The sequence below is a fragment of the Homo sapiens genome, chromosome 20 (genome assembly GCF_000001405.40).
Source record: "Homo sapiens chromosome 20, GRCh38.p14 Primary Assembly".
Classification (NCBI taxonomy): domain Eukaryota; kingdom Metazoa; phylum Chordata; class Mammalia; order Primates; family Hominidae; genus Homo; species Homo sapiens.
The window spans coordinates 51,330,044-51,573,563 of NC_000020.11; the positions used below are offsets into that span (position 1 = coordinate 51,330,044).

General features: G+C 48.1%; 2 protein-coding genes, 1 long non-coding RNA gene and 1 other non-coding gene across 16 annotated transcripts, besides 23 other annotated features; 1 reads left to right on the forward strand and 3 right to left on the reverse strand.

Annotated features, from left to right (window-relative positions):
• Positions 1–15,754: 15,754 nt before the first annotated feature.
• Positions 15,755–24,183, reverse strand: LOC124904930 (uncharacterized). The gene is made up of 2 exons (XM_047440631.1): positions 24,081–24,183; positions 15,755–18,966 (listed from the first exon to the last, which is right to left on the reverse strand). The coding sequence occupies exon 2, from the start codon at positions 17,576–17,578 to the stop codon at positions 16,844–16,846; it is 735 nt and encodes a 244-aa protein (XP_047296587.1). The 5' UTR covers positions 17,579–18,966; positions 24,081–24,183; the 3' UTR covers positions 15,755–16,843.
• Positions 36,169–36,463: an enhancer, noted in NCBI's record as "tiled region #14118; K562 Activating DNase unmatched - State 10:DNaseD". NCBI's record gives its function as "activates a minimal TATA promoter and a strong SV40 promoter by Sharpr-MPRA in K562 cells {active_cell/tissue: K562}" and the evidence as "EXISTENCE:reporter gene assay evidence [ECO:0000049][PMID:27701403]".
• LOC105372663 (uncharacterized) lies at positions 36,392–66,946 on the forward strand. Of its 2 annotated transcripts, none has more exons than XR_936848.3 (3): positions 36,392–36,616; positions 38,554–38,810; positions 66,694–66,946. It is a non-coding gene; the product is annotated as an uncharacterized LOC105372663 (long non-coding RNA). The 2 variants fall into 2 exon arrangements; XR_007067650.1 differs by lacking the exon at positions 36,392–36,616 and adding an exon at positions 36,788–36,885.
• On the reverse strand, positions 56,920–232,796 carry NFATC2 (nuclear factor of activated T cells 2). Of its 12 annotated transcripts, none has more exons than NM_001258294.2 (11): positions 232,517–232,796; positions 193,038–193,553; positions 186,741–186,912; positions 145,415–145,617; positions 143,937–144,109; positions 124,505–124,645; positions 105,663–105,718; positions 105,145–105,271; positions 102,024–102,713; positions 68,600–68,687; positions 56,920–61,408 (listed from the first exon to the last, which is right to left on the reverse strand). In NM_001258294.2, the coding sequence occupies exons 2-10, from the start codon at positions 193,538–193,540 to the stop codon at positions 68,644–68,646; spliced, it is 2,109 nt and encodes a 702-aa protein (NP_001245223.1). In that variant the 5' UTR covers positions 193,541–193,553; positions 232,517–232,796; the 3' UTR covers positions 56,920–61,408; positions 68,600–68,643. The 12 variants fall into 12 exon arrangements, with proteins under 12 accessions (NP_001245223.1, NP_001129493.1, NP_001245225.1 ...); NM_001136021.3 differs by having other exon boundaries at positions 193,038–194,067; NM_001258296.2 differs by lacking the exon at positions 232,517–232,796 and adding an exon at positions 212,327–212,676.
• Positions 70,403–70,872: an enhancer, noted in NCBI's record as "active region_18109". NCBI's record gives its function as "activates an Ori minimal core promoter by ATAC-STARR-seq in GM12878 lymphoblastoid cells {active_cell/tissue: GM12878}" and the evidence as "EXISTENCE:reporter gene assay evidence [ECO:0000049][PMID:35858748]".
• Positions 74,844–75,003: an enhancer, noted in NCBI's record as "active region_18110". NCBI's record gives its function as "activates an Ori minimal core promoter by ATAC-STARR-seq in GM12878 lymphoblastoid cells {active_cell/tissue: GM12878}" and the evidence as "EXISTENCE:reporter gene assay evidence [ECO:0000049][PMID:35858748]".
• Positions 88,149–88,443: a silencer, noted in NCBI's record as "tiled region #9422; K562 Repressive non-DNase unmatched - State 15:Elon". NCBI's record gives its function as "represses a minimal TATA promoter and a strong SV40 promoter by Sharpr-MPRA in K562 cells {active_cell/tissue: K562}" and the evidence as "EXISTENCE:reporter gene assay evidence [ECO:0000049][PMID:27701403]".
• Positions 93,238–94,070: an enhancer, noted in NCBI's record as "OCT4-NANOG-H3K27ac hESC enhancer chr20:50039818-50040650 (GRCh37/hg19 assembly coordinates)". NCBI's record gives its function as "activates a minimal SCP1, AML or CMV promoter by ChIP-STARR-seq in primed H9 embryonic stem cells {active_cell/tissue: H9 hESC(primed)}" and the evidence as "EXISTENCE:reporter gene assay evidence [ECO:0000049][PMID:30033119]".
• Positions 94,957–95,549: an enhancer, noted in NCBI's record as "H3K27ac-H3K4me1 hESC enhancer chr20:50041537-50042129 (GRCh37/hg19 assembly coordinates)". NCBI's record gives its function as "activates a minimal SCP1, AML or CMV promoter by ChIP-STARR-seq in primed H9 embryonic stem cells {active_cell/tissue: H9 hESC(primed)}" and the evidence as "EXISTENCE:reporter gene assay evidence [ECO:0000049][PMID:30033119]".
• Positions 95,542–95,591: an enhancer, noted in NCBI's record as "active region_18111". NCBI's record gives its function as "activates an Ori minimal core promoter by ATAC-STARR-seq in GM12878 lymphoblastoid cells {active_cell/tissue: GM12878}" and the evidence as "EXISTENCE:reporter gene assay evidence [ECO:0000049][PMID:35858748]".
• Positions 104,724–105,923: an enhancer, noted in NCBI's record as "MED14-independent group 3 enhancer chr20:50051304-50052503 (GRCh37/hg19 assembly coordinates)". NCBI's record gives its function as "activates an origin of replication core promoter dependent on BRD2, BRD4, P300/CBP and CDK7 cofactors, and independent of MED14, by STARR-seq in HCT116 cells {active_cell/tissue: HCT116}" and the evidence as "EXISTENCE:reporter gene assay evidence [ECO:0000049][PMID:35650434]".
• Positions 116,431–117,630: an enhancer, noted in NCBI's record as "P300/CBP strongly-dependent group 1 enhancer chr20:50063011-50064210 (GRCh37/hg19 assembly coordinates)". NCBI's record gives its function as "activates an origin of replication core promoter dependent on BRD2, BRD4, P300/CBP, MED14 and CDK7 cofactors, with strong dependence on P300/CBP, by STARR-seq in HCT116 cells {active_cell/tissue: HCT116}" and the evidence as "EXISTENCE:reporter gene assay evidence [ECO:0000049][PMID:35650434]".
• Positions 117,029–117,323: an enhancer, noted in NCBI's record as "tiled region #10834; HepG2 Activating DNase matched - State 8:EnhW, and K562 Activating non-DNase unmatched - State 10:DNaseD". NCBI's record gives its function as "activates a minimal TATA promoter and a strong SV40 promoter by Sharpr-MPRA in HepG2 and K562 cells {active_cell/tissue: HepG2 | K562}" and the evidence as "EXISTENCE:reporter gene assay evidence [ECO:0000049][PMID:27701403]".
• Positions 120,837–121,338: an enhancer, noted in NCBI's record as "H3K4me1 hESC enhancer chr20:50067417-50067918 (GRCh37/hg19 assembly coordinates)". NCBI's record gives its function as "activates a minimal SCP1, AML or CMV promoter by ChIP-STARR-seq in primed H9 embryonic stem cells {active_cell/tissue: H9 hESC(primed)}" and the evidence as "EXISTENCE:reporter gene assay evidence [ECO:0000049][PMID:30033119]".
• On the reverse strand, positions 122,862–122,934 carry MIR3194 (microRNA 3194). Its single transcript, NR_036162.1, has one exon. It is a non-coding gene; the product is annotated as a microRNA 3194 (primary transcript).
• Positions 126,191–126,796: an enhancer, noted in NCBI's record as "H3K4me1 hESC enhancer chr20:50072771-50073376 (GRCh37/hg19 assembly coordinates)". NCBI's record gives its function as "activates a minimal SCP1, AML or CMV promoter by ChIP-STARR-seq in primed H9 embryonic stem cells {active_cell/tissue: H9 hESC(primed)}" and the evidence as "EXISTENCE:reporter gene assay evidence [ECO:0000049][PMID:30033119]".
• Positions 132,559–133,519: an enhancer, noted in NCBI's record as "H3K27ac-H3K4me1 hESC enhancer chr20:50079139-50080099 (GRCh37/hg19 assembly coordinates)". NCBI's record gives its function as "activates a minimal SCP1, AML or CMV promoter by ChIP-STARR-seq in primed H9 embryonic stem cells {active_cell/tissue: H9 hESC(primed)}" and the evidence as "EXISTENCE:reporter gene assay evidence [ECO:0000049][PMID:30033119]".
• Positions 157,334–158,533: an enhancer, noted in NCBI's record as "MED14-independent group 3 enhancer chr20:50103914-50105113 (GRCh37/hg19 assembly coordinates)". NCBI's record gives its function as "activates an origin of replication core promoter dependent on BRD2, BRD4, P300/CBP and CDK7 cofactors, and independent of MED14, by STARR-seq in HCT116 cells {active_cell/tissue: HCT116}" and the evidence as "EXISTENCE:reporter gene assay evidence [ECO:0000049][PMID:35650434]".
• Positions 158,497–158,997: an enhancer, noted in NCBI's record as "H3K4me1 hESC enhancer chr20:50105077-50105578 (GRCh37/hg19 assembly coordinates)". NCBI's record gives its function as "activates a minimal SCP1, AML or CMV promoter by ChIP-STARR-seq in primed H9 embryonic stem cells {active_cell/tissue: H9 hESC(primed)}" and the evidence as "EXISTENCE:reporter gene assay evidence [ECO:0000049][PMID:30033119]".
• Positions 167,529–167,658: an enhancer, noted in NCBI's record as "active region_18112". NCBI's record gives its function as "activates an Ori minimal core promoter by ATAC-STARR-seq in GM12878 lymphoblastoid cells {active_cell/tissue: GM12878}" and the evidence as "EXISTENCE:reporter gene assay evidence [ECO:0000049][PMID:35858748]".
• Positions 201,168–201,217: an enhancer, noted in NCBI's record as "active region_18113". NCBI's record gives its function as "activates an Ori minimal core promoter by ATAC-STARR-seq in GM12878 lymphoblastoid cells {active_cell/tissue: GM12878}" and the evidence as "EXISTENCE:reporter gene assay evidence [ECO:0000049][PMID:35858748]".
• Positions 201,258–201,427: an enhancer, noted in NCBI's record as "active region_18114". NCBI's record gives its function as "activates an Ori minimal core promoter by ATAC-STARR-seq in GM12878 lymphoblastoid cells {active_cell/tissue: GM12878}" and the evidence as "EXISTENCE:reporter gene assay evidence [ECO:0000049][PMID:35858748]".
• Positions 202,859–204,058: an enhancer, noted in NCBI's record as "P300/CBP strongly-dependent group 1 enhancer chr20:50149441-50150640 (GRCh37/hg19 assembly coordinates)". NCBI's record gives its function as "activates an origin of replication core promoter dependent on BRD2, BRD4, P300/CBP, MED14 and CDK7 cofactors, with strong dependence on P300/CBP, by STARR-seq in HCT116 cells {active_cell/tissue: HCT116}" and the evidence as "EXISTENCE:reporter gene assay evidence [ECO:0000049][PMID:35650434]".
• Positions 210,977–211,646: an enhancer, noted in NCBI's record as "H3K4me1 hESC enhancer chr20:50157559-50158228 (GRCh37/hg19 assembly coordinates)". NCBI's record gives its function as "activates a minimal SCP1, AML or CMV promoter by ChIP-STARR-seq in primed H9 embryonic stem cells {active_cell/tissue: H9 hESC(primed)}" and the evidence as "EXISTENCE:reporter gene assay evidence [ECO:0000049][PMID:30033119]".
• Positions 212,411–212,520: a silencer, noted in NCBI's record as "silent region_13041". NCBI's record gives its function as "represses an Ori minimal core promoter by ATAC-STARR-seq in GM12878 lymphoblastoid cells {active_cell/tissue: GM12878}" and the evidence as "EXISTENCE:reporter gene assay evidence [ECO:0000049][PMID:35858748]".
• Positions 212,531–212,690: a silencer, noted in NCBI's record as "silent region_13042". NCBI's record gives its function as "represses an Ori minimal core promoter by ATAC-STARR-seq in GM12878 lymphoblastoid cells {active_cell/tissue: GM12878}" and the evidence as "EXISTENCE:reporter gene assay evidence [ECO:0000049][PMID:35858748]".
• Positions 240,306–240,806: an enhancer, noted in NCBI's record as "H3K4me1 hESC enhancer chr20:50186888-50187388 (GRCh37/hg19 assembly coordinates)". NCBI's record gives its function as "activates a minimal SCP1, AML or CMV promoter by ChIP-STARR-seq in primed H9 embryonic stem cells {active_cell/tissue: H9 hESC(primed)}" and the evidence as "EXISTENCE:reporter gene assay evidence [ECO:0000049][PMID:30033119]".

Consider the following 243,520-nt stretch of genomic DNA (forward strand, 5'->3'; position numbering starts at 1 on the left):
AGATAATAGGTAGATGGTGGATAGATGTATAGACAGATGGATAAATGGATGGATCGATGGATGGATTGATTAGATAGATGATAAATAGATAGATAGACAGATAGTAGATAATAGACAGATAATAAATAAATGACAGATGATAGGTCAGTTGGTAGATAGATGATAGGTAGATAGTAGATAGATGGTGGATAGATGTATAGACGGATGGATAGATAGATTGATTGATTAGATAGATGATAGATAGATGATGGCATGGCAGTGACTTCTGCAGCAAGATCATATACACAACGTGCTTTCCACCTTGCTCTCTCTCGAGGACATGTATTGAATGCCAGGTACTATACCAATATGTTACATTGTTTTGTCACATTTAATCTTCATGACAGTCTTATGGGGTGCCTTTCTTATTCCCATTTTCCAAGTGGTAAAACTGAGTCACTCACTCTGGGGGAGGCCTGCTGCCATGCTGTGAAGCCTCAAGCAATCTTATGGCAAAGTTCACGTAGTGAGGAACTGAGGCCTCGCACCAGCAGCCCTATGAGGCAGTCGTCTTGCAACCAGCCCCTCCAGGCCCAGTTGAGCCCTCAGATGACTCAATCCCAGCTGATTCCCAAACTCCTGACTCCCAGAAACTGTAAGGTAATCAATATTTGTTGTTCTAAGTTACTATGTTTTTAGAGCAACTCATTATGCAGCAAAAGAAAACTAATACCTGGGGAGTGATGGGCCAAAAATGAGCAAAATATACAGCCTGCCAGGTGGTGGATAAGAGCTCTGGAGGAAAACCAAACAGGGAAGGGGACTGGTGAGGGAGGGGATTGCAACTTTAAGTAAGGTGGTCAGGGAAGATCTCACTGAGAAGGTGACAGGCAATTAAAGACTGGAAGGAGATGAGTGAACCATGTGGAAGGGTCTTCCAGGCAGAGGGATGAGCAGATCAGAGGCTGGGAGGCAGGAGCTTGAGTGTGTCAAGGGATCAGCAAAGAGGCTGGTGTGGTCAGGACAGGTGAAGGACACAGATGGCAAAAGATGAGGCCAGAGAGGTAAGGGGCTGGACCCTGAGATACAGAAACCCTGTGATGAGATGCTGGTCACAGTAGCTCATGGTCCCGGACACATCTTGGTGCCAGGCACGGCCCCTCCCAGCACTGCCATCTTCAGTCCTCACCAAACAGGGTAGACACTGTGGCCCTCCTCACTTGCCGGATGAGGAAACTGAGGCTCACAGAGCTTATATTTCTTACCTAAGTCCACATGATCAGGATGTGGCAGAGCCAGGCTTCAAACCCGGGTCTGAAGTCCACCAGCTGGAATTCGGTGGTGCGCAGACTCTGTCTATTTCCCCCAGGTATCGTTATAGTCCGGGGTGCTCGCTGTCTGAATCAGGATCTGTGGAATCCATGTAGGAGGTTGGTGCACCTCTTTCAGGCCCTGGATGGGGCACAGACCACAAATGGCCCACCAGGGTGGAATTCAGGGGGTGTCCGAGATTCTGAGGAGTCACGAAGGAGCCTGGGGTTGCCCAGCCCCAGGGGAAAGCAGGGCCAGCAAGGCCTACTTGGCAGCCGAGCTCACCAGCTTGGTTCCCAGCTTCCCACAGATATGCATGAATGCATGAATCACCCGCGCGCAGCCTGCCCAGGACGCGCCGTTCTGCGGGGACCACAGCTCCCACTGCGAGCAGGGCCAGCCAGGCAGAGCCTTGGAAAAATGCTGCGGCGGGGTACACCCTGGCACTCGGCTGTGCTCTGTGCCGCCCCAAATCCGCCCGTGGCCTCCTGCCAACCGAGTGGGATTCGGTACATTGGTTTAAAAGAAAAAGTCAATAGAGCACTTTTGAGACGTCCGAGGCCCAGATGTTAGATGTTACTGCTTTTTCTCTACAGGTTATGAAAGCAATACTAGGTGATTCTTATTGAATATGTTCTGAGTGTCAGGTGCTGGACCAATACAGTCACATGTAATCTTCCTGATAATCTTATAGGGGTGCCATTATTATTTCCATTTTCCAAGTGGAAAAACTGAGGCTTTGTGAGAATAATTTGGTTATTTTATTTTATTTTATTTTATTTTATTTTATTTTATTTTATTTTATAAGTTCCAAGATACATGTGCGGGATGTACATACAGGTTTGTTACATAGGTAAACATGTGCCATGGTGGTTTGCTGCACCCATCAACCCATCACCTAGATACTAAGCCCAGCATGTATTAGCTCTTTTCCCTAATGCTCTCCCACCCCCACTATCCCCCATCAGGCCCCAGTGAGTGTTGTTCCCCTCCCTGTATCCATATGTTCTCATTGTTCAGCTCCCACTTACAAGTGAGAATATGAGGTATTTGGTTTTCTGTTCCTGTGTTAGTTTGCTGAAGATAATGGCTTCCAGCTCCACACATGTCCCTGCAAAGGACATGATCTCATTCTCTTTTATGGCTGCATAGTATTCCATGGTGTATATGTACCAGATTTTCTTTATCCAGTCTGTCATTGATGTAGCCCCTCTTTTTTTTTTTTTTTTTTGAGATGGAGTTTCACTCTTGTTGCCCAGGCTGGAGTGCAATGGCACAATGTCAGCTCTCCTCAACCTCCGCCTCCCAAGTTCAAGTGATTCTCCTGCCTCAGCCCCCCAAGTAGCTGGGATTACAGGCACCTGCCACCACACCTGGCTAATTTTGTATTTTAGTAGAGACAGGATTTCACCATGTTGGCCAGGCTGGTCTTGAACTCCCGGCTTCAGATGATCCACCCACCTCGGCCTCCCAAGGTGCTGGGATTACAGGTGTGAGCCACCGTGCCTGGCCCCTGCCCCTCCTTTTTAAAGCTGTATTTAGGTTTCTTTTGTATTCAGTGAAAGTTAAACTTATATAGCAATGTTCACTGAGTCTTTCCCGTATGCTGATTGCTGAGCTAAGAACTGTGTTCACGCCATCACATTTAACCCTTACCATTGTAAGGTAGGGGGCTCTGGACCCAGCTACTTGGATTTGAATCCTTGCCTTTCTGTGCCCACTGTCCTTCTTTCTGAAATGGGAACAGCAGCAGTGATGTCCCTCTCATCAGGTGATTTAGAGGATTAAAGGACATTATAGACATAAAGTGCTTAGGATCATACCTGGCACACAGTAAGTGCTCAATAAATGTCAGCTATAATCCCTATTACACAGATGAGGAAACTGGGTGGATGGGAGAAGTAACCTGCCTAAGGTTCCACCACCAGTATGGGGAGGGAACAGGAATTTGAATTCAGGCAGGATTCTGCTGTTAAAATAAAATAAATTCAATCTCAGTCTTAGATGATCTGTGAGGATTATTCTTGTTTTAAATTCTGCACAGTCTAATATTCTACGTGTCTATAAAATAAAGAATATGGAACCAATATATGTCACTACTTTTCAGCTAATGACAAAATATTAAATTAAATATCAAGGACCCTTGTGTGCTCAGTGCTGGTAGGGGCTGGGAATATCATGAAGAATAAACCAATAAGGCAGGGCCCCTGGCCTCGTAGAGCTCTGGTCTGGTGAGGTAAATGGTCTCCCCAACAGGACCCACACGCAGTAGTGGCCCTAGTGTTGACAGGAGGATTCCCAAGCTGTGTGAGCTCAAAAAGGAGCTCCTTCCCGGGAGCTAGGGAAGGCTTCCTGGAGGAGGAGACACTGATACTTAATACTGAAAGAAGATATGGTAGGCTGCTTCAGCCATGGCCCCTAGAGGTCCCTGCCCACCTTGTGGTCCTCACACTCTTGTGTAACCCCCATCTTAGTGTGTGGCCTGCACCTGGTGACTTGCTTCTGAAGAATAAAATACAGCAAAATAATGGGCTGTCACTTCCAAGATTAGGTTCCAAACCTTGTGACTTTGCCTTGCTGCCCTCTCTCTTACCCTGTCCGCTTGCGTGCTCTGCTGCCTGCCATGTCATTAGATGGTACCATGGAGGGGCCACGTGGCGGGAGCTAAGGAAGACTTCCAGCCGATAACTTGGGAGGAACCGAGGTCCTCAGTCCAAGGACCCACGAGGAACTGACTCCTGCCAACAGCCCACTGTCAACAGCGAGCTGGGGCCCTTCTCAGTCAAGCCTTGAGATGCCTATGACCCTGGGAGACGCCTGGAGCCAGAGGACTCAGTGAAGCCGCTCCCGGATTCCTGACCTATCGATGCAGTGCGATAATAAATGTGGTTTTAAGGCACTACATTCGGAGAGATGTGCCACACAGCAACAGATAACGAATACGGAAGGGTAGGGATCAGTCATGTGTCAGGAGGGAAGAGAAGGAAGGAGGAGAGGCCATGCTGGACTTGGGAACAGCAGTGCAGAGGCCCAGAAGGAACTGAGAATGGGCCCCCAGCAGAACCACAGGGATCTAGCTGGGTTAGAGCGCAAGCTGCAAATACCACTCTGTAAGGGCAGAAACGCGGCCTCATTCACCAACTGCCATATCCCCAGTGCCTAGAATGTGAAGGGTGGGCATGCGGTAGGTGCCCAATAAATGTGTAGGAAACGTGTGGTCAAGGGAGGTGAGTGGCAACGGGAGGATCCTGAAAAGAGAGCTCAGGGCAGGTGGGCAAGGCTGCGGGCCTCCTCACGGAGCCTGGACTTGGTCCTGGGGCCACAGAGCCTCAGTTCACATTTCAGCAGGAGGACAGAAGGACAGGCTACCCGCGAGCATGGCCTGGACAGAGGAGCCAGAGACGAGAGGCAAAACCAGGGGAGGGGACTGTTCTGCCGGTGACAGATGGCAGGGACCAGGATGGCCATGGGGGAGAGGAGACACGTGACCAGACCTGAGTGGTCTACCAGAGGCAGAGCCACAGGACCTGCCCATAGACAGGACATGAGGGCTGAGGGAGTGGGGATGTCAAGGGACAGCTCCATTTGTGGTCGGGGTGACCACGTGGATGGTGGTGCTGCTTTTGGTGATGGAAAACATGAGGAACAGTGGACACTTTGAGCAGGTCACTTCTCTTCTCCGTGCATTAGTCTCCTCATCTGTGAAGTACGGTTAGTAAAACCTGCCTAGCAGGGCTATTGCAAAAATTAAACTAGATAATGCATGAAGACACTTGGAACAAGCAAAAAGATTTATACACCCATGGGCACAATTACTATCTGTGATTTATATGTAATACATGCCACAGATGCTAGATGTGATTTTCACATACGTGATTTTTATATTAAAACATTGGGGAAGTTGCAGTCTGGGGGCTCTGAGACCACCAGGAGAAGTGTTCACTTTTAGAAATTTTTTTTCTAGTTCTATCTGTGGGAAGAAATAAGCCACTCAAAGGAAATAAGAACCATCTTGCTGAAAACTCACTTTTGCCAGTTGTGGCAAAGACAAATTGCATTATGTTTTTGCTGCCAACTGCAAATGGCGCCCTCCTGAGAAATGGCCTCTGCTCAAACCAGCAGAACCTCTGAAATCGGATGCTTCTCAGGATGACTCAGGCCCAGTTGCATCTTGACATCATTCAGGGTCTGAATGTTCTGTCTCGCCACTACGGATGTATAGATTTCAGGGTTTTGAGTGCTGATGGGGGGAACCGTAACATATTTGTGGGCTGGAGTCATTTCTTAGTTTCCAGGCCTAATCGCAGTCATTCACATCACAGATATTTCAGGATCTTGACATAGGTGCTGACGATTCTATGTGTCAAATATGTGCTATGTCAGGCACTTTGATGTTGCTAAGCTTGTTAAGCTCCTGAATCCCCGGGGGTGATGTGAATTATCCACAGTGTCATTCTAACACATCAGACCAGTGGTTCTCACCTGGGAGTGATTTGTCCCTTCCAGCTGTTACAACTGGGGGAGGTTTGGGGGTGGCACTGTCAGAGTAGGGGCCAGGGATGCAGCTAAACATCCTATAATGGACAGGATAGCCACAAAACAAAGATCGGTATCAACAGTGCTGAGGTTGCCTGGGCACGGTGGCTCATGCCTGTAATCCCAGCACTTTGGGAGGCCGAGGCGGGTGGATCACCTGAGGTCAGGAGTTCAAGACCAGCCTGGCCAAAATGGCGAAATCTCATCTTTACTGAAAATACAAAAAAAAAAAAAAATTAGTTGGGCGTGGTGGTGGGTGTCTGTAATCCCAGCTACTCAGGAGGCTGAGATGGGAGAATCTTTTGAACCTGGGAGGTGCAGGTTGCAGTGAGCCAAGATCATGCCACTGCACTCCAGCCTGGGTGACAAGAGCGAAACTCTGTCTCAAAAATAAATAAATAAATAAATAAATAAATAAATAAATAGTACTGGGATTGAGAAACTCTGTTTTAGATTAACTTGTTTGTTTATGGAGCAAATTCTGAGCATCTATGTGCCAGGTTCTGTTAGGCCCTAAAGATAAAACTGTGAATGAGACTGGTGAGGTTCCTCCCCTTATGGAACTAACATTCTGGTAGAGAAGGCAGATTTTAAACACCAGTATACAAATTAGTAATATTTCCTAAGATAATTTCAGATGATGAAAAGTGCTATGAGGACAGAGACAGTGTTTATGCATGGAATTATTTTCCTTATATCTGGCACAGCGCTTGGCATGGTGTTGGGGCTTTGTGAGTTTACACCAGTTTGGGGGTGGTTACAAGTATTCAGATCTGCTGTTGGCTAAGTATGTGCCCTTGGACAAGGTCATCTCTCTGTGCCTCAGTTTCTTCATATGTGAAATGGGTGTTTTCATAAGAACCACCTTGTAGAATGATGAGGATCTGATAGGGGACAGGTATACAGCTCCTGGAACAGTAAGTGCTCAATAAATGTTAGCGACATTCATTCATTCATTCATTCATTCACTCTTCCCTCCCTCACCATGAGTCCACAGAAACAGCCTTGGTTCCATCTCTGCCACCTGTGCCAGCTCTCATTGTTTTCCGGTGTCTAGCACAGTGCAATAGACCTTCTAGAAGGAATTAGAAGGATAGTGACAAAAGGACTTGTATAGAAAATGGGCACAATTGGGAATAGCCCATTCCAGCACTGGGGAGGACACAAATGCAGCTCCAGGCCCCACAGCAGGCCCTTCAGGGCTCTTATGATGAACCCGCATGGTGGGCGTGTTCAGGCACATTGGTGGCTTCCACAGGTCCCCAGTTGCCTTTGACTCCTTGTATGGTTTTCTTTCCTTCTGATATCAATTCTTCTTAACTATGGCCAGTTCCCAGGTACAGAAATGTGGCTAAGGCCTCAGCTTTCCACCTGGATGAGTCAAGAACTTTTTAGTCACAAGAAAGAGAAAATCTACTGAAATGGGACTAAGCCAAGAAAAGGAAATGAACTGGCACGTACCACAGAAAGTCAAGGTGTGGATGGATTCAGGAAGTGATGTTTCCAGGAATCTCTCTCCCTTGATCTCACATGCTAATTTCCTCTACCTTGGCTACATCCTCAGGTGAGCTCTTTCCAAGCACTGGCTAAACCTCCCCACCCTACCCCCAGTGACAACTCTGGACTCACATTTGGCAAGTCTAGAACCTCAGCTGAAAGAGAGCATGTCTTTCCCAAGAGTTCCAGCAGAAATCCTGAGGTCAACTCTGGTTGGCCCATCTCAGGTCATGTGCCCATTCCTGAACAAATCCCTGTAGACAAGGGGAAGTGGTGTTTTGATTGGCCAGGCCTTGGTCGTGTACCTGCCCTCTGATCTGGAACAGGGGCAACCTCATGGAAACAATCTAGAGTGAGAACGGAAGAGGAGTGTCCCCACAAAAGAAGATCAGAGCAATTTACCAGAAGTAGCAGCCCAAACATTAGAGGCCCCCTAGCCCTTCTTTTTGAGCATAAAACCCAAGAGCTAAAGTCCTTCCAACTTAACCAAATGTTTGTTTTTGATGCTGTCAGCCAGCCAGCATTTCTTGATGAGCAGGTGTCAGCATGGGGAACTCCTGTGCAAGGGGCATTGCCAAAGGATAGAAGGCTTCAGGGAGGGTAGTGCCCGGCCAGGCCCAGGAACCTCCTCAATACCCACTGCGTCCTGGATATTAACCACAGACAGCACCTCCCACCCCCTCATCTCTAATGGCTGAGAGGAAAAGGTCTCCCTTGCCATGACTTTTTGGCCCTTCCTTAGAGCAAAATACCCCCTGGGATCCCCTCTCTCCAAATAAAACGTACCTAAATTTGGGGACAAACTCCTGAAACTGGTTTAATAATAAAGCATACTCATGATAGAACCTGCCTATAAACAACCTATTTCTATTTTAAGTGAGAAGTGTGGATAAGCCTCACTCTTTTGTTGAGTTGTTTAAATAATTTAAATCCATTTTGTTGGATACTTCTAAACTTCTTCTAATGTTATCTGCTGTAAAATAAGAACATGAAGTGAAAATAACTTTCTAAACTTTCTTCTTGTTCAATTTTTAATGGAATAAATATAACAAAAGCAAACTAAATGTCATGAAATTTAAAACAACTCTTTTCTGGAAGATTAACTTCAAATAGAAACTGTGGAATAATAGTAGTAACAGTGATGTTTCTGGAAAGGGGTCCGATCCAGACCCCATGAGAGAGTCCTCGGATCTTGTGCAAGAAAGAATTCGGGGTGAATCCAGAGAGTAAAGTGAAAACAAATGTATTAGGAAATTAAAGGAATAAAGAATGGCTGCTCCATAGGCAGAGCAGCAGCACGGGCTGGTTGGCTGAGTATACTTATAGTTATTTCTTGATTACACACTAAACAAGGGGTGGATTATTCATGAGTTTTCTGGAAGGCGGGGTGGATTTCTTGGAACTGAGGGTTCTTCCCGGTTTTAGACCATATAAGGCAACTTCCAGGTGTTGCTATGGCATTTGTAAACTGTCATGGAGCTGGTGGGAGTGTCTTTTAGCATGCTAATGCATTATAATTAGCATATATCGAGCAGTGAGAACAACCAGAGGTCACTTTCATCACCATCTTGGTTTAGGTGGGTTTTGGCTGCCATCTTGGCTTGGGTGGGTTTTGGCTGGCTTCTTTACCACATCCTGTTTTATCAGCAGAGTATTTGTGACCTGTGTCTTGTGATACCAATCCTGCTGACCTCCTATCTCATCCTATGACTAAGAATGCCTAACCTCCTGGGAATGCAGCCTAGTAGGTCTCAGCCTTATTTTACCCGGCCCCTATTCAAGATGGAGTCACTCTGGTGCAAACGCCTCTGACAGTAGGAATGGTAGTGTACATATATTGCACATCTGTGAGCCAGGCATTGTTCTTAGCACTTTATCAGTATGAGCAAGGTACTAATATTGTACCTGTTTTATAGATGAGGACACTGAGGCACAGAGAAGTGAAGTAACTTAGCTGGGGCAACCTGGCTGGTCAATGATAGAGCAGGGACTTGAAGCTGGCTCATCTAGCACATAATTGATCCTAACCACTGACCCATAAGGCCTAGAAGGATATGGTTCTCAATCATCTCCTCTTAAGAAGACCTCACTCTTTCTAGATGGCACAAGGAGGAGCCACACCTCTTGAGTTACCTGTTTTCAGGTTCATTCAGCAAAAGCTGTTTCATGGCTGCTTGATGATTTTACAGTGAAGGCTCAGAACCCATATTCGTAAACAATGAGCTCTGTCAGTTTCTATACCTCCACCCAAGTTCTATAGCCTACGATCCTCAAGACACTTCACATATACAAACTTCAAAGCCAATTATAGCTAGCCTGATGTGACCGAGGGTGCCTCCCAAGCCCTGGCAGAGCTGACAGTTGGCAATGGAGCTGTTTTAAATGATGTTTCATTTTGATCAAGCCAGAAAAAAATGTACAGTTACTCAAAAGGCTATTTACAAACTCCAGCTGTGGCCACTGACCCACATCTAATTGTGCTAATACCATAAACACAAGTTTTGTCCGTGCCTGTGGGATACATTTCAAGCTCACACCGCCCCCACTTTTTCCCCATTCCCACCCCCAGCCAAGAAGCAATTTCCTTTGTCACTCACAATTGCTGCAATTAGTGTTATCTACACAGCCATACAAAGCCTGTTTCCTTTGCTGCATCCCAAGTGTGCCATTAGGACAGCTTTGACCTTCAGTGAGGTCTAAATATCAAAATTTGTAGGACTGCCTTTGTAAAAAATTTCAGAGGAAGAGTACCATTTCAGATTTCCATTTATACCCAGTCACATCTGTTAGAATTAGGTTTCACTAAATAGAATAGAAAAAAATATGGCCTAAATAAGATAGAAGTTTATTATTCTCTCACATAAAACTGTCATCAGAGATCTAGACAACTATCCTTCTGTTCTGCCAACCTCAGTATGTGACCTCTATTCTCAAGGCTATCTCACAATTCAGGGTAGCTGCTGCAGCTCCAGCTATCTCATCCACATTCTAGGCCAGCAGCCAGAATAAACTGAAGAGCCAGAGGACCCTCCTAGCCTCCTTTTTACAGAGCCTTCCTCTCATACCTCATTAAAGTTTTAGAGCATTTTCAATTTTTCAAATTTTCAGAGTAGAGATGCTCAGTCTGTACCTAATACAAATAAGTTACTTGTATCCCTAGATCACAGCCTCTCTGGAAGAAAGGGAGTTAGTCCCAAGAAACAAAGACTCAGGGTCAGTAGTTTAGACCAAACCAAAGGCACATGGCCATGCCTTCCTGCAAGGGATGCTGGGAAATGTAGTCTTTGGACATTGGCTGACACTGTGGTGTCAATCACCCTTAGAGATGCTGTGTGACTAGATCACCCTTAGAGATGCTGTGTAATTAGAAGGAAGGAGTTCTGAGCACCCAGCACAGTGTTAGGCATCAAGGAGTCCCCTGGTGATTCTCCCATCATTCACTGAAGCTGACTCTTCATTACTTGGGACTAAATCCCTTCTTCCAAAGGGATTGCGATCTAGGGATAGAAGTGACTTATTGGTTTTAGGTACAGGCTGACAATCCCTAATCTGAAAATTTGAAAAATTGAAAATGCTTCAAAATCTGAAACTTTTTTGAACGCTGACATAATGCCTCAAGTGAAAAATTCCACATGGGTACTTAACACAAACTTTGTTCCATGCACAAAATTATTAGAAATACACAATTACCTCTGCTAATATAAAATTACCTCTGTATGTGTATTATTAGAAATATATAATGATTAGAATATTAATTATTAGAAATATACAATTACCTCTGCTATGTGTATAAGGTATATATGAAACATAAATGAATTTCCTGTTTTGACTTGGGAGCCATCACCAAGATATCTCATTATGTATATGCAGATATTCCAAAATCCAAAAATATCTGAAATCTGAAACTCTTCTGATCCAAAGCATCGCACATAAGGGATACTCAACCTGTCATAAATGTGGTTGGGCAAAGCCAAAGGACCAATCTCCCTGTGTTCCCAGGAGTGTTTCTCCAAGCTCTACCCCAGATCCAGCTGCACCCTCGTGACACTTTGAAGTTGAGAATCTGGGGGACACCCTTTCCATCCTCTGTCCTTCTCACTCACAACCTGCCCAACTTGACCACACCTGCATCACAGAAAAGCTGTTCAAGGCTCTGCTTTGAAACAGGGGGCATCAGCGACCTGTCAGCCATTCCATCATCCAACTTGCCTTCCTTCTCTCATCTTACTCCCAACCCCCACTGCTCTTTCTACAAGACTAGAGGTCGGCTACAGGGCAGGGTGGCTCAGAGGAAGTGGGGTCTCCTCCCACGGGAGCCCAGCCTTGGCTGTTCTCATGGTTGGGTTCATCCCATGGTGGAGAGGTATAGATAGTGGAGTTGATCAGCAGCTCTTTCCTAATAAGCAACAGGAAAGAAGGCATCAGTGGGACTTTCCCAGAGGAAAGAACTTGGGTCAAAGCAGTGCTTTTCAACTGGAGCCTATTCCCCACCCCCCTGCTCCCACCCCGGGGATATTAGGCAATATCTGGATACATTTTTGGTTGTCACAGCTGGGATGGGGGTGTGAGTGTTACTGGTATCTAGTGGGTAGAAGCCAGGAATGGTGCTAAACATCCATGGCAAACTTGTCCAACCTACAACCCATGGGCCACATGTGTCACAGGACAGCTTTGAATGTGGCCCAACACAAATTTGTAAACTTTCTTAAAACATGCCGGGCATGGTGGCTCACACCTGTAATCCCAGCACTTTGGGAGGCCAAGGCAAGCAGATCACCTGAGGTCGGGAGTTCAAGACCAGCCTGACCAACATGGAGAAACCCTGTCTCCACTAAAAAAATACAAAATTAGCTGGGTGTGGTGGTGCACGTCTGTAATGCCAGCTAGTCAGGCGTGGTGGGGGGTTGGAGGGGCGCCGGGCTGAGGCAGGAGAATCGCTTGAACCCAGAGGTGGAGGCTGCGGTGAGCCGAGATCACACCACTGCACTCCAGCCTGGGCAACAAGAGAGAAAATCCATCTCAAAAAAAAAAAAATTATGTGATTTTTTTCGTGATTTCTTTTTTAGCTCATCAGCTATCCTTAGTGTTAGTGTATTTTACATATGGCCCAAGACAATTCTTCTTCTTCCAGTGTGACTCAGGGAAGCCAAACAACTGGACACCCCGTCCTACAGTGTAGAGGACAGGCCCCCACAACAAAGAATTATCTGGCTCAAAATATTAACAGTGTCAAGGCTGAGATGCCCTGGCTTGAAGGGAACAATGATGGTGTAGCTCAGTAGTTAAGACTGTGTGCTCTGAGGTCAAAGGCTTGGGTTGAAATCCCAGCTCTGCCACGTGGCAATTATGTGGCTTTGTGAAAGTCCCCTAACCTCTTTAGCCTGTCTGCATACCTGCAGCATTGGTACCTACCTCTGGGGTTTTCAGGGGTTTGGATGAGTTAATCCCTATAAGGTGTTTTATACAATGCCAGGCACATTGTGCTCCCTCAAGTTTGCAAAACTGGATTGAATAAGATAAATACTAATATATATGAGAAATTTCCATGCTGAGAATTATAATATTCAGACCCTGTACCGCCACTAAAAGGAAAGCAAAGGTTGATTCTAAAGTTGAAAACAAAAAACAGAAATCTCCTGTGGTTATGCAAATAGTGTTCCATGCAGAACCAAGAGGTGAGGCTGCCCGAGAGAGAAGCAAATGCAAGTCCAAGTTGCCAAACCCAAGCCGTTTGAAGGAGGATGGTCCAAACAACCGACCAAGTGGATGCTTTATCTTACCTTCCCTTAACTGCTCTTAACCATGCCACATTTTAGATTGTTGGAGATTTGGACCACGCCTTTCCTCACCCAGATTTCTTGTGTTTCGGGCCTCATCGAGAAGGGATTGAAGGAGGTGAGAGAAAAAACCATTTGGATGCTTCCAGAGAGAGCAATCTAGGCAGAGGTAACAGTAAGCATAAAGGCCTGAAGGCAGAAACATAAAGGCAGTAAGCACAAATGCCTGGAGGGAGAAGGTCTGGTATGTTCAAAGGCCAGCAAGGAGGCCAGTATGGCTGGAGCAGGGTGAGGAGGAAGGAGGAGTCGTGGGGTTGGGGGACAGACCAGACCCTTCTTGTTCTTGGGTTCTACTCTACTGAAATGAGAAGCTATTGAAAGTTTTGAACAGAGGAGAGACATGACATGACTTGGTTTTAACAGGGTCCCTCTGCTATTGGGTGGAGAATGGACTGTAGGGGGGCCAGGGTAGAGGCAGGGAGCCCACAGAGCAGGGCACTCCAATAGCCCAGGTGGGAGAGGATGGCAGTGGGATCAGAGGGGTTATGGCAGAGAAGGGGAACAGTGGTTGGATTTTTGGTATATTTTGAAGCTGGGCCAATAGGATTTGCTGATTTATATGGTTTAGTGCTGTGTCCCCACCCAAATCTCATCTTATAGCTCTCATAATTCCCATGTATTATGGGAGGGACCCAGTGGGAGATGACTGAATTATGGTGGTGGGTGTTTCCTGTGCTGTTCTTGTGATAGTGAATAAGTCTCATGACATCTGATGGCTTTAAAACAGTTTTCCTGCTCAATCTCTCCCTTTGCCTGCTGCCATCCATGTAAGATGTGACTTGCTCCTCCTTGCTTTCCACTATGATTATGAAGCCTCCCCAGCCACGTGGAACTGTAAGTCCAATTAAACCTCTTTTGTAAATTGCCCAGTCTTGGGTATGTCTTTGTCAGCAGCATGAAGACAGACCGTTACACTGATAGATTAGAGGTGGAGGATGAGAGAGAATGGCATCAGAGGTGACTCCAAGTGTTTTGGCCTGAGCAACGGTAGAGTGGGCTGGCTAGCAGCCCCCCAGAGATATCCCCAAGTCACAACACCTGGAAGCTGCAAAGTCAACCTTGTTTGGAAAAGGAATCTTTGCAGATGTAACTAAGTTAAGGATTTCAGGATAAGATTATCCTGGATGTGGGGAGGCCCTGGAATCCAATGATAGGTGTCCTTATAAGAAAAGGACAGGACACAGAGACACACGGAGGGGAAGGCCAAGAGAAGATGGAGGCAGAGATTGGAGTGATGCGGCTTCAAGCCAAGGAACCCCAGGAGCTGCCAGCAACAAGGCATGCTGGAGAGAGGCAAGGAACGGGTTCTCCTTCAGAGGCCCCAGGAGGGACCCACTCTGCCAACACATTGATACCAGACTTGGGCCTCCAGGACTGGGAGAGGATGCATCTCTGTTGTTTTTAGCCACCCGGGTTGTTCCTTGTTCCCACAGCCCTAATTAGGAAACAGATACAAGCTGGAAAGACGGAGTTGCCACCAATTGAGATGGAGGCTATAGGAGGAGCAGGCAGTTTGTGCAAAGGGGATGGGGGAATCCCTATAACTCCTGTGCAGGGATGTGAGGGTCAAGAAGGCACTGTGGGTGAAGCATCTCCCATGCCTGACCTTCTCCCACCTCTTCCTGCACCTGACTGCTAGGCTCAGGTCTCTGTCCTCCACCCCTTCCTCAGATAGGCCTGCCTTCCCCATTGCCTAAAATGTCCCCATGCCACCCACGGTGCCCCATCATCCTGCCTCATTTTCCTCCCAGCACTTAATCTTCTCTGAAATAACCATATTCTTTGATTGCTTTTGGTCCTGTGTTTTCCCAACACCGAGAAAGGCTCTCACAATCTCTAGATTTGCACAAAGGTGGGGCTTTCTCTGTTTTTATTTGATTTTTTGTTGTTTTATTTTTTAAGTTTTGTTTTCTTTTTTGACTCCGCAAGGGTCTGGGCAGTGCCTGGCCCACAGTAGACTCCTAAGAAGTGTTCACTGAGGGGCAATTAGGAGGTGCTTAGTGGCTGCACCAGACCTTCAGCATCCTAGACCCCTGGCTCTGACACTTACTGCTTAAGAATCACCAGGGCCACTTACTGAAAATGTACAATCCTGAGAGCCGGACTTACTAAGTCTGGGTTTGGACTTGGAAACATGCATTTTTAACAAGATCTCCACTGGGTTCTGATGCCAGTGTCCTGGAGGGGGCCACACTTCATGATAAGCTATCATCCCAACCCACTCAGGGAATGGCATGGAGTCCAGAATTGCTATTGGAACACTGCCCTCCTCGGAGGCTCCTGCCTGCTGGAGGCGTGGTGGCCTGATGATTGGCATCACTCCTGTAGCTTGAGGGTCCAGAGTGTGGACTCACATGGCGCTTCAGACCCTTCTCTGAAGCCTGACTCTTTGGGGGCAGTGCTGCAGATTGACAAAGGGTGTTTCTGCACAGGCCTGACTCACACAACACTGGAATGGGCCGGGAAGGAGCCTCCCGGCCAGACGCCCACTTTGGTACCAGCCCTGGGTTATGTAACTCCAGATGCCTGTGACTAACCCATGGCCCCGAGGGCATCTCTGGGTGGGGAAAAGATGAGGGCTGACTTCTCCAGAATTTAAAACGAAACATCTCAGGACTATTTATAAAAGCACAGGACACACTAGGGGGAAGTTCAGATAAAGGCCGTGGAGGGGTGCAGACAAGGAAAGGGAACCAGGAGGTGTACTTGCAAACTTGACCTACTAAAGGCATGGCTTCCAGAGCTCTGAGGACAGTTGACCTTCAAAACAACGATTGACCTTGGGGAAAGGATGAGTCACAGAGGCTCCAGGGCCTGGTTCCTGCTGGCAGAGCTTCCAGCCTCTGAGTCCCAGAGTGTTCTCTCCTAGGAGTGAAACATGTACTTGGTAGATGTCGGCTGCCTCCACCAAATGCAAAAACGCATCTCATCCTGTGAGCTGACCTTGCTGGGGTGAGGTCTACTTCTTGGGGAAGACCCTGGGCTGCTAACTGGGTCTTGGCTGGTCCTAGGTTTGTGGCAACCAGTAGTCACTGGATCCATCGATGAGAATAAATCTTGTTGGCATGTGGAGACAAGGCCAGGTAGAAGCAGAAGTCAGAGGGCCAGGAGGCAGGTAGGCCCCTGTCTCTATGTTAACTCATGCCAAGCCATAATGGCAGCTCACGTTGATGGAGCTGTCCATGTGCCAGCCCCTGCCTGAAGTGCCCGCAATCATCTCTCGCTTTTCTTCGATAACGGAGTGAGAGGGAAGAGCACGGGGCTGAGAATCAGGGGGCCCAGATGGAAGACCCACTCACCGCTAAATTGTTGGGGGGCCTGGGATGACTTATTACAATATTAATAATGACCACAGCAATGACTACAGCCCCATTCATTGAGCACTCGGCACTCATCATCTCATTAAGCCTTGTCCTGCAATGCCAGAGGCTTTGGAATCAGAGCTGGAGTTTTGGAATCAGACAGAGCTGGAGTTCAAGGAAGAGCTCTGACACTTATGAGCTAGCAACCTTGAACGCATCATTTAACCTTTAGGGGCTCAAAAACAGCCATTGTTTATTCATCTCACAAATATGCAGTCTGGGCAAGGCTTGGCAGGAACAGCTTATGTCTGACTTTATGTGGTGTCAGCTAGGGTGGCTTGCAGAAAAGCTAGCAACCAAAATCCCCGAAGGCTCACTCACTCACAGATGATGCCGATGCCAATACCAATGACGATGGTGATGCAGATCATGATGCAGATGGTGATGCACGTGCTGATGCAGGTGCTGATGCTGAGGCAGGTGCTGATGCAGATAATGATGCAGATGCTGATGCAGGTGCTGGTGCTGATGCTGAGGCAGATATGATGCAGATGCTGGTGCAAATGCTGAAGCAGGTGTTGATGCAGATACTAATCTGACGCAGCTGCTGATGTTAAAGCAGGTGTTGATGCTGATGCAGGTACCGATGCTGAAGCAGGTGTTGATGCAGGTGCTGAAAAAGGTGTTGGTGCAGGTGCAGATGCTGATGCTGGTAGTAATGCTGATGCAGGCGCTGATGCTGATGCAGGTATTGGTGTTGGTGCAGATGTTGATGCAGATGTTGAAGCAGGTGCTGAAAAAGGTGTTGATGCAGGTGCAGATGCTGATGCTGGTAGTGATGCTGATGGTAGTGATGCTTGTGCAGATGTTGATGCAGATGTTGAAGCAGGTGTTGATGCAGGTGCTGAAAAATGTGTTGATGCAAGTGCAGATGCTGATGCTGGTAGTGATGCTGATGCTGGTAGTGATGCTGGTGCAGATGTTGATGCAGATGTTGAAGCGGGTGTTGATGCTGATGCAGGTGCTGAAGCAGGTATTGGTGCTGATACAGATGCTGAGGCAGGTGTTGATGATGCTGCTGGCTCTGAGCTCAAACAGCCAGAGCTCCTTAGGCATTTCTTTTCATCTCTGGGTGATTCCTCTTCATGATCTGTGCAGCATGGTGGTTTAAGGATGGCTGGGTTTGTGACATCACAGCTCAGGGATTCAAAGACATGTGTCCCAAAAGAAACCTGCAGAAGCTGTGCAGCCTCAGACATCATTCTGGCACTTCTGCCACATTCTATTAGCAGAGGCAGTCAAGAATTCATATAATGTGCTTCTGTCATAAAATATTACTCTTCTTTTTATTTTTTTCAACTACTTAAAAATGTAAAAACCATTTTTAGTTCATGGGTGGTACAAAAACCTGCAGTGGACCAGATTTGGCTCCTGGGTGGTCATTGGCTGACACCCAAATTAGATAAACAGCCTTAGGGCCCAGAACCCAGTCAGTGATGGAATTTGAGATGTAATGAGAGAATGGGGACTAGCAGACCATCCCAAAGGTCCCTGCCAAGTTGGAGAATACGAAGCTCTCTCCTTAGCCTGACCACTTCTCCCAAAGACAGAAGCCTCTGCCAGGATCAGGAATGGACAAATGTGGCCATTCTTCTATGGCCTCATGAGTAAGCCATGGCCCTGGGGGTGAGGATAACAGTTGGATTCAGAGGTCAGCATGTTGGAAGGTTCATGAGCTGATGAGAGCTGCCCCTTGATAGTTTTGCATCTTGGAGAAGCGGGTACCTATCATCTCACCTCCCCAAATTTGTGTCCTTTCCCATAAATAGTTGCTGTTGCTATTTTGGGAAGGCAAAATAGCATCATTGTGAAGAGTGTTGGTCTCAGATAATCTTGAGTTGAATCTTGCTAACTGTGTGAACTTGGGCAACTTACTTAACCTCTCTGTGCCTGATTTTCTTCATCTGCAGCATGGAGTTACTAATGACTACCTCTCAGGATTAAACTAAACCATGCATGGGAAGTGATCAGCCAGGGATTAGGGAGTAATCAAGAAATAAATATCAATTGTTTTGATGTTGTTAATATTAGGCTGAGTGGGGGCCAGGCACAGTGGCTCACGCCTGTTATCCCAGCACTTTGGGAGGCCGAAGTGGGCAGACTGCCTGAGCTCAGGAGTTCAAGACCACCCTGGGCAACATGACAAAGCCCTGTTGTCTCTACTAAAATACTGAAAATTAGCTGGGCATAGTGGTGGGCGCCTGTAGTCCCAGCTACTTGGGAGGCTGAGGGAGGAGAATTGCTTGAACCTGGGAGATGGAGGTTGCAGTGAGCCGATATCCCAGCACTGCGTTCCAGCCTTGGCAAGACTCTGTCTCTACCAAAAAAAAAAAAAATTAGGCTGAGTAAGGACTGCTGCCTTCATGGGGTGGTGGCTAGTCATGGTGGAAGACGATGGTATTTGTGGTTGCAATTTGAAACGCGCTATCCTTCAAGCTTTGAACCTGGTGAGATATAGACACAAAAAACAGTTGGTGAACAAAAAACCAGCCTCATCCTGATAAAGCAGCCTAGAAGAAAGGCATGTCCCTGCCCACTGCAAGCTATAGTCAGGAAATGGGGAGTGGCCCTTCAAGGCACAGGGAGATGCCAGAATTAGACACATGACCACACCGGACAGCAAGGGTACATGAGAAAAGCATTTAGTATAATAGTTACATGTTTTTATGGGTGCCTTCTTTATTTGAAAAATGGTGCTAATTTATTATTTTTATTTATTTATTTTTAGATGGAGTCTAGCTCTGTCACCCAGGCTGGAGTGCAGTGGCGTGATCTCAGCTCACTGTAAACTCCGCTTCCTAGGTTCAAGCAATTCTCCTGCCTCAGCCTCCCCAAGTAGCGCGGTGACTCATGCCTGTAATCCCAGCACTCTGGGAGGCTGAGGCAGGTGGATTAATTTATTACTGATGGTAATGATTTTTAAGTTTCCTTTAAAGGACGTTTATGTAAGTGAAAAGAAATAAGTCATAGTAAAGCTGATACCCGGATGTAGACTAAACTCTGAAGGCAGCCTGGATGACTTTCATTTGGCAAGCTCCGTAGGCAAGGCTGGGTCCCCAACACAGCCCTGTAGATCCTGTGGGGAGTACCACCAAATTTTTAAAGTGGATTTGTAAGGAGGAGAAACTGAGGCAGCAGTTGAAGTGGCTTTGCCAGGGCCACTCATTAAAGAGTCTCCGGCCAGCAGGGGATAGATGGAGAAAGAACTCATCAGAGGCCTGTAGACTGCGCTGGGGAGAGGGGATCGTGCGTCTTTGGGACCTGGCTGTCTCTGTCCCACCCCAGTGCCTTTGGGCTCTCCCTAGTTCCTTCCCTCTGCTGCCTTTCTGGGGCAGCCTTTAGGAGAACAGCTCTGACCTGTCCTTTGTATCTTAGCAGGAATGAGTTTGATTTGAGAAGCGGATTCCTTCTCCCCGGGAAAGGCACAAAGTTTTCTTTCCAAGTGCAGGTTGAAACTAACTCCTGGTGAAGAAGCTCACGGCACCATCCAGCATGTACGTGAGGAGTTTTGTGTTCGGAATGTTTTTAACCCTCTAAAATTATCCCACAAGCTCCCAGACAATCCAGCAATGCAACAGTGTCCCTCCCCCACAGCCCAGGATGAATGACAGTGTGGGGAAGTGCACGTTGGATTCTATGCCCTGCTCTGCCACTGGCTGGCTATGTGACCTAGGGCAAATGACTGGATATCTCTGAGCCTCCATTTCCTTGGTGCAAAAGTGCAGCAATAAAGCTAGCCTTTCAAGTGTGAGATGAAGCTGCCACAGCCAACACAAGGGCCCTTCCATGAATGTCAGGCTTCCTTGCAGCCTGTCCCCCCATAGCATCTCAACAGGCACCCTAGCACTCATCTTGAAAAATAAGGCAAGACTTCATCTCCCTACCCACCCTGGAAAATGATGGGAGATCAGTGCTGTGGAGGAATAGCTCAGGCCCCCAAGTAAAAAAAGAAAAAAAAAATTGGGTGGGGCCTAAGGAAATGGCCAGTTCCAGAGATGCGTGCATAAGATGTATATTACAGGAGTGCCGTCATCTCTTGGTATCCGAGGCAGATTGGTTCCAGGACTCCCATGGATACCAAATCTGAAGATGCTCAATTTCCTGATATAAAATTTACATATAACCTATGCACATCCTCCTGAATAGTTTAAATCATCTCTAGATTACTTATAATACCTAATATAATGTAAATGCTATGTACATAGTTATACTGTATTGTTTTTTATTTGTATTATTTTTTATTTCTGTTTTTTTTTTCTATTTTCAAATGTTAGTTGAAACCAACCAAATATTGGTTGGTTGAATCTGTGGTTGTAGAACCTGTGGATACGAAGGGCCAACTGTATTTACAATGGCAAACATTTAGAAGCAATCTAGATGTTAAATCTTATGGGATTTGCTAAGTAAGTCATAGCACTGCCTTAAAGTGGAGCTGGCTTTATGTTGATTGTACACTTGTGTTTACTGTGACTGTTGGTTGACTGGTCAGCATTCACTCCCTCTTCCTCCTTCCTCAGGACACTCAGTTTTCTTTGGATTTCTGCCCCTTTCTGAGGCAGCCATGAGACTCAAGAGAAGCTGACCCCATCCTTTGCTCTGAGGGTAGGCTCTAGCTAGTCTAAGCAACGAGTCAGCACACTTTTTTTTTTTCTTTTTGAGATGGGTGTCTCACTTTGTCGTCCAGGCTGGAGTGATGCAATCTCAGCTCACTGCAACTTCTGCCTCCTGAGTTCAAGTGATCCTTCCACCTCAGCCTCCTGAGGACCACAGGCATGAGCCACCACGCTGGGCTAATTTTTTGTATTTTTGGTATAGATGGGGTTTTTCCCTGTTGCCCAGGCTGGTCTCCAACTCCTGAGCTCAAGCAATCCACCCACCTCGGCCTCCCAAAGTGCTCAGATTACAGGCATGAGCCACCGCACCCAGCCAGCACGCTTCTTATATAAAAGGCCAGATAGTAAATATTTTAGGCTTTGCAGGCCATGCAGTATCTCTCACAATGAATCATCTGCTGTTGAGGCAGACAAGCAGCCATTGGTTATATACAAAAATGATTCCAATAAAACTTACAAAACCAGGCCATGGGCCACATTTGGCCAGCAGGCAGGAGTTTGCCCACTCCATTATAAGCCATTCATGATAGCCCAATCCCCCATCAATAATTGCTTCAGAAACTCAGTCTGAAGCCCACGGGCAGCAGGCACAGCCCTGGGGAGAGTTATTGGTCCCGCAGATGAAGAAGAATAACAGGGAGGCAATGATAGGTCAGAAAAGGCTCCTAGAGTTGGTGACATTTGAGCTGGGGCCTGCAGCTGAAGAGGCAGTTACAGGAAGAGCTTGTGGATGACGATCCCAGGCATGGGGAACTGCAGATACAAAGACGGAATCAGGAGCCAGATGCAGTGGCTCCCACCTATAATCCCAGCACTTTGGGAGAGAGGCTGGTGGATCACCTGAGGTCAGGAGTTTGAGACAAGCCTGGCCAACACGTTGAAGCCCCATCTCTACTAAAAATACAAAAATTACATGGGTGTGGTGGTGCACCCCTATAATTCCAGCTACTTGGGAGGCTGAGGCAGGAGAATTGCCTGAACCTGGGAGCTGGAGTTTGCAGTGAGCTGAGATCACGCCACTGCACTCCAGCCTGGGCGACAGAATGAGACTATGTCTCAAAAACAAAACAAAACAAAACAAAACAAAACCAGAGATGGAATCAGGAAAAGCCTGGTGCCTAGGGCGGGGTGAACAAGAGGTGGGGACGGAGGGTGGCATGGATGGGAGGGGGATCACCAGGGCCTGTTCCCCCAGTAAGGAGCGTTTGAAGAAGCCACTGGAGAATTCAATCAAGGATTTTGAGAAGTGATCTTGTGACAGAGGCCTCAAGAACCATCGCGAAAGTTACACAGCCGATGTTTTTCTTTTTTTCTTTACTTTTTTTTTTTTTTTTTTTGAGACAGAGTCTCACTCTGTAGTCTAGGCTGGAGTGCAGTGGCAGGATCTTGGCTCACCACAACCTCTGCCTCCCTGGTTCAAGCCATTCTCATGCCTCGGCCTCCTGAGTAGCTGGGATTACAGGCACCCACCACCACCACGCCTGGCTAATTTTTTGTATTTTTTTGTAGAGATGGGGTTTTGCCATATTGGCCAGGCTGGTTTCGAACTTCCGGGCTCAAGTGATTTACCTGCCTCGGCCTCCCAGAGTGCTGGGATTACAGGCATGAGCCACTGCACCCATCCGAGAGCCAATGTTAATGGTAGTCACGGCTCGGTGGTAACTGTCACTTTTATGCGTCCTAATTTTTCTATAATATACATACATTATTTGAGTAAGAAAAATAAACATGTTTGTAGCGGGATCAGATTTACGCGTGTGCAACTTGTGCGACTGCACAGGGCCTCGTGCTCAGAAGGACTTTGAACTTAGTTTCATACACTGCTTTTGCTATCCTAAAATTCTTAATGATTTTATCTTTGAACTTAGGTTTTATGAGTGGAGTCTGACAGGACAAGGGAGTGTGTGCCTGAGCAGAGAACACAGGCACAGGACACTGTTTTTTTGTGCGTTTTTTTGTTTTTGTTTTTGTTTTTAATTTTTCTTTTGAGACAGAGTCTCGCTCTGTCTCTAGGCTGGAGGGCAGTGGCTTGATCTCGGCTCACTGCAATCTCCGCCTCCCGGCTTCAAGCAATTCTCCTACCTCAGCCTCTCAAGTAGCTGGGACTACAGGCACACACCACCCCGCCCAGATAATTTTTGTATTTTTAGTAGAGACAGGGCTTCGCCATGTTGGGCAGGATGGTCTCGATCTCTTGACCTCGTGATTCGCCCACCTCAGCCTCCCAAAGTGCTGGGATTACAGGCATGAGCCATCAAGCCCAGCCCAGGACACTGTTTTCACTGTGCCCCACGATTTCAGAGTTCTGTGTGAGTTCAGTGAGACTTAGAGCAAATACAAGGTGAACGTCCCATGTGTGACTGAGTAGGAAGAGACGCTGGCAGCTCTGAAAGCCATGTTCTTTCTCAGAACCATTCACTTGCTGTCAAGGCAGAAAAAAACATGCATGGCCCAGGAACCTTTTCTTACATGTGGGACTTCCCTGTAGTGGTCAACCATTTATTGCTACACACGATGACTTTTCCAGAAGGGGAAAGACAGGGTGACCAGGGTTCCTTCTCCTTTCAACCCTTCTTTATTCATCAGTAAGCCAGAGGCAATGTAGGTATAAATGTGCATGTCTCAAGGAGTGAAATAGAAACAATTGAGAAAGTTTTGTGCAACGTTTCCACTACCCTGGTAAGAACAACATATATACCCATATGCAAGCTCCAAAACACGAATGTTAAAGTTTCAGTGATGCTGCCGATGGGCTCCATGCTCATAGGCTTCTATTTGAAATTGGGATTGCATAATATAAAAATTCATTTATATTTAATTTAATTTAAAATATTTAAATTTTTTTTTTTTTGCTTCAAACAATAATAAATAGCAAATTTTTAAAAGCACAAAAACACCATCTCAAGAGAGGGCCCACAGAAGAAAGCAAAAAGAAAAATGTTTACGTTAGTATCTTTAGTGACGCTTTTTGTCCTGCTTTGCAAACAGGGACCCTGCATTTTCCTTTCGCAGTGGGCCATGCAAGTTCCGGAGCGAGTCCTGTGTGCTCTACAGAAAGAAACGAGACACAATGAGCAGGGACACGGAGCTGTGCTTGGCGGGAGCGGGGGTGACTCTGAGCCCAGGCCCTGCCTCCCACACCCACATTTGCAGAGAGGAAGGAGCTGTGAGATTTGTTTGCACTCAGTTCAGTGAATCAAGTCGCCAGGCGGGCATCAGCAGTACCTTAGACTCTATCACAATATTTCCTTTGGCTCCCGTCTTCACCTTAAAGGTGAAGTTGACGGGGGTTTGCATGGAGCTGCTCTGAGCTCACTCCCTTGGGTCACTCTGGAGGCGTGCAAGCACGAAGAAAGCTCATTTTTCTGCTCTCAAAAACAATCATGCCCTTTCCTTCTCTCATTTATTTTTTTTATTTTGAGTCCAATTTAGAAAGGGCTGGGGGCCGTGACTCAGTCCTTCCTCATGCTCCTTAAAGAGGCCGAGTTCAGGAGCATGGAGCTCAGCTAATCTCCAGGGGTGACATTTATGAGCCACAGGGGTGGAACGCATGGCTGGTTTTCCTGTTGGAACATTCGGGAGCTGTGGCGTGGGGCACCCTGTACCAGGTAGCCCTGGGGTGATCCACCACCCCCCTGCAGGGACAGCCCCAAAGACTCCTCAGCTGTGGAGCTGGAGGTGCAGGGTAGGGAGCTAGGGCAAGGGGTAGCCGGTGGCCTTTCCAGGGCCTGGGTGAGGGCCGGTGCTAACAGAACCTTCCAGCACCTTCTAGTGCCCACGCCTGAGGACAAGGTGGGAGGACCACACCCTGGAGGGCAGCCCGGTGCCTGGTAGCCCTCAGTGATCAGGAAGGAAATGAGAGAGGTAACCTTGCCACCTCCCTAGACCCGTAGTAGGATGATGTCACCCTCTGGTGACAGATGGAGTGGGGCTTGTGGAATTTACTGTCTTTAGTGTGATCATTCAGCAAATGAGCAGGATGTGTTGGGGGAGGAGCTTGGCTTTGGCACCACTTGGATATGAGTTTAAACACCAGCTCTGCCAGTGACCGTGGGTGACACATAGTGCCTCCCAGAGCCTCAGTTTTCTCTCTGTAAAATGGACATAAATACTCTGAACAAGCAAATAGTTAGAAGGCGCACACTAGCAACCAGCATGGGAGCTGTGATGGAGGTGGTGATGTTGATGGTGACCCACCTGGGGCCAGACATGTGCTTAGCATTGGAGATGCAAAAAGAAAGAAGCCTGGTCTGTGTCCTCTTGTTACTCAGGTCTCATCTTCAAATGTCCCCTCCCCAGAGGGGCTTCCTGGGTGGAACGATCTCGATGAGCCACTGTCTCACCTTACATGTTCCCTTCATAGCCTGCATGGTCTCCATGTGCCCAGTCGTCTTTTTGCCCAGTAGGCCCTCCATGGGGTTAGAAGCTAGGTTCAATTCATTCATCTCTGCATCCCCACTGTCTGGCAGAGTTCCTAGCACAGAGTAGGCATTTGATCAATATTAAATGTCATTTATTGGTTTACTGATTAGGAGCCATAAAAAGGTCATGGTCCCTGTCCTGGAGGGTTCGCTGTTTTGTGTTCACATCACAGCCTTGTCTGGGGAGCTGCATGTCAGGGAGCTGCATATCAGGAAGCTGACACTGACATCCGATTGAGGAAGCCCTCTTCGAAATTAAGGGTCCATCCCAGCCTTTCCCATCAGTGGAAATGTACCGTGTGCTTCCCTCAGCCAAACTTAAGTAGGAAGTAAAATGCATGTGAAATATAAAGCCACAGAGAGCAAATCTTGCACCGGAGTAGATCATGAGCTCTGAGACCCCATGGGGGTGCAAGTGCTGGGGCTGCCACCAGCCAGCTGGGTGATGTTGAGCAAGTTCCTTTAGCCTCTCAGGATCTCAGTTTCCTCATCTGTAAAGTGGGAATGATGGTAGCTCACCTACCTCATGGGCTTGTAGTAAGGATCAAGTGAGATGGCTTGCAGGGGTGAGCACTGTGTTGGATCCAGCCGGTGTTCAATGGTGGGGAGTGATTGGGGGTGATTCCACTTCCGTTGCCTTGGTGAGAGCCTTGGTCATGTAGCTGCCATCCCTGCTTGCAAATCCCACCTTCATCACTTACTCCACAGCTGGTGTTGGGCATGATACCTCACCAGCTAAACCTCAAGCCTCAGTTTCCCCACCTGTAAAATGGGGATGACACTGGAACTTTCTGCAAGGTTTGTTGTGAGAATTAAAGGAGATGTTGAGCCTTATCTCTGGCCCCTCCCCACCCCTAGTCCTGAGGGCATCCCTAGTCTCAGCCTTAGAAGGGAAGGGGTGGGAAGCGGGACAGGGACCTTCAGGCAAGGGATGGAATCCCCTTCTGACTTACCTTCCTGGTTGCAAGTGAAGACCTCTGTAAGTCCTCTGCTAACATGGTTGAGTCACCTTGGGCACACAGCCTGCGACTGGGTTTGGTTTTGTGGGGTTTTTTTTGGTTTTGAGGTTTTTTTTGAGACAGGGTCTCACTCTCTTGCTCTGTCACGCAGGCTGGTGTGTAGTGGCGTGATCATGGCTCACTGCAACCTCCACCTCCCGAGCTCAAGCAAACCTCCAGCCTCAGCCTCCTGAGTAGCTGGGACTACAGGCATGTGCCGCCATGCCTGGCTAATTTTTTTTTATTTTTTTAAATACAGATGAGATCTTGCTATGTTGCCCAGGCTGGTCTTGAACTCCTGAGCTAAAGTGATCCTTCTGCCTCAGCCTCCCAAAGTACTGGGATTACAGGCATGAGCCATCATGCCCGGCCTGCAACTGGGCTTGTATTAGAGAATCACAGCTGCCCTGGCCGTCCACAACAGTGAGTGAGGCTCTTGTTCCCCCATCAGCCAGTGGCATCCCTCCCAGAGCCTGAGCAGCCAGGGAGGAAAACTCCCCATCCAGCTGCCTGGCTTTTCTCGGCAGGGGCAAGGGTGAAAGGTGGGGTGATGGGGACACTGCCTGAGCTCCAAGGGGAGGGTGGCATATTAAAGGGACAGTTGGGATGTCAAAACCCTCCATGGCTCCTCACTGGCTTGGAGAAATACCCAGAAAAATGCCACATGGTCACAAGCCCAGCAGGATCCTGCTCTGTGGCCTGCCTGACCTCATCCCCTCCTGCTCTCTGCCTCCCTCAGCAAACCTCAAGCAAACCTGACATATTCGCACCTGGGTCTTGGTGCTTACTGGTACCTCTGCCCAGAATAGTTATCCTAGGTGTGCACATGGCTCCTTCCTTTCTCTCGTTCAGGGTCTGCTCACTGAGACCCCACTTCACTAACCCCTGCTCTTTCCCTAAAGTGCTTTATCCTTCTTCGCACCCATCATGACCTAACTTATATTTATTTGTGTCTCCCTCTAGAAAGTCGGCTCCAGCAGATAAGGGATTTTTGTCTCTCTTGTATGCTGTTGTCTCCCCTGCTCCTAGAATGTTACCTGGCACATAAATATTTACTGAATGGATGGATGGATGGATGGATAGATAGATGATAGATAGATAGATAGATAGATAGATAGATAGATAGACAGATAGATAGATAGATAATGGGTGGGTGGATAGATGGGTGGATGAACTGGTGGATAAATGGGTGGATGGATGGATGGATGGATGGATGAATAGGTGGGTGGGTGGATGAATAGACAGGTGGGTGAATGAGTGATGAGTGGCTGGGTGGGTGGGTAGATGGGTGGATGGATGGATGAATGGATGGGTGGATGGATGGATGGGTTGATGAGTAGATGGATGGGTGGATGGTGGATGGGTTGATGGGTGGATGAATGGGTGGATGGATGGATGGATGGATGAATGGATGGGTGGATGGATGGATGGGTTGATGAGTAGATGGATGGGTGGATGGTGGATGGGTTGATGGGTGGATGAATGGGTGGATGGATGGATGGATGGGTTGATGGGTGGATGGGTAGGTAGATGGATGAATAGGTAGGCAGATGGATGGGTGGGTGGATGGATGGGTAGATGGGTAGATGGGTGGACAGGTGGAATGGTGGATGGATGGGTGGGTGGGTAGGTGGATGGATGAATAGGTAGGTGGATGGATGGGTGGGTGGGTAGGTGGATGGATGAATAGGTAGGTGGATGGATGGGTGGGTAGATGGATGGGTGGACGGGTGGACAGGTGGACTGGTGGGTGAGTGGATGAATGGGTGAGTGGATGGATAAATAGATGGATGACATGTGATGGGGTGACTAAACAAGTTGAGACCCACTGATAGCAGTTGACATTTGAAAGGAGAATTTCAGCTGGCTCTATGCTCTTTGGAGCAGCTGTGTAACACTGCATGCTGATTACTTGGCCCTAAGAACCTCAGTTTCTTCATCTGTGAAATGGGAATAATGAGCTTGGTAGAGTAGTATGACCATGTGATAGCATTCATTGACTTCTCGGCATAGTTAGTGCCTGGACCTCAGTGACACTCAGGAAATGTTTGTTGCTATGATTTTACTTCTGGAGTGTGTCTAGAAAGGAAGATGCGGAGGAAAGGGCCATGGCAGTTCACATTCAGCTTCTTGGGAAATACAGGAGCCCAACCTGCCAAATATGTAGAATGAGCGCAGAGATGAAAAGACAGGCTTTGGAGTCAGGCCTGGGGCAGAACCAACTCTTCCACTTTCTAGCTGTGGTTTGGGGCATGTCGCAGGACTCTGCTAAACCTCTGTTTCCTCATGTGTGGCTGGGGATGATACAGAACTTCCTGCATATGGCCGATTCCAGGATTAAACGAGGAAACTCCATGTGGGCCTGGCACATAGAGGCACTCAGCACTTAGCATCCTCCGTGTGCACCAGGGTCTCAACACACACCTCAAATCTCCTGCTTTTTAAATGTCAGTGTGTCAGAGACCACTCTGTCTCCCCCAGATTGATTAGCTCCTTCTTCCTTGGCAATGGTACCTTTGGGTTTGAGCTGGGCTGCTGCCACCCTGAATAAGCTACATCTCCAGCAGCTACATGTGGCCAAGTGATCAGCTTGGGCCAATAAGCTGTGAGCAGATGTGGGCAACAGCCAGGCTGGGCCCTGAGAAGGAGGGTCACACCCTCCCCTCCGCTCTTCCTGCCAGTTGAATCCAGACCTGGCTGACCTGATGGTGAGGCACACTGTGGACCTTCTGGTAGGGAACATTCTGGAAGGAAGAAGAGCAACAAGAGGAAGGGAGCCTGGGTCCCTGCCCACAGAGCCACATATCCACCTGCTTATCCTGAAACTGCTCTGGGGGAGAACTACAAACATCTCTTTGCTGTTATTTGGGGTCTCCAGGTCAGCAGCTGAAACTGTACCCTACATACCTGTGGCAACTACTTCAAGTTGTGAAATAATTGTGCAGAATAACACCTTGTAAACACATCCATGGGCTGGGCATGACTTGTGGAACCACTTGTTTGCAATCTCTGCTTAGATTCAGAAACCTGACCCGGGAGGAGAGAGCAGGAAATAAACCTGTTTTGTTAGGAGAGCATCACTCTATAACAGTGATAATAATGAAAAGGGGCTGGGCGCAGTGGCTCCCCACACTCTGGGTGGCTGAGGCGGGCAGATTGCTTGAGCTCAGGAGTTAGAGACCAGCCTGGCCAACATGGCAAAACCCCACCTCTACTAAAATACAAAAAATTAGCTGGGGATGGTGGCGGGCACCTGTAATCCCAGCTACTTGGGAGGCTGAGACACAAGAATCGCTTGAACCCAGGAGGCAGAGCTTGCAGTGAGCCGAGATTACACCACTGCACTCCAGCCTGGGTGAGAGAGTGAGACTCTGTCTCAAAAATTTAAAAATAAAAAATAATAATGAAAAGGCTCAGTAATCTATGGTGAGCTGACTCTATCAAGACTATGCCCTTCCCTTTCCCTGCACTATCTGGTTGAATCCTCAAACCATCCTACACGAGAGGTCCTTTCAGAGGTACAAGTGTTTAAGACATTAAGTGCAGACCAAGACAGGCTCCACCCAGGACCAGCAGGTGGTCACAGGAACCTCTGACATGAGATATTCCAATCCCTTCACCCAAGTTATAGATGAGGCTGGGGCCAGAAGAGAGAAGGACAGGTCCTGCCCCTGGACAGCCAGCCAGGTAGTAGCAGCCTGGGGTCTTGGGAGAGGCATCACTGCAGGTAGAGAAGCAGAAAGAACAAATTTGCAAGGGAGCAGGGGATTCCCTGGCTCGTGGGGTGGGGGTCAGAACTTGCTCCAACTCCTTTTAAAGTGGCCTCTAGAAAGCAGATGCCCAAAGGGTCCCCGGCGTGTGATGAGACGGGATGGGGCGCCTTGCAGAGTTGGCTGCGATGCCCGCCCCAGAGGTGTCCTGAGCTTGGCCGCTCTCAGGAATCGCCCTCTCTCCCTCACCCTGCCGTCAGCAGCCCTGACTCAGGCTTCTGTCATCACAGGAAAGCTGTTTTCCCAAAGCAAGGAGGTCTGTGGTGTGCTTATGGGCAGCCACAAATGAGGGGTCACTGAGCTGCCAAACTGCAATAGAGCAAAGGCTATTTTTAACCAAGAGAGGGAGAGTTAGGGGGTTAGAAGGATATCCTGACAAGTCAGAAAAAATAAGGCATCACTTCCCGGGTTGACTCAGAGGGCCAGGCTTGCATCTCTCAGTCTCCTCTTGAACCCTGTACATTTTTTGCAGAAGAGTAATATGTAGGAACATCTCCTGGCTCTGCCACTTACTCGCTGTGTGACCTTGGATGATTTATGTAACCTCTCTGAGCCTCAACTTTCTCATCTGTAAAATGGAAATAATAGGAGTAATGCCCTGGCAGGACTGTAAGGACTGAGATCATAGCAGTCAAGCCCCCAGCGTGAATGGAACGCTCTGTTGATGAGCACGTCTTTAACCAGTGTCTGAGCTTCCTACTGCTGCTGTAATGAATCACCTCAAAATGAATGGCCTAAAACAATGCTGGTTCAGGATCTTACAGCTGTAGAGGTCAGAAGTCCTAGAGTCAAGTTGTGGCAGGCCTGATCCTCCTGGAGGCTCCAGGGCACAATCTGTTTCCTGCTTTTCTAGCTTCCAGAGGCTGGCCACGTTTCTTGGATCCTAGCCCCTTCCTCCATCTACCAAGCCAGCCAGCAGCGCATCATCTTCTAATCTCTCTCTCTCTCTGTCTCTCTCTGTCTCTCTCTTTCACACACACACATACACACACAAACACACACACTAGTCTCTCTGTCTCTCTCTCTTCCACACAGACACACACACACCTCTGTCTCTCTGTCTCTTCCACACACACACTAATCTCTCTGTCTCTCTCCTACACACACACACACACACTTCTGCTTCCATGATCACATCTCCTGTCTCCTTCTCTGACACTGATACTCCTGTCTCCCTCTTCTAAGAACCCTTGTGATTCCATTGAACCCACCCAGATAATCCAGGATAATCTCCCCCTCTCAGAATCCATCACTTAGCCACATCTGCAAAGTCCTTTTGTCCTTTTGTCATATAGAGAACCATATTCACAAGCTCTGGGGATCTGAATATGGACAACTTTGGGAGCCATTATACCAGTTTTCCACTGGTGTTGTGGAAGATGGAATAATGATTTTTAAAAATGGGCTGGATGGGTGCAGTGGCTCATGCCTGTAATCCCAGCACTTTGGGAGGCCAAGGTGGGCAGATCACTTGAGGTCAGGAGTTCAAGACCAGCCTGGCCAACATGGTGAAACCCCATCTCTACTAAACATACAAAAATTAGCCAGAAGTAATGGTGCATGCCTGTAATCCCAGCTACTTGGGAGGCTGAGGCAGGAGAATCACTTGAACCCGGGAGGTGGAGGTTGCAATGAGCTGAGATTGCACCACTGCCCTCCAGCCTGGGTGACAGAGTGAGACTCTGTCTCAAAAAAAAAAAGGCCTTAGAAGACATCTTAGGGTGTCTGTTTGGGTCTTCTTTGTTTTAAGATATATGCAACAAAGGCCCAAATAACAGTGGCTAAAACAAGATTCAATCTCAATCTCGATCTCTCTCAATCTCTCTCTCTCTTTCAAGACTGGGCTGAGGTGGCTGCTCTGCTCCACACAGTCTGTAGGCCTGAGGAGGTGTCCATCACGTAGGTTCCTACCCCCTCTACTCTGATGCTCCACCATCCGCAGGGTGTTCAGAGCACGTCCTCCACCTCTGCAGCCTGGCCAAGGGAAAGGTGACAGGCATAGCACACTCCCTTCCCTCTACAGTCACACCCAAGTGACCTTCACTTCTGCCACCACCACATTGGCCAGAACTTGGTCACATGAGCACACCCAGAGGCCAGGGAGGCTGGGAAATGTGGCTATTCCAGGTGGCCACATGCCCAGAAGCAATGGGAGTTCTGCTACTGAAAGGGAGGGAGAGAATTTGTGTTGGGGACAAATAGCAATCTCTGCCACAGGGCTGCTAGAGAGAAAACCAAGTTCTCCACCATAGACATGGGGCTAATGGGGGAGAATAAGCAGCTCCTCCCAAGGATGGATATTCCAGGGTAAAAATGCCCATCACACATATAGTTGGTGGCTTACCCAAGATCTATCTTTCTTCTTCCTTTCTAAGAGAAACCCTAGCTTGTTCAAGGTCACAGAATGCTTGGCCAAAAAGCTCCATCTCCCAGTCTCCTATGACATCATGAGATATAAGAAGTCTGCTGGGGGTTTAGCCATTGAATTCCTGGTGTGTGCCTTCACCCCACCCCATTTGCTTCCTCTCCCCACCAGAAGCTCAGGAGTGAGACCACAGGGGCAGCAGCCATCTTTCAAGCCCTACCAGGGGGCAACTAGGAAGAGCTCAAGTGCTTAATGATATCTCTGAGCCACTCTACCACTGGTGATTGTCTACCCTTAGACGTCTTTCTACCCAAGAAAAAGTAACCTCTTGTTTGTTTAATCCCATTTGCTTTGACAATTTGGTGTCTCCCTGGCCTGCCTATATGCTCTCTGCCCTTGTTCCCTATAGCAGCAGTCCCCAGTATTTTTGGCACTAGGGACTGGTTTCATGGAAGACAGCGTGTCAATGAACCAGGGTGGAACAGGGATAGTTTCAGGATGAAACTGTTCCACCTCATATCATCAGGCATTAGATTCTCATAAGGAGCACACAGCCTAGATCCCTCAAATGCACAGTTCACAATAGGGTTTGCTCTCCTATGAGACTCTAATGCAGCTGCTGATCTGACAGGAGGCAGAGCTCAGGTGGTAATGCTTGCTCACCTGCCACTCACCTCCTGCTGTGCGGCCTGGTTCCTAACAGGCCACAGACCAGTACCAGTCCATGGCCCAGGGGTTGGGGACCACTGTCCTGTAGGGAACCTTGCTGGGCAGTGTTCATGTCCATGTATACACAGCCCATGGTGTGTCTTGCCATTTCAGGGAGAGTCCCACTGGGGAACAAGACCATATAGGGTTGTCCAGGAAGCCCATGTCACTTACAGAAACTAACCAACTTGGTCCTTTATTTGTAAATGTGAAACCACATTCAGGGCATCGAAAGACATCTGCAGAAAACAAATGTCACAAAAAGGGAAGAATCAAAGTAAATAAACTGAATACTTCATACTGGAATGATATGAGATATTTCCAGGGAAAGATTTTTTTTAAGTTTTCATTCTAGTTTGTGTCTTGAGGAATATTTGAGAGACTGTCACATCAACAAAACTAGAGTAGATTATTGTGAAAACTGAGCAGTTGGAGAACAAGAAATGTTCTTGACAATGAAAAATATAATTACATTTGAAAATTTCAGTGAATGAAAAATGAAATAGACATGGCTGATGATAAAGTTAGTAATATGGAAGACAGAATTGAAGAAATCTCCTAGAATGTAGGATGACTAGACAAAACTAGAAATTAGAAAAGTTGAGATAGAAGAGGATAAATCTAGGAGGTCCAGCCTCTGTAAATGAGCATTTCAAAAGAAGAGAAGAGAAAGATTGGAGGAGGAAGAAACAGTAAAAGGAAGGACAACATTTTATTGCACATCTTGACTTGAGTCTTCAGTTTACATAGTTCCATCTGGTGCCAATTGCAATGCATACTTGCAAACATCAGAGAGAATTTTGAAACTTTACAAATAAGGACTACAGGCCTTTGGAAATAATAATTTTTAAAGTGGTCAATTATAAAAGATTGAAAATCATATTAACACCAGATTTGTTGTCTATTGGGATGCCAGAAGATGATAAAGATACATCTTCCATGTTCTGAGGGTAAAGTACTTTCAGCTAGGATTATTTATATAGATAAGCAAAGATGCTCTTAGATATTTAAGATTTTGAAAATTTACAAATAATATACTGTATATGAAAAAATTACCCAAAGATATATGGCCATCTCTCCAAAAGAAATCTAAGAAAGAGGATGGCATAAAGATTTTTTTTTTTTTGAGGCAGAGTCTCGCTGTATTGCCCAGGCTGGAGTGCCGTGGCACAATTTCAGCTCACTGCAAGCTCCGCCTCCTGGGTTTATGCCATTCTCCTGCCTCAGCCTCCCCAGTAGCTGGAACCACAGGCACCCGCCACCATGCCTGGCTAATTTTTTGTATTTTTAGTAGAGATGGGGTTTTACCGTGTTAGCCAGGATGGTCTGGATCTCCTGATCTCATGATCTGCCCGCCTCAGCCTCCCAAAGTGCTAGGATTACAGGTGTGAGCCACTGCGCCCGGCAGCATAAAGATTTTTAAAAGTGGCAGTTGACAATTATACAGAAGAGGCAAAGGATACTAGAAAGGCACTTAAAGAGTTATCTATGAAATCTGACACTTGGAAAATTCTCCTTTGTGCTGTAACGGTTCTGTGACTCGAGATCACCTTTTCTTCTCCATGAGTCTATTCACACTTAGTTCCTTGGTGAATACTGTTCTAAACTTTAGAACAGAATAATGAGAAATAGTAGCTAACAGTTATTGATACCACATATCAGGTACTGTTCCAAGCACTCAACATGAATTAACATTAAATGTTTTAATTCTTCATCTTCATGACAACTTTATGAAGCAGTTAGTATCATTATCCGCATTTTTACTCATGAGAAAATTGGAACACAGAGAGGTTAAGTAACTTGCCCGAAGTTATACAGCCAGTAAGTGGCAGAGGTGGGAATTGAATTCAGACTAACATTAGGGTCCATGATTTAAAATTTTATAACTAACGTGGATGGGAGAGGAGGAAGAACACACAAAGGTCAGAATAATTGCAGTAATTTCCTAATCTTTCAATGCAAGGAATCATTGAATACCATATAGAATTGATAAATCAAGAAGTAGAAGCAGACATATTATTAAAGGTAGACTTTACCATCAGAAAACTAGAATAGCCAAAACCAAGAATTAATACCACTGAAAAATGGGCTTAGGAGTAGTCTGGCAGAAGAAAACTTTGTTATGCTTCTCTTTATTATTGAAAAAAAAGTTTCACCCTATGTATATATTATTGCTATCACTTTAGAAACCAGTTCAATTTTCAAAAAAGATTTGATCCTGTAAGTTTAGTGAGTCACCTTGACAATCCTGAGTGGAAGGTGAGAACATTGGCCTAAGAGTTGTGGTGAAGTATGGAGCCCACCTACAATTTCCCACTCGGCCTGCCCATCTCTGTCCAGCCAAGTCTCCCTCCATCCCCAGGAAAAGTCTGTCTGGCAAAGAGACTTCCAAGTTCAGAGCCTGGGGAGACACAGCCTTCCAAAATGAAGCCCTAAGATTCCTGGGCCATGACTGTGTCTGCCCTTCTCCTCCCAGAGGGCGAGGATGACAGATTCTGGGGCCCTGGGAATATTGGGAGGAAGGATTCCAGACACTGGAAATAGAGTTGCCAACAGAGGCACTCTGGGCACTAAAAAGCCCAAGTCTAGGCCTGGCAATGTCCCCCAGGTCCCCAGAAGACATCGTGGGGGTCACATTGCTCCAGCTTTGGGGTCTTTTTCAAGCTCACTCATCGACTATTCCCAAGGCCTGCAATCCTTCAGCCTCCTGCCACCCCTCCCCACCCACCAGTTTTGGTTTTCGCCTTGGCTGCAGGTCCCTGGGGTTCCAGGCCCCTGGATTCCATCCCTGTGGTTCTCACCGTGAGTCATGGTGGCTCTGCTGTGCCGTCCTCGCTATCTCGGGGAACCGGAGATCCCCCTTAATTCCCTCCAGCTGTGTCTCTACAGGGCTGAGGTCATCCATTCTGGCTCAAGAGGAAAGCAGAGAGTTTGTTGTGTCTTTGTTTCATTCAAATGGTTTGGACGGTGACTCACTCCATTTCTTCTCTCTTTTCTTTTTAAACCAGGGCACCGTCTGGGAGTCGTTTTTGATTAGAAGTTGACCTCAGAAATATGCTCACATCATTTTGAAAGCATCTTCCAGCACCACAGAAATCGACTCAGATGGAGAAAGGACACTGAGTGGACAGGGGCCAGGATGGGGCGTGGACGCTCTGCCTCTGCCGGGGACAAGGCCTTCCCACAGACTCCCTGGGGTGTTGCCAGCCTGAGTCAGAGGTAGGAGGCCAGCCCTGTCGAGCCCCCATACACTTATGTATTGACCTGGGGCCAGTGCTGTGGATGGCAATGACCATCATCATCACCATCGTCATCATCAACACTAGCTACTATTATCAAGTGCTTATTCCAACCCACATGGTTTCTAAGGGAGTCACATGAAGTGACCTCACATCATTCTCACAGCATCCTGCCAGGCAGGTACCATTGGCGTTTGCCATCTGAGTATTATCACCATCTGAGGTCCCACTCAGGAGCTGGGCATGTCGGTGAGTAAGGTCATGCCCTTGACCCACTAGGTGCAGGACCCTCCAGTGGGTGGAATCACGGGTCTCATTATGAATGTGAAGCTCCCAAGGCAAGGTCTGCCTGGCCCTGAGGCAGCAGGTATGACCCTGGTGGGGTGGGAAACGGAGGTCAGAGGTTGTGAGCTGGACCTGAGTCAGGTCAGAGGTTCAGTGGTATCTGGGAAGTGGCTCCAGGCGGTGGGCTGTTGGCTGCACAAGGATGGAGGGTGGCAGAAAGCTGTGCTTTACCGAGGGTTTTGCTGTGTTTTTTTTTTTTTCTACTGTGTGCCTGGAAGTGTGCAGACAGGCACGGCATGTCCATTTCCCCTGCAGGCTACTGGAAGAGATAAGGCTGGGAGGCAGATCACACTTTCCACCTTGAGAAAGACACAGAAACCGAGCAGAAGAATCCAACCGGGGATTAGGGAAAGCTCCCTGGGGGTACTGGCTTTGGAGCTGGGGGAGGTGGGATAGACCTCTACACAGAGAGGACCGGGCACCTGTGTGCAGGGGAGGAAGCTGCTCCACTTGGCAAGTGCGCAGCTGTGGGAAGGGGACTCCAGGAAACAAAATCCAAACTGCAGGCTGAGAAGTCTGTGAAGTTCTAATCACAGGAGTAGCATGGTGAAGAGAGATGTGGTGTCTCATGGCTCTGAATGGGTGTCGGGCAGATGCTCCGCAAGGCAGGAAGAGCCAAGCTGGCTGCTGCTCCAGCAAAAGCAGCTCATCGGCCAGGTGTGGTGGCTCACACCTGTAATTCCAGTGCTTTGGGAGGCTGGGGCAGGTGGATCACTTGAGGTCAGGAGTTCGAGATCAGCCTGGCCAACATGGTGAAACCCTGTCTCTACTGAAAATACAAAAACTAGCTGGGCATGGTTGCACACCCCTGTAGTCCCAGCTATTCAGGTGGCTGGGAGGCAGAGGTTGCAATGAGCCAAGATCACACCACTACACTCCAGCCCGGGCTACAGAGTATGGCTCTGTCTCAAAAAAAATGATAGCAGCTCATCGAATGGAGACTTGCAGCCCTGGCATCTTGAAAGCCCCTTTGCAGGTCGCATGAATGTCTAGGCATCTGTGCTTGGTCAATGTATTCATTTTCTGGGGGTGCCATGACAGATTACCACACACCGGATGGCCCAAAACCATCCTTTTGCAGTTCTGGAAGCCAAAAGTCCAAAATCCGTGTGTCAGCAGGGCTGTGCTCCCTCTGAAAGCTCCACAGGGGCATCTTGGCCAGCTTCTTCCAGCTTCTGATGGCTCCAGGGATTCTTAGCTTGTGATAGTAGAATTCCAGCCTCTGTCTCCATCTTCTCCTGAACGTCTCCTCCATGTCTGTGATCTCTTTTCTTCTTTAAAGACACTTGTTGTTAGGTTTAGGGCCCACCCAGATCATCCAGGTGATCTCACCTTGAGATCATTAACTTAATTCCATCCACAAAGACCCTTTTTCCAAATAAGTTTACATTCACATGTTTTTTACTGGATTTGTCTTTTGTGGGGCGGGGGTTGGAGGGAGTCATCACCATTCAACACCCTCTAGTCTATAAGGTCTATTCCCTGCCCTGCTACTAAGTGGGAGTTCCTGGAGAATAGCAATTGTGTGTTCATTCCTTCCTTCCTTCATTCCTTCATTCTTGTGTCCCACAGATATTGATGTAATGCCTACCGTGTTCCAGACACGCTGCGAGGCCCTGGGGATGCAGCCACAATCCCAACAGATCTGATGCCTGCTCTCATGGAACTGACTTTGCACTGGGGGGAGGCCAACTCCACGAAAACAGAAACTGGATGACACATTGGAGGGAGAGCAGTAAAAGGAGCAAGCAGAGAGCAAGAACAACAGTGTTGCCATGGGGCGGGTGGGCCCGCTGTAGCCAGGGAGGGCCTCTCCGAAGGTATAACAGGTAAGCTGAGCCCTGGATGCTGAGAAGGACCAGCCTCAGGAGCAGGGCCCCTCTGCAGCAATGCCTAGTACAGAGGCTTAGAGAAGACATGGGCACGTGCACCAGGCATCCCATGGGCAGGGCTACCTGAGTTCCATATGTGTGTGGAGAGGTCCCGCAGGGCCTGGGTGCGTGACGAGGATGAATAAAGTGGGTGGAGGGTAATGCCACAGTGAGGGGCAGATGGTGGCCAGTTGACAACACGTGCCCCCATCAAAGAGGTGGTTGCTACTCAGCTCTGACTCATGGTCACCAAAAAGGATGTGGGGCGAGTGTGGCCAGATCATCTAGTTCTTCAAAAGAAAGTAGAAATCTAAACATTTTTTTTTTGGTAAAGACATCTGAATTTCAAGTGCTTTTATTAAAAGAAGCAAAAAGAGGCCTGGCACGGTGGCTCACGTCTGTAATCCCAGCACTTTGGGAGGCTGAGGTAGACAGATCACTTGAGGTTGGGAGTTCGAGACCAGCCTGGCCAACATGGAGAAACCCCGTCTCTACTGAAAATACAAAAAAAATTAGCTGGGCATGGTGGCAGGTGCCTGCAATCCCAGCCACTCGGGAGGCTGAGGAGCGAGAATCACTTGAACCCGGGAGGCAGAGGTTGCAGTGAGCTGAGATCACGCTACTGCACTCCAGCCTGGGTGACAGAGCAAGAACCTGCCTTAAAAGAAGAAGAAAAAAAAAAAAAAAAACACTGGGTGGATGAAAAAAAAACATCCCCAAGCCAGGTCCAGCCTGCAGGTCACCATTTTGCAGCCTTTGGGTGGAAAGCCGGATTGGACTGCAGCAGCCTAGTACTCAAGGAGAGGGCACGGCAGGGAGAGGAGACAGCAGCGGAAAGGCCTGAGCTGGGACAGTCGAAGAGCTGTGAGCGGCTTGCTATGGCTGAAACGTAGTTTGAGTGTGACCACAAAACATGGCAGACTGTGACCACATTGCAAGGATCTCGGAGGCTTGGTAAAAGGGTTCTCTTCCCCGGAGATGTGGCACAGTGTCCGATCCCCGTGCCTTTCCTCATACAGTGCCCTCCCCCCTTTCTCCGCATGTCTACGTTCTGACTCTAGTGCCACTTTTTCCACAGTCTCCCTGGTCCCCCTCCCACCCACCATCAAGATGGGATCTCTCCCTCCTGGGAGCACCTACTGCACTTTGCTTTCATTCATTCATTTTTTAAAATTAATTAATTAATTGGTTTATTTATTTTGAGATGGAGTCTCACTCTGTTGCTCAGGCTGGAGTGCAACGTCACGATCTCGGCTCACTGCAAACTCCGCCTCCCGGGTTCAAGCAATTCTCCTGCCTCAGCCTCCCAAGTACCTGGGATTATAGGCATGCGTCACCACACCCAGCTCGTTTTTGTATTTTTAGTAGAGACGGGGTTTTTGCCATGTTGGCCAGGCTGATCTCAAACTCCTGACCTCAGGTGATCTGCCTGCCTCGGCCTCCCAAAGTTCTGGCATTATAGGTGTGAGCCACCATGCCCAGCCTCATTCATTCATTTATGTGTTCATTTACTCAGCAAATATTAGAGTGCCTGCTCTGTGTCATGGGGGTTGGAGGTGGAGGACTGAGGACACAGAAGTCAGCCCAAGGGACACAGTGGGAGCCCACGCAGAGTCCTCATCTTCAGGGGACTCAGAGTCCAGCAGTGGGGAGATGGGTTACATGATCACACACCACATGTTAAGTTACAACTTCAGTGGGTTCTGGAAGGAGAAGTGCTGAGGGGGAGACGAGTAAGGCCAGAAGGGCTTCCCAGAGGAAGGGGCAAGGGCTGAGCTCTGAGGATGCATCTGAGTTATCCTAAAGGCATTGGAAGCACTGGACAACTCAGCTTTCCTCCGGGAGGCACCATGCTAATGTGTGCCCTTGGAAAGCATCACTGTCTCAAAGGGGCTGGAGGAGGCTGTTGTGGCCATCTGGTGAGAGAGGACAGGGACTGGACCACAGGACAGGATTGGAGTGTGACCCATAGATGTGGAGAGACGTGGGGAGAGTCCAGAGACTCGGAGGAGGCGTGGAAACCATGGCGTGTCCTTGCTTCAACTCCCCTCTGAGATGGAAGCTCTGGATGCCAGAGATGGTTTCCTTGCTGGGTGACCCAATTCAGCAAAAAAGAAGGGTGACCTAACGGTCAGAATCAGACTGCCCCAAATCGAGCCTCCAAGACTTCACTTCTCAGCTGTGTGATCTGTAAAATGATGACAGCAACAGCAGTACCACTTCATAGGCTTGTCCTGAGGTCTCGGTGAATGATCTCTGAGCTGCGGAGCACATGGTACCCACTCACTAAGCAAGAGCCAAACTTCACGAAAGAGTATTTACATGTTAACAATGTCATTCACATGTCAGCATGTAACCGCCAGTGGGTTCATTTTGCCACTGCCCAGATAGAACCAATGTATCAAGACGGGAATTGCAATAGAGAAAAGAGTTTAATTCACGCAGAGTCGGCTGAATGGGAGACCGGAGTTTCATTATTACTCAAATCAGTCTCCCTGAAAAATTCAGAGACTGGGGTTTTTAAAGGATAATTTGGTGGGCAGGGGGGCAGGGAGTGGGGAATGCTGACTGGTTGGGTTGGAGATGAAATCATAGGGGGTCGAAGCTGTCCTTTTGCACTGAGTTGGTTCCTACATGCAGGCCACAGGACCAGATGAGCCAGTTGATCAATCTGGGTGATCCCAGCTGAGTGCAGGGTCTGCAAAGTCCCTCAAACAGCAATCTTAGATTTTATAATACCAGTGTTATAGGAGAAATTGGGAAGTTTAGGGATATTTTGGCCTCTGGCTGCATGACTCCTGAGCAGTTAACTTCTGATCTTGTGGCTCACTTGTTAGTTGTACAAAGGCAGTCTGGTCCCCAGGCAAGAAGGAGGTTTGTTTCGGGAATGGGCTGTTATCATCTTTGTTTCAAAGTTAAACTATAAACTAACTTCCTCCCAAAGTTACCTATGCCCAGGAATGAACAAGGGCAGCTTGGAGGTGAGAAGCAAGATGGAGTCGGTTAGGTCAGATCTCTTTCACTGTCACAATTTCTCATTGTCACAATTTTTGCAAGAGTGATTTCAATCAGAGCAGTGCCCCAAACATTTTTTTGTTAATAATTTGAAGGATGTTTATTTTAGAAAACAAAAAGGACATCAAGGTAGCCATCACGCAAAACTCCGAAGTGTCTTAGACTTCCTTACTCTTACTGTACAGCATTATGTTGGGTTTGAATTAATTAGGGGGCATGGGGCATCCTGATCGCCTCGGGATTTGTGGCTTTAAAAGTCTCCGGAGAGGACTGGCAGCAGTTCCCAGGGATGTGTGCCATTGTCTGGGACAGAGCAAGCCGAGTTCGTTGAGCTACAGCCTACGGTCCAGGGACCTGACTTGGCTGGAGGCTGGACATGTCCTACTTCTCTTAACTCAGCAAATGGACGGAGGTCAGGGAAAGGTTGACTCGGGGTAGGGGCTGGAGGAGGTTGCAGGGAAGCCTGTGGAAGCCACTCTTGCAGCAGGTCCCGGGAGAGCCCCAGGCCCTGGATCTGAGCATCCTCAGTGGGGCTTGGGGATCCGTACCTCTAGAGGGCAGTGGGGCTCCACCAAGAGTCCCTTCCAGTGTCTTCCCAGTGGCCAGGAAATACTCCTCACCTTAGAACGGGCCTCCCTGCTCAGCCTAAAGGGAAATTTCTACCCACAGGTTGCCTTGGCTGGGCGCAGAGGATGGATCTTTCCACATCCAGTTGTTTGTGCGGGGGAAAGCTCATTAGGAAGGAAAGTATCTAGTGTCAGTAGCATGTGAACGTTTCCAAGCACAGAAGCCCGACAGCTGTACCTACTTAGGGGGTACCTGGGGACTCCGGGCCACACAGAGGCCATCTCCCACCAGCCTGGCCAGGGGGAAGTCAGATTTCTGGGGCTCATAATGTTCACATGGAGAAAACGTGCATTTCTACTGGAGTGTTCTTGGCCAGACTCAGGCTTTTAGATTCCCCAAAATAAATCTCCTCGACGGTTCGCCCCTGCCTGCTCCTACCCCTCGTTCTTGCTTGGCAAACAGGGAAGTCCCTGGATGCATTTTGGTCCAGAGATCAGAGCCCCCAGGGATCAGAGCCTCATGGGCTGCACCCTCTAAGGGCCACAGAATCCCTGTTGGGGGCAAGGTTAGGGGGTGCAAGCATATCCACTTTGGGTGCACACAGACCTGGGTTCAAATCGTCACTCTGCCACTGCACAGCTGCAGGGTCACCAGCTTGCACCCACTCTGAGCCTCCGGCTCATCTGAGAAATGAGGAAAGCCCCACCTTACGGGATGGCCGCAGGGCTCGGGGACAGAAATCCTGGAACCAGTATATATAGCACAACACCAGGCACATCACAGCCCCTGCCAGAAGCACCACCAGCCGCACCCTCCCTGCTGCTAATTTTTCCCGAGGCACCCATTGCTGAACTCTTCTGTTCTTATGGTTTATACAGTCTATCCTTCCTGCTGGGACACAAGCTCCACTGCCGTGTCCAAAACACTCTGTTCTAGGCACAAGGTTGGCATCAAAAAATACCTGTTGGGTGCATAAATGAATGCTTTGGAGCTCGTATTACAGTTCTCTGGGCCTCAGTTTCCCCAGCTGTGCAATGCGGATGATGGCATTAGAAGTGTCAAAGGTGGCTTCAGATGGATTGAGCAAATGTGCAAGAGCACCCAGCCCAGGCAGGCAACAGATGCAAATCCACTCTCCCAATCAGATTCCGAGGTTGTCTTGGGCTTTACAATGGAGTCAGGAGAATCGCCACCCTCTGGCCTCCAAGTGCAGCTCAGAGGGATGGGTCACTGGCCAGGCATTGATACAGACTCACCCAACAAGGCCTGCAAGTTCTCTGAACAGGCGCCCTCATGTTGGATCCTCCCAGGGGCCAGGCAGGGAAGACTGAGGCCAGGAAACACCCCAAGGCTCAGAGAGGTGGGGTCACTGGGCGAGGCTGTCTTGGCCGTTTCTCTGCATAAAGCAGCCAGGGGCTGTGAAACTCCAAGGTGAGAGGTGGCCCATGGGTGACAAACGGGAAATGGAAGGCCAAAGAAGTGTGAGTGCACCGGGGAAGCAGGGTGTCTTAGTGGGAAGAATGTGGGCTCTGGGATCAAGGAGACCTGCCTTCCGGCCTGCCTCAGCCACTCACCATGCAACCCCGGGGAAGCCATATCACCTCTCATTTCCTAATCAGTGAAATGGAGATAACAAGAGCCCTTGCTCTGCAGAGTGCTGGGAACGGCTCCTGCAGCGGCTGGCACACACTTGATAAGCAGTTAGGAAAGAGCAGATATTACTCTTTGTATGAGTTCTCTCTTGTTGCCATAACAAATTACCACAAACTTAATGGCTTAAAGCAACACAAATTTAACATCTTACAGTTCCGGAGGGCAGAGGTCCTAAAATCAAAATATTGGCAGGGCTGCCTTCCTTCTGGAGGCTCTAGGGGAGATTCTGTTTCCTGCCTTTTCCAGCTCCTGGGGCCATCTGTTTTCCTTGGATCATATCACTCCGATCTCTCTGTCCATCATTACATCTTCTCTGACGGTCCTGCCTCCATTCCATAGGGATCCTTGTGATTCCACTGGGTCTACCTGGATAATCCAGGATAATCTCCCTGTCTCAGAGTTCTTAACATCATCACGCCTGCAAAATCCCTCTTGCCTTATGAGGTAACATATTCACAGGTTCTGGGGATTAGGGCGGGGACCTCTTTGGGGCCATAATTCAGCCGACCACACTGTTCTTATGATGCCTCCCATCCTGGCCCTGCTCCACTGTTCCTCCAGCAGGCACTGTCTATCTCTGTCTCTCTCTTGCTCTAGCCTTGACACCAAAGGAGTTATTTGGTTCTAATTTGGGGTTCTGGTTGGATGAATTGCAGGAGAAAGCTTGTGTCTCCTCAAACATCCCCCCATTGTCCCCGGACCATACAGGTTGTAGTCAAGGGACTTGTTAGAAGGCAGGCGGCAGCCAAGAATTCCAGAGAAAGCTGCATGGGAAATGTCCCCATTCATTCATCAAATATCAGAGCACCTACCACATGCCTGGCACTTCTGGTCACTGTGGGCACAACTGTGGACTGGGCAGACTTGACTCTGCCCTCGAGGAACTGACCTTCTCGGGGGAAGACAGGTGGGAGAGTGATCCTATCATAGGCACTCAACCCAAACAAGACCCCAGGTATTGCGAGGGAGGGTGGTGGAGCAGATACATTAGCTAGGGTGGCCACGGATGGCCTCTTTGAGGAGGTGGAACATGACCCAAAGAGCCATGCAGGGGATGGGGGAAGTGCGTTCCAGGCAGACGGCTTGGCAAGTGCAAAGGCCCCGAGGCAGGAACGTGTTTGGCTTCTTCAAGAAACAGCAAGATGGCAGCGTGGCTGGAGGGATGAGGTGGTCTGAGAGTAGCTGGGGGCCAGATCATAGCAGGACCCTGGCTTTTATTCTGAGTGAGGTCAGGGCCTTTGGCGGGCTTTAGCAAAAGGTGCTATCATCTGGCTCATATTGAAAAGGATCCCTCTGGCTTCTGTGAAGGGAACAGACGATAGCAGGCCAGAAACCAGGAACCCAGAAGGAGGCTACACAGGCAAAGGAGTAAATTGAGGAGAGTTTTAATGGATTATTCACAAAGGCACAGGAGAGAGGGGAAACGTAATGCAAGATGAATCCCCCAGAGCTATCAGCACTGGGGCACCTCTGCCGCCCCAAGGCCCGAAGAGGTTAAGGAGGAGAGCAGTTTCTGGGACCGGGAGGGATGGCACCCCATGGAGAGGGCCACTTGGAGAGACAGTGGCTTTTGTTGAGGGACATATCCAGGCCACGGCATGAACACCCAACCTTCCATCTCTTGCTGGCACCTCCTATTGAAGGAACCCTCTGAAAGCCAGAGGTGCCCCGGAGAGGCTGGTCATATGGTCCGCCTCCCAGGCCCAGAGAGCTGAGGGTGAACCTGGAGGGCAAATGGAAGACACTGGAACAAGCTCCCTGCCCAGCTCCCTGAACGCAGGGCAGCTGACACTGTAGCCTCTGTGCCTGTAGCCACCGTTGCTGTCTAGCTTTAGAACTTGGATCCTTGAAAAAAATATTAGGGCTGCTGCTCCATGGCAGCCCTGTGCAGAACACACCAGGAGGGAGAGGGAGAGACACGGAAGATGTAGCGCGCCCCCCGCCTCCTTAGGCTGTTCTCCCATTGCTATAAAGAAATACCTGAACCTGGGTAATTTACAAAGAAAAGAAGTTTAATTGGCTGATAGTTCCACAGGCTGTGCAGGAAGCACAGTGGCTTCTGCTTCTGGGGAGGCCTCAGGAAACTTACAATCGTGGTGGAAGGCTAGGGGGAAGCCAGCACATCACATGGGCAGAGCAGCAGGAGCAAGAGAAGGGTGGGGAAGTGCTACACACTTTTCCATGACCAGATCTCATGAGAACTCACTATCACGAGAACAGCACCAGTGGATCCACCCCCATGATCCAATCGCCTCCCACCAGGCCCCACCTCCAACACTGGGGATTACACTTTAACGTGAGATCTGGGCAGGGACATGGATCCAAACCATATTATTCCCCCAGCTCCATCTTTACAGAGGGTAGAGGGGCAGGAGGCATGAGGGGAGGGGCCGGAGAGGGACTGAGAGGGGCAGGAGCGGCACTGAGCGGCTTGCAGCAGATGAGGGGGTCACACCTGTAGTGGCTTTGTTCCGGGTGTAGGTAACGATGTGTTGTTACTTTAAGACTTTTTCTTGGTCATAGATTGTGTGGTTACAGATTTCAAGCAGTACAAATGGATATGGAGCGAAAAGCCCCTCTCGTCCCCTCCCCCATGCCCCTGGACTCCCAGGACCATTAGTAATTCTGAAATGTCTTTCAGAAAAAGCACGTGTGTTTGTGTGTGTGTATACAGTGTGCAGGTATGCAGTACGTATGTGTATTCAGATGTGTGTGTATACAGTGTGCATGTATGCAGTATGTATGTGTATACAGATGTGTGTGTGTATACAGTGTGCGTGTATGCAGTATGTATGTATATGCAGATGTGTATACAGCATGTGTATATGCAGTATGTGTGTTTGCATTGTGGATGTGTGTGTTTGTATGCAGTGTGTGTATGCAGTATGTGTGTATGCAGTGTGAATTTATGTCATTGTGTGTGTATGAGTTTATGTCATTGTGTGTGTGTGTGTGTGTGTGTGTGTGCGTGTGTGTGGTCATCCCATGAATGGGACGCACAGGTCTGCACTTTGCGTTTTCCCTTGCCGGCCACTGTTCCAGGCACTGGGGTGAAACACAGCAGTGAGCAAGACAAACTGTCCTTTTTTGTTTTGTTTTTGTACTTTTTGTAAAGATGAGGTCTCACTATGTTGCCCAGACTGGTCTCAAACTCCTGGGCTCAAGCGATCCACCTGCCTCGGTCTCTCAAAGTGCTGGGATTACAGGCATGAGCCACAGCGCCCGGCCAAGACAAACCATGTAGATAACAGGTTAGACAGAGGGAAGGCCCATGAGGAAGGATGAGGCCAGGAGACACAACAGAGCAACAAAGGAGCTGACCCTAAACACAACCCGAGGAAACAGGGTGTTTTCCTCACTGTACTGGGTTGAATCGTGGCCCCCTCAAAAGATGTGTTCTTGTGGTGGACGCTGGTACCTGTGAGTGTGGTTCAACTTGGAAGAAAGGCCTCTACAGATGTCACCACATGAAGGGTCTTGGCATGAAACCATCCTGGATTAACCAGGTGGGTCCTAAATCCAAAACCAAGTATCCTTATAAGAAGAGGAGCCCATGTGAAGATGGAGGCAGAGATTGGAGTGATGCAGCCACAGCCAGGGAACACCAGGAACCCCCAGAAGCTGGGAGGGGCCAGGAAGGGTCCTCCCCACAGCCTTCAGAGGCATCACGGCCCTGTAGCACTTGGTTTCAGAATTCTGGCCTCGAGAATTACGTAAAGATAAATTTCTGTTGTTCAAAGTCTCCCAGTTGATGGCAATTTGTAGGCGGCCCTAGGAAATGAATGCACACACCTATTCTGTTCCAAAGCTGCGTTGGATCCCCCTACGGGCGTCCGCCAGGCGTCAGGTCACCAGGGCTGTGAGGATGGGTGTTCTGATTGTTTATATTTTTCTGCTACTTCAGTAGACCAGCCTGAGTATCTGTGTGTGTCTTTGGGTGCGTCGGGGGTGTTTCTAGAGGAAGACTCGCAGGTGTTCCACTGCTGAATCATAGGGTCATTCATTGTTGATCAAGATCTTGGGTGGAGTCTGGGCGCCGCGATTTTAGCATCGAGGAAGAGGGACCATTGGCTGAAGCCGGGGAAAGTAGGTAGCATGGGTGACCTGAAAACCAAGAGCAAGGGGACAGTTTGAAGAAGTGGAGAGAACACCTCAGAGCCAAACGCCACTGGAAAGTCCAGGAAGAGAAGAAATGAGAAGAGTCCATTTGATTCGCTGACAAGGGAGGGCGCTGGTGGCTTGGCAGTGAGGTAGGCGCAGAAGTCCCAGCACAATGGCTGGGGAGTGAGTGAGCAGGAGCAGGGGATGAGAGGCAGCAGCAACTCCTTCTAGACCCTTGGCTGGGAGGCGTGGGGAAAGCCAGGCTGGTGGCTGGAGGCAGATGCGGGTTCGATGGATGATTTTTTTTCTATTTTTATTTCTGGTTGATTTAGACAAGGGACACCTAGCATGTTTGAACCTTGATGGTTGGGAGCTGGGAGAGAGGGAGGGTGAAGATAAAAGAAAGGGATTAACCAGGGTGTCCACGTGGGCAGGGACGGCTCCTCTCGAATCCTCGGGGGGACGGGGGTGGTGGAGGTGGGATGGAGGGTGGGGCAGCTCTTCCTCACCGGATGAAGGGTCCAGCTGCGGAGACTCTGTGATGTGGAACCCTCTGATCGGGCCTGTGTGCGGCAGATGTGTGAGCACCAGCTCTGGGTGGCCCAGGGGTAGGCCAGGCCAGGTCACTGGTGGCTCTAAAAGCTACATGAAAGGGGTCATTACAGAGCTTTAAACCTAACTGTGATGGCGACCCACTGGAGCCTCAGAACCATTATCTGGCAGCTGCGTGGAGAATGGGCTGGGGAGGTATGGAAACCAGTTAGGGGGCGGACATGCTGGTCCATGTGGCCCAGTGGCTGCCACATGCCTGTTACGTGTGGAGTTTACCAGGCGCCCATCTGCTTTGTGGCGATGCTGGTGGAAATGCCTATTATAACACAGATACAGAAAATGCTGTGGTGTGTTTTGAGATAAAAATCACAAGCAGCCGGGCGCAGTGGCTTACACCTGTAATTCTAGCACTTTGGGAGGCTGAGGTGGGCGGATCGCCTAAGACCAAAAGCTTGAGACCAGCCTGGACAACATAAGACCTCCATCTCTATGAAAAATTAAAAAATTAGCCAGGTGCACTGATGTGTGCCTGTGGTCCCAACTGCTCGGGAGGCTGAGGCAGGAGGATCGCTTGAGCCCAGGAGGTCAAGGCTGTAGTGAGCCTTCATCATTCCACTGAACTCCAGCCTGGGTGACAGAGTGAGGCCCTGTCTCAAAAAAACTCACAAGCTCTAGGAGACAAATTGGACTTGAATCTTGACCCTCCCCCAACCCCCGACAGACTATGTGGCCTCAGCCTGGTTACATGACCTCTCTGTATATGTTAGTTCTTCATTGCTCTATAACAAATGACCTCAAAATATAGCAGCTTAAAACAACACATTTTCATTATCTGACAGCTCCCATGGGCCCGGAATCTGGGTTCAGCTTATCTGGGCCCCCAGGCTCAGGGTCTCTCTCAGGCTGCAGTCAGGAGTCATCGGGGGCCATGGTCATCCCAAGGCTCCGCTGGGGCAGGATCCACTTCCAAGCAAGATCAGCAGTTGTGGCTGGATTCAGTTCCTCATAGGCTGGGACCGAAGGCCTCAGTTCCCCACTGTTTGTGACCAGGAGCTGCCCTGGGTTCTTTCCACGTAGGCAGTGCTGCTGGCTTCATCAGAGGGAGCAAATGAGAAGACTCAGATAAAGAGAGCGCCAGCAAGATGGAAGTCATTACCTCTTGTAATCTAAGAAGCGAGTCACTAGGTCCAGCCCACAATCAAGGGTAGGGGATCACACAAGGGTGTGGCTACCAGGAGTCCAAGCTACTTGGAAGGCTGAGGTGGGAGGATTGCTTGAGCCCAAAAGACAGAGGTCACAGTGAGCTGTCATTGTTCCACTGCCCTCCAGCCTGGATGACAGAGTAAGACCCTGTCTCAAAAAAAAAAAAAAGAAAAAGAAAAAAAGCCAGTACCTAGTGATAATAAAAATCAGAGCAATTGTTGAAATACTGTTTTAAAATTCTCTGTAGATAGTGCAACCCCTGAGTGCCAGCACCAGGTGGATCATTCCTACCACCCCCTCCCCTCATCGGGATGCCACCAAGATGCAGCTGAAGGACATTTACCAACAGATGCACTCAGGCCTTCAGAGATTGTGTTAGACATCTTAGTCCATTTGTCTTGCTACACAGGAATACTTCAGGCTGGCAATTTAGAAAGAGAAGAGGTTGATTTGGCTCATGGTTCTGATGGTTGGAAAATTCAAGATGGGGCATCTGCCTCTGGTGAGGGCCTCAAGCTGCTTCCGCTCATGGTGGAAGAGGCAGGGGACCTCATGTGTGCAGGTCACCTGGCGAGAGAGGAAGCGAGAGAGGGGAGGTGCCGGGCTCCTTTTAACAGCCAGCTCTCATGGGAACAAATGAAGCGAAAAATCACTTACCCCCACCCCCCACCAGGGAGGGCATTCACCTACTCATGAGGGATCCACCCCATAACCCAAACGCTTCTGTTAAGCCCCACCTCCAACACTGGGGATGGAATTTCAACATGAGATATGGCAGCGGTTGTGAGGGGAGGGCGATCAGATAAACCAAACTATAGCAGCTTCTGTTTGGGTCCAAGTAGCCATGGAGAATACAGTGGGCCTGATTTTAGGATGGGAGCTTAGGCAGTGTCTCTGCTGACATCTGGAGCTATTACATCTAATGGAAGAGATGCCAGGTGGAAGCAACAGCTGGACGAAGGCCCTGAGATGCAGGCAGTGTGGCATGTTTGAGAGTGAGAGATCAGGGGGCTGGAGCAGAGGGCAAGATGGGAGAGTACTGGGAGGTGAGGTAGGAAGGGAGGTGGGCAGTGGAAAGCTTTGGTGGCCATTTAAGGTCTTTGTCTTTCACACTGAGGATCTTGAGCAGAGGAAGGACCTGATCTAAGATTAGCAGGAACACTCTGTGATGAGGACAGGCAGAAGGGGAAAGGCAGGGAGACCAGCCGAGAGATTACCACATCAGTCCTAGCAGGAGGTGGTGCTGAAACAAACACCAGACTCAGAAGAGTGCCAGGCCGAGATGGGGTCAGTTTCGGGATAAAATTGAAAGAGGGAACTGATGGGATTTCCTGACAGATCGGAGATGGGTGTCAGAGAAGGAAGAGGGCCAAGCATGGTGCTGGACTTCTAGCCTGAGTGACCGGGGTGACGGTGTCCCATGAAATGAAATAAACGCTGGGGTGGGACGGTGCTAGGAAGGAGAAATGCAAGAGTTCAGGTTGAAACATGATCAGCTCCAGGTCTCTTTGAGGCCTTTCTCCCTCCCTCTGCACCCTGCTGGGATGTCCACTTCACGCGGATGGAGACTTTGCTTAGTCTGTGTTCTTCACTGATGTGGTCCGTGAGCCTTGAACAACGTATTCATCCGTTTTCTGTTGCTTATAACAGAATACCTGAAACTGGGCATTTTGAAAGGGAATTTCTTTCTCGTTGTAGAGACTGAGAAGTCCCAGGCCGAGGGCCACATCTGATGAGCGCCTTCTTGCTCACGGGTACTCTGCAGCATCCCCTGGTGGCACAGGACATCGCATGGGGACGGGCTGAGTGCGCTAATGTGCTGTGCTCAGGTCTTTCTTCCTCTTCTTGTAAAGCCGCCAGTTTCCTTCCCATGATAACCCATTCACCCATTAATCCATGAATGGATTCATCCATTCACGAGGGTAGAGCCCTCAGGATCCAGAGTCACCACTTAAAGGCATCACCTCTGAACACTGCCACATTGGCATGGCAGGCAGGATAAGGGCCCCGTAATGATGTCCATGTTCTAATGCCCATCATCTGTGGATGTGTTACCTTCTACAGCAAAAGGGACTTTGCAGGTGCGATTGCTAATCACCAGTGATTAGAAAGGAAGAGTACCCTGGGTTACCCAGGTTTGCCCCATGTAATCACAGGAGTCTTTAGAGGCAAAAGAAAGAGATGTGAGAGTTTGTTAGAGAAAGAGGCGTGAGGCTGGAAGTGGAATCAGAGTGATGGGATGGCTGGCCCAGCAGATGAGAGCTGAGTGCTAAGGAATGCGGGCAGCCGTGTCTATTTCCAAAGAAGCTGGAAAGGATGAGGAAACCTTCTCCCCCAGAGCCCCCAGAAGGAGCGCAGCCCTCCTGACACCAGGATGCTAGCCCCACGGGACCTACTTTGGACCTTGGACCTCCAGCACTGTGAGGTGATGAATTTGTGTTGCTTTATGCCACTAAGTTTGTGCTAATTGTCGCAGAGGCCTGCAAGGAGACAGGGCTCAGGAGCGGTGGGTTTCAGCTAGGATGAAAACACGCAGGCCCTGGGGGGAGGGAAGACTGAGGATGTGGGGGTTTGTTTATGGGGGGCAGTGAGGTGCAGAGGGATGGGCAGCACCATTTCATGGGGCTGTGGGGCAGAAAGTGGGGTCTGAGCCTCATGGGGGTCAGAGTGAGACGCAGGGGATGAGATGAGAGTGACATAAACAGGGATAAATGGCAAAAGAGACTCGTCCCAGAGGGGAGGCCGTGAGCCCTGGGAGATGGAAGTCACGGGACCTGGGACCCCCACTGCCCGACTCTCCGAGGAGCCCTGGACATACTCTGGGCAGTGCTGGTCTAGGGAACTGGAGACGGGGGGTGGGGTGTCCACAGGGCAGATTTTAGGAGAGCCTGCCCTTGCACCTTCAGATCCTGGAGCCCAGCTCAGGGGCCAAGGTCTGTGTCGAAGACCCCAGCAGCACACAGAGGGTGCCCTGGCTTATTTGCACCACGGGGAGGATAAATGAGAACGTGGGCTCCTGAACTGCACGGCTGCAGGTGTATCTGGGGAGGACCAGATGGAGAGGCGCCCAGCCGGAGCGCGTTAGCACCATCTAACATAGCAAGCTACAGGCGCTGGCCGCACCTCGCTCCACTGCAAACAATCCGTTATTCACCTTGTCAAACAGACTCCCCCGAGAAGCCGGTTTCAGATTGGGCTTGTAAACGGCAGCTGGCTGGCCGGCCCTTCTCTTACCTGTCCCCAAGGAGCTGTTGAGCCACAGCAGTGAGCATTTTACAAGCAGGAGGGCCACAGGTGACTGCAGGCTGCCAGAAAGCAGATAACTGGCCTGGCAGGCTCCAGGATTCTAGGGAATTATGGCCTTTGGCTTTCTGTAGCAAAGGGAACTGGCTCTGTCTAGAAGACAGGCTGGAATACACTGCTGTGTAATTAGAGATGAATAAACCGAGCCATGTGGGGCAGGAGGAAAGTCTCCCTTGAGTCAGTTGTTTGGTTTATAAAATGTGTTAAATATTAGGAAATGATTAATTTTCCATACATGCCAGATGAGCCCATTGTTCTCCATGCACAGGAAAAGGCATGTTTGCTCATTTAACACCCGGTTCCTGGGGGCCTACCATACCGCATGCCAGGGTGGTAGAGAGATGGCATTGAGCAAATCAAGACAATCGTCGCCGCCATGGAATTTACAGGGGCAAGAGACAGGCAGCAAACATGCACACGGCCATCCAAACAGCGTTTTTGACATGCCAGGCTGAGTGCATGTGTGGGTGGGGCATGGGGTAGGTCCCACATGACAGCGGTCACTGAAGTCCTCTGAGGACAAGAATTTGATTGGAAAATTGAAGAATGAGGAAGAGCCAGTCCACGAAACTCGGGGGTCAAAGCGTTTCAAGTTTTAGGAGGAGACAGAGAGAGAGGTGGGGAATGGTGTGGTCTGGGCAAGGAACAGAAAAGAGACCTGGAGGCTGGAGAACTTGGGGCCGAGGAAGATGGCTGAGCCTCTTGCCTGAAATTCGGATCATCCTGAACGCAAAGGGAAGCCGTGGAGGGCTTTAAACAGGGCTGTGATGGGATCTGAGGCTGCTTTAACCTCGATCTGGCTGCTGTGTGGACGGGGAGGTCGGGAGTACACCAGCAAAGGGCTGTTGTGTCATCCAGGTAGGAGATGAGGGTGTTCTGGTGAGCATGAGGCATAGAGGTGGGATGATTTCAGAAGGGACCCAGCAGGACTTGCTGATATGTGGGCAGTGGGGACAGTGAAGGATCCGGGGTTATTCCCAGGGTTTTGACTAAGCGACTGTGTAGATGGTGTTGCCATAAACTGATGAGTAAGATGGGTGTGTGTTGGGAGAAGGGAGGAAGAGGAGATTGGGAATCAGGAAATTTTGGGGCATGTTGAACTCAAAATGCCTCCTGGCTACCAAAGAGAAGAAGGCACATAGTTGGGGAGGTCATACAGGAGTCTGGCACGTGTGTATGTGAAGGTGTAAATACAACCCTCTCCACGGTTGTCCTGTGAATGCTTTTTTCTCATGGTATTAAGGGCAGAGGGTTCTGAATCAAATATCCTCTGACACTTTGCACAGCAGCAGAAACTGTTGGCAACGTGTTTTCAAGGAGTTTTGTCAGTATTTCATAGAAGGATGAAGTGTCCCCATTTCAACAAAAAATTTAGGGATCACTGATGTAAAAAGTATAGCCCCTGGAAATCAGAGTGAATTGTCACTGTACTTCCTGTCTCGAGTCCAGCGCAATGTTTCAGAGCTTGAAGTTTTTCGTAAATCAGGGATTCCTAGAGGGCCTGGGACACGGCAGATATACAGCAGGGGGTTTTGTTTCTTTGATAACTCCTCATCGGGCCATTTACAAAGCTCAACTTCTGAATTTTACCAGGAGGGCAGGGCAAGAGGTGGTTTAGAGTGAGAAGCCCTTTTTGGAGAAAGTTTGGTCTGACCTTGTCCATCTTTGTACCACAAAATGTCATGAGGTTTATAGCAAGTGTGTCCCCTATACCCCATCACAGCTACTGGGGATCCACAGACAAAAGAAATGACTTCACTTTCATTTCTTAAAGGTCCTTGTGGTTCTGTGCCTCTGTCCTCAGCGTTATTTTATACTCAACCTGGTCCTACCAGGAACCCAGTTTCCTCCCAATGTATGAACATGAAGAGGCTGAGTAGGAGTCAGCATTTGTTTTCTCCTGTCAATCTTACCACTTCTTAAATCCCAACTTGGCACGAAACCACTGTTCTGTTTCTGCTCCTTTGTACGAAACTACCCCATGCTGTTGGATACAGCAAGGAACAATGTTCAGATTTGCAAACTCCTGGCAAAGTGACCCCAAGATGCTCCAATACGAACTTCCTTGTTATCTCAGGTTTTGAAAATTGGATAAACTCAAGTTTCTGGCTTTAATGATCTATTTAGAAAAATTTAAATCCCATAGTCAGAGCTCTAAATGTTTTCTTCCAGATATTAGTCAAATGAGGTCTCAAGATGAGCTCAAGGCTCCATGATATGCCTTAGGTGAATCTGAAATCTGTTTGTTAAATGACGGGACAGTGGATCGATAGGTAATATTGATTAAACATGCAGCACCTGTGAGGTGGGGACTAGAGAACTCATTTTATATCTGGGGAAACTGAGGCACAGGCCAAATTTGTGTTTATTAAGTGTGGCTTAAATATAAATGTAGAACACAGACTTGTTTTTTGTTTTTTGTTTTTTCTTTTTTAAAAATGACTGTATAGTTTTAGCCTTGTCCTCTGCTTAAGTGATTTTGACTTTCGATTCAGGAGAAGTGGTGTAAGGTTTTCAGAAAGTGAGTTAAAGCAAAACAGTTGGCCGCAGCGGCAGCAATCATCTTAGTGGGGCACAGTTGCCTCTTAGGTGTAGCCCTGGGCAGATATTTTTTGTGGGGCTCCTGTCTGCATGTGCAATTTGAGCCATTCCTAAATCAGCACCATTCTGGTGATTCAGTCTCACACCATCCCACAAAAATCACAATGAAAATACTGCACCAGCCATCAGGAGCAATCTGCTCACCAGGGTGCTCTTCTGGAAGCTGGCCTGGACCCTGTAGGTGCAGGTTCTAGAGCTCTTTGGGGCATCTGAAGGGGAGAAATGGGAGCCAGCTAGTCCCAGCCACCAGAGGGAGACTAAGGCTATTTCAAGATAGACACTTCCAGCAGCCAGGACCCATGCAGGTCCCTGTCTGAGCTTGGGACCCCTGCCCATTTGGTAGTGCTGGTTACACGCACTGGAATGGGGGGCTAGAAAATTCCCAGGAAGACATTCCAAGTGCAGGGCTATGGTGGGGTGAAGTGGGTCCCTAAAACACAGGGCCGGGGGCAGGTATCCCGTTTCCCTGGGGTTAAAGGGTGGGAGGAGGTTCGAACCATATTAAGACATTAAAAATAGCAGCTACTTCCAAACCTCTTAGGTGCTTTAGCTACAGGAGGGCAAAAGCTGTTTTAAGGAGGAACTTGGCTAGAAGGTTCTAGTACTTATGTTTGTGGGTTTGAAGGTATAAGGTGCATTTTTTTTCTTTAGCCTTGATATTTTGCAAGATGCTCAAATAAAAATGATGGCTTTTGCCTTCCAAGTGGCTGGCTTAGCCCAGTTGACCATGAATGCTTTGGGACCCTTGGAAAGCTGGTCTAAGGTGGGCATCATAAATCTCTTTTATGAATGCTACCTCAAAAGTAGTCTAAAGGCACAGATTACAGCAGAGCTGTGCTGGAGAGAACCAGACAAATTCAGGTTGACCATGTGGCTTTGTCACCTCCGGCAAGTGGCTTCTGAGCCTGAGTCACAAGCACGGTGGGACTGTACCTACCTCCTAGGGCTGAGACGAGGAGTAAATGCACACACTTATGTACACACACAAAATGTTCCTTGCTGAGGGAGCCCGAAATGTAAAGGGAATATTTGAGTAGCCTCTCTGGAAAAGAAAGATACACCAAAGTAGATGTTGCTTCCAACTGTTTTATTGCTAAACTATCATGATACAAGCCGTATAAAAATACTTTACATATAGGAAAAATAAACTACATTAAACTGGAGATTAAAAACATTTGCATAGGAATGTGATGTATTCAAACGCCTTTAACAGTCAGGATTTTCTAAACCTAAGCCTGCCAGCACCACCATGTTGGAGAGACCTGTTTGTTGGAGAATTGGTTTTCTCTCCTCTGAGGGCTGTAGAGGCCAGAGGGGTGAGTGAGGTTCTTTGACAAGATGTCCAGGATGCTAAGCTTGTCCCAACAGCCATAGCCTCGGTCTGCTCAGGCCAATCAGAATGCTGTGAGCACCTGCTCTAATGGAAACAACATCATTTGCATCCATTCCATTCAAAGCTTGAACTCAGCAGGGAGTTTATTCTGGTCAGCCAACAGCTGCATAAAGGTAGAATGTTAATAACCCTTTCACTTCCAGCTCCCAGGACCCTGATGGCTCAGGGAGCAACTCTCTGTTATCAACCACCAGAAAAGTTTGTTTTTAAACAGACTGAGTTAAACAGTGATGTTGGCTGTAAGTCAAGGCACTCACAAAAGCTGAGGGAAATGGATGTTTATGATCACAATTTTATAGGATGCTGCTTTTTCTTAAGCATTTAATTGGAATGCAGGAAAATACTTGCTATGCAATTGGCTGCTTTGGTTCCACGAAACGTAATGCCCTAGCCTCGAGCCTAGGAGACCCAAGGTTAAGATGCGCTGGGTCACCGAGCACCTTGCCTCCGGGAAACAAGTTCGGGAAAGGTTAGCCCAGCTTGTCAAGAACGTCACAACTCCATCCATGCCTCTTGTAAACTTGAAATGAAAACATTCTTTCAATTCTGAGCAATAGAAAGCACTTGGAAAGGTCTTTTTTTTTTTTTTTTTTTGACATGATAAATTCAGCCTCACTGTAGTCCAGAGTGAGAATTAGAACATACCAACTTCCAATCTGCCTAAATGTGACAGCCTCTGCCCAAGACTGGCTCACTGAGGCGTCTTGGCTACTGGATGTAAACAAAAAATGCAATATCCGTGCCTCCCAGTTCTTTGAAGGAATCAATTCATCCTTGGTTATATCTATGCTGGAAAACTGTGGGTGTCCTTTGGATAAAGCATACAGGAGTTATCTACCAGGATTTAGATTTGGTCCCTTCTGTAAATATTAGCCTGAACGTTGAGTTCTGTGAACATGAATTCTTTTCGAATTCCATTACAATGCAGGCAGGGTTTTGGTGTCAATTTTTTAAAATCAAAATCACCTACTAAATTAGTTATTTTGGGGGGAGGATCTAGACACTTGATGATTCTCAGTGACCAGATCCAGGCTCAGGGCTGAAGTCAGCATAATTCTTGAGCAAGAAAAAGGTGATTCCTTCTTCCACAAAGCCATTCCTTCTCCTGAGATGCCATCTTCTAGAGAGGTGACTAACAGGCTCTGAGTGGGGGTTTTATTATATGGGTTTTTGTTTCCTGGAATGAGTAACAAATGTTTCAAGAATACATCATTTCTCTTAAGAAAAAAAAATCAACCTATGTGTAAAAAGAGACACTTAAAAAGATTTCTGACCATTTATAAATATAAATCTAATTCCAACAGGGGTGTAATATTTTGAGGACAGGTAAAAAGCATAAAAATACAGGTAAGAAAATAAAATTTAATAACATACTAATCTGGATTGCTATACATATTATCAAGCAGCAGCATCTTTGTACAATACAGGAAGACTTGCAAACTTTGGAAATATACTACATTCAGCAACACGGTAGACCTGTCAGAGTGCTACATATTTACATTAACTTAGATGTAGCAGTGCAAACCTTCACTCAACTGAGATCCTTCTAACACACGTGCAACACACCCATCTTTACCATTTAGACACCCCTACTTTCTCATTCTCTTAGAGGATCTTATTGCCTCTTCCCGTACTGGAAATATTTCATGAGCCATCCTTCTTGGCAAAATTTCCTCCTAGCATTTGTAACTGACAAAACTTCCTTGATAGCTGTCAGTTCCTAATACACTTTCTCTTGCCTGTTTATGTCTCAAATCTAATGCTTTTGTTTCTCTTTCCTTTGCGATTTGTTACAGTTGTTTATGAAAGTGCTTCCTATAATATCCAGCTAAGATGTCTTAGAAAAACAGAGGGGTTTATTTGTGTGTGTATTACACACACACACGCGTACAGGAGGTTGAGCTACCAGGAGGCCGTTTTTGCTAACATAGTTAGAAAACTGATGGAAAATGCATTAGTCCTTTTTCACCCTGTGGACAAGGAAGCTGAGCTACTTTGCTACAATAGCAGGAAGGCACTTGGGTAAAACATTCAGATAACTGAGGAAAGCCCAAATTCCCTCATGTACAAAAAACAGCTCCTAGCCAGTCCTAGCCAGGTCGAGTGAGAACAAATCACTCACCACACACTCTTGGCTTTTCCCCAGTGAAGTCAATATTGCTGGAGAGAAAATTCTTTAGGTGAAGCTGCTAGTATAAGGAACTTATAATAAGGAACTTATTTTGTTCATGAGGAAGTATTTAGCATCCCAGAAGTTCCATGGTAGGGGTCAACCTCTTACTGGCATTCTGTTTATTTAAAAGAGAATTTTGCTAAACTCTTTGAGCTTAGGGTGGGTGAGGGAAAGGTCGTTCATTGTCAGGGAAAAATAAATGCTAGGTATCGACCGACAGGTTGCATACAAGTGCACAGGCCCGAATCTGAGCATTTTGCCTTCTATCTGGAGTGCCAAACACACCTGGCCCCACTCCCAGGAAGCTTTTACCTCTGGGTAACCTTGACGGGAGAGCCAGGACTTACAAAGCCCACAGTGGGCACTGAGTGGCCATGACTTTCTTCTGAGGCCTTCTGCCTACAGACTGTACAGACTGGACTGAGAAAACACTCTAAGTACAGTCTGAGTGCTAAGAATATTTTCACTTTGCTGCGGATTATTGAGGAAACAACTGAATGGCTGAAAAATGAATCCCCCGCTTGTCCTGGGGTATCTGCAGTACATGCAAACAGAAACAAACACATCTGCCAAGAACTTCAAGGGTTTTGTTTGTAAAAATCACAAAAATCACACCCACAGAGGAAGACTAGGGGAGACTGGGTGCGCTCAGTGGAAACAGTTGGGAGGAAGGAAATCACATATAACATGCAACCGAATAGAGCTCATTCAAAGTAAAGGATGCATTCGAGTAGATTTCTTCATGTTAGAATTTGAGTGCGGATAGGTCTTCAGGGGCAGAAGGGATCTTTAAATAGGTTCAGGTCAAATTAACCAGTGAAGCTGGGAAGCACATCCTGAGCTCGGCTGTCCCACTTAGAGGGAATTCAGCCCTTTTCCTCTATCTTGGTAGAAACCCACCTCCAGAAGCACTTGGGCTGTTTTACTTAACAAAAATACCCACACTTCTTTTCTTGGTTGCTTTAGCCCTTCTGCTATTCCTCAATTAAATGCACATGCTTGAGATTCTCCACCGCTTTACGGAAAAGCACTCTGGCTGCTAGGAAGAAAGCAAGCCGGAACCTTGCAAAGCATCCAGGTTGTACAGCTGCAGCAGACAGGTGCTTGCTCTCTGCAGCCTGGGTCAGCCCCCCAAGTCTATGGAAATTGTGTTAGCAGGACTGCGTGCTGCAGGGGTTAAAGAACAGCTCGCCAAGACAGCTCCAGGGCTAGGTGCCCTGGTCAGCCTTTTAAAGCAGAAAAAATAATAATAACAAACGCGTATACATGTCATAACTTAACGCCAAGAAGTCTTAACAGGTGATCTTGTCTGGGCAAGACAGTTTGGTTTTGGAATGAGAATTCAAAAATAAAGCTTTAGCTGTGGCCCAGTTGTGGCATGGACTGGGCGAGCTCTAAGGACTGACAGTTCAGTTTCTGTCTCTATCGAGGGTTTTGGGTTTCTTCAGCCTGTAAGCTGGGCTCTTGGGTCACGTTCCTTTGGTTGCTCTGAGAACTCCTTGCCTTCAAAAGGTACAGGAGCTGTATCTGTGACCTGGAAAAACGAACGCAAGGGCTGGGGTTTAATCACAGTGCCCACATCTTCTGTCCCCCGTCCATCCCCCCAAGCTCCAGTCACTCTGTTCTCAGGAGAGTTCCAGTGTCCTGTCTCATGTAGAATGTGCTTTTGGTCAGCAGGTGCTTACTATTTGGACGGAACACCATTAAGATCAACCAGGATGCTCTCTGGGATTTAAAACATAAACCGAAAAGAAGAGTTCTCTCTGGTGTTTAGAGGGAGGTGGCGAGCTCCTTAAGTGAGAGTCCGCTTAGTGCCCATACATTGATCCGCGTGTGGACTCCGGGCTGGGAGATGAACATGAAAGGAGACAGAAGGTGAGGGGCTGTGGAGGGCTCCGAGGGGTCAGATACAGAAGGTGTCTTGCTATAATGGCTTCTTTTACGTCTGATTTCTGGCAGGAGGTCCTGAAAACTCCTTCCTGATAATTTCATTAACTACAAAAGAAAAGAGGAGGGGGGGGGAGAGAGAATGGGGCAAGTGAGAGGGCACCGAAAACATGCATCAGGTTCACTTTCTAGAACCTCTATTGGGCTATTGATTTTTGAGACAAGGTCTTGCTCTGTCACCCAGGCTGGAGTGCAATGGCATGATCATGGCTCCTTGCAGCCTCAGCCTCCCGAGTAGCTGGGACTACATACAGGTGCACGCCACCACACCTGACTACATTTTTAAATTTTTAGTAGGGACAGGGTCTCACTCTGTTGCCCAGGCTGGTCTCAAACTCCTGAGCTCAGGCGATCCTCCCACCTGAGCCTCCCAAAGTGTTGGGATTACAGGCATGAACCATTCTGCCCATCTCTATTTTTTTTAAATACTTTTTTTGTTGTTGTTCCTTGTGCTTGTATATTTGACAATTTTTAATATAAGGAATGCTTTCCTATATCATATTTTCTTCAGGCAATATTTTTTGCTAAAGATCTGTTAGTGAAAATTGCTCAAATGGTAACTTTTTCAAATCTTTGTGGCAGAAATGGAAATCTTTGTGGGAAAAATGGATTTGAGCCATAGGGCATGTTTGAAGTAACTTTCTCCTCTTCTGCATTTGATGTCATGCTTGAGGCTATTGTGTACCAAACTACTTCCACTATTTCCACATCTAGAAAATGCCTATTACATGATTAAGTCTGATAAAACATGGTTCTTTCTTGATCCATAAAACTTACGGTTCTCAAAAGAGGAACCCTTACAAAGAGAGCAAGTGAGGGCCCCCCAAAGACTGACTAGCCATCAACATAAACATAGTTTCCATTTCAGCACAACCAGTTGAAGGATCATGTGCCAGCTCAGGAAAGTTTGGTCACCCCTCTCCCCAGAAGTATGTGTGGAGTTCCTAGCAGGGAACCAAGAGCAGTAACAGTCACTGGCATCAGGAAGCAAGCTACCTTCTCCCACTTTGCCCACTGGGTAAGGTACTAATTACTAGAATTAGGGCACTGAGATCTTAGGATAGTGGATCCTGCAAAAAGGTTCCCTAAAACATTCTTGGAAAGAAGAAGGTGCTATTGGTGACAGCCCATCCATGAGGCATGCTCCCTAAGGTATGTCTACACCTTCAGTTTTACAGGTAGACCATACTGACTAGTCGTGGGGTGGAAGGCATGAGGCTGTAGACCCCTTTGGGAGTCCCATCAAAGGCAGGTTCATTTCCCATTTCCTGGTTCTGACACTGAATTCTTCCCACACCTCCTCATACTTCCTTTTCTCACCTTAGCCTTAAGTTACATTGGCAGTGAGGGTTAAATGTTCAGAGTTGCCCGAAGTTTCTCCATGGTCAAAGCTGGGCCCTTCTAGGTTCAGGGTGCTTTTCGCTGGAAAACCCCTGCCCAGATGGTTTGCAACCTCCATAACAGAGTCGGGGAATGCAAAGAGCTGAATGAACCGGGTTTGATTCTCAGCTCGTTCTCTGACTGTATGATGTTACCTCTCCGTGCCTCAATTTTCTCATCTGTAAAGTGGGAATCATAGCACATACCTTTTCAGGCTGTTGTGAGGATGCTAAGCATTCACATAGGTAACAGTGCCCAGCACAGTGCCTGGTGTTCAATAGCTGGTGGTTATGATGGTTAGTAAAATCCCCATGCTTCATGTTGGACTCTGAATTCCGTGCTTTGCAAACATTGGCTTTGTTTTGTGCCAGAACATCAGGCATGCCACAAGCATGTACATGAGAGGTCGGATTCTGGAGCCAGCGGGGTTAGATTTCCACCTCTGCCACTTCCTTGCTTGGTGAACCTTGCCTTGGTGACAAAACCACTCTGTGCCTCAGTTTCCTCATCTGTAAATTGCATCTAAAAATATTACCTCCCAGGTTGCTGAGGTGCTTGGATGAGATAATGCAAGTAAAGATCACAGTGCCCAGCGTTCAGCCAGTATTGGTTTGTAGACCAGTATATATGTATTAGATATGTATTAGAAATACATACATTATGTATAACTTAACTTTTCCAACATGTGGAAACGGATTCATTAATAGGAATGTAGAGGACAAATTCATATATTTAGCTAACCAGCACTAGTTGGGCATCTACTGTGTACTGGGTAACAGCTGACTCCCAGGGGCCCTAAACCAGAAGCTGAATAAGGACTGTCAGCCCAGACCCTCAGTGCTCCCTGCAGGGGTGATAAGCTGACCATGCTGTGTAGGACTTATGTAGCGAAAGCCAAATGCCCGGGGCAGGTGGGGTCGGGGCAGCTTCATGTGAAGCTTTTCAAAGCCCGGATTCCAAAGGGCTTCCTGTTTTCTCAACCTAGGAAGTGAGAGGAGGGGATCCTTAATGAAAACTTTCCACAGCCTCAGCTTTCTAAAATTAGCTGGTAGGCAGAGACGCTGGCACCAAGGCCCTCTCGAAGGGCTGTTTCCCTTCTCAGAACACAGGGCTGGGGCAGGGGATGGGAAGTAGGGAAACTTTTCAAACAGGCAGAAGCATGTTTCCCTCTTCTTGGATGGAAATGGTCCTGCTGATGGAAATGGTCCTGCTTTCTGGGAGTTACTTTCAGATAGAAGTGAAGAGTTGCATCTGGAAAATTCAGTGACCCTATGCACTTAGACCTTCTTGCTATTGGGGGTGGTGAAGTGGCCCTGAGTTCAACTGCCGCCCAAACCTCTCTGGGTAGGAACCTCCTCTTTCTGAAATGTCGGCACTTGTTCCCCTGACTGCCAACAAGGAGAAAGTTCTAGAACAGAAATGCCGGCTAGGTGGTGGTGACAGAGTAGAGCCACACTGGGCTTTAAGTTCTGAGAGGGGGGTCTCTGCTCAACCACTTCATGCAGGGTCCACAGGTCCCACATTTGCAGACTCGAGTACCAGGGTGCAGGGGAACCCCAGTGCCCTTTCACCATGCCATTTCTCCTGGTCTCTGTCTGTCCCCCCTCAGCACTGTTCCCTCCTCTTGTCTCACCTTCCTCACGCTGCTCCTCTGGGTAGCATCATGTTTTCCCCAGTCTAACACTTTTCCTTTTCGCTCATGTTACCCAAGGCTCAAACAGCCTCCTTGGCAAAGCCCCCCTTGGTGGCCACCCCCAGCCCAGTCGCACTCCTGTCTCCTCACTATCCCCTGCTGCGCTGATGCTCTCCTTCCCCCCATATCCCTTAGATGATGCCTTGGTGCATGGGAAGTACTCAATAACATTTATTTATGAACAGAACACAGAAGCTTAGAAAGGGATTGGGAAACTTCAGGTCACAGTCAGGATTGTCCTCCCCAAGTCGGCCTCTGAGGTTTGGGTGCTGAACCACTCTCCTGTATTATTGCCATCAACATTTTATTCCTCCAATAATCTACCCTAGGCCAGCAACTGTACCTCTCCTCCTACCTGTTCCCAAATGGGGCCACGTGCAGTGTTCTGCCTCTTCCTGGAAGCCGCCCCACATTCCTGCCATGGTGCCCTCACTCGCTCCAAAAGCAAGTACTAAATTTCCAAGTAGCCCCACTCGTGCATGGCACCATGCACACAGCAGGTGCTTAATGCCTGCATTAGCCCACCCCAAAGACCCTGCACCATCAGTCTAGGTCCCTTGGTTTAAGGAAGCTGATTTTCATGCGATTGACAAATGGGTTGCTGATCTGTTACTTGTTTGGAGTCTTTCTCTCTATGAAAGAATACGAGCCATTCACATTTCCTGAGAGCTGTGTGCCAGGCCCTATACAGTGCCAGGGACTATTATTTAATTCTCACACTGCTCCTAGGTAACGTCATCATCCCCATTTTATAGATGGGGAAATAGAGACAGGCAGACCAATACTCTCCCTAGCAGGTGACAGGGGATTGGGATTTGAACTCAGAGCCTATTTAATTAACTTGTATGGTATTGATCCTTTAATTAACTTGTACGGTATTGATCCTCTTTCTTTTGGGGATCCCAGAATCCTCTGTGTCATTTGCGTGAAGTCAGGGGACGGCTATGGCAGACTCTGCTTAGCCAGCAGAGAGAGGCCGTGTGACAAAGGCAAGTGCTCTGCTGGAGAAAGTGTCCCTTTCTCAGAACACAATTGAGGCCAGCAGTTGTGAGTCTGCCATGGTGCTCTTGGCCTGTGCTCATCCTTAGACAGAGGTGCCCTAAAAGACTGATGGAGAATGATCTCACAGAGGTGCCCTAAAAGACTGATGGAGAATGATCTCAGGGTGACTACTAAGCCTGCAACTGGAAAGGAAAAAGTGAACCGATCTTATGTAAAAATTACGCACAAAACATGCTGTAACATTTTCAGTATATATGACAAAGTCATTTATATATAAAGAGGTGTTTCAACTCAGTAAGAAGGATATTAATATTCTAATAAAAATGGCTATAGACACAAAATGATGATATACCAGGGGTCAACAAACTTCTCCTGGAAAGGGCCAGGTAATATTTTCAGCTTTGTGGGCTCTTTCTCACTAAGCACTGCCAGTGTAGCATAAAAGCTGCCATAGACAGTACGCAAATGGGCACAGATGTGTTCCAATAAAACTTCATTTGCCAAAACAGGCTGGGGGCCAGGATTGACCCAAGAGCTGTAGTTTGTCAGCTCCTAGTATGTATATATATATATATATATATATATATATATATATATATATATATATATATATATAAGCTAATGGCAAAGAAGAAAAAGCAGGGTGTTCTCTTTGCCTGCTTTTTGAGGGTGGCAATCTGGGGAAGCCAGTGCCTCTTACTGGATTTCTAAAAGCTAAAACTGACTTCTGTTAGTATCCCATTCTGCACTAGGAATTTTCTGTTTTGCTAAAAGGCCCAGACACCTGCATGTACTTTCTCCTCCTTCCTTTATCAGAGCTCAGAGGTTCCCAAACTTCAGTTTGCAGCAGGATGGCTGCTCAGGATTACATGGGGAAAACAACCCAGAGGTATTAATACTTCAGGTGCAATTTAAAGGACTTTCAAGGGTGAATTTCACTCACTCTAGGCCCTTTCCCTTTGACTGCTGACTTTGGAACTGAATCCCCTGAGAAAGCAGCAACAGGAAGGAACGGATAGGCTGGGTCCTGCTTCTCGCTCAAACCTCAAGCATGTTTTCCAAAATCTGGTGAGACCACGTGAGTGCCCACGAGAGCCTGGGCCCAGCCACAAAGGCCATGGCCAGAAAGACACTCCTCAAGCTTGGATGGGAATCAAGAGGGCTGCATTCTCCAGGCCAAATCAAAGAATCTGAGAGCCAAGAGGGGGCCCAAGGCACCACCCCCCAGTCACTACTGACTATTTCCTCTGCCTTGCAGTGCCTTGCTGAATTCACTCCCACGACCCCTCCATGCTTGGGTCAGGATGCATGAACCTGAAAGCACATGAAGTCCTCTCTGGGATCTTCTGCCTTTGGTCCTAACTGTTCTCAGGGGGAAGCGACTCTGAAGGCCAAGAGGTAAGTTTCCTAAGCAACCGGGCCTGCTGGTCTTGAGCCCTCCCCTGTGCCTTTTTTTTTGAGTCTCCCTCCGTCACACAGGCTGGAGTGCAGTGGCGCCATCTCGGCTCATCTCCGCCTCCAGGTTCAAGCGATTCTCCTGCCTCAACCTCCTAAGGGAACCTGCCACCATGGCCCGGCTAATTTTTGTATTTTTAGTAGTGACGGGGTTTCACCATGTTGGCCAGGCTGGTCTCGAACTCCTGACCTTGCCTCGGCCTCCCAAAGTGCTGGGATTACAGGCGTGAGCCACCATGCCCAGCCCTTCCCCTCTGACTTCTTCTGTCTCAAAACTGAAAAGGCCTGTTACTTGAAACAGAGCTCTCCCAGACCTCTGCTTTACACTTACTAAGTAACTTCCCAGTGTTCATCTTCTCCAGGGAAACCTGGCCGTACTTGAGTGAGGCTCAGTGAAAAGAACATAAAACCCTCAATAGGACCCTCAATAGGACTGTAGCCCAGAGCTGTGGGTGGGGTCTGAAGAGTGATGGTGGAACAGCAGTAAATCCCCTCCCAGGCCACGCTGGTCAGAGTCAGCCACAGGCCTGAGCCGCTGGCTTGCCAAAGTCCCCAAGCCCAAGACACACATTAAAAAGGCATCGCCCTTCGACAAGTTCCCTGGGGGGCTTACAACCTCAGCACTGATATTTTACTTGCATTTTTATCCTCGGATGCAAAGTCCTGAGGACACTCCTGAGGGACTCCCCAGGAGCCGATTCCTCAGATGCAAAAAGTCCTGAGGAGGGACAGTGGCAGATGGCTGGAGAATGTGCTCCTCCCCCCAGGGCTTCCTTCTGCCATAGGGAAGTAGGGGTTCATCTCAGCAGGCCCCATCCTCTGGCAATCATGCTTCTCAAGCGTCAGCTCCCCTGGGTGTACTAATATAAACTCTAAGATGGGCTGGGCACTGTGTGTGCTGGTTTATTCCGATTAGAATATGGAGAAGATTAAATAACAGCAACAGCATCTAAGAAGCTGAGGCACAGAGAGGTAATGCAACCTTCCTTCCTCAATGTCTCATCTGGACTTCACACCCCAGGGCCTCCTGAAACCTGCACGATAAGGTCTTCTTAGCGGCCAGGCTCCTCTGTGGAGGCCCATCGAGGTGGATCTGCTGGGTGAGGGGCTCAGCCGAGCACCCTGGGAAACTCAGTTCCAAGGGGCTGATTTCAAATCCAGAAACCAAGTAGCAGAATCCTGCGACTTCAAAAGCCACAACAAGGAAGCCCCCCGGGAGGAGCTGAAACCTTGAGTGGAGGGAATCAGGATTGGAAATGACCTAAGCACAGGGCGGGGCTTCCTCAGTGGCTTCTTAGGTAGGTTTTCGGACCTCCCTGCCCACTCTGCTGTTCCCCAGTGCCGGACACCCACCACGGATGGAGAGCCTCATTTAACTGGACACCCACAACAAAGTGTGCAAAACCAAAAAGGAGCAGGCTCCAAAGACGTTGCTGCATTTTTCCACGCAGGCCAGCCCTGGAATCGGGGAGCATGCAAGTTAATGGGGCCTCATCCCCCCTTCTCCCGCCCAACCCTGAGATTCTCAGGGAGGTCCCCAGGAGTGTCCACTTCAGGAGTGGAGGGGTCTAGCCCTTAAGAGCAGGAGAATGAGAAGAGAGGGCCTTCAGCCTGTCAAGTTTTCTTATACTTTACTTAAAAAAAAAAAAATTCAAGTTAAGGAAACACACAGCTGGAAAACAAAAGGAGAAGCAGAAGATATCGATTACCTTTAACTTTGATTTCTCGGATCAAAGATCACAGTCATTCTGTTTCATAATATGTTTTGTATCCAGCTAAGGTGTGTGTCTATCAGCTCTGAAAAAGATTTGCAAAATCATTTTTGAGAAGAAAAAAAAAAATCACCTTTGATCTCTCTTACGCTTCCAACTCATGCCGATATCATCCAAGCCCAGGAGGGAACTTAACCCTTTGGCTCTAGTTTAAGCCAGAATTCTGCAACATCTTAGCATTTGTGCCAGAATTAACCCAACACTAGGGTAATAATCATGGAGATGAGGGACTCTGTGCAAAGTGCATTACATTATGTGGGGTGTGGGATCAGGGGAGCGTGTTCAGGGTGGACAAAAGGGCTGCTGTGGGTATGTGATGGGGTTTCAAATCATGGCCAACTACAAAGAGAAAATTAAGCTGGTTTCTGCTGCAGTCAAAGGAAAATCAGAATTTCATTAAAGATCTACTCAACTGTTATCTTCCTTCAGGCATCTACAGATACTAAACTGGGCCCCAGTTTCCTTCTTACTAGTGATATCACCTCAGTGGTCAGGGAAATTCATAAAACTGCACATTTTCTTCCTGTTTTTTGTCAACAATGGAAAAAAAAGCTCCTGCCCTATCAGAACAACGAAGGCACTTGAATGAGACCTGGGGAGTCTATTGTAAATAATACTCCTCTCTACATGTGTACAATGCCTGTGGCTTTCAAAACACCTGTCTTCCCAATCCCCTTTGGCCGAATTGGAATACCCAAGTCCATTCCAAATGCCTGATTTAGAAATGTTTTCTGAGTCCAATTTCTTACAGGGAATAATGCAGCGTTATTAGAAATGTCAAGTAAACTAGGATGCTTTTTCAAATAGAGGCATAAGCTCCCTGAAATCTCATCTTCAAGGGAGACAGAATGCTCAATAAATGAGATCCTTTCAGCGCTTATGCAGTTAGAGGCCTGGATTTCCCAATGTTGGGCTCCAACAGGAATTGGCTAGTTGGGGTTGGCTACTGCTGCCCTGGGGCAAAAGAAGCACTTCATCTCTCCTCCTTTTCTGACCATGCATCTCAGGCCATCTCCCAAAGCAAACATTTCCAGGTGGATGTGGCCCTAAGGCAGCTCCCACACTAAACTGCCCAGTCTCCACTTGAAACTGACTTCTTCCAAGTCCAAGAGCAGACAGTACTGTCGGATAATTCACTCAGGGCCTTAAAATACCACCTCTATCCTGACGATGGCCACATTAATGTTTTTAACCCAGACCATCACTCCTGAATTTCAGATTGCAATATCTACCTGCCCAAACTTCACAGGGCCAAAACCAATCTCTGGATCCTCACCCCTCCTCCCCGTGTCTCACCTGTTCCCATGATGGGAAACACACATTCTCTCTTTCCAGTTGTTCAGGCCAACCTGTGTGTTCCCTGACTCCTTGTTCACAGCCCACATCCCACCCACCCATACATGCTTCTGGATTTACCCCAGGTAGCCAGAAACCAACAACCTCCACTGCCACCCCGGCCCTACAGCAAGGTGATCCTGTTGGAACTGATGTTAGAGCACGCCACTCCCTGTTTTGCTCAGCTGACAGCTCTAAAGTTCTGTAATGACCAACACGTTGTCACTTTATCCATATCTACTCATTTAAGGAGCACTTCAGTGGATCTCAGGCATCAGGCACAGGTCTGAAGTCACACCCTTGGAGGAGTCGTTCGAATCTAGTTGGAACCCCAGGGACCAGGTTCTTCAGACCATCCACCCAGAACACGAGTTCTCTCTCCAAACCTTCAAACACCAAACCACATGGTGCCCAGTGTTAATATGGGGGGTGGGGGGGCACAATGGCGCTATCTCAGGGGACTCGAGAAACCAAGCCCTGTTCTGTCACCTTCTCAGAGAAATAGAAAGCATCACATGATGGCTCCGTCTGCAGCATTCGGAGGTGCAGCTTCCTGTTTAGTCATAGAGTTTCACTCTTTGTCAGCTTCTTTGTGGAAGACAGAGGCAGGGCCTGTCTTCATTCAACTGAGGCCCGAAATCAACTCGGGACCAGGCCACCGCCAAACACCCTCCTCCGCAGGTGGCTACTCGCTCTGCCTTCCTTCATCCTCACAGACATCTCCGGGGGTGGTGGTGAGAGTTCCATTTCTCAGGTCAAGTTAGTAAGGCAGAGAAAGATGGGGCGACTTGTCCAGGAACAGCCTCCTAGCATTGGGTAGAGACCAGATGTGGCCCCAGCTCTATGGGTACTAGTCCTGGGCTAGGGTTTCCCCAATTTGAAAGATCTTCTGGCTGCCCTGGGGCCTCTGTTAAAATGTAGACTCACATCAGAAGCTGTTGGAACATAAGCACTTCAACAGTGCCTCTGCCTCAGTCTCCCCAGCCACGAGATGGGGATGAGAACACTTCCTTGGCAAAGTCACTGAGGATTAAATGAGATGCTATAGGCCAGGCACAGTGGCTCATGCCTGTAATCCCAGAACGTTGGGAGGCCGAAGTGGGTGGATCACTTGAGGTCAGGAGTTTAAGACCAGCCCGGCCAATATGGTGAAACCCCGTCTCTACTAAAAATACAAAAATTAGCTGGGTGTGACGGCAGGTGCCTGTAACCTCAGCTACCTGGGAGGCGGAGGTTGCAGTGAGCTGAGATGGTGCCACTGTACCCCAACCTAGGCAACAGAGCAAGACTGTCTCAAAAAAATAAAAATAAATGAGATGCTATAGCTGGCTCATTGGCATGTGTTTATTAAGCCCACAATATGGTCCCCTAAAGAAGATGGAAGAGAAAGAGACAAAGACCAGTCTAAAAGAGGCCATTCCAATAACCAAGGATACCATTCTGTTTCCCTACATATTTAAATGGGAGGTAAGTCCATTGATCCACGTGAATGTGCTGGTCAGTTGTCAGTAATATGGAGATGCGGACGTCAAGAGAAAAGGCAGTATTTAGACTTACTACATGGTCCCTAAGTGTCATCTACAAATCCTCCCAAAGACACAGGGGTACCTCAAAAACCACAATTACTTTTGCGCCAACCTAATACAAGGTTACAGCCTAAGACCTATACAGTGGCCTTGCATTTTTACCCCAGGCATAAACTGGTGAGTCATCCCACTGATCCTATGGACTAGGTGATAATTTAAGATGTAAATTAGAAGTGGTTCACTGATGAGCTTAATCAATGGTGATAATTTTCATAAAAACACAAGGTGTCAACAAATAGCCATTACAGACAAAAGTACAGACCCAAGAATCTGTCTCCTTGACAAATATACAACTAGCTTCCCAGACTTCTGAGCTCACAGGCATGCACGTTTGAATGGGATGGAATTTAAGGGAAACCCTGCGTGCATCTCCGTGGTGGAACCAATGGGAATCAGGCACTGGTCTAAGGGACGTCCAGTTTTGTGTTTCTACAATGCAAGTCAGATGTCCCCTCCTAGCCAGTGTAGAATATGCTACCATCATCTCCATTGTCTGCTTTTTTGCAATGATTGCACATCAACTTACAATCTACGGAGAAACAATTGGTGACTTTCTCAACTAAGCTGCCCGACAAGGAAGGACTAACCAACTGTGTAAACTCAGACCTGAACTGCCCATTTCTATTCTCCAATTCAGCAGAATTTCTTCTGATTACATGCAACTAAGCTGCACCTCTCCTATCAAGCAACCACACGGCTTCTAAAGTAGCAACCACAGGCAGGAAAGCATTCTAAACAAACCACAGTTTACTTCCTTGTCCTTCAGCCAGTTCATCACCACCTCGGCCCCAACCCTCTGCTAAGAAACATCAGCCAACAGCACAAGCCCTGCAAAATAACTTGCTGCCTTTGGAAAAAAAAAAAGGCAAAAGAAAAGCACTTGTTACTATATTGAATTGAGACATAGGAAACAAACAGTAATTCAAACCCACAAATCAGCCTGTGATCACAAATGAGATAATAAAATAAATACCTGAGTTTTGGGGAAGACATATACCATAAACCCCCTCTGGGGGTTAGAGGAATTAACCAAACATTTCTTTTAAGACATTTGAGTATATGCCTCTTTGCTTATCCAAGAGAGATGGAATTGTAAGCAGGTCAGACACTCCCAGGTGGATTAGCAGGTGGGAGCAGTAAGAAAGATTTCCACCCTAACTTGCTTTGCTCATGTCACAGAATCATGCAAAACCTCCCCCTCTTCTGGGAGAAGGGGCAAAACCCCTGGCCTGGCTTCATAAAGATATTTCTTCAAATACCAACATGGCCCCTGATTCTTAGAAAGAATTCACTGGATATTTATTGAATTTCCAGTCCAGTCTCCATCTCGCCCTCCCATAAGTTCACCTTCCAGATCATTCTATGTTTACCCACATATGCCAGGACCAGCTCACAGCACAGGCCCAACATGGGACACACCTCCCCCCAACACATCCACATTCTCCCGAAGCCCAACTCAAGCGCACGTCCTGGAAGCAGAGGCATCCCTGGCCATGTCACAGTTTCTTCCACAAACCTTTGGATCTATCTTTTGTATTTTAAGTCTTGGATTTCCCATAAGAGATGTCAACCATACTCCCTCCATACCTTCCAGATTCACAGGCAAGAGAAGCCACTAGGCTTCCTGCAAAGAAATTTCTCAAGATCTGAGTAGGGACCAGGCTCTGTCTTAAATTTCTCCAAGTGAGATCCACATGCGTGGCCCTTGCACGTACTGCTATCATCTCAAAGGCCACCTGGAGTGACCAGCAAGGACTGTATTCATGGGTGACACTGCACCAGGTGTTCCTAAAAGACAGTAGTTCCCAGAACAGGCAGACAGAACCTTCACTCCTGATTCACCCCTTGATCAAACCTTTCACCTATACAGTCCCTGCTACACACTAAGTTATGCCCCCACCACACCAGCCAAATTCCTATATTGAAGCCCTAAACCACTCTGTGATGGTATTTGGAGATGGGGCCTTTGGGAGATAATTAGGACTTGGTGCAGTCATGAAGGTGGGGCCCTCGTGATGGAATTAGTGGCCTAAGAAGAAGGGCCACCAGAGGTCAGTCTCATTGTCTCACAGGAGAACACAATGGGAGAAAAGGTGACTGTCTGCAAGCCAGGACCTAAGCAGGTCCTCTCCAGAACCTGATCTTGACAGGATTCTCCAGAATCCTGGTCTTGGATTGCTAGCCTCTAGAATTGTGAGAAGATAAATTTCTGTTGTTTAAGCCACTAAGTCTATGATATTTTGTTATGTGGCCCGAGCTGACTGACACAGTCCCCAAAGTACATTCCTCTCCAAAGTCTCGGTCTATGCTCACGAGGTAGGCATCTGGCCAGTGAAGTCATCGAGGTTCAGGTAAGCAGACATCCCTCTATTTTAGGTCCAGCATCCCATGGCTGGTCCGTGGCAGGGGTTGAACAAGGAGCAGACCCTGATATCCCCACCGCCACACCTTTGTGTCGCTTGGCTGATGCCTAGGAGGCCCTCTTTTTCCTCTGCATCTGAATCCTGCTTGTCTGCCCATGATCAGGCCCAAATCTCTGTTTCTTGCAGCCAACAGCTCCTCCCTTTCTCAGCTGTCCTGGCGAGGGGCTCACACCCTGGGGTCAGAGTCCCAGGGACACACAGACAGCTGGGGTCCAAATCCCAGCTCTGCCACATCCTTTCATAGAACTTGAGGCAAATCCTAACCCTTTCTGTGCCTCCTCTGTTAAAGGTGGGCAAAAACTATTCCCAGCTTCTAAGGCTTTTAGAGAGAATCTGAGTCAATGCATGCAAAGTTCTTCAAACATGCAAGGCACATCATAAGAACTCTGTACCACATTACTTGTTTTGGGAATCAGAGCCAATCTTTTAAGTCCTCGAGTCTCAGTTTTTCTCATCTGTAATATGGGAATGCATATATATGGCACTATGCCAAGCTAAGAAATAACCAAAAGTAGCAGCTCTTTCTATTAGCAGCAGCAGTGTGTCTCAGCCCTCACACAGAGGATGCTTGTTAACAGACTGAATTGATGATGGCCAGTCCACCCTCTTCCACCAAAGCACTTTCACCTTTGAAGCTATTTCTGCATTTTCAGAATGGGCAGGGCTGAGATCAGCCATGCTCTCAGAGATGCATTTTCACATCCTGCTGAGAGGGGCCCCTCCCAGGCCTCACTGCGCCCTAGTGTGCGCAGACAGCTTTGGGCCGGCGACCTGCAGAGCAGCGTGAGTCACTGACGCTCTCTGCAAACCAGAGGCCTCCGGAAACCAGCCCAGACAGCAGACTCACAAGCACCCTGCCACCAGCCATTTTATGAGCAAGACCTTGGGGCTTACGAGAAAGATGCCACACCACGTGCCAAACTGTCCCCAGCTCTTGGGATGAGTAGACATGGTGATTCTGAGACTCTGGTTTCTAGTAAAAGGGGCTCACTGGGAGGAGAGCATGTCACTGGCAGATCAGTTTGTGGCCAGGAAGGCACCAAGCCCCAAGATGGCAAGAGGAGCCACCTGCTTCGAGTTGAGCTCCTGGAAGAGAAATGCATCAGACGCCAGCCAAGCAACACCAGACAGGACATGCCCCCCAAATTAGCTTCCAGGGACCGTAAGACATCCTCCTAGTCCTCCCCCAACCCACCCTCCACCACTAGACTTCAATGATGCCTTTCAAACCCCAGATCCACATGCAACGCGAGGCCAACAGAGCAGTACCAGAGGCTGCTCTTCGGGACTGGAGACACCACTCAGGAAGATGTGAGGCAGGCAAACACATTCACCTCGAGTTCCCAGGGAACTGTGGGTGTGCAGGCGCCATGACCTCACACGTGTCATCTCACCGTGCCTCACCAGCAGGTCTGTTTGCATGTGCCATGTTCGTAGAAGCTTGGCATCAGATAGGCAAGCTTTCATAGGCACTGCCTTTCAGCTGTGCATGGCTCCTGTGGCCCTGGTGTTTTGGGAGGGAGTAGCATGAATCAGATCACAGAACCCCGTATCTTGAAACCCGTGACATTTTAACACCAACCTCTCACTGGTTGGTAATACCCTCATTAAGGCACAGACCTCATCTCTCTCATCTACTGCTGTATCCCCAGCACCTAGGACAGAGCCCAGCACATAGTAGGTGCTCAGTAAAAATCTCAAGGAGGAATGATTGGGCGAAAGAATAACTACCACCTCCTAATTGATAGGACTTGCCCAGAATTTTTCCGATCAGGTCTGGCTTTCAACTGTCTCCCAGAGCACAGCAACCTCCGCCTCCCAGGTTCAAGCGATTCTCCTGCCTCAGCCTCCTGAGTAGTTGGGATTACAGGTGTCCGCCACCATGCCCGGCTAAACTTTGCATTTTTAGTAGAGACAGGATTTCACCATGTTGGCCAGGCTGGTCTCAAACTCCTGACCTCAGGTGATCCGCTGGCCTTGGCCTCCCAAAGTGCTGGGATGACAGGTGTGAGCCACCACACCCAGCCTACATATATATGTTGTTAATCCTCACGGTCATCCCATGAAGTAGGTATTGACTGCCCCCATTACACAGCTGAAGAAACCAAGTCTCCGAAAGAGTAACAAACCCAGGCTCTGCAGCTATTATGTGGCAGAGCAGTGTGGCTCAGGCTACTTGTAGATAGAAATTCGTTTTCACTTACCACCTGGCAACAAGAATACGCTTCTCTGAATGCAGCTCAGCACAAACACTGGTCCTTGGGAGACCCTAGCTTTTATCAGGGTTGGGCAGTAGAAATCACCCACATGGTACACAAAGAAAAATGGGGGTGACAGTGTTGGCATCGTTGTTAGCTTTGGGTAACCTGTGGCGGGGAGCAGATACTGAGATTTAAGAAGCAAAGAGCGGCTTGGCCCCCTCGGGACCACTATGCCAAGCCCGGTACACATCTAAAAGGTGAAATGGTGCTGGTGTATTACAAGAGTTAAAGCCAAGGCCTGGGCTGCGCAGAGGAATGACTGGAGGCGCCCCGGCTTGCTTCCATTGGCAATGTTCTCCAGCAGAAGGGGAAAACGTAGGCTCAATTCCCACAAACCCACCAGCAACCGGGGTTTCTAGACCTCACAGAGCCCAGGCCTTCCTGTGGTATCAGTCTGACTCTGGCTTGGGGCCTGGGGGCATCTGCAGCCCACGTAAGCCATCCTCTCTAGAGAGGGTGTGACATCTTAGCTCCATAGCGGCGCCTGTCTGAAAGGGAAATTCAGGTCACCTCCAAGGGTGACAGGAGTCAGTGGCTTCCACAGCAGAAGCCTGGGTGTTATGACCACTTGCTGGCCGCCTCGTCGGAATTCCATCTTGATTGACTCTCCCTAGCTGCCTGCCAGCACCCACCCACTGTCAGGACCCAGGGATCCCACTTGGCCTTTAAGACTGAAGATGATCTGCTTCTCTCCCTCACTCTCCCCTAGTCCACAGTCTTCCTTAGTATACGCTATTCACGTCAAGCCTGCTCACGCCCCAGGGCCTTTGCACCTGCTGTTCGCTCTACCTGGACTCCTGCTCTTGCCTTAGACACCTGCTGTTCTCTCTACTTGGACTGCTGCTCTTGCCTTAGACGTTTGGAGGGCTCTCTTGATAAGACCTCTTCTCAAATGCCACCTCCCCTGAGGTGCTCCCCTTACTGGAACGGCAAGCAGGCCTCCGTGCCACCCCATCATGCCCTGTCCCCCAGCCTGCTTTTCTCTTCCAACAGAACACTTGGCACCCCCAGTTTTATCATTTATATTTTCAAACTGCAAGCTGTAGGAGGGCCGGGACTTTGAGCCTCTTCACTGTGTTAGCCCCAGCAGTGAGCAATAAACGGCTGTTGGATGAATGAATGATTTAGCGAAAGAATGGACAAATAAATGAACCGACTATGGCTTCCGGGTATTGGCAACCCAGTGCTGACTTCATCTTGTGGACATCGGGTGCTGTAGTCCTCAGCTCTGTAGAGCAGATTCCAAGGAAACTGGGAATCACGCTTCATGGTCACAAAGGAGGAGACAGTGCCTCTGAGCTCTTGCTCATGCTGCACTCCTGCCTGGCACCCCATCTCCCCTGCTAACTAGTGAAATCCTGATCCCAAAGTTGCAGAGGCCCACAGCCCCTAGGGCACCCAGCCGCGTGCCTGGCATTTGGAAGGCTTATTCAACTGCTGAGCAGACGGGGTCAGGACGAGAACCGTGGAGTCTGGAACCCTAAGCCTTCACTTTCCACTCGGTCCAACTTAAAGAAGGAGAAATTGTTTCTTCGTTTGTGAATATCTCCATCCTGAGCTTATTTCATATGCCAACTGGGACATGGCTAGAAATTGCCCATGAAAAGACTGTAGCAGGAAGCAGGTTTTAAGAGCAGCAGATCCTCAGGAAACCTGAGCTGTTTAGAGACAGGAGGGCCAGCCTTCCAACCAAAGTCCTCTGTGGCCCAACCCTGGGCATCCATCCGCTCAGGCCACTGAGTGTCCAGGGGAGGGAGAGGTGGACCACAAGGCCAAAGCCAGTTTCTCAAGCATTTCCCACCCATGTGGCAGGGTCGGTGGCTGGGAAGGACAGTGAGCCTCGTGAGAAGTGGCTCTTTATTTCTAGTATGAAAGATAACTTTTAGCAGCCTTTGAAAAAACACCATAAAAATTCAATACTGGCCAGGTGTGGTGGCTCACGCCTGTAATCCCAGTACTTTGGGAGGCTGAGGCGGGCAGATCACTTGAGGTCAGGAGTTCGAGACCAGCCTGGCCAACATAGGGAAACCCCATCTCTACTAAAAATACAAAAATTAGCCGGGTGTGGTAGTGTGTGCCTGTAATCCCAGCTACTCGGGAGGCTAAGGCAGGAGAATCCCATGAACCCAGGAGGCGTAGGTTGCAGTGAGCCGAGATCGCGCCACTGCACTCCAGCCTGGGGGACTGAGCAAGACTCTTTTTAAAAAAAAAAAAAAAAAAAGCCAGAGCCCAGAAAGAGGCCCACACTTACATGGGAAAGATATTTACAACACCAACAGATTACATCTTCTGAATAGATGGTTGGTGATAACTAGTTATCCATACAAAAAAACAGTGAAATTAGAACCTTCCCTCATACTGGACATAAAAATCAACTCCAGGTGGATTACAGACCCAAGGGTACAAGGTAAGACTGCAAGAAGTTTGGAAGACACTATAGGAGAATCTCTTTGTGACATCAAGGTAGAGAAAGATTTTCTGACCCACTGCTTTAAACTGGTGGGAACCTCTGAATCAGTTGGAAAGCTTGTAAAAGCACAGACTGTGGGTCTCGCTGGCAGAGTTTCTAATTCAGCAGGACTGGGGTGGAGGTGGGAATTTGCATTTCTAACAAGCTCCTGAGTGACCTGACAACACATCATCCTAAACTACACCCAGAAAACTCACACCTTTCAGAAAAGAAATTTAACTACATGAAAATTTTCTGTTCACCGAAAGACATCATTTTACATGTACCAGCTAAGTGAAAAAATTTAACTGTCTGACAGTATCAAACTTTGTGAGGTTGTAGAGCAATGAATTACATATGTGTTGCTGATGGGAGTGTAAACTGGTATAACTGCTTCAGAAGACAATTTGGTATCGTCTACTAAAGTTGGAAGTGTGTGTACACCCTGTGACCATGCAACTCTGCTTGTCAGTATAACCCTACAGAAAGTCCTCTGTGTGCAAGCACCAGGAGACAGCGAAAGAACATTCCAGACAGCACTGCCTGTAACCAGAAAGAGGAAAAATCTGGAAACAATCAAATGCCCACCATCAGCAGAATGGAAAAATAGGCTTTACAATGGAATATTATGCAGCAGAGAAAAGGAAAGAATTACAGCTAAAGCAAAGACAATGAGTGAAATCTACAAAGAAAATGAAAAGGAAGTGGCAAACACAAAATTCAGGGTAGCAATTATGCTAAGGTGTGAATGAAGAGGATGTGTTTGAAATTGTATCCAGAATCACTGAGCATCATGGCTGTGAACCTCAGAGATGAGCCCACCAGACCCACCTGCCTCCTGACGGAGGAACACGCCACACCGATGGGACAGTCTTGCCAAAAGCATCGAAGCTGAATTGGATCAAGCCTCCAGATCTGACTGACAACTTACAGGAAATACCGAGGACAGAGCCACGTGTCAGACGACAGTATGCGACTGCAACCTGCAAAACCCAGACTACAGAAAATTCTACAGGACGAACTGGTTTCTTCAGTACAAAGATGGCAAAGAGAACAGATGAATGTGGGGTATGAGCAGACAAAAGAAACTGAAAAGACATTTCAAACAAGCACAATATCTGGTCCCTCCTTGAGTCCAGAGTCAAACAAACTTTAACAAAAAGAAATATGGCCGGGCACAGTGGCTCACGCCTGTAATCCCAGCACTTTGGGAAGCTGAGGTGGGCGGATCACGAGGTCAGGAGATGGAGACCATCCTGGCTAACACGGTGAAACCCCGTCTCTACTAAAAATACAAAAAATTAGCCAGGCGTGGTGGCGGGCGCCTGTAGTCCCACCTACCTGGCAGGCTGAGGCAGGAGAATGGCGTGAACTCGGGAGGCGGAGCTGGCAGTGAGCCGAGATCATGCCACTGCACTCCAGCCTGGGCGACAGAGCGAGACTCTGTCTCAAAAAAAAAAAAAAAAAAAGCGAAATATTAGGACATTTATGAGACAATTGAGAATTTGAACACTGAGTTTGATAATATTAAAGAATTCTTCATTTTTAGGTGTGATAACAATATCAGGGGAAAACTGTTTTTTTAAAGTCATCTTTTAGAAAAATGTAACTGAAAGATTTGCCAGAAAACATTTTCTACGCAGAAGAGCTCAGAGGAAATGACTATCCTATTGTTCTTTAAGCTTAGGGGGAGGGGTAAGTACACAGTATGTTTGTGTACTCACATATATTTTAAACATATTTATATGCATTTAATAAAAGCAATTTATTATTTAAAGGAAAGGAAGAGAGGGAGAGAAAGAGGGAGAGAAAGGGAGGGAGAGAGAAGAAAGAAGGTAATGAAGGAGGGAGGAAGAGAGGGAAGGAAGGCAGTGGGGAAGGGATTATTTGGAGAGAAGGAAGACAAAAGGAGACAGATCTCCTTTGCACCCACCATACAAGAGCTGGTATTTTTGCACATCCTGGCACATCTAGAGAGCATTCTAACACACTTAGGGCAGGAGAGTGTCACCTCTCAGAGAGGCCTTCCTTGATGACCCTGTCTAAAGTCTCTCCCCCAGCACCCTGTTTCTTTTCTTCATGGCATGTGTCACCAGCTGAAATCTATTTCTTTCTGGCATTTTTTTCTTCCTTACTAGACTGTATGAACCACAGAGCAGGAACCTCACTCCATTCACCCAGCACCTACCAATTTACCTGGCTGGAAGCAGGTGTTGATAGATGACAGTGGTGATGGTGATAATGATAGTGGTGGCAGTGGTGGTATTTGGTATCTACTGGGTATTTACTCTGTGCCAGGCCTTGTTCTAAGCAATCTACATGTACTAACCCACCCAATGTTCACAGTGACCCATGAGGTAAGTGTTATAATGATTACTCCCATTTTGCAGTTCAGTAAATCAAGGCTCAGTGAGGCAAAGGGCCTCGATCAGAGTTACGCAGGTAGCACGTGGCCGAGCAATGATTTGCATCCAGAAGTTCTGGTTCCAGGGCCTACCCTGGATTCCTGCCTTGCTGATAACATTTCATTTAATAGTAAAGACAGAAGCTTTTTTTCAGGCCTAAAGTGACCCTGAGTTAACCACTGAAGTTCAAGGAGGACCTGATTAAACCTAATTATTTCTCCTGCCCATACTAGCCCCAGTGTTCTTTATCCATGCACACACACATACACACACCCATACACACACACACAGTATAACTACACCTGGCCACACTACAAACCATAGTGCAAGGTCCTGAAGCAATGCAATTGTCTTTTTTTTTTTTTTTTTTTTTTTTTTTTTGAGACAGAGTCTTGCTCTTTCTCCCAGGCTCGTGTGCAGTAGCACAGTCTCAGCTCACTGCAACCTCTGCCTCCCAGGTTCATGCGATTCTCCTGCCCCAGCCTCCTGAGTAGCTGGGATTACAGGCGTGTGCCACCACGCACAGCTAGTTTTTGTATTTTTAGTAGAGACAAGGTTTCAACATGTTGGCCAGCCTGGTCTTGCACTCCTGACCTCAAGTGATCCACCTGCCTTGGCCTCCCAAAGTACCGAAATTCCAGGTGTGAGCCACCGCGCCTGGCCTGAAGCAATGCTCTTTGACTTGTTTTCTGCCTGGCACACAGTAGGCACTCTGCAGATGTGTTGAGTAGAACTGACCAAAGTGCAAGAAATTTGGGCCAGGATGCCAAACTTTCCAAAGCAGAGGTCCCAACCTCAGTGAGAAAACATCACTATTAAGAGCCCCATTAGGGTGAGCGAGCCCCTCTTTGAAATTCAAGGCCCCCATAGGAGGGAGCCCTAACCCCATTATCACACCCACCCAGCAGGAATTTACTTAACTGCTTTCCCTTCAGCTCCCCTTCCAGCCTTACAGAGGGGACCCTGAACAGCTAAGAACTCTGATAATAAGAAACCAAGGGCTATAAGATCTGGAGTTTGAATTTAGGGAATTCTTTCCAGGATAGGCCTGGCCAGAGCCTGTTTTGGTGTGAGCCCCCATGACTGGCACACTCTGGCATCACACAGCTGGGGGTGATTGGACTGGGGAAGGGGTCTGCGACCAAAAGGGGTGGCCCTCTTAGATGCAGCCAAGCCGTCTGCATTCTGAGTCACAAGGCCATCCTCAGAACCTTCTCCCTAATAGGAACAGAACAGGAAACTAGCATGCTGAGAGCTGCTGCCCCCTTCTCCACACGGGCCAGGGGGTGGGCAGGAGCAGGGAGTTCCAGTTCCTGGGCTGAGGCATGAATTTCTCAGAACCCTGGCAGCCTGGAAAACACAGAGCTGGTTTCTGTTTTCCACCCCCAGAAACAGCCTGTAACCACAGCAGGAGGGAGGCCCCGCTGGCCTGGTCGGGAGCACCCTGGCCAGGCCAGGATGCAAACACTGCTGCTGTTTAGAGAGGGAAACCCTGGCCGGCTCACATGCCCGATTCCTGGGCGTCCCCGGCCACCTCATACTCTCTGCCAGCTGGGTCCACGGGGATGCTATCTTCGGGAGGAGCAGGGAGTTGGAACGCAGCCCTCAGAACAGGGGTGCATGCCAGCTGGGCTAGACGTTTGGCATGCAAAGGGGGTGCAATCTCATGGGTCTCCCTGCAAAAGGAGTACTTCTGTGTCCAAAACAAGCTGGTGCCAAGCACAACAGAACAACAAGGAGCACAGGAGAAGGAGAAGGAGAAGCACAGGATGAGGCCGCCGACCCCACCCCCGCCCCACCGACCCCGGCCCCCCCATCCCCCGCTCCCGCCGCCCCCCCCCCTCCCCGCCAAACACATGGAGCCGAGTACAGTGTCCTGCTCTCCAGGCAGCCAGCTCCCGGGTTTCACAATCCTTTCCATGGCACTCGGGTTTGCTGTCACAACAACTGCAGGATGACCCGGTGCTGGGCAGCACTGCTGGCTGGAGGTGAGAAATCGATTTTCTCACCGGCCCAGTGGCCAGCACATTTTTGAGGTCATGCCCCGGCCTGGCCTGTGGAGTCCCCCAAGCATCTGCCTCTGTCAATCCACTGTGCCCTCTGAGGCTGGACTGCATGGCACTAAGAGGGCCCTGGGTTCCAAAGCCATCCTGCTGAGAAGAGATAACAGCCTGATTCTAGGACCAGGACACAGTCTGTCTCCTCAGGGTTTATTCACTGGCAAATCTTGTTAGCAGATGCTAGAGGTTTTTATTTGCACTCCTGAACTCCCAAAGAAACATATGGCATCTTTTTTCAAAAAAACCTAAAGAGGCGGGGTGTGGCAGCTCATACTGTAATCCTAGCACTTTGGGAGGCTGAGCTGGGAGGACTGCTTCAGGCCAGGAGTTCAAGACCAGCCCGGGCAACATAGTGAAACCCTGTCTTTACAAAATTAAGAAAAAACAGCCAGGAGTGGTGGCACACGCCTATAGTCCAGCTACCCAGGAGGCTGAGGTGGGAGGATTGCTTGAGCCTAGGAGTTCAAGGCTGCAGTGAGCCATGGTGGCACCAGTGCACTCCAGCCTCGGTGACAGAGCAAGACCCTGTCCCCTCCAAAAATATTAAATAAAAATTTTAAAATTAAAAACAAAACTAAAGAACATGTACAAATGTACTCACTTGCTGTGGGACCTTGGACCAGTTACTTAACCTCCCTGGGCTACAGTTTCCTCATCTATAAAATGCCTCTGCGGCTGCCATGAGGGTTAAATGAGCTAATGCAGCAAAGTCTTAGAAGAATGTCTGGTAAACAGTAAACATCTAAGCATGAGCTGCTATTATCATTATTGTTCTTTTGTGACAAATAGTTTTAAATCATTTTAAACCCAGGCAGTCTCGGTTCTCAGTTTCATGCCTGGTTATTCATTCGATACCACAAATATTGGGTGAGCACCTTTTATGCAGGAAGCTGAGCCAGGTCTTTGAGCAAAGGGTGGACGTCAGCAAATGTTGTCAAGGGCTTCCCATGTGCAAAGCCAGCCCAGGGGCAGTCAGCAGTGCAGACAAGTCACAGCATTTGTCCTCACTACCCAGAGACTCGAGCAAGGGAGAAAAAATAAATAAATAAATAAATGGAAACACCTGAAAGAGACCATGTTCATTTCCAGGACTTCAAGGCAAGAGAGAAACCCTCCAGGTGCAGAGCAGAGACATTGTCAGAGCCTTGGAACGCTGGCCAGATTTCAAAAGTCACAGCAGAGAGCCAGGCATGGTGGCTCACGCCTGTAATCCCAGCACTTTGGGAGGCCGAGGTGGGCGGATCACCTGAGGTCAGGAGTTCGAGACCAGCCTGGCCAACATGGCAAAACTCCATCTCTACTAAAAATACAAAAATTAGCCAGGTGTGGTGGCACACACCTATAATCCCAGCTACTTGGGAGGCTGAGGCAGGAGAATCAACTGAACCCAGGAGGCAGAGGTTGCAGTGAGCAGAGATTGTGCCACTGCACTCCAGCCTGGGCAACAAAACAAGACTCTGTTAAAAAAAGAAAAAAAAAAAGTCACAGGAGAGCAGGATTTCCAGGCGGTGGTTAAGGCATGGGCAAAGGTTTGGAGGCAAGAAAGCCTCCGCACAGCCGCAGTCATCCTCCCCTCACAGCTGAGGGGTGGGCGAGGCTGATCATGCATACACACAGCCGGAAACACAGCCCCAACCAGAACAGAAAGGTTTCTGTTTCTAAATCCTCATTTTCACTCCAGCCTCTGGGGTCATTTCTAGGACCTGAAATCTGCCCCTTTCTTTTTAAAAATTCTCTCCTAGGGGCTGGGCATGGTTGCTAATGCCTGTAATCCCAGCACTTTGGGAGGCCAAAGTTGGTGGATTCCTTGAGCTCAGGAGTTTTGAGACCAGCCTGGGCAACATAGTGAGACCCCATCTCTACAAAAAATAACTAGCCAGGTGTGGTGGCACATGCTGGTAATCCCAGCTACTTGGGGAGCTGAGGTGGGAGGATCACTTGGGCCTGGGAGTTTGAGGCTGCAGTGAGCCATGATCCTACCATGGCACTCCAGCCTGAGTGACAGAGTAAGACCCTGTATCAAAAAAAAAAAAAAAAAATTCTAAAAACACAATCAGGAGAAAGTCTCCCTTCTACTCTTGCTCAGTATTTCCTTGTGTGTCTGCATCTTATTAACAGACATTTAGCCTGTTTCTAGTCTCCTGCTACTATAGACAAGGCTGGAGTCAACATCCCACACACCACACGCAGCAGGTATCTGGATGGACCCGGCTTCCTGAAGACAGATGAGGCTTATTGTGGTCCCTGAGTAGTTGGCCACCACCTGTCTCTGGGGATCCAGGAAAACCAAGAGCTCCTGAAGTCACCAAGCTTCATGCCAGAGAACACTGTGCAGGGCTGGGGACCAGTGACATGGAATCAACAGCCAGCCTGGCTCACAGCTGGGCCAGCACACCTCTAAAGATACATTTCTAGAAGTGGGATATTCTGGATTAAAAGATGTGTGCATTCTAAATTTGGGTTCATTTCACCAAATTGCCCTTCAAAAGAGGTTCTACCCATGCAGATGCCCACCAATAATGACTGAGAGGACATGTTTCACACCCTCTCACCAATACCGCACTTTATCAGCCTCCCTTCCTTCCATTCCTCCTCCTCCTTTCCCTTTCTTTCTTGCCAATGTTGTCAGTCTCACAGGAGGAAAAACTGACCCTGGTCTGGAACAATCCTGCACCAAATACAGATAATGATGTTCAGATAATAGGAAGTCCAGGGAAAAAGAAAACAGTAGGAGTTTAAAAATCCCAGAGATAGCTGCCAGGTGTGGTGACTCGTGCCTGTAATCCCAGCACTTTGGGAGGCCGAGGTGGGTGGATCACTTGATGTCAGGAGTTCAAGACCAGCCTGGCCAACAAAGCGAGACCCCGTCTCTACTAAAAATACAAAAATTATCCGGACATGGTGGCACACTCCTGTAATCCCAGCTACTCTGGAGACTGAGGCAGGAGAATCACTTGAACCCTGAAGGCAGAGGTTGCAGCGAACCGAGATCACACCGCTGCACTCCAGTCTGAGAGAGAGAGAGTGAGACTCTGTCTCAAAATAAAAAAATCCCAGAGATAGCTGAGGGAATTGGTTCTGAAATGGTCCAGAGAGAAAACAGAGGAACCAGACCAGGACCCTCAGGACTCAGAGGACCTGCCGGCTCTGCCTGGGTAGGGCACAGCACCCACCTGGGATTCCCAGGGTGCCAGCTCCTGGCTTCTCACTCTGTCTGGCTGAAGGGGCTGCTCCCTCAAACAGGAAGCCATGATGAAGGGGTTTCACATCTGTCTGGAATAAAGGGCCCGTTCAAATCTGGGAGAGGCTACGTGGGGGCCAAAAACTGGTGAGAAGATATTAAAGGAGGGTTGGCACATCCCAAGTGCAGAGATGAAGACATTTCTGCAGCCCTGGACAGATAAAGATGAGGCTAAGAAGATGATGAAGCTGATAGCTGCTCTCTATGGAGTGCTGTGTGGCTGACCTGGTTATACTCACTTCTCATACATCATTTCCTTTAAACCTCAAGCACTGCTAATATCCCCATTTTGCAGATGGGGAAATTGAGGTCACAGACATTCAGTAACTCACCTAAGGCCACACCCCCAAGTTCCTTAGGCAACAGATGGGAGCTGAGCATGGGGGCCAGAGGGACAGTAGGGGCAGTAGCAAGAATTCACTTTAGCGCTGGTTGAATGTGAGGTTCCTGCAGGGAATCCACATGGAGGGCCCAGGAGGAGGTCAGATCAGTGGGTCTGGGGCAAAAGCCAGTTTCCTGGAGTCTCATCAGATGAAGGAGTGAAAAGGCAGGGGGAGCAGCCCAGGATAAATGCCCTATTCTCTTTATACGTGGACTCAGAATCACTTCTCACACACGTGCCTCTAACCACCCATTGCCTGTGCCTCTGGCTTTGTAACCTCAGACAAATCCCTCCCTTTTCTCAGCCTGCTTTCACATCTAAGATGCAGAGATGACCATCCCTGCCTTCCACGGCGCCCAGTAAGGGGGAGGGATCATTAGCATTGTTACAATATTTCCTGTACTTGTCAGTCTGGCAAACACACTCCCTCCAAAACTTCAACCTTCCACCTGCCAGTAGCTTCCCCTTCCTCCCAAAATAAAATCCATAGCTCTCAACCCGCGAGGCCTGTCCCCTCCATGCTCCCTTTCCATGACGCCGCCGTCATTACTCTCAACCACACCAGACCTCTCTCTGTCCTCCACACAAACCACGTTTCCTCCCAGCTCTGCCCTACGTGCTTGCTCTTCCCTCTGCCTGGAATTCCTTCCCCTCACTCTCTTCCTCCCGGTCTCAAATCCAAAGTCACTTCCTCAAAGAGGTTGGTCCTGACCACCCCGTTTGAAGTTATGCCCGTCCCCATCGTCACTTTATTGAACTCCGCACTTAGTCTCCACCCCCAACATCTGAAATTCTCATCATTTTCTGGTTGACATTTGATGAACAGCCTTCCCCTTGCAGAGCAAGCTCTGCCAGCAGGGAGGCCCCATCCATTTGGTTCACTTCTGTGTCCCAGCACCTACCACCAAGCCCAGCTCACTTTACATACTCAGTGGATATCTGTTCAAAGAAGGAAAGAACACCAGTTGATAAGAAACAAACCAAAAAAGCAAATGCTCAGCAACACGCCCCCTGAGCAGTTCCCGAGGCAGCCAGCCTGCCAGCTGAATGCTAAAGGAGGCGGCATCCACATCACAGCATCAGCCCTCCCTGGTACCCGCGGGGCACCGGGCAGTCCGTAAGTCACTTTTCACACATGCCTCGCCCAAGGCCACAAGCAAGGAAGAATGAAGGCTCTGAATCAAGCTTCCTTTGACACTAACTACTCAGCAACATCTTCTGACCCTGGGGCCCCTGTCCTGGGTGCTGTACTAGGGAACAGGCGGTGCCATGGGGAGACACTAGTTCCCGGTGGCTTCCCACACTCAGAGAGTGCTAGGAATGCTCCAGTCCACCAGTAACAATCTTTTTGTAGAGTGGACACTCCTTCCCCGAAACACACATGGTGTGGTCAGCACTCAATATTATAAAGCTGTTACTTCTACCAGAGCTGGACACTAAATCCTTCAGATGGTGGTTCTTAACCAGGGGCAACTCTGCCCCCCAGGGGATACTTGGCAGTATCTGCAGACATTTCTGATGGCCACATCTGGGGTGCTACTGGCATCCGGTGCATTGAGGCCAGGAACGCTGGTACACATCCTTTCATGCACAGGATAGCCCCTCACAACAGAGAATAATCCAGCCCGAAATGTCAGTAGTGCTGAAGCTGAAAGACTTGCTTCAAGAGAAAAGGTAATAAGAAAATGTTTTGAGATTCCTGGACTGACCGTTAGGAGAGGAGTTTCCTGAATTTGGGGAAAATTGGCAATAACTGGACATTTAAGGCCTCACCCTCATTCTGTTTTAGGTTTTCTTTTGTTGTTTGTTTGGTTTTTTTTTTTTTTTTTTTTTGAGACGGAGTCTCGCTCTGTCCCCCAGGCTGGAGTGCAGTGGTACGATTGCGTCTCACTGCAACCTCTGCCTCCCAGGTTCAAGGGATTTTCCTGCCTCAGCTTCCCTAGTAGCTGGGATTACAGGCGCATGCCACCACATCCAGCTAATTTTTGTATTTTAAGTACAAATGGGGTTTCACCATGTTGGGCCAGACTGGTCTTGAACTACTGACCTTAAGTGATCTGCCTGCCTCGGCTTCCCAAAGTGCTGGGATTATAGGCGTGAGCCACCCCCACCGCCCTAGGTTTTCTTTATAGTACGTATTTACCACCTGACATTATAATATATATTTATTTCACTGTTTGTCTCACCAACTAAGAAGTACGCTCCCTGAAGGCAGAGACTCTGTTTCACATGCTGCTGTGTCCTCACTGGCACACAGTAGGGATTCAATAAATATTTGTGGAATAAAGAAACTCCTAAGAATATCAAGTCATACAAAATATCCAACCTCCTTTTGCAGCTGTTTTCTCATTATGATCATATCTATCCTGCACAAAGACCCCAAATCCATTCTCCTGTCTTCCACAGTAGCAGGTTTCAGCTATGCACATGACTGGGTAATATAAATATAAAAACTATACTTCCCAGCCTCCTCTGTGGCTCAGTGTGGTTACATAACAAGACTCTGGCCAATACAGTATTAGCTGAAGGGATAAATGTGATTTCTGGGTTACGCCCTTAAAGGAAAGGGCGTGCCCTCCTTCCTCTTTTTTCCCATCCAGGAGCCATCTTGGATGACTCAGATGAGGGTACCATCCTGAGAATGGAGAGTGATAAGACAGAAAAAGCCTGGGTTCCTGGTATGATGGGGCCAGCATACCAGCCATGGACTGCTTATCCCTGTGCTGTTACAAGAGGAAGAAATCATCTATCTTGTTAAAGTCATTGTTACTTTGGGTTTGGTTACAGCAGCCTCTACATCCTAATCAATACCCTCTAATAATCCTCCCAATAACCTCCCCTGCCTTGCAAGCACTAACTGCTTTGGAATCACGCTCAAAGACTCCATAACACCGCAAGGAGTATCTCAGCAGCTGGCATTCGAGAGGGATTTCATGATTTCCCCTTCTCACGTGTAGGAGATGTGATCCTCAGTTCACATGTAGGATTATTTCCTCCCTCAGGCTTCAGAATATCTGAGGACATTGCTAAGCCAGAGAAAGAAAGGACAGGAAGTCATATTATTTCAGTCCTTCAAATGATAAGGACAAAAGGAACTACCAAAAAAAAGCCCATTAAAATCTTAAAACACCAATTATGCTTAAATTCATGAGTTCATAATGGTACCAAAAAAAAAAAAAGCAACTACACACAAACAACCGTAATGGATCATCACTGTAAGATATTAATGAACCAACCCATTATTTTAAAAACTGGTAAATAAAGGGAAAGAATCAAGCATTCATCCTGCTTTTCCTATATGAATTCTATCATTGTTGATGAAGGAAAGTTTCTCTTTATAGAAGTTTTCCAGCTAACAGTAGAGGAAGGGATGGCAGAATTAGAATAGAATATCACCATTTTATAATTCATGCACCACTGAATTAATGGAGCAAGGCACTGACTATCACCAAAAGACAGGCAACCCAACTCCACGTACCTCCTGTCAGAAGGATGTGTCATCACCCATGAAGCAATCTTGCCAAAAACAATTGAATCTGAATGAATGAAGCCTCTCAGTTTTACTGCTAACTTACAGGACATACAGAGGAGACAGGAACACACTAAAAACCTCATCATGGAGATATAACTGGCAAAAGCCAGACTGAAAAATTTCACAGGATAAACAACCTCATTTTTTCAACAAATAAATTGCAATATAATACTAATGATGAAACCAAAAAAGGATCTTATTATTTAATCTAGAGGAAGAACCTCTAGATTTAATCTAGGGGAAGAACCTCCCCATCAAACCAGACTTAAAACAAAGGCATCTGCTTGCAACGCTTGGTCTGACTCCCGACGCAAATGAACTATAATAAAAACAAAGAAGAAAACACTTTTATGATATTTATATATAAGACAACCGGAAGTTTAAACACTAGGTATTTCATGATATTAAGGAAGTATTATTAATTTCCATGTGTGCTAGTGGTCTTGTACTTTCAGAGTCCTTTTTTTAGAGATACATGCTATTTCTACACGAAATTATAGGATGTCTAGGATTTGCTTCAAAATATTGCTGTGTAGCTAGGCACCATAGCAGGCACCTACAGTCCCAGCTATGCTGGAGGCTGAGGCAGGAAGATTGTTTGAGCCCAGGAAATCGACACTGCAGTGCACCATGATTACACCTGTGAATAGCCACTATGCTCCAGCCTGGGCAACATAGCAAGACCCTATGTCTTAAAAAAAAAAAAAAACAAAAAAAACTAATAACAACAAACCCCCAAAACAAAATTACCAGGTAATGAATATAACAGGATGAAGGTGTAGAAGAAATCAGATTGGCCATGCATTGATAACAGCTGAAGCCTCGTGGTGGGTATGTAGGGGTACCTTGTACTATGCTATAGTTACATATGTTCAAAATATTTAATTAAAAGTTTTAAAATCTTACCCCCATTTAAAAATCTTCCCCAGCCACAAGGAGGGGAAGGAAGGTAGAGGGAGGGAACACTTTCGAAGGCCCCGGCCGGATGCAGGTCCTGGATTAATGAGCCTTGGATATGTGTGGCACTTCCGTAATGGGGGCACAATTCAAACGCCTAATGGGTCCAGATAGGAACCCTGAATGAGTGAAATCGGTGAAGTCTAAGAGGAACAACAAAACAAGTGTGAAGATAAATAACAATGGACAATCCACCTATCGTCGGAAGACAAAAGGGAATGGCGGGGGCTGTGGACAGAGCAAGTGGATGTTCCAACTAAAGGAAGTAGCCTCTGCTCAGGGCCAGCCTTGGTTTTGACTCCCAGTAGCTGCCATGCAGGAGGTGGGGCCCAAGGTGGCTAGATCCTTGGATTTTCTAAGCAAAGTCAGAAATCCCTATTTTTATGTGCAATCCCCGGTTTTTCAACACTGGCATCTAATCAAAATATTTTTTCAAATACCGTGTGGGCCAAACAAAATATCTGCGGGCGAAATGCAGCCCATGGAGCACCAGTTGGCCGCTCCTTTTCCAAGTGCTGAAGCAGACCACAACTCAATCCAGTTGGGGAGAGGGTGCTTTCATCAAGTTTGGGTCAATTCTTTTTTGGGCATTTAATAAAGCTGAGAATTCAAAAGACACCATCAACTTCCAGAAATCTATAAGAACCGGCTGCGGAACATTTCAAAGGCGTCCTCCACGTCATCAGCTTATGCAACAGAACCTCTACTTTGCCCAGAGTTTTGGAAATTAACAACGAGGGAGTGTCCTTTCAGCTTTCCTGGGATAGTGGAACTAACAGGCTTCAGATGAAACCTATTTGTTGGTTTGCAGACAGCCTGGGACTTAAGTCCAAACTGCTCGCAACAGACAGTCCTGCCATAAAACCAAGTTGGGGTGCTCAAGGCTCATCATAAAATGACCAGAGAATCCACTTCGGCTGCCTTGCCAGAGATCTGATTTTATGACTGTTTAAAGGGATGAGACAGATGTCATCCCCAAACCTGAGAGCAGCAGAATTTGTTGCTGAGGACCAGAACGGACTCCTTCAAATTCAGCCCTCAGTTTGTCTTTGACTTCATCTAGAGAAAGATTCTTGACACTCTGGATGGGCAAAACAGGCCCCAGCCCTGCGTCTATTCACAGGCACAACTTGACCAGATCCCTGGATCCATAAAAAATTAAAGAGGTGTCAAAAATGCAGCAGAGAAGAGCCAAATAAATGGTTTCATCATTCCCCAGGAAGAAAACCCCTCTTTTTTTTTTTTTTTTCTGAAAGGGTGGAAACTAAAGGAAAATTGGTGCTAAAACAAAGTTGAACTGGTTCAGAGCAAAAAGAGAGTCCAGAATGTTACTTGAAGGCAGCACACACCAAAACACACCCAAATCTCAAGTCTAGGAATGACTGGCAACCACAGCTACTTCAGGGCAGGGGGCTTTCATTTGTTCTTTGTGGGTTTTCCCCTGGGAAAACAAAGCTTTGCCCTTGATCCAAAATGGGTTTATCAAGGGTGGGAAGGGAAGGAGCACAGAGAATAATCTAGTGTATGAAATGAGTTGAGTAACTGCCACCCAATTCATAGACTAAAGTAACCAAATTCTTTTTCAAGTTCTACATTTCTAGAGAGAAACAGACTACAGCTAGCGCTGATATTAGAAAGTTATGTAGATTTTTTAACATTATGATATTCTGGCTGGGCACAGTGGCTCACGCTTATAATCCCAGCTTTTTGGGAGGCTGAGGCGAGAGGATCACTTGAGCCCAGGAGTTCGAGACCAGACTGGGCAACATAGCAAGACCCTGTGTCTCTATAAAAAATAAAAAGTTGAGCCAGGCATGGTGGCATGTGCCTATAGTCCCAGCTACTGAGAAGACTGAGGCAGGCAGATTGCTTGAGCCTGGGAGGTTAAGGCTGCAGTGAGCTATGGGGGCACCACTGCACTGCAGCCTGGGTGACAGAGTGAGAGACCCTCTCTCAAAAAAAAAAAAAAAAAAAAAAAAGGATTATCTTGGGTTGTGGCTGGAATCAGGGAAAATCCATTGCAGTTTCCAGCCCCACAAGTTATGCTGCTGAAAACCATCACCTGAGTGGCGGCATCATCCTGAAATGAGTGAGGTAGCTGGCATGGTACATCCAGCATAGCACACCCACAGAGCAGGGAAGTGAGTCTTAGCCCTTCTGCCCTGTGTTCTAGTAAGAATGAAACTACAAAGGAGGGCCTTTAAAATTGGTTATGATGCTGACCTACCCATAAATCTTGCTTAAAGGAGCACCTCACTCTTTCACAAGGATATTCACCTGTTACCACAAGAGAATAGCCTCATTTGGAAATTAAATGTAGCATAAACAATTCAGAACAATTAAAAGTGCTGGTTCCAGCAGATGACTGGGAGCCCACGAATGACACTGGATGCTGCCTCTCACTTGGTCCTCTTTTTTAGGAGCTGTCTGCTTTTGGTAGGAAAGATGCTGCTCTGGAATGAGGGCTGCGTGGACAGCAAGTCTGGGAAGGGACTTTCTTGTGGTTTGGTGGCTTCTGACCTCCAAATGCAAGTGCACATTCCTTTGGAAACACTTGCTTTGCAGAATTTCAAAAAGATCACTGAGCGTTTCTGGGTCTGGAGTCGGCTGGAACGTAGCTCTCTTACATAAGCCAGAAATGCAGAGTCCACATCATTCGGGATGAAAGGACAGCTAAGTGGCACAGCTTGAAATCTGACATTCTTAGAAAGGGAGGGGAAACAAGAGAGGGAAACGAGAGATGCCCCAGGGACAGATACCTGCATATCGTTTAGGCACCCAGGAGAGGGACAGAGAACGGCTACCAGCTCAATTCAATGATCTTCCAACAGCAACTCTTGCAGATTCTGTGGGCTCCTCTGTAGGCAACCACAGTTTTCTGGACTTTGACATTTTCAAGACTCAAACTATCCTTTGCTGAACCTTTGCTGAATTTACAGAGGTAGCCTGACAACATACTTGAGAATTCAGGCCAAGAGTCAGCCTCCTGGCTCTTCGTCAGAGCCTAGCTCTGCCCCTGCCCCTATAGCTCACAACTGACAAGGAAGAGGAGGAGGAGGAAAATGTCACTGCGGTTAGGGGAAGAAGAGTGATCAGCAACTACTGAACCCTCACCGTGCGCGTCTGGTACTGGGCAAAGAGCTTTACAGGACGCCCCCATTTTCATTCTTACGGTAACCCAGAGAGTCGGGCACCATTATAAGTGACTTGGCCAAAGTTACAAAAGAGGGCAGTGATGAGGCCAGACTGAGAGCCAGGCAGGACAACCACAGCAACTCTTTGCCAGACAAATCCTAGAACTGAGGCTGGGCCTTCAGACCAACCATCCAATTCCTGAGAATGGGTCCCCATTGACCAAATGACAGGTACAGGACAAATCGTCAGCACTGTGGGTAACAGCAAGTGATACGGAAGTTTCCACCCATGGGGGACCTGTGTGTACGTTTTACCACCTTTTGTAGAAAAGGGGAAAATAAGAATACATGTGTATTTGCATATGCTCGGGATTACATTAAAAAAAAAAAAACCCTAAAGCATTCATCCTCAAGGTGGATGACGTTGCTTCCACGGGGGTAAAAATTGGTTCTCTGCGGGAGGGGTGTTGAAAAAAATCTTCCATATGACAATGCTTTGTGGCCCTGCAAAGGGCTATGGTACATGAACAGACACATTGTGTGTCTATAGCACTGACATTTCATGGCATGGAGATTAGGAAAAAAATTGTCTTAAAAGGCTCCTGGCTGGGGGTGGGGGGTTGGTAATAATGAAACAAAGGTTGAGAAATAATGTTCTAGGAGGCTAGAGAAAAACCAGTATTAGAGAGCAGACCAGAAGGGGGAAGACATCTTCTGCTGGATGTCTTTTTTATATATTTTTCCTAAACATAGGAACATATTACCTATATAAAGATACATTTTTAAATGAAGGCAAAAAAAGGACGCTGGCAAAAGCCCTCCCAACGGGGGCCTGGCCTTTTATTGGTGTCGGCTCCAGGTGGCCATGTGAGTTAAACCTGCTGCTGGCGGTTTCTGGTGGTTACTGGTGTACCAGCAAGGCCTACGCTGAGATACTCAGACCGGGCTCTCCAGGTGCCCACAGCCTCTGGGCCACTTGGCTGGGCAACTGCCTGGCTCAGTTCTCATCAGCACAGAGACTCCCTGTGTCTCACCCTCTGTCGGCACCAGGAGGCCCAGCCCTGCCGGGGTCATCGTGGCTGCCGGGCTCACGGCAGGGCTCTGCGGTGACCAGGCTCCGCGTGGGCTTTGCACGCCTCCCCACACAGGAGCCGCTTTGTCCCAGGCTTGCCGTGGGCACTGAGGGGCCCTAGTGAAAGATCCCTGAACTGCTGAACAAAGCAGGCCAGTTACAAAACACTTTTCCATCGCTGGGTTCCTTTCCCTGCTTCCTGAGCTTTGGAGGGTGGGTCTCTCTGTTCATTCCTCCCCCGCCTGTTTCTCACGCATTGGTGCACCCAGCTTCTGCGTAGAGCCTTTTCAAAGCACATCCATGGCCCCTCTGCCAGAGGCACAACTGGCAAAACCTGGGCCACTGGTCCACACTCCTCCAGGGAGCCATGGCAGGGGATACACTCACTGGAGTTCTCAGCAGCCCCCGGCGAGGACATCATCTCCCTCATGCAGATACACATCCTGAGGTCCCCTGGAGGAAGCGGGGGGAGGGAGCCTTGGGCAGTGCTCTGGGGCTACGTCCACTCATCTATCCCATGGAAGAAGCAGGGCATGAGGGTGAGGAAGCCCATCTCCAAAGATCAGAGTAGCCCATTTTTTCTCCTACACAAATAGATTTTTAAAATTTGAACCATGTCCTACAAGAAATCAAGGCAATTAAATTCATAAACAAGGCTGGGCATGGTGGGTCACAGCTATAATCCCAGCACTTTGGGAGGCCGAGGGGAATGGATCACCTGAGGTCAGGAGTTCGAGACCAGCTGGCCACTATGGCGAAACCATGTCTCTACTGAAAATACAAAAATTAGCCAGGCGTGCTGGCAGGCACCTGTAGTCCCAGCTACTTGGGAGGCTGAGGCAGAAGAATCACTTGAACCCAGGAGGCAGAGGTTGCAGCGAGCCAAGATCATGCCACTGCACTCCAGCCTGGGCAACAGAGCGAGACTTTGTCTCAAAAAAAAAAAAATCATAAACAAAACAGCAGATCACATTTATGGAAGATCCCTTTTATTGACATGCACTAACTCATCATCCTCAGCACAGCCTTTGAAGGGAGGAACTGTGACTGTCTCATTCTACAGATGGGGACATGAAGGCACAAGGCAGCAAGTAACTTGCCTGAGGTCAGAGTCAGTGATGGAGCTGACACTCAAGACACAAAAGAGTCATGAAATCTGACTTTTGTTTGTATAAAAAGGCAACATGAATCTCTGGAGTTAGAAGGCAGGATGGTGGTCACTTTTGTAGAAGGGAAAGGGACATCTGGGGGCTTCTGGGGTGCCAACAAGACTGTCATAATCCAGGTGGCAATTCTGTGGGTGGCCCGCTTGTGAAATATACAGAATGCACTACTGATTTCTGAATGTGCACATAATTAAGCACTTTACATGAAGAACAGGGCAGAAGTAGATTTAAGAATAAGCAGACTGATTTGTGCCCTCCCTGCACACATCAATATACTCTCTCTCACACACACAAGCTGCTATCCTCACAAGTCACTGCAGGGGCTGCAGCCATCACCGAGACCACATCCTTTCTTTTCTGGACGTTTCCAGAACGGGGTAAAACATCTCCTTTGAGTCCCAGGCCACACCCCTGCCCCCATGTTCTCTCATCTGTGGCTGAGTCTCTGGGCAGCTGTAGTAAGCTCTCTACTTCAAAACCTGTGGTGGGTTTGGTGGTGAGATGGCCCGATGACCTCTGCACCCCCAGTTCAGCTGTGGAGTCAGCACAGCTCCTAGAATGCACCACAGAGCGCTAGTAAAAGTCACCTCTGAGTCCACTTTCCCCAGCGCCTCTCCCGCTTGCTTGCGTCCTGAGTGGTAAAAAGTGCAGCCGCCCCTCATTTTATGCAAGGGAAGCTGAGAATTACCTGTGTATTGATCACATTTGGGCAATTCCAGTTGCATTTTAAGTAACCGCGCTCATGACAGGGCCTGCGGGGCACACTCCCTGTGAAATGCACCGCCTTCCATCATGCTCCTGTCACGGGATTCGTTTTCAATTCACACATCCCCCTTTTTTCAACCCTTGACTCCCTATAGTCCATTTCGCAAAGGCAGCCAGAGTGATCTTCTCAAACAGTAAATCAAACCACGCTGCACTGCTGCTGAAAGCCTGCGGGAGCAAGCCCACGTCTCCGAGTTCACGGCCTCCGCCACCTGCGTTCCCTCTCCCTGAAACACTCTTCCCTCAGACCTCCCCAGGTCTGCGTCCATCCCCAAAGGCCGCCTCTTCAGAGTGGCCTTTCTGTACACTCATCTGCAGGGGCCAACCTCACCCCCAAACCAGGCAGCCACCCTCTCGCTCCTAACCCCGTGGAATTTTCCCTGTGGCTTTCATTGCTGTCTGAATTTCGCTTGCTTACTTACTGCCTTCCATGCTAATGTCTGTCTCGCTTACCTACTAAACAATCACCGTGAGAGCAAAGATTTCATTTCATTTGTTCACTTAGTGGATCCCTAAGTCCCAGAACAGTGTCCAGCACAGAGTAGACAGCCAGAAAATACTAGTGGGTGAGAGGGAAGGAGGGTCAAGGACAGAGAAGTCAAGGGTCAAGGACACAGAGGAAGGGAGAGAGGGAAGAAGGAAGGGTTAAGGACAGGGAGGGTTGGGGAGGACAGAGGAATAGGGGAGAAAGGTAGGGAAGAATGAGGTCCCAGAAGCAGCTACTGCTAGGAGCTGCTGGTGTTCCCCAGGTACAATTTGGGGCCTTAGAACAAGGGACTAGTCACGGAAGGGGGATGACAGCAGAGAGAACGCAAGTGACGGTGTATGAACCATATGTTTCTGAAGAGCTGTAAGAAAGTGCCTGAATTGGGGTGGGTGGAGAAACACGGGGCTCAGGGGAGTGCATGCCTTGGGCCCTGGAATATTACTTATTTTGCTTTTCCAAAGAGACTTCTTGAAAACGTCTCAAGTACTCGGAGTGGAGAAAGCAGAAGGAGCGCCTTGGTGTTCCAAGAACAAACGGGGCCAAGCCAGCCGGCGTCTGTGTGCAGGAATGCAGGCGGGAAGGGCTGAGATAAAGCACAGATGCCCCATGAGGGAGCGGGGTGGAATGCCCAGACGCGACGCTGGGATCACTGGCCAAGGTGCAGGAAACGATAACTCAGAGCCGGGGGCTTCCCTGGACCCCAGGGCAGGGGCGGGATCAGCTTCAAAGATGGTTTGTTTGCACTTGTGCGGGGGAGGGAGGACCTGTGTGTCCACTGGTGACTGCTTCCTTTTCCAGCCACAGAACCTTCCCTCAACCCTCAAAACGCATAAGCCCAGCTCTTACAAAGTTTCCAAGGAAAGCCCACTTTGGCAAAATCCCAAGGGAAATAAATGACAGACCAGAAATGCCCACGCACAGGCAGCACAGCACGCTGGGGTTTAGCACGGGCCCCGTGCAGCCAAATATGTGCCGTGTGCGACAGACTCCCTTGAAATCATAAACGAAAGGGACAGAAAAGGACCTAAAGACCAAGGAAGTTGCCCCACCAGACACCAAAGGAATGACCCAGGGGATTTTCCAGTTTACTTGTCAGAAATAACACAACACAGCAAACCAAGACGTCCAAATCTCATATCCCTAGAGCTGATGGTGGCATATCTGGAATGTTCCACGGATGCACGGGCTACACAGACTAGCTAGGAGACGGGCTAGGAGAATTTGAAATTGCAGCAGTTCAGAGACAAAACTGCACCCACATCTTGGTGGCTACGGTGGAGATGCAGTCTGGGGCTTGCCACTGGGCACGAGCCACCAGGGGACCTGCCCATTGGAGGGTCCTGGGGTGGGCAGAGCCTTGGAGACAAGGCCGGTGGAGCACTGAACATAACTAGTGGCACTTGCTGCCTTTTGGAGGCCACGTGGGTGGAAACCATTCCACTGCCCCATCCAGCTCTGGCCTCAGGAATGTGCAGCCCCCAAATTGAGAAGCCGGACTATGGCACAGGGGACAGGGCAGTGCTGCGCTTCAGAGCTCTTGAGCTTCCTTTATGTTATTTCTGCCAAGTATCAGGAAAAGAGCTTCTAGGCCAGCTGTGTAGCACGACTCCCGGGCCTCCATTCTTGCAGAACACAGTACAATCCAGTGTGGACATCACCACCTGGAGCGTGCGATGCGCTCTCCTTTGTGCTACACCCCCGCATTTTAGAGACTTATAATGTCCGCTAGCAGGATAAAGACTCTCAGAAGTCCTGCAACAAATAATTAAACAAAAGCAAAAACAAAAAACTTGGTTTAACCTAGTTTTTTCATCTTTTAAAGCCATGGAACCCTCCTTCAGAAAATAGCTCCTAACATCCCATGGGCTGGGGTCATACAGCATGTACCTAAATTTCACCTCGCTCGGTTCTCTGAGACATCCTTAGAGCTGACTCAGGTTTGGACCTAGCGGGACTCCCCCTCACCACGACTTTGAACCTGCCTGCGTTGAGAAAGGGCCTCAGGAGGCCCAAAAGGGTCTCGGTGCTCAGCTGCTTTCTCTGTAACATAAGCTTCTTTGGAAACGGCAAGGACATCTGTGGATCCGGGGCTGCCATAGCCAGTCATGACCACCTCGGGCCACTTGGACACGGGTGCCCCAATATCCAAGGCACTCACCATTTGCCTTTAACAAGGGATGGACAGGGTAGGAGAGGCCAGTGTGTTTCTCGCTCTGGAGACCAGACCAGCCCTAGGTGCAGAGTCAGCTGGGGAAAATTATCCAGCCCTGCACAGACACTCATTTATTTATAAAGCACCTCTTCTCCAATACAATCGATCCCCCAGGGCCTCACGTGGAGAGGGATCTGGTTACGACCATGCTTCATTGATCCTCCACGTTCTGCCTTAGTTAATTCTCTACACGATTGCCCCCTTGAAAATAAGCACCAAAACCTTATCTTCACCATTGTGAATGTAAATTGTTCAAGGATGGATTGTATGCAGGTGTCCGTTTCAAAACAGAGCACCATGACTTTAACTCAACCTGTGCTTGATTATTCAGGATCAAACGGATCAATTATTAACAGAGCAATACCTAGAGGTCAGCCTTGTAAGGCACGTGGGGCAGGATGACCCTACAAGAAGTGGCCCCAGAGGTCTTTGCTTGGTGAATTCAGGGGACGTTTTTGATCGACTGTCTCCCTAGGGATTGGGTATGGAGAATACCAGAAGTCACAGAGCCCCCAGATAACCTGGCTTGTCAAGACGTTTTGTAGAGTAAAGGTCAACAGCCTCTGACTATGCAGCAGAGGATATTTCTGGCACTGCGGTATATGAAATTTAGTACCCAGTCTTGATGGTAACTATTGTGGCTGTTTCAAAGCTTTCGCTTTACTTCCTACCCCTTGGCTGGGCTCCTGAGAGTTAATTTTCTGAAATAATTGAGGTTTCAGGGTATATCAGACGCTACTGCCTATAAAATACAGGACTGGAACTGGGAATGACAGCCAGCAATTTAGGTTTTTCCTTCTTCTATTAAGAAAAAACTCCAGTCGCTTAACTGTACATTTTTAAATAATGTAAACAGTGTCATGGGCTTTGCAACTCGATGGATAAACGCTTGAGGGGATGGATACCCCATTCTCTATATGTGCTTATTTCACTTTGCATGCCTGTCTCCAAACATCTCATGTACCCCACAAATATATATACCTGCTCTATATCCACAAAAAATTTTAAAAGAAAAATGAAGGTAAAGAAAGTCCAACAGCCTATTTTTCTGTCTGGAGCCCCCAAGGCAAGGCTGCTCTGCTCATCCCACCCTCTCCGACCTCCCAATGCACCTTGCGGCTCCCAGGTGAGTCTTAGCAATGCGGTTTGTCCTTCCTCCCTGAGATCCTGGACCAACACCTCATCACAGCTTCTCCACAAGACTACCCTCTGGGCAGACCCCTTGCCCACAAACGGGCACCTACAGACTCACACAAAGCCTCCTCTGCATCTTTTCCTTGGCCCAAACCACCCATCAGCTGGGCTCACCACAGCGGAAGCCCACTGCTTCCTTCCCATCAATGCGCATCTCTGTTCCACGAGCACAGGGTAGAGAAGTGCCCGCAGCCTGCCTGCAAGCTGTTCTGATAAAGCCACTTTTCAATGAGCTTTCTTCTTCCTTTTCCTCCCTCTCCCTCCCTCAAATATACAAAAGAGGGCTATAAAATGGGATTTTTTTTCTGTACAGGAATGAAAGGAGGTTAGCTTTCCTTCCTATTTTCTTGGCCTCAGTCTAAATCTGGCAATTGGAAAGAGTGTGGAAGCAGTTAAATGGACCCAGTTCATGACCCAGGGGATGCCGGGTTGCCCTCATTTGCTTTTTCTATGGGGGCGATTCTGGAGGGGGGCATCTGAAATTGTTACTGCTTCCCCTCTGCAACTACTGCTGGGAGGTAATTCTTGCACAGAGCTAGGGGTGGCTTTCAGGGTCATATTATTCAACCTCCTTAAATTAAAATGGGGACACTGAGGCCCAAAGAGATTACGGAATCCGTAGGCCATGCAGTGAACTTCCTGGGCAGAGATGCTTCAGGGCACCATCCTTACAGGCAGTGACAAAACTCAAGCGTCTTACCATCATCCAAGTAGGTCTGGTCCAAGTTCTGCTCCTGTTTAATGGTCACCCCCGCAGGTAATACTTCCTTTTGGTCACTGACCGGGGGTCCGTTTTTGGCGGCTCTTTGGCTCGTGGCATTCTGCTGCTGAATGACTGTGGGGTAGGAACCCGGGCTCAGCCTCTGACCTTGACTGACCGGGGGCGGGCCAGGTCTGGTGGTGCCTGGTGCGAAATTCTCGCAGTACATGATGTGCTGGAACTCCTGGTGGCTTCCGCAGCGCAGCTGCTGGTTGGTGGGTGAGTAGTGGATCACAGGCGAGGCCTGCTGGTTGGTCGGAGAGGGGTGGAGCAGGGCTGAGCTCTGGCCCTGGGAGCCGGCGTGCACCAGCACAGAGCGGTGAGCGTCCGCAAGGGACAGCGGGGCGGCCATGAGGGCCGGCTGCTGATAGCCCAGCAGGCTGGGGCTCAGGCTCTTGCTCCGCTGGTAGAGTACGGCCGCTGGGTTCTGTTGCTGGTAGCGGGCGTCAGGGGATGAGAGCCCCGTGCGGAACTGCTGGCAGGGAGCCATGGTGGCCACGAGGCAGGAGGGGGACTCGGCCACCATCGGGTGCTGGGGGTAGTAAGGCTGGCTCCCCAGGCCTCCATGGGTGGGGCTGCAGATCAGAGTGGGGTCATATTCATCCGTGGGCTCCGTCTTGATGGCTGGGACTGGGAGGAGAAAAGAGCACATAGGGGCGCCCATGGCAGTGAGCCACGGATGTGCACGGAGGATTCGTGGATGGTGCTTGAGAACATGGCCTTGGGAGTCCATACGGGTGGGACAAACAGCTGGTCCCTGTCACTTATCAGCCTTGGGCAAAAGGCTCCCCATGCAATTGTCTTAGGTAGGAAATTTTACCCTGGCCATGAACATCTTGAATTATAGATTTTTCCAATATTGGAAAGGTGGCTGGTAGGTCTGACTCAGCCCTGGGATGTTTACAGCCTATCTCTCCAGGTGACAGCTCAGAGGAGAATGCTTGATTTCAGATGATGCCTCCCCCTCTTTCTATCCCAGCAGCTCCTGTCTCCGCTTGCTTTCCTTTCTACTGCTTATCCCCGTCAGAAATGTCATAGATGCTTTACATGCTGATTTATTACCTAAATACGCCCTGCCTCCAAATGTCAGCTCCTCAAAGAGAGGACTTTTGTCTGGTTTTTGATCCTCATGACCCAAAACAGCACCTGGTACTTAATGGGCACTCAGATATTTTCTAGACAAAGGAATCAGCAAAGTGACTGTTTCCTTCCTCCATTCTGTAGTGCTTTGGGGGAATAAGCACTACTGTCTCAAGCCTCAGTTTCCCCATCTGTTACCTGGCAGGAACAATCATACCTACCCCCACGAGATCACTGGGAGGATTAAATGTGTGTGCAAAGCACTGAGTACAGTGGCTGGCATACAGTAAGTGCTCAATGCTTGCTGTCACTGCTATTCTCTTACTATGATCATCCATCATGACTACCACTTGTGTTGTCGCTGTGGCCATTCCTTTCTCCCTGCCCAGCACCAGTCACTGAAATCACTCCTTCCCCAACATCCATACTAAAGCATTACCAATCCCAGGAGTTGAGGAATCAGTTTTCTTTTTACTGGAGTGAGTCAGTGACAGGACTGTGACCAAGTGTGTGTGCATGTGTGTGTGCGCATGCGTGTGTGTTCATGCATGCATGTGTGTGTGTGTGTGTGTGTGTGTGTGTTGTGGTGGGGGACCTCCAAGTATTGGGGTTTGGAGGAGATAAGGAGACTAGGCAAGGCTGTCTCTAACCACAGAAATTGTCCCTCGAGGTGCCATTCAAAGGCCATCACCTCACTCCCTGGCCCAACTGGGAGACTGAGAGCTCACTCCAGCCACACTCAACCAGACAAGAGCCAAGGCCGGGCCACAAATGAGAGGCAAGAGCACCATGAAACATATCTGAGAGCATGTCTGCTCAAAGGGATTCCTGAGCTGCAGTCTAGAGCCCCCCCAGCAATCTCCCACAGTTTTGGGTCCTGGTGACCTGAACCCTGCCCTGATAGAGTGTCATGTCTGTCCCAAGACAGCAGTGTCCTCACAAGGGTCAACACAAAACTGTGGGCACAAGTCAAGCTCACCAAGGCAAGGCTGCCAGGGCAGTCAAGCTCACCAAGGCAAGGCTGCCAGGGCAGTCAAGCTCACCAAGGCAAGGCTGCCAGGGCACCCCTCAGTATAATGCTTCTAGAAGCCCAGAGGCTCCCTGAGAAACTGTCATAGGATGCAAATTATACCCTGGGTGATTGTCTCGAATTATAGGTTTCCAATCTTGGAAGGTAGCTAGCAGGCGTTTCTCAGCCTGGGAAGCCTATAGCCTATTTCCCAAGGGAGAGCTCAGAGAAGCATTTTTAAAATTTAAAATTATGCTTCCCCTGGCTGTTCCTGTCCACCTTTTCTACAGCCCCAATCGTAATCCAACATATCAATAATATCAACATTATCTATGACCTAATCCCCTCTGTTAGAATGGCAGTTCCACATGGACAGGGATTCTTACCCTGTAGTGTTCACAGCTGTGTCCACAAGCCAAGAACAGTGCCTGACACTCAGATATTTTCTGGACAAATGAATGCATGAAAAAATGGTACTCATCACCTTTCTTGGGGCTGTACTTTGTGGGAATGAGACCTCCTGACCCGGTTATCCACCAGTCACTCCATTAGGCCATGGGGTGATGACTCACATGGGGGGGTCACATAAAGATTCTGCAGGTTTTAGGGCACAGCCCCTCTATCATGATCAAATCCAAGCCAGGGACAGGAGTCATCCACTTACCACCCTTCTGCTGAACATGCGTACACACACCCTTCTTCTATTCCCCCTTCCCCTAAAGGAAGGTACTAAGGCAATAAGAGCTAATATCACTGACATCAGCTTACTTTGCACTGTGCTAAGGATTTATGTGCATTTAATTTCCGGAACCCTTATAAGGAAGATGCTGTCTCACAGATGATGCAACTGAGGCTCAGAGAGGTTGAGTCATCTGTCCAAAGTTACCCGGCTAGGAGCAGACTTCAGGAGTCCTGAGCCCTGTGCCTGTACTGCCTCTCAATAACAAAGGGGTCATCAGAAACACTCCTTACCTGGGTGGTAGGTAAAGTGCTGAGGCTGACTTCGTTTTCTCTTCCCATTGATGACGTAGAAGTTCACTTTTACAGGTGTGCGGATATGCTTGTTCCGATATTCAGGGATCTCAACAAAAAGCATGTTCTATAAGGAAGGAGTTGTCATGAACTTAACTGCAATCATGTCTCAGTTCCTACCCAGACCCTAAGCGCATCCAGGCAGCCCACTGTCTAATGGGTGTTTTGATGTGCCTTTCATCGGTTTACAGGGGAAGTTCAATTTCAGGGGAATTTAACTTGTCAGCGGCAGCAAAAAATAATACTCCATCAAAATATAATAAGGTGTCACAGTTGCAAATCAGAGAGTGTGGTGCCCAATAAATGTTGAACTCACTCATTAATATGCACATATTGAGTACCTGTTAGGTCCAGAGCTCTGGGGGACACTGATGAAGGAAGGAGGGAAAGAAGGAAAGAGCATGAAAGAGGGAAACGTGAGGGGGATTGAGAGACACTCAGGTGCGTCACGTGCTTACGGGCTGGCTCTTGTCCTTATCCACCGTGGCTTCCATCTCCCAAATTTGCTGTCCATCTAGAAAAATTCAAAAATGACAGACTTTGAAGGAACTATTAGAAACCAAAGATTTAAGACAAAAACTCACCAACTTCTGTTTATCTTAGCTTGTATATTATGTCATTTCAGTAAGGTGTGTGTCAATATGTGCACGTGTGTGTACATATGTATTTATACATATAAATATTTCCTTTTTCCAAAAGGAGACATGGTGTCAATAGAAAACAAGGCAACATTGTCCTAAGCAAATTAAGGCAGGAACAGAAAACTCAACGCCACATGTTCTCATTTATAAGTGGGAGCTAAGCATGGGGTATACACGGACATGAAGATGGGAACAGCAGATACTGAGGACTAATGTAGGTGGGAGACAGGGACCAGGGATCTACCAATTGGGTACTATGCTCACTGCCTGACTGACAGGCTCATTCATACCCGAACCTCAGTGTCATGTAATATACCCATGTAACAAACCACATGTACTTCCCAAATCTAAAAGTTGAAGTTATATTTTAAAAAATTAAAAAATAAAATAATGTTGACAGCCAGAAGAAAGAAAACAGGGCAACAACAGAAAATAAGAAAAAAAATAGAAACTGTCCAGAATCCTCCCATCATTTTTTCCCTGTATCTGAATGTCTATCTTTCTATTTTTTTTTTTTTTTTAAAAAGGCATTATTAAGGGCTGGGCATGGTGGCTTATGCCTGTAATCCAAGCCCTTTGGGAGGCCAAGGCAGATGGATCACTTGAGGCTAGGAGTTCGAGACCAGCCTGGCCAGCATGGTGAAACCCCGTCTCTACTAAAAATAAAAATACAAAAATTAGCCAGGTGTGGTTGCAGGTGCCTGTAATCCCAGCTACTTGGGAGGCTGAGGCATGAGAATTGCCTGAACCCAGGAGGCGGACGTTACAGCAAACCAAGATTACACCACTGCACTCCAGACTGGGCGACAGAGTGAGACTTTGTCTCAAAACAAACAAACAAACAAACAAACAAATAAATAAGTAAATAAATAAGTAAATAATTTTAAAAAGCATTGTTATATGTTACACTTTATCCTACGCCAAAGCTGTTAGAGAAGCGCCATGACAGGTCCCTGACTGTCCCAGACACGCCTCCTTGGTGGTCTGAGAACACAGGCTTAAAGATGCGGCCCCAAGTCATGAGGGAAGCCAGTGACTTCAGTGGTATCCTGGCTCACAAGTCACTGAAGAGCAGAAAGACAGGGGCTCACCCTCCACCTTTCCTCAGCAGACAGCCTGGATCTCATGTCACTCATAACTACTGATGAAGAGGTTTTGCTCAGTAAACTCTCCTGTCCAGAAGCAGAACACTACTCCCCCAGTTTGGGGCCAAGAAGTTGGGCCAAAAAAAAAAAAAAAAAAACCCTGCATTTGCAAATAATTGATTTCTCTTGCTGACCACCTATACTGGTCATTGGTAGTTTTCAGCTGAAACAAATAATTTCAACAAGTATTTCCAGGGTGTTTTGTGGAACACTGGTTCTGAAGGATATTAAATAGTTTTATGAGAAGGGGGAAAAATCTACATGCTAATGAGCATTTGGAAACTGCTGAGTCAAAGTCAAATGGCTTTCTTCACTGCAGGACTTCTCAGAAGCTTTAACATGCTGCTGTGCAGAGTAACTCTGCGAGGTGGGCTGGAGTACATAGCACTTCCCAAGGTTTGACCAATGAACCCCTCCCTACTTTTAAGCACAGCTATTCCCATCTTCTGTGATTGCTTAGGTTTGAACCCATATAGTCTTGGCTCTTAAGATTCACCCAGCGAAATCTGGACTTCAAGCGTTCTTAAACATACTCCCACCCACCTCCCCCATGAAAAATTAATATAAAGTATTGTGATTGCTCTCTAGATGATCTTAACAAGGAACACGCAATGAACACGCTAGAGCCCTTTGTAACAATTAAGTCTGTAAGTCCTGACCTTACAGCGCAATTCCTGAAATGACTCAGCAAGACATGGGCTATGTTAAAAGGGAAAAGAACAGGCAGTTTGTTTACTGACTCTCACTCTAGTGTCCCTTGGTCCCTGCTGAAGGGACCAAGTCATATTTATCACCATCTCCCCAACACGCACAAATGCCTAATCAACATCTCATGACTGAACAGACAGAAGTGTCAGCAGCTCCAAAGGCTGCTGGTGAGGCCAAGAAAAGGCCAAAGGCTAACATCACCCATGCCCCCTTGATGAGGGCAGAATACTTCGGCCCCCTGTTTTCTCAGACAACTGAGCAGGCATGTCTGATGCTCAAAAGGAAGCAAGGGAAGATCGCTGGATGGACATCGAGGAATTGGAAGTGAAGTCATCAAGACCTGAGTCCTTTCAGTGTGCAAAGTCCTGTACAGAACTAGTCAGGGACAATCCTCATTTCTTTGTCAAAGACAAGTCAAAGACCACCCAACAGAGACACATGTCCCCTTTTCAGGTAGAGGTCACCACCAGGAGCGTGACTGTACAGGCCAACCTAGGGTCTTCATCAAAAAGTGGGTCCTCATCCACACCTGCAAAGTGAGCTTGAAGCCTGAAGACTGAGTAAGAAATGAACAGCGGAAATGGCAACATGTTGATGTTTGGTTTGTCACCCTCCCCCATAGCCTCTCCTTGCCTGAATTGAATTCTTGAATTCTGCTACCAACAGCATCATTTCTTTTTCCACTTATATGAGCTTGCTTTGAAAAAAAAAAAAAAAAGATCATTTTCAGAAGTTCATAATGGGGAAGAAAGGGAGAAAATAGTAGCTGGAAATGTGGTCAGGAAGTATTAAGTAGGATCCATAAAGCTTCCATTCCCAGCTGTCTTCCAGGCTCACACCAATAAGTGGCAGATGAAACAGAAAATACAAAATGGCGGTCCAACAAAAAGGGCATCACCAAGAGGAGAGTTCTCATGGACTGTCCTCTCCGGGTCAAGGGACGCAACACGAAGAAGGAGACCTTTTCCCACCTCTGGTGGGTGTGCATGGCAGACAAAACTCTACCCACTGACAGCCATAGAATTCCAGCACACAGGTTCTTGAGAGTACCCTTAGAAACTAGCCAGCCCTGCACTGGCAGACAAGGCAACTGAGGCCCAGAGAAGCAAGGCGGCTGTGCAAAGACCCACAGTAGTTATTAAATCACAGCCTTTAAGCAACAACTGACATAATCTAATAACAAAGGAGATGGCTTCAAAGACAGGTCAAGGTTGTTACACGAGAGAAACTTACCAGATCATTGTGAGGCTAGAAGGTTCCTGGGAGGCTGGAGAAAGATCTCATGTGGGTGGGACCCTTGTAGGGTCACTCACCACAAAGATTCATGCAGATGCAGATTTCAAGCCCTTCCCTGCTTTGCTGTGCCCTCAAGATACCGTGGAAGCTTCACTGTGGCCCTCAAGGCCCTGCACAACCTGGCTCCTACCCTCATTCCTGCCTCTCCAGGCACTATTCTTACCCCTGAGTCTTATGAGCGCTCACTACATGCCTGGCATCACTCTAAGCACCTCGTATACATGGGCTTGTCTCATCTGTACAGCACCCATAGGAGGCAGGTCTCCTCACCCCATCCTACAGGGGAGGACACCAGGCACAGAGAGGCAAGAGCACAGGCCAAGGTCACACAGCCAGACCCTGTGGGGAAGCCGGATTGGAACCCAGGCAGCCTGGCCTCAGAGTCAGCACTCCTTATGCAGTTTCAGATCCCTGTGCCTTGCAGCTCCTCCATCTAGTTCCTCTCCTCTGAGTTCCAGCCACAGCAACCAGCCCTTCCTCGGGACGCCCCAAAGTGAGGCGGTGAGCCGCCACATCCCACAGCCTCCCCAGAGCCTGGTAAGTGTGGGTCACAGGGAAAGACGCCCATGGGGGGCAGGGGGAAAGTCCTGCCCTCTCCAGTGTTCTCTGCCAGGCCTTCCACAACACGCTGACTGGAACCCTGAGCCTTCCTGGCCATGTCCTGCGGCCACAACCAACTTCTGTCACCCCAGTGCTCTGCCATTTTACTCCCACGTACCCCAAATTTCGGAGCAGACACACCCAGCTTCAAATCCTTGACTACCCCCAATGATTTGTGAGACCTTAGATATGGCACGATCTCTCTCCCTGCCTCTTATCCAACATATGGAGATAATCATAGTACCCACACCTTATGGGGTCGTTCTGAAGATTAAATATGGTAACAGACCTGAGCAGGGTATTATATAAATGTTCAGGGCCGGGCAAAGTGGCTCACGCCTGTGATCCCAGCACTTTGGGAGGCCAAGGCGGGCGGATCACCTGAGGTCAAGAGTTTGGGACTAGCCAGGCCAACATGGTAAAACCCCGTCTCTACTAAAAATACAAAAAATTAGTCAGCATGGTGGCATGCACCTGTAATCCCAGCTACTTGGGGAGCTGAGGCAGGAGGATCTCTTGAACCCAGAGATGGAGGTTGCAGTGAGCTGAGAGCATGCCATTGCACTCCAGCCTGGGCAACAAGAGCAAAACTCCATCTCAAAAAAAAAAAAAAAAAAAAAATGTTCAACAGAAGATACCTGTTACGATTATGGCTAGTGGCAACAGATTATTTCAACACTGTCTTCTTTATCATTTGTTGCATATATTCCACAATGTGTCAATACTGAGAAAAACACAAGCATTTTAAAATCAGAAAATAATAAACATTTTCCAAGTGCATTTTATGATTGCAATACTTCTGCCTACAGGTTTGGGCTGGAGGGAATTTATGAAGCGACGAAGTCTGTTATGGGAGACTGCAGCATGGTGCCTGATTTTCCTTTGCTTTCCAAAGTGGGTCTTTTCACCATTAACTTTAAAAACACACACAGAGAAAAAGACCTCAGAGGAATAAGAAATCAAAACTTAAACTATGAGCCAAGGGTCCATCTTCTTTCTTTTGCACCCTTTTGGTACCAGAAGCTCCAAGGGCAGCCAAGGAATCTGGCCTGACCTGTACTTTCTCATGGAAGGTCTGCACTCGGTTCTGGACAAACAAGTCCCCAACAGGAAGTGAAAGCCCACATCCGTTGTCTTTCTTGATTTTATGCAGCACGTGCAAGACACACTCCAGGAGGCTGGTCTCTAAGGGAAGTGTGCGGTTTGCAAGGTACCTTGGGGTCATTTTCCCAGGCTCCTCCTCCCCACTCCACCCCGCATCCACGGGTGCACAAGTCCTGGGCTTTCGCCTGGAGAACCCAATAATCCCAACCTCTGAATTGCACTCCCATGGGGCAGTAGAATTCAAAACAAATGCTGATGGGGCCAGGTGTTGTGGTTCACACCTGTAATCCCAGCACTTTGGGAGGCCGAGGCGAGTGGATCACTTGAGGTCAGGAGTTCAAGACCAGCCTGGCCAACGTGGCGAAACCCGATCTCTACTACAAATACAAAAATTAGCGAGGCATGGTGGCGGGCACTTGCAATCCCAGCTACTCGGGAGGCTGAGGCAGGAGAATCACTTGAACCTGGGAGGTGGAGGTTGCAGTGAGCCGAGATCGCACCACTGCACTCCAGCCTGGGTGACAGAGCAAGACTTCATCTCAAAAATAAAAAATAAATGCTGATGGAGTTTTCTCAGCCTGATGTCACTCTGCCCAGGTTCAAGTTCTGTCCCCAAAGTTTACTCACTGTGTGGCCTTCGAGTGGCAGCTCTCTGTGCCTCAGTTTCCTCATAAGCAAAAATGATAAAGTTTGGCCAGGTTCGGTGGCTCATGACTGTAATCCCAGCACTTTGGGAGGCCAAGGTAGGTGGACCACCTGAGGTCAGGAGTTCGAGACCCACCTGACCAACATGGTGAAACCCTGTCTCTACTAAAAATACAAAAAATTAGCTGGGCGTGGTAGTGGGCGCCTGTAATCCTAGCTACTTGGGAGGCTGAGGCAGGAGAATCGCTTGAACCGGGGAGGCGGAGGTTGCAGTGAGCCGAGATCACACCATTGCACTCCAGCCTGGACAACAAGAGCAAAACTCCATCTCAAAAAAAAAAAAAAAAAGATAAAGTTAATATTACTGAACTTAAGAAGATGTGGCGAGAATTAAAATAGACAGTGTATGTGAAATGCTTAGTAAAATTCCCAGCGCATAGTTAATGCTGCTGTCATTACTATGATTTTAGAATTTGGAGTCTTGCATTGTTCTGATTCCAGTAAAAAAGAATTGAAGGGCCATCCTGACCCAAGTGCTTTGGTGGGTATTGAAGTTTTTTGCTTCATTTCATTGCATTGAATTCCTCATTGCAAATAAATAAAATGGTCATAAAAAGTATTTATTGGTAGGGGACTGGTTGAATTAATTATGGGCCACCTGTAATTAGTATGGAAAATCAGTAGAAGAGCACTGGGCAGCCCTTAGGTAGATTTGTGTTTTCTAACCTGAAAACATGACCCTGTTATATTAAAAAGCAGATTTTGCTGGGCACGGTGGCTCACGCCTGTAATCCCAGCACTTTGGGAAGCCGAGGTGGGTGGATCACTTGAGGTCAGGAGTTTGAGACCAGCCTGGTCAACATGCTGAAATCCCGTCTCTACTAAAAATACAAAAATTAGCTGGGTGTGGTGGCACGTGCCTGTAATTCCAGCTACTCAGGAGGCTGAGGCATGAGAATCACTTGAATCCGGGAGGTAGAGGTTGCAGTAAGCTGAGATCGCACCACTGCAGTCCAGCCTGGGCGACAAAGTGAGCCTCTGCCTCAAAAAAATAAAGTAAAATAAAATAAAATAAAAAGCAGATTTTAAAAAAATGCTGCAGACCAGTATGTACCGCATGATGCCGCTTTGTAAGTCTATTCTTAAGTCTGCTTAAACTTAGAAAGCCTGTGCCCCAAGCTACTCATATGGTTGTACCTCCAGGGCTGGGCCTGAATGCGTGAGGTGAGACCTTCATGCCTTTCTTCACTGATTCAAGAAACATGTAACATCACAGTGACTTTAATTTGTTTATATTTTTATTATTTTTAAATAAAGTTTGTTTTTTTTTTTTTTCTTAAGAAAAAGGCACATTGCAACTGCCTGTTGACTTTCCTGTCTCTTGGGAGCCCTCCGGGGCCACAGCCTGAGAGGGAGGCTGGGCATGGACCATCAGCTCTGACTCAGCTCCGGCACAGCTGTACCCCAGGCCGAGAGATGGACCATGTATGCCTTCCAGCCCTCCGGGGCCCCCAAACAGGGAGGCAGGGCCGAACATTCCACCCAGGCTCAAGAGAGACATGGACTCAGGGTTGCTTATGTCTACTGAGGTGGGGACCCAGCCTCTCTACCCAGCTTTCCTCCCCTGATTCCATTAGACACACTGGCCTTCTCTCTCCCTCCAACAGCCACACCTGCCTATCTCCAGGCCTTGGAACTTGCTGTTGCCACCTCTCAAGATGCTTTTCTTCAGCTCTTCTGTGACCATCCCCTTCCCATCCTTCAGGTGCAGCTCAGGGAGACCCCCCCTTCATCCTACACCATCCCCTTATAACTTTCTACTCCTCCCTTCCAGCCTGAAATCATTTTAGCTACCTATTGGTTTGCTATCTCCACCCAGCCTCAGGCTGTGAGTTACCCCAGAGCAGGGCTATAGCTATCTCATTCTCTGCTTTATCCTTAGCTCTACAGCATCTGGCACATAACAGTTGCTCAATTAATACTGGCTGAATAAACAAACAAATTGACCTCAGGATCCTCCAGTGTGCACCCTACAGCCAGGGTCCAGGAAACATCTGACCACTGACCTCTCCAGCCGCAGGACCCTGCAAGGAGGAATCACCAAGCCCTTATTACGGGATCCTTTGTGGGAATCAGCTGATGAGGAAGGAGCTGGGAATATGGGTGCAGACAAGGAATCAAACACAATCAGAGCAACACAGCCCAGACAGCATTCCCAGTGCCATTGACCAGAAGTTCCGTATAATCCACCTCCCAACCCACACCTTGGGTCTGGGACTCTGGGCAGACCTACCCCCGTGGAACAGGACTGAGAAGACCAAGTATGCTTCTACCGCTCTGGGCTGAGATGAAATAAAGGACTTCGGTCTCTTGAGCAGATGTTCAGGCAAAATTACCCCATCCAAAATTAACAAGGACTGGCAGCCGGTGTGAAAACAGCCCTTCCAAGTCTTAGTCAGAGGGGAAGAGAAAGGAGCCAACCACTTTGGGCAAAAGGGTTAGGTCTAGAGAAGACTTAGCACAACTCTGCAAGTTAAAAAAAAAAACAAAAAAAATAGGGTGGGGGGATGGCTAAAGTAACATCATAGCCTTTGTTTTGTGTTTGTTTGTTTTTGAAACAGGGTCTCACTTCATTGCCCAGGCAGGAGTCCATGGCGCGATCTCAGCTCACTGCAACCTCCACTTCCCAGGTTCAAGAGATTCTCCTGCCTCAGCCTCCCAAGTAGCTGGGATTACAGGCACATGCCACCACGGCCGGCTAATTTTTGCATTTCAAGTAGAGATGGAGTTTCACCATGTTGGCCAGGCTGGTCTTGAACTCCTGACCTCAGGTGATCCGCCCGCCTTGGCCTCCCAAAGTGCTGGGATTACAGGCATGAGCCACCACGCCCACCTGACATTATAGCCTCTGCTTTATCTTCACTGCAGAGTCAACTCCAGAAGAAAACCCCTACTAGATGCAAGAAGAATGGGCATCGCTAACCAGCCCGTTTGCTGATGTATGGCCCCTATACTTTCGTTGGTTTCCTGGTTTCTCTTTGCAGGCAATTATTTAACCCTGTGATGGAACAAAGCAGCCAGGAAGCAGTAGGGTTGGCCGTGGGTTGGGGCTGGAGTCTTAGCAGTCAGCCTGGAGGAGCTGCGGGCTCATGTCAGCACTCTGGGAGAAATGAGCAAGCTTTTGGGAGGAGGAAGGCAAATCCATCCTCACCCGGGCTGTGAGCATGCCACTGGGCTCGAGGCGAATGGGGAGGAAATCAAAGTGTCAGCTCGTGTTAGGAAACCGCACATGATGCTTCCCAGTCCTGGCCGTGCTTTTAAAAATTAGCCAAATAAAAATGGTTGAAGTCATTTCAGTCTGCTCTTTATGACTGCTAACTAGCAGAAAAACGTGTCCTCCCTGGAAGCATGGGCTTAATGAGCCCAGCAGACAGGGGTGGGGTGGGGGAGATTCAGGAATGGCCCCCCCAGCTTAGGATTTCAGCCGCCCGACAGGGTAACACTGCTCAAATGGATTTACTGAGATCTAGAAAGGAAGTCCCTTGATTCCCGAGTCTCCTGCCCCACTACTTCCTTGGTGGGCTTGCCCCAACCATCCCCCACCGGGACAACTGGTCCAGCTGCTCACTCACCTCCCAGTTTCTCCGAGTGCTGCCCCCCACCAAGTCCACTGTTCATACAGGTGGCCAGAGCACTCAAACATCAACCAGACCATGCCACTCCCCTGCTCAAAAACCTCCAACAACTACCTGTTGCTTTGGGAATTCAATCCAAACTCCTTGCCATGACTGCAGGGCCCAGCTGGGCCTGCCCCCCGCAGCACCTCTCCAGGCTGGGCTCTCACTCTCACGACGCACCAGCCGCCCGGGCCTGCTTCCCATTCCTCAAATGCCCTAAGCTCATCTCCACGCTGGGGCCTTGGCACTGGGCAGCTCCTTTTGCCTGGGACACTCTCCCAGCAGTCCTTGTGGCTCTCTCTTTCCCACCTTCAGGGGTCTGCTGAAAGCCATCTCCTCCAGCAAGAGCTCCCTGACTCCTCTATCCAGAGTTACCAGATTTAACCAATAAAAATACAGGATGTTCAGTTAAACTTGGACTGCAGAAAACAACGAATACCTTTTTACTGCAAGTATGTCCCAAACTCCTTGCCATTGTATAGAACATACTTTTACTAAAGAAATTCACTGTTTGGGATTCAAATTTGACTGCGCATCCTATATTTTCCCCCCTAACTCCACACGCTTTTCTCTCTTGGGCCTGTGACCTGGCTTCCCTGGCTTCATAGCATTTTCCCCATCTGAAAGTGTCCTGCTTATAAACAAGTTTCAGACTGTCCACTCCCAAGGGCAGGGACCTCACCTGCCATGTGTCCCCTGTGCCTGGCATGGCACTGCACATAGTAGGTGCTCAATAAACACCCGGGAAATGAACATGGAAGCACCGGGGGCTGAGTGAGTGGAGCAAGCCTGAGAGGGCACGCTTGGATGCTCAGTCAAGGTCAATCTTACACAGAGGTCGGATTTCAGCTCCTCCCCTGTCCCACCCTAGACGTGACTCTTCTCGGCCCTAAGCTGTCATCTGTGGATGATCCCCACACATTTCAGACAGCCAGCTACTCTGGGAACCAGGAAGTTGGGGTTTCAGGCCCAGCCCTCCACTGATGAACTCTGTCACCTCAAAGAAGTCTAGTGACCACACTGTGTGACTCGACTTCCCCATCCGTAAAATGGGAAGGGGAGGAAGCAGACCATGAGTTACCCTCCCTCCAGCTGCCAGGCTATGACTCCAGGAGTCTGATGGGTCTAGGGTAAGGACAGGAGAGGAATTCACCTCGCCAAGAAGGACTCTTCTCCCAGACAAGAAACCAACATGGCTCTGCCCTCTGAACCCTGTGTGAAGTCAACCAGGCTCCCAGAGTGCAGGTAGAAGGGCAGCTGATGTTTTCTGAGCACCTACTATGTGCCTGATACTTTCAGTTCCTTGATCTCCTTCTATTGCTAATACACCACCAACCCCATCTCAGAGATGGGAAAACTGAGTCCCAAGGTACATAGTGTGAGGCCAATCCAGGCTTCAGGCCGAGTCTGCTGGGTGATTCAAAATCCAGCCTTTGAAGTGGGAATTACACAAAGGCCTTTGGTACCAGGAACAATTTCTGATGGTGGAAGTGCTTAGACACAATGAGTGTTCTAACTAAAAACTCATTTCTCTGTGGCCTCCTTCAAATGGATGCAAACGGAATGAACTGCAGGATTCTTGGACTTAAAAGCCTGTTCTTCAATGCAGGGGACCAAGTTTAGGCAAATATTTAGATCCCTGAAAACGAGACCATTTTCTCTATCTCCACGGCAGCTTCGGAGTTGCAATCTGGATCGCATCTTTGGAGAGCAGCTTCGTGTCCCAGCAAAGCTGTGGGTAAGTGATGGGCTCCAGCCCGGGGGGCCACTGACACCAGGGACATGAGTCACAGAGGGCAAAGGTCCGGAGAGCCTTAGTCATGCCCCAGCCCTGTCTGGAGTCTGACATTTCCCAGAGGGAAGCCCCATCTAGAGACTCCCATACCAGGTCTATTGTTTCAGAGAACATCACGCCGGGTACAACCAAACCCAGGGAGAGAAACAGGTGGGAAGAGCAGGTGTCTGCTCTAAGATGGTTCCGATTGTTCCAGGGCACAAATTCACGGAAAAATACTTAATTTAGAAAAAAAAAAATTATTTTAAGCATATGCATTTATATTTATTAAACAAAGCTCAAAATACAACCTTTGGGGACCTCCAAGTAATAAAATGACTCATGTCAGGATATGATGACTCAGTGGGAAAGAGGGAATTCCACCACCCACGCGTCCTTTCTAAAAAATCAATTTGTCCTCTGGACAGGTGATGGGAGCCTCTGCCATCAGACCGTTCCAAGAAAATCGTCCAGCAAAACAAAACAAAAAATTCTCTTCAAACAATTTAAGTTTCAAAGCTGAGTAATCTGATGCAGGCCAGTTTCCAACCTACGCCCCCGCAGGACACACAGAGCCAGGGAGCTAGTTGGCCAAGCCTGGGGGCCTGAATTAAGAAGGATTTACCAGCCGAAAAATTCCAAAACTCTGTGTCATGTGAAGGAACCTTCCAAAACATTGGATCCCACCCAGGCGCAGCGAGTCGCTCAAAGCCATGGCAACCCCTTTCCCGCTGCCACATCACTTTTATTTTTGTGTCCTTAGATTTTTTCCTGTTTTGCAATGTTTTGCTGGGACCCCCGACTCCGCCTGAGGCCCTGTGGCCAAGGGCCAGGGTTCCCACTGAAGTCAGGAACAGCCTGGACTTCCCAGCGTGAACTTTGCCTGAAGGGTTACACATTTTTTAAATTTCAGAGAACATCCAAATGGCTTTTCAGCAATTACTGAGAATGATAAATAGGAAAGACCCTGATTGTTCTGTTTGGTTTCTCTGTCCTCTCTGACATGACTAGAAAAAATTACTCGAGTTGACGACAAATGCTGCCTTGGGATTCCACCTCTGTCACCAGTTGTGGGCTGACCTGGGGTGCATGACTTGACATCTGTGAGCCTCAGTTACCTCATCTGTAAAATGGGGATAATGCTGCCCGCTTCTCAGGGCTGGAGTGACAACTAAAAGAGATGCATTCATTCAACAACACAAATGAGCACCTGCTATGTGCCGGGGACCACTCTGGATGCTGAGGATACAGCAGCAAACGCTGAGACTCTGCTGTCAAGGAACTAAGAGTCCAGCATGAGAGACCAGGTGATAAATGAACAGACAGACAAGGTAGGTGATTTCAACAGCGCTAAGTGCCCCCAAGAAAACAGAGCCGGGCAGTGGCACAGAAGGTGACAAGGTGTCTGGGAAGCGGGACAACTTCAGAATGACGGTCAAGGAGGACCCCGTGGAGGAAGTGACCTTTGAGCTGAGACTGGGAGGAATAGGAGGCCGCAGGCTTGAAAAGAAATGGTGGAGGAGGCCGGACGCAGTGGCTCGCGCCTGTAATCCCAACACTTTGGGAGGCCAAGGCAGGCAGATTACGAGGTCAGGAGATTGAGACCATCCTGGCTAACATGGTGAAACCCCGTCTCTACTAAACAAACTACAAAAAATTAGCCAGGCGTCGTGGCAGGTGCCTATAGTCCCAGCTACTCAGGAGGCTGGGGCAGGAGAATGGCGTGAACCTGGGAGGCGGAGCTTGCAGTGAGCCGAGATCGCGCACTCGCGCCACGCCACTCCAGCCTGGGCGACAGAGCAAAACTCCGTCTCAAAAAAAAAGAAAAGAAAAGAAATGGTGGAGGAACATTCTAAGAGCAAACGGAGAAAGCCAAGGTCCTGAGACAGAAATGGGCTTGGGGTGTTTGAGGACAGAGGGAAGCCAGGTGTTGCTATGGCCAAGTGGCAGGGAGAGAGTCAAAAAAGCTGAGGTCAGAGCCAGATCACACAGGCTCTTGAAAGTCACAAAAATAATCAAAAATAGTAATACAAATAATATAATAATCATTATTATTATTGCTGCTATAAATAAGATGCCATTTTCCAAAACACCAAGCTTTTCTAACTTAAGAAACACCACGCTGCCCCTCTCCTACTGTTTTTCCACTGCTCTCCAATTTGTCATCTTGCTGGAGTGGAAACTGCCAATTCCATTTTAGTCGACAGCTATAAAAAGAACATTGGAGCTGGTGGTGCCGATGACCAAACTCGGGGCTAAGATTAGCCCAGGAGGCTGTCACCTTTCCTTAATGTGAGAAACAGCTGGGATTCCCCTTCCTTGGAAAACTTCAACTGTTCCGCCCCGCCCCGCAGAGCCCTTGCTGGCCAAATGTCCATGGAGATGGGAACGGGGATGAGTTTTGGAAAAAAGAAGTTGAGCAACAGGGATTCCCCCTGCAGAAGGCGTCCCGGGCTGGGAGGTGAGCTCTTGAGGTCAAAAGAGCAGGACCAGCAAATGCAAGGCGAGCCCCCTCTCTGCAGAGAGCCCTCAGAGCCAGACATCCCCCGCAGAGAAGCCCACCGTGTCCCTAACACCCCCGATTGTCTCTTGTCGTTAATCCAGGAACTACATTCACCTGGGATTCTTCAGTTAGGCATGGAAGGGTCAGAAATGTATCCTCTTGATGCCGGAAACACACTAGAGAATTCAAACTGCTGCTCAGAGCGGTGCAGTGGTTAATTCAAGGATCTCTATCGCCACAAAATGGGTAAGCCTGTGGCTCAGAGCAGCTGAAGGGTCTTCACGCAAAATTAACCTGGTTCTAAGCTTTTTAAGCATAGAACAGCAGAGTCCAAGGTGTGGGGTCTAGAGCCAGGCTGCCTGAGGTCATCCCACCACTGCCCTTTATCAGCTGTGTGATCTTCACTAAGTTACTTAACTTCTCTGTGCTCAGTTTCTCACCAGTAAAATTGAGAAAACAGTAGTCTATCTTTTGGGCTCTTATGAGGGATCAGATTAGTTAGCACATACAAAGTGCTTAGAATAAGGCCTGGCACATAGTTCATTATTAATGAACTACTAATTACTCAATTACTAATAACGTTCATTATTAGTACTTACTACTGTTTTTTAATGTCTCTTGGTTCCATGAGATAAAGTCTTACTTGTCTTTGTTTTTCTACAGCCAAAATATAATGATGATAATAAAAGAGCTAACATCTAATGAGCATGTTCAATGTTCTGAGCCCTATGCAAAGCACCCAACGTGTATAATCTCATTTAATCTTGCCTCCCAAGAGAAGTAAATCATCATCTGTATCTTACAAAAGAGGAAATGTCAGCCCAGATAGGTGAAGTAACTTACTCAGAACGACACAGCTACTAAATGCAGATCAGGGATTTGAACCCAGGCCATCCGACCTCAGAGCTGTGCTGGTGACCGCTGTGGGTTACAGCCCCCCAGATCTCTCCCAGCCTAGGCCAGCACCTGGGGCAGCATGTATCAACTGAATGATGACTATGTCCTGAGTAATGAATATCACAAGACCATAAAAATAATAACAAAAGCACACGCCTGTAATCCCAAATAGGAGGCTGAGGCAGGAAGGTCACTGGAGTTCACTATGTTGAACTCACTATGTTGCCCAAGAGTTCAAGGCCAGCCTGGGCAACATAGTGAGACCCCACTTCAAAAAATAACGATGAACATCCCATGAGCACTAAGTGCATGCTGCTTATTTACATATTTAACTCCAGGAAAGAAAGACTGTCACTATCTCATTTTACAGACAGGGAAGCTGAGGCCCAAAGAGGTTGAATGACAGGTCAATGCTGAATATCACCTGTGGACGAGTCCCCTGGATTCTCCAAGCTAAACTGTCTGCCTCCCATGGGTGCCAGCTTAGATGAGACCACACACGGAAAGTGGCAGGCACAGGGCTGCCTGCAGACAGTGGCCAATAATAGGAGCTGTGATTATTACTCTTGTTCTTAACAGCCAACTTTTCACAGCTGAAACAGGCTCTGTGTTTTCCTGCCTTCAAGAGGTAAATATGAAATTTCTTCTGAAACCAAGAGAATAGAAGCTAGAGAATAAATGCCATTCACTCATTCCACAAATGCTTAATTGATGCCCTTGGATAGCTTCAGAATAATTAAACTCCCAGAGTGCTTAAAAGCTGGCTGACTCCTAACTCCGTAAGGAACTTGGTAGGATCCAGCCTCAAACTCTTTCCTGCACAGTTCCATCAGCAACAAAAAGATTTCAGTGTAAATAGAAACCACTCAGTCAACAGAGCCCTGTGTGGCTGGATCAGCCCCTCAAGGCAAAGCAGGCAGAGGCCAGGCCTTCTCCCTGCACCCCACTTTGCAGGACAGCTCGGGGGAGCTGTGCAGGCATTCCACCAAGCAGATGCTGGGCCTGAACTGCTGAGACGCAGAGGGGAAGGCTTAAGGTGACCCTGATTCTGATTTTTCCTCATGCTCTTTTCCTTTCCTTGTCTTTCCTGAAAATTTCTAAGCTGTAGACCAGCAGTTGTTGACCAGTGGCAATATTGCCCCCCAGGGCAAATTTGGCAAGGTCTGGAGACATTTTTGGTTGTCACAACTTGGGCCGCACTACTGGTGTCACGTGGGTGGAGGTCAGGGATGCTGCTGAACATCCTGCAGTGCCCAGGACAGCGCCCCTGCCAAGTCATTATCTGGGCCAAACTGTCAATAATGCTGAGGCTAAAAATGTGGTATAGACCAGGGGTCTTCAATCCCGGACCACAGACCGGTACTAGGCGCACAGCAGTAAGTGGGTGGCGGGCGAGAGAGCAAAGCTTCATCTGTGTTGACAGCCACTCCCCATCACTTGCATTACCGCCTGAGCGCTGCCTCCTGTCAGATGAGCCTGCCATTACATTCTCACAGGAGCATGAACCCTACTGTAAACTGCGCTTGCCAGGGATCTAGGTTGTGCACGCCTTAGGAGAGTCTAATGCCTGATCATCCGTTACTGTCTCCCGTCAACCCCCAGATGGGACTACCTAGTTGCAGGAAAACAAGCTCAGGGCTCCCAGTGATTCTACATGATGGTGAGTTGTATAATTATTTTATTGTATATTACAATGTAATAATCATAAAAATAAGGTACACAATAAATGTAATGTGCTTGAATCATCCTGAAACCATCAGCCCATCTCCCCAACCCTTGAAAAGAACTGTCTTCCATGCAACTGGTCCCTGGTGCCAAAAAGGTTGGGGACTGCTGGTGCAGAGTCTTCTTGCCTAGAGCAGACTTTACCTTCATCATCTCTGATCCCTCAAGCAACGCTACTCCTCAGCTCACTCCTCAACTCACTGCCACCTGGGTACGTGTGATTCAAATCACCAGAGGCCCCCCAATCACTGGACTCTCAGGCTGACCTCGGGCTCTGTGACCTTCATAGCACTGCCTCTGCTGACCCTTCCCAAGTCTCCTTCCCCTGGTCTCCAGGGCACCAGACTCCCCTGGTTCTCCTCCTCCTGCTGTGACAGCTCCTCCTCTGCCACCTTTAAGGGATGTGGCTCTCAGTTCTCTAAGCCTCCCCTTCTCCCACTGGAGGCCATCCTGGGAGGTCGGAGCCAATTCCCAGGACTTCACCTCAGATCTCATTGCTGACAGCTCCCATGACAACATCTGCAGCCAGGATCTGGTTTCTTAGTCTAGACCACGTGGCCACATACCCACCAATCTCTTGCCTTTCCACAGAGGTGAGATCATGGTTCATCCAAGAAGGCCCATGGGTACATGAGACTCAACGCTTCCACTTCCAAAATGAAACCCGTCCTCCCTGCCCAACCTCATCCCCACACAGACCTCCTCTCCTGTGTGCTAAATCTCAGCTGGCCAAGTGCACCACGTGAACAAAACAATCTCGACACTCAACCTCTTCCCCTTCCCCATCCACAGCAGCTCCAGAAAAACAGCAGCAGCCCCTGCCCCTTACCGAGCACTTCCGGTGCTAAGCCCACTTGCTCTAATTCATTCAGACCTTACCTTTGTGGGTAGGCACTGTCACTGTCCCTGCTTTTCAGGGGATAGATGATGGAGAGTTTCCGCAGGTGACACTGCCAGTGAGCAGCAGAGCTGCCCGGGTGGCACGCAGCCCTCCTGGTGGCTGGCCCTGCCACCTGCGTTCTTAATGCCTCTCTACACCACTACGTCCCATCAAACCTCAGTGACATCTGCCTTCTAAACCACTCCCGACCCATCCCTGCATCTCCCTTCCCCACTGCCACAGCCTTACTTAATACCTTTTTTGTTATTTTTCGCAAAGGCGTCATCAAACCCTTTTAAAATAAATTCTGCCTCTTGTTATGCTTCCAACTGTGAGAATGCAGTTGTCACACCCCGGTCACATGTCCAGCCCATCCCAGAAGGATGATTTGTGCGAGACTGGAAGAAGCACTCTTTGCCTAAGACAGTCTGCTTCCCCCTGCCAGAAGTTGTCTTACTAACGTGTAAACTGGTGATGTATCCAATTTGAATGGCAGCCCTCAGAGGAGGTGCCCTTGTACAGTGCACAATCCCTCCAACTGGACAACTCACCTGTTATATTCTCGGATTGTTCTAAGGACAATAAACAAATAGACAAACATCAACACCCCTTTGAAGTAACCTACTGAAATCATGTCTGTTAAGGAAAAGGAAAATTGGTTCTAGTATCCAAAATAAGTGTCCCAAGTTATTTGAGCTAATTTCCTTCTAACAACACATTTGTTTCATTAATTATTGCTTAATCTGATATTTTCCTACTTCAGATCAGCATCTTTTCTACCACATACCCACTGAAAAAGACACCGATAGTACACCAAAGGAAGAATACACGTGGTGAATAAACAAAACATTATGCGTCTCAGAGCAAGGAAATGCAAAGTAGAAAGAAGTACCAATTCCACAATGATTCCTTTTTAATTTAAAAAAATGGCATTTCTGGGATGGGGGTGAAACTATGACTGACATGATGGCAACTTCAATTTGTAGATTTCTGGAAGGTAATTTAGCAATATGTATTTAAAGTCCTCAGAATGACTATCCAAAATTCCACTGCTGGGAATAAACCCTAAATAAACTAAAAAGATATACATATAGATTCATGTACAAGATTAATTAATCCTAGAAGTATAAGCTGATTCACTGCAGAACTACTTATAATAAAAATACAAGTAGCCAATATTAATTGGCTTATGCTGTACTTGGCACTATTATAATTACGTGACATGTATTAGCTCATTTAACCTCCATGACAACTTTATGGGGTAAGAAATTTTAACGGATAGGTAATATGCCTCGGATCACCAAGCAAGCAGATAACAAACCCAGAATTTGAACCCAAGATATCCAGGGCCAGAGTATGCATGCTTTATCACTGTGCTGTTTGGCCTCCCTTCTTGATAATAGCAAAAAGTTTTAAAAATTTCCTTCCTTATGTAAAAAAGTAATTTTAAAAAAAGGATTGAGGGTGGGAGATAATCTCATTTTCTGTCAAAATGACCTAGAAGAGTTAAAATGTAGAATGGCACATTCATGCAATGGCGAATGGTATGGCCATCACAATCCCTGAAGACACGCTGAGTAAAAAGAGCAGGGTATAAAACTGCACGGTGGGATCTACCCCCCAAAACCAAAGTTGTATATAATAAAGAGATGGTCACTTTTGCATGATTCTGGGGGACAGAGAAAGAGCTCAAAAATCCACTGACCTGTGGTCTTCTCAGTAAACACAACTTTGGACTCGGATGTAAAGTTCTGCCCCGTGAGGATCATTTGCTGGCCGCCATAGACCAGGCAGCTGTCTGTGTCTTGTCTTTCAACCATGGGCAGCTCGTGAGCAGATCGCTGGGCTGCAGGCAAAAGAGAGAGAAGTCACTGTGATAAGGGGAGATGTCTGTTCAAAAGAGGAGGTCTGATTTCATGGTACTGAGATATGACATGCTCTGCCCACCTGTGTCACCTGTTGTTATCTAAAATGTGGAACCATCACCCCTGACAATCAATGACGTACAAATGTTATGCCTTGTGAAAGTGCTCTAAGTCATTTGAGCTAATTTCCCTCTAACAACACATTTCGTTTTCATGAATCAAGGGACAGAGGCCTGTTCTCCTTACAGGAAGCCAGAGGCTGCCTGTTGTCCTTATAAGGAGAACAGGTACATGAGAATTGGTTTTCTTTATCCTTTTATAAAGGGATGGGCAAATAAACTTCTTTATAAGAGGTTTCCTTTGTTAAAGCATATCCTTTCTTTGTACATTTGATGTCAGCCAAAACATGAAGGCATCATGTATGCTAAGCTTAGGATATAGTACCTGAAGGGTTTAGACATATTGACTTTGGAATTCATTTATGATCTTTAACATAGTCGTTAAGACATCCATGATCTACCCATGGGGTCCTTTTCTAGAACTCTCCCTCATTCACTCTGTTCCAGCCACACTTCTAGAACATTCTGTCTCTCAGATATACTCAGCATACTCCTACCTTTGAGCATCTGCACTTCCTAGTGTCTGTCCTCCCCAGTTACCTGCATGTCTCCCTTCTCCACTTCTTGCAGGTCTCTACTCAGCTGTCACCTCCTCTGGGAGGCTTCTTTAACCCACCCCATCCCCTCCCAAGAGTTAAAACAGCAGTACCCAGCCCGGTCCCTCTCTCTCATTCTCTGTCACCTTTGCTTTCTCTGTCCTACTTTGCTTTTCTCCATAGAGCTTTTCACTTTCAGATACATTATATGTAGCTTGTATTGGTTTATCTTCTTTCATCTTTAACCTACTAGCATATAAGCCCAGGAAGGAGGGGCTTCGCTTTGTGTACTGCTGTAAGCCTAGACCAGGAATAGTGCCAAGAACCTAGGAGGAGAACGTACTAGTTGGTGGGTGGGTGGGTGGATGGGTGGGTGGGTGGGTGGGTGGATGGATGGATAGATGGGTGGATGGATGGATGGATGGATGAGTGGATGGGTGGGTGGGTGGGTGGGTGGATGGATGAATTGATGGGTGGGTGGGTGGATGGGTGGGTGGGTAGATAGATGGGTGGATGGATGGATGAGTGGATGGGTGGGTGGGTGGGTGGGTGGGTGGGTGGATGGGTGGGTGGGTAGATGGATGGATGAGTGGATGGGTGGGTGGGTGGGTGGATGTGTGGGTGGGTAGATGGATGGATGAGTGGATGGGTGGGTGGGTAGATGGATGAATGGATGGGTGGATGGGTGGATGGATGGGTGGGTGGGTGGATGGATGGGTGGAAGGGTGGGTGTGTGGATGGGTGGGTGGGTGGACAGATGGGTGGGTGAGTGGATGGATGGGTGGGTGGATGAATGGATATGAATATGTCTGTATCTCCCAGTATGTATTCTCAATACATCTATTTACATCTATGTCCTCATCTATACTTTAATAAATGAAAAATGGAGGAACAGGACAGGCCTGTGCTGAGCACTAAACCAGAATGCTATAGTTGAATGCTCATAGCAACCCTCTGAGGAAGGAAGTATTAAAATGATTCGCATTTGACTGGGGAGAAAACCAAAGCTAAGAGGAGTAAAGTCACCGCTTGGCCAAGGATCCATGGTGAAGCTTACATTTGAACCCTCAAAAGCAGGTTTCTCCAGCTCCAGCGCCCAATCTCTTAGGTTAACTAGCCAGCCACCTATTCCAGAAGCCAGGCTGCAGAAAAGAATGAAAACCTGCTCCAGCCACCTTCCCAGGGCAGGCAAGAAACAGATCCCAGCCACAGCCAGGGCCCCACCTCCTCAGGCCTCTCTCCTTCCAGCGTGGGCCAAGAGGCCAGGCCCGCCCCCTGGGGTGAGTCAGTCTGAGCTCTTGGCATTCCTCCCCAAGCCCAGAGAACTGGGCAGAGGGCCAGCCCCTTCCATGGCAGGAGCCTACGGACCTCCCCATCCGCGAGCCTGGGCAGCAACCGCGTGAGGCCCACGGCCCAATTCTAACCCTTCCCTCCTGCCTTGCCTGGGCCTCCAGGCCACTGGCATCCCCCTGCATCTGCTGGGGCCACTCAATGGAGCAACGATGCACTTGGCAACATTTCAGGAGTCGCCGTGCACCAGCCAGAGGCTTCCAGACACTCCACCTTGAGAGTGCCACCCAGCAGTGACTCAAACCAATCCCCTGATGGCTTTTCCCAACCCCAGCTCAGCCCAGGCACCCTCTGTTCCCAGAGACCCGCCTGCCAGCGCTGCCCCAGGGGCTGCCGGCTACAAGGATAGATTACAAAGACCTCTCCGCAGAAGCTGCTAATCTCTCCCACATGGGCTGGGTTATTAATCCTTTCTTTCAATATCAAAGTTTTGTGATGACTTCCTAATTGAGCTGCCACAAATGAGATTTATTAGCAGCAAGAGCAGCAGCTGCAGGTTCAGGCTTTGAAGATCTGCCTTTGATGAAACTGGGGAGCAGCTGGGGGCTTTTGGCCCCGGGGATGGGTGGTGCAGTGGCGAGAGCATCCCACCCATTTTACAGGTGGAAAGCCTGAGTCATCGCTACTGGGCAAGCCAGCCCAAGGCTTGCAGCCAGGAGGCCTGGGGACTGGAAGGGGCTGCAAGCTCTCAGTGCTGGGCGGGAGGCTGGCGCGGACAGTTGGGCTGTGAATCACTGCACGCTGCTGTGAACACAGCTCCTCTCTTTCCTGCGGCAGCCTCGTTGCTTCCCCCTTCAAAGCCTCATAGTCTCAGCAACCAACAGATTCAACCTTTGCCAAGTCTGCATTTCCTACCTCCCTACCTGAAGGAAAACTTTTTTTTTTTTAATGAAAATTTAAAGAGACAGAAAAAAGAGAAAACACGCCTTTAGCTATATTCTAGTACTACTACAACTCCAAGTGCAGGCCAGGGGCCTTGGCATCACTGGAGAGCTTGTCAGACATGCAGTACACCTCAGGCCCCACCCCAGACCTGCCCAGCCCAGGTCTGCAGTTTTACAAGGAGCCCATGTGATTCTTGCGCACTATCAAGTTTGAGAAGCTCTGTTCAGCCCTGGCCAATTAGAATGGGAATGGGAAGTTAAAAATACTGACACCCAGGCCCTCCTCGTCCTTTTTTTTTTTTTTTTTGAGACATGGTCTTGCTCTGTCACCCAGGCAGGAGTACAGTGGTGGCATCACGGCTCACTGCAGCCTCTGCCTCCTGGGCTCAAGTGATCCTCCCACCTCAGCCTCCCGAGTAGCTGGCATTACAGGTGTGTGCCACCACATCCTGCTTATTTTTGTAGAGGCAGGGTTTTGCCATGTTACTCAGGCTTGTCTTGAACTCCTGGGCTCAAGCGATCTGCCTGCCTCGGCCTCCCGAAGTGTTGGGATTATAGGCACGAGCCACTGTGTCTAGCCCAGGGCCCAATTCTAAAGCAAGGTTTCTCAACCTTGACACTATTGCCATTTGGAGCTGGGTAATTCTTTGTTGTCAGCAGGCAGGGGGTGTCCTGGGGGTGTCCTGGGCATTGTACAATGTTTAGCAGCATCCTTGGGTTCTACCTATCAGATGCCAGGAGCACCCTACCCCCCAGCTGTGACAACCAAGATTGTCTCCAGACAAGGCTGGATATCCCCTGGGGAAGAGGGGTGCAAAATCATCCCTGGTTGAGAACAGCTGTTCTAGAGATTCTGACTTAAATGGTCTGAGGGTCAGGACCCCAGCATTGTTTTTATCTTAAAAAAAAAAAAATCTTCAAGCCAGGTGCGGTGGCTCACGCCTGTAATCCTAGCACTTTGGGAGGCTGAGGCAGGCGGATCACAAGGTCAGGAAATCAAGATCATCCTGGCCAACATGGTGAAACCCCGTCTCTACTAAAACTCCAAAAAAAAAAAAAAAGAAATTATCTGGGCGTGGTGGTGGCATGTGTCTGTAGTCCCAGCTACTCGGGAGGCTGAGGCAGGAGAATTGCTTGAACCGGGGAGGCGGAGGTTACAGTGAGCAGAGATCACGCCCCTGCACTCCAGCCTGGCGACAGAGCGAGACTCCTCTCAAAAACAAAAAAAAATCTTCAAATGATTACAAGAGGCCACAGCCAGGTTTTATCTGTGGTACCATCACTGCAGGGTAATACAGGGCCCTGGGAGCTGCAAGAGAATACATCATTAACTGCTGCTTGGGCTCCGGGGTCAGAAAGCCATGGTTTTGAGTCCTGCATCTGCCATCCCTGCTCTGTGACCCTGGGCAAGTCACTTCACCTAAGTCACAGATGCCTCCTCTGTAAGGTCACAACAGTACCTGCCCTCACGGGTCTGCTTCAAGCAGTACAAGACCCTGCATATGACTATATGGACGCAGTCAGTACATAGATGGTAAAATATCAAATATCAACCCAAATGGTCATGCATGGATACACAGATAAACAAAGCGTGGTCTATCCATGCAGAATATTACTCAGTCATGAAAAGGAATGAAGTGCTGGTTCCATGCCATGACATGGGTGGACCTTGAAACCATTAAGTGAAGTGAAAGGAGCCAGACACAAAAGGACAAATGGCATAGGATCCCATTTATATCAATCGGCCAGAACAGGCAAACGCAGAGAGACGGAGAGCAGATCGGGGCTCACTGGGGGGTGGAAATTGGGCAGTGCCTGCTAATACGTGAGGCGTTTCTTTTTCTGGTGATAAAAAAAAGTTCTGCAGGCCAGATGGGGTTTTCTCAGCCTGATGTCACTCTGTCCGGGTCCAAGTTCTGTCTTCATAGTTTACTAGCTGTGTGGCCTTCGAGTGGCAGCTCTCTGTGCCTCAGTTTCCTCAGCAAAAATGATAAAGTTTGGCTGGGCGCAGTGGCTCAGGCCTGTAATCCCAGCACTTTGGGAGGCCGAGGCAGGTGGATCACCTGAGGTCAGAAGTTCGAGACCAGCCTGACCAATATGGTGAAACCCCATCTCTACTAAAAACTACAAAAATTGGCCGGGCCTGGTAGCATGTACCTGTAATCCCGGCTACTTGGGTGGCTGAGGTGGGAGAATCGCTTGAACCCAGGAGGCGGATGTTGCAGTGAGCCGAGATCACGCTACTACACTCCAGGCTGGGCAATAAAGCAAGACTTCATCTCAAAAAAACAAACAAAGAAACAAAACAAAACAAAAAAAAGTTCTGCAACTACAGAGTAGTGGTAGTTGCACAATATTGTGAATGTACTTCATGTACTGAATTGCATACTTGAAAATAGCTAAAATGGTAAATTTTATGTGTATTTTACCACAATAGGAGAAAATATCCTATATAAGACAAAACAGCCCATGCTTAGCACACAGTAACAACTCAAGACATGATGGTCTTTGCTATCGTTGACTTTCAAAAATGCCCCTCTTTTTCTTGCTAAGTTATTTTCACAACACTTTATTTGTTTAAACCCTTAAATCATAGCCCTACAGCAAGGAAGACACTATCACTCCCATCTAGAGAGGAGAGGACAGATGCTCAGAGCTCAGCTTCAGTGAAGGGCAGCACGTGCTCTTGGTTAAGGCTATAGTGTTGGACACCCCCCTGGTTGATCCTTGTAGGGGTTTTCACAGCTCTGAGCCTCAGTCTCCCCATCTGTAAAATGGGGCTGTTAACAGTCCCACTTCACAGGTCATTACGAGGATTAAACAAGTTCATCAAAAGCGTGTCTGGCTTAATAAACATGGGTCAGCAAGGTTAGCAACACTAAAAGCTGTAGCTTCTGAGAGGCTGTATGTGCCAGCCATAGACATTGTTGTCTTATATATTTTAGCATATATGTACCAAACATATGCATGTGTGTACACAGGTCACCTCTGTGGTCACTGCTGTTCTCGGTGAATCCTGAGCCATAACCCAGGTTTCTTCTTCTTTTTTTTTTTTTAATAGAGACTGGATGTTGCCATGTTGCCTAGGCTGATCTCAAACACCTGAGCTCAGGCGATCCGCACGCCTCGCCCTCCCAAAGTGCTGGGATCATAGGCATGAGCCACTACGCCTGGCCCAGGTTTCTTGACCCCAGTTGCCAGTGTTTCTCAAAGTGTGGCTCTCAGGTCACCTGTAGCAGAATCTTCCCCCAGCAACGCAGGGTCAGAAGGTGCTAGATAAAAATGCAGATACCCAGGCCACATCCCTCACCCTCTGTGCCCCAATCTCTCGGGCAGAGGCCAGACATTTGCATTTTAACAATCTTTCCGGGTGACTTGTCACGCACGTTTGCTTAAGAGCCAAGTTCCACACTTAAGAGGCCACCTGAGGACGGGGAACTCCTCCAGGGCAGGCCCCAGTCCTCAGAGAACCCAGAGGCAAAGCAATTAGCTTTTGAAAGAGGAACTGAAGCCAGCGCACAGCAGCCCAAATTACCCTCCTGAGCTCTACTTCTCTATTGCTCTCTGATGCAACCTCCATCACCTATGGCTGCTAATTGGGGTGACAGGTCCAGGGTGGGTGGGAGGCTCTAAGGAAGCCCAGTGGGCCTCCCAGGCTTGCACCCACCCTCCTCATCAGCCCCCCTTTCTCCCATTCATTTCTGAGACTGCAGACAATCCAAACCGCACAGCCTGCAGTTTTCCAACCAAACCAGGCACCTTGCTTTTAAAGTCATCTTTGAGGGCCTGGCTCAGGCCTGCGGGTGAAGTCTTGACCTCTGCTCCAGCTTAAGCTTCAAGGTGGCCCCTGCAAAGTGACTTCCCCAGGCTTCCCTCCTGCCCCTGGATTCTGGCACGTCATAAAGTGGCTTGGGGGGGCTCTTGTATTTTATGAGCTCTGAATCAACAGGACGCTGTTGGTTTAACCAGTTTGGGTGTTGACTTTGTCTTGCAACTGTGCCCACCTGCAGCACAGCAGCAGCCACCGCAAAGGTTCAGCGAAGAAAACTGACACCGGCACAGGGTTCCCCCACATCGCCCAAGTAGGCCTGGAAATGGGAAGTTATTGCCTGACTATCTGAAATTCGCCGTCAAGCCGGGTGGCCAAGAATTACGATCTATCCAAGAACCTCAGGAGAGACTGGTTAGAGAAATTCGCTCCTACAGAGAGGGCAGTTTCTGTTAATAACAGCGGACAGGCTGGGTGTGGTGGCTCACCCCTGTAATCCCAGCACTTTGGGAGGCCAAGGTGGGCAGATCACTTGAGGTCAGAACTTCGAGACCAGCCTGGCCAAGGTGGTGAAACCCCATCTCCACTAAAACTACAAAAAAAGTTAGCTGGGCGTGGTGGTACGTGCCTGGAATCCCAGCTACTTGGGAGGCTGAGGCAAGAGAATTGCTTGACCTGGGAGGTGGCGGTTGCAGTGAGTTGAGATTGCACCACTGCCCTCAAGCCTGGGTGACACAGCAAGACTCTGTTTCAACAATAAAAATAAATTTAAATTTAAGAAATAACAGGCCGGGCAGGGTGACTTATGCCTGTAATCCCAGCACTTTGGGAGGCTGAGGCTGGCAGATCACCTGAGGTCAGGAGTTTGAGACCAGCCTGGCCAACATGATGAAACCCCATCTCTGCTAATAATACAAAAAAAAAAAAAAAAATAGCTGGGCATGATGGCACGCACCTGTAATCCCAGCTACTTGGGAGGCTGAGGCAGGAGAACTGCTTGAACCCGGTAGGCAGAAGTTGCAGTGAGTCGAGATCGCGCCACTGCACTCCAGCCTGGATGACAGAGCGAGACTCTGTCTCAAAAAACTAAAAATAAATAGCAGACAATTACAAATGCTATAAAGACTACAGATTGCAGGCACAACATATACACATTTTTAAAAATATTATAAAACGCCCACACCAAGAAGCAATTTAGGGTTCACACGTAAAAGTAACATTCTAATTTTGGGACTTTGAGCAAGACACTTAATTTCTTTGCCTCTGTTTTTCATCTATAAAATGGGAATATCACAGCACTAACCTCACTGGGCTGCCTGCAGATTAAATGAGCTAATCCATGGGCCTGCGTGGCATCTCATCAGGACTCAGTGAATGTTAGTTGTGTTTATTTTTATTGCTAAACTTCATGAGACCACAAAGCAGGAATCACTCCCGTTTTAGAGTAGAAGACATTGATCCTCCCAGAGGAGAAGGAATAAGCTTGGGAGCTCACAGCAAATGGACAAGCAGAATTTGGACCTACACTGGGGGATTCCGCTACCCCATGGGACCCTCTGCAGTGAAACGGAGGACTTCGTGGGAAAGACACCGGCCAGCCCAGGCAAGAAGGTTCCTCCCATTGGTCATCGTTCTGGCCCGAGCACTGAGCAACCCTGGCCTTGGCGCTCCAGCTGCTGTCAGCCCTTCTTGTCTCTGTATCAGGCCCCATCCTTGGCTGTGAGCCTGGTCTGGCTGGGCCTGGCTTGGCCCAGAATGTGCTGCCGACTCAGGCATCTCCCGGGAGAGGCTGTGAGCAGGGCCAGCAGACAGGCCCCTCAGCCTCCACTCTGGCTGTTCCCTGGGTCTTCCCTGGGAAGTGGGAGAGTGGAGGGGAACCAAAATCTCCCCTAGTGTGGGGCTCACCTCTTTGAGGGAACCACTGAGGTCCACAGCAAGGGAGTGGGGTATGATGTGTGCAAATGCATGAGACACACAGTGAGTGACAAAGTTGTAGCTGTGGGCCTCGGTGGCGGGGGGCCTCAGCTTCAGCTTTCTCATATGGAGAAATGCAGCAGCACGGCCCCTCCTGTGAGACTTTCCTATCTCATCCACTCCACAGGACATCAGGGAGAGTAGGAGCTGCTGTCTCTCCTCCCATCAGATCATTACTCTACCATTCCAATGTACTAACAGGCACCCTCTTCAGAATATTCTCAGTCCAAAACCTGATGAGCTCTGGATCACTGAGGAACCCAGGCAGCCGGGACAGAGAAAAGAAGATGGCTTTAACCCCAGCTCTGCCCCTGCCTTGCCAGCCGTGGGACTGCAGCAAGTCACTCATCCTTCGGAGCCTCAGCCTGCAGGCGCCCACACCCTGCAAGGGTGCTTTTCTGTGCCTCCATCACTGGCATATTATCAAATGCTTCGAACAAATGAACTGAGCAAACGTTTAAGATGGGCCTTCTGAGGTTATGATGAGGATGGAAATGAGTTAACCTCAGTGCATCTGTGGGTACATCGTAGGTGTTCAGAAGGGCACTCTGCCTTCCCAGCTCCCTCATAAGTAGCCCAGTAAAGGGCCGGGTAGGTAACTATTTCAATCAGCAAAGAAGCCACCCCAATCCTGGGCTCTCCAAAAAAAAACAACTTTCCTCCACTCACTCATCAGGTGGCCCACCCCACTGGGCCAGATAACTATTGGGGTTCCTTCCCAGCAGCAGGGTATGTTGCAGGCTGTCTGCTCGACTCTCCTCTCACACCGGCCTACTGCTGCCTGGGTTTCAGACTCCTGCAGTGACAGGGTGGCAGCCAGAGGTACGTAAAGCCTGCTTTACAGAACTACGGGAGGGCTGCAGGCAAGACAATGAGATCCGTCCACACTGGGCCACCACAAAGGCCACCACAAAGGAGGCACTTGAGTTACCCTGTGGGATCACGTCTGGCACTTACTGTGTGAGACACACACGCATTTAACCGCCACCCTGAGGGAGGTACTATTATTCTCCCCATTTTACAGATAGGGAAAGCGAGGCACAGAGTGTTTAAGTAATCTCCCCAGGACTAAGCAGCCAGTAAGTGGCAGAGGCAGGATTTGAACCCAAGCTACCTGCTCCAAAGCCCACATTCCTAACCGCCACTCTAAACTGCTTCTCCCCATCATGCAGCTTTCTGGCACTTCTGAAATAGGGCTTCTTGGTCACTTGCCTTCGAGAGCAGAGGCTGACAAAGGCCTGGCCAACCTGCTCTCTGCCCAATGCTCCAGTTTCATCCAAGATTTACCACTACAGGATCTTGAAGGAGACAATCTAGTGCCGGGGGGTGGGGGGATGAGGAGTGGGGTGGGCAGGTGCCCACAGCCCCCTGGAGGCCCTTGAGTTGGTCTCTGATTTATAATGAGATGATGCCACCCTTTGGGTTTCTGGCCCAAATTAATCTATCACTCAATATGTAGTTAAGGCTTGATGCCCCGAGGCTCAGTGGGATGCAATGTTACCACTGGCTTGCCCCTCACTAGCTGGATGGCCACAGGCAAGCTCACTTCTCCATGCTACAGTTTTTCCAGCCTCTTCTCATACTGATTCAGCCACAATACAGAACGTACTTGACACACAGCAGATGATTAATAACTTCATTTCTCTACACCTCTTCCCTGTCCTGTCCCTCTCATCTTCTTTCTTCCTTCATTCTGCCTTCAAGTATTGATTAGCACCTACTATGTGCTAGGCTGTGTGCTAAATGAATATTAAAATAGAAATCACAGCTGGGCGTGGTGGCTCAGGCCTGTAATCCCAGCACTTTGGGAGGCCAAGGCAGGTGGATCATCTGAGGTCAGGAGTTTGAGACCAGCCTGGCCAACATGGTGAAACCCCGTCTCTACTAAAAATAAAAAAATTAGCCAGGTGGCCTCCTGTAGTCCCAGCTACTCAGGAGGTTGAGGAACGAGAATCACTTGAACCTGGGAGACAGAGGCTGCAGTGAGCCAAGATTGCACCACTGCACTCCAGCCTGGGTGACAGAGTGAGAATCCGTCTCAAAAAACTATATATATAGAAATCACATCATGTCAACCTCCTACTTGGAACCCATGGCTTCCCATCCTAATTAGAATAAAATCCGAATCCCCCAGCTTGGGCTCAGACCTCACCTCCGACCCCTCACCCCACCTATAACACTCCACACAGTCTCCCTGGGTACCTTTCTCCTCCCTGGAGACCCTGAGCTTATCCCTGCCTCAGGGCCTTTGTACTGGCTATACTTCCCCGTGGACCAATCACTCAGGTCCTGGTGAACAAGCTCCATCCTCACAGGGGCCTTCCCTGATCGGCATGACAGACACATATTTAACCAGCCTACCAACATGGTGATGTTGCTGTTCCCGCACTCCCAAGCCACCAACCCGTGGTCCTTGTTATTTTCATCATGACACTTGGCTCTCAAATGCTGTCTTTGCTTGTTTACTGTCTGTCTTCCCCACTAGAATGTAACCTTTGTGAGGGCAGGGACTTTGTTTTGTTCAGTGTTGCATCCCTAGTGCCCAGAACAGTATATATCACATGCCAAATGTATTTTAAGTTGAAAGAATAAATATTGGGAAGCCCACGATAATGATGTGAGTCATTTCAGCTTCCGGCAGGAGCAGCTGAACAAGATGAGCATTTCTGATTCACAAAGCGAAGCACAGTCAACATGCCATTCAGGCCTCCCTAATTCTTTTGTTTGTTTTGAGATGGAGTCTCACTCTGTCGCCCAGGCTGGAGTGCAGTGGTGGGATCTCGGCTCACTGCAACCTCCGCCTCCCGGGTTCAAGTGATTCTCCTGCCTCAGCCTCCAGAGTAGCTGGGGTTACAGGTGTGCACCACCACACCTGGCTAACTTTTGTATTTTTAGTAGAGACGGGGTTTCGCCATGTTGGCCAGGCTGGTCTCGAACTCCTGACCTCAAGTGATCTGCCCACTTCAGCCTCCCAAGGTGCTGAGATTCCAGGCATGAGCCACCACACCTGGCCCGGGCCTCCCTCCCTAATTCTAAGGGTTTCCTGAAGCAATGCTGCATTAGCACCCAACCGCCAGCTAGACCCAGGAGAGTAAAGTGAGGGATAAAACGGAAGGTGTGCAAGAAGCATCGGGGTCGTAGGTTGTCTAATCTTTTGCTTTCAGGAAAAAAAAAGGCATCAGAAATAGCTGAATTTCCACAGGGAAAACAATGGAGCTGGACCCTACCCCACACGATACACAAAAACCAACCTGCACGGATCAGAGCCCCAAACATGAAACCAGAACCGAAAAGCTTCCAGAAGAAAATGTGACAGAATGTCTTTGCTACCTTCAGATAGGCAGAGATTTCCTGGAGGAATGCAAAAAGCACTAATCCCAGAAGAAAAGAAAATGACAAATTTGGCTTCATCAAAATAAAATATGAATGTTCATAAAAAGACACTCCCTGGGCTGGGCGCAGTGGCTCACGTCTGTAATCCCAGTAGTTTGGGAGGCCGAGGCGGGCAGATCGCCTGAGGTCAGGAGTTCAAGACCAGCCTGGTCAACATGGTGAAACCCCATCTCTACTAAAAATACAAGAATTAGCTGGGCATGGTGGCAGTCGCCTGTAATCCCAGCTACTCGGGAGGCTGAGGCAGGAGAATCGCTTCAACCTGGGAGGTAGAGGTCACAGTGAGCCAAGACTGCGCCATTGCACTCCAGCCTGAGCAACAAGAGCGAGACTTAGTCTCAAAAAAAAAAAAAAAAAAGACACAAGACATTACCTGAAAATAAACAGGTAAGCCACAGACAGGGAAAAATATACACAAATCTGACAAAGGACTTATGTCCAGAATATATAAAGAACTGATGCATATTAACAATAAAAATATGAATAACCCAGTTAAAAATGGGCAAATATTTGAACAGACAATTTACCAAAGAAGATACATAGGCCAGACATGGTGGCTCACGCCCGTAATCCCAACAGTTTGGGAGGTGGAGGCAGGTGGATCACCTGAGGTCAGGAGTTCGAGACCAGCCTGGCCAACATGGTGAAACCCCGTCTCTACTAAAAATACAAAAATTAGCCGGGCATGGTGGTGGGCGCCTGTAATCCCAGCTACTCCAGAGGCTGAGGCAGGAGAATCACTTGAAGCTGGGAGGCAGAGGTTGCAGTGAGCCGAGATCATGCCATTGCACTCCAGCCTAGGGGAAAAGAGTGAGACTCCATCTCAAAAAAAATAAAAAAATAGAAGACACATAGATAGCCAACAAGCACCTGAATCATTAGTCATTAGGGAAATGCACATTAAAACCACAATGAGATCCCATTTTACTCTCATTAGAAGGGTTAAAATTTAAAAGACTGACAATACCAAATATTGGTGAGGATGTAGAGTAACTGGAACTCTCATACATCCTTGTTCAGAGTGGACTATGATGTTGAAAATACATAAATAAAAACATACACAACCAAGTCCCTTCCTAGGTCATTTACCCAAGAGAAATGAAAGCATTTGCTCACAGAAGGACTTGAGTAGGAATGTGCATAGTAGCCTTATCCATAAACCTAAGCCCCGGGAACAGACCAAATTTCTATCAATGGTAAATAAACAATTGTTATATTCATGCAATTGAATAGTAGTGCTCAGCAATAATTAGGAATGCATTACTGAATAACACCATAGCAGTGACAGATCTCAAAAATAACATGCTGAGCAAAAACAGCCAGACCCAGAAGGGTACACACTGTATTAATTCCATTCTATAAAGTTCTAGAACAGGGAAGATTAATCAACCGTGATAGAAATCAGAACAGCGCTGCCTCCGTGTGTGGGCTTGAGGAGGCGGCCTTGGCTGAAGGGACATGGGGAACGTTCAAGAGTGAAGAAAGTGCTCTGTCTTGAGTGGTGGTTACGTGGGTATATGCGATTGTCAAAAATCACTGAACACCTACAATCTATGCAATCTACTTTATCTTAATTATACCTCCATAAAAATATATATATATGTCACAAAGAGAGGCAGAGAGGGAAAAGAGCATGTGAAAAAATCCACTTTCTAACCCACACCCCATACCCACTCCCAAGCCCTGCAAAATGAGCAAAGCGAATTTACATTCTGTGCCCTGAGCTGGCAGGGCTTTGTGTGAAATTGCTTTACGTGTTTTCTGAAATACACGGAGCAGAGAGGCCCATCTGCTGGGCAGGGAGAAAGCCATAGTGGCTTGGGCAGAGCTACCTGGAGACATGGCTGGAGAGGTTCTGTTAAGTTCTCACAGGACCAGGTGTGTGCCTGTGGACATCTCCTGTCTCATTGCAGCCTTTTTCTCCCCACTGGGCAGTGTGGAAATACAGCCTGGAGACCGTCACCATGTGCTGAGCCCCGGCAAACATTGCCTGGTTCCGTCTTTATAGGACAGAGACTGACAAGTAAATTGGGCTGTCAGAGCACAAAGGGGGGCACCCCGTACCGTGTGGGGTCAGGGAATGCTTCCTCCTTGAGGAGCCATCTAAACAGGGGCCTTGGATGAGGAGGGGTTAGCCAAGCCACTGAAGGATGGGGAGGGGTGGGCTCCAGATATGCACCTCTCAAAGTCCGCCCCACATCAGAATCACTGGGAGACCTCGGAAAGCCTCCATGCCCAGGCCACATCCTGACAACCAAATCAGAGTCTCCAGGATGGGACCAGGACATCAGTATTTTTTTTTTTTCCTGAAATGGCATCTAACTTTGTCACCCAAGCTGGAGTGCAGTGGTGCAATCTTGGCTCACTGCAGCCTCAACCTCCTGGGTCCAAGCAATCTGCCCACCTCAGGCCCCCAAGTAGCTGAGACTACAGGCATGCACCAGCATGCCTGGCTAATTGTTTTTGTAGAGATGGGTTTTCACCATGTTAGTCAGGCTGGTCTCCAACTCCTGAGCTCAAGCGATCGTCCGGCCTTAGCCTCTCAAAGCACTGAGATTATAGACGTGAGCCACCGAGCTTGGCTGGGCATCAGTATTTTTTAATACAACTCCCGGGTAATTCTAACATACAGTCAAGTTTGAGATGCTCTGGGCAGAGGTGACAGTGTGCAAAAGCCAAAATGTCAGAGAAAGATCCCAATGCATTTGGGAACTGAGGAGCAGACAGGAAGGGAAGCCAACAAATGCAGTTGAGGAAGTGTAGTGGGTTACACATAGTACCCCCTACCCGACTCCTCCTCCCTGCAAACTTCACATCCACCCACAACCTCAGAACGTACCTTATTTGGAACCAGGGTCTTCACATATATAATTAAGGTAAGAATGGAGATGAGATCACCCTGGATTAGGTCTAAACCCAATAAGTGCATCCTCGTAAGCAACAGAAAAAGATACACACAGAGACCCAGAGAAGGCCATGTGCAGACAGAGGCAGAGACTGGAGCAATGCAGCCACAAGCCAAGGAAGGCCAGGGAGACCAGCAGGCACCAAAAGCTGGCGGGGATGGCACCGGCGGTTTCTCCCCTGAGTCTCCAGCAGGAACCAACCCTGCTGACACCTTGATTTCAGACTTCTGGCCTCCAGAACAGTGAGAGAACACATTTCTGTTGTTTCAAGCCACCTGGTTTGCAGTAATTGATTATGACAGCCTAGGAAACTAACATAAGAGGGAAGCAGGCGCCAGCTCTACCCCTGCAGGGAAAGTGGAGTTGAAGCTGACAACACCGAGGAGGCTGGGCTCAGGCGGGAATGAGGCTGAGCAGGAGGAGAGGGGAACTGCTCCGTGCCAAGTGGAGAAGGGAGGGCAGGCCCTTGCAGCTGCTGTCTATCATGGGTAGGCTTGTTGTTGGGGAAGACGGGGGTGATCCCTCTGACCTCTTCCATACTCCAGAGAAGTGGGAGGTGGGGTTATCTACATGGAGTGGGAAGGGGTGGGGGCAGCATTCAGAGGCTGGGAGACTGGAGAAGGGTCAGGTCAGTCTTCCTGAGAATAAGGAAAGGAGCAGTCGGGGAAGCTGGAAGGATCTCCTCGGCAATGCTGAAGCCCTAGTGGAAACAGAAGACTGGAAACACAAGAGTGCCAGTCTGTGCAAAAGTGAGATTGCAGCTCTGACCAGCTGGCATGCAAATAAACATAAGGCACCTGCACTCCTAGGAAATCACTCCACCTTCCAAAGAGCTGCCTCTGGTAGTTTGTTCATGTTGTTTCTGCTAGCATCGAAGAACTTACCCTTGATCCCTAAGACAGTACATAAAAGGCATCTCCAAAGTAAATAAATTAGCCTTGCAAATAAGTACTAGCCCACGAAGTGTTTTTCTCACCAACTCACTCTCCCTGTCATTGGAGACTCTGGCTTAGTCAGTATACACTGTCTAAGGGTATACTGTCATTAGTAACAATGTATTTTACAATACTCTGCCAGCGCGTGTTACGGACTAATTGCTAACATGTATTTACTGACTACCTCCCTGTGGATTATACAGTAAGTAGTCAATACATATTTATGGACCTACTAGGCACTGGTCTAGGGAAACAGAACAAAGAAGTAAATAAAAATGACAGAAAATTATTAGTGAGAACTAGAGTGGCCAACTGGTAGCTCAGCTTGGTATTGCAAGAGAGGGTGGGTTATGGGAACCAAAAGAAGAAAGGATTTCATAGAACCAGAAAGTTGAAGACTGGCTTTCCTACCTACCAAGTAAAAACAGGTGAATCACCTTACCAAGAAGTCTCAGTTTCCTTCTCTGTCAAAAGAAGGCAGGTGAATCAGGCAAATGCCTTTTTAAAAAGAAAAGAAAACAATTTTCAATGTTCAAACAGCTTTCTAACACCCTGAAGATCTTGCTGGAGGTACATGTGGTTAAGCGATGATCCTCAAAGTCTTAGATCGACATAAGATAAGTTGCCTTGAGAAACCCAAAGAGAGGGAGGATCAGGGGCTCCTGTCCCCACCTTGCTACAAACCCCAGTCCCATCCTGGAACATGAGTCATTTGCCAGAAAGGGGAGACCTTATCTGCTCACAATCCCCCAAATCGCTGCAAGTTTCCTTCCAAAAACATCTTGAGAGGTTCAAAACCAAGACCTTGGTGGGGCAGCCACCATGACCAGCATTTGATGGACAGGAGTGGGGTCTACTGAGCTGAGCAGGAGAATTCCAATATTTCTAGTAATGGGGTTTTCAACATGTTTTCCCTTGGTATCTACTATTGGGTCTTTCTCTTCTAAGATCAGAATACAAGCTCACCACCAATTCAGACTGATCCACGTCTTGACTCAAAAGGCTGAAAGAAATTAGAGTGACTCTTCATTCATTTCCAAAGACCAACCAAGACCAAGTTCTGGCTGCTCTCCCAAAGAAAGGACCATCCTCTCTCCTTCCTGACTTTTCACCATGAAGGCTAGGCTTTCCCAACCTCTTCTGCAGAAAATACGCTTTCCCTTTGCATGTTAGTCTTCAGACTATCTCTGATTAACAGAAGCTATCTGCAGATATTTTCTGACCGCAGAGCATTTTGATTTTTCTACTATTTTTTTAAATCGGGATATTTTTTGGTTTATTTTTAAAAACCAGAAGATTTCCAGCGCCAGCTGATGGATGCAGCAAAGCACCATGGCACATGTTTACCTGTGTAACAAACCTGTACATCCTACACATGTACCCTGGAACTTAAAATAGGCCAGGTGTGGTGGCTCACACCTGCGATCCCAGCACTTTGGGAGGCTGAGGTGGGTGGATCATCTGAGGTCAGGAGTTCGAGACCAGCCTGGCCAACATGGCGAAACCCTGTCTCTACTAAAAAATACAAACAATTAGCCAGGCGTGGTAGTGGGTGCCTGTAATCCCAGTTACTTGGAGGGCTGAGGCAGGAGAATCACTTGAACCCGGGAGGTAGAAGTTGCAGTGAGCCAAGATCGCACCACGGCACTCCAGCCTGGATCAGAGAGTGAGATTCCTTCTTAATAAAATAAAATAAAATAACCAAAATATTTGATCACATTGAGTCTATATTCCCACGTGGAAATACTGGCTGCAGTTGAGTAGCAGCAGCGCATTTAGATAGTGAATGTCCCCAATCTCCACTATTCCCTGACGTCTGCCACCCAACCTACCCCATTCATTTTCACAACCTCCCTGGCCTCTGTAGGAAGTTGATATTGTGACACCTAGTTATGGTAAAATGTCCAGCAAAAAGGAAAAAAAATCCTGAACCATAATTTAATATGGAACATGATTAGAACAGCATGAAACCAAATGTTCTTAGAAGAAAGAGACTTTAAAACAATAGAAACAGTTTTTGTTTCTGGAACAATGCTTATTTTTTTCTTCTTTCTTCTTTTTTTTTTTTTTTTTTTTTTTTGAGACAGGGTCTCACTCTGTTGCCCAGGCTGGAGGGCAGTGGTGCGATCTCAGCTCATCGCAACCTCCACCTCCCGGATTCAAGTGATTCTCCTGCCTCAGCCTCCCAAGTAGTTGGAATTACAGGCGCATACCACCACACCCGGCTAATTTTGTATTTTTAGTAGAGATGGGGTTTCACCATGTTGGCCAGGCTGATCTTGAACTCCTGACCTCAAGAGATCCACCAAAGTGCTGGGATTACAGGTGTGAGCCACTGCGCCTTGCCTCTTCTTCATGCTTTCTAAAATAACTTCTAAACTTTCAAACACTGAGCAGATAATAAGTGTTGTCACATCTAATTGCAGAGATTAACTACAAAACTGTGTTAATGTATAAGTAGACTTTAAACTTAGGTATAAAGTACGTAAGAATGAGCTCAAAGCTACTTTTTGTTTTGAAACCTGGTAGAAATGTGCCAGGTTTCTGCTCAGTGTCCTTCCAAATGGCAGATCCTGGTCACTTCGTATCAGACTCCGAAAATCTTCTGCAATGATACAACCATCTGTCTGGGTGTCCTTATCCTCTCCAGACCGTAAGCTCATTAAGGCCAGAGAAAGTGTCCTGCTCATCTATGGATCCCCAACCCCTGGCATAGTGCAGGATAAAAAACAGACCTCAGTCAACATGCAGAGATGGGTGCGGGGACAGGGTGGGGGACAGGGCATGGGTGGGGGACAGGGCATGCCTCCCACGTGCAAAAGCCCCAGTTCCAATCCCAACCCTGCCACTCTTTGGTTGTGTGCACAGTTTACCCCCTTGTGACTCCACCTTCTCATCTGTGAAATGGGCACACTGACACCAGCTAGCTCCCGGGACTGCTGTGAATACTCATGCGGAGCACTTCACACTGTGACCAGCAGAGTCAAAGCTCAATGAGTGAGAGCTGCTGTGGTTTGTTATTGTTATTGAAAGGATAAAGAAGGAAAAGAAAAAAGGGCACCATGCACAGCAAACTCACTCCAAATGCATCTATCCTTTAAGACCAGAATGATATTTACACATTTCAAGTCTTCTGAATGAAGCTTTAGGCTACTTATTGGCCCTATTATTTTTAAATTTCCTGTGAGGCCACAAAACCTTCCAGAAGTCAATAGAAGCAGCAAGAGAACACTGCAATGTGCTCTGTCTCTGTCCCCTCTGGTCATCTTGGGCCAGTGTAACCCTGTGGGTCCCACACATTCCCGCAGGCCACCCCGGGTACCTCGCCCAGAATACACTGCTCCCGGGGGAAGCCCACGTGCCCTACGCTTTCTGAAGAAAGACCGGGCCCCAGGGCCCAACTTACAGCACTCGATGGGGTTAGATGCAGTCTGTAAAGAGACGATTCTGCCACTGGACTCTGGGATGTGAACTCGGAAAACCAGTCTCACCCGCGTGTTCTTTCTTCCAATGTCCGTCTCGCCTTTCCGCAGCTCAATGTCGGCGTTTCTAAGCTTCAAGATCCCCGCACAGTCGATGCTGCCAGGATGTTAAGAACCCCATTGTCACCAACTACCTTCAGGAGCAGGAAAGATCACCCCCAAAGCTGCCAGTCTACAGCCAGTCACTGGGGGAAACTGCAATACACTCACATAAGCATTTCAGCCAGGAATGTATACCAAGATGGGGGTAAAAAATACTTAACAAAAGCAATTAGAGAAATTCCCCAGTGAAAATTACTTGTCTAGGGAGATTTTTCATGCCAACTCTTCTACTCTCAAAAACATCTGAAAAACTCTATGTAACTGGGGACTATTGATTGTGGACTATTCAATAGATAAGAGTAGTGAATCAACGTGAAATCTCTTGAATTGAATAAATGTACTGTGATTGTGTATGAGAGCATCCTTGCTCTTAGGAAATGCATCCTGAAGTATTTAAAAGTAAAAGGGCATAAAGTCTGCAAATACCTCTCAAACAGTTCAGGAAAAAACGGAGAGGTGGGAAAGAAAGTGCTGGAGCACAGGTGAAGCATGTTAACGCCTGGGAAAGCCGAGGGGGCAGGATTCAGGAGTTCTTTGTACACTTCTTGCAGTATTTCTGTAAGTTTGAATTTATTTTCCCATCCAAAGGTTTTTTTAACCCCAAAATGTGTGCAATGGTTCCCAGATTTTAGCCACAGCCATATTAGCTTTGTGAATTTGGGCCTCTCTGCATCATCACTTAATGATCTCTCTAGGTCAAATTAATTTTTTAAATATAAGTAAATTTAACCTGATCCCATGCAACATAACACAAATATTCACGAGTTCTTCCTCCCGAGGCACATGAAAATACTGACATATTATACTTTATTTATTTTTTTTTTTTTTTGAGACAGAGTCTCACTCTGTCACCCAGGCTGGAGTGCAGTAGTGTGATCTCGGCTCACAGCAACCTGCCCGCATCAAGTTCAAGCAATTCTCCTGCCTCAGCCTCCAGAGTATCTGGGATTACAGGCGCCCGCCACCATACCCAGCTAATTTTTGTATGTTTAATAGAGATGGGGTTTCACCATGCTGGCCAGGCTGGTCTTGAATTCCTGATCTCAAGTGATCCACCCGCCTCAGCCTTCCAAAGCGCTAGGATTACAGGCGCGAGCCACCACGCCCGGCCTACATATTATGCTTTTAAAATGGAAACATTTAAAACAGAAATCACAACGGGTCGATGGATCACAGACTGAGAACTGCCATCAACAGCTGCTTCCATCAGTTCTGTAGAGTCCCCTCTCCCAAATCCCTGCCACCTGCCCCCTGCTCGCTTCTCCATGAAGACCCGCCGCCCTCAGCTCCCAGCCCTTACGTTGCCCTCATGTTGTTTTTGGGCTCCAAGGGTATCTCCAGGACTTTGGTGTTGCCCACTATCTTCTCATAGCTGGTGGTGGTGACAGTTTTCCCCGTGATTCGGTGCACCTGGTAGAAGGCGTGCGGCTTAAGGATCCGCTCATCAGCTGTCCCAATGAAGATCTGAAGTCCCAGAGGCTTGTTTTCCATGTAGCCATGGAGCTGGTGGGGGAGAAAACAAAATCATTAAGGTGCGGGGTGTGGTGGCTCTAATCCAATAAACAAAAAAAGACCAGAGAGCTCATGGGCAGTAGAGAGACTATGGGATTTCTGCAGCATCTGGAAGAATGGAGAACTGGAAACAACCTTGATGTCCAGCCAGAGGGTAACGCTTGGATAAATTACAGGGATCCCCTCTAATGCTGAATATTAAGCAGCCACTAGAAAGAATACAGTAAGTCAGAACTGCATTTATGGAGAAACAGCCAGAAACTGTGCTTAATTGATGACTGAGGGTGGAAGGAGTGTTGCATAGTAGTGAGGATAACTGAAATTAACTGCAAATAAACTGAAAGGACAAACATAGAGCTCTTGATAGTGATTGCCTGAGAAGATCAGAAGAAAGAACTGTCACTTCTTTTTTTTTTTTTTTTTATACTTTAAGTTTTAGGGTACATGTGCACAACGTGCAGGTTAGTTATATATGTATACATGTGCCATGTTGGTGTGCTGCACCCATTAACTCATCATTTAACATTAGGTATATCTCCTAATGCTATCCCTCCCCCCTCCCCCCACCCCACAACAGGCCCCAGTGTGTGATGTTCCCCTTCCTGTGTCCATGTAGAACTGTCACTTCTTATATGACTATATTCCAATGAACAAAGTTTGATTGTGTAACTTTAAAAAAGAGTGTGACAAAAATGCCATAGTCTAAGTCAAAAGATAAAGACTGAAAGAAAATATGTGCAACATATAACAGATAAAAGATTAGCACATAGAATATATGAAGAATGCCTATAGTGAGTAAGTAAAAGATTCCCTGGCCATCTATTTAGAATTGAATCCTAATCCCAATGGCTTTCCCTATCTCTCTCTCCTACTTTTTATCCAGTCCAACACACTATACATTTTCTTGATTCCTTTTGCCTAAGTCTTTCTCCCAGAACTAAACTGTCACCTCTCTGAGAGCAGAGATGTTTGTCTAGTTAATTTGCCACAAAATCTCTAGCACCTAGAGTAACGCTTGGCACATAGTAGGCATTCTAGTACATATTTGATGAGTGAATTAATAAGGCTATCCAACAGAAAAAAAGTGAGTAAGATATTTGAACAGGAAATTCAGAGAAAACAAATGACCAGTTTGACTTCTAAACAAACATGCAAATTAGACAGCCATGAGATACCACTTTTCACCTGTTAGATTGGCACACATGTAGATATTTGATAATATCAAGTATTTTGGAGATTGTGGGGGAACAGGCACTTTTATGCAGGTAAGAGCAATATAGACTGGTATAACTATTTTAAAGAGTATCAGAGCAACAGCTTTAGTAAAACTACATAAATAAACACTCTTTGACCCAGTAATTCCACCTCTCCATACGCAGCCTGGAGAAACACTGTATATGCAGGAGACACGTACAAAAATGTTTACAAAAACAAACAGAATAATGAACAATGAGTTACATCAATAGCCTGACTACTAACAGGACATGCCTAGGCTGTGATACACTAAGAAGCACTTTAAAAAATAGTAAGGTAGAAGCCTATGAACCGACCCAGAAAGATCTAGGACACGCTGTTGAAAAACAAAAGCAATGTGTAGAAAAATACATACAGCATGATACAACTTAAAAAAATGCAGAATGTTTTCCATCCATCCAGTTATAATAGAAAAAGGTGTGAAAGGATGTGCTCCAAACTGACCACATCATCACCTCTGTGAATGGAGAAGAAGCTCAAGATTGAGAAGGTGATCAAAGAGGACTTTGACTTTATATGCCATGTTATAGGAAGGATAGATTCCTAGAAACCTGTGAAATATTTAAAATATATATATATACACATATATATATACATATGTGTGTGTGTGTCTATATATATATATATATATATATATATATATATATATATATATATAAAATAACAAGAGACAAAAGGACATTGGTCTAGAGTTTGATGATGTGTTCCTGTCTTGTCATTGAGTGGAGAAACACTAGACAAATCATTTAATCTTTCTGTGCCTCTATTCCTTTCTCCACTAATTGAGTGGGACTACAGGTGACAACTCACGAAGACCCCACTCTTCTCTGGAGATCCTTCGGTAGGATCTCCAGTCACCTGCCAAAAGGCAAAGTTGCAGGGTGATGAATGGTTACATATGGTCTAGAATTGTGCAATCTAATGCAAGAGCCACTAACCACATGTATATATTAATTAAAATTAAGTAAAATTGAAAATTCAGTTTTTCAGGTACACTAGCCACATTTCAGTGCTCAGAAGCCACATGTGGCTAGTGGCAGCCACAATGAACAAACAGCACAGACACAGAATGTTTCCATCATCACAGAAAGTCCTATTGAACAATGCTGGTCTAGAAAGATGGCATGCTCATGTCCCCTTCTAAAAGCCATACAAAGAGAGAGGCTGGGAGTGGAACTGTGCTAGATGATCACCTTTTTTCATAACCTGCCAGACACTTACATAAGTGTCTGACACACACCTGAGAGGCGGCCTTGGGCCAAGATGGAAATCCAAGTCAGAAGCCTCTTATCTGAAGAACAGCTACTGTACTCAGTGACGAAAATCAAAATAAGGGCAGCATTGAGAAGAGATTTTGTTTTTGTTGTTTTTGCTTTGCATTTGAGCCCAAGACAAATATATTTCCTCATCTCCTCTCCTGGATTTATCAAGAGTTGGTATCAAGAAGAAAGGTAGGATGGAGAGTGAGCCCTGATGATGTGGAGCTGTTTCCTCCTCAATGAAAGAAGAGCAGAAATCGCCTGCTGGGTGTACTCAAGGTAAACAGGCAGGGAACACCTGGAGATAAAAATCTATCGTGTCCCTACAGCTCCATGTGAATCCAGCCATTTCCATCCCCGCTCTTGTTGGCACACCTGCCCAAGCCACCATCAACCCTTATTAGAGTGACCAGCACTGATTGCCCAGCTTACCTCTGGCTGGTCTTTCACAGAACAGCTCGATGATCTTTTAAAAATGCAAATCAGATCCAGATACTCCCCTGCCTACAACCCTTCAAAGACTTCCTGTGGCCTTATATTAAAATCCAAACTCTGTGTGATAGTCTAAGAGCCTTCCCACAGCCCAGCCTCTGCCTTCTCCTCCACCACCCCACTAGGCTCCTGCCAACACCAGCCATCCTCCTGTTCCCTGAACACACCAAGGTCTTTCTGACCTCAGGGCCTTTGCACAAGCCATTTTCTCCACCTAGAATCCTCTTCCACTAGCACATTTGGGTTTCAGATCTTCAGGTTTTTCCTGAACCAGATTAGATGCATTCAGTGCTAAAGCCAGCTCTTTAGGCATTACAAGAACCAATCGTTAAACCTATAGGAATTTTAAGAGCCAGTTGACACCACTTTGGTATGTACGTTTCCAGCCGTAGTGGGAATATTTACACCACAAAAATTGACAAATGCTATAGATCAGGGCTTTTTTTTTCCCCCTGGAAAACTGGATGTTAAACGTTTACTAGCACATCACTGGAATATTTACTTCATTAACATCTGAAATTTCCTTGTTTAGTTAGTTATTTGCTGAACACCTCTCTCTCCTGCCTGAACGTGAGTTTCACAGCAGTAGGGACCTTGCTATTTTGTTAGCATGGTCAATGAACATTTGTTGAATAATCTGTCACCATCAACAGTAATACAGTGCCAGGCATGGTGGCTCATGCCTGTAATCCCAGCACATTGGGAGGCCAAGGTGGGTAGATCTCTCGAGCCCAGAAGCTCAAGACAAGCGTGGACAACATGGCCTGACCCGTCTCCACCAAAAAAATGCAAAAATTAGCCAGGCATAGTGTCGCACGTCCGTAGTCTCAGCTGCTTTGTGGGGCTGAAGCGAGAGGATCAGTTGAGTCCAGGAGGTTGAGGCTACAGTGAGCCACAATCGTGCCACTGCACTCCAGCCTGGGTAGCAGAGCATGACCCTGTCTCAAACAAATAAACCAACAAAAAACAGTAATGCAGCAGTGAAAGCATCTGTTTCCCTCATGCCACACACCACACTTGATGTTTTACACATCTCACAACAATTCCACGTAAGATGGGCTCACTGCTACCCACATTTTACAGGTGAGGAAACTGAGGCTGCTAAGGTCTGGCAACTTGTCCCAGTCAACACAGTGAGCATAGGGCAGAGCCAGGCTCCAAACTCCAGCCTCTCAGGCTCCGAACCCACCCGCTTCCCTGCCACCCTCTCTCTGTCCTCAGCGCTTGGTGGATTCCACTCTGCTCTCTGATTACTACAGGTCAGAAAGGGCAGGTCCTCAAAGGCAAAATAAGCAAGTGCTAAGGTGCAACATCAAGAATGTGCTTCCTGGGGCCAGGCGCGGTGGCTCGTGCCTGTAATCCCAGCACTTTGGGAGGCTGAGGTGGGCAGATCACTTGACGTCAGGAGTTCAAGACCAGCCCGGGCAACATGGTGAAACCCCGTCTCTGTGAAAAATACAAAAATTAGCCAGGTATGGTGGCACGTGCCTGTAATCCCAGCTACTCAGGAGACCAAGGCAGGAGAATCACTTGAACCCGGGGGTTGGAGGTGGCAGTGAGCCGATATTGCACCACTGCACTCCCGCCTGGGTCACAAAGCAAGACTCTGTCTCAAAAAAAATAGAATGTGCTTCCTGCCGCACAGGAGAGAGAGTGGGGCAGGAAGGAGGGAGAAAAGAAGGGGCACAGAGGGAGATGGAGGGAGAGAAACAAACAGCAACCTAAACAAACAAAAACGGTAGTTCCTTGAGAGAAAAACCTCTTTAGGAAAGCCAAGAATGGCCTCTCTGAGTTGAAGAGCAGCCTCTGGGTTGAGCTGGGCTGGCTTATACAATGTGAGCAGATAGAATCCACCTGGCACTGGTGAGGGTCCCTTCCCCGCCTCCCCGGGTAACACCAGAAAGCAGTGTGGTATAGCTGAAAGCACAAAGTTTTTCACTTTGGGTCAGACATATCTGAATTTCGATGCCAGCTCTGCTTCTTGATGGCTGTGTGACTGTGAGCAATCGCTCCACCCCTGAGTTTCCATATGCTCAGATAAAAAGGAGACATCACCCCCCACCCTGCAGGCCTCTTCTGAAAGGCGAAATAAGGTGACCTTTGTTGGGCACCAAAGCACAGCACACGGTAGGTACCCATGAAACGAGAACTTTCCTTGTCATCGGAGGATGACGCAAATCGAAACAGGGAGGTGATATTACAGAACTGAATGGAAGGGTGAAGAATGAATGTGAACAAAGTGAGAACCAACGTGAAGGCCTCCCATATGGGAAAGCCCAGGCACTAATTGCAGTCTTCTCAGTGGGCTGGCTCAACAGTTGCCGGCTTGGAGTGTCAGAGGAAAGAGGGGCCAGGTGAAGAAACCTCACCATCTTTCATGAAAGGAATACTTCCCGTCCACCCTCCATCCTCCCCTCCTACAAAAGGTACAGAATGTGCCCAGAATCCCAACTGCTCAGCTGCCTCATTCTGGAAGAGCCTTCCTCGCCAGGTCCCTGGAGGTTTGATGAGAAGAACAGATAGCCATTTACTTGCTTCTCCAAAAACTCAGTGATTTGGGTTTTGCAAATAGAACTTGATGTTTTGAGATGACATGATCTACCCTTCAGGTTCCAAACTCCCCACCATCCCCATTTTCGGGAGACCTCGGTCAGGAGGCTTTGGGGCGGCCTTTTCAGGCTTCTCCAAAGGTGAGGTCTTCTCGGTGGCCTGGACCAGCCGGATCACACTCCAGGCACAGCAGACACATTCTGCAATACAGGAGCTCCACGTCACTGGCCTCCCGAGCAAAGGAAACGCCACTTCCTGCAGCCAAGGTGAGAGCGAAAGTTTTCTGCTTCTTGTAATTTCCCAGGCAGTTGAAAAGGTTCCAGGAAGAAGCAGTGCTTCTAGTGCACACCGTGAAGGGCTGAATGCACGGGAGGGGAGTGTCTGTGGCGTCTGCGGGGGTGGGGGCCCAGGCTGCAGCTTGGTGCGACTTCCATCCACCAACCTTCCCATCAAAGGGACCCAAGAAGCCAACTGCAGGCTTGGGGGCATCATTCTATTAATAATCCACTCTGTCCCCTTGTCAACTCAGCTACTTGAAAAACCGGATCTGAGGAATGACGTGTGATTTAGACATCCCGCCACAGTTAGCTATATAAATGACGCCATCCAACCTCATCACAAGGAAAACTTTGCACCCTCCATAGGTGAAGACCTTTCTACACAGTGTATTGGGATCGCTTGCAAACATAGCTAATGTAATCTCCATAACAATGCTCAGAGAAGAGCAGTGTTATCCCATTTTTAGATGAGAACGGTGAGGCTCAACCAGGTTAACTAACTTGCTCACTATCCTACAGGTCATAAGTGATCAGGTGGCAACAGCCTCCACTGGCCCTGTTTGTTTCTTCTGTTGTATGGCTGATTCCTGATTCAGAAAAAGGCAAAATCCCCCCACCCCCAGCCCCCCAAGTCTGGCCTATGCATTTTAAGACAGGCAAATCCACCCCACCAGCTCAGCAATAAGAACCCAGAGACACACAAACATGGCCTCCACGTGTCAAAGACCCTCAGCGTCAAAGAGAAAGTTATTCAGACTCACCCCTGCCTGCCACCAAATTCAAGATCTGCCTATTTTTAGTGGCAACTTAACTGTCCTGATACAAAGATAAAAAGGCATCAATATCTGTTGATTCTTGCTGTTCCTTTTTTTTTTTGGTGTAAAGTACTAAGAGCTCACTCATTGCAGGAAAAAATAGACAAGATAAATCACAAAAAGAATACCCCTTGAAAATAAGTAAGCATTTGAGTGTACATCCTTCCAAACTTTTCTTTCATTCCAAACTGTTTTATTATTCATTTTATTTTTCCTCTTAATTGACAAATAACAATTTTATATATTTATGGGGTACAATATGTGATGCTTTAATATGTGTTTACATTGTGGAATGATTAAATCAAGCTAATTAACACATCCATCACCTCACATACTTATTGTTTGGTGGTAAAAACACTTCAGATCTACTCTTAGCACTTTTGAAATATAGACAATGATTATTTACTATAGTCACCATTCTGTACAAGAGATCACTAAAGCTTATCCCCCTAACTGAAGTTATCTACGCTTTCAGACTTTTCTTCCAGGCACACAGATCAACATATTGGCATTCGAGTTTATGTACTGTCTCCATTGACTAAGATGGTCATGTCCTCTTGTCATTGAATCTTGCTTTATGAGAATCTCAAAGAACTACATGGCACATCCCAGGGTTCGGACTAGCCCAAGGCCAGTGAGGTCCCCAGGACACGCGATCTGAGGGGGCATTCACTATCAAGGTCCAGCAAATGCAAGGTGGGCTCCTGAGAGTGAGCCCCACTCTACATTTGGCCCCCTGGTGCCTCTCTTCCCGCAACCCAGCCCCAGCCCTTGCGTGCCCGTTCTGCCTGTGGATCCCTGCAGCCAGGTGCGCATTTAGATGGTTCCCAACTTTCCCCCATTACAAACACTGCAATAAGAACCCTTGCAAGTGGCACGTCTCTGAAAACGACTCTGCTATCAACTCTGCTCAGGGCTTTTTAAATACTCTCAGTTGGACGATTCCAATCCAAAATGTGAGACTGATTTTCAAAATGGCAACGGGCCAAACAGTTTTGAATTTTACTAAAATAAAACATTAACGATGTTAAGTAGCATTTTGTTGAATTTGAAATATTAGGAAATTGCTATCATCCTCAAAGATTTCACTCTGAAAGAAAGAAAAAGCCCAGGGTGGGGGAGAAGGCCGAGCGGGAGGGTACCGGGGAAGAGGACTGCAATTCCCCATGGCCATGCAGCACATGGGGAGAAAATTTTTACAAACACACATGGATCCCAATTCAGTATCTATTTTGGGGTGCTAAAGTTGCAGCACGTACCTGCCATCCTAACCCCACCTTCCACCCTCTCCCCCCCACCACACACACACACACAGACACACACACAAGCAGACCAGGCACACTTCGTCCATGACTTGACTCTCACCCATTCCAACAAGCCATGACTGTGTGTTAATCACTTCAATAACAACCCTAACTCTTGGTAACTCTCTCTGCCTCCATCCCATATTAGATCCATCTCAAAGCCCTGTCAATTCCATTCCCTAAATCCCACTCAAATTTGCCACCTGTGACTCTCCATCACTTCCACTCTAGTGCCCTGGTCAAAGAGGGGGCCCAGTCTCCTTACCCACCCCTCTCCCTCCACCTACACACAGTCTTCTTCACATAGCAGTCCAGCTAGAAAGATCCTTAAAATGGTAAGTTAGAGCTTTTGCCACCTCTGCTAAAATCGCCCCAACAGCAAACATCTTCCTTGCATCAAAAAGCCCGAGTCCTTACCATGACTCAGAAGATCCCATATGATCTGGCCCTGCTTCTCCATCTCCCACCCACCCTTCTTCCCTCCCTGCTGCCCCCCATGACAGCCACACTGGCCTTGTCACCCTCAAGAGAGCCAGACACCCACCAGGCAGGTGCCCGTCCCTGCATCCCAACACTTATCATGCCCTCAGCTTGAAATGCTCTCCCTCCATGACCTGCAGGGCTCACCCCACTCTTCATTGGAACCTGTCCTCAGGTGACCTCTCATCAGAGAAGCCTTCCCAGACAGCCGCACCCCAATGTGACACCCCACGCCCTTCCCACTGTCCCTCCACACACCCTGCCTTAAGTTGCATCATCCACCTGACGCTTCCCTCCACCTGACCCCACATGTGATAGTTATTTGCTCTTTGCTGCCTCCCCACTAGAATGTCAGTCCCGTGGGGGCAGCACCCCATCTTTCCTGTTCATGGTGCAGCCTCAATGCCTAGAGCACCACACAGGTGTCCAACGAGCGAGCAAGGCTAGAAGGAAGAGTCTGTGACATCATGGGAGGGGCCGGAGCAGCTGCAGTCTCTCCAGACCTACGCCTCTCCCATGACAAAGAGCTGTTATACGCCCACACCGGCTTCTCTCCAGCTTGGGCAATTCTCCTCCCGGCCCACAGCGACCATTGTGTCACAGAGCCTTGTCCTGCTCGGTGTGGGCACGACTCAGCTGGTTGGACAACTGGTACCTGGGCTGCCCTGTTCCGAACAGAGGTGACAGCATCTCCAGGTATGATGAAGAAGGAGCCCTGCGCCTGCTTTCTGACCCAGCTGGGATCCCACTGGCTGGATGTGTCTTCAGTCCTGCAGGAGGCCACTGTGATCAGCCGCCCTGCTGATAGTGGCACATTTTGAAATTACACAGGGAACCATAAAAAGAATTAGACATTCTGGACAGGCTTGAAAACCAAACAAGTCAGGCTCTCTCAGTGTTCTAAATTAAGAATCAAGTCATTCTATATTTCTCACATCACTGAAAATTAAAAACAGACATATCTACCGCATAGCAAGCACGCTCACTCAAGAGAGACTTGATGGCCCGAAACATGCTAGATTTGTTTCCAATTACCATGTCCACATTTGAAACCCTGAGGAAGCCCTAGAAACCAGTGTGGAGAGATCAGAGACAAGGCACATTAGCCTAACAGGACTCAGGACCAAACGCTGCACCCCAGCCCCCTCTACTCATGGTCCCCCATGGGGTCTTTAAATAAAAAACCTGGATCATTTTGTCCCTTCCTTTGGGGGCTGGAGGCATGAACCTTCCCTTCTCTGCTCTCAGCTGCCCCTCTCCACTCTCAGCTTCCAGCTTCTGGTCCCCTGGACAGAGATGTCAACCCAGCCACGGGCTCCCTACCAACATTCCCGTCCCCACCATCATATAGGAGCTGGGTCTGGAAGTATGGGATTAAAATATGCAAGCCTTCTTTGAGTTGACCTTTGAAGTTGGGCTTTTTCTTGTTGATTTTTTTTTTTTAAGAAGCCATACAAGTGCTTTTCACATCTTCTGTCTATATTCCTCTTGCGCAGAACCAGTGTAACACTGAGATCAAGAGTCTGAGCCCTGGAGTCCAACCATCTAGGTTTACATCCTGGCATTGGCACTTAATGTGTCATGGCGGGAAAGTTACTTTACATCTCCAGGCCTCAGTTTCATCATCTGTAAATGTGGCTCCTGACCCTGCACACCTCACTAGGCTGTTGGCAGGAACAAGTGGGCTGTGTATAAAGCATGTCACAAGCAATCAATATTAACTTTCATTCATATTTTTTCATCTATGGCTGGGTGACTTGTGGCAATTAAGGGCCTCTTTTCTGGTCTCAGTTCTTGGAAGAAATCATCTTGAAGGTTGTCTTTCAGTGCTAACATGTCATGATCTTCAGGTACATTTAGAATAAGATCCAGGCCAAGGAGGGTGGATTCTTTGAGGCCAGGAGCTCAAGACCAGCCTGGCCAACATGGTGAAACCCCGTCTCTACTACAAATACAAAAATGACCCGAGCGTGGTGGCGTGCACCTGTAGTCCCAGCTACTCAGGAGACTGAGACATGAGAATCGCTTGAACCCGGGAGGCAGAGGTTGCAGTAAGCCAAGATCGTGCCACTGCACTCCAGCCTGGGTGACAGAGCGAGACACTGCCTCAAACAAAAAAAAGAAGAAGAAAATCCAAACTGCCCATTGCAGCCGACAAAACTGCATGATCAGACCCCCGCCCATATCACCAGCTTCATCTCCCCAACTCCAGTCCAGCCACAGGGGCCTCCTTGCTGCTCCTGGAACAAGCCACGTTTCTGCCACAGGGCCTTTGCATATGCTATGCCCTTGGCCTAGAACATTCTTCCCCTGGGTCTTCCCACAGCTGGTTCCTCCTGATCCTTCAGGTCTCAGCCTAAATGCAGGGCCCTCCCTGGGTAGCCTGGCAGAAAGAGAGCTCCTCTAGCATCATTCCACCATGTCTTCCTGTTTATTTCCTTCCTGACTGTGCTAAGTGTTACTTTATGTGTTTGCTTATTGCCTGTTCCCACCCCCCGCCCCACTAGAATGTAAGCTTGTCCATCACCATGCCTCAGCACCTCCGACGGTATTTGGCATACAGTAGATGTTCAATAAATATTTGCTGAATAAATAAACGAATAGATTGATTCTCAGGTTCCTATGTGGATCCACATATTGCCGAGTGATTCATTCTCCAGCGACTCTGAGAAAGGAGGCTCATTCATGTCTGGAACAGAATCCCTACGTTTGGAGTCTGCCTAAGCTCACTATCATTTGAGCCAGTCTGCAGGAATGTGTCTCACCATGAAAGAGACATATTATACCAGGCCAATTACACTGAAAGTCAGAAGAGCAGACTAACTTGGGCTGGAAAAATGAAGTTTACAATCTTGAGATTGAATTGAAAGCACAGCAGCCTGGCAGCTCATGGAGATGGCGAGGGAAAAGTGAGGCATGCGCAGTGCTCCCTGCTGCCAAGTGTTTACCCGAAGACCAGAACACAAGGGGAAAGCATCCTTCAGAAACATTTCTCCCGGAGTTTCTCACTCAGGACACTGACCTGATATTAGGAAACAAGGTATCTACTATCTGCAGAGGCCTGGGCTCTGGGAGAAGCAGGGGATCCCCAAGAGACGGCAACTGGGGAATGCAGCTTGCAGAAACTCCGTGCAAGCATCTGGCCCTGACCGTGCCCAGCATGGCAGTGTGTGAATGCCCCAGGGATGCTGGGATGGCAGCCGCTTCAGAACACATTGATAAGACATTCCTCTGCGGGAGCCAGGGCAGAGAGACTATCTGGATAAAGAGCTAATGCATGCAGGGCTTAATACCTAGGTGATGGGTTGACAGGTGCAGCAAACCACCATGGCACATGTTTACCTATGGAACAAACCTCTGCATCCGGCACATGTATCCCGGAACTTAAAATAAAATTAAATTAAAAAACAAAAACATTCCCAGGAAACTGCAGTTCAGCTTTGAAAAAATGTTCCACCAGAGACATCTGGATGAGCCATAAGCTCTGGCCTCTCCTCTTTCACTACAGCCACAGCTGAAAAAGAACCCCAAGATGGTGAAGAGGCAAAAGCTAGGGCTGAGGAAATGCAGGACAGCCGGCCGAGCCAGCCATGGCATAAAAAAGGTGAGTTATTCCCAATCGAATGACACCTCCGCCCCCACACCAAAGACTGTGCAGGTCTCTCTGGATTCAGACCAAAAATTCTGAGTCACTTTTGCCACAAGGGGGAAAAAAAAAAAGGAGAAGGCAGACGTGATGTGTACCTTTCCACACTCTATTTTGGGATTTTAAGATCCAGTTTCTTTCATTTCAAAGGGTGGGTTTTTGGAGGGCTCTCTGCATAACTCTTAGACTCAGCACGGCGAGACGGCGCTGAGACGGGCTCTGTCGGTGACCTGGGGAGAGGCGGGACCCACTGGCAGATCAACAAAACGCATCATTCAGGAACAAGGGGCCCGTTCTTATGTGGAGCGTATGGGGCCTGGCTTCCATAAACATGATGGAAGCCTGTGGGCTGAGCCAGTCTGACTCACCTCTTCATCGGGGCCGTTCCCAAGTTCATTCACTCCTCCGTTTAGTCATTCACGCAGCAAAGTGCCTCTCAGGAAAGAAGATTAAGCTGAAGGCTGTCCTTCAGGATTATTAATACACATTCCTTTGGTGAAGAATCGGGTGCTTCTCTGGATGGATGGTAACATGTGGGATTATCATAATCCCAGAATTTAAGACATTGGAGTAAGAAACCAGTAAATCAGGATTTCTCAACCTTCGCACTATTGGCCAGTGTGGACTATTGATTTGGGGGCCAAATAAGTCTTTCTTGTCGGGGGCTGCCCCAGGCATTGTAGGGTGTTTGTCAGCATCACTGGACTCTACCCAGTAGGTAGCAGCAGCCACCCTTTTCCCAACTGTGATGCACAAAAAAGTCTCTGGACATTGCTAAATGTCCCCTGGGACACGAAATCACTCCTATTGAGAAACATTCTTAAATTAAGCTAACATTTATGAGGAGGGGAAACAGAAAATCTGCACTGAAACCCTATCCCTTGTCCATCAGAAAGTGTTGTTCAACGGGACCTTCAAGAAACACCCCAGATCCTCCCACTTTTCACGTTCTCATCAACCTCCCTGGGTCCCAGCACTGTCATCTCTCACCTGGACCCCTGCATCCAGCCTCTCGCTAATTTCTGCCTTGTCCCTTGTCCCTATCCTGAATAGAATCTCCACAAGCAGCCAGAGGGATCTTTTAAAAGCAAATGAGATCCTATCACTTCCCTACTTAAAATCCCCCCATGGCTTCCCAGTGCATAAAGAATTACATTCAAGCTGGGCGCAGTGGCTCATGCCTGTAATCCCAGCACTTTGGGAGGCCAAGGCAGGCGGATCACTTGAGGTCAGGAGTTCAAGACCAGACTGGCCAACATGGCGAAACCCCCGTCTCTACTAAACATACAAAAATTAGCCAGACAGGGTGGCGGGCGCCTGCAATCCCAGCTACTCAGGAGGCTGAGGCAGGAGAATCGCTTGAACCCAGGAGGCAGAGGTTGCAGTGAGCCAAGATCGTGCCACTGCACTGTAGCCTGGGCAACAGAGTGAGACTGTCTCAAAAAAAAGAAGTGTGCAGATGACTTGCAGAAGAGTTCCTGGGAGGAAGCTCACCAAGATGGTGAGGGGGGCCCCTTTGGCCCTATCTCCCTCCTTCCTTGGAATTCCAGTGCTTGGAGTATAGAGGTGGTAGCTGCAGCCCCAGCAATCATTTTGAACCCTGAGGTGACCTGGAGTTGAACAGGAGGTAAGAAGGAACCCAGATTCCTAATGACTTCATAGCACTTTGGACTACCCATCTCTAGATTTTCTACATTCTTAGATGAGAAGCAACTGTTATTTGGGGTTTTCTGTTAGAGGTAATTAAACCTAAGTCTAATTGAAGGACTCATCAGCCCATCAGCATCACATCAAGTCCCCCACTCCTTCATTCAACTTCTTCTCAACTGCATTGCAAAGACAGTAAGACAACCATGTCTAGGCGGCTTCTGGTTAAACAAACTCAAGGTACAAATGGCACATGGATACGTGCACCGGCCTGCTTTACCAAAGGCTTCAAAAACAATGATTTCTCTGAAAAGCCAGTGCCAAAAGAGAATCTGAAAGAAACTGCCATGTACAAAGAGTCAGATGATTCAACTGCTCAGAAACATACCAAGTAATGACACCCAAGTCAGTCTGCAAATGTTCTCATCCTCTTACTCACAATCCAAAAGAACGTCTAGAAAGGTATTCCCAAGAGGAGAGGTGAAGTGGGGAAAGACGACTGTCTGACACACGCAGGAATGACGATGGTCCTCACTAGAAATAAAATTGCTGCTTACTTTCTGTCTGGTTTCCGAATTGCTTTTTCCTGGTTAAAAGGTGCCAGGCCTGGCAGCTTTCTAAACATTTAAAATTCAATTCAAGTCAACAAATATTTGTTAAGTTCTGCCTATTCACAAAAAGGGCCATGCTGGGGAAAACTGGATAATAGGGAGATGCTATAATTAATCATAATAACAACAACAATGACAGCTAATAATGTATTGCGTGCTTGCTAAATACAGGGCATTGTGATGTATGATATCTATCAATCTTCACTATGATATCTATCAATCTTCACTGCAACGCTATGAGAGAGGTATTATAATTTTAAACAAGAGGGAACTGAGGCTCAGAGAAATTAGTTTGTTCAAGGTCATGCAGCTAAGAAGAGAGAAGCCAGGATTCCAACACGGCAGGTCTACCTCCAAGACCCATTCTCTTGACAACTATACGATCTTCTGTTCCTGTAGTCTCTAAAGAGGGAAGAATACACAGCCACAAATGGACACACCACTGTTCCCCAACCTCAGTCATTTTCCAGCCTTATTCCTGATCTTCTACTGGACTGTTGGTTACTGAATCTCTCCACAATTTAAATTCATATCTTTACTTACAGAAATTTATCTTGAAAGAAACTTTATGTTGCTGCCATAAATAGGAAACCAGGATCACCAGCAGGAAATCAAATGTGTGCATAAATACACAATGAAATAAAGGTGCCATTAAAATAATTATAGCAGCTACACACGGTGGCACATGCCTGTAGTCCCAGCTACTTGGGAGAGTGAGACAGGAAGGTTATTTGAGCCCGGGAGTTTGAGACCAGCTTGGGTAACATAAAAAAAAATTTAAAAATAAAATAATTATAAATGTTAAAAATGCTGACTAAGTAACACAACATTAATCAACATGCTCCTTTCCCAGGGAACCATGGTTTGCAGAGCACAGGACTGGCATTCAAAGTACAGCAGAGGAGGTGCTGAAGCACTGGGTTTGGGGAGCCCCAAGATGGGAAGCCACCATCTCCAAAGCCAGTAGATCATCAAGGGATGATTAAGAAAACCACCCAGGTCAGTGCCCAGACACAAGAGGTGCTCAGCAAACCTCTGCAAAAGGACCCAAGGAGGTCTGCTAAGGACTCTTTACCAGGAGAGAAAAAGTACCACTGCCTGCCCACAAGCTAGGAGAATGTCCTGTATTCAGAGAGAGGACTAGAAAAGGAAAATCATCTCCTGGCTCCAGGGCACAAATTTTTAACCTTTTTTTGCACCAATGACCCCTTCTGCAGCTTGGTGAAGCCATGGCCCTATCTCTGAGTGATTCTTCCACATGCATAAAATGGACAAGGTTAAAAAAAAAAAAGAAGAGGGAAATCAACCAATGTATAAAAATGTAATGTATTTTCCCAAAACTAAAAAGTGGCATTCGTTCAGGTAGCCCGTCTGTCTGTCTTCCTTGCTCTGGGTTTGCATGCGCTGTGCCTGTGAGGTATGCAATGGTAGACCAGGAAATATTCAACGACCAGTTCTCCAAGACAGAAAGCTTGCTTTGCAGTGTTTGCCCATTTCCACGGTGTCAACACTCCCACAGTGGCTGATTTCCAGCTCCCGGTGTGACGATACTGTATATGGAGCTGGGAGGAGAAGTGCAGCGGCACCATTACGTGCTACCTCCGCCATGTGGATACACGGATGCCTATGACCTCAGGCACATAGGTCAGAACAACATGTAACAGAGTTCCTGGAACTTTAAAAATCAGCTCTCACAAGGCCACGAAAACGGGCTCCAGGACACTCCTGGGCACCCATAGGTCTCTGTGTGCATCTGTTTAGGTGCATAACTACTCAGATTGCAGTCTGCCCATCTCTTACTCTCTTCTCCCATTGATTTTCACATCTGCTCGTTGAGAACAGCCCCACCCCCACCAACACACACATACACATACACACACACACACACACACACACACACACACACACACACACCCCTTGCCCCAGCCCTACTCCCTGTGAAAGCTTATGAGGACCCTGCTATGGTCTGGCCTGCACACACATACCCCCAGCCCCGCGCCCCCGGAGTGCCATGAACACCCCTTGTTCACTGGCCCGGGCTCCCCTTAGATCTGGAGAAAGCCGCATCCCTGCACATCCCAGAAATGCGCAAATCCTACAAACCAAATCACCTCGGCCCCAAGGCTCCTAGAGCCTTCTCGCCCCAGCAGGAGGGAGAGCCTCATCTTTAAATCCCATCACACACATCTTCCTGTCTAGACGAGGTCCCTGGCTGCCAGGGCCTCAGAGTGAATGGATTCACAGCCTCCACCCGCTGGCACCACCGAGCCCCGCCGCACCCCGCCGCTATTCTCAGGACGACCTGGGCAGCCCCCCAGCTTCTAGAAAAGACACAGAGGAGACTGCGCAATCAACAGGCAGGAGTGTGCGTGAGTGCGGCATGACATGGGCACGCCACCCCAGAGAAGTGGGCGCCTGCTGCGCTAAACGTCATCCGTCATCCTTTCGCTGAAAAGTTGGAAAACAAACAACAAAAACCCCGCCCAGCCTCATTTAATGCGAACCAAACACAAAAGCCACAGGGGAAAGCTTTTCCTCTCTGTGCTTCCCTTTTCCGGCCGAGGAACACCACCAGCCAAGATAAGGGGACTGTGCGGGGCCCTCTGCGCGGCTTCAAAGGGCTGGCACCCGCCCGGGCCCGCTCCCACTCCCACTGGCTAATGGGCTCCCCGCTCCAGCCCTTGGGGAGCAGGAGGCGGCCGGGGCTCCATGCCAGGCGACTTGGAAGAGGTTTAAGGCTCACGCCACACAAGGGAGGAAGCTCGGCCTGTCAAGAGGCGTGATAAAGCAGCCCCTTATCGCAGTTTTCCTTTCAACTGCCTCCAAGTGAGCGCCGGCCGGGGCTGGGCCTGTCAAGGCCAAGCGTGTTCCTTTCATGTCGCCCTGGGTTCCTCGGTCAGCGACGTATCCACGGGCTCATGGAACTGTAGCGTCAGCATTGGAGTTTGCAGCTTGGGGCCAGAGGCTCCAGGAGGATGCGATCGTGTGCCTCCCAGCCTGGGCCTCTGGTGAACCATGTGGCATCTGCAAATCCACTAGAACCATCTGGGTCCCAGTTTTGCCATCAGGAAACCAGGAGAAGAAGATTCCAGAGCAGTGGGGTCCAACAGTTTAGACTGGGGGCTAGGGAGTCGGCAGACACAAGCTCAAGTCCCAACTGCTGAACTCGCTGGCTGTGGACCTTGGGCAGGTCACTCTGACTCTTTGACACATGTGTCACATAGAAAAAAGCACTTGTACATTTCATAGAGTTGCCAGGACCCAATGAATTGGTATAAGCACAGCTCTTAGAACCAGTGGCGACACATAGTAAGCGCTCAGTAAACGTTGGCCTTCATCTTGTTGTAATTCTTGTCGTTTTCTCATGGGGCTGTTATGGGCATAGAATGGGGATTGGCGACCTCACATTGCAACTGAGTGATGTGAAATTGACAACATGCTAGAGAAATGATTTTGATCTTCTAGGCACCTCCCATTTACAGAGGGAATGTCCCAGACTGACACAGTGAATCTACGATAAAAGAAAGCCTCTCATTACTTGAGCACCTTTCCACCCCGACTATGAGTCTCACTCACCGGGGCCCTGGATTCAGATAGCAGCTCCATCTGAGGCCCCTCGAATGCAGCAGACACTGGTTCAACGTCACCGCAGGGAAACCCCACTGGGCCTATTCCCTGAGAGGCGGGGCATGCTGAGAGACAGGAACAGAGTCGATCACATTGAGAGCAGCTTGGTCCCTGTCCAATCCTCTCATCAGTGGCAACCTCAGCACCATGTCCCCAGAGAGCTGCTCCCCACTGTGATGGGCATCAAACGCTTAGCAAAGAGCCAGCCCGGAACGTGACACCCTTGACCATCAGCCTGCTCAGAACCAACCAAGTCTCAGATCCGAGACTGGTTGGGGCTGCGGAAAGCTGGCCACACCTCTGAGCCCTCACCTCTGCAAAGGGGAAAATAACAGATGCCCATCCCATGCCCCATGAGCTGTGGCAAAGATTAGACGATATAATGGGTACAGTGCCTGGCAAAGAGTGGGTGCTCAGTGAGCGTCAACAGTTACCATCATCGCCACCATCGTCACCCATTTCAGACCTTCCTCCAAGCCATCTCAGGCAGCTCGGTCACCGTTACTTTGCTTGGTTATGAGTCCTCTTTTGAATGTGGACATGAGGAAGGACAGGACCCCAGTGCTCCCCTCCTTCTCCACGCGGAGTGGGCACCAGGCACTGAATTTCCATGGGTTTGCTCAGAGAGGCTAAGTCAGCTGCCTAAGGTGTCCGGCACAGGGCGGGTGCCACTGGAAATCAAAAGCAAATCTGGCGGCTTCCCTGGCTGGTGGCTTTTCTGCTACACCTGCTCCTCCTATTTCCTCTTTGTTTAAACATTTTTATTTTACTTTCAAGTGGAAATGCGGCACACGTCAGTAATTCCCTCACACTTCGCTCTTGAGGGGCTCCCCACTCCTCACCTTTATTTAAGGCCCCAAGGCCCTTTTCTTCTGCTACTACTACGTGCAGGTCTTTGTGCACAGAGTCAGCATCCTACCCTTGCCCAGAGCTGAACACGGCTCCATCCTGAATCCTAGGGCTGAGAACCCACGCGCCTTGAGGGACTGGCACTTGGCTTCCATAAACAAGGCCGCGGCTCAGTCATCTCACAGCATGGGAGAGGTTCTCACCTCCCGTGGCAGAGAGGTGACAGGCTGAGAAGCCACAGTTTGCCAGGAAGAACTTTTTGATGAAACAGGAAATGAAGTTTGTCGTAAGAGGGGAAAGCTCAACTCTGACTTCTTAAGGATTATTGAATCCCCGGTAAAACCCTGGGCTCCAGCTCTGAGGTCCTCTGTCCACTGAGAAAAGCCACTACCAAGGTGATGGTCACATACTGTCCTGAACGTGACTGCCAGCTGGTGTGTCCCCCTCCTGCTAGTCATCCACACTTGGAAAGGAGGTCAGCACAGCCCCCAAGTGGACACCCAATCCCAACATGGGCATTGTGCTACAGCAATTGCCTCCAGGTGGGGGCAAAGTAAGAACCAACCCAGCTCAGCAGAGCCAGAATCCCAGCTAGACCCTAAACCTCATTTTATTTTTTTTCTAGACAGCTTCCCACTCATCACCCAGGCTGGAGTGCAGTGGCACCATCTCAGCTCACTGCAACCTCCGCCTCCTGTTCTCAAGCAATTCTCCCCCCTCAGCCTCTGGAGTAGCTGGGACAACAGGCACGTGCCACCACACCCAGCTAATTTTTGGGTTTTATTTTGTAGACACGGGATTTCACCATGTTGCCCAGGCTGGTCTTGAACTCCTGGGCTCAAGTGATCCACCCACCTCAGCCTCCCAAAGTGCTGGGATTATAGACATGAGCCAGCACACATGGCTGGAAAGCCTCCTTTCTTAAAAAGACTTGTGTGACCGCATATTCACCTCAAAGAGAACACAGCTTCTCCATAATTTAAAGGGGTGAGGGGGACACATTCCATCGTAAATGCCCAAGAGAGAACTTGTTGATGTGTGAGTACAGACAGATCATCTGTCCTCTCTGGGGAACTGTCTTATCCAGTTCTGAACCTGGGTTTTCTTTGATGACAGAAGGCAAATAAATTCTACAGCACTCATTTTTAGCAAGCATGGAGTTTGCCGGGACCAAGGAAAATTGACTCACTCCCTCTTACAAATTCGTGGAGTTCAATTTTGTCACTTTCTGTGTTTGAAGCCAATAGTAAACACCCACATGCACACCCCCAGGTGTAAGAGAGCTCACGTCCCATGCACTGGCTGGGTCTACATGCCACCATGCCATCTGAAGGGGACTCTAACTCACACCTCAATCATCCCTCCTCTGTCCCTGTGGGAAACCTGTGGATCAGAGCGGACTCCCATTTTTCCCAGGAGGAGGATGCTAAAGTAGGAAGGTAAGGCCAGCTTTACAGTCGGGAGCATCTTTTTTATATTAAAAAGAGGCCTTGAGCAAACACTTGGACGTGAAGGTCAGCAAGATCTGGGTTTATTTTTCTAAGCATTTCCAAAGCAGGTTCCAAACCCCCACCCAGGGTCACCAACAAGATGCCCAGAGGAGCCAGGTGAGGAATGTGGGTGTGTGAACTGGGCCTAGTGGTGCTGAGACCCCATGCGGGAGGCAGATCCAGTCCAAAGGGAGGATCGAAGCGCAGCTGTTCACAACTTGCCATGCAGGAAGCCAGCCATTGTTGCCAGATCTTCTGATTGTTAGAAATCCAACTTGGTATGAGAAATTTCCTAATTTGTAAATGTTGGTTAACTAGTGTCAGCTGCTGCTTAAAGCCCTGAGCGTGTCAAATGCCATCTGTGGACAGGCTCAGGTCTTGAGCAATCAGAAACAGAGTTCCCTCACCTCTGCACACCCCTGAAGCCTGGACCATTCTTCCTTTACATCCTGCAACCACCCCCCGCCCCCCACTCAAATGTCACCTCCTCAGGAAGCTGCCCCAGATTCCCTGAGGCAAAGTGAACCTTGTGACCCAGAGCCTCACTACCTTCTCCTTCTTTTATAGTCCTTATCTCTCTATTATAGGTCTTATCTCTATAAACAAAGAATCACTAACATTAATTGGACACATACTGTCAGGCCCTCTGCTTCAGTATTTATGGTAACCTCTTTTTGGGGTACTATTATCATCCTACTTTACAGGCACAGAGAAGTTAAGTAACTTGCCCAGGGTCACAAAGCCAATAAGTGGCAGAACCAGGATTCAAACCCAGGTCATCCGGCTCCATCTTTCCTGCTATTCTTTGTTCAACCAATCCCCTTGTGACCTCAATTATTTTCCCGTCTGTTTCTCCCAGCAGACTGGGCACTCCCTGAAAGCAAGAATTGATCTCATTTCTCCCTCTATCCAGAGTACACAGCTCACATTCAGCATCTGTTGACTGAATGGGCATTGCTGCCTATCCTGGCTGCCGCGACAGCCCTGGAAGGCCCCAGGCAGGGTGGCAGGGGCTAGAATCCACTCCATTCTCCGCAGCTTAATGGGGTTCTGCAGAGGGCTTCAAGTGATGCTGCAAAGCCCCACACTGAGAAATGTCACTCCCATCCTGGCCCTGAGAGGGGACAGGGGCTTGGTTACAAGCTGGGACTAGCACCCAGGTTACTAACAAGTCCCAACAAGCTTCCCAAAGTCTAACTTCTACCAAACCAGGCACCCTCCGAGGCTCTGTCTCTGCCCAAGGCAAGCGCAGCAATGTGTCTGCCTCACGACTTCAACAACTTCGGGTCCAAAGTCAAGGTGCACTTGGGCCAATCATTCTTCTCCCTCCCGCAGCAAGAAAAATAACAATCCACCAAAAGATAAATGCAAAAAGAAGATGCACGTGAGAACGAGTCCACGTGGATGTGTAAGCACTTGCTCTAGAGACATAGTCACGGGGTTGCTTTAGGGCCAGTGCATGAACTTAATATGATCCCATTTTTGCACAAGACTTTTCTGCATTTTTCACCCCAATATTACTTGGCTGAAACCCCCGGTCCAGCCCCAGACCACCCTTGTTCAATCCCTGCAAACAAGGCCACATTTGGGTACTCATGGCTTATTCCACGCCTCCCCCCATGATAGACGTTCGCCTGAGCCCAGCCTCTGCAGCCACCGCCTTCCACCAAAGCAGATCCTTCCCCCTCCTTTGCTCACGGAGGAGTGAGGGGGAACTGCTGAGAGGAGGGGCAGATTGGCCAGGGAGGGGGCGATTGAGAACAGGAAGAAGATGGGGTGAGATCTGAGAGGCACGCTTTGGACACAATAAACAAGCCTGCTGCCTTGTTCAGAAAGGGACCCGGGACCCCCAATCCCACCAGAGCCCTAAAAGCATTAGTTCAAAGTTAAAGTTAGATACACGCAAAGCTGCAGCCCCCGGGGGAACTCAGAGCTCAAAAACAATACTCTCTTTGACTCAAAAACCACAAGGGAACACCCACGGCATACTTCTTGATTAAAAAAGGAAAGTGAAAAATAAGGTTTTCTTTTTTTCCTTCTTAATCATCATAAAACTAACTTGTGCCTATTCCATCAAGTCACGACTTCTGTTGGCCTCAAGCGAGCCCAATTCATGTTGGCCACAGACACGAGGGGCCGGGAAGCTTGGGCATGTCCTAGTGAACTGAACCGGTCCTTCTGAATGGTTGTCATTTCCTTCCTCTGCTTCCTTTAGCACAGGAAAGCCACCAAGGAGCCGCCTACGCCAGCACATCCATCACCCAGACTCCCAGGGCACTGTTCATCTGAGAGGCCAGACACAGCGGGGCTCACCAAAGCCTCAAAGCAGCAGCAACAACCTCTCAACCGCTGTTCTTGAGATAGATGAAGTACCTACTATGTGACAGGCACTGTGCTTGGGACTGGGGATGAAGCAACGATGAAGGAGATGAAAGATGAATGTGTGGCAGGGGGGTGGATGAGTAGGTGGGTGAAGGGGTTGGAAGGGAGGAGGAAAGGAAGAGAGAACATATATCAGGCTATGGAAAAAAAGAAACAAACAGAGGCCAGGCATGGTGGCTCACGCCTGTAATCCCAGCACTTTGGGAGGCCGAGGCAGGCAGATCACTTGAGGCCAGATCACTGGCCAACATGGCGAAACCCCATCCTTACTAAAAATACAAAAATTAGCCAGGCATGGTGGCATGCACCTGTAGTCCCAGCTGCTCAGGAGGCTGAGGCATGAGAATTGTTTGAACCCAGGGGGTGGAGCTTGCAGTGAGCCAAGATTGAGCCACTGCATTCCAGCCTAGGCAACAGAGTGAGACTTCATCTCAAAACAAACACCTAAGTAGAAAGACAGATGATGGCAGGAGAGAAAGGGGATCTATTTTGGTAGGAGAATCAGGGGAAGCTGCTTTGAGGAGGTGACAATTGAGCTGACAGCTGAATGAAGCAGAGAAAGTAGCCATGTGGATAGCTGGGAGGAGTGAAAGGCACGTGCAAAGGCCCTGAGGCAGGAGCCTACCTGGAGTGTTTGAGGAATAGCACAGAGGCCATTAGCAGGTGGGAATGGAGTGAGGGAGTGAGTGAGTGAGGAAGAGAGGCAGGCAGGGACCGGGTGACACGGCCTGGTCCACGGTGAGGAGCACAAGGCTACTCTGCATCTATACTCCGGGAGGGGAGACACAGGAGGGCTCAGAATGGGGGTGGTGTAGACCAAGGTACACTCTGAACAGATCCTCTGGCAGCTGTGTGGGGAGCAGATGAATGAAGGGTGCAAGTGGAGGCAGGGAAACCAGTTAGGAGGCTGTCACCCAGACAAGAGATGATGCTAGCTTGGCCCCAGGTGACAGAGGGGAGGAGGTAAGAAATGGTTGAGCACCCTACCCCGAGCCCAGCTCCCACACAGATGCACAGAACTGTGAGGAAGGCCAACAGGCCAACTGGATGCCCATAAAAGATCACAAGGCAAAGAGAAGCAGATGAGAAAGAGAAAGAGATTCAAAATCTAAAACGCGGCCGGGCACGGTGGCTCATGCCTATAATCCCAGCATTTTCGGAAGCCAAGGTGGGTGGATCACTTGAGGCCAGGAGTTCAAGATCAGCCTGACCAACATGATGAAACCCGTCTCTACCAAAAATACAAAAATTAGCCAGGCGTGGTGGCTAATACCAGCTGCTTTGGAGGCTGAGGCAGGAGAATCGCTTGAATCCGGAGGCAGATGTTGCAGTGAGCCGAGATCGCACCACTGCACTCCAGCCTGGATGACAGAGCAAGACTCCATCTTAAAAAAAAAAAAAGAAAGAAAGAAAGAAAGAAAAAGAAATCTAAAACACTTCTGCTTCCTACCTGTAAAAGCTTTACCTCAGGCAAGTCACATTTCTCTGGGGCTCAGTTTTTTCATTTGTAAGATAGTAGAACCCAATTCATGGGGTTACAATGGTTAATGCAAGTCTTCTCTTAATGTCTGGCCTATTGTACATGCTCAATAAGTAATACTTTTCTAACCTCTGCCTTTAATGATCTGAGTCGTGGCTCTGCCAATTTAGTTGCTGTATTATCTTTATATTAAAATTTCATATAATCTCTCTGAACCTCTATTTGGCCACCTGAAAACTGATCATGACAGTACCTACCCTCAAGTACTCAGTATGAGATTGAATGAGACAACTTTAGTTTAGCAAAAGGTCTGGCACGTAGGAATCCCTCAATAAAATGATAACCAGAGCCCTCAGTAAAATGGTAGCTGAAACCCTCAGTAAAATGATACATGAATCAGACACACCAGTCATCCAACTAGATGATTTCTAAGTCTCCTTCTAGCTCAATTATCCCCAAACTCTTTAAAAAAAATTTTTAATAGAAAAAATGACAGCTTAACAGCTTCAAGTCCCTGAATGAATCAACCCTGGAGTTGCAAGTTAAGGCAACCCAAGTTGAAGAGAAGTTGGAACTCCCACCTCAAAGTGAACAAAACTAAACATAGGCACTTCTACTTGGGTGATACCTATTACTCTGAGTCATAGAATTAAGTAAGTTTAGAGGTAGGAGGGAACTTACAGAGCCCTACCCACTCGTTTTAGGGCAGAGGCTCCTACAGCTCAGTGAGAAGTATGTGGGCTGAGGTTGCACAGCGAGGCTCAGGCAGAAGAGGAAGCCAAGAATGCTCCCACCCCTCCACCCTCACCCTCACCACCCCCCCCTCCACCCCCACCCTCACCACCACCCCACTCCCACCTCCACACTCACCACCCCGCACCTCTACCCTCGCCCTCACCCTCACCAACCCCCACCACCCCCACCCTCACCACCACCCCACCTCCACCTTCACACTCACCACCCCGCACCTCTACCCCCACACTCACCACCCTCACCCCCACCCCCACCCTCACCCTCCCAGGCAGTCTGGTCAGTCAGAGGGTGAGAAGGAGGAACCAACAAAAGCTCCATCCAAAAGAAAGGAAAAGAATGGAGTGGGAAGTGTTTTAGACTAGCAGAAACACCTTTCTTGCTATCAGAGTTCAACACAAACACCTTAAGGGGCCAGGCAAGTAATGAAAATGAGCTGGCAACCAGTGCAAAGACTGAGGAACCAAGTTCCCAACCTAAAGACACTCAAACACAGATGGTTTTTCTCTCTTAAACCATTATACCACCAGGGCCACTCACTGCTGGCTTGTCTGGCACTTTCATGCAGCTTCACAGCAGACAACACTTCCTCTATACCTTTGGCAGGTATGCGTCAGAACACTGTCTTAATAAACCTGCAAATGTGAATGGCACCCTCATGATACACACAGCTGTTGTGCCATGCACAGCCTGTGCAACTGTATCCAGTGACACACAGAAGATTTCCCTGGGTTATGAGTTGGGGACCTCTATCTACATTCCATGGTCTTATAAAAGGCACTGAAATGCCACAGGGAAGCTGACATGGAAACCAAAAACCTCATTCACCATCAACACTTAACTCCTGAATCAGACTCAGCTGGCTCCAACCTCTGTACTGATGCTCAAGGTGGACACCAAGCAAGCTTCTGCCTCAGGGCTTCAGCACTGGCTGCTCCCTTTCCTACCACGCTGGCTCCCAAGATAGCAACACAGCTTATTCCCTCACTGCACTCAAAATTCCATTCAAACGGCACCCCTTCAGGAAGTTCTTCCCTAAATAGCATCCTCACCACTTCCCAGTCACTTTCCATCCCCCATTCCTGCCTTATTTTTCTTCTTATAGCTTTTTTACAACCTGACAGATTGTGGAATTACTGATTTGTTATAGGTCTCCCTCCACCAGAAGCCCACCTCCACGAGAGCTCGGGATTTTATCTATTCTGTTCATTACTCTATCTCCATCTCCAGTCAGCAAACTTTTTCTGTAAAGGACAAGATAGGAAACATTTTAGGCTCTGCAGGCCACACATACAGTCTCTGTTGCAAGTACTCACCTCTGCTGCAGTGGTACAAAAGCAACCAGAGACAATATGCAAATACGTAGGTGTGGCTGTGTATCAATAAAACCTTATTTCAAAAAGCAGGTGATGCGCCGAATTTGGCTGGCATAGTTTGACGACTCTTTTTCTGGAATAATGTGTCTCAAACTCGAATGTGCACACAGATTAAGTTGCAGCAGGGCCTGAGATTCTGCATTCTTCATGAGCTCCCAGAGGATATCCAGGCCACCAATCCATGGACCAAACTGAGCAGGCAGCATCTAACACAATGCCTGGTATGTGGTAGAAGCCCAATGTTTGTTGAATAAATACAAGATAAGAGGAAAACCACTCATAATCCCACTCAACACTTTTATTGCTGCATTTTGACCATGGCACCATGCCCTTGCTAAACTATCTACTAATCAGGTTTTATCTTTACTGTTTGGGGTTTGTTTTGAGACAGGATCTCACTCTGTTGCCCAGGCTGGAGTGTGGTAGCATGATCACAGCTCACTGCAGCCTCCATCTCCAGGTTCAAGGAATCCTTCTACTGTAACCTCCCAACTAGCCAAGACTACAGGCATGTTCCACTGCGCCCAGCTAATTTTTTGTTTTTGTGTTTTTTTTGGTAGAGACAAGGGTCTGGTAATGTTGCCCAAGCTTGTCTCGAACTCCTGGCCTCAAGTGATCTTTGTGCCTCAGCCTCCCAAAGTACTAGGATTACAGGCATGAGCCACCATGCCTGGCCCTGCTGTATCATTTTCTGATGGATAGAGGAAGGAGAGACGGATAGATACATGACAAGGCAAGTGTGTCCTGAGGGTTTATTTTATGTCACTAAGCCAGGGTTCAAGCAAAGGCAAGGTTTAATCAATATTCACCTGATACAGGTTCCAAAAACTATTCCTAGGACAGCATTTACAGTTTTACAATAAATGTCAAATAGGAACATGGGATTCACTTAGTAGAAACCTCAGTTTCATGGGAAGAGCCTACTTGGTTAAATAAATGATGTCAAGAGGATCAATTCAGCTTCACTTCTTATTCAGAAAAATGAAAATGCAATGGCTTCCTAAGTTGAGCAGTAATAACTGTCTTGATCATTTATTAGGAAGGTAAAATGTGCTGAGCAGTATGCCAAATCCTTCATACATTATAATTCTGATAATGACGGCAACAAAGACCACGAATACAACCTCAAGCACAAACACAGACTATCTCTGGCGGGATGTCCAGAGAACCAATGGCACTGGGGCTTAGGAAGACGAGGTGGCCACCTAGGTATGAGGGAAGACCTTGCCCTGTACACAGCTTGTATTAATACCTTTCAAATTGTGCACCATGTGAATGCATTTCCCCAAAATCAATTTATGAAAGAAACTAGAGCAGTTTGCACTTGGCACTGTGCTAAGTGGTGTTTTACACACGTTCTCATTGACTCCTGTAAAAATCCTAAAAGACAAGTAACATTCTCTCCAATTTGCTTCTTCGGCAAATTGAAGCCCCAGAAGGTCAAATTATCCTTGCTCACAGTCATGCCACTAGTATGGTGAGAACAACTCAGGCTGGAGGGCAAGGGTCAGGTAGGTCCCATGACCATCTCAATGTACCACCATTTGCACTGGGAGCTCATCCTCCTGGAGGAGGCGGGCATCGGAGGGCCCAGGCTCAGGCCACTAGGCTCCCCAGGTTCTACTCTCAGATGCTTCTGGGCCCAGCTGCCCTGGGTCAGGCCACTCACAGGAGGACATGCTTGGGGGTGTCAACAGCAGCCCACAGCGAGGCTGCACCTGCCCCATGAGCCACTGTTGTTCTACCTCTGCCTGGGAGGGGCCTTCAGGCTGCTGTAGCCAAACACAGGGAGAGGAGGCTGGGGCAGGGTAGATACCAATGGATGACAAAAGCCTGAACAACCTGATGAAGAAACAATCTCACTTGATGCTTGACCAGCCTGGATTTATTTCCTGAATGTTTGAGACAGAGTCTTGCTCTGTCACCCAGGCTGGAGTGCAGTGGTGCAATCTTGGCTCACTGCAGCCTCTGCCTCTCGGGTCCAAGCAATTCTCCTGCCTCAGCCTGCTGAGTAGCTGGGATTACAAGCATGCACCACCACATCCAGCTAATTTTTGGGGTTTTTTTGTTTGCTTGTTTTGAGATGGAGTCTTGCTCCTGTTGCCCAGGCTGGAGTGCAATGGCGCAATATTGGCTCACTGCAACCTCCGCCTCCCGGGTTCAAGCGATTCTCCTGCCTCAGCCTCCTGAGTAGCTAGGATTACAGGCATGCACCACCACACCCAGCTAATTTTGTATTTTTAGTAGAGATGGGGTTTCTCCATGTTGGTCAGGCTGGTCTCGAACTCCTGACCTCAGGTGATCTGCCCGCCTCAGCCTCCCAAAGTGCTGGGATTACAGGAATTTTTGTATTTTCAGTAGAGCCGGGGTTTCATCATGTTGGCCAGGCCAGTCTTGAACTCCCGGCCTCAAGTGATCCACCAGCCTCGGCCTCCCAAAGTGCTGGGATCATAGGCATGACTCAAAGTACCTGGCCTGTTTCCTGAATTTTTCAAAATGCTAGAGCAACAATGAGAGCCCCCAGGAGCAACCTGGAAAATTATCTCAAGGTCGTTAAAGATTTCCATTTCTTCACCACTAAGGAACTTATTCATGCAACCAAACACCACCTGTTCCTCAAAAACCTATTGAAATAGACAAAAACAAACAAACAAAATGATTTCCATTTCTTCTTTGTGGCCTAAGCAGTTAAGAGCGTGGGCTTTTGAGCTGGACTACCTAGGTTTAGTTCGTGGTTCCCCCAATTCCTGTGTAACCTTAGACAAGTTGCACAGCCTCTCTGTGTCTCAAGTACTGCCTAGAAATATTAGGAGGATTACATCCATTTATGCATGGAATGCACTTAAACTTACTCAGTAAATGCTGTCACCTCCCCTGCAGTCTTCAAAATAACCTGATATAGACTCAAATATGTGAGAACAGCAGGAGCTGAGTTTTGTGAGCTCAAGTGTGCAGGCGCAGGGGAAAAAAAAGACTAAAAAGAAATACACCAGCAATAAGAGTAGTTCACTCCAGGTCATGAAGAGTGCTATCTAGTTCCTTTTTTTTTTTTTTTTTTTTTTTTTTTTTTTTGAGACGGAGTCTCGCTCTGTCACCCAGGCTGGAGTGCAGTGGTGCGGTCTCAGCTCACTGCAAGCTCCACCTCCCGGGTTCACACCATTATCCTGCCTCAGCCTCCCGAGTAGCTGGGACTACATGCGCCCGCCACCATGCCTGGCTAATTTTTTTGTATTTTTTTAGTAGAGACAGGGTTTCACTGTGTTAGCCAGGATGGTCTCACTCGATCTCTTGACCTTGTGATCTGCCCACCTCGGCCTCCCAAAGTGCTGGGATTACAGGCGTGAGCCACCACGTCTGGCCATTTCCTGTACTTTTAAAAAAATGAATACACATTAAAGAGCTAAAAATAAAGTAAAATAATTGAATAAAAATACAGGGGCACAGACACACAAATACATATCGGTGTACATACACATTGTATATATATGTGTAGGTGTGTGTATATATATATATATGAATATATATAATTTATATGTGTATTTGTATGTGTCTCTGTGTATACATATACACATGCATACGAATGAAATTTTTCGAACCTGTGCCAGTATTCAGAATAGGCCCCCGCTAAGCTGTGGACTTGAGAACCACACCGTGCAATGGAAATGGCTTGGCCAAAGTGCCCAACAGAATGCTTTTACGTTCAGCTCTCCCACATCCCAGATGCTTGGCCTTGAGGAAGTCCTTTGACCTCAAGAGTATCAGTTTCCCAGGCTGCAGGCTGGGTGTCGTTGTCGTGGCATCGTTTGAGGACAAGAGCTGCGCACAGAACACATAAGAAATGGTGAGAGGGAACGCCCTCCACACCGTCTGCCCCTAACTCACACCCATGCCAGCTCAGAGGTCGCGGCATGAAACTAAAGCCTCCACATGAGAACAAATGCTCCTTTTTAAAATCCTAACACGATGGTTCAGAGGACAAATTAATAAGAAAAACAATGAGCATATCTTGAGCTCTCATCGCAGGCAGGGCCCTGTTTTGGCACCTCACCAATTTAATACCCATTTAACCTTTGCAATGACCCTGGGAGGCAGGCATTCGTCTCAGCCTCCTGAAGAGCAATGCAACCTTGAAAAAGCCACTCAGCTTCTCCGAGCCTCAGTTTCCTCAGCTGTAAATGGGGTTAATGGCAGCGCCACTATCTCTCCAAGCAGGCACACAGGAAAAGCTCGGCCAGGGTCAGCCTGCTCATCACTGGCGATGAGGTGCTCGTTGGGGAAGGTGAGGCTCAATGCCTCTGAGCCTTGGTTTCCTCATTCACAGAGCAGAGGCTGCATGCCTGCCCAAGCCATTGAGCCATTCCACATCATGTGCTTGTCAGATAGTAAGTGCTCAGTAAACATGCATGACTATTGCTAGAGTCGGCCCATAGTCTTCTAGGAGGTTCAGAATGAATGACTTTGACATTCGCAATGTCTCCCAGGATCCAGAGGAAACAGAGCCCCGTGAGAAGCCATCACCTCCCCGTGTTCCTCCCCACCCACCCAGCCCCACCTCCCCACATGCTCCAGTTCATGACTTTATTGTCAACGGAGCTAGTGCCTTCCGAGGCCGTTAGGAGTCTCATTCATGGGACTAAATTAGAAAATGCTCAATGTTCAATAAAGAGGTCTTGGCCTCCACACCCACTAAACCCACAGGGTACCAGAAGGGCAGCAGGGCCAGCTGGTGACACGGACACTCCTATGAACATCAGCCTCGGCCTGCGGACGGGTTGCAGCGAGATGGCTCGGGGGCCTGCGAAGTGGTCCCAGGTGTGGTCATGGTCCCCTCTTGTGGCATGTTGCAGCTGACAGGTGCTTAGAAACCCACCTAAAGCAGATGTCTCCTTTCCCATATAATCAGAGAAAATCAGCTTCACCTAAGGTCCCTCAGTGGCGAGGGCGGAGGCAAGGGCAGAACCTGAATGCCTGACCCTAGGTCCAGGACTCAGGTCACATGGCCAGCCAGGCACTGCGCTGAGCTGCCGCAGAGGACCCTTTCTAAAGCCTGTCCCATCTCACTCTCACATCCAGCCCCGGCTGGAGCGCTCCACAGGCGTCTGGGCTCAGCCCATGTGCTCATTGTACCCCATGCCTGGGGCGTGATGCTGCTGCCAGCAGGTGGATGAATGAGTGAGTGGGTGAGTGAAAGATAAGAACCCAGAAGTTCAAAGCCAAGGCCAGGGCTTCATTGCTGACCAGCTGCCTGACTTTAGGTATGTGAGCTTCACTTCCCTGTGCCTCTCACCCCTCGTCGAACAGGAATAATAGCAGCCCCGACTCACCATGTGGTTGCAAGGATGAGCTAAGATCATGTCTGTAACAAACAGCGTGTAAATAAACAACTCTCAGAACTCTCAGAGCCCCCTCCGTATCATAGCCTGGTCTCAGACGTGGTTAATTCAACCAGAAAAAGCTGGAACAGGCTCAGGAATCTAAGGCTCGTAGAGCTCAAAAGTGATCTATGTCTAGATGGCCTTCTCTCTCAACGAAAGAACAACAGATGAAATGCCTTCTCTGTGCCAAAGATCACACTGGAACTTTTGTTTAGCATCCTAACTATGCTCAACAAACACAAAACAAATAGCCTGACAGACGTAAGTCTACATCACTTTATCATTGAAGAAACTACTGCCCAGTGAGTCTCCCAGAGTCCCAAAGCTACCAAACCCTAGAGCTGCCTCACTTCGAACCACCCGCTTCGTCTACTTCCAAGAGGCAGCATGGGCCAGTGGTCAACAACATGGGCTGTGGCTGCAGACGTCCTATGCCCCAATCAAGCAGCATCGCGCGCTGGCTGGGGGTGACCCCTGGCAAGCTGCTTACCCGAACTGTGTCCCAGTTTCCTTGCCTGTAAAATGAGCATAGTAATCCTACCACCTACACTCTATGGCATCGCTGCAAAGACTAACTAGGTCACTCTAAAGAAAGCACATGGTGAAGTGTAGCTCCAGCCATTATGCCACCCTGCCCAGCACACACGAGGGCCCCAACATTTATTTGTGACACAAATAAAGTTTCTTCTATATTGTTCCTCTTGGTTGCCAGAAATACTGCAAGTTTCAGACTTAATCTCCCTTTTGGCAACAGCTATTTCTCCAAGATTCTGGAAGCCTTCTGTTTTCTGCCTATGTCTGGGGACAACACTTTACTGAGGCTCATTCCTGACAATCTCCCTTCTACTGTGGGCTGAAAGCACCCCTCAGTGAACCTCCGTGTCTTCAGTTAGAAGATGAGTTAGCAGGCGGGCCGGTCTCACCACGCCACCTCTCTGCCTGCGCCAGCCCCGACCCTGGCGCACCCTCCCCCTCTCTCCACCTCTCACCTCGGAGGCCAGGGTGCAGGTCTCAATCGTTTCACAAGTCCATCCTCGACCACTGCGGGCATCCCTCAGCCGGGGACACGTGCGGCGGGGCAGAGAGCAGTGCCACAACTGGCCCACGGGTGTACCTGGTTTGGACTGTAGTCTTTTTCAAATTTTAATGAAATCACCAGTCTCATCAAAAGACTGGTATAGACAAGGAGGAGGTGGTGAGGATGGCTCCTCAAAAGTCGGCCTCAGAACCCCCACATCACACACCCCGCTCTGCTACTCCCCACCCCATCCCCGCCTCCATCTTGAAGTGAAAAGGCTACATCAAGTCACCTCTAAAAGATGCTTTCCCTCTAAAAATAGCAGGAGTCTCGGCAGGGATGAACAGGGTCCCTAGAGACTCTGGCCTTTCCCAAGGCTACAGCCCCAGACAGACAGATGCCACCCCTCTTGCAGCCAGTCTCAAAAAAATCCAGTTAGCCTGACTTTCAAAACATGCTCTGACTCTAACCCCTTCTCCTGCTCCCCCATGCCCCCACCCTGGTCCAGCCACCATCCCCTCTGGCCTGGGCCTCTGCAGCAGCTTCTCCCTGTCCACACCCCAGCAGAGGGATCCTGCTGACACCTACGTCAAGCCAGGCCCTCCCAGCTCCCGCCTCGCTCAGAGTCCAAGTCCTCTAACTAAACATGTGCGAGGCCCACGATCCGCCCCCCTATCCTTCCCCTTCCCCTGCCCTTCCCACACAGGCCTCCTCTCTGTTCAAGATGTCACCCAACTCAGCCCTGCTCTCTCCTCAGCCTGGAGAGGTCCCTGCAGCTTCCACGTGGGCACCTCCTTCTTTGCCCAAATGTGGCTTTCCCAGGGAGATCCATCAAACCACTCCCAATTCTCCTTGGCCTGATAGTTTTCCCCATAGGACTTATCACCTCCCAACATACTATTTCATTTTCCTATTTAACATACTATTTAAAATTTTCCTATTTATAAGCTATATTGCTATCTCCCCCTAGCCAGCACATCAGCTCCACAGGGCCAGGGATTTTTGCCTGTGGTTCACTGCCATATTCCCAGTGCCAAGCACACAGTAGGTGCTTGGTAAGTATTTTTAATAAATGAGCAAATGAACCCCAGTGATCTCAGAACATTCTCCTCCTCCAATTTTTTGGAAGCCTGAGTGACCCGGCCACCACCTCTTTCCCTTCCCCTCCCCAGGAGGTCCAATGGAACCTTCTGTAGATGCCAACACAGCAGCCCTGATCAAGACAAATTAGCATCAGCAAGAACTACTTCCTGTCTCACGTCCCCAAACACAAAATTTTATTAGACAAATAGAAGCTAACACACCCAGCCAACTGCTAAAGGAGCACTGCTTACTGTCACGAGTGCAGCTTTCACCTGGAAAGGAAAAAATCCCATCTGGCTTGCTTCTTCCCTTCCTTAGATATCATTTCAAGTAAGTTGCAGTTAGCATAAAAGCTGAAATCCAACAGAATGAGCATCCACGTCCCATAATCCATTTTATGAGGTTTTGAAAGACTGGAGACTTTACCAGCTCCTCCAGCCCAGGAGGCAGTAGCCTGGACAGGTGGGCCTCAGGCCCTCACTCACCTCCCTGCAAAGCTCATTACTGTTACCGGGAATGAAATGGCCATCGGGTTTCCGCATCTGCAAGGAATTCCTCGTAACAGAGCTACCCATGTTTTTTCCACATGTCTGAACATCTGCTTGAAAGAACCAAGAGGACTCTTTGGAGGTGAGTGCGACGCTTCCACGTTCTCATATTTTGATCACTCCCTAAAAGGATGGCGTTCTGATTATTCTTTCCATTAAACATGCATCCCAGAGAGTTGTAAGAATAACATTTTTTGAAAGCCCCAGCACAAGGATGGATAAGGAATATACCAAAGTATCCCCTCCAGGGAATTTCTGTGCAGAATATGGTTAAAGGGTTTGGAAGCCGCCAGGAAAGGATTAAATGACAATGGCGTTATACAGGCCACTCTCAACTGGGATATTATTAGACCTCATAAGCTGAAGAACTATGGAAACACTTAAAGCCCAACCTTGCAAAACCGCTCTGAATGGATGTTTTGTCCACCGGAGGACCACTGCATCCTGTCCTGAAACAGGGCGAGGAATGATGGCAGGGCTCCACCAAAAGCGTGTGGCTCTTTTGAGATGAATCAAGTGGTTCCCCTTTTCATCTGATACCTGCAGACCAAAGTCAGGCTTGTGCATTAAGATTCATTGGTTCCTCTGAAAGAACCCTAGACTTGTTCTACTTCAATAAGATTTAGAACTTTTTTATTTATTTGTTTGTTTTTTTAGAGACATGGTCTCACTCTGTCACCCAGGCTGGAGTGCAGTGGCACGATCACAGCGGACTGCCGCCCTGAACTCCTGAGCTCAAGCAATCCTCTTGCCTCAGCCTCCCAAGTAGCTGGGATTACAGGTGTGAGCCACCACACTCACCTGAGATTTAGGGTTTTATAAGAGAAACTACCTCGATCCGGCTGTTAACAGGGTTCGTTCTGTAACTAGACAATTCTTAGAAATCATATAAATATAACCTCTCTCTTATCTCCCTTCCTATTTGATAAACCTTGAAGTAGCACCATTCTTATTTATTCCAGATGATGTGAACTGAAGCATATTTGCCATGAGCCAAATTCAACCCAAAGTTTGATTTATGGCCAAAACTGAAAAATCAGAAATTTCACATAAAAATTCCAACTCCTAGCTCTTGGGAAAGAAGAAAAAACAAAACCTATAAAACCTGGCAACATTCCACCCACATTCCCACATGTCACAGCCTATAGGGACTGAACAGCAACTGCCTCCTGAGGCAAGACTCACATGCCGCTCTGCCCTACTCCCCACCACCCCCTGTTGCTCCCTGACATTTGGTCAGTTCAGTCATTTCCTTTCATTGCCTGGCCCTCCTGGGCTTGTCTGTTTGTGATCTTGTTTATACAGTCTCTTCTTTGCTTCTTCCTTAGTCCACTGCTTCTAGAGAGAGGCGCATTGTTACTGAGGGTGTGGACAGTCAGTCCTTGCAAGTGGGTGCTTGCTGGGGCCTCTGGTGATGCAGCGTGTGGCCCCGAGGCATCCCACAGGCCTGAGAGCAAGTTGAGGACTTTGCTTCTGAGCTCCAAGCTCATATATCCAACTGTTTACTTGACATCTTTGCTCGTGTGCCTTGGAAGCCCTTTGTACCTTCTATGCCCCAAAGAGAACTTGCAATCTTCCCCCAAGAAAACACTTTCTTTCCCAAGTCCTTCTCCGCCATCCATCCAACCGAACCATCCACTCAGTTGCTCCTTTACCTCCCATACCTAAGTCCTGAAGATCACATTATAGAGTCCATAGCTTCCGCTCCCACTGCCACCTTCTAGTCCTTACCACCTTGATCTTTCCCCTGGTACTGCCACAGGCTAACAATCTCATCTCCCTGCTTCTTCCGTAACTTCTTCTAATCTAGTCCCCAGGGAGAAACCTGAGTGATCTATAAAATGTTAAATCAGAATCAAGTTCCTCCTCTACTCAAAACGTATCATGTCTTCCCCTTGCCCTGGAATAAGCAAAATTTCATCTCCTCACCTTGGCTTTTAAGCCCTGCACAGTTTGGGCCTGCCAACCATCACCCTGCAAGCTAAACTTGAATGACACTGGCCCTCCTTCAGCTCTTCAGCCACACACAGTCCTTCCCTGCCTCAGGGCCTTTGCATGTGCTGTGCTCTGTGTGTAGAACACTCTCCCCCGACTAAGAGAGACAGAGAGCACGGAGGAGGAGGAGGACATCATTTGTCTCTTTGCTGGTTCTATGACCTGTTCCAGGTCCCAGCTGACAAGTCACCTCCTCAACGAGACACTCTTTCTAAAGTAGGTCTTCCAAGTACCATCTCTTGTCATGGTTTGTTCTGTAGAAGCAGTTCCTCCCAAGCGGTGAATCCAATGGACAAGCTTCTAATCAGCCATCACGTCCCACCGTGAGTCCAGGCATCAGCCCACAGATCCCCTCCAAGTGGCCGCCATCTGGCCTCTCAGGCCTCCCTGACCAACTCAAACCATCCTAGTCCACTTTCCCGCAGCCCCTGAGCTCCCTCAGGGCATGAGCTGTGCTGATCTCACCAACGTTGTATCACCTGCAACCAGCACAGTGCCTGGCACATGGCAGGTCCCCAGTGAGACATTCCCCATACAAATGAGTCATGAGATCTGACAAGCACTTAAGGTTTGGGAACAAACTTTCTCCCAAGACCAAGTACCATTCAAAAAAAGCAATGAAGAGAACAGCTGAGCATGGCATATGTTTAAGATTTTTAATTGTACACTTAAGGATAAAAAATGAAATGGTCTTATATTCATTTTCTTTTTATATAAAGAGGAGCTTAAAACCACTAGGCATGAAAAAAGAATGAAGTTCTATAGTGAGGCAAATAAAAGAGAGAAGGGTGGAGACTGAGTAACTGAGAGGGGAGAAGAGGCTGTGGTTCAGAAATAGAAACAGATACAGAGATAAAGAGTGAGACAGAAATCAACAGAGAAGCCGGCGGAAGCATTCAGGCAAGGTACAAAGCAGGCTACACTGCTCTTCTGGATATGAAAGGGGCAGTGCTGCAGATTCCAGAAGGAGTTTTCACACTCCCTTGAAGGGTAAGAGCAGCAATCCTCTTAAAGTCCACTCTTTTCTCAATTTTTCCAAGAAGTTTTTTTTTTTAAACTGACTTCCCATGCTAAAAATCAGTAATTAGCATGACTTATTTTGAAAAAACATAATCTATTCAAATGACTTTTTAAAAAGACTCCACTTTTTGTCTTTTAAAGAGACTTGTCTGCAAGTTTTTAAATCATATATTGGATCTTCAAAGTTACAGGCACTTGGGCCACTTGTGGTGGCTCACACTGTAATCCTAACACTTTGGGAGGATGAGGTGGTAGGATCACTTGAGCCCAGGAGTTCAAGACCAGCCTAAGCAACGCAGGGAGACCATGTCTCTACAAAAAAGGAAAAAATTAGCTGGGCATGGTGGTAACACGCCTATAGTCCCAACTACTCAGGAGGCTGAGGTGGGAGGATCACTTGAGCTCAGAAATTCAAGGCAGCAGTGAGCAGTGATCATGCCACTGCACTCCAGCCTGGGTGACAAAGCAAGATCCTATCTCTAAAATAAGCAAACAAATAAACAAACAAACAAAGTCACATGCATGAAGAGGCAAGAGTCCTTGGGAGCTATCAGAGGGAGAAGCACAAACTTCAGGGACAGCCTAGCAGGTGTCTCCTGGACTGTACACTCAGCCCATTCCCTTCTCTGGAAATTTCCAGGGCCCCAGCCCCTGATGAATGGGTGAGCTGAGCCTCACTCCTCATGCAGCCCAACCTCCAGGCCACAGCCTACTGGACCAATGGGCGGCACCCTCCCAAGACAGGGCCAATCAGCATCTCCCTGAGAATCAGGATTTAGCTCCCATGAGGTGATGACAAGGCTCATACTGGAACAGCATGCAAAACTAGGGGGAATGGAGTGGCCCGCAGGAGGCGTGGGCATTTCCCCTTCAGGCTTTTTCTGCACAAGTGAGAAGGCAGGAAGAGCTGGTCTGCAAAGAGACGTGGATGATCAGATCTACTGTGCTGCAAATAGAGCTTGCGGTATCCAAATCCCAGCTCCACCATTTAATAGCCATAACCTTGAACAAGTCCTTGACAGCTACTTGACCTGTTACCTGCATCATAAGGCTCTTTTGAGGATTAAATAAGTTAACACATATGCAGCACTTGGAACAGGATCTCACAGGCAGCAAATGTTTTCTAAATGTTTATTATTACTATCATCTTGCCAAAATGTAAGCTCATGATGGTGAGAATTTCCAGCTGTTTTGTTCATATCATAACCCAGAATCAAGCACCATGCCTGGTACATAGTAGGTGCTCAATAAACATCTTTTGAATAATCAGTGAATGAAGATGCCACAAAGCCAGAAATGGATACAGATTCTCTCTCCTTAAGACTTAAAATTGTTTGGCCAATGCATTTAATGAGCAGATTCATTCTCCAAGTATTTGTTGAGTGCCTGCTATGTTTGTGGCAGCAAACTGTGCTTGATGGTGATATACAATGAAGAATAAGAAGGAAGTTGTGGTCTCTTTTAAACAAAGCTCATGGTCTAAGAGAGAGAGACATTGACAAAATAATTATGCAAATGTTAGAATTACAAGTAGTGGCAGGTAGCATGAAGGAAAGGTGCATGGAGCTGTGGACACATAAAACAGAGCACTTGGCCAGGCACGGTGGCTCACGCCTATAATCCCAGCACTTTGGGAGGCCGAGGTGGGTGGATCACTTGAAATCAAGAGTTCAAGACCAGCCAGACCAATATAGTGAAACCCTGTCTCTACTAAAAATACAAAAATTAACCAGGCATGGTGGCGCACACCTGTAATCCCAGCTACTCAGGAGGCTGAGGCAGAGGAATCACCTGAACCCAGGAGGCAGAGGTTGCAGTGAGCCAAGATTACACCACTGCACTCCAGCCTGTGTGACAGAGTGATAGACTCTGTCAAAAAATACATATATATATTACATAAGGCAATTGCTCTCAGGATTGGACGGCAGGAATCAGAAGACTGCGGTCCCCAAGGGAGAGGAAGTGCACAGGTGAGCCCACCTTCATTTCAGCTCTCTGCCTGGGGACAGCTCCCCTGCCACGTGCAGGAAGTAGCATCTGAGCAGAGCACAGTGGTCCCGCTGTGCTGAGGATTCCTGAAATAATCCTGGATTCCTGGCACCGCTCAGAGTGCCAGGCTGTGGAAACTGCTGGAATCGGTGGCATCAGAGAGGAGGAAGCTGCTGGGGGAAACCCTCAACTCTTTGGCCAAGGGCTGGGCTGTGTAAGCACAGGGAGAGATGGTGCGAGGTTTACCAGAGAGGGGCTGCTATGGGGTGGAGAGAACAGAGAGACTAAGAGTGCAGCGGAGCTGGCATATGGGAATTCCAGCCCACCAGATTAAAGAGACCTCCCCACCAAGCATCCAAAATGGCCATGCCTTCAGAACAGGCACATGCCTCAGAGGAAGGGCTACTCCAGGCCTGCCCTAATGGGGCCTAAAACCAATCCTCAAATAAAATACAGAGAAGACAGTTTAAAATCTAAGCCCCATCAAGTTAGATACACCTTGTGCTTTCCACAGATCCACCTGATGAAGCACGAAAGAAAGTTCAGAATGTCTACCACATCCAGTATATATCATCACGATGTCAGAATGCAGTCGACAACTACTAGACAGGCAACACAACAGGAAAATGGGACTCATGGTCAAGAACCAAAACTCAATGAATAGAAACAGATTCCAAGATGGCTATGGTGTCTGATTTAAAAAAAAAAAAAAGCAATTGTCAGGACTTACAAGTTCTTAATATTATCATAGATGTCCTTAATCAGAGGTACACACCCAAAGCACCTGTGGAGATTTGGGGAGTTTGCTGTTTTTCATTTGTTTGTTTGTTTACCTGGGCTTTACTCATGTTATATAGTTTCTAATTTAGTTTCAGAATGCCCAACAATCTGAATTTTTAAGAACCACCCTAGAGGTTCTGATGCACACTATAGATTAAGAACCAAGTTTTATCATATTAATAGGATACTTCTACTTTAAGGCAAATACCAAAAAAAGTTATATTAATTTAAATGTATTAAAGGTTCTAGTTAATTGACTTGTTAGTGGGCACCAGTCAGTTGTTCCTGGTTAACCAGATTATACAATTAAGAATATTTCAACTCCAATTATTTTGGGGAAAAATAGGCACACTTCTCTACTTATTTTGAAAAAAAAATCTGAGGTTAAATCAAAAGCCACAGACACACAAAAAAGCTACTGATTAAGAAAAAAACAAAAGGAAATGCTCATGGCAAAATGTAAACTTAAAAAATCAGAGTACAATCTACATGTTCACTATAGAATTAAGAATAGAAATATATGGTAACAGAGGCTGGCGTGTTTGTGAATAGAAAAAAGAAAGGCAATATATAAAAATACTAATATAGCTATTTTAGGTAGTTTGATAATGTATAGTTTTAATTTTTCTTACTTTTCTATATTTTACAAAAATTACCATTTTTTCTTAATGAACTCTTCATCTGAAACTTAAGGTGATGGTTTCAGAAACCTTCTGTCAACACACAAACCTCTGCAAAACTCTAGCAGTTTCTCCATCAGAAAGAGAAGGGAAGAAGCATCCGGGCACATGAATATCATTTCTATCCTTATCCTGCTGAAGAAGACTTTCTCTTCTGGCTTATGAGTAGCTGGATTAGCTTCTAATGCTAATTTAATCTCATATTTCTCATTCCTCAAAGGAGTAAGAGGCTGAGACACATACCTCACCTTAACAAGCAACAAACAGTGGGTCAGCAGAAGTGAATCTCTTAGTGACAAACACCACACACAAAAGGAAGAGCATTCAAGTCCATACCTGAACCACAGGGTGGCCTCCAGTTGGAGCTTTGACAGCCCCTCGGCTGCCTTCTGTCTCATAGTGGGCCCGGTGATGTGGCTTGGGCTGCACCTCGATCCGCAGCTCGTAAGAGCCTGACTGACTGGACAGCGGCCACTCAAGTGGAGGGAGGGATGCAGTCACTGGGATGCTAAAGGAGAAAATAAAATCAGCCATGTGTGCAATAAACCAAAATTAGTCAACTTGTACAATAATTGTAAACGGCCCTTTCTGAAAATCATGGATACAGTCATGTATTGCTCAACAATGAGGATACGTTCCGGGAAATGCACCATTATGTGAACATCAGAGTGCACTTACACAAACCAAGATGGCACAGCCTACTACATACCTACACTATATGGTATAGTGGCTCCTAGGCTACAAACCTGTACAGCATGTGACTGTACTGAATACTGTAGGCAATGGTAACACAATGGGAATTATTTGAGTATCTAAACTTATCTAAACACAGAAAAGGTACACTAAAAATACAGTATTATGGCTGGGTGTGGTGGCTCATGACTTAATCTCAGCACTTTGGGAAGACAACATGGGTGGATCACTTAAGCCCAAGAATTTGAGGACAGCCTGGGCAACACGGAGAGACCCTGTCTCTACTAAAAATACAAAAAAAATCAGCCAAGCAATGTGGTGCATGCCTATAGTCCCAGCTACCTGGGACGCTGAGGTGGGAAGATCATCTGAGCCCAGGAGGTCAAGGTTGCAATGAGCTGTGATTGCACCACTGCACTCCAGACTGAGGGACCAGAGTGAGACCCTGTCTCAAAAAAAAAAAAGAAACAAAACAAAACCAAAAAACAACACAAGGCTGGGTGCAGTGGCTCATGCCTGTAATCCCAACACTATGGGAGGCTGAGGTGGGCAGATCACTGGAGGCCAGGAGTTCGAGACCAGCCTGGCCAACATGGCGAAACCCTGTCTCTACTAAAAATACAAAAATTAGCTGGGCTTGGTGGTGCATGCCTGTAATTCTAGCTACTCAGGAGGCTGAGGCATGAGAATCACTTGAACTTGGGAGGTGGAGGTTGCAGTCAGCTGAAATTGCGCCACTGCACTTTAGCCTGGGTAACAGAGAGACTGTCTCAAAAAAAAAAAAAAACATAAACAAAACAGTATTATAATCTTACGGGACCACCCCCACATATGGGGTCCATCACTAACCAAAATGTGATCATGGGGGGCATGATTGTATGTGAACAAAATGCTGAGGCAGCACATATTTCTTACACATGACAGGTAGAACTGTTCACAGGGTAGAGATCTTCCTCTTTGCTTTCTCTTCCACCTTGATAAAGACAGTGTGAGCAACTTCTCAATTAATGAAGCTTATGTTAGTTCTAGCATATTTCTAACTGCTGTCCCTTCTTTTCCCCTGGGAATTTTGAAAAGCATCACTATGGATTTATGTCACCATGTCCTGAGTTTTCACATATGGCAGAAATCATTCATCAGAGTATTTTTTCCCAGTTAGCTCAGGGCTGCTAGGAGCTGACACTATCAGCTGGGCTTGGTTAAGCACTTGCAATAAAGCCAATTCTATGTCTTCTCTATCACAGCAGTACCAAGGGGAGCCCAGGGGGTAGCACCTCCATAAACTTCATCTGTGCCAGAGTCCAACTTAAACATTTCATCCAACTTATAATCATATCCTCCCTGTGCAAGCAAATCTCCTCCCCTTCTTTCCAACCACATTGCCTCCTGAAATCCCTCTTACCCTGCAGTCCTTTTTTTTGAAGTTTCATATTCTTTAATTTTGAAATATCGAAAATGGATTCAAATGGACTAACATTATCAAATAATCACTCACATCTAACCATATGATTTCCATATAGTTTGATACAATGATAAAAAGAAAACAAAAATTACAATGAAATAGAGTTGACTTTAAAGAATATTTAACTACTCATTCATTTATTGACTACTGCAAATTTTTCACTCTCTAGGGCTATGACATGAACCATGAAGTATATTTTTAATTTTTTCTTTTTTTAAAATATGGGCTCTTGCTGTTATCCAGTCTGGAGTACAGTGGTGCAATCATAGCTCACTGTAGCCTCAAACTCCTGGGCTCAAACTATCCTCCTGCTTCAGCCTCCTGAGTAGCTGGGAACACAGGTGTATGCAACCAGGCCTAGCTAAGTTTAAACATTTTGTGGCGGGGCCAGCTGGGATTACAGGTGTGAGCCACTGCGCCTGGCCACTCTGCAGTCTTAGGGTATCCAAAGTGCCTTTATTTTACCTTAGTTACAGTGCCAACATGCTTTCAAGCTTCTGCCTGCAACCAACGAGCCACACGTGTCAAACACTTTTACCCATATCATATACACAAGTGAAAAGTTTTTAAAGGTTTACAAACTATGACTCCTTAAAAAACCACTTTAGCCCTGTATTAATATGCTTTAAAGCACCAAAAATTTTGTGAGAAGAAAATTCAGCGGCATATCCCCAGGTATCAATTTATACTTTTGTTTGGTTCCGAAGTAGGTATTTGATGCTGAAATACAATCTGAAGAAGTAGAGCATGCCTGTAATCCCAGCACTTATGGGAGGCTGAAGCGGGTGGATCATGAAGTCAGGAGATCAAGACCAGTCTGGCCAACATGGTGAAACCCTGCCTCTACTAAAAATACAAAAAAAAAAAAAAAATTAGCCAGGCATAGTGGTGTGTGCCTGTAGTCCCAGCTACTCGGGAGGCTGAGGCAGGAGAATCACTTGAACCCAGGAGGCGGAGGTTGCAGTGAGCCGAGATCAGCTACTGTACTCCAGCCTCGGCGACAGAGCAAGACTCCATCTCAACACAAAAAAGACCGGGTGCGGTGGCTCACACCTGTAATCCTAGCACTTTGGGAGGCCAATGCAGGCAGATGACGAGGTCAGGAGTTTGAGACCAGCCTGACCAACATGGTGAAACCCCATCTCTACTAAAAAAAAAAAAAAAAAAGCCAGGTGTGGTGGCAGGTGCCTGTAATCCCAGCTACTCAGGAGGCTGAAGCAGGAGAATCACTTGAACCCAGGAGGCAGAGGTTGCAGTGAGCTGAGATCGCACCACTGTATTCTAGCCTGGGTGACAGAGCGAGACTCCATCTAAAAAAAAAAAAAAAAGAACAAAAAAGAAGTAGAGCATCAGAGCCAGCATGAAATTCTGATTTGAATTCCAGCCCTCTGCTGAGTTGCCTGTATAAGCTGAGATCAATGTTATCAAGAGACTTCCCTGATGCCCCATCCTCTCAACTTTATAGAAGATTCTTGCAAAGACCACATCGGCTGGCACAGGTTGGTACTTGTGAGGAACTAAAGGACTCTGACACTCAAAACCTCTCTGATCAACCTGCCTAATGGAGAGGAAAGGATTTTGTAAACAAAGTGTCCGATAAATGTATCATAATCATATTTTATAGCAGTGTCCCTCCCTATTCTCAACCACTAAATAAAATCATGGTTTGGAGACTGACCTGTCTACGTAGCACAAAGAACAAGGAGTTAAGAATCCCAGATTCTAATTTTCAATGTAGTCATTAACTAGCTGGTGATCATGGGGCTTGTCACTTCACCTCTCTGAGCCCAAATTTCTCAATCTGTACCAGGAGTTAGTCTTGATCAGGATTTTCTTTTTTTTTTTTTTACAGTCCATTTCCGTGTGGTACGGGGGTGTGTGTCTAGTTTGCACCTGTCTCCCCAGTGACTAGCACAGTGCCTGGCTGCATTTCATGAAAGAATGAAGGAAAAGTGAACGAAGGGTAAAAAGAGAAGGAAAGCAGGAAGGAAAGAAAAAGGGAAAAAGAAGAAAAGGATGTTTCCTTTTTATTTATTTATTTTTATTTATTATTATTATTATTTATTTTTATTTTTTTGAGACAATTTTACTCTTGCTGCCCAGACTGGAGTGCAATGGCACCATCTCAGCTCACTGCAACCTCCGCCTCCTGGGTTCAAGTGATTCTCCTGCCTCAGCCTCCCGAGTAGCTGGGATTACAGGCATGCAACATCACACCCGGCTAATTTTGTATTTTTAGTAGAGACAGGGTTTCTCCATGTCGGTCAGGCTGGTCTCAAACTCCGACCTCAGGTGATCCGCCCGCCTCTGCCTTCCAAAGTGCTGGGATTACAGGCATGAGCCACTGTGCCTGGCAGCATTTTCTAAGATAGCCCTGTGAAACTTCAGTCACCAAACTCAGAACTCTGTAGCCAAATGGCCTTTGAAATCACCGCATATTCTGTCCACACTGAAGTCTCTGAGAAGGCCTGCACACAGGCACCTACTTAACTCTCTTAAACCCAGAAACTCCTTTTTTTAAAGATACAACAACTGACATACTGTAGCCCTGGTGTTCTCAGAACCTGCTGTGGAGGAAATGCCAGGCTGGATGCTCCCTGCTGTCCATTTTCATCTGGTATGGGGGTGAACAAGGCCCAGCGGGCAGGGCCCGAGGCCACCCTCAACCCCACACCAATCAAAAGAGCTCTACCTTTATCTATTTAGGTACTCAATTTTTATTTTTATTTTTTTTTTGAGGTGGAGTCTCACTCTGTCACGAAGGCTAGAGTGCAGTGGCATGATCTTGGCTCACTGCAACCTCCGCCTCCCAGGTTCAAGTAATTCTCCTGCCTCAGCCTCCCGAGTAGCTGGGATTACAGGCATGCACCACCACACCCAGCTATTTTTTGTATTTTTAATAGAGATGGGGTTTCGCCATGTTGGCAAGGCTGGTCTTGAATTTGCTACCTCAGGTGATTCGCCCACCTCGGCCTCCCAAAGTGCTGGGATTACAGGCGTGAGCCACCGCACCCGGCCTATTTGGGGACTCAATTTAATATTGGGGATAAAAGGCTTCCATTTGCTAAAATAAAAAATAACCTGAAAACCACAGGGATCGTGGTAATAGCATGAGTCTTCCAATTCCTCATGTAGGAGAACAGATAGGATAATCTCTGGCCTTAGCCCTCATGTACCTCCTTTGTCATTTCATCAAAATGAAGATAAAAAATAATACAAACCAAGTTTCTGTGAGAATCAAATGAAATAACATACATAGAGAGTGCAATTCATCCACTGTATCCATGGGTTCTGTGTCCTCAGATTGAAAACATTCAGAAAAAAAATTCCATAAAGTTCCAAAAAGCAAAATTTGAATTTTCCATGCTGCAGTTTCTACTTTGAGTCCATGTGGTGTGCAGGCATTGTATTAGGTATTCTAAGGTATGATCATCTAGAGATGATGTAATGTATATGGGAGGATGTGCATAGGTTATATGCAAATACTATACCATTTTACATAAGGGACCTGAGCATCCTCAGATTTTGGTATCCCAGGATATCACTGCACAGGCTCTATACTAAGAGATTCACATATATCATCTCATCTAATCCATTTTTTAAAAAAACACAAGGTAGGTTCTATTATTTTCTCACAGGGAGTAAACCAAGACCACAAAGGTGCTCAGTACAAAAGCGGGGCGGGGGGGTCGGGGAGGGGGAAGCTCTTGATTGATTAGTGATGTCTGCGCTAGGCACGGCTTCATAAAGGTGCCCAATGAGAAAGAGGGTGCTGACTGATTAGCAATGTCTTTCACAAGCACAGCAGCAGAAAGGCAGCAGCAGAGATGCCCGTGTTCACTCAGGTAGTGAGTGGCGGAGGCAGGACTCAAAGCGAGCCTTAAGAGACTCCAAAGCCTACGTGCTATTCTGCTATCTACATACATCTCCTCAGCTTCCCAAGACTTTAAGCTCCTTGGCTCACATATTTCTTTTTTTTTTTTTTAGGTCCTCCATATAACTGCGGCACACAGCAGATGCTAACAAACATCACTTCCTCTTATAATGAGATAGATTTTACATATTAAGGCTTGCTTTGTGCCTACCAGAATGTCAGCTCCATGAAAGCAGAAATTTTTGCCTGTTTAGTTCACCACTGTCTCTCCATTACTTATGTAACAGAATCTGCCACCTAGATGTTTGAAAAACACTTTTTGAATAAACCAGGTGCCATATGAGCAATTACATTTATCATGACTGCATCCTCATAGCCACCTGGTGAGTCAGGTACACGAATTATACCCATTTTACAGATGAGAAAAACCTGGCCCGGGAATTTAACTTCCGTCTCAGGGTCTCGCAACCAGCAAGGGGCCAAGCCAAGATTTAAATCCATTTAAAGTCAGTCTTAAACCTGACTCTGAATCCCATGCTCATAACCAGAAAACCATCTCTTAAAACTAAACCACAGAATCAATCATTTTCAAAGCCCTGCTCACCTGCAGATGGGAATGGCAGGCACCAGCGGCTTGGGCCAAGTGGGCGGAACCAGCAGGATGGATTCTGGAGCCGAGTTTCTCCTCTCGCCCTGCTCGCAGGGCCCCAGGAACTCCACGGCCGGGTAGATGTGGCGAGGCAGGCCGGCCTTGGATGGGGCGGCAGACACCGGCGAGGGGTCAGGGCTGGTCTTCCACATCTTGGGGGGGATCCCACAAGGCGAGTCCGTGGCGAGGCTGTTCAGGGCATCCATGATCACGGCAGAGCCAGCCACAGGGGGGTACCCAGCCGGGGAGCCGTGGTCCTGGGGTGCCACGTGAGATGAGGGCTGCGGCGAGGGGCTCCGGGAGCGCTGGGGTGAGGCTCCGGGCGGCAGGGCAACCAAGGCCTCGGCGCACGAATGCCTCCGCTTGGCACCAGGCGATGAGGAGCGGGAGGCCGGACGGGGCACGGGCGAGTGGCGGCCCAGGCAGCTGTCCTCGGCGAGGCTGGTTCGAGGTGACATTATTGGCGAGGTTCTGGGGGAATAATGAGCAGGGATGTTTTGAAACTGCGGACACAGGTCGTCGGGCCCGCCGTTATTGGGCGAGACGCAGGGCGAGGTGTAGGGGGAGAAGGTGTCAGAAATGAAGCTGGCAGAGGAGCCGCTGCTAGCGGGGCTCAAGCAAAGCGGCTCGCGGTAGCCCTCGAAGCCGGGCACGGGCAGGGTGAACCTCGGGCTGGCGGCCACCCCGGCCAGGGGCGGCTGCTCCACCAGGAGGCCCGCGTCTCTCATGCGGAGGGGCCCCACTGCCTGGATCAGTTCGTGGGACGGAGTGATCTCGATCCGAGGGCTCAGGCCCGAGGCCCCTGCTGGCTTGGCCGCGCTCAGAAACTTCTGCGGCCCTACCCTATCCGGCTCTCCGAATCGGCCGGGGGGCTCGCCAGAGAGACTAGCAAGGGGGCTGTATGGCTTGAGGCCATAGTCCAGGACATCATCGGGGTATGCGGGTCCGGAGGGTGGGCTGGCGACCTTATGTGCATTCGGCTCTTCTGGAAAGAGAAGGGGGAAGGGGGTTCTTTTTAAGCCTCAAAAACAGAACTCCCGGTGCAGAGCAATCACAGGCTGGATTTCGTCTCACGTCGTTTATTTTTTTCAAATTCCCACCATGCCAAACCCCAAGCTAGAAGCTCCGTCCCTCACCAGAAGAAAACTGAGGCCACTTTGTCCCAGGTCCCTGGAGAAGACAGGTCGAAGCAGAATGAGTTCTGGAAGACCCCTGGGCTAAGGGCCTCGAAACTTGGCTTTAAATGAAACCCTTCGGAGAAGTGCACTTTATCTCACAACCCCATTCACGCCACCATATACACCCACAACTGAAACAAAAGCCTCTCGAGTCAATACTTACCCCTGCTACATGACACCCTCAGACCCTCCCTCCTGCCTGAGTGATTTTGCTTCAACGCTGGTCACGACCCATTAGACGGATCCCCTAACCCGTCTGCGCGGTAGGTCATGACCCCTAGTTTGAAAAGCACCTATCTAGGGCCTATGGCAGCACTCTACACACATGACGTGGACGCAGGACACAGAGGGAGGCTGCGCAGACTCTGCAGCCCACAGTGCCCTGGGCTTCAATCCCAGATTTCACACCAAGTACAAGAAGTGGCTTCATTCAGATCCAGGGCTCCTGACTCATGTCTCATCTGTGTCATTTTACAAATGAGGAAACTGAGGCCCAGAGCGGGGAAAAGGCCCACCGAAAGATACGGAATTAGCAGGCTTAAAAATACCACAGGCAAGCCACTTGCCCCCCAACAGGCAGGGTCACTGCTACAGAGGTTACCTGACACCCAAACTATTAGACCCAATGGATGCAGGCCGGGCGTGGTGGCTCACACCTGGAATCCCGGCACTTCGGGAGGCTGAGGCGGGCAGATCACTTGCGGTCAGGAGTTTGAGACCAGCCCGGCCAACATGGTGAAACCCCATCTCTACTAAAAATACAAAAATTAGCCAGGCGTGGTGGCACAGGCCTGTAATCCCAGCTACTCAGGAGGCTGAGGCACAAGAATCGCTTAAAACCAGGAGGCGGAGGTTTCAATGAGCCAAGACTGTGCCACTGCATGCCGGCCTGGGTGATAGAGTGAGACTCTGTCTCAAAAATAAAATAAAATACACTAAAATAAAGATAAAACCAATGACTGCAAAATGACCTAACTTCCTCTTTTAGCGGCTGCCTAGCCCGGGCTCCTGCTGCCACCTCGAAAGGCCCTACCGCTGCAGAATGCTGTTCAAGTAGAATGTTCTATGTCAGCCACCCAAGGACACTGCCACCCATCACCTCACACTGTCATTTAATTCTCAGCCTGACCCTCTTCTAGCAGACACCCTGCCTCACTGCATCCTGTACAGGTCCAGGCACGTGGGGCTGCTTGGGAAATTCCCACGGAGTTAGTGCCACCCACCCACCCCTCACAGCAACTCCACCTCCAAGGCCCCCCACCTCATCAGAGGCTCCTCCAACCTCCCCGCCAGCTCATGGGGCGGCCTGGACTCCTTACTCTGATGCCTCACATCTGATCCATCATCAGCCCTGACTGCTCCACTGTCAGAACAGAAACTAGATTCCCAGGTCTCCCCATTCCATCGCATCCACCCTGGTCCAAGCCGCCGTCCTCTCCCATGGGGACTACTGCAGTCATCTCCTCCCTGGCCTCCCCACTTCCTCTGTGGCTCTGTCAGTCTGTTTGTCACGCAGCAGCCTTTAAAATGTCCATTCTCAAAACCTACTATAAAGGCTTCTGGACACTTTAGATGGAACCTAAAGTCACTAACGCAGCATGTGCCCCGGCCTGCCACCCACCCCCACCACTCCCCACTTCTCCCCAAGCTGAGTCAGCAACAACCCCTCCAACCTCTTCGCCGTACTTAAGCAGCTCCTGCCTCAGACGCCTTGGGTTCCCTCTGCCTGGAAACCCTCCCCGCGAGATCCTCCCACTTCCCCTGGTTCCTTCCTGCATCTGCTCAGCCCGCACCTCCTGAGATCGACCCATCAAAAAGATCCCCTCCTTCCCTTTTCCCTGCCATCTTTTCTCCACTGACGCCTGCTAACAGCTCCCGTCGCACCAGGTATCTGTTTAGGGAATCTCATTCTGCCAAACCAGGTGCAGGCAAACCACAGCCCATGGGCCAAATGCGGCCCATGGGTTGTGTTTGTAAATAGTTTTATGACAACACAGCCAGCCTATTTATTGACACAGGGTGAACAAAGCAAGCTACAGCTTGCTCCTATACTACAACAGCAGAGTTGGTAGTCTGGGAACCGAATGGCCCCCAAAGCCTGAAATATTTACTCCTTGGCCCTTTAGAGAATTTTACAACCCCACACTCGACCCAGAGCTCCGTCAGTGTTGGGCCCGTGTCACTGTGGCCCAGCATTGTCTGCCAAGCACCTACCACAGGGCCTGGCACTTGCAAGCCCCCATAAACATTTGCCGAGTGGCTGAGAGAATAAGTAAATATAAGAACCATGTCCGGGGCCTGCCAGCCAGAAACAAGCCCTCTTCCTGCTTTGGGGGACCCCAGGTGGCCACCCCAGTGAGCCTCAGCCTCCTTGTTCCCTTTCTGGGCTATCCTAGAGGAAATACTGTCCAGTTTAGCCAAGCTGATCTCTTAGGGTCCATATGGTACCCCTACTTCCAAAATGGCTCCCCACAGCTCTTAGGTAAAAATAAATGACCCCCGCCAGGCAGCCTGGCTGGGCCCTGCCTGTGCATCTACCCTCGCCTGCATTCACTCTCTCCCCTCCCTCTCTCTGAACTCCAGCCAAAGGGGAGTGTGGTGATTTTTGTTTTGTTTTTGAGGTCTTACTCAGCTGCCCAGGTTGAAGTGCTGTGGCGCAATAATAGCTCACTGCAGCCTCCACCTCCCAGGCTCAAGCAATCCTCCCACCTCAGCCTCCCAAGTAGCTGGGACTACCAGTGCACACCACCGGGCTCAGCTAATTTTTTTTTATTTTTAGTAGACAGGAGGTCTCACTATGTTGCCCAGGCTAGTCTCCAACTCCTGAGCTCAAGTGATCCTCCCACCTCAGCCTCCCAAAGTGTTGTGATTACAGACGAGAACAACCGTGTCTGGCAAAGGGGAGTTTTTAAAAGCATCAAGCTCCTTCCTGCCCCGGGACCTTGGTACTTGCTGCTCCCCCTGCCTCAACAGCTCCTCCCCTACCCACTGCCAGGCCCCCTTCTCCACAGGACTAAAGCCCATTCATGCCCATGAGCTGGGCTTAAGTACTGCATGCTTCTAGAAGGACCCCTGACCACTTGACTAGCTCAGGCCCCACTCACAGGCCCCTGCTGTGTTCTGTGCACATCTCACCATAACGACTGAGGAACTGTGGAGTGCTCCGTTTCCCTCGACCTCCAGTCTGCCCTTCCCTCGACCTCGAGATCCACCCCCACCAATCAGCAAATGCCATGAGGACTCTTGCTCCGCCATGCCCCTAAGCACTTGGAATGGTCCTGCCACTAAACAGGCCCTCAGAAAGGATGTGTTGGCTGAATGAATGAGGCAAGTTCAGAAAAGTCTACCTGGAATAAACTATTACTCAAAGATGCTAATATCCAAACCAAAAGATAGAAGGCTATAACTCTAGAGAGGGTCATTTTGTAATATCCATGAAAATTCCAAACACACGTGCCCCCGGAACCACATGTGCCCTCGGAACCAAGCAATGCTACTTTTAGAAATTCATCCTGGGCCAGTCATGGTGGCTCACACCTGGAATCCCAACCGTTTGGGAGACAGAGGTAGGAAGATTGCTTGAGGTCAGGAGTTTAAGACCAGCCTGGGCAACGTAGAGACCCCATCTCTAAAACAAAAATTTTTTTTTCATTAGCTGGGCATGGTGGCACCTACCTGTAGTCCCAGCCACTGGAGAAGCTGAGGTGGGAGGATCAAGGCTGTAGTGAGCCATGATCGTACCACCACCTCCCAGCTTGGGTGACAGGATGAGAACCTGTCCCAAAAAAAAAAAAAAAAAAAAATTCTTCCTGCAGATATACTCTCACCTGTGCAAAATGACCTGTGTATGCTTAAGATTCATTACTACAACCCTGACTGTAATCCCAAAAGACTGGAAGCAACCCAAAGCCCATCTATTGGGGATGAATTAATTCTGGCTCATTCATATGATGGGATACAGTATAGCTACAAAAAGGCCTGAAGAAGTTCTTTATGCATTGACATGGAATGACCACTGAGATTTAGTATTAGAGAAAAGCAAGCTGTATAGTGTGCACAGCATAAAAAGTGAGAGGATGTACACAAACACAGAGAGATGTACACACAATGTACACAGACAGATGTACACACAGATGTATACAGATTACACCTGCACATATATACACAGATGTACAGATGTACACGCACAGACAGATGTACACACACATATGTACACACACAGACAGATGTACACGCACAGCTGAAGGATGCACAGGCTTTCTCTGGAAGTCACAAGTAATAGTGACATCCTCCAGGGAGGGGAACTAAGGAATGGGAGGACAGTGGCATGGCAGAAAGGAGACTTCCTTTGATTTGTGTAATTGTGTAAGAAAATAAATGTAACTCCCAAAAGAAACATTTTTAATTTTATTTCATAGGTGGTAGGTGACATAGCATGATATACAGTAATGAAACCCTGTTTTACGAAGCAGGAAATGAAGAGTGCAGTCCTGCTCCGCCACTAAGTAGCAGCGTGACTTTGGAAAAGTCCCCCACCCACTGGAGGCCTCAACACCTTCTCATTTATAACTGAACAGCATTAAACTGAATCAGTTTCCTTGGTGGCTTCTGGCTCTGAAATCCTTTGATTTTTCTAGCTAGCATCTGTAAGGCCTGGAGTTCTTGTGAGGCTGTAGTTTAATGTAAATGTGTATTTGAATTCGCACATACACACACACACGCCTTCCTAGAAGGTAACAGAGCACAGAGTTTTAATCTAGGAAAAGAGGAATGTCAAACCCATGGCCGACAACATTCTGAGAATTCACTGCCCTTCGAACCAGAAAAACAAAACACAAAAAGTTTCTTAGCAAAAATTCCGGCCGTATCAGAAGAACTGCACTGTATCTTATCAGAAACACACCCTTGGGGCTGATGTGCACAGTCCACAGAAACGCAGTCCTGAAAACACACATCACTCACACTCCCTAGGAGCTCTGAAAAACAGAAAGCTCCAGTGTGCTGAGCAAAAGTATTTAAAGCATTTACATTGGTTTTCATTAATCCAAGCGGCAGTTTTTTTTTTTTCCTCTTGACAAGACTTTAAATGTTTACCAGCAAGCAGGGAATATGAAGATAATTAATAATCATTTAATTCTCAGTCCCCTGGGTATTTGACAGTAAATTTCACAAATAGCACATCATTAAAATATTTCTCTAAGTCAGTGGCTGAGATTCGTCACTATTTCTCCTTAAACAACTGCCACGCTCACAGGCGGCTTTCTTACAGTCATCACGATGCCCGCACGGCACTGGGTGAAGTTAGTTTCATCTCAGAACCACCAAATGTTCTCAGGAGGATTTCCAAAAAGCTTGCTTTTTTTTTAACCACTTGCACGATCTTTGCTCTATCCATGTGCCACCAAAAAGTATTTACTTAATACTTCTAGTATTTAAATTCACTCACTTATTTTTTTTTTATTTTAAAAGGAAACTTTACACCACTACTGCAGATGGAAAATCAATGTCACCTCCATAAATAGAAGGTAGGGTAAAAATACAATAAAAATAAAACTTACTAAATTCAAGCAAGACACAGTGGCTGGGCAAAGGCTCTGAGTCTGAGGCTTTATACAGCCCCGCCCCCGCCAATGCTTCTGCGGTATAACTCATATACACAGATGTCAGTGTTTTGAGTATAGAGTTTGACGAGTTTTGCCAAATGTCATACATTCTTGCTACCACCAACATAATCAAAATATGGAACATTTCCAAGACCCCAGAAAGTCAAGACCTAGGAACAGGGAAAGGGAGGAGCCAGTGTTAGAAAGAAAGGTGTCAATGGTACAGCAGTACCTCACTGAAGCGCTACTCCTTTTTTGTTTGTTTGTTTTTTGTTTTTTGAGACAGAGTCTTGCTCTGTTGCCAGGCTGGAGTACAGTGGTGCGATCTCGACTCACTGCAACCTCCGCCTCCCGGGTTCAAGCGATTCTCCTGCCTCAGCCTCCTGAGTAGCTGGGATTACAGGTGACCACTACCATGCCCGGCTAATTTTTTTGTGTTTTCAGTAGAGACAGGGTTTCACCATGTTGGTCAGGCTAGTCTCGAACTCCTGACCTCAAGTGATCTGCCCACCTCGGCCTGCCAAAGTGCTGGGATTACAGGCATTAGCCACCATGCCTGGCCTGAAACTCCACTCCTTCTGACTAGTTCAAAGAGAAAATAGCGCTGAAAAATAGTTCTTAGCACATACAACGTCCTCACTGGTGGACCACCTAAAATCCATTTCACCTACCATGGGAGGTACCTGGCCTGCATACGAAGCATCAGTACCAAAGGGAGGAAGAAGATAGAAGCAGGGATGGGGGATTCAGAGGTTGCTGCTCAAGGGCCTCTGTACCTCCATGTCACGCACATGCTGTTCCCCTTACCCAGAACTCCCTTCCATACCTCCCGACCTTACATCTCCTAACAAGCCACTATTTATCCATCATGACTTGACCTGAGCCACCCCCTCCTGGAGGCCCTCCCTGTTTCCCCAGGCTGGATCAGGCAGCTCTTCTACACTCCCAGGTCCCACAGAGTCCCACATTGAAGTCTATCTATGGATTCACTCGTCTGTCTACCCTCTAGACTCTGAGGTTCTTAGAGGCAGATAGGAGTCTTACATCAATAATTATTATGAAGATGATTATAATGCAGAAAAAGCAGCTAAAATATATTGAGAACTTACATGCTAGGCATTGTTATAAGCACATTACATGTAGTAAATTACTTGATCCTCACAGCCACCTACCCACTGGATGCCAATAGCAGCTGCCCTGTCCCTCTCCCCGTTGTGGCAACCAAAAATGTCTCCAGGCATCGCCAAACATCTCCTGCCAGGCAGGCTCGCCCCCAGCTGAGAACCACGGCTCCTGGCTTTAGAGCCCCAGCATGGCACAGGAGGCCTGCGCACAGCAGAGGCCCAAAGACTGCTGGAAGCATCAACTCATGACTCACGCCCTCAACCTGAACTGATTCAGAAATGAGACATCTTCTCACTCTCAGCCCTGGCAGGTGACGCTCATCTCTGTGGCAGACACCTGAAAGTTCTCATTCTTATCACCCCTCCTTTCATCAAGTTCCTGGGTGCTTACCCAATAGGTAGGCCCTGTGAATATGTGGAGAAATCTCTGGCCACTCCCAAAAACTACAGGACAAGATTGCTGGGGAGGCCAGTTCAGCCCTCCTCTTTGCCCCACCAAGCAAGAGCTCTACGCTGAGATCCAGGTCTCAGTCAACAGAGGGTAGCACGGGGTTAGGGGACTCCAGATCCACTCCCACCCCCGGCTGTGAGACTTGGGGAAACTCCATGTCCTCATGTGTGACACGGGGTGATGACACTGGTGATGATACAAGCCTGTCGGTTTCCCTAACCTATGCAAAGCCCAAGACACACAGAATCAATACCCAGTAAATGGGGCCTACTGGATTATTATTGAAAGAACAATCTTTTCGGTGACAATTCTGCCCTTTCCCTGCTATAGTTAGTCTATTTTACAACAACTTGAACGCACTAGTCCCCAACCCCTTCGAAAGCATTACGAAAAAAAGGAAGACATTTTTATAAAAATAAAATGGGTTGGTCAGCACTTTAGGAATTCTCTTTTTACCTCAGATCCTGCTGACCTTCAGAAAATGTGTGGAGGAGGTAAAACGTGCTTCCAACACCCTCTCCATTCCACACTTTGTACTTTTCCTCCCAGGCTACCTGGCAGTGGATCGACTAAATCTTACTAAAGTGTTAGTGGGTCAGTGAGCCGCTTGTCATAATCAAAATACTAGCACATCTATACCACTTACTTTATATCGAGAACTGTACGCATCTAGTGTATGTTCATATTTGTCTCACAAGAACCCTATGAAGCAGCTGATATCGTTTCCCCATTTTATATAGGGGGAAAATGAGGCTCAGAGAGGGTGAGTAATTTGCCCAAGGTCACACAGCTTCTAAGTAGCAGAGCCAAGATTCATTCTCAGGCAACCTGGCTCCTCCACCCCCCTAACCACTACTTTATCCTGCATCTCAGGAAAGAGGTGATTTCCTGGATGGCGACACCCTGACCCTGACACAGGGAAGCAAGGATCCCCCCCGGAAAAGAAATCACTCTGGGGGCCTCATCATTTCACTCGGGAGGTGGGCTGCCCCTGACAACTGAAGACACAGATTCCTTTCTTCGGGAATGTTCACAGTCTCTCCTTTTGCCCCAGGATTGAGTCAAAGATTATTTTAAAAATCCACTCAGGCCACACAGTGGTCCCCGCCAGCGCCTCTCCCCCTGGAAGCTCTGTGAGCCTGTTGCTCACCCTCGCAGACGGACACACAGCCAAGTCTGAGGTGGCCGCTCGCTCAGCGCCAACCCGCCAGCCAACAGATCACTTTTGAAAAAAGGAACAGCAAGAGAACATCTTCTCTGCCTAGAACTGCAGGCGGGTGGAATTTTCGGGAAGCAGAATCGTATGACCAAAATAGAAACCCAGCTAGGGAACCTCTGAGAGGCAGCCGTCCTTGGGGGGCACAGGGAGGGGCAGAGGCAAATGGAGCTTTCAGGCTTGAGTGGCTGGGAAGAGAGAAGCAGGGCCTGGCCTGGGGGCTGGATGCCCCTCCGATGGGCAGCAGGGCCACAGGGCTCCACTGATCCCTGGCCAAGCTGATCCGACCCACGGCTTGATGAGCTCACCCCGATGCCGAGGTGGCGTGAGTCCCAGGGCCTGGGTTTGGGACATGACAGTCTGTCGCCAAGGCAGCACTTAGGATGCCACAGCTGGCACCGCAGATCTGTAGCCGGAGGAAAGGGGAGCAGACAGAGAGGCAAACCTCGCCTCCTGCCACTCGCCCCGACAACTCTCATAACTTCCTGCCCATCAGGGGCCACAAAGAATCCCAAAACAGAGCAGGAAGGTGGACAGATTCTTCATCCGGCAGGTGTGCACAACCTAGAGAAAGAACCCCTTTGAAAAGCAATGGGTTGCCTCCAAATAACAAATCTGACACTCAGCAAACTTTCTGACAAGCCCCCAGACCACTGCTGCCCACGCCCCACCCAGTCACACACATACACCACCTAACAGTAAGTAGATTCTCAATCAATGAATCATGTGTATTAATGACCAGAGTCAGGTTGTCACACCCTTCGTTCGGAGGTGACACATACAGACACAGGCCTGAAAGTCGAGAAATTCCATCTGGATAAATCAGGTCCAGAAATGCCAAAAAGGAAAGGGAGGACATTTGCCATCCTGTCTCGTCCATGGAACCACTGGAAAAAGTCATCCTGAAGGCGATGTCTTTGCTGACCTTGCCCCAGCTAAGACAGCTGTCTGCCTTCCCCAGACGGGGCTGAAAGAAGGACTCAGTGGTGCCTTCCAGGCAGGCTGCCGCAAGGCCAGGCGCCCAGGACACAGGACTGAGGTGATCCACAAGCAATGAGGCTTGCAGACTGGCTCTGGCATGACCGCTTGCAAAAACACACGAACCCACGCGCTGACACGTATTGCTTTTGGATAGGGGTGGAGAAATGTATGGAATCTGCAACCCGCAGGCCTCAAGGTCACCTTTTAGATGGGGGCAGCAGGGCCCAGGCATGTGGCACACATAAGGACTCATCTCCATCTTCAAATCTGGATGGGAAGAACTGTCTCTTGCTGGTTTCAAGCCATTTCCTGGGGCCCTCCTGCCTTGGAGAATTCCAGAGATATTCCTATTTTTAGTCATTCTAATAGCTTATGTCCACTGTGCCGCAAGCTTTCACGTGTACGCTCCCCTGTTCTCTCTGCAGTTTACATAAACCCCTGGAGATAGCTACTCCGAACACCTCTGTGTTAGAGATGGGGAAATTGAGGCTTGGGGTGCAGGGAAATTCCCAAGACCACAAAAAGTCAGGGCAAAGCTTGCATTCAATTTCAGGGTGGGGGCTGCAGCGGGGGCCAGGGGGAGGGGCAGTGCACAGGGGGAAGGGCTGTACATGTGTAGCATGCACGTGTGTCTATACAAGATCTGCAGATTCCATCAGTTTTGTTTGTTTTTGAGACAGAGTCTCACTCTTGTAGCACAGGCTACAGTGCAGTGGCGCAATCTCAGCTCACTGCAACCTCTGCCTCCAGGGTTCAAGCAATTCTCCTGCCTCAGCCTCCCTAGTAGCTGGAATTACAGGTGCCTGCCACCATGCCCAGCTAATTTTTGTATTTTTAGTAGAGACAGGATTTCACCATGTTGCCCAGGCTGGTCTCGAACTCCTGACCTTAGGTGATCCACCCACCTCGGCCTCCCAGTGCTGGGATTAGAGGCCTGAGCCACTGAGCCCGGCCTTCATTAATTTTTAAAATATGCATCACTTACATGAAGTAAAATGCACAAATATTTCACATACATCTTGTGCCTTTGCATATATATACACACACTCGAACATTTCAAGTCCCCCAGAGGGTTCTCTGTGGCCCCCCTGAAGCCAGACACCCTCGCCCAGGAAGAACCACTCCCTGACTTTTCTCACCATATGCTGGGTTTGACTGTTCTCGAATGTCCCATAAATAAAATCATACAGGATGTATATGTCTCACTTATTTGGCTCAGCAGAATGTCTGAGCTTCACCCACATTGTGTGCAGTAGTCCTTTCTTTTTTATTGCTGTGTACTATTTCACTGTCAAATCCACCACAATTTATCCAATCACCTTGCTGAACTCCCTCCGTTTTTAAAGCATTTGAGATTAAACTCGTGATTTAGCAAGGTCTGCGTCTAACAGAAGAGAGTTCAATGCATGACAGAGAACAGACCTCAGAGTGGCTTCCTCACCAAAAGGAGAAGGAAAGATTTGGTCAGAAGAGTTCCCCAGAAATAGACTTCAGATAATCCTCCTGCAACAGGACTCGCCAGGGCTAAACCCACCCACTCTGTCAAAGGCCTGCAGAAGATGACATGAGCAGGGGAACATCCCTTCTTTCCATCCTCTGCCCAACTTAGCAAACAGTCCCTCTCTCCGACCAGCCACCTCTGCGAGTTTGGTCTCTTACTGATCCCCACATCCCCTCGCACAGCCTGAAAGGCTGATTTCCATTTTTCTTTCAGCCAACCTAAAATCCAAGTGGAAACTTCCCCCTTGAAGACAGTGGGGCCTGTGTAACCCTTGGCCGGGGTCAGAGATTTAAAATTAATGCCTTCTTGACTGACAGCTTCTTTATTTATACTTTTCCCCAGGAGCTTTCATTTCAGTGCCATGTTCCTGGGGGTGGGCACACTTCATCAGTGGCCCCTGCCAACCCCCTGGTTATTAAGACATTCCTCCCTACTCCATGGCAACAGAGGTGATGTCACCCATTGTGGATTTTAGACCTGCAGCGCACCTTCTTAGGATTATACAGGTAAACAGCCCCTTTCCATAACCTTTAAAATAACTTTAGCAGGCATTTCAGACTTGGGGTTTTTTTTCCCCCTCATTTAACATTCTCACTTTTGCAGGCATGCCCAAGCAGGTCTGTTTTGATAAGGACCTTCATAAATCCTGAGCTTTGCTGGCCACTTTCTTCCCTTCAGACCCAGCTGAAGAAATGCTCTTTTTCCAAAACCTCAGATTACAAGGTCGGGAGGGTCCCAAATACCAACCCAGGAAAAGCAATCTCCCCACTCTGCATGTGGCTTACAGTCTGCCTTTGGTATATTTCTTCCACAGAGGGAAAAAGCATTAAAGATTCAAGTGCAGGGCTTTAGATCCAAATGCCCAGGAGGCAGGCAGGACCATCCACCGGGATGGAGAAAGAAACAGAAAAATAGCAGAGCTCCCTGTCATTTCTCATTTCTACCTTAGCCAGGAGTTTTCCAATGAGTATAATCCCATTAGGACAGTAGCAAGATACAATTTCTAATTATATAAATATCAACTATAAGAGGTGAACGTGCACACATCCCACCGTACATGAGACACATCAGACAAAGCTAGAGACAGCAGCTCCATACGGTGTCCTGCTGCCCTCCAGGGCCACATCCTGGCTGTGAGATATAGTGCTGATGGCAGGGACCTAGAATGCTCAGTGCCCAAGTTCAAGGCCTGCCCTGCCACTTACCAATGCAAACTCTCAGCAAAGTTACCTTACCCCCAAGAACCTGATCTCACTGGTCCAGGATGCAGCCTGAGAACTTCTAATGCAGCCAGGACTGAGAGCCCCTTGCCACCCATTCTACATTTTTCAAATGTATTTAACCTGCCACCTGATATGGCTGGAGAGCCTTGAGAACCAACCTGAATAACACTGCTTTAAAGTTTTAGGAGCCTCTACTCCTGATCAAAATCTATGCCACCAAAAGAACACAGGGGCTTGAATTTAGAAGCCAAGATGCCACGTGTTTCACAGGGAAGAGTGAGTGAGGCAACTTCATTTCCTCTGCCTCCCTGCAAGGCCGATGCTCAGTTCTAGCCCTCATTTCACCTTTCCAGCTGCACCTGGAGACGTTATTTGTCCAAAGCAGGCTTATTAAGGCCTGTCTTTAACTCAACACAGAAGGCAATGTCTCTGAATGTCACATGTGTTTAGTGAACCTGCTTGCTTAGTGTAGAACACTATTTTTAGCAAGCACCAAACACACACACACACACACACACACAGATACTGTATCACAGCACCTCATTTGTCCCTATTTGTTTACCAGACTGTGACCCATATTGGCCTGGGGGCCAGGGGAGGCCAGACACCATATCTAATTTGTCCCTATGCTGCTACAGGGCCTGGCACAAAACCAGCATTCAGTGTGTTTGCTGAAAGAATGGGGTTTTAATTGTGCCCTGTGAATGGGTCGAGAGCAGGTGTTCCTACACTGAAGTGCCAGTAAAATTAGGGAATGGGACACAGAAGGGTCTGTGAGTGCTGAGAAATGACATCAAAAGCACGTGGGGGGATATGAGAGGGAGTGGAGAGGGGAGGTGGGGATGTGTGGGTGGGGGGTGCAGGGGGTATGTGGTGAGGGGGCAGTGCCCAGGGGAAAGGGCTGCCCATGTGGAGCATGCACACGCATCGTGTGTGTGTCTATAGAATCTGCAGATTTCATCAGCTTTTTAAAGGGCTGTGACCTCAAAAGTGTAAGGATCACAGGAATAGACTCTATAAAACAACCAGCAGTGATCAGAAGGAACCAGTTTTCCTTTCTGAAAGGCCGAAGTTGGTATTAAATGCTTTAGCTTAGCAGAAATTGAAGGAGGGCTGCACCAGACTGTTAAGGCAAAGCAGATGTGAGCACTCCCCACATATCTGTCCCCAACACAGTAACTGGAGATCCGGCATCTCTGGAGGTGACCAGGGATTCCCAGTACCCACCCGTCTCTCTCAGTGTATTACAAGTTGGGAGAAATAAGAGTCCATTGTATTCACAAGCATGCATAAGGGAATTCAGCTTCTGAACTGTCTGCTGACAGCCAGCACATCTTCCCCTTCCAGGGTGGGATCAGTGGCCCCATCAGGACTCCCACATCCTTGCCCACCGGGTCTTTCTGTCACTGTGTACTTGGTTGTCTCCTCCACTAGAAAGAAAATTAAGAGTCTTCTTTGCACATCTCTAGTGAATACGTTTGAAACCTAGACAGATAAAATGGATAATTTCCCAGAAAGATAGAGTTTACAAAAATTGACTCCAGTAGAAGTAGAAAGTGTAAAGAGACCAATTCCCACAGTATAGAGAAAGCCATCAAGAAACAACTCCACAAAGAAGCACCAGGTCCAGGCGGCTTCACAGAGGAATTCTATCACAGCTTTAGAGACCAGGGAGTCCCAGGGAGACAGAAATTATTCCTGAGCTTAGAAAAGGAAAGAAACCTAAACCTGATAGCACAAAAAATAGGCCAATATGAATATCACTCATGAATACTGAAAAATGCTTAAATATTATCTGATGCCACAACCACCTTAAGAAAATAATACACCAAGTGGAGTCCATACCAAGGATGTCTTCATATAAAGAAATCTAATAATGTATGCCAACACATTAATAGGTCTACGAAGAATAAGATCATATTTTTCCATAGATGCTAAAAAAGCCTTTGATATAATTCAACTCCCATTTGTAATAAAAACTCTCGGGGGAAAAAAGAAAGAACTAATACTTCCTTTACATAATTCATACACCTCAATTTTAAAGCCAACACTGGAGTCCTCCTCCAAGGCAAGGATGCCCACTGTCTTCACTATCATGTAACACTCTACTGGAGGTATTAGTTAATGCAATTAGACAAGAGAAAACAACAGAGGCACAATTAGAGGCAGTAGCTCAGAGAGGACAGGATCTGGGTCTCATTCCCCGTTGTGACCCTAGGATCTAACACAGAGGGTGCTCAATAGCTGAATGAGTAAATAAACAATGGCTCATATTAATTGAACACCTCCATTAACAAAAGCAAGGGTTTACTAAACCACTAGTAACAGATCACATGCTGTGTTGATTTAAATGGGTTAACCTATTCAAGGCAGGTAACGGTCCTATGAGGCAAGTGGTATTATTTCAGCCATTTTACAGATAAGCAGACAGATGTCCAGAGAGATGAGATGACTTGCTCAAGATCACCTTGTTGGTAAACAAGGTTTTCAATTCCAGCCCTGCCATGGTCCCAGACACCTTGCTAACTGGTTTGCATGTGTCTCTCACCAAATGAGAGAATGAGGACCCTAACACAATAGTTCAGAACACATGGTATGGAGCAACACTGCCCATTTTGGGAAAATTACTTTACCTCTCTGTGCCTTAGCGTCCTCCTCCATAAAACAGGGGTGATAATAGTGCCTGCCTCCTAGGGTTGGAGTGGAATCACATGGGCTAATGAACGTCTGCTACATGCTAAACTCCATAAAATGAGCATCCGACCTCCCCAAAATTCCCTAATTTACCTTCACCAATTCTATCAACAATGTCTGCCCCATTAGCAGTACCTTTCCTTCCTTGGTTTTTGCCAAGCTCGTGCCCAGAGTTAAGGATAGAACTTTACATGCGTCACCAATATGTTGCCATCTGGGACAAAACCTAATAAAAAGATTAAGGCTAGTGTTCACCCCTGAGGAGTCCCACCATACAGAAGCAAAGAGAGGTGACTGCTATTAACATCTGGGTGACCCAGAGCCAGATGCACATCTGGGGCAGTTCACATTAGCCTCTTAAAGCTTACCATGTCCCTTCTCTTTTTTTGTCTGGTTTGTTGGTTTGAGACAGGGTTTCGCACTGTCCCATGGGCTGGAGTGCAGTGGCACGATCACGGCTCAGGGCAGCCTCGAACTCCTGGGGTTAAGAGATTCTCCTACCTAAGCCTCCGAGTAGCTGGGAAGCTGGGTCTACAGGCATGCGCAACTAGGCTAGGCTAATTGTTTTATTTTTTTATTTTTATTAGAGATGAGGTCTTGCTATGTTGCCCCAGCTGGTCTTGAAGCCCTGGACTCAAGCAATCTTCCCACCTCGACTTCCCAAATTGTTGGGATTGCAGGCATGAGCCACCACTCCCGGCCACAGCATCCCTTCTCTTTCTGGGTGCTAACTCTTCTGTGCTGCCTACTTCTCAGCAAAGAGTAAGTGCTTTCCAGATTCTGGAGTATTACTCTGTACTCCTTAAGTGTGGGCTTCATGTAGTAATGCCTTCCAAAGAGTTTGAAGAAACTGAGAAAAGCTACCTCTACTGGGTAATCAAGGTTAGCATTAATGATAAATGACATGGATAGTATACTTTTTGTTGTTGTTTTTTGAGACAGAGTCTCACTCTTGTCACCCAGGCTGGAGTGCAATGGTGCCACCTGCCTCACTGCAACTTCTGCCTACTGGGTTCAAGCAATTCTCCTGCGTCATCCTCCTGAGTTTCTGGAATTACAGTGCCTTCCACCATGCCTGGCTAATTTGTGTATTTTTAGTAGAGTTGGGGTTTCACCATGTTGGCCAGGCTGGTCTTGACCTCCTGACCTCAGGTGATCCGCCCGCCTCAGCCTCCCAAAGTGTTGGGATTACAGGCGTGAGCCACCACGCCTGGCTGGATAGTACATACTCTTGATACGATGTGATGAGAAGGGAGCTTTATCTTTGTGGGCTTCCTCCCGAAAACCTAGAGCCCTAGTCTAATGAAGGGACAGTCTACAATACAACCAACACTCCTCAAAACAGTGAAGGTCACATAAAACATTCCCAATCTGAATAAGGCATAAACCTCAGTTAATAATGTGTCAATATTGGTTTGTTGGTTACAATAAATGCACCATACTAATGTAAAACATTAATAACACGGGGAAACAGGGTATTGGGTATATGGGAACTCTCTGTGCTATCTTTGCAACTTTTCTGTAAATCTGAAACTGTTCCAAAAACTGAAGTTTTTTTTTTGTTTTTTTTTTTTTGAGAAAACAGATTCCAGGGCTTTCATTGTGGTCATTTAGATACCCATCTGGTGGCCACCAAGCAGCACTTGCCAAGAAAAACCATAAAAAGTACCTCCCTTCAGATTTGGCTTGGAAACTATTTCCCCGGAAATCCCCCCACCCCACCCGACAAGGAAAATAAAAGCTGATTACCAATCTGGGAGGGGTGTGAGTATTCGTTCCCTGAAAAACATGACTTTAATCTTAATGAACAGAAAGACCACGGATATTAGTGCGGATCGTTTGCAGATTCTTAATTGTATCTTTTCAAAGCAAAAGATGTCCTCCAGATTGCAACTCTAGAAGACTGGTCTCTTCTGTTGGCTAATTGTTTCCATCTCCAGCCAAGACACAAAATTATTACTAATGACCATCTCTGGGTATCCAAGGGAAGAGGATACCCAAAGCTAAAGCAAACCCCTCACCTAACGTGGCCAGAGAGGACACCGATGGAAGCGAAAACTTCATTATCTGCCTAACACAGTGTTTGTGGGAAACATCAGGCCACCAAGCCTCCTTGACAGGCTTCCTCCACGAGCCAGTCAGCACAAGCCCTTCCTACACACTAGATGGAGGCAAGCCCAGAGTGCGTCTGGAAGCTACTAACAGGCCTGCCACTGAGCCTTCAACAAGCATTGGCTGGGCTGGGCTGGGCTGTCAAAATCAGGAAGCCTGGTTGGGTTTTTTGTTTTTTCCAAGACAACCTGCTAACCAGAAATACACAGTGAGGTTGGGCGTGTGGCCGCTTCCCCCTCCTCCTCCTCCTCCCTCTAACGAATGCTCCTGTTAAACACGTGAAGTGACAGATAAGCATTGGGCCCAGCCCGGGGAAGTCCCCAGCCCCCAGCAACTGAGGGCAGTTGGAGGCACAGAGTGACAAAGTTCAGGCAGAAAGAGCCTGTGTCCTTCTGAATCCATGCTGCAGCTGCCCCTCACCCTACCCCATCCCACCACATCCATTAGGACTAAGCGTAGAAGATCACTTAATATAGCTCAGACCAATCCTCTTGTGAGTGGTAAGTGATGGGTTCAGCAGCAGAACCCAGGGAGGAAATGGGCCGGCCTTATAATACCAAAGGTTTTAACCCTCTCCAGCATCAGACAGACAACCTCTTCCTCAGTTTCAACACAAAGTCCCCGTCAACCACTGCTCACAGGAGGTGATGGGAGCTGCGTGGCCTCACTTCAGTGCCTGGAGGGAAGGAGCGGCCTCCTACCCTTGATAACTGGGTTCAGCTGCACCCCCCTTCCTTCTTTTTTTGGCAACTCCTCCCTGCTAACTCCATTCTTCGCTTCCTCACCTCCTCCCTCCAAAGGCACAGAAATCATGTCCCTTGCCCTTTGACAGCCCAGTCCCAGGCAAGAGGCCAGCAGACAGCACCCGCCCCCCAGCCTTGGGACCTGCCTGCCACCTTTTGTTTTGCTGAGAGTGACCCTCAGGGAGCAGTCATGAGCAACCAGAAACTGGTGCCCCTAAGGGGCAAGAGGGAGCCGACCGCCCCCTAAGGGTGGCAGGGGCCACTGACGCCTCCCCTCCCTGGCACCTGGGTAGGGGCACCCTCCCTCCAGGCCCCTTAGGAAGGGGGACGGCTGGAGCCAAGAGGACTCCTGTGCCCAGTCCCCAGGCCTGAGCCCCTGGCGGGCTCAGGGGCCAGGCCAGGGGTAGCCTCCACCGACCTTCGTTCGGATTCAAATACTCATAGTCGAAGAGGATGGAGAAGTCAAGCTCGTCTTGGGGGCTGCCCCCAGGCTCGTGGCCTGGGGCGTCCCCGCCGTCGGGTTGGGGCTGCCGCTCGGGGGCGTTCATGGCGCGCAGGGCGGGAAGGCTGCGGGGCCGGGGGCGAGGGCGGGCGCGGCTGGCTCTGGGACCCCTCGCAGTGGGGCTGGCGGAGGCGGCTCGAGCGGCGGGGTCCCTTTCCTCGTAGGGACGCACGCCGGGTCCGGGGACGGCGCGCCTGGCGCAGCGGGTCCTGGACGCGCCCGGGGAAGCTGAGCGGCGGCGGCGACGGCGGCGCGAGCTTCCTGCTCCGGAGGCACCTGTTGCAGCCCGGGGAGGCGGGGGGGGGGGGGGCGTGGAGGCGGGGACAGGGCGGCCAGGCCGGCGGGGGCGGGGCCGCCACCAGGGGACCGGAGGGGAGGGGCGCGCGGCCTGGGCTGGCCGGTGCCGGGAGGAAGGAGGCTGTCCGCGGACCTGACCACACTGTCCCGGGCCACCGCTGGGCGCTGGGGCGGCCGCTGTCTCCCACCCTCCACGGGTGAGTGCGACACGCGCTGCGCGAACCAGGGTCTAGACAAGAAAGCTGCCGCCACTAGGACTTTTGCCCTAAGGGACCCACTGGCCCCACACTTTTTCCTGCTTTTCTTCTCCATGGGGTGGAAGGGGGTATCCACCCCCTTCTATTGCAGACCCGTGTCTCCAGGCGTCTCCGTGTGCCCACGGGGGCGGCATGATTTTCACAGTACTTCAGACACCTGCATGGCCCTGAACTCAACTCCCCAGCGCCTAGGAAGGAATCGGACTGACAGCACTAGTCCCCCCCGTTACAGCTATGCCTCCTGGCCACCTACCACGTGCCAGGTGCTGGGCACCCAGCCGGAGCCAGACACTGTTGCCCTCGGAAGCTCAGGCTCTGGTAGTGGGAGAGGCCTGAAGGAGAGAAACAGGACAAAAAGCATCTGCTTATGGGGCCAGGAGAGAACTCACCAGGGTATGGGATAAAGGTTGGGGTGGCTTTAGTCCCTTGGGTGGTCAAGGAGGACCTCTCTGAGGAGGTGACATTTGAAGAAACCTGATTGATGAGGCGATCTTGGGGAAGTGTGTTCTGGCAGTGAGAACCAAAACACAGAGCCAGAGCTCGAAGGGGCTGGGTGTGCTGGAGGGAGAACGAGGAGTACAGTTCTGATGGGGCGGTTGGCAAGTGACAAACACGCCTGGCTGCTTGTTTAAAGCATGATTCCCAGGCCCCTCCCTGGAGCTTCTGATTCCATAAGTCTGAATACAGACTCGTGAATGTGTATTTTTAATTAAGCACCCAACGTGAGCATTAATGAACAGGTACATTTGGCAAACACTGCATAAGGACCCAGTAACTAAAGAACACCCTCCAATAAAACTCTGCCAGGGGGCTCCACCAACTTAGCTGAAGTTGGAAACAGACTCACAGAGGTAGAAAAGATCAAAACAGTGGTCTTCAACCCTTCCCACATATTAGAATCACCTGGGACACCTTTTTAAACTCCCGTGCTGGGCTGCAATCCAAACCCACTGAAGCAGAATTCCTAATTTTTTTTTTTTTTTTTTTTTTTTTTTTTGGAGACGGAGTCTCGCTCTGTCGCCCAGGCTGGAGTGCAGTGGCGCGATCTTGGCTCATTGCAAGCTCTGCCTTCTGGGTTCACGCCATTCTCCTGCCTCAGCCTCCCGAGTAGCTGGGACTACAGGCGCCAGCCACCATGCCTGGCTACTTTTTTGTATTTTTAGTAGAGATGGGGTTTCACTGTGTTAGCCAGGAAGGTCTTGATCTCCTGACCTCGTGATCCACCCGCCTCGGCCTCCCCAAGTGCTGGGATTACAGGTGTGAGCCACCACGCCCGGCCTGAAAATTTTTTTAAACTTCAGATGAATCTAAGGTGCAGCCAGTGTTGAGGATGAGAAGATTAGACGGGAGAGGTCTTAAGATCCTCGTGAGAACCACAGCTTGACCTCAAGTGATTCGAATCCTTCCCCATGTGCCAGGAGGAATTGAGGACACGCATTCTTCAGGGGAGCCATCTCAGCTCCATTAAGGGGATTTGTGCCAAGCCATCCATCATTCCACAAATATTTATTGAGCACCTGCCTGGCACTGCCACAAGATGTTGGGGATGCAACCATCAACAAGCCACAGCCTCTCCCTTCATCATGCTTATGCCCTGAAAGCAAAGTAGCACAGTTATGAACGGGGTTTTCAAAATTGCACTCAGACCAGTGGTTCTTAACCCAGACTACACATTAGAATCACCTGGAGAGCTGTTAAAATTTGTATTCAACGACCTGAGCACCACCAGACATCGATTTGATCAGAATGTTTGGGGTTGGGACTTAGGCATCAGTATTTTGTAAAAGCTCACCAGATGCTTCCAATGTGTGGCCAGAGATGAGAACCACTTTGGTTTAGACTCAAACTCTACTGCAGGGGCCTGGGGGCTGGCTCAGGAATCATTTCAGAGTCTTGGGCAGCACCTCCTGGTTGTCAGAGCATAAAGAAATTCCAGCCTTTGTTTCCTAACTATAAGCACTTCTGTGCCATGTGTATCCAACAAGCATCTTGGGGGCAGCTGATGCATTTAGGTGGAGGAAGGAAGAGTGAAGACCCCAGCTAGGATACTTATAGACAGGTATCTAGAAAGAGATGGATTCTTCTGGGTCCTTATGACAGGGACCCAAGGTCCAGATGATGAAATTTTGGCCAATAAACAAGAAAACCAGGCTTCCCCTGTGATTTAGAAAAGGAGAAAAGCTAGGAATGCCTCCCCACATCCTTTCTCGTCCCTCCATCCCATAATTATTAAGTGCCACTAAATCTAGTGGACATTTGTTGATTGTGCCTACCCAGAATAATTCCTCCCTTCTTCTCATAACAGCACCCCAGTGTGTTCCTTGGGGAAACTACTCTAAACATAATCTTGGTAGAGCTATCAACCCAGCTGCCCCACCTTCCCCAAGCAACGAAGTGGATGAATGACCCAGACTGCGCCAATCAGAGAATTTTATCTCCACTAACTAGCCTGAGATCCACTAAGGCAGGGGCTATGACCACCTCATTCGCAGCTTTATGTGCAATGGATGTGTGGATAAATGGAGGATGGATAAGTAGATGGATTGATGGATGGGTGAATGGAAGATGGATGCATGGATGGAAGATGGATGGATGGATGAATAGATGGGTGGATGGATGGATAGGGGATGGATTGATGGATGGGTGAATGGAAGATGGATGCATGGATGGAAGATGGGTGGATGGATGAATAGATGGGTGGATGGATGGATAGGGGATGGATGGAAGAATGGATGGATGATGGATGGAGGAGTGGATGGAGGGTGGATGGACGGATGGATGGAGGATAAATGGATAAATGGATGAATGAAAGATACATGGATGGATTGATGGAGGATAGATGGATGAATGGATGGATGAAAGAGTGAATGTGTTGCACGGATGAGTGGATCCATTAATCAATGGAAGAGTAGATGTTTGCCTGGATGAATGTAGAGTTTGACTCTCCTTAAAATCCTTAGAGTTTTCTTTAAGGGTCCTCCACCCTGAGGCTTACCCTGGCCACCCAAATGCTATGGCAAGAACCTAAATTCTTACCCCAATTCCACTTCCTCTTCAGATACCCAATGATAAAATGAGATATTAAAGGGAAGATCACTTTGCAACTGATCAAGTGCTACAAAAATTTCAGCCTGAGGCAGGACCGTTCAGGACAGTCTAACTGCCTTTGTTGTCCCTCTGAACAGTGGATATATTTTCAAAGCTTCTAGGATTTGGAGTCTGGACTATTGTAGTCAGAGTTCTTTAAAAGGAAGTGCTTCAGACTAGGTGCCAACCCATAAAAGAGTTTCTGCTGGACAGTGGGGAGTAAAAGGGTCTTCTTCCCTAAAGGTTACCTTGAAGGGTGGGAGTTTGGGCTGGGGGAAAGGCATATTTTCAATTCAAAAATAAATAATCTGTGCTCTTAGGAACAAGGTCCAGGAGCAGAATGCATGAGCTTTATGCATCGAGAGTGACTCTGGGAGGTGGAGGGATGGAGGTGGGATGGTGATCTTCACAGGGCATCGCTGTCAACTTTCTCTCTATCCTGTGTCTGACCTCCTTTGGACACCCTGGCCTCTGAGTTTTTCCCCAGCCTCTCCAACCGAAGTGCAACAGAAAGCTAGTGAAGCCACTGAGACTTTGAAACTTCTAGCACACATTGGTACTATTTGACCCTGGCCCAGGAACTCAGCTCCCTTCAACATGCACTTAACCCACAGTCTAATTACAGACTGAGGTATGTGCCGTGAAAGGCAAGGAGAATGTGTTACAGAGCTTATGTCAAGGAAACCTGACGTAGACAGGGAATTCAGATAAGGCTGCCCTAGGGAGGCGATGTTTAAGCTGGGACTGGAAGGTTGGTAGAAGTTAGTTAGGGAATGATGAGGGGAGGTACTAACAGAGCGATGAGGGAGTATGTGTAAAGGCTCTGAGGCAGGAGGAAAGTATGAAACGATGGAGGACCCGAAAGAAGACAGGAGTGGCAGGTGCTCAGGGAAGGATGAGAAGATGGTGTAAGATCAGGCTGGGAGGTAAGTGGGGCCCAGGAGACCATGTTGAGAGTTTGGGACCTGAAAGCAATTGGGAACAACTGGAGAGTGTTAGGCAGCACATGACAGAATCATAGACGAGTTTTTAGATGATGGCTCTGGGTTCTCTGAGGATGAGAAATTGCAGGGGCAAGGGTTGAAGCCGGAGGACCAAGTAGATGGTTCTTATAGCCGTCCAGGAAAGAGATAATGGGGGCGTAGACTACAGAGACAAGTGGTAGCCATAGAGATAAGAAAATGTGGAAGGATTCACAAGACTCATAGACTGTCATCCTTTGGTCCCTCTGTGAGTTACCTCTCTTCCTCTTCTAGGCTTCCTTAAAATGGAGCATAATTTGGGTCCACCTGGATAGAAACAGTCAAGAAGCACTGACTCCCGAAACGCCTTCAAGAAGCTCCTCCTACCACCCAAGGTGGCTCTGCGTCCCCAGGCTGCTTCAAGATGGCCCTGGAGTTACCCACCACCTACAGCTCTGCCTTCCTTTCCACCTTCTGGTAGAAAGCTCATTTTTATCTACAACCTGGGCCTCTCCACAGAAATCCAGGCTTGTATATCCAATGACGACCCAACATCTCCACGGGAGCATCTAACAGGCACCTCAGTGTGAATGTGTCCAAAACCAAACCCTACGTCTCCAGCTGTTCCTGCCTCACTGTGCCTCAACTCAAGTATTGCTCTGCCTGTAATCCAGTTCTCCAATCAAACACCAAAGAGTGGTTCTTGAGTCCTCGCCTTTTCTCATGCCCACGTGCAAACCCTCAGCAAAAGCAGGCAGTTGCACCAAATGTAACCCAAAGCCACCCATTTCTCACTAACTTCACTGTTCTTCCTCCCACCTCCCAAGAATTCAGGCCTTCATTATTTCTTACTTGGACAACTGCAGAAGCCTCCTCCCTGGACTTGCTACTTCTACTTTTGCCCCTATGTGGAGCAACCAGAGGGAGCCTTTAAAAAATATACATCTGATAAACCCTCCAGTGGCTTCCCATTAAATTAAAATTAAATACAAAGCCCTTGGTCTGCAAGGCCCTACGTAAGCTACGTCCCACCTGACTCTCCTTGGGTATCATCTCCTGCCATTCTCCCCTTCTCTTACTCCCTCTGCCACCCTGATCGTCCGCCTGTTCCTTGATAACGCCCACATGACCCCACCCCAGGGCCTTTGTACTTACTGTTCCCTCAGATATTGCCTGGCCACTACCTTACTTTGTTCATTTCACAGCTCAAAAGTCACCTGTTAGAGACCTTCCCTGCCTGTCCTAATAAAAATCGCATCCCCCGGCATTCTCTGTCTCCTCACCCTGCTTCATGTTCCTCATTGCCCTTTCCGCTATGGTGTATTTTATTCATATGTATATTTCTTTTATTGCCTGTTCCTTTCACTTGAATGCAGTCCCCACAAGGGCAGGGATATTTGTCTGTTTTCTTCCCTGGGATATCTAGGGTTGCCAAGTTTAGCAAATACAAATACAGGATACCCAGTTAAATTTGAATTTTAGACAATGAATGCTTTTCTTAGTAGAAGAAGTATGTCCAAAATAGTATGTGGGACAGACATAAACTAAGAAGTTATTCATTGTTTACCTGAAATTCAAATTTAAGTGGACATCCTGTATTTTTATCTGGCAACCCCAGCTGTATCCCCAGATCCTAGACTGGTACCCAGTACATGGTAGCTTCTCACTAAAAAGCAGCTGAAGGAAAGAATGGAAGAATGGCGCCCAACAGAGCTTCTACCTGAGATCAATCAGTGAATAAAACTGCACCACTAGGAGAACCCAAAGTCCCTTCTTTGCTCAGCTTTATGGGACTCAACAGGGATGTCCTGAAATTTAGCAGTGTTTTGTAGCCTTGGCAGCCCAGCCTCTAGCCTGGTTCCAATACCTGTAATTATTTGTAGAGAAATAACATGTCATCTGACTCAATGGCTTCAGGGAAATTCTACCTGCACATGTTGCTTAAAAAGAAAAAGAGCCTGGTACAGTGGTGCACACCTGTAGTTCCAGCTACCTGGAGACTGAGATGGAAGGATCGCTCAAGCCCATGAGTCTGAGACGGCAATGTGTGACAATTTCACCTGTGAAAACCACAGCACTTCAGCCTAGGCAACACAGCAAGACCCCGTCTCCAAAACAAGGAGTGAGAGAAAAAAAAAGAATATTATAAAAGACAATGTTCTGTTATAGAAAATATGTAAATAGCTTCTTGAGGTTTTTTGGTTTTTTTGTTTGTTTGTTTGTTTGTTTGTTTGAGATGGAGTTTTGCTCTTGTTGCCCAGGCTGGAGTGCAACGGTGCAATCTCAGCTCACCGCAACTTCTGCCTCCCAGGTGCAAGCGATTCTCCTGCCTCAGCCTCCCGAATAGCTGGGATTATAGGCATGTGCCACCACACCCAGCTAATTTGAGTTCTTTACAACAAGACTGGTACATATGAACCCCTTCCACCCCTTCCAGGCTGACTTTCCTGCTGAAGGTCAATGGCATGAAGACATAAATGTCTGACCAAGCCTGGAGTGATCTTGTGATACATTAAAGAACAACCCAGAGCTGGGAGGCCCAGGATCCAAACTGAGTTCTTCCTCTCACTCTGTGACCTTTAAGCAAGACACCTTCAGTGCCTCAGTTTCTCTGTCTGTAAAATGGGAAGAGATGAATTAGATAATACCTGAGTTACCATTTCAGCTCTAAAATTCAAGGATTGTTTAACAAGGAAAACCAAGCTAATCTGAGTAGCAGCCGGGGCTCGCTTCATGGGATGTGACATGCAGAGTCACACGGCATTCCGCACCTGGAATAACCTGTGCTTAGAAGGAGCCTGCACTTGGTTGAATGCTCTGCTGTTGACATTTTTTAAATTCTGAATACTTTTTGAACAAGAGGCGATGCATTTTCATTTCGCACAATGCCCTGAAAATTATGTAGCCGGCTCTGATAGTGTACAAGTGCTCCTCAACTTATGGTGGGTGATATCCCAATATACCCATGATACACTGAACATATTGTTGGGTTGAAAATGCATTTAGGCAGGGCATGGTGGCTCACGTCTATAATCCCAGCACTTTGGGAGGCTGAGGCAGGAGGATGGCCTGAGGCCAGGAGTTTGAGACCAGCCTAGGCAACATAGTAAGATCCTGTCTCTATGAAAAATAAAAATACATTAGCCGGGCTCCCATTTGAGCCCAGGAGCTTGAGGCTGCAGTGAGCCATGATCGCACCACTGCATTCCAAAAGAGTAAGACCCCATGTCTAAAAAATAATAATAATAGGCCAAGCACGGTGGCTCATGCAAGCCTGTAATCCCAGGACTTTGGGAAGCCAAGGTGGGTGGATCACCTAAGGTCAGGAGTTCGAGACCAGCCTGGCCAATGTGGTGAAACCCCGTCTCTACTAAAAATACAAAAAATAGCCAGGCATGGTGGTGGGCGCCTGTAATTCCAGCTACTCGGGAGGCTGAGGCAGGAGAATCGCTTGAACCTGGGAGGTGGAGGTTGCAGTGAGCCGAGATTGCGCCATTGTACTCCAGCCTGGGTGACAAGAGCGAAACTCCATCTCAAATAATAATAATAATAATAATAAATACAAAGAAAATGCATTTAATATGCTTAACCCACTGAACACCATAGCTTAGTCTAGCCTACCTTAAACATGCTCAGAACATTTACAGTCACCTACGCAATTGATTTTAGGCAAAATAACCCAACACAAAGACTACTTTATAATGAGGTGTTGAATATCTTCTGTAATTTATTGAATACTATACCAAAAGAGAAAAACAGAATGGTTTATGGGTACCCAAAGTACAGTTTCTACTGAACTCATATCGCTTTCACACCATCGTAAAGAAAGCCTAAGTCAAACATCATAAGTCAGAGACCATCTGTATAACACATAAGTCACACATTTTCATCATGAACTCCATGTCCTAACAACCTCCCATTATAATAAAACACTGCTTATAAAAGGCAGGCATTGAAACGTTTTAAGTTGGATTCAAAAAGTGGGAACATTCTTTACCAGACTCCAAAAACCATCTCCCTTCAACGGAAGCATTCCCTGGGACTCATGATCACTCTAGGTGTTAATATATAACTTATACACAGATGCATTTGACTCCAGCAAGGCTGGCACTAAGGTGAGGCAAGAGAGGTAAAATGAAAGAGGGCACCAAAAACTCAGTAATTAGATAAATTATATCTTCACACCATGTTTTAAAACATCAAAATGAATGCAAAAAAAAATCCTCGCTGAACAAGCTATTATAATTTTAATAAAGACAGGGTCAGTAACAGTCCATGTGAGCCACACTGCACCCTAAGGCCACAGGGAAAATGAGTAATGTTGATCTTGTCTTTATTTAACATTTTTATTTATTTATTTTTTTTGAGACAGGGTCCCACTCAGTCACCCAGGATGGAGTGCAGTGGCGAGAGCATGGCTCACTGCAGCTTCAACCTCCCCAGCTCAGATGATCCGCTCACCTCAGCCTCCTAGTAGCTGGGGCTACAGGCTCCTGCCACCATGCCCTGCTATTTTTTTTTTTTTTTTTTTTCTGGAGAGACAAGGTCTCACTATGTTGCCTAGGTTGGTCTCGAACTCCTGGGCTCAAGCTACCGCATCTGGCCTTTTTAAAAAAAGCTTATCATGGAGTTTTGGCATGATAAGCCAAAATTTTAAAACAAAAATTTTGTTTTAAAAATATTATATTAGGTCGCACACAGTGGCTCATGCCTGTAATCCCAGCACATTGGGAGGCCAAGGTGGGCGGATCATGAGGTCAGGAGATCAAGACCATCCTGGCTAACATGGTGAAACCCAATCTCTACTAAAAATACAAAAAGTTAGCCGGGTGTGGTGGCGGGTGCCTGTAGTCCCAGCTACTCGGGAGGCTGAGGGAGGAGAATGGCATGAACCTGGGAGGTGGAGCTTGCAGTGAGCTGAGATCACGCCACTGCACTCCAGCCTGGGCGACAGAGCGAGGCTCCATCTCAAAAAAAAAAAAATGTGTATTAAAATATGGTTCATCCTGGGCTTACGCCTGTAATCCCAACATTTTGGGAGGCCAAGGTGGGAGGATCGCTTGAGCCCAGGAGTTCAAGACCAGCCTGGGCAACATAGTGACACCCCATCTTTATGAAGCTGAAACAGGAGGATGGCTTGAGCCCAGGAGGCTGACGCTGCAGTGAGCCGTGTTCGTGCCACTGCACTCCAGCCCAGGTGACAGAGCAAGTACCTGTCTCAAATATATATACATTTCATATATGTATGTGTGTCTGTGTGTGTATATATATATACATATAGTTCATCCTGATTACTGAATTTCTTGCATTTTGCTCCCCCAAATGCCTCATTGGCTTCCTCATGCTCTTGCAAAGCCATTTTTAGGGATGAGCTCCTTATAGATTGAGAAAACAAGACAGTTTCAAACCTGACTTGCACTCCAATCTATCATCTCCTACAGAGTCTTTTAAAGCCCGAAGAGGACTTCTCTGTTGTGAGAAAACTATTTTCCAAGAGGGGATTGCAGCAAAAGGCCGTTAGTTGAATATGCCACCCTCCCACTGGGCAGGCACTGATGGCCATCAGTACCTCGTAAGACAGCAGGGTTCTACTAAAAGCCAACACCCAAATCAACGGGTGGACTGTAGGAAGATGCCCCATTTGACAGCAGTAGAAGTCACAGGTCTGCAGGAGCTCCACCAAGTCCATCCTGCAGGCATATTATGTTTGGCCTGCCCAGTAATTTATTTTTAATCTGAACTAATATTTTTATTTTTTTTAATTATATATTAAGTTCTGGGATACATGTGCAGGACGTGCAGGTTTGTTACATCAGTAAACATGTGTCATGGTGGTTTGCTGCACCCATCAACCCATCACCTAGGTACTAAGCCCCACATGCATTAGCTATTTATCCTGATGCTCTCCCTCCCGCACCTTCCTGGCAAGGCCCCAGTGCTTCTTGTTCTCCTCCCTGTGTCCATGTCGAACTAACATTTTTAAATTGGGAGATTTCACATAAAAGTCCAAAATTCCAACTTCTTAAAAAAAAAAGGCAGGCAGATCCCGCCACTCCAGGCCTACATTCCCGTATGGACCAATCGGCTGGAGGTGAGTAGAGGCTGTTCCCTGGGGATGCCCTCCTCCGTTTGCCCCAGCCCCCACCTGTCTTCCTCATTCATTTGTTCCACCTGCCGGGAGCCTGTGAGCTTGAGCGCCTGGGCTGCAGAGTCTTGATTCCTTCCACCTGGTCCCCGCACAACTACTTTGCCCTGGTTTTGTTTCTCCTCTTTGTTCCTTGCTTTCTAGCACGTTCCCCTCTGTCTTGGGTAAAAACGTTTAGAAGGAGGGCAGGCGTGCTGGGCGCGGTGGCTCACGCCTGTAATCCCAGCACTTTGGGAGGCCGAGGTGGGCGGATCACGAGGTCAGGAGATCGAGACCATCCTGGCTAACACGGTGAAACCCCGTCTCTACTAAAAATACAAAAAATTAGCCGGGCATGGTGGCAGGTGCCTGTAGTTCCAGCTACTCGGGAGGCTGAGGCAGGAGAATGGCATGAACCTGGAAGGCAGGAGCTTGCAGTGAGCCGAGATCATGCCACTGCACTCCAGCCTGGGCGACAGAGCAAGACTCCATCTCAAAAAAAAAAAAAAAAAAGAGGGAGGGCAGGCTCAGTAAACCTGCCTCCCCCTTAAACGACGGTCCTTGATCTTAACTGAACAGGAGATGCCGCCATCCCTCTGCCAGGGAGGCTCCATCTTCTACCAAGGTAGAACCTCAAGGGGCAGGGTGGGTAGGGCTGGTTCGTTAGGGGATAGAGTATTGGTTAATATCTGCCCATCCCCACAATCATTTCTCACTCAATGTACCTGTCACCGTCGGCCCACTGTCCCCCCTCAGTCACCCAAGCTGTCTTCCCCTGTATGCCCCAAGATCATTTCTCTCTCCATTCTCTTCCCTGCCATATTCTTTGCAGACTCAAACATCTGTACCGATTTCCTAATCTTTGAAGTCAGGGAGTGATGAGGACAAGCTGGCTGACTCAGAGGTACCCGTCATCAGCTCCCATCCGCACAACTAAACCCTGGAGCACACACCCCCACCGCCTCCAAAAAAGCACAAGACATCGGCTGTTCTCTCCCTCTTTTGCTTCTCCATCAACACAATCACTAGACCTCACCTAAGCTCATAGTCACTTAGCTTATAAATGACTTCCTATGTCTCCCCCAACTTCACAAAAACATCTCTATCTGACTTTCAAATGCAAACAGGCATGTCTCATAGACGTTGGGTTTTTCTCCCCACCACCTCACCAGGAGCTCTGCATCTGTTAGACTCTCCACAAGCACCTCTGGACTCAGTGGCTCAGTGATTGAAGTGGGTCATCAGGACCCTACAGAAAAGACCCCAGAGGCTTGGTAGAAAGTGGATTTGTCCCTACAGGAACTCCTGAAAGTTACTGAGCTGGAGGAAAGAAATAAATTGAATTTAAAACAATAGTAAAAATGGAAGCTAACAGGAACTGACCCCTTTGTCTTTGCTGAGAGCGTCACAGACACGATTTCCTTTCAACCTTAAAGTACCCCCATGTGTAAGAATTACTAATAGCCCACTTTTCAGTTAAGGAAATGAGGGCGTGCAGCAGGTTGTGGTGTGACTTGCAAAGTCACACGTGCACCATGAAAATGGTTTTGTCTCGCACGAGTCTGATACTCATTACTGAGTCATGCTATTCCTGGGTGATTAGCTAAGGGTGGATTTGCCAAGGGACATTTCTGGATCAAGATGAAACCCAGAAAAGTCTTCATGACTGCCAGTGATAGCGGAGGGTGGAGGAGGAGCTGACGAGGGGAATCCAGGCGGGGCTGACAAGAAAGCACATCTGAAGTGGTTCGAATATTCATAGGATTGATGGCATCTACCCCTAGGTACCAAAGCCAGGGACCATCCCTGTGGAACCCTGGGGCTCGAGGGAACACAGTTTGAGAACCCTAAAGGAGAAAGCTCTATGGACTGGGAGGCACTGCTTCTGAGCAGCTCTCCTGCCCCACACTGGCCCCAGCCATCTTCATCTCCTGCCTGGACCACTGCAGCAGCCTCCTGTTTGCCTGCCTAGCATTCACTCTTACCTGGCTAGAGGCTGCTCTCCCCTTAATGGGCAGTAAGACCATTTGAAAAGATTCATTAGACCACATACCACTGCTGCTGAACATTCCCCCAGGGGCTCCTGATTACCCCAGGAATGAACTTCAGACTCCTTACAAGATCCTATGTGGGCCGGGTGCGGTGGCTCATGCCTGTAATCCCAGCACTTTGGGAGGCCGAGTCAGGTGGATCATGAGGTCAGGAGATCGAGACCATCCTGGCTAACACAGTGAAACCCCGTCTCTACTAAAAATACAAAAAATTAGCTGGGTGTGGTGGCGGGCGCCTGTAGTCCCAGCTACTTGGGAGGCTGAAGCAGGAAAATGGCGTGAATCCGGGAGGCAGAGCTTACAGTAAGCTGAGATTGCCGCCATTGCACTCCAGCCTGGGCGACAGAGTGAGACTCCATCTCAAAAAAAAAAAAAGATCCTATGTGATCCTGTCCCACGATCTTGTCTCCATCATGCTCCCCCTGCCCCTTCTGATCCAGCCCCACTGGGCTCCTTGCTGTTCACTGAGCATCCCGAGCACATGCCTCTCCTCAGGGCCTTTGCACACATCGCTCATTCTGCCTGGAATGCTCTTCCTCCAGACATCTTTCAGGCGGATTCCTCACCATTCAGGGGTCAACCAAAAAAAGATATTGCCTTAGAGAGGAAGGGCTATCCAGCCCGAATGAGGAATCCTACTCTTGTAGATTGAATCGTCCCTCCTGACCCTACCAAAAAAATATATTCAAGTCCTAACTCTAGATCCTATGAATGGGACCTTATTTGGAAATAGTGTCTTTGCAGATGTAATCAAGTTCAGATGAAGTCATACTAGACTTAAAGGGGTCCAGGCTAATGACAGCTGTCCCCGTGAGAAGAGGAATCAACGCACATGCACTCGGGAAGAAGGTCACATGAAGACAGAGGCAGAGATGGGAGTGACACAGCCACAGGCCACAGAGGGCCAAGGGTCTCCAGGAGCCACTGGAAGCTGGGAGAGACAAAGAAGGGTTTCCTCCTAGAGCCTTCAGGGAGAGCATGGCCCTGTGACACCTTGATTCAAACTTCCGGCCTCTAGAACTATGAGAGAATAAATATGTATTGTTTAAAGCCATTCAATTTGTGGTCATTTGTTATAGCAGCCACTGGAAACTACTACACCCACCCACTCACCAGACACACACACACCCCAAGTCGTTCGCAACTCCATTCTCCTTTTAACCGTAACAATGGCCTTTAGACTTCCTTTGGTCCCTGGTCCTTGACGGCATCTGAAGTCATCCTGGCTATTTCCTGGCAAGCCTCATGAGGCCATGCTCTGTATCTGCCTCATTCACCGCTGAATCCCCAGCATCTTGGAAAGTACCCGGCACGTGATAGATCCCCAAACATCTTGGTGAAAACACATTAAATGGTCAAGGGGGCATCTAAGAGGAGATGGAAACTGGGCTGGGCCTTCAAGAAAGATGTGAAGGAAAGGAGAGAAACCCAGATAGGAAGCCTCACTCAAGCACAGGCAAAGAGAGGGACCAACAGTGCCCGTTGAGGAGGAGCGATAGCACAGGCAAAGGCCAGCATGGAAGCAGCAATTTTGCTGGAGCCCGGAGCCCCGGAGTGTCAGGGGAAAGAAACACCCAGCTGGGCTTCAGCCACCCAGAGAAGCTCTGAGGAAAGGAGCCCCGGATAGGTCCATTGTGATAGAGAGCCAGAGAGAGGGGATGGGGGCTGCTAGGAGTCATTGCGTGGTGCAGAAAGTCAAGCAGGAAGGGAAGAGATTCCCCTGACTCCAGACTTCGTGGCGGGCTGGCTCCTTTAGGGGGCTGGGGCCTTCCTCTTCAGCTCATCTTGGCTGAATAGTCCTGCTGCAGGAAGCAGTAAAGACTGGACCATGGAGCCCTTAAAAACCAAGCTTTTGGCATCAGCTGGGCCTAGGGCTGCCCCATAAAATGCCTTGACCACTCCCCGTGTTCTCTAAAAGGAGGGTCCTACTCTATACCAAGCTCTCAGGGTTTTGTGGGTGTGTGTGAGAATCCAATGTGATAATATCTGTAAAGTGGCTGGCCTTAGGGTACACATCCAGTAGGGAAAAGATGATCGCCCTATTATTATTATTCAGCATTACAGTCAGGGAGCAACAGGGGTGTGGGTTTGAATCCAGACTCCACCACTCGCTAGGGCTGCGACCCTGGTGAGTGACTCTATCTCCCTGTACAAAATGGGGAGGACGGGAGAGAGGATGCTTGAGGTGGCACATGAAAGGCCTTGGCATGGTGCCTGACACACGGTTGACACTCAGTGAGTGGTGGCTGCTGTCACTGTCATTGTCATTTGTGGCTTGTTGCTGTTATTGGGGGCTTATTTATTCCAGAAAACAAGAGAAATGTGAGTATCTGTTGGATGGCCCAGGAGAAATCCTACTGAGGTCACCAGCTCCGGCTGGGACAATGTGGAAGTCAAAAGGTCACTATCATTGTTAAAAGGAAGCAGAAGAGAGTGAGACACAATGAGAGTGCGGTCCTTCAGCTTGTCCGAATGCTGTGGTCCTAACAAGCCACAGAACTTCTCCTGTGCTGCACTCATTCCTAACTCATTCATTCATCCATCCATTTAACCAAAAGAATTACTGAACACCTACTAAGTGCCAGGCACTCTCCTAGCACTGAAGATACAGTGGTGACCAAGACAGGTGTGGTTTCTGGTTCCTGGAGTTCAAATCTGTTGGAGGACATGGACAAATAGTCAGATAATTACCATCAGTGTGATAAGTACCAGGATGCAAGCAGCACAGGACAGAGGCCAGCAGAGCCCAGAGGAGGCCTCCCATCCAGGCTGGGCAGTCAGAGATTCTCAAATTCCTGTTCTAGCAAAGGAACAAAAATAGGAACCTGGCCGGCCATGGTAGCTCATGCCTGTAAACTCAGCACTTTGGGAGGCCAAGATGGGAGTATTACTTGAGCCCAGGAATTCAAGACCAGCCTGGGAATCATAGCAAGACCCCATCTCTACAAACAATTTAAAAAGTTAGCCAGGTATGGTGGTGCACCCCTCCAGTCCCAGCTACCCAGCAGGCTGAGGTGGGAAGATTGCTTGAGCCCAGGAGGTCAAGGCTACAGTGAGCCATGATCACACCACTGCACTTCATGCTGGGCAACAGAGTGAGACCATGTCTCAAAAATAAAAAAATAAAAACTTGACCGGCTTCTTCCAGTCAGGAAGTATAAATAATCAGTCATTTACATATTAAGTGTGAGTTATCCAATGAGAAAACGCATGAGAAAGTATTTAGTAATTGGATTTAGGCATTGGTTTTTTTGGGGGGGGGCGAGGTAAATGTTGAAATAATAAATTATACAATAGTAATGACCGCAATTATTTTTTGAATGGGTACCTTCCGGATTATATTGTTTATTAAAGGATTGAGAACTTCCATAGATTATTTGCTGTTTCCCCTGCTTCCTACCACCCTCCAAAGACTTCTACTGCCTGGGACCCTCCCCATAATTCAGCAAATAAATAGTTAAAGCCTGGCCCAGCAGAGAAGTGTCTAGGGGCCCTGCTCCTATGGTTCTGATTGGTTTGTATCTGGTTGTTACATTTACTAAATATTATTCTGGATAATATTAATATCACTCATAACATGGGGAAATTGAGGCACAAGTGAAGTAACTCATACAAGTGGCCAAGATTTGAACCTCTGATTCAGACCTCAAGCTGTTAACCTCTTGGATAGTAGCAATGTTACCTGGGACCCAGTGGAGACTCACAGAAATAGGAGACCCGATCCCTGGCCTCAGGGGGCTTGTAATCTAGCCAAAGAAAGTTCTTAATAAAGTTAGTCATGGGAGTGTCTGGTGAAAGTGTGATTCTCTCTGGAGTCTGAGAAGAGAGGCTTGCAAGCTGGAGGGGCTTCCCTTCCTGGGTAGCAAGGGAAAGACTAGCCAGGAGGAGGGGTCCCTGGGAGGGGCTCTCAGTACAGAAAGCAGCATGGGCTTTGGAGCTGCCACACTGGCTGGCTGAGGACTTTCTTCTTCTACTAAGAGTGGAAGCCTTATGCTTTCATTTCCCTGAGGGAAGTCAAAGCAAGAAGCCCTCGCTAAAGCACAAATCAGCTGCTGCCTCAGTTTCACCACCTCTAGCAATAAGCCTTATACCCTCCACATCCTCCCATATGTCTCTTTCCCTTCCAGCATATGTCAGGGAACAACGTGGTATTGGGGAAAGATCCCAGAACCAGGCTCTGGTCCCACCTCGGTCACCTCATCTGTCAAATGGTATAAAAAATTATGATGATGTTATTGAGTTTCAGAGACAGCAGAGCATATGGTGAAGAGTTCAAATTAAGGCTCTACCACTTTCTTCCTGGATAACACTTGGCCCATTGCCACACATCTCTGTGCCCAACCCCTCCTCCAGGAAGGAGACCATGATTGCAGTACTTATCATCTACAGTGTTATAACAATTAAAAGACTTAATGCTTGCAGAGCACTTAGCCCCTTGTCCTACTCCAGTCAATGATAAATTTATGTTTGCCGTCACCATCTAGGGCAGGAATTGAGCACTCACTGTGTGCCAGTCACTGTGCTCCTTATCTGCTATGTGACCTTGGGCAAAGCCGGGTCTCACTATCCTCAACTGTCAGACAATACTATTTGGTGTGTGTTTACTGCATGTTAAGCACAGAACTGAGCATTTTACATGCATCATTTCATACGATGCTCTTGACAATCCGATGAAGTTGATACTATCATTATTCCTTTTTGCAAATGAGAAAATTGAGGCTTCACAAGCCAAGATCTTAACCCTATCTGTGTCATTATAAAGTTCCAGTAAGTTTAAAAGTACTTTGGAAAGTAGAAAGTACTGCATCTCTTCAAAGAATGTTTACTGTCAAATCCAGTTTCTCCACAGCCTCAGTTTATTGTTTTGCATCTTTAATATAACAGGATTTGTAGCTAATATTTATGGAGCATTGACTATGACCAAGACACCATTTTCGGTGCCTTATCTGTTTTACCTCATTGAATCTCATAACAACCCTGGAAGAGAGACATAATTATTGGCTCCATTTTACAGATGAGAAAAGTGTGGCACAGAGAAGTTAAGTCACTTGCCCAAGATCACACAGTTGTGATGTGGCCAAGCAGAAATTCTAATGGAAGCAGAAGGCAGGGAGTCTGGGTTTGGGAGAGAACAAAGCTCACCCTGGGTTTGTTTATTGCTGAAATACTTTCCATCATCTCACTCAGATAAAACTGAACACACCTCTTTCAGATCTTCAGTTTTTCACAGGGCCAATGCCGCTTTCTGTGCAGAAAGTTTGGAATTTTTTTAAATGCAAATATTTCTCTTCTCTATTTAACGACCCCACCCATTGGATGGGATATTGGGCTTTCCCTCAAGAGACCACCGTGCAGGGCATAGTGGGAGCATTTGGATCAGCCTGTGTCAAGCCAGCTGTCTCTGATGCCTGGAACTGCATTCTATGTGCCCAGTTGCCTTGGCAGACCAAGTGTGGTTCGCCTGGAACAATCTGGTGCCCTTGTCTCCCACATGTACACACACACACACACTGGTGTGCATACACCCACAATCCCTGCACGCATGAGCATGGGCTGGGGAGGGTAGCTATTGAACACGCGCACACAAAATACCCACATTTTGAAACCTTAGCAGAACTAGTTCATACACCTGGGGCACAGAGTTAGCAGCCTCAATAAAATTCGAGGCTTGTGTTAGATCACACAGTAAAACAGAAGCCCAGTTTCTCATCCAAGTTCTTTCTCTCTCTCTCTCTTTCCAAATGGAGCTAAATTTGGCATTAGGCTGACCTCCACCCCCACCACGAGAACATCAAACACCCGGTTTCAGTATTTATGACAGTAAAAACCCTTTCTCGCCCTTAATATATCTGTCTTCTGTCTGAGAGCATTGCTTTTACAGATGATACGATATCAGTAAATTTTTTTTGCCATTATGTCATAGGCTTGACCACTAGCAGAGGACAGGATAAACTGGTACCCGTTAAAACGTTCGAAGTCCTGGCAGGGTCTTGCTTTCAAAAGCGCAGCTCAGCTAAAACTATGTGTCATTGAGGTCTGCCGTGGCAAAGCACACCGTTTACCTAACCCAAGGCATTTGGCTTCAATCTAGTTAAAAAAAAAAAAAAGAAAGAAAGAGAGAGAAAGAAAAGAAAGAAAGAGAGAGAAAAGAAAGAAAGAAAGAGAGAGAAAGAAAAGAAAGAAAGAAAGAGAGAGAAAGAAAAGAAAGAAAGAAAGAAAGAAAGAAAGAAAGAAAGAAAGAAAGAAAGAAAGAAAGCAAGCAAGCAAGCAAGCAAGCAAGCAAGCAAGCAAGCAAGCAAAAGCCTCTCAGGTTTATTTACTGAAATTGTCATTTCTTCCCCCCCCCACCCCCACACCCCGAACTTTAATCAGCCACGCAAAGCACAAAACCTACATTCAACTCTGATTTTATGACAGGAGGCTAACTCCTCCTCCGCGAATTTATTTCACTTAACTCTCGAAGCCCCTCCCACTTGGCAGCCAGGCCCTGCAGCCCCCAACGCAGTGCTCCCCTCTGAAAAACACAACGCTTTGCCCATTTCCACTTTTAAAGACCGATTCGTTATTGTGGAGCCAAAGCCCCTCCGCAATCCCGACCAGATGGGACATTTTCATATCTTATGCTCCTTATAGTTAACCCCCTCCCATAAGATCCAAGTGGTGTGATACCAGGACTAAATCCAAGAGAAGGGGGAAAGAAGCAGAAACAGGGAAAGTACAGTGTAATCAGATCCCCAAACAAACTGATGGTACATTGCACTTTAAAGGGGTAGCTGGAGGACTCTATCCAGCAGGCACATCAAAAAGGGGGAAGAAAATAGTTTAAATGTCCCAGAGCATCCGCTGCTGCTGTAACTGTTAGAAAGCAAAGTCTTCCTTACTATACTTGCTGTATAGTAAAATGCCAAGCCTGTTCTCTTAAAAGAAAAAAAAGTAATAATAATAATACTGCAGCGTTATGGCATTTGCTGTCAAAAGCCGAGTGCTGAAACGGTTAAACAGCCAGCGGTTAGTAGCGAGAATCCCTCCCGGTGTCCCGTGGAGAGGAAAATCCTCCCGACAGACTGGCCTAGGGAATCCCGGCCTGGGACACTTCCCTGCCCCCGCGTAAAGTTGTCCAAAGTCGCCTTCCCAAGTGTCCCTTCCCTGGCCGGGGCGCGGGCGCCCCTCCGCGGGCCCCGCTACCTGTGCGCCGAGGGCGAGCGGGGTCCCCAGGCCTCCCGCACCGACCTCTGCCGGGAGCTGAAAGTGCTGCCCGGGACGGGAGCAGCAGGAAAGGGCCGGGAGGAGCGAGCGGAAAAGGCTGGAAGGGATCGAGAGTCAGTTACCTTGGTCCACAGACCCCATGATGCGGAGGGGATGGCAGTGCCCCAGTCTGAACGCAGCCTCTCTCTGCATCTGGAGGGCACGGGGACTTGGCGCGTGTTTGGAAAGGGGGATCTGTTTGTATCGACCAGCAGCCGAGGGGACGCCGTCTTCTCTACCGCGTGCCCGCGGGGCTGCCCTGGCCGAGGAGCCTCGGAGCGACCCGGGAGCTGCGCGCCTCCCGGCTCCCGGCTCGGCGGAGTCGGCGCGGCTCCGCGATCCGGCTTACTCCAGAGGCAACGCGACTTCCTTCCCCGCGCTCCGTGTTTATAGGCTTTCAATGCAGTAAAATAACGGGATTCCCTCACTGTTTCCTCCTGTTTATCCAGCGCCATGGAAACCACTGGATCCCGTCCATCTCCAAAACTAAGGGCTTTCCTGCAAACTTCACACTCAGGAATCCATGACGTCGCCTCCTCCGCGGCCAGCCAGCTCCGTGGCTCCTTCGGCCGCCAGCACAAGTCCCTGATTGTTCGGGAGAAAAGTCTGGGAGAGGGAGCGAAGCGGGCGACGGCGAGAAGAAGGGGGTGGGGGCGTGCGAGTGTCCAAGTCAGCCCTGCAGGAGCTCCAGGCGGCTGTTTGCAAGGAGTGCCCAGCCACCGCCTTCCCTGGCCCGTGGCAGCTTTTCATAAATCAAGCCCGAGACTCCCAAGCCCCCCATTTGCCAAGCGGGCGCCTCTTGGAGAAAGCTGCCCAGGGTTCAAATCAACACCCCAGGTTGTCCAAGCTCCTGGACGTTTGCCCAGGGGCCCTTCCCAGTCCCTCACGGCCTCTGGCTGCCCAGATTTTTGTGTGTTCAAGGATGGTGGGGAGGAGGAAGAGGAGAAGGAGGAGGAAGGAAAAGAAATAAATAACGGTGCCTTGTGTCAACTCTCCAACTTCGAGAATTTTTTTTCAAAGAGTTTATTTTTAGATTCATTTAGAAAATCCAAGGTTTCCAGTGATGCTCAGAGGCTCCAGAAATAATGAAATGGCCAAAGAGAAGCTGAAACCAGGCAACCCATGTGTTTACACATGCTCTGAATAAACAGGAAAATAAAGAGAAAGGATATCATGAACTTTGCACAGTGTCCAGAAGAAAGTCCTTGCGATGCCACGCATGGTTCACAGCAATAGGCCACGAGACCCCCAGAAGGTCCGTGGGGAGGGGGAGAGGGAGAGGTGCAGCGGTCAAGATGCCTTTTCTGGACTTGGACTAGGTCTGCCTCTTCACCTGCCTGCAGGGTGGGAAATTCTGAGCCCAAAGATAAAGCTGGCTTTGAAAATGGACTTCAGATACTGTTGTGAGCTCTGATAAAATTGTGGATAGCAACCAAGGCTGGTGACTCATCACATACACACCCCCCCTCCCCCCGCACGCTCTTACAGAGAGACTTGAACTTAAAGAGGCATCGAGAGGCAGCTGGCTCCATCCGTGGGACCACTCTGTTTTCCAGTACTGGCCCACAATAGCCTCACTGGGCAGCTCGCAGACATAACCACTCCTGCTGGAGATAGATGCTGGCCCACAGAGACCAGCTGGAACTGCGCCTGAGAAAGCCCCACCCCCAGCCCCGCCCAGGGGACTCTCTTCAAGCCTGCCTCAACCAGGGTGGCCTCCAGCAGGACAGTCTAAGTAATGCTGCTCCCCCAGAGAGCAGCCATTATCTGTCCACCTACTGTGTGCCAAGGAATTCAAGGTAGGGAAGTCTCACTGACTCTCGAGTAACTCAAAAATCGTGGCGCCACCAAATTTCTTGCAACCACCCTGCAAGGAGGGGATCCTCTCTCCCACTTTCCAAAAGGGAAACTGAGGCACATAGAAGGCAGGTGGCTTGCCTGTTGATTTACTTGGCAAATTCTGGGGTGCAGCCTTTAAGGGCGTAGAGAGGATTCTTTTCAGTGGAGCCTATTGAGGAAGACTCATTCCCTGAGGCCTCCTTCACCAACCATCTGAAGCAAGAACAGGGTGACCAACCTTCCTGGTTTGCCTGGGATTGAGGGGGCTCCTAGAATGTAAGACTTTCAGTTTTAAAGCTGAGAAGGTGGAACCTTCCACCCAAGGTGGAACTTGGGACAGGTTGGTCATCCCAGGCGTGAATGAAACTCAACTTCCTTTTGCCAGTATCCAGACACCAAGGAAGCCTGCTAACCATTGTCTTCTGCAGACAGTTACTACACTTAGTAACACTATGAATGGCAACCCCTCACCTCAGTACCTACTAGGTGCCAGGCCCTGAGCTAGAGTCATCTATAAATTCCCACTCACAATCCCACTGCAAAGTAATAGACTAAAGCTGAAAGGGGTTAGCCCTGTGCCATCCGATATGGCAGCCACTAGCCACATGTGGCTATTAAAATATTAAATAATTAACAAATAAAATGTAGGTGTCAGTTCTTCAGTTGCACAAGCCATATGTCAAGTGCTCAAAAGCCCACATGTGGCTGGTGGCTACCAAACTGGACAGCACAGAACAGAATGTTTCCATCACCGTAGAATGTCCTCTTGGGCAGTAGTGGGTTAGACAACCTGAGAGGCCATTTAGAGCTCAGGCTCTACAGTCAGATGGTTGGCTTTGCCATGGCATCACTCACCCCACTCTGTAAAATGGGGACACTAGGAATACCCTCCTTAAAGACTTGCTATAAGGATTCAATGAGTTTCTTTAATTGAAGTGCTAAGAACAGTAAAGCATATAACAAATCCTAAAAAAAAAAAAAATTTTTTTTGAAGAAAACCTTCCCACAGTCAAGAAATGAGTAGTGATTAAGCCAGGAGTAGGATTATTAGACTCGGCATTCATGCCCTTCCTCTCCAGGGCTCCCTACAACTGCCATGTCCAGAGCATCAGACAAGCTTGGCAAGGTCTGTTTCCTTTCACCCTCCCATTGAGCTTGATGCTGTGAGCCCCATTTACAGATGAGCAAACTGAGGCTCTACAAGTTGATGTGCACACAGCCAGTAAATGGACGGCCCAGAGTTGAACCCAGCTCTGTTTGGCAACAAAGCCTGTGTTCTTGGCACCATATCCCCTGCCTCCCAGAATCCTCCCTTGGTACCGAGGTTTTAGAGGCCAGAAGCGAGAAAGGAAACAAGCTTGCTGGGCCCTCCTCTGGCGGACTCATTATCGGGGATAAATTTAGACTCAGTCCCACCCAACTCAGGCCTCTGAGGCGATTCCCCAACTCCACAGGTGCCCAGAGCTGCTGAGCAGGGGATGTCTTTTGGAACTCGATAGAATCAGCATTAGCCACATTTTTATAGAGCCCACTCTTTGTCACGGTTAAGCGTTTTTCCCTTTTAAAGCACATTAATACTACAAGGGCTGGAGCCGGGGCAGTTGCAGCTGAGTCACCTAATTTGCCCTTCTGGGCTGCAGCTTTCGGCTTCTTAGTTTAGCCGTCCTTTGGTTCCTCAGACAATTTCTTTCCTCTCCCAGTGCCAGGGCAAGAAATATTTTGTCCTTTTGAACTGAACCACCCACTGTTTTTCACTTCTCTCGAGCACTCTCCCTTTTTTAAGGGATGCTCCAAGGGGGGTGGGTGGGGAGCTTCTGCCCACTAAATTATCCACGAAAACTCCCAAAAATAGAGGCTCTCAGCTGGGGTGGGAATGCACCAGCAAGTAAGGAAAAAGCAAAAGAGAAACTGAATCAAAGCAAATAGAAGGCGTCCAGGTGGCCGTAGGGGGAATGGTCCAGGGAGGCTGCAGAGACATCTGGGTTGGAGGAGACCTTGAATCACCGGGGAAGCCTTTTATTAGATTCTCTTCCCTCCATCAGCCTCATAAATCAGAAACACAGGTATTTCTGCTGAGACACCACTTAAGTGATGCTGCCCCAAACAACTGATTCAACACCAGGGTTATTTAAAAGGACTAGGGCAGCTTAGGTGAGGGCCCTTCTTTGCATCGCTCAAGTGTTATCTCTGTGCCAATAGGTCCCCTTGACTGTCAACCCCTTCCTGGCTGAAATGTAGATGGCAGTTGAGAATTGTTCTAGATTTCTACATGTCTCATACATAGAAAGTAGGACCAACGCAGGTGTCCGAAAGGTTTATTGACCTACCTAGAATAACAATGAACATTTATAGAGCAATTGCTATATGGTAGGCATTAACTCATTACATCCTGATGACAACTTTATGATGATCATTTTCCAGAGGAGAAAACTGCAGCACAGAGAGGTTGTGCAGCTTTCCCAAGGTTGCACAGCCAGTAAGTGGCAGAGGTGGGATTGGAACCCCAGCCACCTGGCTCTCGGGTGTTTTCTGAATTGCTCCGAGAAGCTCCCTATCAAATATCTGTTTGCCAGGCTTATTCCATGGGCATGGCTCAGGCTAAGTGGTGGGGGTGGGGTGAGGACACAATTAGAAGTCATAGTCCTTGCCTCCTACTTGGTTGACAAGGACACCACAAGGCCGAACGAGCAGTAGTGATCAACAGCAGCAACAGGAACGTGGGCTGGAAATGCTGGAGGTATTCACGGAAGTTGGTCAGTGCATCCTGGTGAGCTCTGACCAGGGGTCTCCACCCTCCCAGCTGGAACCTGGTGGTTGCCATTCCTGAACATCCTCCCCTTCCATTGCCACATCTTACAGATAGATCTCCCAGCTCTGAACATCTTCCCTCGGAAAAATCTCTCAAATTCACTCGTGGCCATTAAAATTTTAAATAATTGCAGGGCGTGATGATTCACACCTGTAATCCCAGCACTTTGGGAGGCTGAGCCGGGAGGATCACTTGAGTTCAGGAGTTCGAGACCAGCCTGGCCAACATGGTGAAACCCCGTCACTACTAAAATTACAATTAGCTGGGCATGGTGGCGGGCACCTGTAATCCCAGCTACTTGGATGGCTGAGGCAGGAGAATCACTTGAACCCGGGAGGCGGAGGTTGCAGTGAGCTGAGATTGCATCACTGCACCCCAACATGAGTGACAGAGCGAGACTCTGTCTCAAAAAAATTTAAAAATAAAAATAACTAAAATAAAATGTTAAATAATTAACAATTAAATAAAATGTAGGTGTCAATTCTTCAGTTGCACAAGCTATATGTCAAGTGCTCAAAAGCACACGTGGCTGGTGGCTACCAAATTGGACAGCACAGAACAGAACATTTCCATCACCGTGGAAAGTTCTCTTGGGCAGCCCTGGGTTAGACAACTTGAGAGGCCAGTTTCTCAGAGCGATTGAGAAAACACTTGAGAGCCAGGTGGCTGGGGTTCCAATCTCTGCCACTTACCGGCTGTGCAACCTTGGGAAAGCTGCACAACCTCTCTGTGCTGCAGTTTCCTCCTCTGTAAAATGACCATCCTAAGATTGTCGGGAGGATTTAATGAGTTAATGCCTACCACATAGCAATTGCTCTATAAATGTTCCTTGTTATTCTAGGTAGGTCACTTCTCTTCCTCTCCACAATACCAGCCTTGCCAGGACCCCCATCAACATCTCTCTCCTGGTGACTCTTCGGCCTCTTCGCCTCCTCTTCTCTCCTGTTCCTTCCCTGAGGTCTATTCTTTCCTGCACAACCAATGTGATATTTTCTCAGCTTTAGACTCTAAAGGGGACATGTGACCATGTCATCCTCCACTGAATCACAATTACCTTGCGGGTAAAGTTCAAAATCCCATATGTGACCAATGACCTATAAAATCTAACCCACCTTCTCTAGTCTCACCACCACTTACCTCTTACACCCTTCAACTCCACACCCCTGCCTACTGAAATACTCAGCACCCCACCCCCTGCCAATTCTCCCTGTTATTCCTCACTTCCAGGCTTTCCGCTAGGCTGTTCTCTCTCTCCTCCCACCCTCAAGCTCCTCTCTGTGCTTGGGTAATTCTAGTGGCCTCCCAGTCTTGCCTTGGATAACATTTCTTAGGGAGAAGTCTCAGCTTCCTCATCTATAAAATGGAGCTACATCTACTTCTTAGAGTGATATGGTTTGGCTGTGTCCCCATCCAAATCTCATCTTGAATTCCCACGTGTTGTGGGAGAGACCTGGTGGGAGATAATTGAATCAAGGGGGCAGGTCTTTCCCATGCTGTTCTCATGATAGTGAATAAATCTCACGAGATCTGATGGTATTATAAGGGGGAGTTTTCCAGCCCAATCTCTCTCTTTGCCTGCTGCCATCCATGTAAGATGTGACTTGCTCCTTCTTGCCTTCCACCATGATTATGAGGCTTCCCCAGCCACGTGGAACTGTAAGTCCAATTAAACCTCTTTCTTTTGTAAATTGCCCAGTCTTGGGTATGTCTTTATCAGCAGCATGAAAATGGACTAATACAGGGAGATATGAGCATCTGAGAGGCCAATGTATCTGATGAAGCACTAAGCACAGTGCCCAGTACACAGTAGGTGCTCAATAATGGTAGCTACAGTTACTATCATCTTGCCACTACAAACACCTGTCATGCTTTATCACCCAGCTCAACCAAATATACCATTTCAGAAGTGCCCCATCCCTCTTAGAATAAAATTCAATTCCTCACCAAGGCTGATGTAGCCAGCCTCTAGAGGGTCCTAGTGGCTCCCACCTTGGTGTTCCTGCTCCTGGGCCATGCCCTCCTAAATGGGCAACACAAGGCTACTGCAGAAATGAGATGTATGACTTCCAAGTCTAGGTCATAAAAGATGTGTGGCTTCTGCACTGCTGTCTTGGATCACCCACCTTGGGGGAAGCTGGCTGCCGTGTTGTGAGGACACACAGGCAGCCTTTTGGAGAGGCCCATGTAGTAAGAAACTGAGGCCTCCTGCCCACAGCCCGCATTTCAGTCAACCCTTCAGATGACTGCAGCCACAGCCAATGGCTTGACTCAGGAAAAACCCTGAACCACCCAACTAATCTGTTCCTGAGCCACAGAAACTATGAGATGATAAATACTTGCTCGTTTAAGCTACAATGTCCAGGGGGAAGCAACAGAAAACGAATGCAACGGCCTCTGAGGTCCGGCCCTACCCACCTATCTGGTCTCCCATCTACTCCCCATGAGCCAGACACCTCCTGGCTTTTGTGCTTCCTTCCCTTTGGCCTGGGACCCTTTGTCCCTACATGTCTATGGCTGGCTTCTTCCATCTTCTCAGCCTCAGTTTAAATGCCATCCTGTGAATGCATTCTTCCATGACCCTCACCTCTGAAATAGGTTCCTCTGCCCTGAAGCTCAACCCCACCCCACAAATCTCAGTCCCAACGCCCTGTCATATTTCTTTATAGCATTTATCACTTACCACAAATAAATTACATATTCATTTGTGTATTCTATGTCTCCTTTGCCTCCCAACTAAAATATCAACTCTACGAAGGCAGGAACTTTGTTTTATTCCCTGCCGTGTCCTCAGCACCTAGAATGATGCCTGGCATACGGTCGGACCTCAAAAATGTTTGTTGAGTGAATAACACAATATGAAATTGTCTCATCTGTTTGTTTACTTGGTTATGACTCATCTCTCCGCTAGACTAGGAAAATAGGGCCATGTCTGTCTTACTCGGGACTTGGCATGGTGTCTGGAACGGGTGGTACTCAGTCAATTATCCTATCTAGCATCTGTGACGGACACAGGGACTAACTCATTTGGGTCTCACAACAATTCTCTAAGATGAAGGCCACTATTATCCCCATTTTGCAGGAGGGGCGGGACAAACTGAGGCAGAGAGGCCCAAGGTCAGCAAATAGTAAGCGACAGAGTGTGAATGTGGAGAGTGGCAGCCTGGCTCCAGAGCCAGACTCCCAGGTCCTGTCTATGTTTGGTGAATGAATGAACGACAGGCACAACCATGATGGTCTGGCCACCTGCTCAGCCCGCTGGAGAGAACCCTCGCTCCGTCACATGGCCGAGGAGGTGGGTGAGGTGCTCAGCTGGGGTTGGCAGAGGAGAAGGAACGGGGCGGTGGCTGGCAGCTGGGGAGGCCTTCCCCATCTCCTAGCGATGGAAAGTTTCACCTCATCCGGAAAGAACTCCCAGTTCCATGGTTGTGGCAGAGAGTGAGGTGTCTCCCCAGCCGGGTTCGTTTCAAAATACATTGTCTTGCTTTTAATAGCCTCCCTGATCAGCTCTTGGAGGTTCTCATGACTGACTGTTCCCAAAATAATACCCGGCGCCGCTTTTTCCAACTCAGAAGTGCTGAATCTTGCTACCTCCCAATCAGCCGCTGGCTGCTGCAAAGAACTGTGGTAATCCCAGGGTCCCCCAAGACAGAATGTAACCCAACAGGGAGGTTTCTGAGGCATTTGGAGAGAACCCCGATGTTCCTCGGCAGCTCACAGGGCTGCTGACAGCAAGTTTCCGGTGACAGCCTGCCCATCCACGGGGCTCCCTCGCTGCTCCCAGCTGCTGAACTGAGATGTGACAGTGGCCAGCGGCAGCCCTAGGAACGCCCCGGCCCTCAGAGATGGAGAAGATTTTCCTAGAAGCTGGAGAGCTGACGTGGAGTGAGAGGGAATTGGCTTTTGGCCCTAGAGGCTGCGATCAGCTTGGCTTGTCTTTCTCCCTCTGTGGGTAGAAGAAGCGGGGCGGTATCTCGTTTGCAGTTTTTTGAGAGTGAACCTTGAAACATCAAGCATCTCTCCTGTGAAAGGAAAGGACTGAAGTACCTATAGCTAGACTATTTTTTCTTATATTTTAAAAATCAGACAGGCTATCTTCTTCCTTTGTGTATTCATTCAATAGACATTGTCATGTACCTAAAATATTCCAAGCACTTGGGATGCAGCTGCGAGCAAAACAGATGCAGGTGCTGCCCTACAAGGCTTTCAGTCTAGCGGGGAGACTCAGAGGAAACACACAAATATAGACAACACAGTTGAGTGGTGACGTGTGCCAAGAAAAACACATAAAGGAGAGCAGGAAGATATGGAGGGCTGGGGAAAGGAGCCTTTTTTAGTCAGGGTGGTCTGGAAGACTTCACAGAAGAGGTGACACTGAGGAGAACTGAATGGCTTAAGGGAGCTGGCCATGCAGACAGCTGAGAAAATGCATTGCAAGCTGCGAGAACAAGACGTGCAAAGGCCCTGAGGCAGTATCCTGTAAAATAGGGAGCCTGCCATCACCAGAAAGAGTCATTTTTTTCATGCATTTGACAAGTTTTCTGGGCACTGCCATGGGGCCCTGAACTTCATGCTGAAGATACAGACAGAAAACAAGACAGAAATTAATCTCTTCAGGGAGTTCATGCAGTCGGGGCGAGAGAGGTCAACTGACAGTACAAAACAGTGGGCAAGTGCAAGGATGGAGGAGGCTTGGGAGCCGAGAAATATGTGGGAGGGCACAAAACCTGGTCACGTTGGGGTGCTGGGGTAGGCCTTCAAGAGCAGTGACATCTAAACAGAGTCAATCCATAATCATAGTCGCTAAAATTTATTGAGTATTCACGTTGCACTTTGTCCTATTCCAAGTGCTTGACATGTGTATTAGTCTGTTTTCATTAGACATACCCAAGACTGGGTAATTTATAAAGGAAAGAGATTTAATTGACCTCACAGTTTCACATGGCTGGGAGGCCTCAGGAAACTTACAATCATGGCAGAAGGGGAAGCAAACGTGTCCTTCTTCATATGGCAGCAGCAAGGAGAAGTGCCCAGCAAAAGGGAGAAAAACCCCTTATAAAACCATCAGATCTCGTGAGAACTCACTCACTATCACAAGAACAGCATGAGGGTAACCAATTCCATGATTCAATTACCTCCCACTGGATCCCTCCCATGACGTGGGGATTATGGAAACTACAATTCAAGGTGAGATTTGGGTGGGGACACAACCAAACCATATCAACATGTATTAGCTTGTCTAATCCTCCTAGCCTTTGAAAATTCAAATATTTCCCCTTTTCACAGATGACAAGAGAGGCCAAATGACTTGCCCTAGGCCACATAGTGGAAGAGCTGGAAATCAAACCTTTAAAGAGGTGGGACATATTCTCCACTTTCCCTTCTCTCCTTCCCGCTAAAATATGGATTTGATGGTAAGAGCTTGAGCAGCCATCATGGGCCATGAGGTAGAAACTGTGTTAAGGAAGACAGAGCTGACAGATAGAAGGAGTTCAGGTCCCTAATGACCAGGGAGCCTCCACAGCAACCCTAGATCTCCACCCACATTCTTCTTGAGAGCGAAATAAATATCTAACTTACTTAAGCCATTGCTGTCTAGGGATCTTTAGTACGACAGCTAAACCTGTGCCCTAACCAATATGGATTCTAAGAGTAATGAAGAACCATCGAGTATGGGGACTCTGAGTGACACGAACAGATATGCACTTTAGAAAGATGGCCATAGCTGAAGTTAAGAGTCAGGCTCGGCCGGGCACAGTGGCTCACGCCTGTAATCCCAGCACTTTGGGAGGCTGAGGCGGGCAGATCACAAGGTCAGGGGTTTGAGACCAGCCTGGCCAACATGGTGAAATCCCATCTCTACTAAAAATACAAAAATTAGCCCGGTGTGGTGGCGGGCACCTGTAATCCCAGCTACTCGGGAGGCTGAGGCAGGAGAATCGCTTGAACCCAGGAGGCAGAGGGTGCGGTGAGCCTAGACTGTGCCATTGCACTCCAGCCTGGGGGACAGAGCAAGACTCCATCTTAAAAAAAGAGTCATAGCTTCAGGAGATATACCTAATGCTAAATGACAAGTTAATGGGTGCAGCACACCAGCATGGCACATGTAAACATATGTAACTAACCTGCACATTGTGCACATGTACCCTAAAACTTAAAGTATAATAATAATGAAATAAAATAAAATAAAATAAAATAAAGAGTCAGGCTCCAGGGCCAGCTGGTCTGTGTTCAGATCCCAGCTCTGCTTCTCCCTAGCTGGGTGGCCTTTGGCAGGTTACTTAACTTCTCTGTGCCTGGGTTTCCTCGGGTACAAAATGAAAGTAATATTACCCATTGGAGAGCTGTTGTGAGGATGAAATGAGTTAGCACATGGAATGGTGCTTAAAATAGCACCTGGCAGATATAAGAACCTTAGGCTCTGTGGGTGCCTGGGACCACG

Coding starts and splice junctions, on each gene's coding strand:
- LOC124904930 (XM_047440631.1), bottom strand. CDS start 17,578: ATGCCTAAGGAGCTCTGGCTGTTTGAGCTCAGAGCCAGCAGCATCATC.
- NFATC2 (XM_011528824.3), bottom strand. CDS start 212,456: ATGAACGCCCCCGAGCGGCAGCCCCAACCCGACGGCGGGGACGCCCCA. Junction 186,913..193,037: donor CCTGCCATTCCCATCTGCAG/GTGAGCAGGGCT, acceptor TTTCTCCTTTAG/CATCCCAGTGACTGCATCCC. Junction 102,714..105,144: donor GCACTTTACCTACCACCCAG/GTAAGGAGTGTT, acceptor TTCTCCTCCCAG/TCCCAGCCATCAAGACGGAG.